General features: G+C 42.0%; 9 protein-coding genes across 12 annotated transcripts in view; 3 read left to right on the top strand and 6 right to left on the bottom strand.

Moving 5' to 3' along the window:
- Positions 1-61318: 61318 nt before the first annotated feature.
- Positions 61319-148958, top strand: LOC308297626 (phosphofurin acidic cluster sorting protein 2-like). Its single transcript, XM_080741136.1, has 25 exons — positions 61319-61688; positions 99146-99233; positions 106204-106293; positions 109494-109619; positions 112725-112887; positions 115694-115785; positions 116729-116809; positions 117212-117271; positions 124424-124575; positions 125700-125793; positions 127889-127972; positions 128988-129118; positions 129840-129972; positions 130908-131012; positions 131599-131705; positions 133571-133725; positions 135813-135923; positions 138759-138861; positions 139892-139924; positions 143352-143394; positions 143808-143850; positions 145211-145349; positions 145941-146164; positions 147251-147364; positions 147755-148958. The coding sequence occupies exons 1-25, from the start codon at positions 61438-61440 to the stop codon at positions 147868-147870; spliced, it is 2838 nt and encodes a 945-aa protein (XP_080597262.1). The 5' UTR covers positions 61319-61437; the 3' UTR covers positions 147871-148958.
- A 2600-nt stretch (positions 148959-151558) lies between these two features.
- Positions 151559-154719, bottom strand: LOC308297632 (large ribosomal subunit protein uL2m-like). Of its 2 annotated transcripts, none has more exons than XM_080741145.1 (8): positions 154622-154719; positions 154319-154414; positions 153775-153985; positions 153259-153400; positions 153026-153141; positions 152500-152610; positions 152259-152332; positions 151559-151934 (listed from the first exon to the last, which is right to left on the bottom strand). In XM_080741145.1, exons 2-8 carry the CDS (start codon positions 154391-154393, stop codon positions 151725-151727), a joined length of 939 nt encoding a protein of 312 aa, XP_080597271.1. In that variant the 5' UTR covers positions 154394-154414; positions 154622-154719; the 3' UTR covers positions 151559-151724. The 2 variants fall into 2 exon arrangements, with proteins under 2 accessions (XP_080597271.1, XP_080597272.1); XM_080741146.1 differs by having other exon boundaries at positions 154576-154706.
- Positions 154720-157669: 2950 nt separating this feature from the next.
- klc1b (kinesin light chain 1b) lies at positions 157670-196156 on the top strand. 3 transcript variants are annotated; one of them, XM_080741138.1, is made up of 16 exons: positions 157670-157721; positions 169964-170236; positions 170669-170899; positions 172415-172493; positions 173190-173418; positions 173920-174007; positions 175259-175360; positions 178578-178751; positions 179672-179771; positions 181212-181264; positions 181614-181681; positions 182161-182269; positions 183260-183412; positions 191113-191237; positions 192573-192630; positions 193428-196156. In XM_080741138.1, the coding sequence occupies exons 2-16, from the start codon at positions 169988-169990 to the stop codon at positions 193518-193520; spliced, it is 1911 nt and encodes a 636-aa protein (XP_080597264.1). In that variant the 5' UTR covers positions 157670-157721; positions 169964-169987; the 3' UTR covers positions 193521-196156. The 3 variants fall into 3 exon arrangements, with proteins under 3 accessions (XP_080597264.1, XP_080597263.1, XP_080597265.1); XM_080741137.1 differs by having other exon boundaries at positions 172412-172493; positions 193428-196155; XM_080741139.1 differs by lacking the exons at positions 191113-191237; positions 192573-192630; positions 193428-196156 and adding an exon at positions 186831-187879 and having other exon boundaries at positions 172412-172493; positions 183260-183385.
- Positions 196157-198351: 2195 nt separating this feature from the next.
- LOC308297635 (ATP synthase subunit g, mitochondrial-like) lies at positions 198352-198663 on the top strand (the record flags this gene model as incomplete). Its single annotated transcript, XM_080741149.1, has 1 exon — positions 198352-198663. One exon carries the CDS (start codon positions 198352-198354, stop codon positions 198661-198663), a length of 312 nt encoding a protein of 103 aa, XP_080597275.1.
- An 11726-nt stretch (positions 198664-210389) lies between these two features.
- LOC308297234 (uncharacterized protein) lies at positions 210390-216420 on the bottom strand (the record flags this gene model as incomplete). Its single annotated transcript, XM_080740650.1, has 5 exons — positions 210390-211034; positions 211738-211892; positions 212762-212880; positions 213294-213397; positions 216300-216420. 5 exons carry the CDS (start codon positions 216418-216420, stop codon positions 210550-210552), a joined length of 984 nt encoding a protein of 327 aa, XP_080596776.1. The 3' UTR covers positions 210390-210549.
- A 2288-nt stretch (positions 216421-218708) lies between these two features.
- mertka (c-mer proto-oncogene tyrosine kinase a) lies at positions 218709-253867 on the bottom strand. The gene is made up of 19 exons (XM_080741134.1): positions 253644-253867; positions 251688-252054; positions 250794-250894; positions 250106-250276; positions 238401-238487; positions 238177-238292; positions 237303-237495; positions 234591-234751; positions 231071-231206; positions 228083-228233; positions 226473-226564; positions 226273-226368; positions 225441-225521; positions 225230-225322; positions 224815-224936; positions 224075-224184; positions 223612-223771; positions 222662-222798; positions 218709-221368 (listed from the first exon to the last, which is right to left on the bottom strand). The coding sequence occupies exons 1-19, from the start codon at positions 253732-253734 to the stop codon at positions 220846-220848; spliced, it is 2988 nt and encodes a 995-aa protein (XP_080597260.1). The 5' UTR covers positions 253735-253867; the 3' UTR covers positions 218709-220845.
- A 2592-nt stretch (positions 253868-256459) lies between these two features.
- Positions 256460-263770, bottom strand: LOC308297631 (elongation factor 1-alpha, somatic form; the record flags this gene model as incomplete). The annotated part of the gene is made up of 7 exons (XM_080741144.1): positions 256460-256584; positions 258043-258277; positions 259564-259820; positions 261107-261257; positions 261803-262099; positions 263093-263272; positions 263627-263770. The coding sequence occupies 7 exons, from the start codon at positions 263768-263770 to the stop codon at positions 256460-256462; spliced, it is 1389 nt and encodes a 462-aa protein (XP_080597270.1).
- A 3661-nt stretch (positions 263771-267431) lies between these two features.
- LOC308297629 (sialin-like) lies at positions 267432-287194 on the bottom strand. The gene is given in 12 exon segments (XM_080741141.1): positions 267432-268992; positions 272392-272482; positions 272700-272847; positions 273800-273932; positions 274388-274549; positions 275151-275269; positions 277383-277469; positions 278636-278723; positions 279819-280052; positions 284080-284276; positions 286956-286983; positions 286986-287194. Coding segments are annotated over 12 exon segments (1500 nt in total). The 5' UTR covers positions 287046-287194; the 3' UTR covers positions 267432-268839.
- Positions 287195-287740: 546 nt separating this feature from the next.
- The window catches only part of LOC308297628 (sialin-like), a 31022-nt gene continuing 30404 nt past the window's right edge, over positions 287741-288358 (bottom strand). The window contains exon 12 of the mRNA XM_080741140.1: positions 287741-288358. This exon is cut by the window's right edge and continues 1816 nt beyond it. The gene's annotated coding sequence lies outside the window, so the exon portion shown is untranslated.

The raw sequence follows: 288358 nt of genomic DNA, 5'->3' as shown, positions 1-288358 counted from the left end.
CGCGCCTGCCATTGGCCTAGCTCGGTTACCATGTGACCTGCCACAGCCAATCGGCAATAGGTCCCCTAGGTCCCCTGAATGTCTCAGGACAATGTAACCTGTTTAATGAAATCTGTTACCACAGATTTAAAAACCAAGCAGGCAACCATGAACTCGCTCCTCCCTAGCGGCGTATATATCCAGGATTTACCAACTGGCTAGGCCTGGCACAATGTGAGCTTGTACATCGGCTATTTTAAAATAGCAAACATTTAAATATTTACAGGGACATAATACGGTCATTTGTCATGGAAGTGGACTTCCCAAGCAATATGGAGACGTTTTAATTATAGAAATCGCTTAATAATTGTCTAAGCTATGATCAAATAAAACTGTAGTGTCTTAATTTGCTTCCTAGATAGCTGCACATTGCCGCGCCGCACCGCGCATCGCGGCGCCGCACCGCGTCGTGAGCCAATTCAGCCAAATGAACGGCTCCCTACTCCGCGAACCGGATCCCATCGTTCACTTCAAAGAGCCGTTCAAAAGATTCGATTCGTTCGCGAACGTTGCATCTCTAGACCCAAGTCATGAGTGGCTTATTGTCGGTATCAGCCGGTAACACAAGGGAGTCTGTCCCCCCCATTACAATGCGTTAGACATTTGGCCTGGGAGATGGTTTGCTGAGGTAGAGCCAGTGGCGAAACTAGCCCCCGGCGTGCCCCGATGCGTGATTTTCACCAAGTGCCCCTCAACAACAACAACAACATTTTTACTCAGAAGTCAGAACGTCTCTTCAGCCTGTGTCAGCAGCACTAACTAAGGGGCCCTATAGAGCTTCCTGTCGTACCAGTGGGCATTTCAAAACAAGAGTCATTGTATTGGATATTTGTAATGTGATCATTCAACACATGTTTTATTTTGAAATGGTAGCAGCCTACTACAGGAAATAGAAGCAGCAGACAGTGTCACACTGGACAGAACAGCGGCTCTGTCTGTATACATTGTTATTAGATTTATTTTTTATTTTTTCCTCCGACCAGCGTGTCAGTGTGTGCCCCTGAACGCCATGGGCCCCACCATAGGCGATTTTAAGGGGTGTCCTAGGGTGCACGTGCACCCCCTGGCCGCCAGGCGGCCATTTTGATATATATATTTTTTTTGTAATGTAACTTTATTTTATAATTATTAAATAAAACAGTGATCGTGATTTGTAAAATGTGCGCAAAAAGAGAGGTGGAGGGGCAAGTATTTCAGCTTGCTTGCTTGCAATGTAAGACCTATCAGCTTGCTTGGCGACGGCGCTGTTGGCAGACTTGGCAGGCACTGTGGGTGGGCTGTGAGATTGACACCTGTGCTGGCCGGCTGTGTGACTCTCTGATATGATGACCCACAATTCCGTGATTTCCTTATCTGTTTCCGCCCGCCTAAAACAATATGGATACAGCAGCAGAGCAGCAATAATGGCGAAACGAACTATAAATACAAAGACAATTGACCAATTCTTTATAAAAAAGAGCAAACCCAGTGCCACAACCGATAATTCATCATCAGGAAATGTGAACACGGGTTCACTCGACACTGACAGTAATGCTAATGAACGTGAACCAGAGGAGGTGGACGGAGCTTGCAGCAGCAGTGATCCAGCCACCGACATCACTGTGGAAGGCTCGCCGTTGCCGGAGACCGAGGCCCCGGTTCCTCCACAGCAAGCAAGCCCCACTCCAGACTCAACTGTTGTTACCCCAGGCCCAGACCCAGAGGAGCCAAATGAAGCCAACTTTGTTCATGAAAGAGACCCTTGCCATGGCCCGGATAAAGCCAAGCAGTTTTTGGCTTTGGGTCCATATCAGCCAGTAAGTAAATAAATCCTATAGATAGACATATGGGGCCCTATTATGAACCAGGTCTTATGCCTTATGCCTTAACTTCTTTGCCTTTTTTTACTATTTTGTTTTTGTTTTTTAAATATTTCAAATAGCTGATCTGCAAGTTCACAACGTGCAGATGTAGATCAGCATTTGAAGTATTTAAAAATGTTTTTCAAAATAGTGAAAAAAAGGTAAAGAAGTTAAGGCATAAGGCAAAAGACCTGGATCATAATAGGGCCCATGGTGTCTAGAAAAAGAAGCACCTGTTTTACACTTTTTTTTGTTTATATTGTGTTGGGTACAAAATTAACTGCAGAAATCCGCTAAAACAACATTACAAAACCGCTAATATCCGCTTTGCGCGCACGCGAGCGTCGTGCACGCGCGCTGCGCGCGCGTGCATGAGGTAATAGAGGTCGTGCACCCCCTGCTGGAAGAGGCTAGAATCGCCTATGGGCCCCACTGTGCATGCGTCGGCTGCATAGCGCTAGTTTCGCCCCTGGGTAGAGCGCCACTCCAACCATCAGATCCCAGTACTTGCCGCACGACTTGCTGCAACCAAGCCGTGCCACTCAAATGCTGAGTTGGCGGTGCCCAGGATCGTACCCATGACCTTGTGGTCCAAAGGTGATAGCTCTATCGACTGAGCTACCCGGACACCAAAGATAGTAGCTCTGCTTCTTCTGCTCTCATTTCAGTGAAGGTCCAGCAGCAAATGTTAAAGGAAACTACATATCAACTTTGTACATTTACTGTATGTGTGGGAGTACAAGATGCTAAACTATTGTTTCTGCAATAACTGTACTTTTGTTTTCCAGTAACTCCCACTCTGATTCTCCTTTTGACTCTTATTGCTCAGCCTGTGGAGGCAGTGCTCAGGCAACCAGATCACACTTTTCATGCACAGAACTTGTTCTGCTGTTGTTGTAGCGGAAAGAAAAGAGAAAGTACCTCTTGCGGCTCATTTCTGCTGTCCGAAAACAAGCGCTCCCTTACTGTATGTCTCGCCTCCTACGAATTGGCATCCAGGGGGTGTTCAGCTTAGTGTTGATTTTGACAGCGCATTTTTATTTAGTTTTAGTCAAAGTCTTTTGAATAAATTCCATTTCGTTTTTGTCATATTTTAGTCAAACGAAATGTTTTAGTTTTAGTCTAGTTTTGGTCTACTAAATATAAGAAATTAGTTGACTAAATCTTCAGTTGATTTTGATGACTAAAATGTATTTTGGCAGGCCTTGATGGCATCGAAATGCCCGATTTTACCCTTGGTTGCATGCAGAAAATAGTTGATCTGAAAGTCTACATTTCTAAGCGTTGGGAGACCAGTCAGACCACCTCCAACCACCGAAGACGTGCTTGTTTACAGCTTTAAAAAGCTTTTTAAAATAGTTACTACTTTTTCTTTTTTTTAAAGAATGTACTGCTTGGATATATTTAAGGTCTTGGGTTATATCCTGGGAATCGGTAATGGTCTGCACGGTAACACTTAGAGACCCCTGGGGTTGATCTGACAAGCTGTTATGTATTAAGGTGAAAGGCATTTAAGGCAAATCCCAAAGTCATTTCTAATGTTAAATGTAATGTGGATGGATTAGTCCTAGGCTGGGAATGTGCATGCTGCATTCTGAATGACCCAGGTCTCCTTCATGAATAGAATAGAATAGAATAGAATAGAACAGAACAGTGGTTCTCAACCAGTGGTCTGGGGACCACAAGCGGTCCTTGAGTGGGTTCCAGGTGTTCCCCAGCTAAAAGATGGAGAGTTGATGGAAATGGACCCTTATAGATCTTTAACTTTTGAGAGTGTAAAATGAAACCAAAAGGATCCTTACAGTTATGAAATCTTATGGTTTCATTTTACGCTCTGAAGAGTAACATTATTGTTAAACATCTGCATTACTTGATTTACAAGAAGTCTACTCAATTAGAGAATGTTAAAGGATTGTTACTTTGATCAACGTTCAACCCGTTATCTCTCTTACGGTATCACATCAATACAGCATGGAATTGTGGACAAAATCTTATCCAACTATAACAAGATATTCAAAGTTTTAGGTCTGAGAAGCTATAGATCTCATCAGGTCGGTTGCACAAACGCGGAATAGATTAAGGGCCTGATATTAAAAAGGTTGAAAACCACTGCAATAGAATAAAGACGTAATAGTGTGTGTGTGTGTGTGTGTGTGTGTGTGTGTGTGTGTGTGTGTGTGTGTGTGTGTGTGTGTGTGTGTGTGTGTGTGTGTGTGTGTGTGTGTGTGTGTGTGTGCGTGCGTGCGTGTGCTTGCGTGCGTGCGTGCATGCGTGTGTGTGTGTAGTCAAAGGTCTTTTCTTCTCAATGTGACCTTGAGCAATCAACTCAACATCCATAATCACAGATGCTGACCGTGTGTTTTTGGAGACAGATAATCGATGCTGGTAATGATTCTTAGACTTTGTTTTCTATCACCGCTGTTGAATAATAAGATAAAGGCCATTTCAGGACACACAGTGTTTGACACTTTTAATGCAGTGCAATATATTGACACCAGTCTCCAGAGACAGGGAGATGTGACACCAGACACCACGTCATGGCAGTTAATGATAGCTTCGGTTTCTGAATAATATTTCAAATCAATGACTCTCCATTCAGGATCCCTGGTGTGCATGTGTGCGCTGTGCGTGCACCAGAAGCTTGTGGTGGGTGTGCATTTTAAGGGGGATTATTAGTTGGTTGCGTGGCATGTCGCTCACTGAAAATAGCGGATCAACAAGATCTCAACGTGTCACAGCACAATTATGTAGTGAGCTTGTTGATCGACTATTTTCAGCAGGGATCAGATCTTCACAGAGGATCAATAATATCTGGTTTCACTGCTTTCACAAATGACAGTGTTTTAGGAACACAGAGAATGTGTGATTGGTGTAGCTACTGTTTATTGATTATCCACAGTCTATGAATGCAGACAGTGTATGACAATGTGCATGCTGATGACTTGTTTACTGTGAATATGCTACATCAACTATTCATGAATTAATTATCCAGTGTTTCAATGTCATAATTAGTTACAATTATGAAAATGTAGTTGACAATGAATAGATGAATTTGAATTTGATGAATGATTTTTTTTCAACAATATATTTATAGATTTGTCTTTTTCGACACAACATTACATTACAACATCACATGATGACATTACATGAGAGAAAACAAGACAATCACATAAAATAAACACAATGACAATAACAGCAACAGCACTTCTACTCTCCCGGTTCTTCCATTAGATCTTACAGAATATTATTATTTTTAAACGCCCAAAAAACCTCTGAAACATCTTGTTTGTCCTTAAGAATATATGTAATTTTTTTCCAGAGGTACAGACATAAAGACAGTTCCTCGAACCACTGTGCAATGCTTGCTTTGTCCGGCCTCTTCCAGGTTAATGCTATTACTCTATTAGCTTGTAAAAGACAGATATCTATAAACATTCTTTCATTGTGCTTTATTCTGTGTCAAACTGGATAGAGGCCAGGCAGAAAGAATTTTGGTTCCAGTATGATATTAATTAACAAGATCCTCTGTATTTCCTGCCCAACCTCCCTCCAAAACTTCTCCAATCAGGCATGACCATAGACCAGTGGAACAATGTACCTCTATCTTTACAGCATCTGGTGCATAAGTCTGGAATATTATTTTTAAACTTGATAAGTTTCACTGGTGTGATGTACAGTACACTATTGTATTGTAGAAGTTTTCTAGATGTGTATTCCCGGTCATGGGACTGAGATTCGTGCGCCATACATACACCATTGTTCCACTGTTTCCCACTGTTGTTCCATTGTTCCAGGTCTACTCTGCAGGCATCAAGCTTACAGTATATTCAGAGGACTTTGGAGAAAATGACATTTACAGATCATAAGATTCTGATATTATTCCCGTTCCAAATGGGAAAACATTGGACTAGACAAAGAATACTAGACTAGGACAACAAGAACTCAGTCACACTGAGTCAGTCACAACTGGAGGGAGTTGAAACTAAACACACGCACGCACGCACGCACACACGCACGCACGCACGCACACGCGCGCACACACACACACACACACACACACACACACACACACACACACACACACACACACACACACACACACACACACATAATATGCAATTATAATGATTATGTAAAGCAATTGAAATGATTTTAAATATGTATATTAAATATTGATCAAACTGTGACAGGCACAGATACAATTTAATTTGTGCTGTGCTGTTTTTGTGCAGATTGCATGCAATTATAATGATTACGCAACGCAGGCCTAATTGGAAATTATTTTAAATAATAGTGATCAGGCGATTACGTAAAGATCCTGACACGGCCCAGCCATGCACAATTTCCTTTTGTTACTATGCTGTATATTACATGTACAGCTGGCCTGTTTCCCCATCAAGGAACCCATACTGTATACAGAAACATGTTCTGACTTTCAGCACTGTAGCGTTCAGACATGCAGCCACTCCGGACCACGGTAATTCCCAGAGGTGTCTGAGTGAACACACTCCGGGGCTCCGCCAGCCATTCTGACCTTCAGTGAAGTTGTGTTGTGCCGCAATGAAGGACCATGAAACATGTTAATGCATCACACCAGTGTTTTTACCTTGGTTGAAACTTTTAGAGAGACCTTGGAGGGTTTCTTTTGTTTTAGTTTTTTTCATTTCTGCTGCCACACTCTCAACATAATACTGCAAAGGAAATAAGTGCCTTATATCGTCTAGGTGAGACTGTGGGTGAAAATAGGAAGAATTGTGGGGAAACACCATAAATCATGGCAAGGGGATATACTGACTGCTCTATGCATCTGATAACAGGGCCCCAAAACCACTCTTTAAAACTCTTCAAGAATCTGACTGGGTATTTATCACTTTTTTTGTGACCCGCCTCTGGGTCCCAGCTCTGGTAAATGAGCCCACAGGCACTCGTCAAAACCCCTATTACAGTACATCAGATCCAGACGTGCAGGCCAGGTAAGAACCCATATTGAGGTAATTATTTGGTCTTTTCAAAAGCCAATGCAGTGCAGTGGCTTCTGCAGAAACTATTTGAGGGGCGCAGAGTCAGACCAACTTTTGTGGGTCCCAATAATATTTTGAGTTTTTCATACATTAAAAAAGAAATGTCATAAATTAAATTAAAATACATTTTAACTTTTTAGCCGAAGTGTAGCCTCGGGATCCAGGCATTTCAAGAAGAAAAGCCTGGGCTAGCCCCCCAGCTGTAACTGTGGTTCACAACATTTTAATTGTATATAAAATATAGGTAGCCGTTCAGATATCTTATTTTATTTACATCAGTATTGTTCATGTGAACTGGTTTGTTCAGGTTTATCCATTATAATTATAAAATCGCTATGATTTATCACTCGCAGCAGGAGTCATGTCCCCCTCCAAGTCCATTCCAGACGCCGGAGGACCCGGTGAGATTTGCCGGGGGCATAGAATGTCCGCGTTAGCTCAGAGTAGCCGAAGTGAAGAGATATGGTGCGTGTGCATGTGTGGACAGAAACAGCATTTGTAAGTAGGCTACAGAGACAATTCAGAGATCCAGTTTGTCAAGTCTCTAGAGCAGCAAAGTGTAAAATGGTGAATGGTGCATTTACATAGCTCTTTATTCCAAAGCACTTATGCATTACATTCACACACACACACACACACACACACACACACACACACACACACACACACACACACACACACACACACACACACACACACACACACACACACACACCGATGGCAGAGGAAACCATGCAAGGGCAAGGCACCAAACATCGTGACAATTATGGGTTCAGCGTCTTGTTCAAGGACACTAACGAGGGGGCCCAGGATCGAACTGGGAACCTTGCAGTTCTCCATCCGGCTGCTCTACCGGCCACTTTACCCCTGAGCCACTGCCGCCACTGGACACCTTTAAATTGTCCTACATAAAGGTCTCTCTCAAACTAACCTTATCATCATACAACCTCACTTGACCATGTCAGTGTGGGATTATAACCAGACATCCAGTTGTTGCATACTGTACAGTACATGTGTTTGAACATAATCTGTGCTTCCCAATGTGGCTGGCTTCAAGAAGTGCACGACAGCACTTTCTACAAGAAGTGCACGGCGACAACGCCTGTAAGTGTGAAGTAAGTTGAAGGTCGTTCAACCTATTTAAATGCTTGCATATAACAGTCTGGATAAACAAGAGATGATGTAATGGAAGAAACGCAAAGCAACACCGGAATCGAGGGGAAGAAGAAATTAGATGAAAGGTAATTACAGTTCATTAGAAAAAGTGCTTGGAGAGGCAGTAGTCTGACGTTGGCTGGTGGTGAAATTAGATTTGAGGGGATCAGTGTGACCTGGCCTCTAAATGGTTATTATACTAAAGGGCTTTTGTGGATGAATGGCCTTTTACAGTCAACCACGCCATTCCATGATGGCTATTTTGCAATCCCCTTTGAAATTGTTACGGTACATTGGCTTGGAACATCCTCAGATTCCTGAAGCAATTAAGGCCAAATGTATAACATTTGATCTCTTTGGTTTTGGTAAGAGATTCTAGGGTCGATTGGCCGTAAAGTACCGATTCAACTTGAACTTCAAGTGGAAAGTGTTGCATTCAATAGCTTTTATCACATTCATAGTAGAAGCAGCAATGTGCTCCCAACGCATCACTCAAAATGTGACAAGTTGTGCACTTGGCTATTTATGGTTTTAATGTCAGCAAAAGGTTTTGGTGTAGAGGGGATAATAGGAGTGCACCCATTTTAGAGACATGGAGGACCCTTGTCAGCTAAGAATGTAGAGTTTACGACGTAACAGCATTTTGTTTTTATTATTATAATTTATTTCTGTGCCGTTGTGATGCTCAGGCAACTGCTTAAATCTCAAGTAGCAACAGCAAATGTTCCTCATTCAGGACTAAGGGTACAGTCACACCAAAGTATGCCTGCCAGCTGTTAAACTTAGCGGATGACTAAAAACGCAGAGAGGGCATTCTGTCCCAAAGCCTGGTGACGCACCTGCCACTCACTTCCAGGACCCTCCCCGAATCCATCACCCGATTGGACAGAGGGTGAAAACCACCATCTACAGTACAGTATGTGGAGAATATATCTGCTCCAAGATAAACGTATAGGTCTGCGCGGCATGCCGAAAGCTGCGCAAGACCATATCCACGCCATTCCCATTGAAGTATTGAAGAATATTTGGGTGGTGTGACCGTACCCTAAGGCAGTGGTTCTCAAACTTTTCAGGCCGCGACCCCCAAAATAATCATATTCTAACTGGGGACCCCCCCACCCTACGAGCACTAAGAGTTACATTTTGTATAACACAGTTCTATTGTGAAAATAGCAGATCTACACGCTCTGAGCATGTAGATCGGCTATTTTCACAATTTCTGCCTCTAATATTTGACAATTTGGCCAATGTTTAATTTGTCATTTTAGAGGTATTAACAAGTCCTTAAATTGTCACTTAGAAATGAGGAGATACCCTCAATACACTTAAACTTTATGTTGGTTTGTTTACTGTTGAGTGAGAAAACAATGTTGCACATTAAGTTAATCATCTGTACAGTATGTGGAGAATATATCTGCTCCAAGATAAACGTATAGGTCTGCGCGGCATGCAGAAAGCTGCGCAAGACCATATCCACGCCATTCCCATTGAAGTATTGAAGAATATTTGGGTGGTGTGACCGTACCCTAAGGCAGTGGTTCTCAAACTTTTCAGGCCGCGACCCCCAAAATAATCATATTCTAACTGGGGACCCCCCCACCCTACGAGCACTAAAGGTGGTTGCACACTGCTGCGTTTTTCGGGCCGAATATCGGAGTGAATTTCGGAGCACGCAAATAAAAAAATCAACCTCACGTTATGTCAGTCACGTTTGCACACTGCCGCCCGTTTCGCGCACCACTCAGCCCCTTGCTCTCTCTATCTCTCTCTCTCTCCTTGCCCTGAAAAACGCATTTCGCAACGAAAAACGCAGCAGTGTGCAACCACCTTTAGAGTTACATTTTGTATAACACAGTTCTGGCCAATGTTTAATTTGTCATTTTAGAGGTATTAACAAGTCCTTAAATTGTCACTTAGAAATGAGGAGATACCCTCAATACACTTAAACTTTATGTTGGTTTGTTTACTGTTGAGTGAGAAAACAATGTTGCACATTAAGTTAATCATCTGGGACCCCCCAAAATAATTTGGTGACCCCCATGGGGGTCCCAACCCACAGGTTGAGAACACAGGGCACAGTCACACCGAATTGGAATTGAAAATGTTTTTCAATGAGAACGGAGCGGTTCATTGCCATTTGTGGGTTTAAAAAAAAAAAGCATGGCAGAATCCGGTCAGTGTGACCGTGCCCTAAAGACAGCATCCTTGAAGAGCAAAAAAAAAAAAAAAAAAAAAAGCTGTATTGATACATTTGTCTGGGGTGCTAGCATTTTAAACAACAACACTGTGGGCAAGGAAGATTCTTGGGTTACAGCACAACATAAACAAGTCTTTTATATCTTCTCTTTGAAATGCTTTTCTCTGAAGCTGCTGCCTCAGCAAAACAACTAAAAAACTGCATAAGGTCTACTAAAAGAGGGCATATATAACACATCCGTGACCATTAAGTCACACGGCCTGCTGAAAAAACACTACAAATATCAAGTTCAAGCATGACTTAAATATTGGTAATCACGTTCCACGGAATACATGGGGACAGTATTTCTCAGAAGTGTCTGGTGGTATTACAGAAATTGGCTGGTAAAAGAAAAATGTCTTTCAATGGACTTCCACTGGGAACAATTACTATAGGCTGTTAGCCTGTTTTTCAGATTACCCTTGTGTTGACAATTCTTCATTATGTCACTGTAAATGCTACTCTCTCTGATAGAGTGTGCCATGTCATGACGGTGCTTCACATTCCCTCCACGTACTGTGCAGCAGACGCGCGCAGCTAAAGCTGTCGTCACAGACAAAGATTTATCCAAGCCTGTAATGCCAATGTGTCCACAATCAACCTTAAAATGGATTTTATCATAACTTTAGAATATCATCACATCAAAATGGTGGTTCACAAGAACCACCATTTTATACACTTTGTTTTTCCTTCGGCTGACATTTTCACTCAATCGTTCACCAATTTAATCAAAACCTTATATAATAATGTGATAACAAAGTTATGGATGATGCTGTTTCATTCTAGTATAGTTTCTTTTTAAAAATGTATACATTTTCCAATTTCCACCAGTTTCTTTGGACTTTTGCAACCTGTAAACTCAATCTAAAAATCAAACCTGCAGCAGGGTCAAAAGTATATATATATATCTTGCTGAAACTGAGCTCTGAGTCATCTATTTCTCTCTAGGCCCCTCATACGGTATTCTTCCTTTCTACAGTATCTCGTTTTCATGCCAGTCTCTCCTTCATGTGCAAGGAGATGCTGCTCTGAGTTCCTGCCTGCGGTATGTAGGCCTCCAGTTCGAGGCCCACCTGGCCACAGTTCTCCCAGTGGTGTAGGCTACTATCTGTTCCTGCCGTCAAATTGTCACCGGCCCATCGATCGCTCCTCTTATCCTCCCTCATCTGTTGCTGTAGTTGTTTAACAATAATGCACATTTGAAGGATGCTCATACATTATGTAACTCTGTGCTTAATAATGTATTCACAGACCGAGGGCTCTCTGTGTGAATTCTGGTGATGCGGTGTGTTTTGGTGCTCAAAAACACAAATAGTTGTCCCACCGCGTATTAGCCAATTCTCAACGGACCCAGCATGTTATGAGACGAACAATTCACCCCCCAAGTGTTCTTTTTTTCTGAAGTTTTCTGTTGTTTCCCTATGGTGAACAGTGTGTGTGTGTGTGTGTGTGTGTGTGTGTGTGTGTGTGTGTGTGTGTGTGTGTGTGTGTGTGTGTGTGTGTGTGTGTGTGTGTGTGTGTGTGTGTGTGTGTGCGTGTGTGCGTGCGTGCGTGCGTGCGTGCGTGCGTGTGTGCGTGTGCGTGTGCGTGTGTGCGCATGCGTGCTTGCGAGTGCGTGCGTGCGTGTGTGTGTGTGTGTGTGTGTGTGTGTATACAGTATGGTTGTTGTCTGGTGGAAACCTTGTACATGTATGTCCAAAACTGTTTTGTATTTATCATTTTAAAAATTATTTAAAATAGTCAAAATAGTGCTAGGCATTGTGTGCTTGTATATCTGCTATTTTCACTAGTTTTGTGTGACAGTCTTGTATGATGAAGCAGGGCTTTACTTTACGAAAAAACATACAAATGTGAAACATGGAGATACAAGGTTTCTGCCAGTGATGATATGTGGGTGGTTGTGAGCATATATACTGTTAGGCAGCTTGAATAAATGATATGTGTTATGATCCTAGGTTTTTTAATTACCCGGTGCTATTTTTAAAAGGCTGTTGCATTGTCATCCATTTCCTGTGGAGGACGACGGCAACTATAATGATTAAACAAGGGGCCCATGATGATGTGTGGAAGCAGTGCTGTAGTTCCTGCCTGGTCAAGGCTGCAGGGCATTAAGCATTCCATTCACTGGGCTTTGACCATAGCCTTCTGTTTAAATTGCTTGTGATTTCTTTTGTGTGAGAGTAGTAGCCAACAAACGGAAGTGGTTGAGCGTTGGGTTTGATCCAAGTGTTCCCATATTGATTTTAGCCTCTTAATGCACTTTCACTGACTGCACCATTATTTTTTTATTATTATTATTATATTTCTCTATTTTTTACTATGCAACTTTGTGAAATGTTCTTCACATTATTGTAAAGAATATAAAAATGTAGAGGGCATGACCGTAAAGTTTAAATTGAATCTCTTTTACTCTACTTAACTAAACCACTTAAACCCTGCAGTATAATATGTTACAGTGAGATTGAGAGAGACCAGGAGCGCTCGTTTTCTATATTATTATGTTGTACATAATATATGAATATTAGTTTTTCTGTATTTGCGTATGTCCTATGGGACTGGAAATATTGAACCTAGAGAGATAGGGTCAGTTTCTTGGGTTGTAAATGGTGTATAGTGCTTTTTATCCAAAGCGCTTTACATAGATTGTGCATTACAGTCACCCATTCACACAACACATGCATTCATACACCGATGGCGGAGGAAACCATGCAAGGCACCAACCTGCACATCGGCAGCAATTAGGTGTTCAGCGTCTTGCTCAAGGACACAGTAACTCGGAGGGAGACCGGGATCGAACTGAGAACCTGGCTTGCGGTTCCCATTCAGCAACTCCCAGGTTGTCGGGTGGTAAAGTCTCCAAACCCTGTAAAGAATCCAGACTGTCTGCCTAAATACAAATGTTTTTCCAGGCCAGAGAAAGACCTCAGGATGTGTTTTGCAGCTCTGCATTGTATTTGTAAATCGTGAGGGTTCAGGGTGTAGCGAAAGCAAAAGTGCATTGTCACAGTTGTCGCGGGAGATCAGGCCCCTTTCTGTCAAGGCCAATGGCCTGTGGGAATTAACATCAGACGACGGAGCCTGTCGCTGCGTGGGGTATTGCAGCACAGCCAGACTGCACTTAAGAATTCATGCCCATGGGGACTAACTCACCTGCCTATGCTGAGTGTGTTGAAGCTCCCAACTTTTTTCAGGGGAGATACAAAGACCTTGAAGTGCTAAAAGTCACCCCAGTTGAGACAGAGGCAGATAGAGTCTGACGGCAACCCCTAAATTGTCTGGTAGCAAGAAACATCCTCTTCTAGAGCTAAGAACGTTAAGACACCTGGGTCAAAGCTAAGAGGTTTTAAGATGATAAAACATGCTCTAATACTATGTCGAGCACAATGTAGTGGTAAAAGAAAGATCTAAATCAAAATCCTTTTTTAAAATTGCTATGAGGTCAGTTAAATTGTGAGGTGTCAATGGTTGATATTTTTAGATTAGATGTTTCTATATTTCCTTGTAATTTTCATTCTTTTGGCCACTGAATGGTAAGAAGCTTGCAACGTATTATTCAGGACAGTGGGCAATGATGTGTTGTCCTCAAAATCAAAACGTGTCCAGTTTTGCATACTCTTTAATTAAAGCTCTTTTACTGTGCTTGTATTGTGAAAGACTAAAAGTGCTGACACTTGCAGGCATATAACTTGGTGGGACACTTACTGTACATACCCAGCTTACATCTTCATAAACAGTACACTGACTGAATTAGAAATTCATATTTAAACAGTTCAGTGCTTGGCCTTTGACTCAGCTTTGTGTTTGATCTGAATACAAACTTGGCCAACTGAGTTCCGATGGTTAGGATTCTACACACAGTGTACTGACTGTCCAACTGGCTTTGTCTATCAATTTGAGGGGAGCATACAATATCATCAGATGGTCATTCTGTTCCTCCTTTATGACATAGTGTATCTTTTGTTTCAAGTTTGCAATGGGATATATTTCCTGTCTGGAGCAGATACTTTTATGGGAATCGGGAAACTCTTTTTGAAAATGAAAACACTGGTGGTGACCTTCCAGGTGATCAATGGCAGTCCCCTACTGTACCTGATCCATCAGCCCTACACTACACCCCTCCTCACACTCACTCGCAAATGCAGGACGTTTGTCTGTCCTGTCCCTACGACACCCTGGCCATCACTCCAAGCCTCCTAGACTCTTCTCCCTCCTAGTTCCCAAGCTGTGGACTCAAATCACCACCCACCTGCCTTCTGTCAGGATTGCAGACTGCCGCGGTCTGAAGACTCCCTTCTGCGTACTCCACTCCACCTCCCCCGTAGAAGTACTTTGTATTATAACCAGTACTTTGTATTGGTATTGTATTATTTCGATAAATGTCAGTTATATTAACCATATGTATGGTGGTTAGTTGTTCACATATGCCATGGTTATTTAGATCATAGGTTCTCAAAGTGGGGTCCAGGGACCCCCAGGGGTCCTTGATGAAGTTCCATGGGGGTCCTCTGCTAAATGATAGTTAGGAACCAAATGGACCCTTATGGTCTGTAACGGTAGGTTCCGTACGGAACCATTGTTTACTTAGATATGGAAGGATGACCTCCCACTTGGGTAATGACGCCCCCTGGCGATCATTCAGAGAAACTACTTCAGCTCCCGTACTAACGTAGGTAGGAAGGGCCTGTCACTCAAACCGGAGTGACCCGCCTCCAGGCTATATAAACCCCCGGAGGCGGAAGTAACATCCTCTTAATACCACTCTCTGCCACATTCAGTGAAACAGAGGGGCATTACGTGGGAGGTCATCCTTCCATATCTAAGTAAACAATGGTTCCGTACGGAACCTACCGTTTACTGTCAATATTCCAGGATGACCTCCCACTTGGGATTCTTAAACTCCCCTCTAAGCCACAACCTACTCTCATACCCCCACACACCCCTCATACGGGTGAGCACAGCCCAAACGGGCGTGACCCATCACCCAGAAGGTCCCAGGCCCACCGGACCTGGGTGTGAAGGCATGAGAAAATAAAGAGAGACCCTGACAGACCGAAGTCCGCCTCATTCAACTAAATGAAAAGGACAAGTCCGCCTTATAAGTAAGACACACTATATAAGGAAAACACAGGGTCCCCCCAAAGTACCCCAGGTGGCTACATGCCCACCTGTGGGAGGGGAAGATCCGACTCCTCTATGACGTAGAGGAGGCAACTGCACCCAGAACCGAATGCGCTAGCGAAGAGGATTCGATATCCAGGTGATAGTAGGCTGCAAAGGTAGAAGGCGAAGACCAATTCGCCGAAACACAAATCTCCTGAACGGAGACTCCCTTTGCCAGTGCCCACGAAGTAGCCACACCTCTAGTGCTATGGGCTTTAAGTGCCGCCGGCACTTCCACACCCGCACTAGAGTAAGCCAGCCTAATAGCATCCACAATCCACCTCGAAAGAGTGGGTCTAGACACCGGCTTTCTGACAAGAACATTGCCCATTTCTACAAAGAGCTGAGAAGAAGCTCTAGAACCAGCAGTCCTGTCACAGTAGGCCTTCAATGCCCTGACAGGACAAAGGCAATTCAGCCGTTCATCCTCCACCGAGACAAACGGAGGAGGATGAAAAGCCAGAAGAACAACAGGCTCCTTAGGAACCACCATGTTCTTAGGAACAAACTTAAGATGAGGCTTGAGCAACACCTTGAGATCATTGTTCATAAACTGCATGCACTCCGCAGACACCGAGAGAGCTTGCAGGTCACCAACTCTTTTAGCCGTGGCCAAAGCCAGCAAAAGAGCCGTCTTGAAACTCAAAAGTTTCAAAGGCATCCCTACAAGCGGCTCAAAGGGAGCCCGACATAGGCCCCCTAGAACCACCTGCAGATCCCAAACTGGGAACAAAGACCTAGTCACCGGCCTCAAACGTTCAACTCCTTGCATGAACTTGATGACCTCCGGGACTTTTAGAAGGTGCCTTGCCCGCCACCCCCAGGTGACAGGCATTAATAGCCGCCAAATACCCCCTAAGGGTAGAAAATGCTAGACCACTTCTCAAGCGGTTCTGCATAAATTCCAGAATTTCCTGGGCTGACGCCACATGAGCCACCACAGGTGGAACACGCGACTCACACCAGTCCTCAAAGGCATTCCACCTTCCATCATAAGACGCCCTCGTAGAGGGCGCCTTAGCACTCTGAATGGTATCAACCACTTCAGAAGAAAAACCGGCTGCCAGCAGGTTTAACCTTTCACGTGCCAAACCCACAGGTCTAGGACCTGCAGGTCTTGGTGGAAGATCTCCCCCCTGGCCTGACTCAACAGGTCCCTGCACTGAGGCAGCTGCCAACCCGGTTCGCAAAGGAGAGGGGCGATCGCCGATCTCCACGTGCCCTTGTAGGGAGCCACCAGGAGCATCTCCAGACCGAACCTCCTGACTCTCTCCAGAGTGGGTCGGATTAAGTCGAAGGGGGGAAACGCGTACAGTAGACCTCTCGGCCACGTGTGCGCTAAGGCGTCCAACCCCAAGGGAGGACTGCCCTTCACCACGAAGAACAACGGACACTTCGTATTCTCCGCTGACGCAAACAGGTCCGCCACTGGCTGACCAAACTTGCGAAAAATCTGGCTCACCACCCTGGGGTGGAGAGACCAATCCTCGTAGCGAGGACCTCCCCTGGACAGGAGATCTGCTCCGCTGTTGAGGAGACCTGGGACGTGTGAGGCCCTGATCGACTTGAGGCGCGACAAGCACCAAACCGTCAATTCTCGAGCCAGACGGTCCAGTGGCAACGACGACAGGCCCCCCTGTTTGTTGACATAAAACATGGCCGTCGTATTGTCTGTCCTGACCAGGACGTGACAATGCAAAATCCAAGGCTCGAAATGCTTGAGCGCCAGGAGTATAGCCATCAACTCCAAATAGTTGATGTGACGACCCCTCATCTCCAGAGGCCAAAGCCCCTGCGCTGTGCGCCCCTCGAAAGTGGCTCCCCATCCACTGAGACTGGCGTCTGTCGTGATCGACTTGTGGGAAACCACCTCGCCAATCGAGACTCCGCTGGTGAGGAACCCCTCCACCAGCCACGGAGACAGGGCGATCGCGCAGGAAGGGGAAACCGTAACCTTCTTGTACTTCAAGGAGGGCGGGATCCCGAGGGATAACATCCATCTTTGAAAAGGTCTCATATGAAACCTGCCCAAACGCAACAGATGTACTGCGGAAGCCATCATTCCCGTCAGTACCATGCAACTCCTGTAAGTGACCTCCTGGCCCACTTGAAAGGAGTCGAGACATTCCCGAAACCTGTCCACCCTCTCCTCTGAGAGACGGGCCGACATGTCGGATGAGTCCAGAAGGACCCCAATGAATGTAAGACGACTTGCTGGAGTCAGCATGCTCTTGCCGTGGTTGACTATGAAACCTAAGGCCTTCAGGTGAGCCAAAACCACTTGTGTGTGACGCGCCACTTCGTGGGCGGAGCTCGCTGAAATCATCCAATCGTCGATGTACGTCGCCAACCTGACGCCCTGCTGTCTCAGCGGGGCGATGGCTGCTTCGGTCACTTTCACGAAAACCCTCGGGCTCAGTGACAAACCGAAAGGGAGTACTGTATACTCGTACAGGCGACCCTCGAAGGCGAACCGAAGGAATTTCCTGTGTGGGGGATAAATCTGGACGTGCTGATAAGCATCCTTCAGATCCACTGAACAGTGGAAATCCCCTTGCCTGACCGACCGTAACATAGTGGGTACTGTTAGCATCCTGAAAACGTACTTCTTCAGGTACACGTTTAGTGCCTTTAGGTCCAGGATGGGACGTAGCCCCCCCCCCTTTTTGGGCACCAGGAAATAACGGCTCCAAAATCCCATGCGGGATTGGGTCCTGTCCAGCTCCACTATAGCACCCTTGCTTAGCAATGAGCTGATCTCTTCTCTCAAAAGACTTGCTTTTAAACCACGTGCTCTGGTATGAATAACCCTGCTCGAAAGCGGGGGTATATCTGCGAACTGTAACCTGTAACCCCTGGTTATCGTTCGAAATACCCAATGGCTCGGGTTGCATAACTTCCACTGGCGCGCACAGCGTGCTAGCGTGTTTTGAGCGAGAGAAACCCCACCACTGTGCTTCCGTGACGGCGGAGCTTTTTGGCGGCCGGACCGGAAGTGGGGAACCTGCGTATCCGTATCCGGAACGACCGGATGCGGAGCGCAAGGGTTCAATAGGCCGCATGGCGGAAACACCTTCTGGTTGTACCGCTTGACTAGCGGAGCTATTTTGCGGCGGGACCGGAAGTGGGGAACCTGCGTATCCGTATCCGGAACACCCGGATGCGGAGCGCAGGGGTTCAATAGGCCGCAAGGTGGGAACACCTTCTGATTGTACCGCTTGACTAGCGGAGCTCTTTTGCGGCCGGACCGGAAGCGGGGAGCTAGCGAATCCGTATCCGGTGAAACCGGAAGCGTTCGGTTTTCGCTCGATAGAGCGACAGGAAGAGCAAAGCGATTCGACTGATAAACAGACTCGCCCACAACTAAAGCATTCTCCCCTGACAGGAGAGGAACTTTTACGTTTAATACCTGCTCTAAGGCCTTTATGCTTGTCCCTTGACCCGGGCTCATAGTAGGCCGACAGAATTTCTGACTCAAGGTTAAATTCATAGCATCGCTCACGCGAGGGAAAATCCACTCGCGCGCATGAGGAACCATATAATTGTTTGACGTTAACATTACTGGTTGCTGATAAAACCTCTGACTGATTAAAGAGTCCTGACGGGACTCCATCATTCTTACAGGAGGCATGCATAAAGGATTCATAATGTCGACGCGAGGGATATCCCACTCGCGCGCTTGAGGAACCACATAATTGTTTGACATTAACATTACTGGTTTCTGATAAAACCTGTGATTGATTATCGAGTCCTGACAGGACTTCATCATTACTACAGGAGGCATGCACGATGGGGTCGTCTGTGCTAGTGCGAGAGAGTTGGACAGAGACAGACTTTGCTCTTTCAACATGTTTATTGTCGACACAGGAGGCATCAAAATCAACATTTTCATTTCCCCGACACGGGGTACCGAAAAACGCCCTCGTTTGGGGGGAGGGGGACCGAGAGACACCTCGGACCCCCGCCCCAGCACAATTCCCCTCTTCAGAGTGTCATTTGCGCTGTCCCCTACCGCGGCCACCGCGGTATGAAGACTGCTGCCTGCCATCCTTGGACGGGCGGCGCGGCTGAGCGCGCTCGGGAACCACAGCCTTGCTGCGGGGCCTGTCAGGCGCCCTGGCTGCAGAGGCTCCCCTGGAGGAAGACGAGTGCTTCTTAAAAGAAGCAGAGCGGCCCCTTTCCTTGGCGCGGGAGGAGCGGGACGTCCTCCTAGCTTGCTGCGGTTCATCCTGTGGCACTGTGGTGGACTCGACGATGTCCTTAGCCGCCTTGAAGAAGGTAACTCTACCCTGCAGCAGCTCCAAGCCCCCACCCATGAGGGTGGTGGGACTGTTCTCCATGTTTATGAGAGACTTGTACATCTCCCCGCGAGGACCTAGAGGCTTCTCGCCCACGTCCCTCTTAGGCTCGAGGTCGACATAGTCGAGCCAGCGGGCTCTCTCAGACTGGAGGTTGTAGTCCATGGACCTGCCCATCCACTTAACCGCATGCCAATTGACCTTCAGCATGATGTCAAATAGGGTGTTCAGTTCAGCTGTGTGCTCCCCCGTGGGCAGACCTTTGACCAGGTCCTTGGTGGAAGCGAGCAAGAGCTGGATCAGATTCAGGTCCTTAGCGGCCAGAGCAGCGGACCGGTAGGCGTTACGAGCCCTGTCCGACTGCAGCTTGTCCTCCAGGACAGTGAACCCCGGCGGGTTGGTGCCGACGGGGCCAACAAACGGCCCGTTTTTAGCTGTGCCTACATCTTTGTACTGGGGTCTGACGGAACTCAGAAAAGATTGTGCCAACAGGTGGTCCAGGTTAGGGCAGGTGGACATGCCTGCCTCCGCACCGCCCACCAAATCCAACACAGAAAAAGGCAGCTTCCTGGGGTCTTTATGTGTCTTCCATGAGGAATGGAGGGCCTTGGTGAAACCTTTTACCAGCGGCAGCCTGGAGAGGACATACGGGGCGGGAACCGAAGGCTCCTGCCCGGGCATTTCGTCATCATCCTCGGCCTCTTCAGAGGGGAGAGGAGGTGGCAACTCCTCTCCAACTCTGGCCAGAGCTCTCATGTAGACTGTAAGATGATCCAGCATTTCTGCTGCAGAATCGACGTCCTCTGCTCCCGCTTCACTCGCTTGACTGGCGGGTGGAGGGGCAGTGGTGCCTGAGGAGGCCTGGGAGCTCCCTGCGGCGTCCAGTTGACGTGCTGGATCCGCAGGGGCATTACCTTTCACAGTGACCGTGAGTCGAGAACCCTCGTCCTCGACGGAGTCCTCCTCCTCCTCGGCCGTGTATCCAGAGTATTCAGAACCAGAACCCTCGCTCTGACAGGAGCTCAGGTCCGACTCTCGCCTGAAGGTCTGGACTGTTTTGGTGATGCTCACGTCGAGGGGGACGTCCCCGACGGTCACATCCAAGCGTTTCTTTTTGGGCACCGCGCCCGAAGGGGAAAAGGCTACCGGAGATTTCGTCATCTGGATGTTAGCCTTCTTGGTCGCCTTCTTAGCGGCGACTTCACCAGACCCGCCAGCTCCAGTGACAGTGGAGCTAGCTGCGGTCGGTTGCGCGGCAGGCGGTGTCTCATGTAGCACGGCGCCATCTTGACTTGGAATGGCGCGCTGGTTGCCAAGCGGATCTCCGGAAGGCAGCGCCGCACCTTGACCAACGGTGCGGGCCGCCTGGGGAAGGAAAGACTGGGCTGTGGGGTTGAGAGCAGTGGACCCACCTGGTGGAGCGCAGGCCCCGAGGCCTGCCCTGGCTAGGTAGAACCGGTGTATCAGTACATCGTGGTCGTAGGCCACGCAGCAGTCACAGAAAGGTCCTGCTCTCCCCTGAGGACTCAGTGCAGAGAAGGCGTGTGCAACGCCCATGCAGCCGACACAGAGATGGTGAAGATCCTGTCCGTCGATGAGTCCTGGACAGCCTGGACATTGCCTCGGCAGGAAGGCCAGAGGATCCATGGCGAAGCACTGTAGATAGAGTTAACCAGAAGCAGACGAGCTAACAAGCTAACGGCTAAGGCTAGGCCACGCTTGATTCGGGCAGGGCCTGAACAAGCGGTAAGCAGTGTAGCTAACGTTAACAATAGCAGACGAGCTAACAAGCTAACGGCTAATGCTATGCCACGCTTGCTTCGGCGGAGGCCTGAACAAGCAGTAATAATCCTTTGTTATAAAAGGAAATAACCGTCGATTTAGGACGGAACAAGAATAAGTATTCTTAAGTACGGGTTAATTCAACACTCGCCAGTGGGCGACTCCAATGCCACCGCTTTAGGCTAATGCGCGAAGAATAATAATACAAAGGCTGAGTTTCAACTTATCTGAATGTGATATCGCAGAGAGTGAAAAGAGGATGTTACTTCCGCCTCCGGGGGTTTATATAGCCTGGAGGCGGGTCACTCCGGTTTGAGTGACAGGCCCTTCCTACCTACGTTAGTACGGGAGCTGAAGTAGTTTCTCTGAATGATCGCCAGGGGGCGTCATTACCCAAGTGGGAGGTCATCCTGGAATATTGACAGTAAACAAATGTGTACACTCTCAGGGCTCTATTATGATCCAGGTCTTATGCCTTATGCCTTAACTTCTTTGCCTTTTCTTTACTATATAGACATATTTTTTCTTATATTTCAAATAGCTGATCTGCAAGCTCACAACGTGCAGATGTAGATCAGCATTTGAAGTATTTAAAAATGTTTTTCAAAATAGTAAAAAAAAAGGCAAAGAAGTTAAGGCATAAGGCATAAGACCTGGATCATAATAGAGCCCTCAGAGTTAAATTAGCTTTGCTTTTACAATAATGGCATTTCTATCCCAGAGATAAAAATGCCATTAAATGGGGTCCATAGCCTAATGCATGTCAAACTGGGGGGCCTTGATATTATAATGGTTGAGAATCACTGCTAGAGCCGTAAAAATCTTCTCTTATGGGTGTCACCTGGCATATCTATCTATAAATGCGACAAATCTCTGTCTGCGTGTGTGTCTGTATGTAATCCACGTATCTCGAGAACCGTTCGTCCCACCGGCTTCAGATTCGGCACGCGTGTTCCCCGCCACGGCGCGGAGTGCAGTGCTGGGCCTCGACCCGACCCGACGCATGGTTTTCCCGAACCGGCGCAAAACGTTCGGAATCTCCTTATGTGGAGCTGATTGTTGACATCAGGCTGATCTGGATCAAAACGGGTCCTACAGAGATCTCCATATACAGTATGGGCATAAAATGGACGTAGACAGACAGATATCTCCATATATGGGCATAAATGGACACACGCAAACAGATGGTCAAAACAGATCCTATGACAACAGGTATAATGGGGTTTGCATTAAAGGGCAGGGCATTCATTCCCTATTTACATTGTTCCCGAGTTGGCCAGGGCGCTTTTCAAATGGGGGGTCCGCGGGATAATAAGTGTCAATTTGGGGGTCCTTGACATGAAAAAGTTTGAGAACCACTGATTTAGATAGATATGTTCTGTTTGCTTGTCCACATGATGCTAATAATGAAGTTGGCACAACGTAGTTCAGGAGGGAAGACGGCACCTGATAACAATCTCCTCTCTATCGTCCATAACCTGCCTGATATCAACTCCTCCCATGCCCAGCTGATTCAAATCATTCCTGATAACAGCTCCTTCCTTATCTCCCCCCTGAAACCAATCAAGGGTTTGTATTTATATACACGACCACCTTCACCTGCCGTTTTCACGCTGTATCTTGCGTCCCTCCACCAACACATTCCCCCCTCTCCTTATCCTTTCCTTCAGGTTCCTGATGGTAGTCTTCAGGCGTACACCAGCACCATTCAGGACACCAAAGCCTAATACTCGGTGTTCATTCTCCCCAGAAGAACCACCAACTATCACCAATGCTTTTGGATTGGATTCTGGATTTATGAATGTTTGTGGACTGAAAATGAAGTAACTTGCTGTTAAGTGCTTTAGTGGTTGATTGGCTTTGTCCGGGCTCTGAAGTGTGGCCTACATCTGACCTAAATCTTGGCACAAAGCGCTCAAAGTTTGTTGGTTAGTCTAGTCCTGTCTGTGTTGTTTTATTGATTACTATCCGTGGGGCTGACCTGTATACATGTATACATGTTAGATTTTTTTAAAGGTTGATTGATTCCCTTATTATTTTATTGATCCCCTTGCCCCTTTACCTCATCTTCATCACATCACCCTTCATCCTCTTACTCCTTCCTCACCTCACCCCTCATCACATCATCCCAGCTCCTCACCAACATCTCACTACTCCCTCCCTCCCTTCATGCACCCCCTCATCCCACTCGCCCATCATCCCTCTAACTTCCCATCTCCTCGTTAATACTGTGCATCCCCTCATCCTCCCCTTCCCTTCATCCCCTCACCCCTTCCTGCCCTCAGCCCAACCACCATTCGTCCCCTCCTCTATTGCTCCCTGCTTCCCCACCTTATCCCACTCTACTTCCCACCCTTCAGTTCAACCCCTCCTCTCCTCATTCCTCAATCAATTTGCATCTTAGTCAATGCCACTTTATAAACAGCGTACTGTAGGTGTGGTCTTTACTTGTGAAAGTATGTTGTGCTAGGTTTGCTGTCTACATGCTCCCCTAGCATTATAAAGACCATAAAAGATCATTACATATGTTTTAGCCGTACTCTGCAAGAATGCTGATTTTCAGAGTTCCAGTTCTGCAGCATGAGAGAAAGAAAAATAAGAGAGGCATTATAGACATTTAGAGAAAAAGATATAAGAGTTTTAGAGAAAAGTGATAAGAGGATTTCAGATTGTCTAGGCCAGGCCTGTGGCAGCCCAAGTATTGCCTCATCACCCACGTAAGTGGCCGCAGACTTGCCCCCACGGCAGGAAATTCATAATATTTAAATCCAGGGAAAGATGAACTATTTGAACTATATATTTGGCAGAATCTAATTTCAGTTTATTGCACCGCTGTAAAGAGAGATATGTATCCACAATTATTTTTATATCTGGGAAGGGGGTTTTCACAGTTTGTGATGGCAAACACAAAGCACCTGGCTTTGTGTTTATCTTATGGTTGAGAACCTGTGAAGAAGAGATAATGGATGTTTCATCGATGTTAAAGGACAACTCCAGACTAAACTAGAACTGCACTGTCGAGTTGCCAACTTACGCTCAGGCAGGCCACACATGGCCTACCCCAAGGTGTGCGCTGCTGGCCTCAAGTCCTTAAAGTCTTTGCCCATTAATGAAGACATTTTCAAGAGCGCTCTTATATACCAAACTCTAATTAGTTAGGGTCTATTAGGCAGAAATATCTGTTGTCCAGTTTCCCCAGCAGAACCCAGCAGCCCTCATAGCATAGAGCAGGGTTCCCCAATAGACGGCCCGCGGGCCATTTGTGGCCCACAGGGGGGTTCTGTCCGGCCCCCACCAACCCCAGTAGAAAAAATAAATAAAAAATCGGGGAGTAGTGAAAGTTACAGGTAAGGTGAGTGCAATATGAAATGTAAGCTTACCATAATCACAGTAATCCTTAATAATTTTCAATCATATTCAAGGGCTTTTGGAGAAATGAGACAGACACAGAGCCCTGCAGAGGGAAGGTGATTGTGTCAGACTGTGTCCAGCTGGCAGCTGATGCCAATAAGTAGTAACGGCCCCTTGTTAATGGATCAAAGGAAGGCAATTATGTCTCTGCACTGTCAACTAGCTGCTACAGAAGAATACTTTTCAAGCAGGCTGGTTAATTGGTTCTTAACTTATTTTGTTTCAACTTTAAGGAGTGCATTTCTCATAATAATAATAATGGTGGTATAAGAGCAGCACTAGTACAGTGTTTCTCATAGCCAAAAGATCCCAGGCACACCTAGATATATGGCATGTGTGGCTATTTTCAAAATGTTTGCCTCTTTCTTATATTATTTTAAAATTGGCCAATGTTTTACCAGTTTTTATATAGTTTGTTGATTATTTTTGATGCTGTAATGGTCTATTTTATTTTATTTCTTGAGGTATTAAACAGGTTTTAAAAGTCCTTAAATCGTGACTTCACTGTCAAATTTCAAAGGCCATACCAAAGGTCAGCTGCACAATGCTTGAGAAACACTGCACTAGTAGGCCTATATCTGAATTGTCGCTGGAGTAGCGGGAACGCCGCCGTCGCCACCCGCAATGTTGTGGCCCTCGGCTTGGTACCCTAGACATAATTCGGCCCTTGGTGAAAACTAATTGTAATCGGGGGATATCTTAAAAAGTCCTGGAATAAATTCCTTACCAAAACATTTCTTCCATTTCTAGTCCATTTCTAGCCCAAGGAATGTTTTTGGTGTTTTTGGACACTATTTCTAAAGATATCCCCCGATTATTGGGGATCCCTGACATAGTGTTGCCCATAAGCCCATCGCTTTTATTTTATTTGTTGTGATCAAGATTAACTTAATTTATTTATCAATCCGTTATTAGTTGTCATTACACACACATCCATGCCATCGTTGTCCCACACGAGCCGCCACACTCTGCTAAACAGATGCTGTGTTTTGCCAAGTCCCAATTCACTTTGATTGGCACTTGTGCCGAATGCTCATCCCAAAACATGATTTATGAGACTGTGGCGACTCGTGTGGAACAAGGCATGGATGTGTTTGTAATGACAACTAGTAACACACTCATGTAAAAATAAATCACTTTTGACTGCAACAAATAGTGTAAAAGCTTAATGAAATTAACTAAATACTAGCACTGCTCACTTCACACTGGGTGTTTGTTAGAGCAGCCAATTATTTTGAACCCCTTTTTCTCACACCTCACACTCACCCTTCACATATTCCATTCCTCGTTATCTGGAAAATAAACTGGATAATTGACTGCAAACCTTGTTTCCTGGTGGCTTTCAACTCCATTTAGAACCTTAAATCCATTATACAACCTTTTACCCTGGTCAATGCGGTCAACTCTGATCTTGCACTGTGCACGTCAGAGTGTCTGCTCAATGTCTAGATTGTAACTGAAGTACCCACATTTCTTTCTTGATACAACGAAAAGGCACAAAGCTCTAATATAAGTGAAATAGTAAGTTTGTTTACCTCTCACTAAGGGTTCCAAGTGTTAATAAGAGAGCTGTGTTAAGGTCCTTGTTAAAACATGCAGAAGCACGGATAGATTTATTGGAGGAAGAAAAGGGAAAACTTTACAGGCCTGACACTCTCTAAAACCGCACACACAGGGGACAAAATGTTATGTATGAGTCATAATAACTGCCTGAGAGCATCCAGGGGAGCTGAGGGCTGTTTAATAGACAATAGGGTAATGCAAATTGAAGCAGTTGTGCTGAAAGACTTTATCCATTTAAACCCTAATGTCCCTATTCTTCTGGGCATGTCATACTGGGTGAACATTTTGTGAAAATAGGCAAACATTTGGCAAAAATATCAGATCTACAAGCTCAGAATTGCGAAGTGTTGTGGGCTTGTAGATCGTCTGGTTTTGGTGAAGAGATTTGGTGTAGAGGGATGGAGGGATCCAAGTATAGAACCCCCGATGGATCCTATAGTCAACAAAGTATATTTGTGTTAAAGTGGTTAAAATTCCATGGACTTCTTTTACACAATTCTGGCTATGAAAGCACCTCAAGAAATTGCAGTACAACCTCTACTGTCACACTCCCTCATGTCACACAATGCTGTAATCATTACTGTCGTTCCATTTTTCATTTGGCAGTGAAAATTGTTGTGATGTCTAACAAGACACCAAATGCTCCTGAAGGGAGAGAGTGCATGTGCGTGTGTGTGCGTGCGTGGCATTCTTTGGCCAAATCCATGGATGCTGTCTTAACCCCTGTCACTGATCGCTATTCACTGTAAGCCTCAGAAACAATGATGATGGATGTATTATGAACTTGGGCACAATTGCCATCCGTGCCTTTGATGAGTTTGTTGTTAATCCACGGCATCAAATTACTGCACAGCAGCCACAGTGGATGAGCTAGTGTTGGTTGTCAATGACTGGGCTGTCAGTCTGTGTGAGTCTTGCTGACGCGTGGGCATCGCTGGAAAGAGGACTGTAAAAAAGATACAGACCTCAGAGCCTTGTATGTGCAGCCAGCCATGTAAATAGGAAAACAGTCCAGGGGACCTTGAAGGAAAGCCCCCGATAAGAATTTTGTCTTATCATAAATCCCATGCCTGAATTATTCATATCGAGGCAATTATATTCTATCTCTTGTACGAATCACTGTAGAGCGTGCGCATGGAAGTCTTTGAAGTGTGAAAATGTTGGCAGCTGGTTTTCGGAAACAAGTCAACCAAAACTTATTATTTTTTTGTATTACCATTGGACACTACCATTGAGTGTTTTGTTTACCGATGAAGGCTATTTTAGTATTATTTCAAATCATATTTATGCTGTATGACAAATCTTTCACCCTACAGGTACTGAGTTTTGATCTACAGTATGTTGACAGACAAGTTTGTGGACAACTTAAGTAAGGAAATAAAGTTTATTTGTATTGCAACTTTCCAGAGCAGTGTCCCAAAGTGCTTTGCAAGAACAAAACTAAAAAAATATCTAATGCACACGAATACTGAGTTGTTGAGTTACAGATGTGTTTTGCAGATAAAGCATCAAGTCAGGTTCATAAAAGTTTAGTTTGCTCCTGAATATACTTACAGCAGTAATTCTTTTAGATATAATCATGTTTTGCGTGTATTCTATCGGCCCCTTCAGGCTAATGTGATCCCAGGTCAGTAGACTTGCTGAAGGGATGTGCAATGTTCTTGCTCTGTAGCAAATTCTGGAAGAATTATTGTTTTATAATTGTTTGATTTGTTTCTCATTTAGTAATTATTTTTGTAATAATGTAGGGAGGCAGACAAGGGATAATTAGGTTCACATGAAATGCTCAGGCTACGTTTTGGCTGGTGAAATGCTGTGTAATTCTATAGCTAAACCCAGAGGCCTGCATTCTGTATTTGATTGTCTTCAGAACAACCCTTCAGAGCATTCCATGTTCATCTATTCTAAAAGATATTAACCACATGAATCCTAGTGTCCCTATCCAGGGGGGCACAATGCTGTGCCCTGTGAGCTTGTAGATCGGCTTTTAGGTTTTCTAATTAAGTGATTTAGTGGGGAGGGGAAAAAGCAGGAGGACTCCGGTTATTGAAGTACAGTATAATGTGTTTAAGTGGTTGAAGTGCTTTCTCTTTATTTATTTTTCAAATGCAAATTTAAATTAACGCTCAGAAGCAAGGCAATCTCCTTCCTTTGAATGTATAATGTGTGTATCATTGGCTAACAGCATATTAGAACATAAAATAAAAAATAACCACCACACTTAACTCTTCACCTTGGTACCTTGCCATGCATTCAGTTTATTAAAAATAAATGGAAATTAGGCCAATGTTGAGGATTTCTGTTTCCTAAGTATTGTGTCCAGTCTGTCCACTGATTATTTGGGTGTTGGAAATCTGACAAATAGAAAGCATCTCCCTCATTGAAACACACTGATTCAGCACCCTGGATATAGGCTATAGCAAACCTGCATGGCCAGAGGTTAGGTATAATTTTGTTCCACTGCGAGAGGACATTGGGAACGAGCTAGAGAATTGCTGTGCATCTTGGCGCGAGATGATTTAAGATCGATCGCCCCATTGTATAGGGGGAGTTATCCAATTGCTAAAAAGTCCCCAAACAACCTCCTCAAATCATATCCAACAGAGAGTCAGTTCGTATCGATCGTGGCTGTATGTGGAGTTTTCGCAAACAGCTTCTTAGATTTGTGTGTATCCAACTGATTGCTGACAACAGACACGCCACGTGGGGAAATAGGGCCAAGATACCGCACATCCAATTATAGCACAAACACTGTTGTACATGATAGTTCCTCTCAGAGGAAAATATGTGCACAATCAAATGGATCTCAGCATTGCAAAGAGGGAGAAAATATGCATGGCATACAATTGCAGGCCAGAGTGCAGCAGGTGTGTGCATTTAAAATATCTCACGGGTGAAATACGCAGAACAGTATTTTCACTTTTCTTCTTTTTAGGGTACCCAATTAAATGGTCCCTTCAGATGTTCTTTGAAAAATAACTGCAAGTTATATTGCCTCCGTCTCAGAGACTTTAATACATTGATGATAAGTGTAGTGTAGTGTGGGCCTAGCATCCCAGGATGTCTTTTGGACAGGGGAAAGACTTCCAAGAATGCCTCGGGCACACTTTTTATACGGTTTTATTGTCATTTTAGTTAACAGTTTTGATATGTGTTTACCGGGGATTTACTTGTGTTCTGTAGCTCGAGAGCCCAAAATATATCCAGGGTTAAAGTAGGCTAGCCTGTTTTATAGTATACCCCTAGGTATAAAGTAGGCTAGCCCAGAATATACCCCTCTGGTCCAGATTATGCGTCCCTTGTGTTTTTGAGCAGTGCTAACAGCTCCTATCTGGCTTTGTCTGTTTGTTTATGTCCCGTGTCCGTTTGTACACATGTCCTGCCGCATCCCACATTGGCCAAGCTTTGCATGAAATTTATTCATGAATAGCACCAATCACTTCATACTGTTTGTGATTATTCATAAATACATCAGTATTTCAAAGTTTTTTTTTTCTTCTTTTTTCTTTTCTCAGCACCACATAAATAATGTATATTCTGGGTTAAACCTGATATCTCTCCTGTCCAGTTTATACCTCCTTGTTGTTTTCCTAAATACGGTAACTTTGAGTGAATAATGTTTTAAAGATTAGATAAGATTTATACCTCTCTAGTCCAGATTATATACGGGTGAATAATATATTTATATCAAGTACAGCCTAATACTGTTGCTGTCTGGCAGAAACCTGATACCTCCATATTTCAACTTTTTATGTGTTCTTATGAATGCCCTAGTTCATCACACATCACACAGTTTTGTGAAAATCTCATCGCGAGGCTATTTATAATCATCACCATTTATTAAGGTGTCCACCCGACAGGAACGACATACTATCAAGTAATAACTCTCTACTCCAGACGATACCTCCTTGTATTTAATAAACTAGAAGCTCGGCCGCCCTTCGGGCGGCCGAGCGTCTAGTCGGCGACCTGGCCAACTCGGGAACAATGTAAATAGGGAATGAATGCCCCGCCCTTTAATGCAAACCCCATTATACCTGTTGTCATAGGATCCGTTTTGACCATCTGTTTGCGTGTGTCCATTTATGCCCATATATGGAGAGATATGTCTGTCTACGTCCATTTTCTGACATATATGGAGATCTCTGTAGGACCTGGTTTGACCATCTGTTTGCCTGTGCCCATTTATGCCCATATATGGAGTTTGCGACCTGGCCAACTCGGGAACGATGTAAATAGGGAATGAATGCCCCACCCTTTAATGCAAACCCCATTATATGGAGATCTCTGTATCTGTCTGTGTCCCTTTTATGCCCATATACTCTATCTGTGTCCATATTTTATGCCCATATGCCCATATATGGAGATCTCTGTATCTGCCCATATGCCCATATATGGAGATCTCAGTCTGTGTCCCTTTTATGCCCATATATCTGCGTCCATTTTATGCCCATATGCCCATATATGGAGATCTCTGTATCTGCCCATATGCCCATTCTCTGTATCAGTCTGTGTCCCTTTTATGCCCATATACGGAGATATCTGTCATGGAGATCTCAGTCTGTGTCCCTTTTATGCCCATATATCTGTCTGTGTCCCTTTTATGCCCATATACGTTGATATATCTGTCTGTGTCCCTTTTATGCCCATATACGGAGATATCTGTCGGGTCGAGGCAAGGCCCCTGTATTGCCCATATATGGAGATCTCTGTATCTGCCCATATGCCCATATATGGAGATCTCAGTCTGTCGGGTCGAGGCTAGGCCCCTGTATCTGCCTGCAGTGATGTCACAATGACTCAGTGCTTGCGCCCGGCACTGCAGTGATGTCACAATGAGTCAGCGCTTGCGCCGATTTTGCGCCGATTTCCGCATAAGGAGATTCCGAACGTTTCGCGCCGGTTAGGGAAAACCGCGCGTCGGGTCGGGTCGAGGCCCGGCACTGCACTCCATGCCGCGGCGGGGAACGCGCGTGCCGAATCTGAAGCCGGTGGGACGAACGGTTCTCGAGATACGCGGATTACAAACACACACGCAGAGACTTCTCGCATTTATAGATAGATAAAGTGACTGAAATTAATAATGTACTGGATTTAGAGTTAGAGAAGCTTGAAATACCCCCTCTAATCCAGGCTATACCCTTTTTCATAATCATCATTATTTGAGTAATACATTATATATCGATATGCAAAAGCATATATTGTACGGTTTTGGCTTTGTATCGTATTGGTATCGTTTTACAATGCAGATAATTGGTATTGAATCGTTTTGCAGTGCAAATAATTGATTGTATGGAAACTAAGTATCTGTGTCTTGTATTTAGCAATTTTAAGAAGGAAAATGAAAAAGAGGCGTTTAATTACTTTTCTATACTCTTGGTCTATCGATAAATGTGTGTAATCTTTGTGTTCATGTCAAGGTGCAGATTTGTCCATTTGTGTTGAAATATAATGTCCATGTATTTGCTAGAGAATCACAGTGTTTACTTAACAATAGATTTTTCACACAGGTTTAATTTCTTTGCTAAATAGTTACTATATTGATTTTAAATCATTGAATCGAATCACATCGTATCGTATCGCCATGAATGAACCAATATCATCCATGTATCGTATCGTAAACCATGTATCATGATGCGTATCGTATCGTTGTTAAAATGAATCGTTACACCCCTACCAAATACCTATGCCGAAAATAGCTTGTGAGCTGAATGTTCACCTTATGACATGCTCAAAAAATGATAATAATAATAAATAAATAAATAAATGTCTCAGTTAGCCTACTATACAATGGTTTCAGCAAACTCGCAGAACGGGTCTTTTGACTGCGCAAAAAAAAAAAAAAAAATTGAGATACTCAGGGTTGTTGGGGATTTACTGATTTGATCATTCGTATGCCAGCGCACACAACAATGAAGTTGTTCAATCAATCAGTGCTTGTTCTTCTGATTCTTCAGTGTGAGGCGTGTTTCTTCAATAGTCTCTTAATAATAAATGATGTCAAGGTGGAAGGGCACACTGGACGCTGTGATGGGGTGATATATAGGTGTCTATTTTGTGAGAATTGATCGATCCTGGTTGTTTTTAGTGCCGTAAAGTGAGTACATTTACTCAAGTACTGTACTTAAGTACAAACTTTTTTCACTTTTCAATACTTTTACTTCTACTCCACTACATATCAGAGGCCCATGAGGTGTAGTGGCTTCTTGGGAACCTAGGAGCAAGAGGAGAAGACACCCGTGATGCGTTGGTGACCACGCCTATCCGCCATGACAGCGGCACCGGAAGTTCGGTGAATAACATTAGCGTCTATGAGCTTCGGCTTAGACAGCTCATGAACAAAAAATAATTCTGAACGATAGAGACCTTTGTTGTATAATCGCTCCAGGAATATAAAAGAAGACATATCACAGGTATTTTTACAATCACATGCTTTTCGATGTACACAGTACATAATGTTATTGAGGCACCTAAACAGCGGCAAGTAGAGTTTCTGTCTCGGAGCTATCGCAAGATTTGGATTCCAGACAGGGAATGGTGGAGAGTCTCGCGATACTATCTAGTTCAGAAACGTAAATTGTACTCTTTAGATGCCTCTATAATGTTATACAGTGTACTCACCGAAAAGCAACACAGCACAAAACAATGTGTGACATGTTTTCTTTTTTATTCCTGAGCTGAGTGTGTTATAAAGGTCTCTATCGTTCAGAATTATTTTTTGTTCATGAGCTGCCCCAGCCGGCGCTCATATACTCCAATGTTATTCACCGAACCTCCGGTGCCAGTTTTGCCACAGAGAGTGTCATGGCGGATGACCATGGAGCCTAAAATTACGTCGGTGTCCATTCCTTCTTTGATCTTCCTTGTTGGGAACCGGGAAGCTCCTGGTTTGATCCCCAGCTCCCCTTGTGGCTGAGCGTGGAACTGTCCTGAGGAAGGTGCTGAACCCCAACATGCTCCCCAGGCTCTGCGTTCAGTCCTCGCCCACTGCTCCTGTATCCTCGCATCAGCCTGGTATTCGTTCTATAACTAGCAGTGTGACCCGGTTTAGAAAAAAGAAAAAAAAATAGATAATGAACATACCAAACCATTAGTATACCAAAAGAAACACATTTTAAACTAGGGGAATCATTTTGGAGGGGTAATAGCGCCGGTGGTTTCGGTTATTGGTTTCGGTCACGTGATGATGCAAAGTTATTTCCACTCCGAAAGGATCAGAAACCAGAAAATGGTATTTATCCCAGGCTACTACTGCTCTCCAGTAGTTGGGAGGGTAAAATGCAGAGGATTTGATGAATGTAGTTTGGCAAATACCCCTACAACAACTAAAAGGGGACACATTTATTATCCTTATGATGACGGTGATTATTATTAGCAGTGTAGTATTTATTTGTAGCATTAGTATTATTGTACCATCATTAGTATTAGTATTATCATCATCTCCCCTCACTTCTATGAATTAGAACATATCCCTTAGATATGTCCATGGGTGATGATTGTTGCTGGCAGGGAGAGCTGCATTTGCTGTTTGCCATCCTTCTTGGTAGCAACAACGTGCTGACAGGGCTGAATATGCTGGCAGTATTAAAAGCTTACACAATATTTTCTTTTCAAAGTAAACCTTTTTTTCCTCCATTGGCTTAGAATGCCAATGTTATGGTGACTTGGAGGGGGCATGGGGAAATGCATTGGAGTCAAAAGAAACATTTCCATTAAAATTGTAGTGGGTTACCCGTTCCGTACGGGTGAACATAGTTACAAATAAATGTACTCATGTACACATCCTAGAAAATGAAATGAAAGCAGTAAGTGGTTTTACTTCTTGCCACCTTTGCACCTTGGCAAGGCATCATATAAACAGTTTATTCAGTATACTACCTCAAACAAGCCCCCTGACCCTCACTACCACTAACTTTTCCACTACAAGACACCCCCCCCCCCCCCACACACACACACACACACACACACACACTTACACAAACAGAGAAGCACATGATGTACAAGCAATCCATGACTCACTTAACACCGTTACTGCAACAATAACAACAACACACACACGCACACGCACAGACATTATGATATTTATGCCCTTCATATTGTATATACGTTTTGTATCCTTTATTTCTATCTATATTTCTATTCTATTCTATTCTATATACGGTAACTTATTTCATATATATATATATATATATATATATATATAGCGTGCAGTACGGCCCCGCGCGACCATAGCGATTTCGATCATTATAATGAATAAGCTTCAACAGACTAGTTCACATGAACAATATCAATGTAACTAAGAGTTTCGATTGGGGTACATATATTTTAAATGGGCAGAATTACGACAGCCAGCCTATTTACTAGATGTTTTTCCTTTGGTACTTTAAGTAGCAATAATGAGGCAATGAAAATACCCCCTCCCCCCATTCACTGCCACTATAAAAACAATCTGCCCTGGGTATTTTGTACTACTTAGTAACAGAGCAGAATGGGGCGGGATTTGACAAACAGTGTATTCTTGAATGCTTTAACCAGTGAAAAATAGCAGATATACAAGCTCACAGCGCGGCACCGAGTGCCACGCTTCGAGCTTGTAGATGGGTCAAAATTTAATTTTCATGATTTTTCAAAAATAGCAGATCTACAAGCTCGCAGCGCGGCACTCGGTGCCGCGCTGTGAGCTTGTATATCTGCTATTTCTCAATAGTTAAAGCAGTCAATAATTCTAGGCCTAAATGGGTTAAAAATTCAAGATACTGTTATTACTATGCAACCAGATTTGGTGGCATTTGTTGTCGCATTGATTTTAGATAGAAGCGTGCTGCTGAGAGACAGAAAGCCGAGAGCAGAGAGAGCGAGGAGGAGGAGGAGGACATGATGCGTGTCATGACGAGAGTCTCATTCAAACTCGGGTCCCCCTTGTGACTCACAAGGAGCATATGGTAACTGCACTAACACTGGCTGTGCCACCAGGCACCCCAGAACTGCCCGTTTTAAAAATAGCTTTCCCCCCACAGCAATCACAGTGTTTAATTCCCTAGGCAGACCCTTATCTGTTGCACTGATGTAGGCATAGTCGCGTATGTATAATGTATGTATTTTCTGTTGTACTGTAAAGATGTGATGATGATGATGATGATGATGATAATGATGATGAGGGGTATGCATTTTGTTCACGGATGGGAGGGGTCAGTTAGTTGTGATTCTCCGAGCGGGTTTGGAGGTAGGAGGTGTGTAATGAGCTCACTAAGGGCAGCTCACGGCCAATGATAGCAATCATTGAGTAGCAGCTGTGTGACTCTAAACGTCTTTAGTGTAACATTGTTGTAATAAGGACCAGCGTGCAGAGAAGTCATGAGGCTGGAAGCAGGCGTTATAGATTCTGTTGCTGATTCCCTGATAGAATACAAATCTTGCCGAAATAGAACAAAACTTATTAGGGCTTACTAACTAAGGTGAACGCAATCTTCTTTAAGGAAACGTCAGTATCCCTAACGGCACTAAAGAGATGGGATACAATGTTACAGCATCTTTAACTATACATTCAGCTGATCAAAGGTGTAGTAGTCCTTGCCCGGCGTATTTCCAAGACTTGGCAACCTTGCTCTGATGACTGTTTTACAGACAGAAACAGGTGCAGAGCTAATCACACAGATTCAGTCATTGGCTGTGCATTATTGCACCTGCTTCCCCACGCTCCACAGCTTCAGCACCCTGGAGAGCGCCTCTTTGCACAGTCCTGACATTCAGCTGTCTGAAAGAGTAAGTGCCGGCCGGGCTTTCTTGCTAATTTTGTAAGGTGTGGATGTCTCATCTCGAGGAGCAGCTGATGGGGGAATCTAGGGATTTGAACATGTCTGTCATGGTATTCTTGGCTTGTCAGAGATTAGCATGCGTGTTTGTGGTAAATTCTTTATTTTCTGAGGTTTGGGAGATTGTTAGCGCAGCACCATGTCACTGACCTTCACTCTTTGGTATTCTGTCTCATTGTTGTTCGAGATAAGGCCAACTACAGTACGCCCATGGTGGTACAGCACACAACCCTTTGGAGCACTGGTGTTGAAGGTCAGCGTGCGAGATGATAGGTTATTCGCCTTGTCCTGTTCCTCAGGAAGACTTACAGTATATCCATGTATTTTGGTGAATAGTTTGAAGGGGTTGATAGTATTTGAAGGCAGAGTGGAAGTCGATGAAAAAGATGCATGCGTAGGTGTTGGAAGCATTCTCAACAGGCTAGCAGATTGACTTGATTGGTGAACTAATGGTGATTCAACCATTAGGCCCATCCATTAGGCTTCGACAGATTAGAAAACGTGAGACGCCTCTGAAACAAGCTTACTCAACATTGCATTCATGTGCAATGATGTGTATGTCAATGGGACAAGGGCCTATAAAAGGCGTATTTCACTGCTAAGTTTGATCATGGAGCTAGATGCTCTCTGGCATGAAAATTCAAAAACCAGCATTGGCTGAAAGCGTCTCTCAGGCCCAATTTACTTCATATTGATTGAATAAGAGATTAAATTAGAAAGGTACAACAGAGGTAATTTGGGGTAGCAAGGCATGGGAATAAATGTGAGACAGACACACACACACACACACACACACACACACACACACACACACACACACACACACACACACACACACACACACACACACACACACACACACAGTAATTGGAATGCGACTAAACTCTAAACTCTACTAATTGCATGCCCTCCCTGTCTAATCTTTGTCTATATCAATGATAAGTTAGTTACTATGTGAATTGCGAATGAAACTCTACAAATTGCAATGTGTCTGCTGGTTGTTTGCATGTGTCCTAGTGTGTTGATGGAAATAACAATCCTTTTAAATACTTAACCGATATATCAAAGGTTCTTCACAGATTCAATGTTGGTGTATTGTAACTAAGAAATGTGCTGAAAACAAAGTGTTATATGCATATATTTTAATATATGCATAATTTGACCTCAAAAGGCACTTCAGGCTTTTATGATCAGAGGTGCTTCCTTTTCATGACATCAAGCACATAGAGTTGCTGCATAAGCTGTAATTGGCCATGGTCTACTTTTGAAGGGACATACATATCTCTATGTACATACAGTACAGACAAACTCTTCTCTAAACCCAACAAATTAGAATATGGACGTACATGCATCAACAAACTGTAAAAACAAATCTCTAGACCTATATGATGTTCCCAATTAAACAGGACTAGAAGCTCGGCCGAGCGTCTACTCTAGTCGGTAACCTGGACAACTCAGTAACGATGTAAATAGGGAATGAATGTCCCGCCCTTTAATGCAAACCCCACTATACCTTTTGTCATAGGATCCGTTTTGACCATCTGTTTGCCTGTGTCCATTTATGCCCATATATGGAGATATCCGTCAACGTCCATTTTATGCCCATATATGGAGATCTCTGTAGGACTCGTTTTGACCATCTGTTTACCTGTGTCCATTTATGCCCATATATGGAGTTATCTGTCTGTCTGCGTCCATTTTATGCCCATATATGGAGATCTCTGCCTGTGTCCATTTATGCCCATATGGAGATATATTTCTGTCTGCGTCCATTTTATGCCCATATATGGATATCTCTGTATCTGTCTGTCTAAGGACCCTGCAATAATACGTAGCCTGCTTTTCCACCCGTGGGGAATGATGCCCCTCCGGTTGTTAGGCAATACCCATCATACCCGTTGTTCGGTTATTGCCTAGCGGACATCAGCGCATACGGAGAATCCAAACCTTTCGCGCCGGTTCCGGAAAATCGCGTACTGGGTGGGGTTGAGGCCGGGCACTGCACTCCCTGCTGCGGCGGGGAACGTGCATGCCGAATTTGAAGCCGGTGGGAAGAACGGTTCTCGAGATATGCGGATTACATACAGTACATACATACATACACACTCAGATTTTTTGTTGACTCATGTGGCGTACGTGATGTCCATAGGCGGCGCTAGGGGGGTGCTTGCAGGTGCTTTAGCACCTCCAAAGAAGCCCATAGCACCCCTGTAGCACCCCCAAGAAATGCTCAGCCAAAAACTCATCATATAAAATTATCTTTGTTCAAATCTGTGACATTGGTGACATAAATATTCCTGCCCACTAGAAGTCCTTCATGATAAGTTAGGAGAAAAATTAAATGTGCCAGAAATGATCAGTATCTGCATTGTGTGCAGCCTATAGCCTATACATCACTCATTTTGTTGATGGTATAACCATTTACTTAATGTGACTTAACACTTGTGATGCGATCTCTGCATACGGAGATTCCGAACGTTTCGCGCCGGTTCGGGAAAACCGCGCGTCGGGTCGGGCCGAGGCACTGCACTCCGCGCCGCAGCGGGGAACGCGCTTGCCGAATCTGAAGCCGGGGTGATGAACGGTTCTTGAGATACGCGGATTAGATACACACACACACGCAGACACGCACGCAGAGACTTCTCGTATTTATTGTAAGATATGCTTTTGTCTGATGTGTGTTGTTTTATTACGTCCCTTTGTGATGGTGATATACCGGTATATAGACTGACAAACAATGTCACGAAGTTACAAATGCAGTTCCTGATTTTGTTCACGTTTGATTTTGCCATGTTTCTCAAATTTGCCGGCCGATATCAATTGCATTGTTTGTTAAATTCACCTCTCAAAACATTTAGTAACCCTTGTCATTTCCCCAACACAAACAACGCCCAAACAACAATTAAACCATGGGTCTTCACTAATCATGAAGCAATTCATTGTCAAATTACATTCCCAGCCAACACATCCTGTCTAAGCAAGTAAAGGAGCTGCTGTGATTGCGGCGAGGTTAAGTGAGGTGACAGAAACTACTTTCTGTCTGTACTTTGGATTGGGTAGAAGAGCCTGAGTCACTGAGGTGCCTGTGTGTTGACAAGATAATGAGACCTCCCTCAATAACATCCAAGAGAGGGGGGGATGGGGGGCGGATAATGAATCTGTAATCTGTGCCCTGAGACGTGGTAACCCATTACCCAGATAGAGATAACATCTGGTCCTTTTGATCAGAGCTTTTGGATCACAGCCCGACATACCATGCTGCTTCAAATGTTCTGTTCATTAAAAGAAGGAAGTGGGTCAAAGGTAGTCGCTGCCTAGCTTCTTCTTTTTTCTTTTACTTTACCCTCCAGTTTTTGAGATTTATACCCAATGGTGTAAAGTAACTAAGTAGATTTACTTAAGTACCGTACATAACAGTAAGTACAATTTTGAGGTATTTGTACTTTACTTGAGTATTTCCAATTTCCAATACTTTTACTTTACTACATCTCGGATCCAAATATTGTACCTTTACTCCACTACAATTATTTGAAAACTTTGGTTACTTTGCAGGTATAAATGATTATATTATAAAACATACATTAATCCACTTTAGCCCTATTTTATACCTAGGTTATTTCTATACTGCAGTATTGATACTTTTACTTGAGTAAAAGTGTGAGTACTTTTTCCACCACTGTTTATACAGTTGGTGGAACAAATCATACTTACATGGATGGATGGATTATGGATATGTGGACGGATGAATAGATGGGTTAAGATGGATTTTTGGACAGACAGACGGCCAGGTGGACGGCCTGGATCGACAGTGGAATCATGATTGATACTATTTGTGGAAATAGAGGCTGAAAAACAGCCAGAAAGGCAAGCACATCTAAGGCCATGTAGTCTGGGTGCTGGACTAAAAACAACATGCATTAAATAAGAAAAAGAGTCCGCACACCTCAGTCAGACCTTCAGGTCTGAAGAAGAGCCGTCAGGCTCGAAAAGCGTTACCAAAGTAAAACTTGAAACAGTTGGCAGCAGCAAATTTGGTGTGATACTTTTTGTGATCATTTTATCATCCACAGAAAGGTTTAAAACTAGGCATGGAACAATATGAGAAATTCATTTCACGGTTATCATGGCCAAATTAATCGTGATTGTGAATTACGATATCATCTAAGTAGGCTAATAATCAAAATGCTTAAAACTCTTTAAATGGCACTATAGGAATTACTTTACCTTGCATTTTGTTAAGAAATAAATCTTTCTATTGCATCATAGCGCACATATCTTTTTTGGCAAACAAGCTTTTTTAATGAAAAACAAACAAGGACAGATTGAGACTCTTGTCAACACCCAGCAGATAATTACAATGAGAGAAATACATCCATGGTTCAATTAGTTGTGTTGCAAATGCGCAGTAAATTAGTAACTGTTTTTTTCGTTTTCAGATCACGGTAAAAGAATATCAACTAGAAAAAGAGCTCCTCTGAGCACAGGTCTCCGCCAGGTCAGGTAGTTGTGGGCCATGACTAAAGAGATAATATGTAACGATTTGCGTGATGTTTGGACAAAATCTGTAGGACTAATATAAAAGAAATGTTTCGCCAAAAATCGACCTCCTGGTGGTGCTATAACAAGACAATGTGAAAAGGATGGCATTTCTTCCTCGGTCTAGTGGAAATCTGTGTGCGTGAGTTTCACGTCAATTGCATGCTGTGTGATTTGAGTTCAATAGGGACCACTCCTGCAAACGTTGGAAGCCAACTATAGAGATAATGTGTACAGATCATAGACCGTAAAATATATGGACAGTGCGAAGCCATTGGTTTCTATGCAGCGCAAATGAAGTATTTTGGGTCCTTGGCGTGGGTGTCGCCATCATAGATTGAAATGTGATCAGAGGAGGCTATTGGCTGCCAACGGTCACGTGCAACCGCAGGGATACATGGGAGAATGTGGTCGGAGCCTCCCGAAATACAGCACACAAAGAAGAACACAGCCGGCTGGTATCAGCTTAGTTGGCCACGCCCCCCGCAACTTTATCATCAATTTTAACATAAATGTGACCGTATTTTCACAAAACGCATATCATGGTGATTGAAAGACCATTTTTAACTAGCGATAGGAACCATAAAGTATTTATGGAAATGTTAATTAAGGTTAGAAAACGAAAGGGGAAAATTAATGGGGTCCAATGGAGAACAATTCTTTTTGCGACCGGCCGGGGGGGAAACAGCACAACTAGCGGCCAACCATAGGAAGTTTTAGTTCCGTATTGGAATCATTTTAAATCGGCGGAACTATGCCCCTGGTACAGATGTACGTGATGTTTGGACACAATCTGTAGAAGTAATTGCCTAAATTGTGTTTAGCAATAACCGGCCTATACTGGTGGCGCTATAACAGGAAAAACATGGGCAACTCAACTGGTTCTAATCTGACCTCCAGGGAGTCTGTGTGCACAGTTTTTGCTCTGATTGGTCCAACGGTGCCGAAGATTAGCTGTTCACAGACGGACGGTCACACACACACACACACACATACACGCACGCACACACACACACACACACACACACACACACACACACACACAAAGAATTAAAAATAAACACGGTGTGAGTTTGCTCTTTAAATTGTGGCTTATTGTACTACTTTGAACGCAATTCAATTAAAAAAGAAAACACTGTTGTTCAGCTTATTCAAGATATTCAAACTCATTTGAGGATATTCATAATGATCCAAATAAAGGAAATGTATCTTGAGTGTTTTAAAAGATCAACTCTTATATCCTCCCATCCCTGCTTACGTCTTCAAGATAACCTTGACATTGGACTCAAGCTGTTAACAGAACACACAGCACCTCAATAGGCTGCATCTACATCAGATAAGAACACTTGTTTACATTATGGATAAAAGCTTGGGATTGTTTAATATGAGCCGACTAACATATGAGTCCACCAGCTTTAGGTAATCCCTAAAGTCACCAGTTCTGCAAAAATAAATTAAAGCTGGACGAATATGATCCATTTATCAGCATCAATGTAGTTGATCAAACAATTCTATTTGAATAATGCTATTTATCCAGCAACCAGACCTTGGATTACACACTCTCAGCCATGCCCTCAGACAAAAGGGGGCACTTTATTAACATATAAATATTGGTAGAATGTATGAGGCTTTATAAGTGTGTGTGTGTGTGTGTGTGTGTGTGTGTGTGTGTGTGTGTGTGTGTGTGTGTGTGTGTGTGTGTGTGTGTGTGTGTGTGTGTGTGTGTGTGTGTGTGCGTGCGTGCGTGCGTGCGTGCGTGCGTGCGTGCGTGCGTGCGTGCGTGCGTGCGTGCGTGCGTGCGTGCGTGCGTGCGTGCGTGCGTGCGTGCGTGCGTGCGTGCGTGCGTGCGTGCGTGCGTTCGTATATATATAACGCCCGGGATTTGAACCCATGTCTACACACTAGTGTAGCAGAGTGACTCACTGCCTCAGCCTGATGGCGTGAAAAACTCTAGTATCTCCCCCAGTCCATAGGGATTATCCCTTTAGACTTTCACATGGGACACCCGGGTTTGAATCCCAGGCGTTACAGTTTATCTACCTACACATACATACACACATACATACCGGTACATACATACATAACATACATCTGGGAGGATGGTAACGATGAGCTGATGTTTTCTTTCTTTTCTTTCCTATGGTGCAAAATGATGGGTCATGAAAAAAAAAAAGCTTCTGACATTTCCATCTCAACCTACAAGAGAAAGTCACTGTTCTGATTCTTCCCAGCATCATTCAGCCCCTAGGGCTGTGTTAGCAAAGTGATCTTTCTGCCACTGTGTTCCGCTCCGTCAGTGATATCAGATCCGTCATTGTCCTCCACTACAAGAGTCCATGGACAAGCTAGAGACATCTTTGACAGGAGTATAAGGACAAAGGTGTTGTTAGGGCCTCTCTGTGCATGGGTTCTGACATTCAGGACGCGCTCCATGTTGTCAGTCATGGTTCAGTTGCTTCTGAAGGCCACCTTTAGCGAAGGACAAGCACCATACCGAAGACACCTTACCTTATAATGCAGGCAACAAGATCCCACACTTCATGCTATAAGTAGCTCAGGCTGTTGCTCTCAGGAAAACAGTGACACCCCCACTTGGTAATTGGCAGTCTAGATAAATGTATAATATCTGTGGCGTGTGGGTGGTAGCAGAGAACTAGCAGCAGCCTTTCAGGCTTTATCAAAAGTACCCTACTCCCCTGAAGTATACCCAATCCACACTTTTACCACTGAAGAAGAAGATCTATGGCCAGATACTCTGAGAGTGTACACATGTAACCTATATAAGGGTCCATTTGCTTCCATCTGTACATTCTCAGAGCTAGATGAACACTCAAGATTTTACAGTGTGCAGGCCTTGGAGCAAGTTTTCCCATTCACACATCAATGTTCATGCACATTTTATGACACTTCGTGGTCGAGAAGCACGTTTATTTATTTATTTGTACAGTTCAGAGCTTGATAATAAAGTGACATTGTGTTGTTAGCCCCCAGTCCAAAAAGGGGTTTAGTTCACCTCACTGCTACACTGCACAAATCATCACAGATTGACCAAAATGGTTACACAGAATTGGGACAAATTACAAAATGCACAGGTGACAAGAGATTTAGATTTTCAATGGAAAACACATTAGCTGCCTTGCGACTGACTACAATTTAACGGAAGGTGGAAAATGTCAAATTATTTCAGTGCAAATGAAATTGCCATGCCATAGTCAGAGAGAACAGAACATTTGTTATTTTTTTCTTTTACAATGTGTGTGTTCTTATCAGCTGGGCTGTCTAATCAGTTGAAATAATACATTGCTACAGGCAGCTGGTGGAACAAAGATAGATTAAACACAGAGATCTTTTCTCCGTCTCACAGTCACAAACAGATAGAACTAAACTATTCTGAAGATTATAGGCATAGTCTTACCAATACATTAAAATACTTATTCACATTTCAAATGAAACATTGTCACTGAGGGGAATAACAATTATATTCTCACACAAAGACTATAATTGACACATCGTCACTGTCGGGCAGAAACCTTGTATCTCCAAGTTTCAAATGTTTTTTTTTTTTCTTTTTTCGTAAAAGTAAAGCCCTGCTTCAGCATACAAGACGCCTGAAGACGGTCGCACAAAACTCGTTTTTTTAAATAATTTTTAAATGATAAATACAAAACTAACGGTTTTGGATATACAAGGTTTCCACCCGACAACAACAATATTTAAGCTGACGGTGTGCCACTGGATACAAAAAGACTTCCCAGCATGCCTCAGGGCACACTAATATGTCTTTATTGTGCTAATTCGTTATAATATCTACCTTGCCCAGTGTGTAGTTTTTTAGAGTAACCAATATTATTTGCACCTCTTTTTTTCCTGTTCCTGTTTCCTGGTTAAATGCCAATTGACCCTCATACATATTTCTGTAGCCTTACTGGCTCATCTGCCAGTCCGGCGCCCCCACCAGGAGGATGTTCTCTGTCCAGTTCAACAGCCTGTACGTGTCGCTGGCGCAGCAACAAAGATCACCCTCCCTGCCCGGCTAACCCTCACCTGAACTGCAGCCAAATGTGTGCACATGAAAACCTTGGCCAAGCCGGATGCACTCAAACCCCTAGCCCCACCTGAGTGCCCAAGACCCTGGCTGGTTATCCCTCATTCAGGTTAGCAGCCGATGCACCATTCTACCCCTATATGAGAAGCAGAACCGCCCAATCAATTATACAGTATATATGCGCTGCCAGGCAATCAGGCTACAAATGCCCATGTCTTAGTAAGACTATAGCTGAGTGGGTGGGGGAAGACTCAAGCGGTGAGGAGACAGTGCAGCAGGCATCTCCACTCTCCCATCAGTCGCGATGGAGAGCAACAAGGCAGGGAAAGGGCCCATTGCCCTCAGTCTGGCTGCTATCGATGCAGAGAATTGGACATGTGGCGCGTCATTTAATCCCATTGTGGATGATGCCCATTGCAGGGTCCAGCTCTATCTGGGCTCAGAGAATATAGCTATCCAGCGGTGTGGATGAGCCAAAAGGTGCCAACATTCGTCCTCGAGCACCGTCTGTACCCCCGTCCATGCCAGCAGTCAGAGAGGGCAGCGCTATATCAGCCCAGCCAGCTTCTCAGAGCACTTGCGCCAGCCGATGAGCAGACCATGACACCGGCGAGCCCAATCAACCACACCAGAGCTCATTCCTTTGAATGGGGTTCACAGATACACCATGCATGCCTCATGGCTGCTGTTGTTTTGTATGTGGGCTAATAGAGACACAAATGTGAATCACAAACTATCAGTATACGTCAGTTACAAACATTTTTATGGCAGAAAATAATCACCTGAATGAGCACTCATTAGGAAGAGTTTGCTTAAAGTAACTTCTCAGCAGGCATCGGGGAGCCGTCTCATCCCCTGCCCCCTCTTCTTACTCTGGGAAATCTAAATGCAAAACGGCTCCCTTCAACAATGGTTTCCATCAGAGAGAGAGAGAGAGAGAGAGAGAGTGTGTGTGTGTGTGTGTGTGTGTGTGTGTGTGTGTGTGTGTGTGTGTGTGTGTGTGTGTGTGTGTGTGTGTGTGTGTGTGTGTGTGTGTGTGTGTGTGTGTGTGTGTGTGTGTGTGTGTGTGTGTGTGTGTGTGTGTGTATGCGCGTGCGTGAGAGAGAGAGAGAGAGAGAGAGAGAGAGAGAGAGAGAGAGAGAGAGAGAGAGAGAGAGACTAGCCTGTCAGGTGTGGCTCTTGCTTCTACAACCGTAATAGGATTCTTAATGGCAGAAGAAATTATCTCCCAACACTGGGCTCTTGTCCAGCAAAATGCCTTTTGTGGATCTGTCTGGCCCCCTGCATTCCCCCATGCTATTATCGTTCCCAGAGTCCTGTGCACATCTCACTAGAGAGTCTTCTCTCGAACACTCTGCTGTCCTGAGTGCCTTTTGTCTCGGATGCTTGTATTTCTTCTCCCTTGCTTAGGCTCAATAAATAACGCCTTTCACATCTCTGAGGCATCTGTCAATCTCTGGCTGGGATGAATTGTGCGGTGCACATACAACACAATGAGCGTCTGGGGGAATCTGGCAGTGCATTCATCTTCAGAGATCAATGGAGCTTTATTGATACAACACAGAGACAGTGGATGAGAATTATGAATACTAGAAAGGCTTCGCGCCCTGTGGGCGCTCAGGCAGGACTATGATCAACATAAGGGGTGTAGGGGCGCTCAGGCAGGACTGCTCTATATTTGATCAACATAAGGGTTTAGGTTTTAATTCAGATTAAAATGTTTTCAATACCTTATTGTCAATATCTATCATGAACAAAAAGGCACACTTGGTCGGACACCAATAACTCAGGAAACAGGAACAATTGTGTAAGGTGTCCAGTGTAGTCTGGGCTGACAGTCAATACTTTTGTACTTTTACTGACGTAGCCTATATGTTGAATTGAGGACTTTTGAGTGGTGTGGGGGTGGGGGGGGGCTGTAGGCAAATTTGCGAGGTTGTTGTATCTAGACTGATTGATTGATTGAAGAGTTTAGCACTGTTTGCAATAGAAGACGCAGTTACAATACACAACATTGGCACACACACACAGTCCCATTTCGCGAGCCACCCGTGGGTCGAGACCCACACAGTACTTGGGAAACAATGCTTAAAACATCATACTCACGCAGCTTTATAGACGCTGTCTGTATCTGTGCTCTCTCTATCTTCCGAGGCATGAACGCACACTCACTCATTCACTCACTCACACACGCGACGCAAGCGAAAAGCGGTTGTCCGTGGTGTAACCTACTTATTATAACTCTATGGGTGTAACATGTTGAAAATTTAAAAATATCCGTGCCGTGTGGCAAGCGACGTCGCAAATGCATCATCCCAATGAGCAAACCTCCTTTGTTACAGAGGTTGAGTAGGTATCGGCGTTATGTCGCTGTACTGTCTGGGTATATAGGTGAAGTGAATGAATAGGCTATCAGCCTCTCACCAAATCTGTCATGTGTGCGCACTATAGCCCATGCAGGGACTCATGGGTTACGCGAGGCTACAGCAAGAGTGGACACTGTCTATTGACAAACTATTGGTCCCGTTTGAGCTACTCTGTTCTGTTGTGCTGGTCTCACTCTGCTCATTGATACTTTTACTTCAGTCTAAAATGTCCACCACTGATTTCACACGTTACGTGTTCACTTTCAACATCAAGGCAAATGAAATGGCAGCTTTTAATCTATGCATAAGGATAACACTTGTCGAGTTACGTTCTAGACTGGCATAGAAACACGACACATATTCGGTAACACTTCCCAACTTCAGGTCTCAAGTAAAAGTACAAAAGTATCGCTACCAACGTACCATGCTTGTTATTAACGGACTACACAAACACACGTGTGTCTCGTCAAACATCGCTGTTTTTAGGTGATTCACACATCCAGCATAGAGGTTAATGTTGTACTTGGATCCATTCCACGCGCAATGTAAGTAGTGGGAGAGGGGTAGCCTATATTCCAGCTCACTGTCTCCCTCCCTCCCTCTCCCTCTCCCTCTCTCTCGGAGGAAGGGGGGGGGGGGGGGGCAGTCTAGCTGCGTCGCTGCTTGAGGCTTGAAGCAAACTGTAACCTGATACTTTCGTGACGAAAATTGCGTCGGAGAACTTCCGGGAAAGATACGCTCAGTAAATTTACACATTACTTTTGTACAAAGTGTACATCGTGCAAATACCATAGCTTCAGGAGAAGCAGCTAAGAACATTCGGGTAAAAATGCGCGATTTTTGTGCAAAAGGTGGAGTCTTTAGAAGCAGTGTAAATGTGATTCTATCGCGGAATAATCGAAAAATAATCGCTCTGAATTAGTAGTAGGGATGTGCTTTATATGCAGACTTGTACTGTACTGTACTGTGAGATTAGGATGGGCTTTGAAACTGGTACAGGTCAGGATGGGCTATGTCTATTCATGGGTTGCATTTGTAGTTCTACACCAGCCATTTTGAGGACCAACACAGGTGTTTTGATTAACGTAGAACATTGGTTCTATGCCAATCAGACAAATTGTGTTGGTCCTAAATATGGCCGATTTAGGACTACAAATGCAACCCATGAATAGGGTTAAGGTAGGGTTAGGGTTAAGATGAAATTTATAGCTGGATCATTAGATTTCCTGTTCTGACCCACAGGCACAATACTAGAGGGAGCATATTCTACTTTTACTCCACTACATTTATTTGAAAACTTTTATTTGAAAACTTTAGTTACTAGTTACTTTGCTGGTATAAATTAATATTATAAAACATAAATGAACCACCTTAGCACTATTTTATACCTAGGCTATTTGAAAATAGCAGATCTACAAGCTTGTAGATCGGCTATTTTCAAACATTTTGTACTTTTACTTTTGGTACTTTCAGTACATTTTGGTGCCAAGACTTTCATACTTTTACTCAAGTACATTTTGAATTCCAGACTTTTACTTGTAATGGAGTATTTCTACATTGCAGTATTGGTACTTTTACTTAAGTAAGAAATGGGAGTACTTTTTTCACCACTGCGAGAAGGAATCACCTCCCCCCCCTCCTACTCTGTAGCTGTTTTATATTTGTAATGATATTGAATGTTTTTAGTGACACTTTATATGTTGATGTTGAATACCAAGGACCCCAATGGCAACAAGACTGCAAGGACGTTTTGGGTGTAATCCTAATCGTATACTATAAGCTACAGTATATTTTTGTCCACGCCTTACCTCTTAATCCTTAATACATCTTTGCCCTTTTTTCTATTTTGAAAAACATTCCAAAAATACCCGATCTACATTGACACGTGAGCTTGTAGATCAGCTATTTGAAATAGTAAATGGCTAAAGAGTGTAGGGCAAAGGGGTAAGGCATGGACAAAACTGTATTCATGCTGTTTTACATCTCTGTCTAATAAAATATGCAATCAATCAATCAAGTCACATGCCGACTGTGACAGGATTTCATCTTCCCTTCATTCTCTCACTTTTTTCTTTTGCATAACCTCTTTCCCTCCCTCCCTCTCATTCTCTCCTTTTTCTCTCAGGTTCTGTCCTTTTCTCTACCTCTTTCTCCCTGTCGCTCTCTCTCTCTCTCTCTCTCTGTCTCTGTCTCTGTCTCTCTCTCTCTCTCTCTTTCATTCTTTCTCTATCCTCTCTGTCTTCCCTGCTATCACTATACAATCCCTTTGGCACAACTTCACAAGGGATATGTCTGTTACAGTACATATAGGTAGAGTTCACATACTGGTAACCAAAACCAATGCCTATCTAAATTGAAAGAGAAGGTCCACGTCAATCACCTTTAAGTATTGTTACAATGGCTTATAGACCTTCACTGAAAACTGCCTTACGCTGTGTTCTTTGTATCGTGGTCAAAGGCTTGAGTATCACAATCTATGATGTGTTCCCTTGCCTAGCGAGTCTGGACATGTTTTGAGTGGCAGCCGACGTGATTGAATTCTGTTTGGAATTCATCCCCTCTGTCTTGATCATATCAGCTTTAGGCATACCTCGAGCTTTACCGCTATCATGACATTAACCACTGTTGATCAGATTTTCAGTGTTTGAGATCCCTCATCATGAACCTGCATGTGGGTTCATAATGTCCTGATCAAGACTGACATCAGGGAGACATTGTTGCACATATAGCGTTGTGTACCACTTCAACTTTTTTTTCAGGCGAGGGACCCTTAGCTGGGAGAAAGATGAAGCAGGGGACCCCCACTATATTGGATTCATGTTACATGTAAATGTGTGTTTTCAGACATCATGCAATTTCAGACATTTAAACTGTGACTACAATACTGTGTAAACTTTACCTTTGGCTCTGTACTTGGTCTGTTCTTTTTTTTCCCCTGTGCACCAAAGCTCTTTTGTCGAAAATAGCTTCTCTACAAGCTGTAGATTGGCTATTTTCAACTATGTTCCCCCCAGAAGAGGGATGCAAGGATTCAAATAGTTCATGTAAAAATCACACCTAGTGTGAAGTGAGCGGTGCTATTTATTAGTTAATTTCATTAAGCTATGAACTAAGCTATGAAATGTCCCGCGAAGCTTGGCCAATGTGAGCCTGGGCGTACAACAGACTTTGAGTGCTTTGTGCAAAGAAGTAGATGTAGGCCAGATGAAGGCCAATGTGACCCTGGGCGTACAACAAACTTTGGACAGATGTTGGAGCATAGCTCCTTCCAGGAACACCGCTCAAGTCCCTATCACACAAAAATATGCCGAACCCACTGTTGAAGACCCATGGGTTAGAGTGTCAACCCTGAGAATTGGAGGTCAATCTCAGGCTAAGTCATACCAAAGACTATACAAAATGATGCCCAATGCCTCCCTGCTTGGCATTCAGCATCAAGTGGATTGGGGGTAAGTCCCTGCAACATAGGCTACTAGTGTCATGCCCAGTTTACCTCATGCTAAGGAAACAGGAGATGGGCTCCTGACCTATGGTGCCACATAGATTGGGAACGGTTGGTTCCCAAGGCTACTTACATAGTGCTAGCTATGTTTAATAAATCAAAGTAAAATATGTGAGGTAGACATTTTACACAATATTGTGAGATGAATAGCACAAGGAAATGGGAATCATTAAAATACCTGTAATTAGGAATGGAGGAAATTACACATCGGACACGATACATTTGACATAATATCCGTGAGTTGCTGTGTTCACAAAACCTTAATTAGACCAGCGGTCTATCTGTGACTGATCGTGTTCTAAAAGGTGATTAGCACATAGGAAGGCATAGAGCCTACATAGCCTTATCAGGGAGAAATAGATTTGTCGAGAATTGATCACTTACATCCCGGCACGTGGCGGTCTTTTCAATAGATTAGAAAATAGACTGGACCTTTAAATCTGGCTGGCTGTCTGGCTGGTCCCCAGAGACCAATTGGTCTGAGCTAAGATTGCTGGCCTGGTGTAATATACATGTGTAAAACAAGATACATAACAATAACGGTGTCAAGTGTTCTTGATGAACGAGACCTCTTTTACACAGAGGTTAAATGGGAAGACTTTGATGGTGCAGAAGATTAACCATTTCCTTTTGGCACAACTTGATTACAATGTAGATAAGATGACTGTGCAGACCATGTATAATGTTGAACATGGTTTATTCCTTAAATAAGCTTAAATAGACTCCTCAATGAAAGCAGCACTGCTGCAACATCAGTGACTTGTAATTTCAGCCAAATATCCAAACAGAGCTAACCACACAACTAAGAGCATGAAGAGGAAAAACAAACTAACCACAAGTTTCTTTTTCTTTGAAATCTTGAAAAAAAATCCTATCGTCATAAGATTTGAAGGGAGAAGAGAGGGTTAGGCAGATGTTGAAAGTGCCCCCAGGGAAACCAACTCCGATAAACACAGGCTTTCTCTCGATTTTGTGCTGCAGGTAACATGCATCTCCCACGCACAGCATTTATAATCATCCACCGATCCACAATGTCGCCCCTTTTAGCTCCTCGGAAAACAGCATATGGTTGTGCATAAATTCTGTTGTGCCTCGCAAGTAGCCTCACAACCCTCTCCTTAATGTGTCAATATGGTGCACATAATACACTATAATTTGCACTCCCTTTTCTAACGGCTTGGGGCAGAGTAATAATACTTCATATTTTAAGGCTATTCCAGCTTCAATAAGTAAGGCCATGAAGTGTGGCCATGCTATTAGTCATCATTTATTATTAAAGGTGTGTTGTCAATAACTTCATGGTATTTCGAACTACATAAAAAACTGGTAGAGACACAAAAGATGACTCTTACTTGCATCCTCTGTGACTGCACTCATCACGCCTACCTCAGCAGGTATGTCATAACAAGATACATTTAAGTGAAGTTCTTCACTTAAACTAGAATGTGAGCCATTGCAAGTTTCTAACCTTGAGCAGTGATCAATAAAGTGCTATTTTCTGCTAGTACTTAAAACTGAAGATCTCTGATATCGCTGAATTGCTACTTGTCCAAGGAATGTCGCTATGAGCCAACAACTGATTAACAACTCCTATACTCAATAGCTATTCCTGAACAAAATATATTTTAATGAGCTTCACTAACAGAAACGTCTTACAGTCTTTGAAATCAGTGAGTTTTAACTGACATTTAGAGCCAAGAGCTGGTGTTTAATTTTACCCCAAGAGTGTACAAAATGTAACCTAATTGAACCAAACATGTCCATTTGGTTACATTTGCACACTCAGAGTTACAAATAAATTAACACTGAGCAGGGGTCATCGCCATGCATGCTGGCTTGTTGGTGGACTTTTTGGTAGAAATTCCATTTTTGCAATGCACATACAAAATGACTGGACAATAATATTACCAAAAACACAAATAGCACTGACGGACGGACAGACGGACGGACGGACAGACAGACAGACAGACAGACAGACAGACATGAGCTGCAGGTTTTCATAGTAAAAATTTGCCACGCCCACAGACAAGACCAAGTCTTTGCCACGGACACATTTGTCAGTGTACGGACATATGTATGACCTCTGGCAATGAGTTCTTTTTTACTGTGTACCTGACACCTGCCATTCTCAACAACTGTTTGACATGCATTAAGCCTGTCAAACACTCCACACATCAGGGGACCAGGGTGCTCTCTTATCCTGCATTCTTCCCAGGCTTCTGTTGATTTAATTTTAGGCTGCGTTCCATTGACATTTTATACTGTGGACAACGTTGTGGCTCTGTGGTGGTAAAGATAGTCTCTGTGTTGAATCAGGTGTAACTATGTACCCTGACAAATTGATGCTCGGTTGCATTTTACTGACATCAGCACTGAATGTGGTTGTCAAGATTATGAGGTGTCCACGATAGTGTCACATAGTGTCATGTTAATTTGTAGGCTAGCCTATACCATTCACCTGCTCACGCCCACACATTTATGCTGTGGCATGACATACATTATCATGATGGAGAAAGAGATGGAGGGAGGGAGAGAGAGAGAGAAAATATAATGTACTTGTGCCAGAATGGCAAATAATAATAGAGACAGTCTGCCACCTATTGGAAGATTCATGATGTGCATAATGTTGTTATAGCTATCCATTTCCAACATTTGTGTTCCAATGCAAGTATTCAAACACCAGGTGGCAGTGCACTCCACAAATGAGCTCTCCTGTGTGTGTGTGTGTGTGTGTGTGTGTGTGTGTGTGTGTGTGTGTGTGTGTGTGTGTGTGTGTGTGTGTGTGTGTGTGTGTGTGTGTGTGTGTGTGTGTGTGTCTGTCTCTTTCCAACACTCTTTCTCTCCATCTCTACCTCTCTCTCGCTTTCCCACTCTCTCTCTCTCTCTCTCTCTCTCTCTCTCTCTCTCTCTCTATATATATATATATATATATATATATATATATATATATATATATACATATATATACACATATATATACATATATACATACATACATACATATATACATATATATATATATATATATATATATATATATATACAGGGTTCCGTTGACTTAATTGGTTAGTTAATCATGGTCAATGACATTTTCCTTGACAAAGCCTATGAATGGAAATGGAACAACATGTATTTAAAGAGGTAGAGGTAGAGCCTGCACGCCATCTTCAAGGTTATCTTTGAGTTGACAACGTTTCGATCCTCACAGGATCTTCGTCAGTTGAGTAGGCTATAGGGACTCTACAGCTTTCTGATAAGCTATACTTACACAATTTACTATTTACTATTTACAATTTAGGCATTTAGTTGTAATCTAGCCTGGTTCCAGCCCATAGACCCACCCACTCTCAGAGTGGACTGTTTCTCTGGTCTGGAATAGACCATATTCACACCGCGGCCATCTTAGATCACATGACTTCCTGGAGTAGCAGCCTGCATTAAAAAACATTGTGAATAATGGAGCGATGGTCCCAAAATATGAGTTCTATTCAACCAATTTCTTTTTACCAAATTGACAAATGAGCAGATGACAACATCAACATACCCAAAATGATTAAATAGAAGGGTACATCCACAATATTCATGGTAGTTAGGTTGCAGTGTTACTCTGTACAAAGACTTGCTACAGTATGCTAGTGCTTGCTCTGCCATCATATAGTTAACATTACTGTATTGTGATTTTTGCATATTAATCAGAAACAATCTAACAACAAATAGTTAATATGATAGTGGATCAAGCACTGCACAGATAGCAATTCTTTGTACACAGTAAGGTTGCAACCTACTGGAGGGAATGAGATCATTTAAACTTCCCCTGGTCTGGTACCTTTGAGCATCCCTCACTCTGGGTAGGTAATTAAGTATTTGGGAACAGAAGCATCTCGGATCTTGAAGACCAGACACAATGAGAGGATATACTCTCTCCTCCACTCTTAGCCATCCCAGCCAGGCTACTGAAGTGGGTGGAGGTAAGCTGAGACCTGGGGTTCAATTTTAGAAGTACCCTCACAAGTTTATAGCTTTGTCTCCAGTGACTTGGAGATATCCTTGTAGAATGAGGTAGATGCAAAGTCAAAGTGACACTGAATGATAGCACAGGTCAAGGTCCTCACTGCACTGCTGTTGACATATGGAGTTATCCCATACCCAAGAATCTTGTTGTGACAATGTGATCACACATTCTCACAAAAAGGGACAATGTTTGTGCTGTACAAGTGTACATGCCCTTCAAGGGTGCACGCTTGCCGGATGGTGTACTGTATGGACACAAAACGACAAGCAAACTACAGACTTCACAGTTATTTCATTCAAGAAAAGAGTCAATGTGGGGTTCAGGTCATTTTATAGGTTTGCCAGGAAACCCAACTCTAGCCAACCACAGAGTGGGGTCAAATTGGGCCCATTCATTGTACTGGATGTGGACTGGATCTGGATCAGCTGGTCGCAACTGGTAAAAACAAACCTAGCCCATGCAGCCCAGCCCTACCCTCCCCTGCCCCTTCAAACAAACCTAGCCCAGCCCTCCCCTCCCCTGCCCCTTCTTTCTGTTTGTATTGACTTACTGTATTTTGTTCTTTCATTTTTTGTATTTCTGAGCGGTGGTAAACTGCTCCATAGAGTGGCTGTGCATGTGTCTGTAGCCACTTTTACTAAGCATTTTGCCATAGCAATGGGTTTTCCTCAGCGTTTTGCCTTAGCAATATGTGTGTGTGTGTGTGTGTGTGTGTGTGTGTGTGTGTGTGTGTGTGTGTGTGTGTGTGTGTGTGTGTGTGTGTGTAGCCATATTACATCACCATTTACATCCTAGCCCTATCTGTAGCCACTTTCCCTCAGCTTTTTGCCATAGCAATGTGTTTTCCTCAGCGTTTTGCCATAGTAATATGTGTGTGTGTGTAGCCATATTACATCAACAATTACATCCTAGACCTATATCCTAGTCTTTTTCCTCAGCGTTTTGCCATAGCAATGTGTGTGTGTAGCCTGTATTACATCACCAATTACCAATTGAAGACGTTATGCAAGCACGACCACCACTCACTTCACATTGGGTGTGATTTTTTTTACTGACTATATCTACTGCATAGTACTGTATTCTATTCGTCTGTCATTCAATGTTATATGAGATACTTTAATGGTTTCCTATTGAAATAAGCTTAGTCTTTTCTAGGATCTCCTTTTAGTAGGCCTTGTACCAGTGAACTGTACCGTCATGAAACTGTACCTTTTCCTATGCAAACTTCTAATAAAGTCTTCAATCAAAATCAATCAATGTTATCAATATTAAGGACATATCTGGGAATGCCCATATGTGGTAATGCTCATATATGGGCATGTTTTGACATAACATGGTTGACTATCATGCAGGGGTCTCCAATCCATATATGCCAGATGGCTAAGTATTGGCGCGACCTAGGGCGAGGTCGCATGTCACCCTGAGGGTGACATGAGCTTACTAGTAGACCTTATATCATGCGCTGTACTGTACTGTGCTGTGCTTTTCCTATGCAAAATTATTCAATCAATCAATCAACCAACCAACAAATCAAACAAACAAACAAACGTGGCACCCTTGCAAACCACCAGGGTTAAAGCCCGCCAAGAGCCATGGTATAACTCAGATATTACCGAATCAGCTAAACTCAGAGACAAAAAGTATGATGAAAAACGTAAGTGCTGCAAAAAGCTTAGAAAAAAATTCAACCATGACCTCAAAATCCAAATCAAACATCTTACTGCTCAATGCAAGAAACTCAGAAACCAGACAATCGCCCTAATTAGATCCGCCAAAAAAGACTACATCGACGTCAAAATTGACGAATACAAAAACAAACCACGAGACCTATGGAAGTTGCTTAACAACCAATTAGGCTTAAAACCTAAAACCATATGCCACAGCATAAACATCAAAACGGACGCCGCTCTCATTTCTGACAAATGTGAAGTGGCTACCCATCTTAACAAAACCTTTACCACCATGGCCCATTCACTGGTTGAAAGACTGGTCGCCCCATCTGGGCGGTATGGTGTAAAATTTGTTAAGAAATTCTACAATAAACTGGGCGTCAGAAAAGACAGTTTTAAACTTGCCACAGTGACAACTGATGAAGTGTTTAAAAAACTGAGCGCCCTACCTCAACACAAGGCCACTGGCCTTGATAAAATTCCAGCTAGATTTCTCAGAGATTCAGCCGCCACCATTGCTCCAATCATAACCCACATAATTAACCTTTCCATCGAACAGGGTCATGTCCCACAGGACTTCAAACTAGCAAAAGTAACCCCCCTGCATAAAAAAGGTAGCAAACTAGACCCTGGAAACTACCGTCCCGTTTCCATTCTTAGCTCCATATCCAAAGTCATGGAGAAAATAGTCTACGAACAGATTGCAAGATATCTCGATGAGAATAATCTGATTTACGAGTTCCAATCTGGATTCAGAAAATCTCATTCCACCGACACATGCCTTCTCTATTTGACCGACCAAATCAAACGCGAAGCGGATGATGGCAAATATAGCGGCATGGTCATGATGGACCTCCAGAAGGCATTTGACACCGTAAATCATTCTATTCTGATTGAGAAACTAAAAGCCATCGGTCTTGACAGCGCAGCAGTGAGTTGGATGCAATCTTACCTGGTGGGGAGGGAACAGGTGGTGGAGATTAACGGTACCCTGTCCCCCCCCTCCCAGTAAGCTGTGGTGTTCCTCAAGGTAGCATACTGGGACCTCTGTTGTTCCTAATATACGTGAACGACATGGCATCTGCTTGCGACTGCAACCTGTTCCTGTTCGCGGATGACTCGGCTCTCCTAGTCTCGGGCAAGGACCACTTGCAGGTTGAAAAGACACTTAACTCTGAACTAAGTAAGATCTGCACATGGCTTAACGACAACAAATTATCAATTCACCTGGGAAAAACGGAGTCCATCCTCTTTGGATCAAATCATAACCTCAAAAAAGTCGATAACTTCACAATCAAAGTGGGTGACAAGGTCATAACACGAAAAAACGAAATCTCTTACTTAGGATGCATCCTTGAAGCTAATCTTTCCAGTGAAAAGATGACTTCTAAAGTAATAAATAAAATCAACCAACAAACTCGTTTCCTACAGAGGATCGCCCCAATGGTCAATTTCAACACACTGAAGACCATAGCTGGTGCAATAATCCAGCCCCTCTTTGACTACGGAGTCCACGTATGGTATCGTGACGCCCCACAAGCCCTGAAAACTAAACTCCAAACAGCCCAAAATAAACTAATTAGGGTCCTACTTCACCTTCCCTATCAGACTCACCTCACCGCTACTCACCAGTTAAGAGTGGGGTGGCTCAGAGTAGATGACAGAGTACAGCAACTTGCAATGGGCCTGGTGTACAAGATACACTACACCACTATGATACCCAAGTACCTGTCAAAATACTTTATAAACATTAAGGATGTCCATAATTACAACACCAGAGGCAGCGCCACAGATCACTTTCAACCCAGAGTCAAAACCAACAAAGGGTCAAACTCTTTTTTCTGCTATACCACCAAAATGTGGAAAGCCTTACCGAAGGTCATAAAGGAGTGTGGATCACTAGCATCCTTTAAAATTGCCCTGAAAAATCACTTACAGGCAGCAGCCATTCGCAACTGGTAAAAAAATAACCTAGCCCAACCCTCCCCTCCCCTGCCCCTTCTTTGTATATGGGTCAGTGACGTGACGCCCCAAAAAATGTGTTTTTAAAAAAACTTTAAATTGCAGGCATAAAAGTTATTTACTTTTGTTCTTCTCACTCTCAACCTTATGGAAATACATTTTGTTTTTAGATATTTTATTGGAATCAGACTTTATTCAGCAGTTTGTTGTACTTGTGCCTAAAATCGTCATATGGTGTGACATGAAAATAATTGTTCATAAAATGAAAATGGAGTACATCTTTCTTAAGTTACTCACTTTATCAAAGTCCTTTATCATAACTAACCAGTGATCCACTATAGTTTTTTGAAAATTAATTATATCTGTATGTTTTTTTCATAATCGACACTCTGTGTGAGGCCCATGTTCATGATCTTACAACATATTTTAAATGTATTCTGTCAAAACTTTCTCTAAAATTACACAAATATTTGTGACTCCTCCTGATAATATTCTCTATGTAATGCATAAACATTTTTTTGGTTTAATCATTAATAAAGGTATGATTTTTCACTATTTGGAATGTCACACCAAATGATTTAGTGTCACACCGTATGATCATATCTTCATGTGTCAAAACAAACTGTGTTTAACCTACCTATTAGTGAGTACTGAACTTTACTGATTGATTAAACAATTACCCAGGATAACATGGCCTTAATATTTCTGAACAGGATATTATTGTAGGGCTTTAACATGGGATAAGAAAGAATTGTAGTAGTAGATGGATGATGAGGATGTGCACAGGAATGCTACACACACCTAAGTCTTCTGCCGGCCCACGGCAGAAGGATCCTAAAGAGACAATAAGGCGCATAGCCACACTTGGAGCCAAGGCAACATTTTATTAACACCAATTAGTGGAAACAGAACTCAGCATTCAGGTAAATTGCTTTTTTCCGAAGTCTCCTGAACTTGAACACAGCATTTTGTGTTGAACAAATGTAATTAGGAATCATGACATTACACCACATCTCCACTAGCTAAAGAGTGCTGGGTTGCGCAACTCCAAAAATAGCTGATCTACAAGCACAACGTGTTGAGCGCTTGTAGATCAGCTATTTTCGCTAGTTTTGTCTCGGGTCCTACCTTAACACTGTCCACTGTCCAGTCCAGTGAGTGAAAGTACAAAAGTATTAGATCAGATTAGATTATACATTTAGACTGTATTGTACATCAGCCAGTCGTATTTGGTGAGGGTAGCAAACCGGCTGCCTTGTTGTGGTTCTGCTATGCCACAGACAACCTCCTGCTCTTCTTAGAAAATGCAGTCTCGCCCCTTTGGCTCCTCTCTCCTTGCTGGGTCATTGTTTAGTTTCTCCCTGTACTTTCTCGTTCTCTCAGCACTTGTCATTTTCCAGCTGACAAAAGAAAATGGAATGTATAGTTTAAGACAAAGAGAAAATATTGTTTAGATTGAAACAATATGTTAAGGTTTCTGTGAAGGGGTTTCTGCTCTGTCTGATGAATTTGAAGTATCACTGAATGAAGCTAAATTACATTTTATGTAAAAATGTTTAAAACAAATGTTTAAATGTACAAAAGAAACATGGAACTTTGTTATTTATTGTTATATCTGTAGTTAAATACAGTATAAATCATATGGTGTGACAATCAAGTCATATGGCGTGACAAGCAGACCTGTCACACCATATGATTAAGTGTCACACCATATTACTGTTTTCTGCATTTAGGTTTACCTTGAGGCTACTATGTACACATTAGCATGCTAACAGCATGCTAGCTATAACAAAGCAGCCTAGATCTACATGGAAATATGACCAAAACTTCAAATAACTTAAGCTTTTTTTAAAGAAAAGGTGTCACACCAAAAGACATCCAGAATGGTGAGTTTGTGAACGTTTCAACAAGATGGCATTTCATGAAAATGTTAAAATCATAACTCACCTCAGACACCTGTCTTGCAGTTGTGCTGGGAGTGCTGAATAGCCTTACAGAAGAAGGACCTCTCTAGCCAATAGGTGTCCAAATAATTGCCTGTTTAATTTTTCCAAACTAGTGTCACACCAAATGATTTTGGGTTGGGGGACAAAATGTTTTTGATCAGAAATGACTGAAAACATTATGCTTTGACTTTGAAAAGATATAGGCTCAAAATAGACATTTTTTTTAGCCTAAATTCATTTTCAAATGATTTTTAGCAATTCTTTTTCTTAGTTTTATTCAAGTTCCCACTTTGAGAAACAAGGTCAGGACAGTCACACCATATGAGTTTTGCCATGTTTGGTTGAAGATTCTGAAGAAATGAGGAATGAAATGTTTTAATCTTGAGTAAGTTCACATAAAGCTTAATGTCCTGCACAATATTCAGAAGGTTTTTGACAAATATATTTTTTATTTATACATGTTTGACACCGAGGACAGCGAAAACGTTACGTCACGTCACCCACCCATATACTGTTTGTTTAGACTTACTGTTTTCTTTTTTGTTTTTCTTTACATATCTACTGCATAGTACTGTTTTCTATTTGTCTGTCATTCAATGTTATATGAGATACTTCAATGGTTTCCAGTGGAAATAAGCTTAGTTTTTTCATGGATCTCCTTTTAGTAGACCTTGTACCAGTGAACTGTACCGTCATGAAACTGTACCTTTTCCTATGCAAACTTCTAATAAAGTCTTCAATCAATCAAACAAACACCATCGTAATAGTAAACATTTAATTTAGGCATTATGCTGCCCCCTATCGCTTGGACAGGGAACATCAGGATGATCACGCCCCGCCCATCAGTATCCCAGTCAGTCAGTGCGTGCGTGCAGACCGTGCAGTGTTGTTTCTGTGTGTAAGCAGAGCACAGACGCACAGAGAGAGAGAGAGGGTCGACGGAGGATAGAGAGAGCAGAGCCGTAGCAGCTCCCCTCCCTCCCGCGCTATCCATATTACAGTCCGAACGACCGACACAGTTTTTTTGTAGCTCTATAGAGGCTGCTTCCACTTCCAGGGCTGTGTGGGGGAGAGGAGGTGATGATGGCGGCGGCTGTAGAGAGAGGAGGCGTCCGGGCCGCTTTCCTGAACCCGAGCAGCGGCGGCGGCGGAGGACCGTCGGCACCGACCACCCTCCCGGGGACGGGAGGAGGAGGAGGAGGAGGAGGAGGAGGAGGAGGAGCGGTGGCCGGGGCCGGCGCTCTGGGCTCCGGCCACGGCGCCGTGCCCGTGCCGATGAACCTCTTCGCGACCTGGGAGATAGACCGCTCATCCCCGAGCTGTGTTCCAAGGTAATAACAACAAGAATAATCAGTAATAATCAGTGGTGGTGGGAAAAGTACTCACATTTGTCACTTCAAGTAAAAGTATCATTGCTGCAATGTAGAAATACTCTGTTACAAGTAGAAGTCTGGATGGAATTCAAAATGTACTTGAGTAAAAGTACAAAAGTATTGGTATCAAAATGTACTTACAGTGCCAAAAGTAAAAGTACTCATTATGCACATTATCCCATTTCAAGTCTTCAAATGTTTAAAAATCTTTTGAAAATAGCAGTTCTACAGCTTATAGATGGGCTATTTGAAGTGTTTTGTAATAATAATCCAAATCTACAAAGTAATGAGTAACTCAAGTTTTCAAATAATTGTAGTGTAAGTGGAGTAAACGTACAATATTTTCCTCTGAGATGTAGTAGAAGTAAAAGTATTGGAAATTGGAAATACATACTCAAGTAAAGCTCAAATACCAAAAAAAAATGTACGTAAGTTAAGTACAGTACTTGTACTCTGTAAATGTACTCAGTTACTTTACACCACTCAATATAATGATGTTGTGTCGAGGAGGGAGCGAGCTGGAGCAGCTTGCTTTGCATGGCAATGTTTACAAATCAGTTACAGCCCGTTTGCATTGCTAAATAACTCCGCTATACGACACACGTTGTCTTTGTGGAGGGTAACGTTATGTAGTCAATAAGCTAGCTGCCCACATTTTGCAAATTGTTATTATGTGGTTTAGGTTGGCTAACTAGCAAGCTAACCAGCCAGCGACGTAGCTATGCTAAAGCTGTGCCAAGCCATGATAGCAGAGTTTCTCTCATCATGTTATGATAGTAAAACATTTATTCGTTAATTCATTAAAAATATTACTATAAACGACAAACTGAGCTAGCTAATATTTAATAAAAAAGAAATATGATTATGGGGTTAGCTGTCCTAAGATCAAAGGCATGTTCAGTTTACACATTTATTGAGCATAGACTACAGTGCAGTGTTTCTCAAACCTTTAGATTTCAAGGTATCCTTATTAACTCTGTCAAATGAAACCGTTGGGGTCCATTTGGTTCTATTTGTCCACTGTCAGAGTTACATACTTGTACCCGCCTAAAGGCACCCCGAGCCAGGGTCCCTGGAATCCACAGGACTAGTGCCCTGGGGGGGGGGGTTGCTTGGTATGTTACAGTATTATGTTCCTGGGCATGATATACTGTAACAGTACAGTTATCCTAAGTGCAGCCAACTGTGTGTCAATCAGATCAGATGGCATGTTGCCGCTGCTGCTTCATCACAAGCTTTTGCTCTTTAGAGTAAACAGGCTCTAACAACATCACAACACAGTTGCTTAATTCCATCCATGGTGGCCTGGACTTGATTTGGTTTATGGAATGCATTGCAATGCATGCCTTCCCAGTCCACTGCAACCCCATTTATAAATAGGCCAACAGTAACTCAGACACGTGTATATATATCTATATTATTCTGTGTTCTGTGTTCAGTGTTATAAGTAGCAGCCATCCTTTATTTCTTGAGCACTAACTACTACAGTAAGCTTGAGCTGTCCGAGCAACTGTGTGTGTGGAGATTTAATTACTAGCTATTTTTTAAATCCGTTTTATCAGAGGTTTCATTCATCTCTTCTCTTGCATGTTTTGTAGTGGCTTAATCTTGAGTCACCCCTGCTGCCGGCCAACGCCAAGGCCTGTAGTTATATATAACCCCACACACACACACACACACACACACACACACACACACACACACACACACACACACACACACACACACACACACACATAGTGGTGCTACACTAACTGTCAGAGCGTAACTGTTACTGTTTATGTTTTGGTCCCCATCAGTACACACACCCATGTTGCCTTCTACCAATTTATACCCTTTATACTTTGTCATACAACGTAGAGTGAAAAATAAAAAGCCAGATTTGCTACTGACTGCAATGTATCAACATTTTTGTCAAATAATGACAGATGACACAAGTCAAGTCAAAATAGGGATGCCACGCCTGGTTGGAAAAAGTCATTAACTAATACTGAAGATACCATGTAGTAGTGTTGACTACAGAATGATGTGATATTCCATCTATTTGTAATCATAGTCAGGGAGCAGGCATCACCACCACCTGACTGGAAAGCGCACGGGAGCTGTGTGCACGTTAATCAGCTTTGACCTAGATCTGTTCCACTCTGGACGAGAAGGGGGCAGGCCAGGAGAGGGCTTCCTCCACACTGTGCGTGTGTGTGTATGTATGTGCGTTCACATGATACTGTTAATGTATACTGCCTGCCCTCCGTGCGGAGTGTGTGCACGAGTGTGTAAAGAGTGGGCAAAAATAATCTCACTAAGATGAAAACGCGCAGAATATATCCGCTGATGTGATCTTTTCAGACATGCGTTTTCAGCATGATTTCCATCTGGGCTGTTTGTGTGAATCAGATTCAGTATCGGTTCAGCTCATTTGAAGCCAGCCTATGAGAGTGATGACAACAGTGAATAATGCTGTAGTACAGTACAGTCAGGACCATCACTTCAAAGTCTACTAATGTTGTAGACTTCAAAGTGATGGTCTTGGCTTTCTAATTTGACAGTTGACTGTCCTTTTCTCATTCTTGTACCATTCTGTTAAGAGTCAGTGATGCATGGATTTACTTTTCCCTATTTAGGGTTGAATGCCTCTTTTTTTAGTTTCACAGGACACCGTTAACGGCAGCATTGATGTTAGACTTAAGACTTGGGATGACATCAGAATTGCCAGAGGTTGTTTCCATAGCTCTTCTTCAACGTGAAGCGATTAGGCCTGTACAAGTATTGTTTTGTAAACAGCTCCATTGCTGTATGGGTGCCAAGTGGCAGTGGGTGTAGTGTGAAGTCTGAGAACGCTGCCTGTAGTTGTATTATAAGACTACGTGCCGTGGGGCCAAATGCACTGGAGACTGTGCCATACAAGGCAGTGAAGGCCCAACAACACTATTTAATAATTTCACGCCCCTGCCTCTTCCTGTACCCTATCTACTCTCTCCACGGTGCATGACACACCAGGTGCTGATGGTATTAAAGATCAATAAGGGTGAGGCTGATTATAGATTATTAATGGGCTGAGGGCTTAGAGCTCACCACTCATTACAGTGCAGCAGAAGAAAAGACTCGCTGCTTGCCATAAGCCTTTATTATACTCCATCCATCCCGATATGTAATTGGAAATCATAATACTGTGTATAGATGATGAATGCTACAAAATATCAGTTTATCTGTGTATTTAGCTTAGATGTCGTCTGTCAACCAGCTTTGGCTCTAAGTAATTTGTCTGTGACATGGCAGTTTTGGAATACAGCCCCCACAGTGTCTTAGTTTGCCGAATAATTGAGTAGGTGTGTTTTCAAGCCAGTGGGCCCTCTCTGTGTTTTTCAGCATAGACTGTTTTGAAAGACCATGCGTGCCGTGAGCCCAGCCCAGGGCCTCTGTTTTGGAGATCCTGCTTTGGCTTTCTTTCAGGGGCTGGGCCTCTTTGTCTGCAGCTGTTTGCTGCTCAGTTAGCCCACAGCATATGTGGATGTCCAGCTGAGTGGCACGATTTCAAATGAGCTCATAGGACTACTGCCACTTTTTCATTTTTTACTGTGGCACTCCCAAAACTCTACACACCCATCTGCTGCTGTCTTTTTTGGAGCTGTGTGAAACACAGGCTCCCTATACATGGCCGTGTGGGTCTGTGTGTGTGTGTGTGTGTCTGTCTGTCTGTCTGTGTGTCTGTCTGTCTGTATGTAGCCTGAACTTCCTAAACTTCGGCACGCCACTAGTCCCACAGTTTTGCCACCACACACTCGCGCCATATGTCAAATCGACCGGCTTACTCAGGAATCGTGGGCTATTACTTTTCTAAGAGAAAGGTTCTATAGTTTAATTGATATTAATTTATTAGTGAATTAATTTTCCCCATTGACTTATAATGGGAATTGCAAAAACTCACATTCAATTATTTGTCTCTCGCAAACCATAGGGGCTAGAGTTTCAAGACTTGGAGAGGAGGTTCATAATGCTTTCAAGGATTAAATAAAAAATAATTGTGTCATTTGGCCGCATGGTGGCGCCATAACACCCCACTTTACGTTTTGGCCTGTAACTCTTGAACCGTAGGTCGGAAAATTAAAAATATTTTTTCCCTGGATTCCTTGGGTCATGACGCATCTCCCCATATAGGCCACGCCCATTTGCGCCATGATAGATTTTCCGCCATCTTGAATTTTCTCCAAAACACACTTTTTGCTCCTTTTCCTACATATTTTCTTCAAATGTCACAAAAATCGGTACACATGATCCACACACACACACACACACACACACACACACACACACACACACACACACACACACACACACACACACAGCTCCACTTCACACGGGTGTGATTTTTTTTTTTCTTTTACAGTTATGCCTTTATCTTTAAAACAAATAGTCAATGGATGACCTGCAAGTCCATTAATGTTTTTTTCTTCTTATATTTATGGCACTAGTACATCAGAAAATATGCCGTCAGCTCTCATAGCTTATCTTCTTCACTCTCTGCACCATTGTGATTCTGTGACAGCTTTGCTCTTGATGTATGGCACAGTGTAGTAGTTTCAACCATTATTTTACAAGCAACAACTATTCTACCCCTACTCTACCACCATCTATATCTCTGTTACGTCTCCTGTCTGGCAGTTGTGGCTTTTGCACATCCTCCTTCCTAATGGTTTCTTGTAAAAGTTTGATGATTTAAGCTCTATCTATCTATGCAGACATATTTGTCACTGCCTGGTGAAAGATTTGTATGTCCAAAACATTTACTTTTCAAAGAACCTGTGTTCCTGTGGATCCATTGTAGTTAAATTATTTAGTCACATGCTCCGGTTAATACTTTTCATTAGTTAAATATTTGTAAAACCCACAGACTCAACCACTTTCAATGTGTCTTCCCTATTTTGGTCATGCCAATAAAACATTTTCCAAGAATATTGGAAAAATAGCAAATCTACAAGCTCACAACCTGCCACAATCCGATACGTAGATACAAGCCTCCCTGTAGATAAGCTATTTTTGTGTTACGACATATTATAATGATTTAAAAAGATGAAATATAGCAACATAATGTTTCTTCCCCACAGCGACAGTATTGCACATCGTGGCAACCTCACATCGTCGTCAGGCATAAACCTTGTATGTCCAAGTTTCAAACGTGTATGTTTTTTCAAAATCAAAGCCCTACTTCATCATACAAGAGTGTTGCACAAAAGTAGTGAAAATAGCAGATCTACAAGCACAACGCCTCGCATTGTGAGGCATTGTGTGGTTGTAGTTCTGCTATTTTTTTGTTATTGTAGATCGCCTATTTTCACGATTTTAAATAGTTTTTAAAATAACAACTAAAAAAGGAAGGTTTTGGACATACAAGGTTTCCACCCGACAATACGTGTGTGTGTGTGTGTGTGTGTGTGTGTGTGTGTGTGTGTGTGTGTGTGTGTGTGTGTGTGTGTGTGTGTGTGTGTGTGTGTGTGTGTGTGTGTGTGTGTGTGTGTGTGTGTGTGTGTGTGTGTGTGTGTGTGTGTGAGACAGCGGGCAGACGGGTGTTGTGGCATCTCCATTCTCAGCACAACTGCGGCTGCTGCCTGTTGGCTGGTTTGCATTGTTTTCATTCCAACTCCTCTGTGCTGCCTGCCTGTTTTCTACCATTTCTCCCCTCTAGCTTGTTGTGACAAATCTTATGTCTTCTTCCAGCTAACGTAGGCTAAAACTTTGAATCTTTTCCCAGATTTTCATGGGCCCCCAAAAACCCTATAGAAGAATAGAGTCCGCAACACTGGTTGCGACCGTAGGTCGCATTTACTACCAAAACCTCCACCGGCTGTCTGTGAGTGAGTCAGTGAGTCAGTGAGTCCGTCACACTTTTGCCCTGCTCATATCTCCACAACCGTTGCCCCCATCCATGCCAAATTTTGCACACACACTCCTTGACTGCCAAACTACAACCTCCAAGGACCCCCGGAGCCCCAGGGACCCCCAGGTCCCTGGGGGACCCCCAGATGTAAAAAATGACCAAATGTGCTCACACGTCACACTTTTTCCCTGCTTATATCTCCGCACCCGTTGACCCGATCCATGCCAGATTTTTCACACACACTCCTTGCCTGCCAAACTACAACCTCCAAGGACCCCCGGAGCCCCAGGGACCCCCAGGTCCCTGGGGGACCCCCAGATGTAAAAAATGACCAAATGTGCAAAAATGACCAAATGACCACCCCAACGGGGCTGCTCACGGGGAATTCCCGGGGACCACCGACTCCTGGTGCTCCAGAACGGATGCAAAAGTGGTGGCGCCCCCAGTGGAGGACCCCCTGCCACTGCAGCGCACATAAAATGCCGTAACTCGGGCTAGGAGCGTCCGCGAGAGCCGGGGCCGGTACCTATTCGTCCGCCAAGGCAACGCGGAGACCCCACCCCTCATTTCTCACATGGCCCTATTCTAGCGTCACCTTCAGGCCGATTTTTAAAACACATTTTTGGACACTGCTCCTACAGTTTTTGCCCTAAAATCACGAATATCACTACACAGCATGTCTACACTCATGTCATCAACATGGATCAGGAATTTTCAGGAATCAGGAATTTTGGAAAAACAAATTTTTGCCCTATTTGTGGACATAAGCCACCTACGGTCGCTTATCTCCCGATTAGGGAGTCTTACTGGTATACTCAGCTCTGTTTTATTACAGTAGTTTGGAGGATTCTCTCCACCCCCGCCTCTGTTCCCGGGACAAATAGCTGACCAAAGCTTTGGAAATGTTGCTGAATAACCTAAAATGGCAAAAGGGAAAATGCAAGAAAAAAAATACAGTTCACAGTTCACACTACTGCTAAATTGTTGATAAAGGTATACTGTATGTATGTTGTTCGTTCCTATGATAAATATCAGCAGGGATTTAACATGCTAGTCACGCTCCTTGCCCTTTGTAGAGCCCATACAACCCATATAATAATTGTATTAACCAAGCCTAAAGGCATAATAGATGAAAAGTTCAAAGTGGTCATTATTGTGTCTTGTATACAGGTATTTTTGTTCAGTTCCTCAGACATTGTGATAGCATAGTAAAAGTCAGTAAATTATAATAATAATAATGATCAATTTATATATACACAACAACAACAGCAGCAGCGTATATACACAACAGCAAGAGGAGAGAAGTGGTTTTGTACTTTGTCCAATCGCATATGGTGCTGCGAAGGTGTTGTGCGCTAAGATCTTATTCCTGGGTTATATATTAACATCTAATGCTTATAACCCATTATATAGAGTGACTTGCAGCATTGCCAACATGTACTGTAACCTGCTTTTACCTGGATAGCCCATATCTAAGTTTAGCAACGTAGGCATTCGATGTGGAAAGTGTGTGGTATTTGGAGGTATGATGCTAAGGCTGGGGTCAAGAATGTGTCATATTTATCTGCTAAGGTTGTAGAATCTATGGAGTACTGGGAGAGTTTGCTCCACTGAGTCCCACCAAGTGAAAGGATCTTTGACTTAACTCTGGGTCAAAAGTGGTGACCTTTTTTATCCATATCTGTAATTGGATAGATTAGGTTTCCAAGCTAACTATTTAGTTGTGCTCGCCTTCCTAGTCCAGTGGTTCTCAAAGTGGATTCCAGGGACCCTGTGGGTTCCTTTAGGGAGGTCTCATTTGTACACTTGTACACAGAGTTAAGGGGAGACCTTGAAATGTGAAAGTTTGAGAAACACTGATCTAGTCTAGAGGCATCTAATGTAGAAGGACAGTTGTTGGTAGGAATAGGCTCTCAAATTTAACACGCACGCACACACACACACACTCACACACACGCACACACACACACATCCCATCGGATGTTTATCTTGAGTCGAGTGTGACATCTCAGCCTGTTTGATGCATGAGTGAGTCCCAGGACGACCATATTCCCTTGGGACTGGCAGGGCCCTATCTTGGTAATCGTGGTTGGTAATTGAGTCTTCTTGAGGAGGGGCTGATGCTAGTTTCTTATGCATTGTCATGGCAGACAATCAAATGTTGTATATCGTCTCTGTTGGGTGGTGGAAACCTTGTATGATGTCCAAAACTATTATCTTTTCAGGATTCAAATTCCATAATAGAAAAAGTAGCAGATCTACAAGCTCAAAACGATGTGTTTTGTTTTTCAAGCTATCTTCTATTTTTGACTGTAGTATGATCATGTAGGGCTTTTGGCTTTAATTAACAAAAACACAAAGTTAGAATATGGAGATAAGAAATTCTGCCCGACAGCTACGATATTGTATGTGTCTACGGGGGTGCAACTAGGGGTGCAACTTTATCGATTATCTTCTTAGCGATTATTCTATTCAACTCAATCAAATAACCAAGAAATGTGTTCAATGGCAACACCTTTAAGATCTATTTCTTCTGACTTGTAACTGCATGCAATAATTGCTAAAATAGCCAATCTACAAGCTCATAGCTTGATTTGATTAACTGTTGCACCCCTATACAGTATGTGCCATAATCAAAACAAACTCAGCTCTGTATACAACATTTTGTTTTAATGTTCTTTCTTTGTCAGGAGAGCATTAATTGTGCATTTGTCGACTTATAGACAATGCAGATAAAAAGTCCTATAGGCTATAACACTATAATGTATTATATTTCCCAGAGTACATTAAAATGTTACCAGCATAGAATTTCCAATCGTCATCCCTGACCTTAATCTCACAGATTTAATGTTTCATTCACAATACAGTATGTCGAATTAAAACCCTCACATTAAACTGAGATGCATATAGCCCACATCATGCCTCTTTCGACCAGATAATACCAGGTACTTTGCTCTTTGCCCTTTCAGACACCCGCGTACGTACCACCACTGGGCCGGACATTATGTCTCCCAACAGCTGAATTAATCTGATTTCATAACAGGAAAAGAAGATGAGCTAGTAATCTGAAGCTGCACACAGGACACTGTCTGCTTAATCTCCCAGCAGCTCCTATGGAATCATAAACAGTGATCGGTTGGCCAGCTCCAGGGCACTCCAGGAATGTGACACAACACCAGTCAGTGTTAATTCAGACAGCAAAAAAAACTGTCTTTTGAATAAAATTAAATTTAGTTTTGGTCAAATTTTAGTCATCTGAAAAGTTTTTTGTTTTAGTCAACAAAATATCTTAAGATTTGGGGCGCCCGCTGCCTTACTGGTCCAAGCACTTAGGTATTGCCACATAGGCATGGATGCCTGGCGGCGTTGCCGGTTCGATTCCCGATCCGGATGACCTTTGACGCATGTCACTCCCCATCTCTCCCCCCATTTCCTGTCAGTCTACTGTCCTATCCAGCCCCCAAAGCCCCCAAAAAATATCATAAGATTTTATTCAACTAAAGCTACAGTTGATTTTGTAAACAACATGTATTTTGGCAGTCGTAGTGATTGACTACTTGCTGAAAATAGCCCATCTACAGCTTTGTGAGCTGGTAGATCTGCTATTTTCAGAGCGCAACACCTGAGTGCAACCAAACATAAAATAACTTGTCTTTTAATTCTACTGGATGTCTTCTCCACTAGTCCCTCCCTTCCTAACACATTTGTATTTGTTGACGAAATCAGCGAGTAAATATATTTAATCTTAGTTTTAGTCATCATAACTTTGTTTTTAATTTACTTTTCGTCAACGAACATTTTTCATCATAGTTTTAGTGGATGAAAATCAACAGTACACAACACTCCACATGGATCAGTGTCATGTTTATGCACCTGGCTTCTGCTACAACATGAATATTGACAAATGACATAGTGCTTACAGGAATAGAAGCAGCTGACTTATGGCCTGTTGCTCAAATCTTCAAAGGCTTCATGATGTGTGAGTAGTCAGAATAGACCTGAAACAACTTTTGTTGTATGAGTATGTTGGGCAGCAGGGCAGGTCCTGCTCATTTGCCCCGATTTTTCACTGTTGCTCTTTGGTCTTGTTTGATGTATTACTAGCTGATGGTTTTAGGGATGTTCCATAATAAATACAGAGTTTTATTTTTTTAGCGTTGATTGTTTAAGTGTGTTTTTAAATTATACATTTAAATTTCAAGGTCTTTTCTTAACTCTGACAATGTACAAATGGAACTAAATGGACACATCAGGGTCCATTTGGTTCCATTTGTACACTGTCAGAGTTACAGACTTGTATGGGTCCATTTAGACCAAGGGGCCAGTTGTCCGGATTTAAAATGAGGCAAATACGGAACTAAAAGTTCCTATGATTGGCCGCTAGTTGCGCTGTTCTGGTACCAAAAGCAACATGTTCTCCATAGGATTCCATTAATTTCCCTAACCTTTACATTAGATTTTCTTACCTTAAAGGAGTAGTTCACCCCCAAAATGACTTTTTTTCTATTGATTACTCAGGCCATGGAGAGTAGAGTTCAATAATATTTTTTGTTTTTTTTCACATTCATAAGACAAAAATGTGATAACAATAAATTTACCCCCATTGATTCCGGATGGTGACCCGTTTCGAAACGGGTCACCATCCGGAATCAATGGGGGTAAATTTACTCGAATCAAAATTTTGTCTTAGGAATGTGACAAAAACCAAAAAATATTATTGAACTCTACTCTCCATGGCCTGAGTAATCATAATCAATAGAAAAAAAGTCATTTTGGGGGTGAACTACTCCTTTAATAAACATTGTCATAAATACTTCATGGTTCCTGTCGCTAAAGCCTCATCACCATGATATGCATTTTCTTAGAATATGGTCCCATTTATGTTATAATTGATGTTAAAGCAGGGTATGCTGTAGGAGGGGCTTGTGATCATAGGCTTGTGATGATTATTCCTCGTGTGCTTTATTTTTCGGCAGGCTCAACACGTATCCCTGCACCCCATACAAGGGCGAAAAAAGCGTAATTTTCGCAGCATAGAAACCAATGGGTTCCCACCGTCCATATTTTTTACAGTCTATGATTTAGACCCCCTAAAGGGACCCACAGAGTCCCTGGAATCCACTTTGAGAAACACTGTGTTAGACTCTAAAACATTATCATCAACAACAACAACAATCAATCAGTTTTATTTGTTCTCGAACAGTTGGAGAACAAACAGTTTTGATTGTTGTTGTTGATGATGATGATTAGGTGAAGTTGAATTGTGTGTCTGGAGTGAAATTATGCTAACACTCAAGGGCCAAAATACTGTGAGCATTTTGACCTCAGAAACTGGAAGCTGAGAAGACAGAATGAAACCAGCCAAGTGTTGCTGCGTGTGGGAGCAACACTTGGCTATTCACTGAATAGACGACGAGGCTTATTGCCAAGTCACAGTATTATAGCCTATGTGGGCTATTGGTCTAACCAATCAGTATTGCTCATGATTATAATATCAAACAGGAGCTAAAAATGTGTAACCAATTTTAAATTGCCAATTTGTTCTTAATAGTCGCTGGTGAATTTGGAGGAAGCTAATTCTTATTTCTTTTGGTATTATTTACAAAAAGCCTGTCTAATTGATAATATAAACTGGGGGCAACCCAGTTCATGTTTATGTCTTGGTAATCTGGAACGGATCCAATGCTTAAGCCCCTCCTCCTCTCTGCTCACAGCCTGATAGGACTTCTTATCAGTAGACTGAGCACCCCTTTCAGTTAGCTCACTTCACATCTCCCCCCACCAGTGTTGTTTTCCTCGACTAAAACTATGACGAAAAATGTTCGTCGACTTTCACTGACAAAACCTAAATAAAAACTAAGCTATGATGACTATATAGACATATATTTCATCAACAGATAAAAACTAGACTTAAGATGTTAGGGAGGGACTAGTGGAGATAGAATAGATCAGAACTAAAAGACAAGTCTTGGTGGTGTTGCGTTCTGAAAATGGCGATTGTGACTGTGAGCTTGTAGATCGGCTATTCTCAGCATGCAACCAAGTGTTAAATCAGGCACTTCGACGCCATCAAGTCCAGCCAAAATACATTTTTGATGACAAAATCAACTGTAGATTTTAAAACTAAAACATTTCAGACGACTAAAACATGACTAAAACAAAGATCAAAATGTATTCAAAAGACTGACTAAAAACTAAATAAACAAGAATTGACACAGTCAATATATAAGCTGGTCAGATGGGGAAAAAAACGTTTTTTGAAAAAAAAAAAAAAAAATGTTTTTTGAAAAAAAAAAAAGTTTTGGAAAAAAAAGTTTTTTGGAAAAAAAAAGTTTTGAAAAAACTCGGGCGTGCTCAAACAACAGTAATAACTGCGTATTACCTTACTGTACTTTACTGTACTGTATACTGTACCTCACTGTACTGTACTGTACATATTCTGTGTTCTATATCTATGAAGTCTGTGTTCTAGATCTATGAATTTTGTCACTCCCCCCCCCCCCCGTGTATGTGTGTGTGTGTGTGTGTGTGTGTGTGTGTGTGTGTGTGTGTGTGTGTGTGTGTGTGTGTGTGTGTGTGTGTGTGTGTGTGTGTGTGACTTTTACTTATAACTGAGTACATCTACAGTGCAGTATTGATACTTTTAAGATACTTTAAAAAAAACAAGTGTAAAACATTTGAGTACTTTTTCCAACAGCTACTTTCCCCCATAGCCTGGAGGACTCCTGCTAAGTTTGCAGTTGCCTTAGAGCCTATTACTCTATAAATCTATCTGTGATGTCTGATTGTACTAAAACTAGCATGCTTATTAGGCAGTAGTGGGAAAAGTACTCGCATTCTTTACTTAAGTATCATGCAATACTGCAATGTCAGTGGAAGTCTTGTATTCAAAATGTAGGATACTTGAGTACAAGTATAAAAAGTATTTGTATTAAAATGTACCAAAAGCAGAAAGTACGCATTATGCAGAACTTAATGTAACCAAGGTGTTCAAATAAGTGTATTGATTGTAGGCATTTTCCAAAATCTTGTGGTATTTCACTGCTACATATCGTTCTAAATATATGCTTTCTTGTCATTTAGTACAATGAATGTAATACCGTGTCTCTAGAAATGTGCTCATTATTGGTGAAGATACTAACTGTAATTCTCAAAGACTCGCATTGGTTCATTCAGCACATCGTTTTTGCTCTGTTTCATTTGATATTAAAATGCAACTCGAATTAATCTACTGTGTGGACACTGATCAGATGACAGGAAGAAGCAGCTCATCAATGAATGTACTTTGTGTTGCTTTTGTAAATTGTGTAGGGTACGATATTTTCATGACTTCACACCAAAGCCCATATCATGGTCATAGAGTTAAATCATTGACAACTTGCATACTCGTTCAGTTCATATGTTAATGCAGATGGTATGCAGATGGTGTGACACATCACCTACTACAGCCTACAACGATGCCCAGGGCAACACTGCATATTGTCTATAAATGGCTCACAGTTTAAATAACGTACGGTTTATTTGGACAATCATCTGTAACAGATGAAGTATAATTAAATACGACGTGATTAACGTTTGTTTGACATCCTCATCACAATTACATCGGATGCATCGCGTTGATTAAAGTGAATGGCTGCTATAGTTTTGCTAGTTTTCATCACCTAATCACCTTCCTTTCATAACCTAATCTCTACGTTTAGAATTGAAAGAAAAATAATGTTAATGTTAGTATGAAGCTAATTATAAAGCTTAAATGGATGATGATGTCAACAATGACTTGTGAAAATCAAAGAATGATAACCGATCTACAAGCAATCATACAAACATTTTGTACTTTGATGCCAATACTTTTGTACTTTTACTCAAGTATAGACCTCTCTTTTCTTCTGTTTCATTTATCACAAGCAGGCTGGCCACAGGCACCGGCTCAGTGTGAAGGAATGGTGCTCCCTGCTGGACAAAATATTTCATTACAGCAGTACAGGTCTGGCTCCCAATCATGAGCTCGGTGACCATGTGACATGGACAGCCAATCGGCAAATAGGTCCCCTAGGTCCCCTGAATGTCTCAGGACAATGTAATCTGTTTAAAGAGCTGGTCCTGCTGACCAGCTAAAAATGTCCTGTCAAAATCAACGCTGCTTCACCTCTCCTCCCGCTGCCCCGAAATGTGTCAAAGCTCGTCTTGGTTTCCTTCCCCTGACTTCCTGGAGGAGGAGGAATTTCCTTGGGAAACGATCCACATTCCTCACAACCAGAGGAGAGCTGCTAGAAAACCTCCTAAAGGCAGAGCCCACTCCACACTCCTCTATTCTCTCTCCCCCCTTTAGAAGCCTGTTGTTGTTGTGACCTGCACTCTTTGTAGACCACTGGTTCCCAAGCACTGGGTCGGGACCCATTTGTGGGTCACGGACACATTTTTATGGGTCCCTTAATTTTTGGTTTCCTACATTTTAGTTTTTAATTATTATTATTTCAAAACATTTTCAAAAAACATTACCAAAACAATTTTCATTCAATTTCAATTTCAAACATCTAATCTCTTTTGTGTCTTAACCTGAAAAGTTTGGGAACCACTGTTCTAGAAGAAGGGGGCAACACTGAAGGCTTCTTCAGCCTGTGGTGGGAGAAAGTACTTAAGTAAAATTATCCATACCGCAATGTAGAAATACTCTGTTACAAGATTTTAAGTCCACAATTCAAAGTTTACTTGAGTAAAAGTACAAAAGTATTGGCAATTTGGCATCGAAATGTACTTAAAGGAGTAGTTCACCCCCAAAATGACTTTTTTTCTATTTATTATTCACGCCATGGAGCCTTGAGTTCAATAATATTTTTTGTTTTTTGTCGCATTCCTAAGACAACAATTTGATTACAATAAATGTACCCTCATTGATTCTCCATGGCTTAAGTAATCAATAGAAAAAGTCATTTTGGGGGTGAACTACTCCTTTAACGTACCAAAAGTAAAAGTACTCATTATGCATAATGTCAAGTTTGTTTTCAAATGTATAAAATGTTTTGAAAATAGCATATCTACAAGCTCAGTGGATTGAAAGTGCAATATTTGGAGATGTAGTGGAGTAGAAGTAAAAGTATTGGAAATTGAAAATACTCAAGTAAAGTACAAATACCTCAAAACTGTACTTAAGTACAGTACTTAAGCAAATGTACTTAATTACTTTACATGTGTGTCTTCAGCAGTAGGTCGCACACATCCTCGTTGAATAGTAGAAGGGGACCATGCACTGAATGGCTACGGTGAAGTCCTCAGAAATTTGGGAAAGGTTCGATATAGCTTACCCTTCCCTGCCTATCTCTATGCCACAGAATGGGAGCACGGGACAGAATTGAGAAAGGTAGAATAGTAAGGTCTACTCTACACTTGTCAAGGGAGATCCCTCTCCCGAGAAGCGCAAGGCAAGGAAGCTGTCCTTTGACATGGGGGAGGATGCTGTCAAAATAAGCACATCGGAGGGGAAAAGAGAGACAATATTTTTCAGCTTGTCTTTTTCTCTCTCGCTCTCCTCTTATTTTCCACCTCTCCCCTCAGGCATTTCCTGAGCTGCGTGTGCCAGCAGCAACATAGACTGTTTATTTCAAGGACAAAATACTCTCTGGCCTTTTGCAGTGCTGTGCAATGAGCGAATGCACATGACAAGCCATATAAAACATGTGTGTGCTACTTAAAGCATAGGCTATTCCATTACACACACATGCACACACAAGCATGAAGAATATAGAACCACATAAATGTTGCCCTAGTCTTTGTCAAATAAGACCATATTAACGAACTACAGTATATACTACAAACAAATTAAGTCAGAATAAACTCTGTTCGTCTTCACATGGCACTACTGTAGCTTTACAGTGGGAGATATACTGTAAGTAGGAGGGGTGTAGGTTAAACAACTCTTTGCGACCCTTCCTGTCTCCTGTGGAAATGGTCCATACCTCTGAAATTAATGCTGGAGTTGATGCAGCTTAAACGCTATTTCATACCTTGACGTATCACAACATTCAAGAAACAGACGATCTACAAGGTCACAAACAAAAAAAGAAAAAGCCTATCCGCAGGCACACAATGATCAGGCATATTTCAAGGTGAAATCCATAAGCACGCATTGAGAGCTTCTAGATCAGCTACATTTAAATAAAATAGTTTATAATGACACTAAAATAGGCACACCAGGTTGAAAGTGGTTAGGGTGCATTTCAGTCCACCTTGCTTCTGAGTGTTCTGATGACAGCATTACTCATAGGAACGTCTGTAGATGAAAGTATGGAGCCACGCAGTGGGATCACAGCTCGAGCTGTCATCATCGTCATGACACTAGGCCTGGGGCGGTATGGACATTTTGTTACCGCGATTACCGTCTTCCCATTTACCGCCGGTACTGCGGTAATTACCGCACCCCCGTATCTATTAATTAAGGTTCGGCGATAAGCCAAAATATTGCAATCATCTTCCCAAAAGTCGCCTCTCCACAGTGGAGAGGAGACACAGCCTGACTGCCCGAGTTATACTTCTCTGTACAGCACAGCGGGTCTGGCTTTCAAAGGAGCAGATCTACAAGCTCACAACACATCGCATCCGCGACGCGTTCTGAGCTTTTAGATCTGCACTGTCGGGTTACCATAGTAACGTAGGCTAGCTACTTGGGCTTTTCAGACACAAACAGCTGTGTGAACAAACCAGAAGAGGAAGGGTAGTCAGATCGTGTACAGTGATTCTGTAAACTCACGTCACGTCTCAACTCTCAAATCGCAGTGATTGAGTGCTGCTATATACAGGTTTTAGTTACAAGACTTGACAGAAAAGGTTATAAAATCGCCGACGCGCCGTACGGGGCACAACGTGCGACGCGGTGGAGAAAGTAAAATAGTTTCATTTTCGGTTTTACTCCACGCGGCCCGCGCTCCGCCAGTAATCCGTATGAATAAAAAAATCACACCCGTGTGAACTGAGCGGTGGTTTACCCCCCCCTTCCCCCCTGTGTGTGTGTGTGTGTGTGTGTGTGTGTGCGTGTGTGTGTGTGTGCCTGGTCTGGCCTGGCCTGAACAACAGCGCCCCTCCCTTAACATGTGTGGTCATAAAAGGTACTGCAGGCCTGCAGGCTACATACAGACACACACACACGGACGGACGCATACACACACGGCCACGTATAGGAGACGGTGTAACCACCGCTCAAAAAGATATGCCACAACACAAGGTATGTATTAACATCCTTGTGTCGAGTGGATTACAGAGAAAGTGTATGCTGCTCCGTCATAGAGTTGTGCTCCGTACCCTGCTCTGTGCACTGTGTGCAGGGCGTGATTCCTAAACCCACCAGGATTGAGTTAAGACCCGCCTCACTCCTGGAAGTCCTCGCGTTTCCACGAGGCGGGTCTTAACTCAAGCCTGGTGGGTTTAGGAATCACGCGTGTGCAGGTCTGTGTCTGAGTGACGTATGTGGCTTCCAACGTGTGGTACACGGCCCAGAGCAGAGCGGCATGGAGCGCATGCGGTCCTCGCTTCTCCCCCGTTTTAAAACTCGCTTGTTTTCCAATAAAAAATAGACCTTTTTTTTTGTCTTTTTACCGCGGTAAGCACAATGACACCGCGGTAGACCTCGGTATACCGCGGTACGGCGGTACGGCGGTTACCGCCTCCAACCCTACATGACACACACACACACACACACACACACACACACACACACACACACACACACACACACACACACACACACACACACACACATACACACACACACACACACACACACACACACACACACACCCTGGTTAATTCAACTGGGAGGAGCTTTCTGTCAGCATTAGGAAGGAAAGAAGATGCCTTCTCTGAAATAATCTACAGCACATCTTGACGCGTCTCTCAGTCCACCAGCTGTCACTTTCAATACAGTTTCAAATTATTTCATCCCTTTATCTCTCGCCATATGGGTCACATCTGTTCCTGACCTTCGCTCTCCTCTTCATCTAATGAGCATGCTGAACTTTAGTGAATACTGTCCATCCGATGCTAGGTCATCAGTTTGGCATTGTTTGTCTGCATTTAGCCTTTTTGCTATTAACCTTTTTTCCATTATCTATCTGTTGCCCGTCCCATGCATAACTCGGGTGCCATTTGTCTCAAACTTGCTGTGTGTGTCCTATATGACTCAGGGGTGGTGCAGTGCCGAATGGCAGTTTGATCGGGTCTGGGGAGGACGCACCAAATCTGTGTGTTTGAGGGGTGTGGGATTGGCTTCCCTGATTGTCCAATCCAACCTGTCAGCTTCACTGATTGGCCAATATAAGTTGGCAGTGTGTTAATAGAACAAATAGTGCAAGCTCATGGGTGAAGGAATCCCGACTTGCATGGCCCCCAAGTCCTAATGAACCTTGCATCTTCGGTTTCCAGCCAAAATACTTTTGCTTACACATGAAGAAAAGCAAAGTCAGTACACTGAAACTCTGAAGAAACTGGAGCTTTGGTAATGCAGTCCATTAGTCATTTGGACACACTAAGCCAGCAGGGGAATGGTAAGACGTCATCAAGTTTCTTGTGCATGCAATAGCACTGTCTCTTACAATTTTTCTACATATTCTCCAAATTTAGTTGTTTTACGCCAATTCCCGATTTCTCCACAAACCTGTTGTCTTGTCCCTACTGACCCCTACTGTTTTTTCTTTGGAGTGGATGGCGGACTGCCCCACCCCCAGCTAAAGTTGCTCAGTGGCGTTTAAAGCACCCAGAAGGTTGCCGGAAGTGCCGGAAATATAGCCTGGTTCCAGTCCATAGACCTGCCCAGTCTCAGAGCCGACCGTTTCTCTGGTCTGGTGTTGTAATATGAATCTGCAGTTTATCCCGTCCGAAATGGTGGCTCCTCCAATGAGCGCAGTTGAAACGATTACATTTCAGGAAGAGCACACACACACCAGTGCAGTGGCACACACACATACACTGATTTCACTAAGCTGTTGATTATATGTTTCTGATCGAAGTTCTGTGTGGAAGCAGTCACTCGCACAGACATCCAGCTAAAATAGCAGAAGTACAATCTCACTATGCGATGTGTTGTGAGATTGTAGATCGGCTATTTTCATTGTCAAGGTTTGGTGTATTGGAGTCAAATACTAGCCCTGGGGGGTCAACTAATCAGTTACACATCGGCACTCCGAAACATCGCTTTTCCGACCACCTAAACCTAACCCTGACCTCAGTAAAACTAACACTGGTGAATGCTAACCTGGTGAAATTCTAACCTGCCGACGCTGGAGAATGCTAACCTGGTGAAATGCTTACCTGCCGATGCTGGTGAATATTAACCTGATTTCGGAATGGGGATGTTTCGGAATGGAGAACTGCCCCCCAACTAAGTATAGGGTTTAAGTGGTTAATCATTTTAGGAAATAAAGCTGGCCTGTACATGTATATTCACTGATACTAAGCATTGATTGCACGATGGCCAGAGTTCAGAGCGCATATCCATTTATCTTTGTTTTGATGGTGTTGTCTACGTGGCAGAAATTTCTCTTAGGTCTGGGAAAGCCTGTTAGTCAGCACCAACACAGCTGGCATCATTAGCACTGACTACACATAACCTTTGTAGGGTTTTCTGTACTTGAATGCACTGTGTGCAAGTGTACATGTATTCCCCTCCAACTAAGGCTTGGTTTGTCAAAGTGTTATATGGAACAGAGTCTGACTGATATATTGGCTATTATCTGACTTTTTACAACATTATTGGCAATTTTAACTACTTAAAGGGATAGTTCACCCCCCAAATGACTTTTTTTCCTATTGATTTCTCACGCCATGGAGAGTTGAGTTCAATTTTTTTTTTTTTTTTTTTGCTTAACACATGGGAAGCCAAGGTTTCTAACATTTCTAGCTGTTGCTGCTGCCGTCGTTCACTTACACTTTAATTTTGAAGAGCCTCGGAAGCTTTGTGCGTGTGCACGTGAGTGTCCACTGACGATTGAGGAGGATAATCCATTTGTTTACAAACGCTCGCGAAACTAAAATCCAAACCGGGGCCGACCATCGCGGTAAAGTGTCGCCGTGAAAACAGGCAGATCTCTGCTTCCCTGGCGTTCTTTGCACCTTATTCATAGATAAAGCTGTTTTTATGTTTCAGCCTAGAATGGAAGTCCATGCAGCCTAGACCATCCATTTTGCTTCTCTGCGAGCCACGGTATGACGTATGGACCAGGGTCTTTCACAGGGAACACAACATGCGCGCAGCAGCACGCTGCACAGTTAACACTTTGTCTCGTTCCTGAACGAGACAACTCCTTTTGGCACAGCGACCTCCAGTGGCCTTATCTCGTTACTGAACGAGTTTGGCCCCTTGGGTGTTAAGACAATAATTTCATTTGGGTCCCCATCCGGAATCAATGGGGGTAAATTTACAATAATCAAATGTTTCTTAGGAATGCGCCAAATACATTCTTTTTATTGAACTCACGTCTCCATGGCGTGAGTAATCAATAGGAAAAAAAAGTCATTTTGGGGGTGAACTACTCCTTTAAGCGATTTAATAAAGGTTAGTTTGTGTATTTTATATTAGGGATGCACATTCAAGATTTATTCTGAAAATGTTAACAAATGACAAGTGTCCAACATGCTTTAATGTGAGTGAGCCATACACAGCATTATGAATGATTTAATGAAAACGATGTAAAATCCACAACACGAAACATCCATTTCCATCGTTACCATTTCACTGCAGGGTCTTGTATTTGAAACCACAGAGTAATCACAAACCTAGATGAATGGAGTACACTGCCCGGTCCCATGAAACATTACCAGTCCACTCAAATTGAATAGTTTTTGTTTGTTTTGCTTACAAGTGAAATAATCTCAAATTGAAACAAATCCATATTTTAAAAATAATTTTAAGATTTTGCACATTAAAACATTAATCGGTACTTCAGGAATCTCAGAATTACTTCGGACCCAAAGATCTGGCATCGTTAGGGCTATATATTATGGAGGCAATATTAGAAAGACTCAAACTTCTTTGAATCTGGTTATGAATGAATGTGCTTACGCTAGATGCTACTGTAATATGTAATACTAATCTTAGAATCTCTACATGATGAAGAAAGCAGATGAGTCTGGGTAAATGTAATCTACACAATTGCAGATTGGAAGCACCATATGTAATGTATGCATGAAAGGCAAATCATAGAAGTAACATAAATCTCTGTGCATATTTGATCACATTAAGGCAAGACCCGGCTTTACACAGGTTAAGACTGTCACAGAAGGTCACAAGGATTAGACATGTAGCCTTAATCTGTTCAGTTTACAGTCATTAGGCCAGGTACCCACCCAAACAACAAACAGACCTGCACTGTGTCTGTTCTGTCCTTTTGGGATTTGCTGACCTTAATTGAAGGTTTAATTCTTATCTAGTGTCTTGGATTGTTTATTGACCCCTACTATTATAGCTGCACGCTGATGTGTTGCATTCCTACTGCTGTTGTAGCTATGGCACCCCAGGGATCATTTATATAATCGTATCTGATATCAGAGGAGCTTATTTTCTAGTATCAATAGAACAAGTTGGCTGTTGAAATGGGCCACTGTGATTTTGGAGTTTGCTTCAGGCACAACTGGGATTAAGTTTATTTTGATTTGTTGGGAGTTGCTGATGCCTAAAAGCTCCCAAGGGCCAATGTTCAATGTTTTGCTGTGCTGTCCTTCTCATCCACTCCTTGCATTGCATTCTCATCACTTGGCATGTCATTCACAGGGCTTTTAAGATGAATCGTCCTCAGTGACTGAAAAGATGAGCACAATAACAGCTGGCTTATATAAACCCTTTTAGCTATGAATACTGCTTTTCAACATACAATATAGACACATACTGTTTTGCTATTTTTGAGTGGTGGTCTCCGCCACTCCTGTAATTGGGTTTCAAGATGTTACTGGCTGGCCGTGTATGTCTGTCGCCTGCCATACCTCTCCTGACCACACACACACACACACGTTAAAGGAGGGGCGCTATTGAGCAGGGCAGGCAGACAACACTCTCTCTCTCTCACACACACGCACACACACACACACACACACACACACACACACACACACACACACACACACACACACAATAACACACAAATATGACTATTTTTATTTGACCACCACTCAGTTCACAAGGTGTGATTTTTATCTATTCATGCGCATAAGGTAGTCCAAATCTCTACTTTTCAGAAAATGGAAAAAAGAACATGTGTTCCAATGGATCCAACGTAGTTATTATTTAATCTTTTCATTGGTTAAATATTTATAAAACCCACAGACAGACTTAAAGGACAACTTTGTTTTTTTACAACAAGGGTTCATATTTTAGATAGTTATTAGAGAAAATAAAATATGAGTGTTAAAATGTTTTCATTTACTTCTTTCTATCGTTTTAGTGATTTTAATGATTTTGATTTGCATGCACGCCCCCAGTTTGGGGGCATAGTGCAAGTGGCTAAATATGTATTTTAGACACAATAAGTATGCATGTCCGCACCCACTGAAATTAAAATCGCTAAAACAATAGAAAGCAGTAAATGAAAACCTTTTAACAATCATCTTTTCTCTAATTACAATCTAAAATATGAACTCTTGTTGTAAAAAAACATAGTTGTCCTTAAACATTATAAACAGTCAGGTGCTACACCGTTTGAAACATGGGACTGGTTTCATCATGGTGTTGACAGGCTTTGCTTTGTCAGTAGGTCAGACGGCTTATATGAAGGTAGACTATGGTCTTTGTGATGAGCTTGTTATTCCTCCAGTGGGCAAGGTGCAAAGACAGTTTGGTGTCGCACAGACAAGCTGTCTTAATTGGATTATAAAGCTCAGTTAAAACCGTCCTTCCTTATCCCTGCTTTGTTGAAATGACTCATGAAACAAATGACTCATAACTAAGTCAAGGGCCGGAGGAGCAGCAATGAAACGGTTAACCTATTGGTTTGAGAAAATATGGAATTTGATGTCCCTTGACACCGTACATTTTATGAGACATCCATCAATTTCTATTATTGATTAATACTTTTTAGCGTTTCAATTCTGGCCGAGATGTCATCGGTTGAAAATGTGAAGTGCTTCTGTGATGACTGCATAATATATTAGTGTGAAGTATTAACAGATCTGACCTTAGCTTAGCAGGCTGCTGTGCCTACACTGGGGCAGGTTCATCTCTGCCTAATTGGATTAATGCACATTTATAATTTACTAAAATGCTTGAAATTTGTATTCTTCACAATACATAGTATAGGGGATTATGAACATTCAGCCTTCAACGTTAATAAGTTAATAGTCATCTGTTACACCACCAATACAGTTGTATACGTTATTCAATTCTAAACATAATATTGTTCCCAATTTCTTAGTTTGTGGTGATTGTGCCATAGCTGTGTCGTAGGAGCTCTAAGATAATAACTAGGGGGATATTATTATTATTATTGGCACTAAATGGGACCAAGATGTTGTGTTTAGAGGATAGCTATAGGTATATTTCTTGAATTTAAACTTGGGTTGATGCATACATTTTATATTTACCAGTTTGTGTTTCTTAAACCATGGCCTTGGCTATGGTACCCAATCTTGCCATAGTTTGCCTTTTATGACATGCCCAGAATAGAGGGTTCAAGTGGTTAAAAGGCTTGACCTCATCTGGGGCCATCGTATTATACCTAATGTTCTGATGGGAACTGAAGTTGATTATAAGTTCATTTGGCACCAATGACGGTGGATTTCCTAACATCTGTTGTTGTGTAAATCAAATGTTAACCGTGTGGCCTGGGATGTCAAATGAATGGCTTCCTCCTCTTAAACTCTGGGTTTGAGGAGATTTCATCCAGAGAATAAAATCCCAACCAACATATGGCCATCTGGCAGAGATAACCAGATATTTGGTGGTCTTGAGTACAGTAGCTTATGCACGTAGTGGTAAGCCTTCATGTAAACGGGAAATTCACCAGCACTCACACAAATGTCCTTTAATCACATGAACCATAGCGTCCCAATTCTAGGGCGAACATTTGGCAAAAGTATTTATCACATTTATAAGATTGCATGGGATTGGGTGAGGGTTAGTCTTGCTGTTGGTAAGACTGAATCTCACTGATTGTTGTTCATTACCGATTATGGAGATTGGTTTAAAAAAAGGTATTGTACATCTCCAAAATAATCCACCTTTGAAACTTGACTCTTCAACCTCCACTGCTGTACCATATCAGTCTAAGCAGCACTGCAAGCTAGAAAGGAAAACATTAAAAATAAAATGAACAAAAAGTGAGTGAGGTTGGACCCAGTCATAAGCATGAACAGAATGTCCGCTGAAACTTGTTTCTCTCGAAGGAGAATGAAATATTCAGGAGGGAAGTAGCTTTTAAACAAGCGCATACTTTATTTGGACTCAATTATGCAACTGGACACGACCAGGTAATAGCGTTATGAGTGAACACAAAGTGCTGGTGGCTTTTTGTCAGCATGGGCTTTTACTGGAGCGAAAGGGTGCTTTTCTATGCATCCCGGCCCCTCCCCAACATACAGGCTTGTACCATACGCAAAGCATTATGTCCAAGCATGCTTCCTGAAGAGAGAATCAAACCACATTCATGACCAGGGCAGAGTGTTCGAGTGAAAGCACATTGAAGGCATTGAAAGGCCTGATTTGAAAAAAAAAAAAAAAAAAGTTTCTCTTCTTCACCCCCTCTCCCACACACACAGACACCAAACATAGACAGTCTCTTTTCATTCAGTTCCCGGGGTTACGTCACTCGCTCTCTCTTGTCCTCCACTTCCCCCTTTTTTGTGCCTCTGACAATCGCTGTGCAGTGATCCGAGGGCATGGGACTGGCAAAAACATAATCTGGAATGCTGACCAGGGGGAAAAGGATTGCAAAAAAACGTCTGTTTTTGTTTAGGCAGCATGTCGTTCAATTCAGCGGCGCTCCGCTGGCCTGAGTTGTCCTGATGTCATGCAGAGTATGTGTGTGTAACGTGAGAGGGGACGGCAGCTGTTCTGTCAGCACTGGAGAGGTTCCAATACAGACTCTTTTGCACTGAAACATTGTTTCTACCGTGCAGAAGTATAAATACATGTTAAGTATCCGCAGGTTAACTACTGGATGGGTAAATCAAATCAGTGCTTCGGTCTGTTCACCTGAGATAAACATGGCAACGTCAAGCACTTTTGAAAATGTGCCACAACCACAACAGCCAACAAGTCAGCCTCAGTGACAAGTGACAACCGATGTTAGCAACCGTATCCTAAGTTAGGATTTTGCTGTGATATGATTAGTCCTGGGAGACTTACATTTTTGCTTTTGCTGAACTGGTCCTGAAATAGAGCAGTCACAAATGATTGTATATCAGCATGTTGTCTGGGACAACATCTTAGTTTTCTTTTTGCCATGTTAGATAAAGGTCTACAGAGGCCACATTTTGTTTGTTGTCACAGTAGCTCCATTGGATCCGTACAAGATAAGTCCCACTTTTTTTACTTCATTGATGTCCCAATATCATTGCAATTTGGCAGGTCTTCTCTTCTTCTTTTTATTAGTTTTTAGTTGTTGTTTTTTTCTTCATTTTTATGACCTTGCAACAAAAATAACCATTCCCATATCCCCATATTCACATTCTCAGGCTCTGAGATCTTATGATAAGGTTGAGGGTCTGGCAAGTTTTAAATGTTTAACTGATTTCACCACAGTTGTAGATGCTTCCAGTTGCATATAACTGGACTCAAAAGAATGAAACACTGGGCTAGATCTCAGTGGGACAATGTGGATGGGCCCTTCTCGCAGTAAACAAGCCAACCTGAGACTGGGGAGGTCAGAGAGGGGCAGATGAAAATGGATTATTGACTGTGTGAACTGCGTATGCCCCTGGGCGCTACTACCCGACTCTCAACCTTGTTGTCTGGCTTTAATCTGCCTCCCACAATTAATTTGGTCTCCTCAGATGTCCCAGACTAGAGCCAATACACACAGGTTGGGCCAAGGTAACCACACTGAGCTGGCAAGGAGAGAGAGTTCAGACAGTGCAGCATTAACATCTGCGGGCACTATTGACATGTTTGTACAACACCGGCATGCATGAGGGCTTGGAAGTTTGTAAACGTTAATGCCCAGTCTGTCAATCTTAATTCTTTCTTTGAAAAAAGAAAAGAGGGGTGGGGAAAAAAAGGTAACTAAATTATTTTTAATCTGGTCATTCCCAAGAAGTAACTCAACTAGTCCAAAGGTACCTCAGATGTCTTGTCTTCCTTAAGCAATGCAGTGCATTGGCAGGCCTGCACTCCACTGTACTTACTTAGGCTTAGGCTTATCCTATTTGAGGTAGGTTTGTTACTACTTACTTATATACCGGTATCAACAAAGTCTTTTTAGTTACTGTGCAGCAAATAGATGAGGTGGTTAGATAAAGATAAGATAATTCACCTGAAGCATGGCCTATAATCACAGCACTCTCTTATCTAAACCAAACATTTGTCCAAAGCTGTTTCAGTAGGCTGCCTGTGCCTGATAAGTTGATTTGTTGACAGAGTACAAATACATGTAAAAAAGAAAAAGAGAAGAGTGTGGGTAGTGCCTTAGACACCAGCTCCCTTCTCTACTATAGATTATTTGTACCTGTCTATCTTGTCATTGGCAGTTCTTAAAAAGAAATATCATATTATAATCCTTGATGTCATCATTCATTAGAACAGGCTTTTTACTGGGGGAACTTGTGAAAACACACTAGCCCATATAAAGTCGCTTTATTGTCTCCACCAGCCAAAGGCTGAGGGAGAGTATGTTTTCCCCTCCGTCCGTGTGTCCGTCCGTCCGTCCGTGCGTGCGTCCGTCCGTCCGTCCGTGCGTCCTCGCAGTTTGTGAGCACCTAATCTCAGTCGCCGTTGGCCCGGACGCTGCCAAAGTGAGCACACACACTCCCTGGATGCCAATCTAGAACCTCTGCCCTAAATTTTTCAAATGGGCCTTTTCTAGCGCCACCTAGTGGCCGATGTTCGCAAAACACATTTCGGTGCACTAGTCTTACAGATTTTGGCCAAAAATCCTACAAATCGGTAGGCAGTATCTCCACAGTCATGTGATCGACACGGATCTGTCCGATTTTGCATATTCCATCCTGATTGGCTAAGATTGGCTTCCAAAGTTTGTAGGATTGAGCCGTTTGGAACAAAATGCCTCAAATCCCAAACGCAAAGTGCAATCATCATGAAATCGCGCACACACGTTCCCACTAGGTCGAAGAAGAAATGCCACTTAAAATTTTTGAAATCAGCCTCATGGTGGCGCTATAACAGGCCGATTTGTGGTTTTATCTATAACTCCACCGATCAATTTCAAACTTTGCAAGCGCACTCCCTAGAAGCTAACGATAAACCTTTGCCCTGCATTTTTCACATAAGCCTTTTATAGCGCCACCTTTGGGCCGACTTATGTAAAACACATTTTTGGATATTACTCCTTGAGATTTTATCCAAAAATCACGCAAATCGGTACACAGTATCTCTATAGTCATGTGATCAAGTCCGATCCGTCTGATATTTCATATGCCATCCTGATTGGCTAATATTAGCTTCCAAAGTTTGCAGGATTGCACCACCAGGACGCACAGCCTGGTGGAGACCTGTGCTCGGAAGAGCACTGCTTCTAGTTTACTTTTTTATTTAACTTTTTTATTTATGCCAAAACTGTCAGTGGTATTTAAAGGACAACGTTGTTTTTTTACAACAAGGGTTCTTATTTTAGATTGTAATTATAGAAAAGAAAGGATGAGTGTTAAAATGTTTTCATTTACTGCTTTCTATGGTTTTAGCAATTTTAGTATTTTGATTTCAGTGGGAGGGGGCATGCGTACAAGTAGCTAAATATGTCTTTTTAGACACAATAAGCCTGCAATTTGTTACTTTGTGTCTAAAAAGACATATTTAGCCACAAATCAAAATAGTTAAAATCACTAAAACGATAGAAAGAAGTAAATAAAAACATTTTAACACTCATCTTTTCTTTTCTGTAATGACTATCTAAAATATGAACCCTTGTTGTAAAAAAAAAAAGTTGTCCTTTAATGTGATAGCTACAGTATCACACATAAAATATTGCTAAGTCTTGCTAAGTCGCTAAGAGAATTAAGCAAATCCGTAGGCTGTAAATGGCAAATATTTGTTGTGTTTTGGCTATTATACAGCGGTTTCAAGTTTATGGCAAATAATCATCTTTGAATAGCTTGAGTAATAAGATTTCCAATTCTAACTAAAACATGGAGTCATGAAAACTTTTCAATGAATAATGCATGTTTTTGCTGGACTGATTTTTGTCACAGCCCACCCTTTCTTATATTAGCCTCTTAGAGTTGGAAGACATCATACACATATACAGGGTATTAAGTGAAGTGTTAATTATGCTAATCAAATGTAGGCAGCACCAAACGAGACGCTTCTCTTCCACTCCAGCCTGTAGAGGCTTATCGGACTTGATTAAAACATGTTCTCCACCCGTTATCTGAGATTTTGACCACGGATAACAATTATATGAAAAGATTTGGAGAGGGGGAACTCGACTTGAAAAGAGCCCTACTGGGTGCCCTTTGTGTGTGTGTGTGTGTGTGTGTGTGTGTGTGTGTGTGTGTGTGTGTGTGTGTGTGTGTGTGTGTGTGTGTGTGTGAGATAATTGAATAATCCGACTGTCCGTGGAAAGACTTGTCCTTTTCACATAACCTAATGTTCTTATTTTGATCATAAAGACCCAATTACTGGATGAATGTCAGTCTCCAAATGTATTCTGAATTTGTACTGTACAGTGGTTTTCAAACATTTTATTTGAGTGTACAAATTGAACCAACTGGACCCGGCTGGTTCTCATTAAGCCCGTATCAGAGTCGGGTCCGCGGTGGACGGCTATCCACCGCGGTGTAGTGCCGTGTAGTCTTTTTGAGCGTTAACGTTGTAGTTTTATGACTCAAAAAGACTACACGGCACTACACCGCGGTGGATAGCCGTCCACCGCGGACCCGACTCTGATACAGGCTTTACACTCTCAGAGTTACAGACCTGTAATACATTTTAGAACTAGAAGCAGTGCTCTTCCGAGCACAGGTCTCCACCAGGCCGTGCGTCCTGGTGGTGCTACTGTATAATAGGCCAATGTAAAAAGGGTGGCATATGTTCTTCACCTTAGATCTTTCATGGCAATCGGACGCTGCATGCATGATTTCAAGCATTGTGTTCCAAAAATGTGTTTTGCTAAAGTCTACCTGCTGGTGGCGCTATAACAGGACAATGTTAAAAAGGTAGCATTTGTTCCTTGACCTAGTGGGAATATGTGTGGCAAATGTCACGGTAATCGCTAGCTGCGTTGATGATTTGAGGCATTTTGTTCAAAAACGGAGCAATCCTGCAAACTTTGGAAGCTAATATTAGCCAATCAGGATGGAATGTGAAATATCAGACGGATCGGACTTGATCACATGACTATAGAGATACTGTGTACCGATTTGCATGATTTTTGGATAAAATCTCAAGGAGTAATATCCAAAAATGTGTTTTACATAAGTCGGCCCAAAGGTGGCGCTATAAAAGGCTGATGTGAAAAATGCAGGGCAAAGGTTTATCCTTAGCCTCTAGGGAGTGCGCTTACAAAGTTTGAAACTGATCGGTGGAGTTATAGGTAAAACCACAAATCGGCCTGTTATAGCGCCACCATGAGGCTGATTAAAAAAAGATTAAGTGGCATTTCTTCCTCGGCCTAGTGGGAACGTGTGTGCGCGATTTCATGATAATTGCACTTTGCGTTTGTGATTTGAGGCATTTTGTTCAAAACGGCTCAATCCCACAAACTTTGGAAGCCAATCTTAGCCAATCAGGATGGAATATGCAAAATCGGACAGATCCGTGTCGATCACATGACTGTCGAGATATTGCCTACCGATTTGTAGGATTTTTGGACAAAATCTGTAAGAGTAGTGCACAGAAATGTGTTTAGCAAACATCGGCCACTAGTTGGCGCTAGAAAAGGCCCATTTGAAAAATTTAGGGCAGAGGTTCTAGATTGGCATCCAGGGAATGTGTGTGCTCACTTTGGCAGCGACCGGGCCAACGGCGACTGAGATTTGGCGCTCACAAACTGCGAGGACGCACGGACGCACGCACGGACGGACGCACGGACGGACACACGGACGGAGGGGAAAACATACTCTCCCTCAGCCTTCGGCTGGTGGAGACAACTAGCTCTGTTTCTGGTAATATTTATTTTTAAAATGTCCACCATTAAATTAAGCCTGCATGATGATGAACCCTGGACTAGACCGAATCCCTGTGTAATGCACTGACTGGAGGACATCAGGAGGTGCTCTCTGCTCTGCCTCGGTTTCAGAGCCAGTTGATTAGGCAGAGTGAAGGAGACTGTGTCATACAGTTGGAAATGGGTACTGGGAAACCCTAGAGGGGTGGCAAATATATCCCTCTGAAGGAATGCTACTAGGAAGTTGAACGTGGCCACTGAGAGAGACAAATGTTAGCCATCTTTGTGCTCTCACCTAACAAGGAGTGCATTAAAAGCCTGATTTAAAAAGGTGGTGTTAGGGGGTGGGGGTTCTACGTTCACCTGTCTTTTTTTAGTGTCCAACTCACTACACAAGGTTCCAAGCCTGCACTCAACATCTTCATATACCATATCATCCATCAAGCAACCCCAACAGGTCTGTAACTCTGAGAGTGTACAAATGGAACCAGCTGGGTCCAGTTGGTTCCATTTGTACACACTTACAAATGGAACCAACAGTTCTCACAGTTATGTTGGTCCTTGAAAATAAAATGTTTGAAAACCACTGTACTGGTGGACTCCTGGGGTCCACATCCCTGCACATCCACACTCGAGCCGTTTGAAAGCTATGAGCTAATTTAGTTAGCATTTTTACACTGGGAGACTTTCCACCGCACAGGAGAGAGTTCTTTTTTATCATGCCTACTTCCCGTTTCCTGTTGGAAACCCGATTCCTTTACAGCAGATGCGCACCATCGCAATTATTTATTAAATGAAATAAAACAATAACTCGGAATTCATTTGGAGCCCTGGACCATCGGGAATAACTCTGGAAACTCGTCACGTGGCAAGCAATGAATTAAACGCCGGACTACTTTTTGGAAATATACTGTATTTATTTAATATTTATCATATTTTAAAACTAACACTGCCTCTACATACTGTATAGTGTAAGTGTACACACATGTCCTTAACAATATCAGTATGACATCCAGATCAGTGGGAGAGAGCTACAGTTAATGTCCTTGCTTGTTGCTTTCAGGTCCAATAGGTCAGCGGTTAATGACGGTGCAGTGCTGCTGACCGGAAGCACTAATGGACTTAGAGTGAGCAGTGCTAGTCATGCAGTGACTGATGCCATGAGGCTAAACCTATTAGGGTCTTTCAGAAACCTACTTGACCGCATCACCATCCATCACAGAGTCACGTCAAAGACTGTCAGTTGGTTTGTAGTTGGTGTGTTAACGCAGCTCTGAAATGCAAAAAGTTGGATCCATTCCATCCATACAATTTAAAATGCAGGCATTTAGCAGACGCTCTTGAAACAGAGCGATTTACAGCAAGAAAGGTAATACATCAACATCAATGTATCAAATGCCTAGAAATTGTCAAAAAACAGAGGTAGACCATGCACCTATTCAGTAAAAACTTCAAATTCATTCCATTGTCTAATAAATTATCTGCACACAGTGTTATCGTGTTATTAGCCAATCTATATACAGTAGGTATTTAAATGAGGCTTTACTATAAATCAGGCTCTTTATAGTTGGCCTGTCCTTCAGCCAAACCAGTGTTTAACCAGCACTTAATTCCCCTCGCAGCAGCATCGTCCAGTAAGAGGAACAGACAGTGACTGAGTAGGGAGGGAGGGATGGAGAGAGAGAGAGAGTTTGTGAAAGACAAATTGACTCAAAGTGCAAACAACAGTGAGGATCGATAAACTCGGGCCATAACAATAATGACCCAACCGACGGAGCTTAACCAGTGCGAGCACTGAGACTGAGATAGGGACGTTTCCCTACCAGCCGCAGGCTCTTATCAACTGGGAAACAGACTGTCACTGTATAGCATGAGTTATCCTTACGTTTTCTCTCTGCACGAATATTGAATTTGGGGGGATTGCTGTGTGCACCGACGCCCCACCCCTACCACAAATCCACTCACAACAACAACACTGTCATCCCCCCCTAAAGGCTTCTCTGGGGATTTAGGAATGACGAGGCCAAAAAGGAGGATTATCATTCGGGGGGCGGGACGGGGTGGAGGCTGCTTTGAACCGCATTTTGATATCAAGTGTGTGCTGGTGCTGCTGCTGTCATTTTGTGGAGGATTGGCTATGAGGACATACCAGACATCAAATCTTAATCCTGCCTGGGAAGAAATAAGTCTCTCTAGCGCATACATACACAATTGCATGCAGGCACACATACGCAGATTACGCACATACACACACACACACACACACACACACACACACACACACACACACACACACACACACACACACACTTGCTCATCGGCTGCAGACATTTTTATTACGACTGTAGTGATTGTGTGTGGCACCTGGTCTGGTCTATCATCGTTGTTGCCGTTGGGTGGCATAGTGAAAACTGGCACAGGGGAGGAGGTGGACAGTAGACCGGTGCCAGATGGCTGGGAGTTTCACTTACCAGCCTGACATGGTGCAGATAACGGCACCTCTTCCGTCTAATAAAAGGCCCAGGTTCCCTAGGTGACCCCACAGCGCCTCCAGCCTCTTTAATTACATCTGAATCCCACGTCCGTAGAGAGCTGGGTCAGGATGGAGATGAAGTGAGACCTTCAGCTAGGGCTGTCACGATTATGACATTTTACATGACAATTAATTGTCACTCAAATAATTGCGATTAATTAATGATTTAATTGTGTTTTTACTTTTTGTGGTTGACAATTAAATTTCTTTTTGGATTTTAGGCTTTCAACACATAACCTAAATATACAAAGAGACTACATATTACGTTCATTACATACATATTACATATTTGACAACGTTATACTTAAAAAAGAACATTGATAGTAGAAATAGACAATCTACAAGCTCACAACGCCTTGCGACGCAACTTATTTCCACTATTTTTTTATATTTGAACATTTTTCAACATGGAAACGATTATGATAAAATAATTGCGATTATGTGAAATAATTTCGTTTATGTCAAATAATTGCGATTAGACAATTATGTAACAATTGTGACAAGCCTACCCTCAGCCTTGCTCGGTCTCTGTCTCTCTCTCTCTCTTTGTGTTTTCTACCTTTGTATATTTGTTTGCTTTCAATTCTGTCCATTTCTGTTCGCTCTTTATACGGTATCTTTGCTTCTTTCTCTCATCCCCCCTACCGCTCTCTCTCTCTCTCTCTCTCTCTCTCTCTCTCTCTCTCTCTCTCTCTCTCTCTCTCGCTCTCTCTCTCTCTCTCTCTCTCTGTCCTTCATGCTGTGGCTGGCGGATGACTCATTCTGGCCATTATTATGCCGTTCTGGATCTGAGCGCCGCTACCTACGAGGTCTAACTAACGTTTAATTACTCTGCTTTCCAATAGAGTCACTCAACTCGTTGTTGATTATTTTTAGACAGGAAGATGAGGATATAGAGGAGAAACTACACGTTTGAAACGGTATTCAGATCTACGTTACGGTTACACGGTACAGTGTCTAACAAAATATCACAGTGTACAGCATTTCACGGTATCAAAAAAAGTGGCCTTTTCACAATTATTTATTTATAGTTAAATTCCAAAATAAGTTATATAGTGTTCGTGTGACGTCATTCATTGTACTGCACCAAAGAACAGACCTGCAAAATAACAAAGTGTTGCATTGCACCATGATGATGGCGTGTAGATCTTCTCTTTTGGATGAGACATCGTCTTGCTACCAAGATTTATGTGCGTTAATCTTAGCTTGGATTTTCTTTTTACATCGCTTACAGGTTGTCTATCGTATCCATCATCCTGAATGGAGCGATCACTTATTTTTTGGGTAGTCAAAACCAAGGACAAGCACATCTTTGGGGGTTAAAGAGATGGGGGCGGTTCGTTTGTCTGTGCTCTGATCTCCGACTATAAATGGATGGGGTGTCTCCCATGTTTGTCATTGTTAATATGTATGGTGACAGTGTGCTACAATCCACCATACATTTTTAAAGAAGTGCTAAACCCAGTGGTTCTCCCTCCGTCACTTCCGGAATGCAGCGTTTGGCCCAGGGAGGTAGATTCCACATGGGAACACAGAGCACTGGGTGCTCAAGTCAAGGCCTGCTGGAAAAATCACACTGCGGTCACTCAAGATGCAATCTGGGCTTTATTTGACCTCGTCCTTGGGAGAGATTGACTTGTTGGAGTGTTTAGATCCTCCCTAGCTCTGTAAATTCACAAATACAGGTCTGTTTGTAGTACCCCCACACTGCTAGCCTTGCAGGCATTGCACAGCGTCAGCAGACCCTTTTACAACTTCAGCATGAATGTGGACACGCAGCTATCCTGGACTATTACACTTTCGGAATCTCAGTACATTTGCACATTTTGCAGTTGCAGATTGGGTTTTTTGGAGGAGCAATTGCAATCTGTTTTTATTTCTATTATACTTTTTCTTTCATCTTCAAATCTCTTATTGCGTAACCTTAACCTACACTATTCAGTCAGAATGTATAGACTAATAATTGTTTTTCTTTGTCTTCTACTTATTCTGCTTCACTGTCACATTATTATTGCTTTAGAACTTGATGGAACTTGATGAATCAAGCATAGCCGGTTCTGAATCTGTGATGACTGTTGGGAAAGGACATGAATCGGTTGACGTGATTGACCTAGTAGAAGGGGGGGGGGGGGGGGGGGGGTGCCGTGTAAGGCTTGAAAATAGCAGATCTACAAGCGCACAACGTGTCACGCTGCAACATGATGTGAGCTTGTGGACCAGCGATTTTCTGCACGTGACACTGACATATATTAAACAGTATGAATCAGGCTTAAGAGTCCATGATGACTCAGCCTTTTTTTTCAAAGAAACGGTGAGTGAAAGGTGATCTGTTTGTTTGGTTTTCCAGTGGCGTGGTGGCTGAGGCTCAACACTGTGGGATGGGATGGATAAGTGGGTCAGGAGGAGAAAGACGTGTAAACTTGGCACGGGGACGTTGTTTACGTCTTGCTGCTGTAGTAGCGAGTTTGTTTTCTTTCTTTTTTTAGTTAAGTGCTCTCCCTTTCTCTCTCTGTGGGTTTTTTTAAAGGTCAGAGAGGTTTGGACCGGAGTTTGTAAGGAACTGCGTCTGAATCTTTTTTTTTAATATAAAAAACATTCACTTTCACGTTCACCATGCAGTTATAACCCAATTTTAGATGGACGTCACCTCCGATAGCCGATTATGACCATAGGGGCGGCATTGGCTCAGGGGTAGAGAAACCGTCATTAGAACACAGAGGGTTCCCGAAGGGTTGCCATTTCGAATCCGGGCTCCCCCAGAGTTAGTGTCGAAGAGTCCTTGAGCAAGACTCTGAACCCCTAGTTGCTCCCGGTGAGCAGGTTGGTGCCTTGCATGGTTTCCTCTGCCATCGGTGTATGAATGTGTGTGTGAATGGGTGAATGTATGTACTGCACAATCTATGTAAAGCGCCATGGATAAAGGCACTGTACAAATGCACCATTTACCATTTATGACTCACTGGGTGCCTATCTCTTCCACAATTAACTAATAATGCTACATTGACAGTCTGTACTTGCACGCGGTAAAGATTTGAGAAGAGGAAGCAGTCATTGCTCTTCAGTTAAGAAGAGAAGTGCATTCGACCAATTATTTTTAAAATATCCTTTGAAATGTCTGTTTCTGCTGAGCACGACTCGGTGAAAACGGAAGTGGAGAAACGACTTAGTTGGCATGTCATTTATTGTCAGAGCTTCTGAGGTACAGACACTGACAGTTGGGCAGAAACATTTCGTTGTTGTCGGGTGGAAACCTTATATGTCCAAAACTGTTCGTTTTGTATTTATTTCATACAAATAGCCCAAAGTGATTGTAAAAAAAATAAGATGGAGAATCTGTTGCAGAGGATGAGTTACTTGTTTTATTTAATAGTGAACAGATGGCGGTGAATCACTTAAAGCTTGGCGCTTAACATCTATACTATAATTTTGCGAATGTCTGAGTGAGTGAGTGAGTGAGTGAGTGAGTGTCTGTCTGTCACAGCGTTTCTCCTCAGTGGCTGGAGCAATTGATCTGAAATCGCATCACCATTAGCATATGAACACATCTAACATAACTGTGAAGCCCGTTTGTCACTTTCACAAATCATATACTGTATATTAGCATTTTTATGGTGTATCTACTATCTATTCTGCATCTAGCATGAGGCACATCTATTCTGCATCTAGCATGAAGCAACATGTTTAACCAGCTCTCTCTGTGTGTGTGTGTGTGTGTGTGTGTGTGTGTGTGTGTGTGTGTGTGTGTGTGTGTGTGTGTGTGTGTGTGTGGGCAGGCAGGCGGGTGGGCGGGCGGGCTGGGGGGGGGGGGGTGGGTAGCCATTAAACGAAACGGGTATTTCTTACATTGATGCTCCTACATATTATCATGCAAGCACCAGTTAAAGTTACTTTCCATCCCTCATATACTGTATGCACAGTGCACATCCCATAACCCACACACTGCACATCATTTTGGAGCTCATATCTTTGAACGGGTAAGGGCTAGTTTAAATAGTGTAGTAGTGGTGTGCTGGAACAGAGCTGAATGGAGACCTTCTGTTGCTCTGTGTGGCCCATCAACGCATCTGCACCTCCCATAATGGATTTACTCATAAAGCCAGCAATAAGGAATCACATGTGTTGCAAGACAGCTGTGATGTACAGTAGGTTGCCCAGATCCAGTTTTGATCGATCACTCACTCGCTTAATTCAATTCAAAGGAAATTTGAAAATGGGGAACGTGTATATATACGCTTGGAGGGGCTACAGCAATATGTAAACAGAGCTATGTCACATTGTGTCATATACATGTTATATACAGTATACAGGCTATAAAGCTTTTTGAAACAATGAGCAGCAATCTTTTGCAGTCACTTTGGGGCAAATGCGTTTAAAGGAAGCCGCTTTGTTCACTCACTCACTCACTCACTCACTCACTCACTCACTCACTCACTCACTCACTCGCCTCCATTTCTGAGTCATGTACTGTAGCCTAATGTCATTACAGAATAGAGTGAAAGTAAAGAGACCATTGGGAATAAGATGTGGCAACAATATAAGAGTTGTTTTGGCTTGAGCTGAAATATTTCGCTCACGATGCTCTCGTGCATCATGATCCATCATCCACATGACATGTGTTACCATAAACGAAGGTGTGTTCATGTTAGTCATCATGACAATAATCTGTTATTTCTCATCTCTCCTTCCCTCCCTCCCTCACCCTCTTTGTCTCTCTCTCTCTCCCCCCTCTCGTTGTTTCTTCCTACTGTCTCTCATGCAGGCTTTGCAGTCTCACGTTGAAGAAGCTCATAGTCCTGAAAGAACTGGATAAAGAACTCAACTCCCTGTCCATAGCAGTGAAAATACAGGTTGGTTATCGCGCATTATTAACAATGGCAAGAAGCAAAGCCCATTTTGATTGCAACATGTTTCATGGCAGTGTGTCACGGTCTTGCTGCTTCACAACATTTTTCCAATTGTGCAACAAAAATGTTTGTCGACTACCCTTTTTCACTGACGAAGACTAAATAAAAACTAAATATGTTGACAATATTGACAGCAAATACAAACTAGGCTAAAATATTAGGGAGGTATTAGTGGTGAATAGATCCAGAAGAACTAAAAGACAAGTCATTTTATGTTTGGTTACGCTCTGTGTTGCGCTCTGACGACACTTTGTGAGAAGTAGATCGGCTATTCCCTACTAAACGACTAAAAGCATATTATATTTAGTCGACTAAAGCTAGACTAAAACTAAAACTTTTCAGATAACTAAAATATGACTAAAACTAAATGAAAATTTTATTCAGAAGACTGACTAAATTAAATCAATTTGCTTCCAAAATGTAATGTGCGCCTTGGTGCCTTGACTAATCCCTCTACGATTGACACAAACCCACTTCAGCCTTACAGGAAGCCCTCGAGTCACATCTAGTCAGGCTCTTGAAAAGGAAGACAGGCATTGGCCAAGTAAGCAAGGGGCATAAGCACCATAAGCAGGATTTGGCATCTTGTATTGATTGCTGAAGCATTCTTACAGCTAATGCCCAGTGTGCCCATGTTGCCTGTCCTCTTTTCCTGGCTGTGTCCATCTAAAAATAGGAAAGGGTACCGTTGTACCCTGCCTCCCACATCTTAGCTTACTTCCACTGATCTCAATGGGCACACGGTGACTGTTGGAAGACATTGTTCTGCAGTTAGGGCTGTCACGATATGACATTTTACATGACGATTAATTGTCACTCAAATTGCGATTAACGATTTAATTGTGTTTTTTGTCGTTGACAATTACATTTCTGTTTGGCTTGTAGGCTTTGAAGTTGCACATGGCAGATATGACACATAACCCAAATATACAAAGAAATTAAGGACATATTTGACAACTTTACACTTTAAAAAGAACAAATATTAGTGGAAATAGCCGATCTACAAGCTCAAAACGCGTCGCATAGCCTTTAAACGTTTGAACATATATAAACGATAAGCGATTGTCAAATAATTGTGATTAGACGATTATGTAATAATTGTGACAGCCCTACTTACCTCCACTTATCTCAACGGGCACATGGTGACTGTTAGAAGACGTTGGTGTGCAGTTGATTTTGATGGATATTTTTTATTTTAGTTTAGTCATACTCTTTTGAATACATTTTTATTTAGTCATATTTTAGGCATGTGAATAGTTTTAGTCTAGTTTTAGTTGGCTAAATAAAGGCTATACGAGTGACAACATCGTACCCAGAAGTTGCATGAACACCCACTGAGTGGCAAAAAGCACACACTGTAGCAACAGCAGCTTTCGTTCATTCTGAACACCTCAAAAAACATCTAAAATGGGAAAGACGGAAGAGATATACACTGTCCCCCATGGTGTCCATGTGGAAACAATTAACCCAAGACAATTGACAAATTGAACATTCTTCCTCACTGTTGAATGTGAGGTGGAATAAAATTGCCAGCCATTTTGCTCTTGCATCATACTCTTAAGAACACCCTGCATAATGGCCTCTGTGAATACCAGGGTCACTTGATCAGACTTTGATGTTGTTCCGCTGTCTCATGATGATTCATCAGATTTCCTCTATCAGTCAGCGTGTTTTGGGAGTTTTCTATTTCACAAAGCTAGCGTTCCCTGAACTTCCCTCTGACCTGGACCGCTTAACAAGGGTTGTGTGATTAATTTACACAGTGTCGGTGGTTCTGCCCCTTTTTGCCGCTGTGCTCTGTGCCACCTGTGCCCTGTCTGGAAGGCTGAAGAGGGTTGGCAAACCAACAGTAATACACACAGATTGTTACTGACTAGCATGGCTGGCATAAAGATAGACGCCAATGGCACCACGGGCTCGGTCTATTTACAGTCCTTGTGTGTGTGTGCCCTAAATCGGCTTTCTGCTTCTCATCGTGAGCTTTAATAAAATAAAAATGTTATGCAGTAATTTACCACTCAATTCCCAGTCCCCCATTTGCTCTCATCCTGAGGGAGAATGCGAGCGACCGAGTGTGGCTCTGCGTCGACCACTCAGCCCTGCATTGTCTCCGGAGCGTGAAATCTCTCCATTTGTGGCTGAGCCGCCCGCAGGACAAACAGCTCTGCTAGGCTCTGCTCGTGAACTGCAGCTCCGACCGGAACTGGAGCATTAAATCCAATTTCCAGCAGGTTGGGCTGCGGAGGACAGAGACCCCATCAAGGAGATGAAGGTGGACCGCAGTCAGTGGAAGCGGAGGAGAAGAAAATGAGGCTTTGTGATTTGGAGGGCTAACAAGAAAGCCTTGCCACCGCATGTCAACAGTTCTTTGTAGGGGCACGGTGGCGCAGTTGTTAGCTCTGTCGCCTCAGAGCTAGAAGGTCCTGGATTCGATTCCCGCCGGGAGACGCTGTGGGCGCTGGGGGCGTCTTTCTTCCTGTCATCAGTGCCCACACCCTAGGTGGGGTTGGCAAAAGGGCCTTTCTGTGTGGAGTTTGCATGTTCTCCCTGTGTCTACTAGGGTAGATACCCTCACAAAAACATGCAGTAGTCCTGGTTTCTATGCCGCCTCCCCCTGGCCAGCCGGGGCCCCCCAGGCATGGCAGAGGGAGAGCAGAAATCAGGACTACAGCTTAGGCAATTGGCACTAGGTGAAAAAATGGGTTACAAAATTGTGGGATAAAAATTATAAGAAGGAAAAAAAACAGTTCTCTGCATGGCAAACACTGTCTGTCTGTCTGTCTGTCTCTAGTCTCTACAGTATGCTCCTGAGGCTCACTGGGGTTAAGTTTGCTGCATGTACTCTCATTCCCTGGGTATCTAAACTGTCAACCTCCCAAGCAATGATGAAGTCGGCTGAAGTCCAGGGATTTTGATTTTGATCATGATGATGAGAGCAGCTCCAGTCTCCTGGAAGATGCTTGTTCCCACATGGGGGTAACCGGAAGGCTCGCCTTAAAACACTTGCCCTCATTTCTGTCCGCCGACCTCGTGCCAATCACTCGGTGGGCGGTATTTGTTTTGCTGAGGATAAGGTTAGAAATATGTTTAGGGTTCATTCGGCATAGTTTTAGGTTTTAGATTAGGAATAGGGTTAGGTTTTGGCAGTGTTTTACTGAGGTTAAGGTTAGGAATAATGTTAGGTTTAACCGTTTAGGCATAGTTTACTGAGGTTACGTTTAGGAACACCAGGCAGAGATTCCGATGGATTTACGCCCGAGGCGACTGTTTTTTTGGGGCGAGCGTTCTGGTATTCCCACTGGGAAACTCATCCCTCGTGTCTGTCACATTACAGACTGTCTGGAACACACTATCGCAGCCAAACTCCAATGGGCCTCCTCGGAACCAACCAACCTATCTTTTGCACACATGCTCCGTTGCTGCAGAGTGCTCTGCTAACTACATGAGCGCAACACGAGTATGCACTCAGCCTTTATGTGTGAGAGCCTCAGGTCGTGACGAGATATCCGCCTGTCCCGCCACTGGAGTGTAAAGAATCCCCCATTGCTCCTCCAGCTACTGTCCAAAGCACTTTCATTTTAACAGCTCCAATATGATACAGTTGTGTGTGTGTATTGTGCATGTCGGTCTACCGAAGAACCCCCAACATCTAAAATCTCTCTTTTAATACAGTCATACATGGAGTTCTTGACCCTGAATCATCTCATCTCTGAGCTGTGAATATTGGAATCACATGTAGAGGGAATTGTACATCCCTTAAAATGGATATTCTTAAGAGTGGTGGGGAACCGGTGGTGGTGTTGCCAAGGCTTTCCCACAGGCGTTTGGAGCTGGGTTAGAAGGGAGGCGTTTTTGTGCGGACTCCCATCAAGCCCCCGAGAGACGGTCAAGAATCTTGCAGCGGTGCAGCCAGAAAGAGAGAGAGAGAGAGGACAACGAGTACAAGCTTCTCCCCTTCTTGCCAAGGCTCTGTATTGTTAATGCCTGTCAGGCAGTTTGAGAGCACTTGGCTTTTGTTCCTTGATTCATTGTACTGACTACTAAGCTTGAGAAAAAAGGAGCACATACAAGGCCCGGCTTTGTGGCCCTTACAGTTAGTGACAAGGTCGGCCTCAGCCACCATGATTTACCCCCCTGTTCTCTCTCTGTGCAACACAAAACATCTACTGTGGATACTGTCTAGGCTATTGCCAATGAGCTCTGTCACAGCAAGCAGCATATTGAGTTGTGGTGTATAGAAAAAAGATCATGTAACAGTTGAACATTTTTTAAGGCTTGGCAGAGCCTTACAAAATGTACAGATTCTTTATACCGAAGTGTAAACATGGACCCGTATGGGTTTGTACTTCAATTACACAGTAATGACTTTGTCGTTTGGTGACCGCTTGGGTTTTTGATTCTTTCACATGTGTGCATTGCAAGTTACATTGTGAGGAATGCACTACAGTGTGTTGGCACAAAAACACCATGTGTATTGTTTTGTACACAAATGGTTAATAATGTGATTTTTACGCCGTTAACCCATTAACCCTGTCATCCTTATTTTGGAAAATGTTTTAAATCTGATTTACGTAGTTTTCTGTTGATATAAGCAGATTCTTTTAATATAAATTGTATTTTATTAGATTCAGACCGCAAAGTAATGCTCCCTAAAAAATATAGTTTCTGTGACGCTTCTACAGTAGGTGACGCAGTCTGCCTCCAAAGATATTCTGTTATCTGTGAGAAGCTCTGTCAGTAGCAGCTCATTGGTGCATGAACCATGCTAATTATGATTGCCAGACAGTTCTAACCAATCCGATTTCTGGACCAATCACAAGAGCTTTCTCACAGATAAAAGAATAGTTTTAGAGGCAGACTAGTGTCAGAGACATTAGATTTCTTTAGGGAGGCAGTGTTTCCAAAACATTTTAGCCCATGACCCAAAAGACAAACTTTGTTTCCCTATGACCCAAACTAGTGAAAATAGCAGATCTACAAGCTCACAATGTGTTCACTACTTAAACTTTTATTATATGTTTTTATGGAAATCATTGTATTCATCAAATACTTTTGAAAGAAATTAGATTTTTTTCTTATTGATGAAAAGTTTTTACTCGCGACCCATACAAATTGGTCAGCGACCCACAATTGGGTCCCGACCCACTGTTTGTGAAACAGTGGGAGCATTATTAGCTGACTGAATATAATAAAATATTTATTGGTTTGAATAAAAAAATCAAACCTCGGTTCGAAGTGGAGCGGTGAATCTGTGTGTGTGTGTGTGTGTGTGTGTGTGTGTGTGTGTGTGTGTGTGTGTGCGCGTGTGTTTGTGCCTGCACAACAGCGCCCCTCCTTTAACTTGTGTGGCCACTCAAGGTATTGCCAGGCTACAGACATACCCAGCCAGCCAGCCAGCCAGCCAGCCACATAGCCAGCCAGCCACAGACATACCTGTCTATTGGGAGCGCTTTCACCGCTCCAAAATTTGCAATCGCCAAAAATTCTGCTTATGTCAGCACAAAACTACATACAGTATATCAGCTTTAAAATAGCTAGCGAGTGTAAGCGGTGAAGGGAAAGGGACTTGTTGACAGCTGCTCATCCAAACTGAACCGTGAAATTGGGAAGATTCAAAGTAAACTTGGCCTAGTATTTATCTGCAAGCATCCACTGTGATCTCGAGAGGGAAAGGGATTATGTGAGGTATCCGATCCGGCTACATGGCGGTTGCTCTTATGCTTTTGTTTGCTCTAGGCTCTGCTGTTCCTCGTGGCTGATTGATCTGAGGGTGTTAGTTAATTGAAGCATGGTTGTTTATGTGCTCTGTGGGCTGCGACTCTCCTCCTCTACCCCTCAGCGCCTCATTAGTAGAGATGAACGGGTTCTTTCTTGGCTGCTTTACAGTTTTTATTGAGGCTTATCTCGCCCATATCTAGGGTTTTCCGTCTCTTCTCATCGTCAACATGTTTTGTAGATGTGAATTCAAGGGGAGGGGGGGGGGGGGAGAAAAGTATTTAACAAAACAAGCTTTGGTCTCACTAGACTTGATAGTAAATCTCTGAAAATGTTACAGGGTTTGTTAATTTTAGATTTTAGTTTTTTTACTTATAATGTGTACAATTTCACAAAGCCTAGTTACGTTTCTGTGCTCACAATGACGAAAACTTTTTTTGTCATAGTTTTAGTCGACGAAATCAACACTACCGGTGTCAATGGTCAGTTGAATTGAGGCTAGCCCTCGCTCTGCTTCCTGTAATGATTACCGGTGCACGCCAAACGTTTCAACCGTTACTCCGTATCTGTTACACTATTCAAACAGCTCTTTACACTGCCAGTCAAGCCAGCAAGCAGCATTAGGATCTGATGTCCTGTGCCGGCAAGACCAGACTATTAATGGTTCCCTCTCCGGGGTATTAAAGTCAGATACAGGATATCCCTGCTGCCCTGCCATGGTGCTCCCCAAAATCTTATTTTACCTATTAAGTGCAAGGCTATTTAGTTACCTGAAGTTTTAAACACTTAAGACGTTTGTGTTCCATGCCTCTAAAGACTTTATGTTGCCTCTTTTTATAAAGGTTTTCAAATGCTGATCTACTCCGAGAACTACAATGTTTTCCCCCCACGGGCCAAATACATTTCTCTGGCCAATAAAACATGTGACTATCTCATGAATAAAATAATCCTTTATAGTCAGGTGCCACAGCCAATAATTTCGAAATGCCTACAGCAAACATTTGAGAAACAAACAACATGTCTAGGATTCAAAATCCAGTAGCACGATGTTGCTGTTAGGATGCCTTGCCCGACTGATTATTCACTAATGGCTCATAGCACAAATAATGTATAAATGAAAGAAAATCCGAATTAATGCAAATTAAATGGTACTTCATGATCTCATGATGAACTTATTCTACTTCTCCCTCCTTTCCAGGGTTCCAAAAGGCTTCTGAGATCAAATGAGTACGTTCTCCCACCTAGTGGCCTGATGGAGACCGATCTGGAGCTCACCTTCTCCCTACAGGTAACAAAAAAAACTAAAAACACCCAGTGTGAAGTGAGTGGTGCATTCGAGTAGTTCATTTCATAAAGCTATATATCGTCGTTGTCGGGTGGAAACCTTGTATCTCCAAAACCGTTCGTTTTGTAGTTATCATTTTCAAAATGAATTAAACAACGCATCGCACCGCGAGGCGTTGTGTGCTTGTAGATCGGCTGTTTTCATTAGTCTTGTGCGACAGTCTTGTATGATGAAGCAGGGCATACTTTATGAAAAAACATACAAATTTGAAACTTGGAGATACAAGGTTTCTGCCCGACAGCGACGATATATAAATTAATTTTTGTGTTGTCCATTCATTTCATCAAGGCTGCTCAACAGCGCCACTTTGTCACCCAGCGGTATTGCAGCTGTTCATACAGACATAAACCATACTCATACGGCACAGACATACAGTATTACCTACACACTCGGTCAAATGGTGGAGTGTCTGACACCGCTCAAAAAAGAAAACATTGCCATTGCAGTTGTCATGTTATTAAAAACCATCGTATTGCATGTTTAGCCCACTATTTACAAGTAACCTTATACTAAACATTACTGCAGAGGTTTTTAGATTTCGGAACAATTACACTTTTTTTTTTGTCTTTCTTTTTTTTCACAAACATTGCAAGGCAAGCAGTACATCACCGGAGGTTTATATTTTCAATGCAGATCATTTTCAACAAGTAATTATATGGTTATATTCTCATACATTTTTAAACAGTTTATTTGTTTGTAGATGGGAAATGTGCACATTTAAATAGTAAATCAAAATATAGGGTGAAGGAGTGTGCTGTCAGTCAGGAAACGGTAGGAGCATACAGCATACACAGTAACTTGCGGTTCATTGTGTACACAGTATTTCAGCCAGTCAGCGTTTCATGCAATCAGATTATTAATTTCCCTTGGAGGAATTGTTTATTTGCTCATTTTGCTGTGGAAGGGCCGTAGTCGATTTATTTCATACCCGGCCGCACTGATTGCTTGTTTTTTCTGAACTCTTGACTAGGCTACTCGACAATCTGACGAATATGTACCGTGTAAATGAGGAACTGAGTTTTCCTTATAAAGATTGATTCTGTTAAGTATTGTACATACAGTAATTTACTGACTGGCATGGAGCTGTACTGGAACCGTATGAATAAGAGCTGTGTTGAACTGAGCTGCAGGTTTGACTGTTGTGTGCTATGGAAACCTTCTGTCTTTGAACTGAATGTGAATTGAACAGTAAAATCTCGATATTTCGAGGTCCTGTTGTTTCGAGGTCCCAGTAGTGGTTAGTGTTAGGTTTATGGTTAGGGCTTAGGGTTAGCATTCACCAGGTTAGCATTCACCAGCATCGGCAGATTAGCATTCACCAGCGTCAGCAGGTTTCTACTAGGGTACATTTTGAATGTTTTTGAGCTGTGGTAAACCGCTCCATAACATGGCCGTGTGTGTATGTGGGTCTGTAGCCCGTGTATGTACGTATGTATGTATGTATGTGGGTCTGTAGCCTGAGTACCACTGAGTGACCAGTGAGGGTGCTGTTGATTGAGTCTAGCCTGAGCATCAACTGCAATACACGCGCGCGTGCGGCACACACACACAGCAACACACACACAGCAACACACACACGCACGCACGCACACACACACACACACACACACACACACACACACAGTAGTGCTGTTGTGCAGCCTCCACGACCACCGCTCAGTTCACACGGGTGTGACTTTTTTTTTTCTAGAGAGGTGAACTTGGGAAAAATGTCTAACCCTGAGTTAAATTATACTGTGACTCGCAATAGCTGATCTACTAGCTTGCGATGCAACGCGTTGTGAGATTGTTGATCGTCTGTTTTTGGATTTCTTTAATTATTTTTGAATATAAATCAGGCTTTACCACTGGGCGAAACATGCAATACAAGCAGTACGGTCCCTTTTAGTTGCTTGACAGGCATAAATCCATAGTTACCTTCACAAGCAGAAGCTATATGTACAGTTTAAAAAAAGATAAATGGTATAATAAAAGGTTTGACGTGTGATGTCTGTAAGGTTTTGCCAAAGGTGACCTGTTTTGTTTTTTGGGAAAAAAGGGCGGTAAACAAAGAAGTTGCATGTTTTACATATTGACATAAATTCATGATATAATCTTTCTTTCTCACTTCGTTCCCTCTGGTACTTTTTGAAAGTACAGTGTTCATTCAAATAACCCTATACTAGGGCTGTCTATCAATGTTCTTTTTAAATCTTAATCTTTTTTAAGTATAGAATTGTCAAATATGTCAGTAATTTATTTGTATATTTAAGTTATGTGTTATGATTGCCATGTGCAACTTCAAAGCCTAAATGTAATTGTCAACGACAAATAAAATCGTTAATCGCAATTATTTGAGTGACAATTGATTGTCATGTAAAATGCCATAATCGTGACAGCCCTACCCTATACTATGACTGCAGTGCTAAACCTGCATGCGTGCTGCTGTATACCGAAGGTGATGGTTCTCGTGCAAAGGCTGATGAGTAAATTAATTATGTATCACGCTGAAGATGGATGGCCACAGGCTATAATGTTTGTGCCCTCGTCAACGCTCTCATAATTAAAACTATCTAAAAGTGTTGGTCCCAATCTTGTTTGTCGTTTAGACTGTGAACACGCAGTGGTGTAAAGTAACTGTACATTTACTTGAGGATCTTTACTTAAGTAAAGTTTTGAGATATTTGTACTTTACTGTATTCCAATTTCCAATACTTTTACTTATACTATACTACATCTCGGGTCCAAATATTGTACTTTTACTAAACTACAGTACATTTATTTGAAAACTTTAGTTAGAAGTTACTTTGTAGATTTTGATTATTACAAAACACATTAACCACTTGACCCCTATATACTACATATCATCCAATTTGAAAATAGCCTTGTGACACATTGTGAGCTTGTAGATTGGATTTTCTAAAATATTTTTCACACGTTTTGAACTATTCTGCTACTCTTTGGTACTTTAATTATATTTTGATGCCGATACTTTGGTACTTTTACTCAAGTACATTTTGAAAAATGCACTTGTACTTGTAACAGTATTGATACTTTTACTTATGTAAAGACATTCATTCAGTGCCTTTTCCACCACTGTGAACATATTTGTTTTATGAATTGTATCCAGTTTTGTTTATCTTGTTGTTGTTGTCTGTTGGTAGTATCCACATTTTCTGAAGAGGGACGCCAACCGCCTCCAGATCATGCTGCAGCGGAGAAAGCGCTACAAGAATCGCACCATCCTGGGCTACAAGACTTTGGCTGTGGGAGTGATCAACATGGCAGAGGTACTGCATGCAGTGCACAGTCATTGTGTGCGAGGCATTAATCTCATTTGCTACATGCGTCTTTCTGTTTATTTATTTTTTTGTTAGACCATTTCAATAAGCCTTGTGTACCAACTGCTTGAGAAATATGTATCTCTGTTTGGTGGGATTGCTATTAAAAAATATATATATATATTAATACCGGTAATTAAAAATGTAAGTGGGTTTTATAAATTAAATTAAAACCCTTGAAGCCTTGTGAGTAAATAATAGCTACATGGTTCAGGTTGACTACAGGTTCTTTCTTCTTCTTTTTTTCTTTCTGAAAACATACTCCAAACATACTAGGTTTCCTACCAACAGAAAACAATATAATTTGCCCTGAGCTGGTGATTAATTATGCTCTGGCCTTCTCTGATGGTGACTGACAGTCATTAATGTGCTATGGATCCATCTTGTTTACCAGAGAGAGAGAGAGAGCCTCCTGTGTCGTGTTGCGCATCCTTTTTAAATGATTCAGGCTTATCACACACATGCTGTTATGTGATATTGCAGGGCCATCTGGGGCTAGTTATGTACAGTATATTTCTCCAAAACAAAGTGGACACAGACCATGCTCTGAACATTGAACATGATATTATCCTGTGTGAAATGCTTGTGTAATGCCTATATACAGCACCGGTTCCCAAACACTGGATCGGGACCCATTTTTGGGTTGTGGACACATGTGAACTACAATTTGTTTTTAATTATTATTTGTTCAAATCATTTTCAATAAATATTCCCCCAAAAGCTAAATGTTTTCATAAAAAAAAAAAGTAATTCTGTAAATTAGAACACAAATGTTTAAGAAGTGGTGAAAATAGTCAATCAACAAGCTCACAACGTGGTGTGAAGTGACGAGTTGTGAGCTTGTAGATCTGCTATTTTCCCTAGTTTGGTCCCAAACGTTAACCTGACTCCGCCAGATGGTGGCAGCAGTTCGTACCGCCCTTCCTTACCATCTGAGTCCCAGGCCGGACGAATCAGCGGCAGCTACGGGCGGGCTCTGAGCGGCTCTGAGCCAATAGAGTCTGACTGCAGACCACATGGAAACCCAGGAGGCGGATTCCGGGTGTAACGCCATGCAGACAGGCCAATATGAGTGGTTGGAGTTGGCACTCTCAGACTGTGATAGACAGACGGCCCCATCCAATCACCTGCTAAAGAACTTGAAAAAATGGCCCGCCTCCTACATCGGTTTGGTTGGAATGAATCCAGATGGTAAAAGCAGGGCGGTATGCAGGCATACGCACTGCTGCCACCATCTGGCGCAGTCAGGTTACCCAAACGTGGCAAATGTCTAATTTCTCATTTGGGTCACAATACGACGGATGTATCGGTTTGTCCCAAATATCTGTATTTCTTTTTCTATTTTTTTTTGCAACAGACTATGCACAGCAAAAATAAATTGGCCTTTTCCTTACTGATTAAGGCTCTGTTCCATTTTAGTGTAGCACAGTGGTTCTTAAACATTTTGATTTCAAGGACCACCATAACTCTGAGAGTGTACAAATGGGTCCATTTGGTTCCATTTGTACAGTCTCAGAGTTAAAGACCCATTAGGGGCCATTTGGAACCCCCTCAAGGACACTTTGAGACCCATTGGAGTGAGCCAACATAGTCTGGGATCACTTCACTTTTCGGGCTTGTAACCGGTCTGGAGCTCAAAGACTACAATTTGGCCGGAACTATCCACCGGAAACAGTTCTAACCCAAAATAATTCCCCTGCGCTCAAGGACATACTTTTAGGGCCTACCTAATAAACTCCTTGATGCGGAGTAGTTTTGCTTTTGCTTTTTTTTGGTATATGCATCTTTTAGACCAACTCGTAGCGACTGGAAAGACTACACTAGGCTACTCAAGCATTTTAATAGGGATTGGGGAAACAAACGGAGGGAACCAAATCAAAGCGACGCCGCTTCTTCTAGTGGTTAACGCGTTGGGCGGAAACCAAACGGCCTGTTGTGAACGAACACCAATTCACACCAGGCGAGGTTAGAGCCAACATGCACACTACCAGAAACCCTGCCTCTCTTTGACCAGAATGGAACATAGCCTTAATCAGTATCATGATTGGTAATACCTTTGAGGGAAGTAAGGAAGGGCTCATTTTCTTTCCAATATGGCTGCTGTACATAGAGCCAATTAAATCATCGGTATCTGCAATTATGCATATCATGATGCGTTGTGAGCTAGATCTGTTTTTGTAGTTAAAGTGTTTAAATAAAGTTCTTGTTTGCTTGTTCATTGCTAGTTAATGGTTATTTTCATTTATTGAAGTTAGAGTTAGGTTCTTTTTATCTATCAAATAATTGTTTCATTTTAGTTGTTTGTTTATACGCTAAATCTTCTCAAGTAGAAACCTTTATCAAATGAAAGTTTTTCTAATTGGTTAGAAACGTTGAGCAGAAAGCAGGATCAGCACCAAACCTAAAACTATGGTGTCGTTCGGGCTCCACAATCAAGTGCATTATTAAAACTACCGCTGGCCAGTGCTAAAATTAAAGCTCTTCTCTGATCTAAACGATTCATTCAAACCACTTTGAATCGACGCTAGAGGCAATCTGGATTTTCTCACGGTAAAGCTAAATGCTGAAAGCAGTGTAGCAGCTTTGTGAAGATTTATTTATTCATCGACTGCATGGCTGTAAAATGATCAACTCGGGTCCATAAATCTGTGCAGGCGAGAAGTGAAGCAGTATAATCAAGTCATCTGAGTCTCTGTCAGATCTGTGTCTTTTCAGTGAAGAGAGCGAATCAATTCCTGCGATCCTGCATGTCTGTAGAACAAGTTCCATTTGCATGAGACAAGTTCCACTTCAACATAACACTCCTGACAAATCGATGGACACAGCTGAAAGAGTTCTGATAACTGAGAGGCAATATATTTACCAAGTCATGTTGACAGTTGCTTATTTCAGAATGGATAATGCCGTCAAGAACACTTAACTATCGACAGCCAGAGCAAGGGTGGTCTTGAGACTGCCGTTTCTCTGCAATGCAACATTTTGTTTGAGCAGATTTTCCTTTTGTTTTCCCTTAATCCCCCCCTAAACCTCACTGCTGGCTGGCTGCGTGTCCAGGTGATGCAACACCCAACAGACGGAGGACAGATCCTCGGTCTCCATAGCAATGTGAAGGAGGCTCCAGTGCGTGTGGCGGAGATCAGCGTGTTCTCTCTGTCCAGCCAGCCCATCGACCATGAGGACGGCAGCGGACAGGCTGGACGCAAGACCAAAGCCTCAGGTGTGGTACCAGCCAGCTCACCCCCCCCACCTCTGTTTCTTCCCACTAAATACTGTATATATACTGTATATATATAGTCACTGTCGGGCAGAAACCTTGTATCTCAAATTTTTGTTTTTTGTAAAGTAAAGCCCTGCTGCTTCATCATACAAGACTGTCGCACAAAACCAGTGAAAATAGCAGATATACATGACTTTATTTTCACTAGTTTAAATATTTTTTTAAATGATAAATACAAAATGAACGGTTTTGGACATACAAGGTTGCCACCCAACAACCATGATACATGTATCGGCAAACGTCTCATTTCTCTTCTGGATCTTGGGGCTAAAAGGTTTGGGAACCCTTGCTTCTAGACCCCAACGTTCCCCCAGCCAGCCAGCCAAGTCCTATCCTGTCCTGTCCTGCCAACAGAGTGTCATTTCAATCTCTGTCCCAGAGCTAGCGCTCCCTCCCTGCCCAGGCCTCTCTGTTCTGTTCTCACCCGTTCGTTCACACAGATCCTATTTCCACCCATCCAAGAGCAGAATATACTTTACTAATCCTAGACCCATAGTGCGTTTGGCCATGGGCATGCTATTCTCTTTGGCTCTGGTTGTAATCAGTGATGTAGAGCAGTGTTTCTCAATCTTTCAAATTTCCCCCTTAACTCTGACAGTGTACTAACGGGTCCATTTGGTTCCATTTGTACACTGTCAGAGTTACAGACTTGTATGGGTCCATCTTGACCCCCCTAAAGGAACCCTGGAATCCACTTTGAGAAACACTGATGTAAAGTACAGAACAGAAAAAGTACATTTACTAGTACTGTACTTAAGTAAAATCTTTTGGTATTTTTTACATTATTGAGTATTTCCAATACGTTTACTTCTATTCCTCTACATCTCCGATCCAAATATTGTACTTTTACTCCACTACAATTATTTGAAAACTTAGTTACTAGTTACTTTGTAGATTTTGATTATCATCACAAAATGCATGTGATTATGCATTGTGAGCTTGTAGATATTTATATTTATATATTTATACATTTGAAAACTTGAAATGGGACATTCTGCATACTTCTGCATACTTTTACTGAAGTACATTTTTAATTCGAGACTTTTAATTGAATGTTTCTACATTGCAGTATTGATACTTTTACTAAAGTAAAAAATGTGAGTACTTTTTCCACCCCTTTTATTGCCTTTCAGTGGACTAGTTCTGGAAGGGGCAGCTGCAGCTAGGTATTGGGGCTTGATCAGGGACAGGCTTACATGAATTCATCCAGCTACAGCTAGGTATCAGGGCTTGATCGGGGACAGGCTTACATGCCTTCATCCTGCGGAGTTGATCCCTCCTCCGGTCTGGTTGTTATTAAGGAGGCTGCTAAAACATAACAGATGAACTCATGCACCAAGTATTAGAACAGTGTCATTCAGAGGGAAGGAAAGATGTTTATCTTTCTTTCCACTGATCCGTAACCACTTAAGCCTTATACTGAAGTGTATATACTGTACGTACTCACGTCGTACTAGCGATAGTGGAAATATCCGATCTACAAGCTCACAACGTGTCACAATGCGGTGTGTTTTGAGCTTGGTAGTCAGGATATTTTGAAAACATAAGACATACTTATCATAACATACACAAAGTAGGGAGACCAGTAAGACTCCCTAATCGGGAGATAAGCAACCGTCAGGTCGCATACACAAACTGGCAATGGTAGCCAATCAGAAGGGAATAGGCGAAATGGGACAGATCCATGTTGATGACATGACTTTAGAGATACTGTTTACTGCTTTGCGTGATTTTAGGGCAAAATCTGTAGGAGCAGTGTCCAAAAATGTGTTTTGGTTAATAACATCCATCTTATCTAAGAACATAGTATTTTAACACACACTTGGCACATCACCCAATGTGAGACGTCACATTCATGTTATCAAAGTCAACTGAGTTTTCTGTCACCTTGGCCTGTCAGCTGCAGTCCAATGTGTCTCATTCAAACCCTGCTGAAGTATGGGCTGTATAGTGTTTGAACTTCAAACTAACTGAAAACTCATAACGGCTTGAAAAGCTGGTTCAAAATATGGAATATGCTTTCCCAAAAGCCCTTTACAGACTAATTTGCATTTGAAAAGCATGTAATTGTATCTATCAGCTAGCAAACTCAATATTCAACTGTTCAGAATAAAGATTATGTATTTTTACATTCACCACATTTTGTCCCAATTTCCTGTAATTAATTTCATGAATATATTTGAATGTCTGAGCAGTGAATAATAATAATAATAATTGAACCTTTATTAATCCCCGTAGGGAAATTGGGTTTTCACTGTTCTTTTACTCACATGAATAGAATAAGTTGAAAATATTCTTTGGCCTCATTCAAGAGATTAAAAGGCTATTAGTGTACATTGCATAAAAATGTTATGCATTACAACATAACAATAAGAGATCTAAATATGTAAAGCAAAAATAAACCGTCTTTATTGGATCGTGATTTCACGGCATATGTAAAATGTAGGGCACCGTTTCACTTGGTGCTTGGGAAGCCAAGTGTACCCAAAATAAATGTTTGTGGGCATTATACCGTGTTTCCATTTCATCATTCAACCGTGTCGCTTGCCAATAATTGCAGACCTACAAGCTCAGAACGTGCCGCACCAAGGCGCGCTGTGAGCTTGTAGATCTGCTATTTTTCATAGCGGTTTGATCTGTAAGCAGTGTAGCGTGGGCCTGATGTAATTCTGAACGTGTCCCTACTTGTGTTTTTGTGTGCGCCTGGCTGCATGCGTTTGTGTGCCTCCCTTTCCTGCTCCTGAAGACCGCTCCCCTGACATGGATAACTATTCCGAGGAGGACGATGACAGTTACTCGTCAGAGCAGGAAGCCAGTGACGACGCGGTGCACGGACAGGTCGGTGACACAGTTATGTGTGTGTGTGCAGACGTGTGTGTGCATGTCTTGAATCTCCATGGGACTCGCACAGTTAAAGCCAAATAAAGACGCATGTTGTGTGGCTTATGCAACCACTCCAGATGAACGTTTACGTATTAACAGTAGAACACATAGAGTCCATTGCGACTATGTCCCATACATCAGTGGTTATAATGCTGTTGTCAGTTCATTCAAACAGGCATTTGTTCTTAAACCGTCTTTGATGTTTTGTTTTTGTTTATGAATTCATTCATTCTACGTTGTCAGTGATTTTTGTTTCATAGATGTTATGTCAGTACATTTTATTGAAGCAACTTGTCCTTGACTATAGTAATTTGTAGCCAACTAATAGTCAAAGCAATTGTTGATTAGTTGATTTAATCGCATACAAACATGCAAAAACTAACATTTTAAATTTCACAATGACTACTGGCTATGAAGAGTTGTAGACTGGCACAATGAAAGAGTTTTGAGAAATGACTACAATAAAACAGAAAGCCTGCAAACCTCCAGATTAAATAAGGTATACGGCTCGATAATGACATGAAAGTGAGTAAAAATAGCCAGCACAAAATGAATCTCCTTTTCACGTGAAACAACAGACATGTTTCAACCAACTGATCTTCCATCTGAGCGTCGTCAAACGCTGAGGAAGACCATTTGGTCGAAACGCGTCCATTTTTTCTGTCCGTAAGAGGTAAATAAACCATGTGAAAAGGACATTCATTGTGTGCTGGCCATTTCCTCACTTTTATATCTAGGAGTTCACAAGAGATGTGCATAGGGAAAAAGCATTAACAAGTCTCTGTTGATGAATTAACTGAGGGGACAGCCCTGGTAGCAGCAACACTGCATTTCAGCGAAATGTCACTGCATCCGTTGCAAATACGTATATGTTAGTTACTTATGGTGGTGTTCCCAGGATCTCTACGATGAGGATGACGAGGTCAGGAAGCCTAAGAAAGCACGGAGGAAAATGATCCGTACTACTTCTATGACCAGGGTGAGCTGTTCCCTCATACCTCTGCCTCCGCACACTTGTTTTATACACAGTCAATCATTGACTTGCGAGAATAGCCGGAGAGCCTTGTGTTTGCATTGCACAGGGCTTTTAAGGGGGAGAGGGAGAACCGTGTGTTCCATTTGGCCAGGCCATTAAGAGGATGTGGATGAGCATGTAAATGAATGTAATGTGTTCACTGGAGTGATTCTAATGGCTCTCACACGGACTGGGCTCTGAATGAGTAATCCGATGGATGCTCAACCGGGAGAGGGGTTAAATTCAGAGTTCCAGATGCCAAACCCATTTTCATTTTGTAGAACATCGCTAACCCTTCCGGAAGTTTCTCTTTCATAGCAATATAACGCTCTGTTCCCCCACCCCCTCCCTCTTTTCTCTCAACAGCAACCAAACTTCAAGCAGAAGTTTGTGGCCTTGCTGAAGAGGTTCAAAGTAACTGACGAGGTAAGTTGTGAGAGAATAATTATCCAATGAATAAATTATTAATTGTTATTTTGAAGTGTTCACGGCACCTCTGCACTGCATGATCAAAGGGAGGGATTCATTTCAAGGTAACTTATTTTGTCAAGTGTGCAGGACCGTATGAATATTTTTGTTTTGATGCTCTCCACCTGCCTCATGTGAAAAGTGTCCGTTGTTAAAGTGCCCTCTGGACACTGCAATAGAGTCTCTCATTATTGGCTCTGAACAGCATATTGCTACTTCACTACTAATGTGTTTTAGGCTGGAGGAGAATTGCCTGTAAAGAAATCATTGCCTCAATGGATGATGTTGTCGCGTCATTATGGCGCAAGGCTGTATTTCCACTGTGGATGTGTGTGATTCATACATTGCCATGAGAAGTTAATATATACAGTATGCAGTGAATCCATTACCGTTGTCATTCCTAACTGCCTAACCTAATGTTACATGTGGGCTCATAAACTTCAAAGCTAATTCAGGGCCCCTCTGGAGTCCTTTTTTGTGTCTGTTTTCTAATAAAATGTCCTGCATAATGGCTTGGAATCAGCTCAACAGCAGCAGAAAGGCTATTTGCATCTATCTTGCTTCATACAATTGCAAATGAGCTGTTAGCCCTTTCCAGTGAACAATATTTACCATATTACTGCAAAATCTCTAGGATTAATTGGTAGTAGTAGTAACAGTACTGTACTAATAAACTCGTATTTGAATAACACCTTTCACAAACCGTGCAGCTTAAAATGCATTACATTAGATGGGGAAAACGGGAAACTATAGATTAAATGGAAGAAAGAAAGTGCTTTGCATTATAAAATAAAACTTCTTTTGGTTTAAAAAGAAACCTGCGGGGAGGGGGGGGTGTTAAAAAGTAAACATCTATATCTTCCGATGGCAATCGTTGCTATAGACTAGAGTGGTTGTTCAGTAGCAGAGATCTACCCATCTCTCCAGCTTTTTACAGGAGAGAGAACTCATTCGTCGGCTTCAATTTTACGGTGTTCCAGTTCCGATTTTATGTTTTTTACTTCCAATTTCACTTGTTTAACCTGCATGGGTAATGGCAGTATCTGGGGAGTTACAGAAATGGGTTTTTGGGGTTGGTTGAGGACACCGTTTTGGGTGTTGTGGGGGCACTTCTGGGAAGAGTAGAAGAGAGCAGCACAGGGAAGGGAAGCAAATATGATGCCAGTCTTTTCTAGTTCTCCCGTCCCAACAGCGATGAGGGTAGAACAGGAGGATTGGAGAGCTGGGAGAGACTGGGGCAGACAGTGTGTTCTGTGGAAGGTCATGGTTCATTGCTGCGATGTGGCCACAATGCGTCATCATGGTCGTCATGGGGCTGATGCTGGGTCCTGGTTGTGCCGTCATGTGATGTTGGGTCTTTGTTGTGTCTTTGTGGTGGTTGTTGTCCTGGGGTAAAGGTTGTTTTTGGGACAGAGGCTTTTTATTTATTTATCTACAGCCGTCAACCCGTTGTGAACTTGTAGATCGGCTATTTGAACTATTTAAAAAATGTTTTAAAGAATAGTAAAACATGGCAAAAATGTTTAGGGATAAGGGGTAAGGCATGCGTGCTAGGGTCCATGGTGAGTTAACAATGTAGAGCATCTGTGGGAGTTGTGTTAGTTAGAGGAGAAAGAAGATCCATTTGTAGTTTAAACTGGTTTGGATGGTGGCCATCAGCTTTGAAGATGTGTCTGTCTCCAGAACAGATTGGTACTGTCAATGTTGTTCAGCCCACTGTAGTTGCAGGTTATAGACCCATGTGTTTTTGCGACTAATGAATGACCAAGTATCTACTTTGGCAAACTATATTACGGTAAGGTATTAAGGTACATTTATTTGTAAAGCGCTTTTCAAAACAACTGTTACAAAGTGCTGTACAATGAGCAATAATAAAAACAACATCACAAATGAAATTGAACCACAAGAATACAGCTGAAACACACAAAGCAGCTAAACAGTACATAGAAATCAAAACATCACAACACAAACAAATCAGCAGTGCTACTAACAAAAGTGCTTGCAGAACAAATACGTTTTAGCAGTATTTTGAAAGCATAGACTGACTCTGCATTTTTTAAAGCTAATAGTAGGTCATTCCATAAGGTGCAACTTTTTTAAAAGCTCAATAACCTTTTGTTTTCAGCTTAGTAGTAGGGAATAGGGATGTCGAGAAGGCCTTTGTTTGACGACCTGAGTACTCGTCTATTGACCTAAGGGTGCAATAATTCAGAAATATACTTAGGACTCAGTCTGCGTAGAGCTTTAAAAGTAATTAATAAAATCTTTAAAATAATTCTGGAGTCTATTGGCAGCCAGCGTAATGCTTTAAGCAAGTAATGTGTGACCTTCTGTATGTATTTGTTAAAAGTCTGGCTGCTGCATTCTGTACTAGTTGGAGACGGTGGATGGAGGAGGAACTCAGTGTGGTAAAAAGGGAATTACAAAAATCTAAACGGGATGAAATAAAAGCATGAATACGTTTTTCCATTTCCTGTAATGATAATAGTGATTTGATTTTGGCAATATTTCTTAATTGGAAGAAGCACTTCTGCACTACTTTCTTCACATGGGGTTCAACGCAAAATGTCTGATCGAACAGCACACCCAGGTTTTTTTAGCTCTTTATAAAGTTAGTGGTTGATACGCCCATAAACTGCCGTATATCATTTTGAATGCCCTCAGGTCCTATAATCAGGTCCTATAATCAGACTATTAACAGTTTCATGAAGTCATGTTCTGGTAGAGTGTTTTCTGCTGGTGTTTCAGTCCGAGTGTATCAATGGGTGCGTTCGGAAATGCACACCGGGTGTGTGCTCAGTGTAGTGAGTGCCTAAACCCAACCCTAATCCTAACCCTAAACTCAGTAAAACTATGCCTAAACCCAACCCTAACCCTAACCCCAGTAAAACTATTCCTAAAACTAACCCTAACCCTAACCAGACCCGGTGCGCATTTCCGAACGCACCCTTTGATATACTCGGACTGAAACACCAGCAGAAAACACTCTCCCGTCATGTTCTAGCTGTTCTGATTGCTCTTTGTGAATGCAATTTGCACGCACATGATGCACAAACATTTGATTGCTTAACTTGGGTGCTCACCCTATTGTGCAGACAATATTTGATGTTTTCACTGATGTCACTAACCATTGATTGTATGGAAGCAGCATTTGTTTTAACCATGTACTTGTACATGGTTGTACATCATTCATAACCATTGGAATTGGAATATCAGGAGGTGTTACCTCATGTTTGTATTTCTGTGGTGGAGGGTTTCATCATGTTTTAGTCCAGGGTCTGTGTGGGCCTGATGCTGTCGCGCTTTTATCCCTGCTCACCATGTTCTCTATTTGTTTATTCCTGTGCCAATAATTTGTGGTGGGCCGTTTCCCGCTCACACAGATGAATTAATGATTGTTCGAACCCATTCAGCTCTCATAGCATTGGTGATGATTGTGTGGACTGTGAATATTAACGGATGTTGTTGGGTGGGAAGTTTTTAGTTGGTTGTGTCTGGCGAGGGAGCATAGCTTCGGGCATTGCACCTTCCCTGTGCCAGCGGGCAGTATAATTGCTTTCAGTTGGCTCTGCTCCGCTGGCTTTCCTTGTGCAGTCTGACTTGGACCAAGTTTCGAGAACGCTATGGTATTAATCAAGGCTAATCCTTCTTTCTGAGCCTGCTGAGTTTCACTGGGCCGTGATAGCTTAGCGATGGGAGACATCTGTATCATGTCGTAGTGTTCTCAACTCCATAGCTGAGTTTTTAGTACAGCTTTAAAGTTCAACTTTATTGTTGCATCACAGGTTTACAGGTGTAAAGAAGTGGGTAAAATATGTTTTTGTACACACTCCCAACATTTGTTGTTTTCAGGAAAGGGAGGAAGAATAGTTAGAAAGAACAAAGAAAACGGTCAGATATTCCTGATATGAGTGCGTATGAGAGCAGGAGTGGACCTGGTGAGACGTAGGAGGAGCCTGGCCAGGAGTCAACCCATAGAGCCTAGTTCTTCCACGCGCCAGAATAGTACCCCCAATCCCGGCAGAGTAGTTCCGGTGCAGCACATTGAGTGACCCTGTCTTTCCCTAATAGGACTGATCGTGGATAGCTACTGGGACGCAAGTCGGGACTTGATCAACCCCGGCTGGGTCACCTGGGCGAGGGTGTATGATGTTGCGAGACCCGAAACACCCGTCGACCCCAGGCTACATCACTGATGATACGTCCCAGTTGCATCCTTGTGATGTTTTTTTTCATTAGGCCTGTCAAGTGATCTTCTGTAACACAACACACTAGAATCTAGTATATCTGTGCAACTAGCATCTGTGACTAGAGGCTAGTTGCACAGATATATTTTGTCTGAACAAAATACGGTTACTTGTTGAATCATGTTAAATATCCAACCATGGCCTATGTGATCACGATGATGGTCCACTTGTTAGCAGTGTTCATAGATAAAGGAGTAGAGCAGGAAAGAAATAATTCAACATAGAGCAGAGTGTTCTTCCTTCCAGCAACAGAAGTAAAGTTGTAGTCCAAGTCTGTAATTGGAATAATTGAATCATTTGTTCCTGACATGGTTCATAACTTAAAGAACAGCATGGCGATGGCTACAGTTAGTGTCTTTGATGTCTTTGTTCCCATTTTAAATCTTACTGGAAGTTCCAGACTACACAAGGATCTGGGATTGATGCTTTCCTTTTGTCATCTCTTCAGCAAATAGTCCAGGCGTTTCGGGCAGTATTTTGATGTAATCGTGCACTTTATGAAAGAAGCATGAAATTTGGTACACAGTTAGAACATGCCATATGGAACATTTTTGGCTATAGGGGCATCGCAGATTTCTCTTGGGAAACTTGTGGGAGCCAATTAAAGTTGGGCTCTCATAGACTTTACTATAGAGTAAAATAATACAAAAAATACATATGCTTTAAGTAGCATGTAAGGGGTCAAACTAGGTGTTTTTGGGGATTCTGAATCCAATGCAAACATTTGTTTTGCAGGAAAAACATTCCTTGGGCTAAAAACGGACCCCATAAATCTATGGTTTAGTGATGAGTCATCACTTTTCAAAGTTTAGTGGCGGCCGTTTCTCGGAAAGGAATGTTTTTCGTGCAAAACAAATGCTTGCATTGGATTCAGAATCCCGAATAACACCTAGTTTGACCCCTCACATGCTACTTAAAGCATATTTATTTTTTGTATTTATTTAACTCTATAGTAAAGTCTATGAGAGCAACTTTGATTGGCTCCCACAAGTTTCCCAAGACAAATCTGCGATGCCCCTATAGCCAAAAATGTTCCATATGGCATGTTCTAACTGTGTGCCAAATTTCATGCTTCTTTCATAAAGTGCACGATGTTTGCCTGAAACGCTCGGACTAAGTCAAATTCACTGATAACTGTCTAGAGAAGCTTAACCTGGCTTTAGAGCCCACAGCCATTTGACCGGCTGTGCTTGACTGGATGGCTCTGGAAGCATCCAGGTGACCTGAATCGTCTTATCACGTCCCCCTGTCTCTAAAAACGGCTAGTCGCAAGTCGCGTCACCTCTGTAATTTAATACATGAATAAATGGTGCATTTTATATATCGCCTTATCCAAGGCACTTTACAGAAATTTGCATTACATTCACCCCTTCATATGCACGCACGCACGCACGCACGCACACACACACACACACACACACACACACACACACACACACACACACACACACACTCATACACTGATGTTGGAGGAAACCATGTAAGGCACCAACCTGCTCAACTGGAGCAATTAGGGGTTCAGTGTCTTGCTCATGGACACTTCGACAGTAACCCTGGGGGAACTCTACCCTTGAGCCACTGCCACCTGCATGAATTCAGGAACATTATCAGTAGCCTGTGCCTACCTAGAGACTACAGTACTTAACAGGTCACACATGGACCATTGATAATATGCACAACTCTGCAGATTTTCTAGCCTGGTAAAGGTGTGAATGGGTCAGCCAATGTATCTACTGTAATGTAAATCTGGCTCAGTGCGATGGGGCTGGTGGCACATGCACGTCATTCCTACTAGTGGGGGCTCGAGAGAGAGGAAGCACCCCGCTGTAGCACCGTCTATGCCCTTTGCGGCATGGCGGTGTGTGCAAACGGCGCTATAAATACTTGGCCAGGAGAGGGGGAGAGGTGGACAGACTGTGTTTATCTGCTGCCTGCCAGCTCCTGCCTCTTACAGAGTGGCATTAATCACCTGATTAGTCGGCCAACCCGGCTGCCTGCAGTCCCTGTGATGTACAGCACCAACCCTCCACTCAGCACCTCCTCAGTTCTCCTGCACCACCACCTCCCCGTAACTCACTCGCCTATTAATTAGCCCGATTAGGATTGGCACGTGGATATGTTTTTAATAACATAACAGACAATTTCCCTTCCACTAATCACTTTTCAGCTCATCACGGAGAGAGATTAGTTAATGCACAGCGGCAGTCACTACACTCCGCCATTCAGCGTGTGTCCATTACTGACTGTACCGACCTCGTCGCACATGGATTAAAGTTCTCAGTCGCCACCTCTGATTTCAGTCATTTGGATTTGCATAGAAGCCAGCTTGTCTTCTTCTATGAAAGCATGTTGCATGCAATTTGTTCAGGGGCAAAATCTTAACTGTCTCGGATATAAAAGAAAAGGTTAACCCTCAATTTCTGATGATTTCTTTCTTCACCTGGTTGGAAGTATGTAGAACAGCAGGGACAAAATTGTGTTAATTCTTTGAGGAATATAGTGGGGGACTCCATTCACACCGTTTCACAAATCACACATTAATGTTAGTATTTCAGCATGAATGATGATGCATTTTGCATCATATCATATGAGTCATCATGCTGCATCATATGATGCAAAATGCATCATCATTCGTGCTGAAATACTAAAATATCTCAAAACACAGATTGAACACAAAAAAATAACTCAGGATTGCGTTGATCTTGTCCCAAACAACAATAAAATAAGATCTGGTTGTCCCAGAGGTGAACTGGCCCTTTAAGACTTGGAATTCATTGTAATTCAGTCATTAAATTGTATTTTTGTACATTTTTAATCCATGCATTACACAGCAGTGAAGTGTAGTTTTGGTTGTGTGTAACAGGTCCTAGACTCTGACCCAGTGGACCAGACTCAGGAGGTGGAGGAGGACCTAGACCTGCTGTATGACAGCCTGGAGGTCTACAACCAGAGTGACAGTGGGCCAGAGATGGAGGACAACGAGAGTGTCCTCAGCACGCCCAAGCCAAAGCTCAAGTATGTCTAGTCCACCCTTCATCTCTTACATCTTGAGTTTGATGCATAGGCTGAATTAAACTTCAATGGAAAACAGTCAAACAAAATGGAAAAATCTATTCTATAAGGCCAGTGAAACAAATATATTTTAAAAATGAGATTTTAAATTTGCTTTTCACATTTTCCAATACTCATTTGGGAGTTATTTAGTGGACATTTAGAAATGCATTTTCTGACATGAATTGGAACGGACATCAGAACGGTAGACTCACAAGTCCGTCTCTAAACGCTCCGCTCAAGTAGAGACTGAGCACAATCTCAAGGCTCTCCTTGTGAACTCATTTGCTGCCCCCTCCTGAGTTTCCTGAGTTATTCATGTACTCTGAAATTTTATTTTTGGACCTCCTTCTATCTATTAGGCATGATCACGATCGCGAAATTGCATGTTTGACCCCCATACCAACCCCATCTTTCAAATATGGCAGCCATGTTTGTTTACATTTGAAGAAAACAATGGTGCATGATCTATGCATGGGCGTGCATGATCCGTGCACTATGAATTACATGGAAGTCTATGGAGACTTTTGGCATCCAGGGACTTGGGCAGACATTTTTAAAATGCAGCGAATTGAGTTAAAACTGTGTGTAAATAATGTAAGGGTTTAGGAGAAAAAAGAGAACTGCATTGCAGAACCGATCCTAAGTGTTGGCTTATGCAACAAATACTTCTCCACCAAGCACTAAACTTTATAAGTATTTGCAAACACACTGTATTTAGTGTCTTTCAAGTGCAAGTTGCTAAAGATTAAAAAACATCTGCACTAGGGATGGGACGATTATTGACATTATTGTGATAATAGCGATTTATCGATATTATTGCGGGAATCAAAATATCCCCAACATCCATCATTCTGGGACGGAACTTTTGCCAAATATAGCAGATCTACAAGCTCACAACATGAATTGAGGACAGTTTTACGATAAATTAAATCTCCACGATACGATTATTTTGAGTGTTTTTTTTTATTTATTTTTATTGCGATAAATGAAAATAATGATTATCGTCCAATCCCTAGCATACACATTGTATTTAACGTCTTTCAAGTTTTGCTAAAGATTAAAAAACATCTGCAATCTCCTCTCAGGCCGTTCTTTGAAGGGATGTCCCACTCCAGCTCCCAGACAGAGATTGGAAGCGTACACAGCCAGAAGAGCCAACAAAGAGAGCTGTCCTGCCCTGTAAGTTCATCCTAATATAACTCTACAATTATGTACACTTGTTAGCACTCTGTTTTATTATCTATCCTCTCTCTGACAGCCCCCGTCCTTACAGATAGCACTGACCTTCACCCGCCCATCTATAATAAACTCTGGATGGCTGAAGTAATAATAGAACATCCACTGAGGCTGAAGCCATTAGGCAGACATATTCTTATGGCCTAAACCAGTGGTCCTTAAGGGGGTTCCAGGTGGTCCCCAGCTAAATGATGGAGTCAAAACAGAGTCAAAACCAACAAAGGGTCAAACTCTTTTTTCTGCTATACCACCAAAATGTGGAAAGCCTTACCGAAGGCCATAAAGGAGTGTGGATCACTAGCATCCTTTAAAATTGCCCTGAAAAACCACTTACAGGCAGCAGCCGTTCGCAACTGGTAAATAAATGAACCTAGCCCAACCCTACCCTCCCCTGCCCCTTCTTTGTATATACTGTTTGTTTTAGACTTACTGTCTTTTTTTTGTTTTTCTTTACATATCTACTGCATAGTACTGTGTTCTATTTGTCTGTCATTCAATGTTATATGAGATACTTCAATGGTTTCCAGTGGAAATAAGCTTAGTCTTTTCATGGATCTCCTTTTAGTAGACCTTGTACCAGTGAACTGTACCGTCATGAAACTGTACCTTTTCCTATGCAAACTTCTAATAAAGTCTTCAATCAATCAAGAGTTGGTAACGAAATACACCCTTATAGATAGCTCTCAATAGTTACATTGTTGATAAACATCTGCATTTTGATCAACATTTGCCTGTTATGTCTCCTATGGTACCAACATCAATACAGCATGGAAATGTGGACAAAACCTTATCCAACTAAATATTCTTTACAACAAAATATTCTACATTTTGGGTTTGAGAGGTTAAATCTCATCATCAAATGGCAGTCCGTGGCTCAAACGCAGAATAAATATGAAAAAGGTTGAAAACCACTTCCCTAAACGGACTGAAACTAGCTGTGCAGCCATACAGTTGTGAGTGAGACCATATTCATGAAAAGCATTGAAAAACACTACACAATGACAGCAATGTTGGAAGAAAGTATGATTTATCAGATATGTATCGCTATAACTGTATTTAGGATGGTTAAAACGTATAATTATGTTTGTAGCAACAAGGCATTGCCATCTAACTGATTAATCTGTAGCTAAGAAATACAGATTAGCTGGCAGGCTAACTGCTGTTTAGCTAATGTTAAGTGATTATTATCTGAATTAAATAATTAATTAATAATAAACCACTACAATTAAATTGCTAGACTTGGGTATATATAGGGATTGACACGAAATGAACCCGCAGTGCGCATGCACACACACAGCTGCACTTCCAGGCCCAGAAGGAAGGCTGGATGGAGATGCAATTGCTGTATTGTTTGACATTTATGGTTTGTTGGAAAGAACAGGAACAACGAGAACACAGAGAGATGGAGAGTCTGATGACCAGAGGGAGACAAGTATTTATAAATATCTGGGAGTTCATTTCAACCGGCATTACTGCAGCCTTGGGGCCATTTCTGTCTCCAGTACATCTTACATGTCACTCAATAAATGTCTCCATTTCGAAATAACACTCTTTAAGACAGCACAAAGGAACGTGTTTTGATCAAATCCCCCATCAACAAGCGCAAATGCATCAGACCAGGGATCATCAACATGGACAAATGTGTCCGTGGCAAGACTTGTTTTTTTCCGTGGCAAATTCTAGATTTTCTTTTTTACACAGCATTATAATTTAAATTATAAGTCCCAATTACTGAATGTCAGTCTCCAGGTTTTCTTCAGAATATTTATGAGACATGTGTCTCATAACAAGTGTGTACACACTCTCTTTATGTGTTTCTGGTAATACTATTGTAATATTATTTGCAGCATCAGAGTGTAGGCAGGTTGTCGGGTACCCAGCTTTGAGATATTTGAACCTGCCAACGACTGCCACTGTCGCCGAGCTACCGGTGTGAGTCAGTCTGGACTTGGGGTGTAGAACTTAATTTGGGGCTGTCAAATTTTGCGGCTTTTATTTAGCACCACAGTGGTAAAGTGTGTGTGTTTTCCCCTTCCAGATGGGAGAGTTTCTGTCCGTAGACAGATGTAAGGTGCAAGGGGCCAGGTATCAAGACGACAGCGTTGCGGACACACCTGTCGGGGTACGTTATTTATAAGGATGTCATCATTTTTACAACATACATCTTGTGTTTTTCATTTTCTTTTCTTTTTGTTCATTCCTCGCTCTCATCGTCCATTCTCATTTTTCATCATTCCTTCTCCACGGCATGATTTGTTTTAGGGTTAAAGAAAACCCCAACCCCAGCTTGAAAGTCAAAACAAACAGCAACACAAGCCATCCATTATGGATGGAGGAGTAGACCGGATAACAGAGGCGAGAGAGACAAGTGTCTGGTGGTTGTTCCCTTCAAGCTGTTACCTATAGTATCCCTGGTTCCCCTCTAGCCAACATGCTGGCTGCTATGCTCCGCTAACCCGGTTCAAACTGAATAGCAGAGCAGCAGTTGTGTTTCCATACCCACCTGCTGTAGGTTTTTTTACTTTGCCCCCAAGCGTGGGCCCTGTATAATTCTCCAGACTTTATACAACTCAAGCTTTACCATCCCTTCTCCTCTCTCTTCTTAACTTTACTTCCATTCACTCTCATCTTCCAGCTCTCGTAAATGGATGCGTGAGTTTTGCGATGGCCCGATGTAAACCAGTACATGTTTTTTAAGCCTGGTGGGAGGAATTGATCTAGATCAGTGGATCCCAAACTTTTTAGCTCAAGACCCAAAAAAGAAATTAGACGTTTTCTCGGGACCCAAACTAGTGAAAATTACAGATCTACAAGCATACCATGTGTCAATTTGCATCAGGTTGTGTGCTTATAGATCAGCTATTTTCACAACTTCTAAACATTTATTTATGAAATTATTGGAAACATAATTGCATTTTGTTTTCAATTCTTGAAAGTTTTAGCTTTTCTAGTTTAGGGAACCATAAAAATGTGTCCACGACCCACAAATGGGTCCCAAACCCACTGGTTGAGAACCAGTGATCTAGCTGAATGGGACATGACGTTGTTGTACTGTGTGTGGTCATAGCGATTGCGATGGCTGTTGCCCTCTGCGGTCGGTGTGTTGGCTTATCTTCTGTCTTTCCGCTGGCTGTTAGGAGGCAGAGATGGATGACAGCGGAGCAGCACCCGGGGAGGTGAACAGCAGCTGGGACGTCAGCACAGAGCGTCTGGCCGGCACCGTGGGCAAACTCTGCAAGACAGAGTCCCAGAACCACATGTCTCCCAGGTACAACGCTGGTGCCCCGATACATACTGTACATACACACTGTAAAATCCTATGTGTTCATTTAACTCTGAATGCAACTATAACCAAAACTGACCTGTAAGGGTCCATTGGTTCTAGTTTGTACCCTCTCAGTGTTAAATTAACAATGTAGAGCAGGGATCTTCAATGTTTTCAGGCCAAGGACCCCTTAGTCGAGCGAGAGATGAAGCAGGGACCCCCAGAACCTTTTCATAGATTCCATATAGTTTCATTGTTTGACAGCACAGTCGTCAGTTTATTTTGGATTCATGTCAATTTGTGTTTTCAGATATTTAACAGTCAATACTTAATAAACTTGACCTTTCACTCTGTACTTAGTCTGCTCTTTTTCCCCTCTACACCAAACCTCTTTGCCGAAAATAGCCGATCTACAAGCTCACAACGCCTCGCAGCGCGAGGCGTTGTGAGCTTGTAGATAGCTATTTTTGTCTAAAGTTCTCAGAATATGGGCAATAGGGTTCAAGTGGTTAATATAAAAAGGTTTCTATCACACAAGAGATTTGGAGGACCCCTTTAGTAACTCTGAGGACCCCCTAGGGGTCCCGGACCCCCTGTTGAAGACCTCTAATGTAGAGAGATTGTTTAATCATCTGTATGTGGAATATTTGACTTGGCTCATAAGCTACTGCGTGTTTTTTTTTTGTTCCTTGACTTCCTGTGTGTCTGTGCGTTTCTCCCACAGCAAAGCGGAGAACAAGCTCCAGCGCCGGCCCCGCAGCACCTCCATGAAGGACCGGCAGAACTCCAAGGCCCAGAACGACAGGACCAGCAGCATGGACAGCGAGTGCTCCCCAGAGTCACGGCTCATAGCGCAGGTATCATCCTCACATCCAGCACCGTGTTCAAGTAAACACGCCCAATCTCCTGACGTGGTCCTCTGCATTTACCCAGTGTACTACTCAGGAGCAGTGAGCGATATTAGTACAGCACTTTGGGAGCAGCTACTATGAAGATCATGTGATTCAAAGCATGTAGTCATTTAAACACTACAACTACCACTTTGAGTCCAATTGTTTTGTTACTTCCTCGTAAGCAACTAGATGCTCATTAACAGCCACTACTTGAACTGAAACTGAAAAATGCAATATTTTACTTTGGCTGACAGTGATTTTCCACAGAACACCTCAGAAAGTGTTAAGTTCGATTTTTACATGGCCGCATTCTCACAACAGAAGTTGCCCTTTAAGGGAGACCGAAGTAAACACTGTATTTGTCCATAGGGTATTACACAGACTAATAACTGAAGCGAAACCAATATTATTGCAAAGTAAATCCCCCAGGTTTCAGATGACACATAGTAGGTTTGTTCTCTCCGGTACTCCCCTATTTCTGTCAGATAGATTTTCAATTCAGCTTTATTGGCATGAGAAAACATACATGCACATTACTAAAGCAAGTGTCAAAATATAATAAAAACAGGAAAAAGGGGAATGTGTATATATAGCTGGAGGGGTACAGTACAGCATTGTGTAAACAGAGGCCTGTGTGTGCCATTCACATTACTTTTTTTAACTTAACTTTTGGACAGACAAGGACCTTCGCCAGGGTGTCCTGATGAAGGTCCTTGTCTGTCCAAAACAATGACAAATGAAGCAGAAAGGTGTGTGAGGGGGGAGATTATGCGGTTTATTTTTGACAAAGTTCTCATCTAAGGGGATTTGCCCCCAGCAGTCACAAACCTTTTTTAGAGCGTGCATGTTGATCTCACCTTGCCGCTCACATCAGTGTGTGATTCCAACTGGTTCTGAAGGTTCCCAGGAAGTCTGTGTACGACCAGCTGAACCAGATCCTCATCTCTGACGAGCGCCTGCCAGAGAGCATCATCCTCATTAACACCGTGGAATGGCAAGGACAGGTACGTGTATGTTTTTATTAATATGACTTGACTCATGACTCGACTCTTTTCGAGGCCCCATCCTCGCCGTCTCAGATGCACACCTTTCGAATCCGACCTGTCTTGTACGCCTTGTATGTCTCTCCTCTCTCTGCCCTTGGTTTCCTGTCTCTCTACACTAACTTATCTTATCTGTTCTGACAGCCAGAACTATAGACTCTCACCTTTCCGTAATCTGAAGACTCATCTCTTCAGACTCCACCTCATCCCCTAGCATCTCATTCTCCCTGTACCCCTCTTCTTGCTACCTACATTTAGATAGCATGTTATTTAGACACATGCCAGGTTAGCTGTTTACCTGGTATCCTATAGTTTCAATGTACAGATTGTTATTGATGGGCCACATGGCTCTGCAAGCCTTGTATTATTTAGTACATTGGTTCTCAAAGTCCTTTAGGGAGTTCCAGGGGGTCCCCAGCTAAATGATAGTTAGGAACCAAATAGACCCCTATGGTTCTGTAACTCAGAGAGTGTACAAATGTGTACAAATGGAACCAAATAGGATAAGAGAGTCGGCTATATAGCATAAATGTCATTGTGATTGCAGTATGTAGCGGAGGTGCTCCATGAACAGGGCCAGCCCATCGTGTCCACCTGCTCTGCTGCTGATGTGCAAGCTGCTTTCAACACTATCGTCACCCGGATCCAGAGATTGTGAGTCACACACACACACACACACACACACACACACACACACACACACACACACACACACACACACACACACACACACACACACACACACACACACACACACACACACACACAGCACAATAACACAGCATAGCCTACGTAGTCAGAATGTAACATATACATGTTAACTGTTGGATTTTAAAACAATTAATGTACATGATAAACATCTAGTTATTTGTACTTGTGTCAAATATGACCTTGATCGTCTACAGAGAATTTGGGAAATTTGATTCTGGAAAAGTATGGAATTTTGAAAAGGAAAAAGTGTAGGAGCCTTGCACGCGCACACAGCATTTCATGTTTGAAGTTACTGTTCTTCTACATCTAACGGTGTTCTTCATAAGAATCATCAAACACGTTGTTTTATTTAATCTCTGAATGTCTTGCCAGTCAGTCAGTCAGTCAGTCAGTCAGTCAGTCAGTCGCATCTGCGGGAGTGCTGCGGTCTGCTGCCTGTCCTTGACTTCCTTCTCTCTGAGTTTATCCTTGTCTCGGTGAAGGCCTTGCATTTCAGCCTCCTCCCTCCTCTCTCGTATCCGTCTCCTCTCCTCAGGACATCTTGTCAGTGGGAGAAGGTGTTGCCTCAGAGTCCACCGTCTCTCCTCTGCTCTGTCAAACCCATCTCCTGTTTCTTTGTAATCTGGACTGAACAGCGAGACTTCCTCTCTCACACCTGCTCTCCTCTCTCTCGACCTGTCTGTTCTGTCTGGGGGGGCTCGTGTCCTGCGGAGCGTTGCACACTCCTCTGAAGTCGATACGCTCACTCCTCCGTGCCTGCCTGCTTCGGCTGCAGTATTCTCTCTCTCTCTCTCTCTCTCTCTCTCTCTCTCTCTCTCTCTCTCTCTCTCTCTCTCTCTCTCTCTCTCTCTCTCTCTCTCTCTCAAGACAGACACGCTGCGCTGTCTCCCACAATTTTCAAAGGCATCCGCCCACCCGTCTGTACTTCAGAAGCTCTGAGAATGAGTCATTTGCCCACTTCCCGTTTCACCTTTTGCTGTTGTGTAAATAAACTCCTGCTGGAAACTAAATTAGTCAAAGTCTGTCTTAGCTACTGCACTAGGCTGCTCTGCAGAAATGGACAAGATATTTTGAAATGCCTCATATGATATTTTTGAAATATCATAAGGTATTTTGAAGAAAAATTATAAAAAATAATAATAATTGGGAACGCTGTCGGGGGGGTTGGTCAATTACCCAACCCGCCTGAAGACCGGATAACAGATTCCTTGTCTAACTTCTACCGGGTTGAATTACATACCAGTGGTTTAAAGTAACTAAGCACATATACTTAAGTACTGTACTTAAGTACAATTTCTTGATATTTGTACTTTACAAACTTTTCAGAATATAATATTACAGTATAAAACATGCATTAACCACTTTAGCCCTATTTTATACCTTTATAGCCGATTGTCGCGTTGTGAGCTTGTAGATCTGCTATTTTCGAACATTTTGTACTTTTACTTTTGGTACTTGTAAGTATATTTTGATGCCAACACTTGCGTACTTTTCCTCAAGTACATATTGAATTCCAGACTTTTACTTGTAAAACAGAGTATTTCTACATTGCAGCACTGATACTTTTACTTAAGTAAAACATTTGAGTACTTTTTCCATCACTGTTACAGGGTTAGGGTAACAAGATTGCGGAAGAGATAGACTAGCCTTGAGAGACCAACTGCAACATAAACCTCTCACACCGATAAATCCATATTTTTCTCTCTCATTCTCCCTCGCTCTCTCATTCTTTCTGTGACACAAATACACAATCACACGCAACACGTCATGTCTCTCACACTGACGCTCATCACCCTGGCTTTTTACAGCTGTAACTGCAATGCCCAGACGCCACCCACCATCAAGGTGGCGGTGGCGGGGGACCAGAGCTACCTGAGCACCATCCTGAGGTTCTTTGTGGAGCAGCTGGCCAACAAGACCCCTGACTGGCTCAGCTACATCCGCTTCCTGGTCATCCCCATAGGTAGGACCACCACCCTGCTCATGACTGAACTCCATATTTCATATTTGTTGATACTGGGCATGCTTTATCTAAACTGCCTTAATTGCAAAATGCAACAACCTATTCATTGTACCTCTGTGTTTATACAGTATATACAGTGTAGGGTTACCAACCGCCCCGTAAAATACGGGATCGTCCCGCGTTTGGAAACTAAAAGACGTGTCCCGTATTGAACTGAAACGGGACGCTCTTTGTCCCGTATTTGAAGGTTGGGGGATAAATATGAATGACGGGATGATTTAATTGAGAAATGACAGGGATTCTGCCTGTCAATGAGCTCCGCTCTGCTCTCCTCTGAGTTAAGTGCTGCATCCCATTGCTGTGAGAGGTGCTGCGCTAGCTGTTTGTAAGCAGCCCATTGGCTTATTAACACAGTGTTGCTAAGACACAGTCTCCGCCCCCTACACCAATCCCTTCCCATCGGCTGTAGGCTATGGTTCAGTCCATAACACAAGTTGCCTGCGCGAGAGTGCGTGCGAGCGAGCGAGCATACGACAGTACTCGGCTCAGAACATTGTTTAATGTCTTTAAAAAAGAAAACGCGTGACAGAAGATTGTGTACCAACAGATTAGACATGAATCCATGATAGGTGATAGCCTAAACAACAAAGTGAAAAAGCAGGCAGAAAATAAGCCATGGATATATTGGTATTCCTGGGAGCACTACAGTATTTCTTGTCTGCCAACTAAAGCGACCCCAGACTGGCTGGTATGTGAAATAACATAAGCATGCGTTGATTTTGTTTTTAAAACCTAATGGTTATTACTGTATGCCAATATGATTAAACTAGTGTTGGGTAACCAGAGAGTGGGCACATAAGAACCAGTTAGACCTGTTTTGGAGGGGAAAAAAAGAAATAAAATACACTACATGATTTTAAGGTAATAGGACATGGCCCAAAGACACCCGAAATGATATTGTGAAAGGAAAAATATGATTTAATATAGGAAAATACCCGTTTTAGCCAACTTTATAACCAAAAATACCAGATTTTTCTGGTAATTTAAATACAATATCGCTTTTATTTATTCTGTCTTAACTCATTGAGTGCCAATCCCGAACTAGTTCGGCTTTATTATCGTATCGCAGAGTGCCGATCCCGAACAAGTTCGGCTTTAAAAAAAAAAAAAAAAAAAAAAAAAAAAATGTTTTGAAATTTTTTTTTTTGATTTTTTTTTTTTTTTTTTTTTTTTTTTGGACCCCATCAAATCTGGTGAACATGATTTCAATCGCGATTTTGCATGTTCCACCCCCATACAACCCCATCTAACATACAGGGCAGCCATGTTTGTTTACATAACATGTAAAACATAATGGCGATTATCTCAAGAATGCCTGAACGGATTTCCAATCGGATTTTTTTGTTTGAAAGCTGTGAACAAACTGCACAAATCCACTCCAATGCAATCCAGGATTGCATTGGATTTTTTAGAGCTCATTCTTCTCTGTTTTTTTCCCATGCATGAGGTGTGCAAGGTTTAATCATGGCTAAGTTGACGAAAATAAGGCTTCTAAAATGCTTGGTAGCCAATAGCTAACTTCAAGCTAACTTCATCCTCTTCCTGTACATGCACAAAGGAAAGTGTTCAGGCAAGTCATGGCTGCAGGGCTTCTGCATATACCAGCATATCTCTATGGGATTTTCTATGGCCACTGGGCGCCCTCTAGTGGTGAAAGGGGTGGCACTAAATGAGTTAAATACTGTTGTTGCTGCTTTTACACCCTAATTTCCCTGCGAGGGCCAATGAAGGCTTTATTTTATCCGGTTCATTTGATTTTTAAAGCGAACTTTTGTAACTCAAATCGTTGTTTCTAGAGGGGTCCCTGGAACAACATTTTGGGATGGGGGCCCACGACCAAATACATATAATTTTGGGGTTCCTTGATATGAAAAAGTTTGCGAACAACTGATCACAGAAACATACCTTTTTCAAAAATCATATAAGGATTTAGAAGACATTTGTAGAATCGGCCTCAGGTCTTAATGGGTAAATAAAAATCAACATTGAAACTTAACGGAGCCGTGTGGGTCTCCACTCATCCACAGGTTCTCACCCGCTGGCCAAATACGTGGCCTCCTTCGACAGCAGATTCAACAGCATCTTCATGGACACCGCATGGAGGGAACTGTTCTGCAGGACAGAACGGCCCACCTCAGGTAAGACCGCTGACCTTCACCACTGGGTCTTAAAGTTATAATCCTGATTGTAATCACTGATGCTATTATTAACCATGATCATTGAATAGAGGGTATGCGCGTGACATCATCATCATACCCGGAAGTTATGCGGCAACGCCTACTGAGTGGCAAAAAATTACATTCTGGCCTTGACAGCCCATACATCCAAACAGAAAAGTCCTATCTGATTGCATTAAACGATGTTAAACTCACTTTGCTACTCGATTTGCCATTCACTTTATGCATGCGCATACCCTCTATACAATGATTTTGTTATTTTCTTTATGCTTATTGCTGCCATATCTTTGGCACTGTATGTGATGTCCTGACTTTATTGTTCCCCTGTGAGCCTGCTGGATGTGGAGATGGGTTGTAAAAAATGTTCTGGTTGTTAACTTGTGTAATCATGGGGAGACGAGGGCAAGGTGACCGATTAATATAAGAGGTTTGAATGAATTGCCAAGTTTCACGATTACGTAATTGTGAAACCTGAAATCACGTTTTTTGATTACCGGTACTTTAGATTAATTGTGCAGCCGCTATACCCTACATATCCGGTAATACCTCATTATTACCTTGTCCATTTGTAACTGTGAGCGCCCACAAAATGTAAACAAATAGACCAGTAAGGGTCATACTCATACATTCGTACATGTTCAAGAGTTAAATGAACACTCAGGATTCCATAGTGTAGTTGTTGCATCTGGACACAGAACAGGCCGCTAGTGTGTTTCATGTTCACTCACTGTGAAAGAGAAAGAAATGGGATCAGAGTGCGGGTCAGAGGCTGATGGATGTTGAGGCGAGGTCCGGTGACCGGGGACAGGCTCGCTTCCATCATCACACTGTCCCTCTCAACCACTAGAAAACCCATCTCCAGCCGCGTGATGAAAGGAAGCGCTCATCCGGACTCACCAGACTCCGGGGCAATTCAATCATTTATCCTCCAGGGTTGTCAAACTTGATCAGAACCAAGCAACAATGAAAATGTCATCTGACAGACGACTGAGGTTGCTGTGTGGTCACCTGTAATTCTGTGTGGAGGAAGGGGGGGGGGGGGGGGGAGCAGAGATTGTACTCTGGATTGGGAGACCGCTGTCAACCCTTTTTTTGTTTTTCATTTCTAAATATCTGCTGTGGCTCGATGCTGAACCATGAGGTGGTTGTATTGAGTGATTGAAATTTTGATTGAATATTTTATTAGACAGAAATGACAAAGTCACAAGTACAGTCATACACTTCTAAAGTCTAAAAGGATCGCCAAGAAAGTCCAGTGGACTTGTTTCCATTGACAACGTATTGGGCATACGCTTCATACTGAAAGTCTAGATCAAGCGGGCTTTTGCCCCTCTGCTCCACGGGAGGTTTTTGTCCTCCCTGAGCCCGCCTTAGGACACCTGCGTTACTGTTTGACAGGTGTACCGCCACAGTCAAACTCCCCACCTGTCACTGTCCCCGGAGCGGGTCGCGCGCGGCCGCTTAACGCCAGAAACGAGAGCCCGCCTATTTAATTCATCAATATAGTATAAAAAAAACAACACCAAATTACAATATCATCACAAATATAAAACACTTCATGTACAGAATAGGGTAAAAAAAACTTTCTTAGATACCACAACAATGCAACTCCTTGCAACAAAACCGTTTTAAGGCCAGCGCACGCAAACTTCTCAAAATACATTCAGAAGGACAAGTGAGAATTGGCTGAACGAGAATTCACTGCTTCCTCCTCCAATGACGGCCCATGAGAGCCCGGCGAATTATTATTCATTAATATTACATGTCTGCACAACACTGTAGGCAATGTTGTGCACGCTTGCTTACAGACAGGGGATTTATTTTCACTTCAATCTACTTTGTTTGCCAGCTGGAGTGCAGTGAAGCACCGAGTTAAAATGAAGGGCCGTGCCAGATCACTCTGGGCCCGCTTTGAATGAGAAACACCTAATGGTATGGCGGCTCATATCTGGCCCACTTGTCTTGTGCTTGACTGGTATTTTTGAAAGCATTAGACGATAAGTAGGTCTTTGTGTACCAACCCCAGAGTCTATAGAACACGCACACATTAATCTAGCTGCTCACGTATAAATTAGCATTTGAATGAACTCTCAGTCTCATGCAGTGTTAATTTCGTCTGCTAAATTATGACGAAAAAAAGGTTTGTTGACTAGCCTTTAGAAGCGGTGGTACACCGAGTGTGTGTGTGTAGGTTAGTATGCGTTATAGGTTACTATGCATGTATGTAGCCTGAGCATGAGCTGCAATACCGCTGGTCACCTAGTGGCGCTGTTGCGTCTCGCACACATGCCGATGAAATGAACTGCACCGCTCACTTCAAACTTGGTTCGATTTTTTCACTGACGAAAACGAAATAAAAACTAAGCTATGATGTCAATCTCTTATTATTTATTATTATAATGTTTATAGATCTATAGATATAGATAAGATATTTCTGGGGGCTTTTTGGGCTTTATTTAAAGTTTAACGTTAGAGACAGACAGGAAACAGGGAGATGGAGATGGGGAGAGACACGCAGTAAAGCTCGTCGGGAACTGGACTCCCGTGATGCAGGCTTGGCGCCTAGGTGCCCGAACCGCTATTATTGATATTTTTGTTGTTGTTGACCAAATCAAATATAGGTTTAGTCAAATATAATCGTATTTAGTTGACTAAAACGTTTAGTTAGACTGGAATTGTATGCAAAAGACTATGACTAAACTAAATCAAGAGTTGCTGTCAAAGTTGACACTGCCCTCCGGCGCCGTGTATGGGAAGCCATATTTCTCACACTGCAGTGCTGTGTGTCTCTGGCAGATAATATCGATGTAGCAGGACGAGTTGTTCAGTACCTGGCAGGCGCTAACGTGTCCCACCAGTTCCCCATCTCAGAAGCCATGCTCACCTACAAGCAGAAGAGGTAAGCTGATTCGCTTTATGTGACGCTATCGTTGCATAATTCTGTGTGTGTATGTGTGGGGGTGGGGATGATTTGTGCTTCTGTTATGTTATCTTGCATGCCTGTCTGTTTGAATGATTTCTAACATGCTGCTTTGATGTTGCTTGTAACCCCTGCTGTCTTTATTTAACATTACATCTTAGAAAAACACACTCATCTGCAAGCAGTGGTGTGTTATAGAATTTTTTTGAGGGCATAGTATAATCTACAATCCGCAGCCATTCCTGGGTCCAGCGCATGCTCCAGTGCATAATGCCTATCAGATACGCTACTTTGAAAGGTTCAGGAGGGCATACGCTTTTTCTATTTTTTTTTCACAGCATACTACATATACCCCGTATCACGGTAGAACACACCACTGTCTGCAATGGCTTGATCCTTGTCATAAGGAGACATGAATGAATATGAATTGAATTGCATGTGGGAAACATCTATCTAAATATTATGCACATGCATGCAAACTCGCACACACAAACATTACTAAAATGTTAGTGGAGAAGACATCCAGTAGAACTAAAAGACAATACATTTTTGTTGACAAAATCTTATGATATTTAGTTGACTAAAACATTAAATAAAAATATTCAAAAAATATATATATTCCAAAGACTATGACTAAAACTAAATCAAAATTTGCTCTCAAAATCAACACTGTTGACGCTACCAAAGGCAAGCGAGACATCCAGGACCTGTTTAAGCCCACCTTCCATCAGAGAGATCACAGGCTCAGGCAGGGATAAATTGAACCCAGGCACATTACAAACACACAAGGACTCCCCTCGGCTTGCCGCCTTAAAACAGAGACCCTGTTTATTTGCTTGTGTATCTGTCTGTCTGGCTGTTTTGTCCTTTGAGGCTTGATGATCAAACCTCTCCCTCTCTTTGTCAGAGTGGCCTCCTAGTCTACAGGAGGTGCTTGATACAACATGACAATTTAACACACTATTGCATTCCTTCTTCCCCCTTCCGCTCCCTTTGCTTTGCATTCAAGGAAGAGAAGTTTGTATTTTGATTTTTACATCAGGTATCTTATTCAACTGTTTTTACACCCTGGTCCCCCCCCCCCACACACACACACACACTCCCCGTTCTCCATTTGGTTTGAGCGTCTTGCCGTGTGTCAACACATTTCCCCTTTCACACTCGATACTCACTCGTCTCACTGTAACCTCACTACGCTCTGTCCTGACTTGTCTGCCTTGGTTTGCTGTGACTTTGATTCTGACTGTCATTCCTTTCCGTTTCTGTTTGTGTGAAGAAATGCCTAACAACCTTAAACAATATTAACACTCTAAATGAGAATTCACCATTTCTTTCATGTGACGTTGATGGTTATTTAGCCCACTGCCGGTGGTAAGTGGACGGTAGTAGAGTTTACAAAATTGTCTCTGGACCCTCCGCCGTCAACATGAAAGACAATGGCATTGGTTATGTAAGGTGATTTAACCCTTTGAGACCTGGAACGCATTATTACTTGAACCATTATTTTATGCTTTAACTATTAAACAAATAGCAGATATACAAGCTTGTAGATGTGCTATTTTTGAAAAAATTATAAATTATCAAAAGTCTTTGAATATATTGACCCGATTCTATAAATGTCTTCTAAATCCTTCTTCTAAATCAGTGGTTCTCAAACTTCATGTCAAGGAACCCCCAAAATTACATGTATTTGGCCACCGACCCCCATCTCAAAATGTGTTGTTCCAGGGACCCCCCAGAAGCAAATATTTGAGTTACAAATGTTCGCTTTTAAAAAGATAAATTCGAAGATTTGCAAAAAGAATGACAATTTATCAAAAATAGCAGATCTACTAGCTTGCAGCGCAGCACTCAGTGCAGCGCTGTGAACTTGTATATCTGTTATTTTTCAATAGTCAAGTATAAAATAATGGTTAAAGTGGTTAAAACGTTCCAGGTAAAGTGTTAAGATGAGTGTGAGGTCCCATGACTCCAATATTGTACCAATATCTCACGTCAAAACCACACCCCACTGGTCAATAAGAAAAAATCCCATTGACTTGAGATAACTGTTAAAAAGAAAAGAAAAGAAAAAAATCTCCAACATACTAGTAGTGTCATGTCCAGAGGTGTAACTGTTCTATCTAACTATTAAATATCAATTTTTTTGTCCAATAGCTTTACATTCACATTCCCACAGTAATAACTGGTATATAGACTCTCCAGCTTTTTGGTAAGCAGAAAATATATATTTTGTTGATTATGATGTAATTGTTGACCCACCTGAAAATCTATTTTCTTTTTATTAAAGAGATGGGGAGACCCTTGTTACTCAACAGACACTTAATAACAATGATTACTGTCAGAATATAGAGATTTAACGTATTAGCAAAATAAAGCAAAGACTACTAAGTATATCACTTACAGCTTTTTTACATGATTAGTTTTTTAAGTTTGTGTCCCAGGGAGACACTAAGGCCTAGGCCAGACGGAGCTGGATATTTCATATACCCCGTTTTTTCAGATATCCACATAGAAAAATATCTAGGTCCACATGACAAAGATATCTAGGTCTAAAATAAGTCCCCAGACCTCCACTAGGGGGACAAGCACACACACACAGAAAAGTCTTCAGAGATATCCGGGTTCCATGTCTACACGGATCCAGTGAATCGGATATTTTTCAATGTCTCCACTTATTTATCCGGTTTCAAGAATATCCAGCTTCGCGGCCAAAATATCCAGCTTCGTGTGGCTGCACGCCCCAACCGCATAAAAAATGTCTAGCAAATGTCTAGCTTCAGAAATATCCAGCTCCGTGTAGCCGGCACCTAAAGGACTCTTTTTCAGTCTCGAGCTGAAAGTATTTGTGAACCCCTGGTCTAGGAGAGCGTTTGTGTGCCTGTCTGTGCCTCCCCGTTTGAGCAGGATTGACGTCACCTTCATGACATCAGGGATCCTTAGGGAAGCCACACCACACCGTTAGACTGTCATATTGAATGGGATCAGGAACTGCACAACACCACCCCCTGTTGGTAGTGAGTGTGTGATAGAGTCTGACGCTTGCAGTCAGGCTATATCAGGGCACCCAGACTATAGTACTTGTCCGACTTTATTTCCGGATAAACTTTATTTTGCCGTGCTACTCCTCAGTTTTGTTGGTACGCACTCGAGCCATATGTAAATCGACCGACTTCATCAGGACTTGTCTGTTTGCATCTTGCTTAGAGATACGTTATATACTGTAGTTTAATGTATGTATTCATTTATTAGTGAATACATTTTCTCCATTGACTTGAATGGGGAAATGCAGATGGTAAGACGGAATTCATTTGCAAGTGTGACTCGCGTCACGGCAACCACACTTGCAATTTCCCAGAATTGCATCTTTCTTGTTTATTTATGAGCCGGGAGGCGCGGTTCTGACGTCAAGACATTTGGTACACTATTCATTAAGATTTAACGGTGGTTAAACAGTGAGTACAAGGAGAAGTTAACAAAACCACACAGTAGCCTGATCTCAGGCTACTCTTCTCAGCCCAGGGAGACATCTGAAACTCACATGTGCAGGAAAACACGGCGTGAATTACCTTTTTTCTAACATTTCTATATTCCAACGGTAGTTCGATAAACGGTGCTTCTCTTTTAACGATTTGGATCCAAACAGCAAGTGTGGTTTTCACGAGACCGTGGCATTTGAACTGTATTTCATGCTCAACAACAGAAGTGATCTTCCTTCTGGGGGTGTGTTTGCTCAGGCCAGGTGATTACTGCGTGCCATGCAGTGCATCTGTTAATCCCACTCAGATGACACAGGGAACAGAAGGGCGTTCAGTTTAGTCCTAGCATGTTGAAAAGGTCACGCCTCAGGCCTGCTCAATCCTTCAATCTGGTCAGTGCAGTGACATCTACAGCCCGCAGTTTCCTTATTAGCGCCCTGGTGCAGTTTAAAATAAGCACCACCGAATCCAACATGATCTCCTCTGTTGGTCATTTATCTGGAAGAACCCTATGCCTTGTCTTAATTCCAACCCTGTCTACTTTAAATGACTTGTCATGCAGCAAAAAATAGACAATCCACAAGCTCACTAAGCGGCGCGAGCTTGTATATCGATCTATTTTTGTTGTAAAAATGTTTATATCCTATGACATGCCCCAAAATAGCCAGGCTTAGTGTGGTTAAGATGCCCCCCACCCCCCTGAGTCATTTTGGTTGTAAGGAGCGGTCGTTTCATTCATCTCATTGTAGCGTAACCCCCCCTCCCTCCCGTCCAGAATAACCACATTCCACCCACTGGACCAACCCAGGCATGTGCCATCACATCCCACTGTGATGGGACATGAAGTGCCATGTGCCACAGGCCATCATTCTTCCAGGGCCATCGAGTCATTCATTTTTTTTTCTGACCCTGGAGTGTTGAAAACCTTAAAGCCCCATTCCCTCTGATCCGGCTCACAGCAGCCGCTTGTCCCTGTGTCTCTGTCCACAGCCCCGATGACGACTCCTGTCAGAAATTTGTGCCATTTATTGGGGTAAGACATGATTTTAATTATACCTTTTTTTATGCGCACAGTGAAAAACACGGCGTCACGATTAAACATCTAAGTTGACGATTAATTTTCACACGAATAATTGCGATTAACGATTTTGTCGTTAAACTTGAGATTTGAGTTTGGCTTTTAGGCATCATTTATAATCACAAATTCCACAGGTGCAGATTTGACAAATTACTGACACATTATATACTTTCATGAAAATCTTCATTCATGCTATTTTTGGAAAATGTTGCCACATGGAAACGATTGACGATCATGTAAAAATAATTGCGACCATCTCAAATAATTGCGATTAGACGAATATTTAATAAATGTGACAGGCCTAGCTGTGGCAAATGCGTTCCGTGCCAGACTTTGGTTGTTTTGAAGTTTGTTTTTGTTCTTTTCAGGTTGTGAAGGTTGGTATCGTGGAGCACAGCCTCTCAACCTCAGGTAAGGCTGTGTGTTTTTGAAGGCATGCTAACTAATGTATGTCTAGACCATTAGCCATTTTGAATTCCGTACTTTTACTTGTAAGGGTGCCCTCAGACCAAAATACCTATGAGAGTGGAATCCGCGTTCCGCCAATGCATTTCAATGAGAAGGGAGCGTTTTTTGCAGAAATCCTCTGCTGGCATGAAACCGCTTCACTCTCATTGAAATGCATTGGCGGAACGCGGATTCCACTCTCATAGGTATTTTGGTGTGAGGGCACCCTAACAGAGTTTTTCTATATTGCAGTATTGATAGTTTTACTTCAGTAAAAAATTTGAATACTTTTCCCACCACTGGTTGTCGAGGAACAGTGAGAGAGGGCTGAGCATACAGTACTCACAGACAGTCCACACAGAGTTTCAGTCTCAGCCACCAAGGGATTACCCCTCTGTGATCTAAATATATTATAAGGGCTGTAACATTTTACAGCTTGTATTTATGTATGAGCACAGCATGCATGCATCGCACTGCTGTGTATAGGTTTCAACCAGTGACCCAGATTTACTTCCTGGAATACCAAGACTATCATGTTCATGCTCATAAAGATTATGGCCAGCATTGATTTTAGAGAGTAGACAGACAGTGTGTATCTGGGTAGAACTCGGATGTGTTTCAGAAGGTGCTTTCATCTTAGAAAAACGTTGAGGCCACCGTTTTCCAAACAATGAGTCTGTGTCCGATTTCTTTTGGGGTTTGCGATTAAATATTTAAAACAATCTGTTTCCTGAGGCTGATTCTAAAAACGCACTCAAAACCCGACCTACGTTTTCAGATAAGTCAGATTTGAATTCATTTTTTTTTTTTACAAAAGACATGTTGCTATATAAAGTATATATAATTACTAGAATAGAATATTCAGCATCGCTCCAATTTGCTCGCACCCGTGGGCATCAAAAGATGCGTGTCCTGGCCCGTCCACTCGCGACAATCCACTTAAAAGATAGCCGCTTCCACGTCCACCCCGTTTCCACCACTCGTCCCATAGACTAACACTATATGAGACTTTTTCCTTTTTTTCCCCAAAACAAAAGTGCAAGCTGTTTTTGTTCCGGTCAGGTGACCTTCCGGTTACCCTGGAAATAATTAGCGACCCATAAGCTAGCGAACAGCGCCATCCAGAGTAAAAAATAAGCAACTTGTCCAACTCGTAGGTGGCAGCATGGACCATTGGGAATAACTCGTGAAACCCATTCGACGGCACTAAATGAGTTTTTGTATATTTTTGGGTCCCAATAAGACGTCACATTTCTCTTTTGGGTCTGGAGCTGAAAGGTTTGGGAAGCACTGCTCTTTAGACCATGTATTTTCCTATTTGCAGTGGACTCAGATGATGCCATGGGGGGCAACCCAGGCGTCCTGTCCTCCCCAACCCCCCCATCGGCTGGTCCGTATGGTAAAGAGATAGGAAGCACTCCGCCTCAGTCCCCGTCTGTCTCCACCGCCCTCTCTGGAGCTGGGTATGTGACGAAGCAATACTCACAAACTCCAGCCCTCAACGGCTGATTATCAAGTTATATTATTGTCCCGTTGGGTGGAAAGTCTGGAAACCTTGTGTGTCCAAAACAAAAACCAAAGAGATACAGTACAAGGTTTCTGTTCGACAGCAACGAAATATATCCTATTGTTGCTGTCGGGCAGAAACCTCTTATCTCCATATATTAGCTTTTTGTGTCTTGTTCGTAAATGAATGCCTTACTTGATCATACTCACACAAAAGCAACAAAATCAGCAGATCCACAAGCTCGAAATGCTGTGCGAAACACGCACAAAGCGGCGCGTTTCGTGTTTGTCGATCTGCTACTGTTGCCGTTCTTGTATTTGAATCCTGAAAAGTAACAGTTTCAGACACATGGGGTTCCCACCTAACAGAGACGACATGTAGATACTGATGACATAAACACCTTTTTCCAGTCTTGGCTGATCCCTTTTATCTTTGTAACTAGGCTATAATATAAAACATAAAAAAACAATCTTTACAATGTGCTGTGTACAGTGGGGTTTGCGGAAAACAAAGTTTGACTTTTCTTTCAATGATGCACTACTCCCAGTTCTCCGTGCGTGGGCGGCGAGGTGATGGGCCTGCAGGTGGACTACTGGACGTGGCAGGGCCCGGAGAAGAAGAAGGAGGGCGAGAAGAGAGACGTGGGCATGAAGAACACCCTGAAGAGCAACTTCCGCTCTCTGCAGGTCAGCCGGCTGCCCGGCGGAGGAGAGCTCAGCGCTCCACACAGCATGGCCATGACCGTGGTCACCAAGGAGAAGAACAAGAAAGGTTAGCACGTTGCTCACACACGCAGTGGTGTAAAGCAACTACCTAAGTACATTTACTTAACCTACTTACTGCCACGATTTCTATCGACGAATGTCTTTCACTGCCACCATTTTCTTACCTTTTAACATGTACGATGCTGCACAGATCATGCACGGATCAAGTCTAACATGCATTTCGCGATCGTGATCACACCGAAACCGGAAGTAGGAAGCTGCCATTTTGGAAGAAAACAAAATGGCGGCCAATTCGGGAAACTCGTGTTTGGCAGTGAGGGACATGTCACATACGGCCGAAACTTGTGTTTCAAATTTCTGTACTTTTTACTTCTGCTTCCACCACTGCACACACAGTATAAATTAAGGCCAGGGGTCACCACCATGCTGGCTTATGGTGGACATTTTTGGACATACAAAATGAGCAGACAAAAATATTACCAGAAACGCATAAAGAGATAGCCCTGTATGACCATAACAGTTCTGTAACTCTGTGAGAGTGATCAAATTAACTCTACGGGTCCATGGTTCCATTTGTACACTCTGAGTTAAGGGGTTCCTTGCAAAATAAAAGGTTAGAGAACCGCTGTCCTAGTGGACTCCTAACGTGCCATACATACTGTAGTGTCATAGCAAATCAGTGTCATATTCTGAAGAAATCCTGGAGACTTGACATTCAGTAATTGGGTCTTAGGATCACAATAAGAACATTATAATGGTGTGTAAAAAAGAAAATCTAAAATTTGCCAAGGACAAGTCTTTGCCACAGACACGTGTCCGTGTATGAACATATTGATGACCCCTGGTGCAGTCAGCCTGGGGTCGAATCCCACCTTAGGCTGCATGTCCTTCCCCAAGTTCCCCATCTCTCTCTCTCACTGTAACTAGTGTCTATATAAAATCTATATCATCGACATTACAACAACACTAGCAGGGAGCTAGGGGCGAGAGTAATATTTCTGGGTCTAATGTCAAATTGAAGAGAAGTGAAAAATATATAAATTATGTAGTAGCTTTAAAGATGTGTACGTAAAGGATTATTATTTATCTATAAAGGTTATTGGTGAGATACTGTATTCTTTCTCCTTCATAGTGATTTTCCTCAGCAAGAAGCCCAAGGAGAAAGACCTGGACTCTAAGAGCCAAGTGATTGATGGCATCAGCAGGCTGATCTGCACAGCCAAGCATCAGCACACCATGCTGAGAGGTGAGACTCATGGAGTTCTACTGCCATCTAGTGGCCATGCAAAGGGATTGGGGGCTCACAGCCTGAAAAGTTTGAGAGCATAATGTCCAAATTTAATTGTGTACTTAAATATTGTGTGTGTGTGTGTGTGTGTGTGTGTGTGTGTGTGTGTGTGTGTGTGTGTGTGTGTGTGTGTGTGTGTGTGTGTGTGTGTGTGTGTGTGTGTGTGTGTGTGTGTGTGTGTGTGTGTGTGTGCGTGCGTGCGTGCGTGCGTGCGTGAGAGATACAGTATATAATGTGAATACGGTATATCAGGCGTTATCGTACAACCCCAGACTCCAAAGAAATGGATTGGGTGCAATTTTGCTGATTGTCAGGTGCTTCAATGACTGTCAATCGCTTTGTTTTCAGTGTCCATCGATGGAGTCGAGTGGAACGATGTCAAGTTCTTCCAGCTAGCCGCCCAGTGGCCAACGCATGTCAAGCATTTCCCCGTGGGGGTCTTCGGTTACACTAAACCCATGTGACCTTAGCCACCGACCCCCCATGACCGCCACCGACACACTCTCCCCTGCACTTGTCTCATAGCGAGGCTACAGAGATAGGAGAGGAAAGCCAACTCCCTGGGCCGGCAGTAATAGTTTTCCTGTGGAAACCTTACTGACTTTACGTAACCATGTGTTAAAATACACAAAACATTTCACGTTGTTCGAGTTGATATTATCGATGTTGACCTTGTTGGTTGTTGTTGTTGAGTTTTTGTTTTGTTTTTTACACAATATATACAAAAAGAACGACAAGTAATATTTTGTAAGTTACCGTGCTGCCGCCTCGAATGTGTTTTCTTTTTTCTTTTTTTTTAGTTTTGTAGTTTTTTCTGACAATTTTGCCACATTTCGGTAACGGCAGCTGTGTTTGCACTTTGTTCTCATTAGCATTTTATTATTTCTGTGAAATCCTGTTTTTTTATCGTTGCTCTATAGACAATGGAGAAGTATGATGGTGATGTGCAGTGGCGCGCGTGTGTGAGATCATTTGCGTGTTCGTGTTTGTTAACTGAAAGTCAAAAAGAATATTGCTGTGAATCTAGATGGAATCCTTCCCTTCTAACTCAAGTCTTATGTTTTCTGACTTGTCTTCTTATTTCATCTTTTCAACTACAAATTCTCCCTTTTTTTATAGTAAGGAACATTACATATTACGTGTTTCTGCCTTTTGCTGTTAAAAGCACACAGTGTATCTATAACAAGGCGAGCAACATATTTGGGAAGGTAGCTATTATGAATGTAGCTATAATGCATTTATATAACACATGTAAACAGTTGTTTAAAAGGATTACCGTTCTTTTTTTCTTTTCTTTTTTTTTGAAGTTGATGTGTCATGTCGGTATACTCGCTAAAATCCTCACTGTTCATTTAACTCCCAAGAGTGTAGAAATCTGTGTTGATTTCGACGACTAAAAAATGTTCGACTACCTTTTTTCACTGACGAAAACTAAATAAAAACTAAGCTACGATGACTAACACTATGATGAAATAATATATTGACAATTTCGTCAAATAAAAACTTGACTAAAATGATAGAGACGGACTATTGGAGAAGAGATCCAGTAGAACTAAAAGACAACTCATTTAGTTTGGTTGCGCTCGGGTGTTGAAAAGAGCAGATCTTCAACGCGTCGCAGTTGTGAGCTTGTAGATGGGCTATTTTGCAACCAAGTACAAATCAGCCATTACGATGTCATCTAGGCCCACCAAAACATTGTAGTTGACTAAATCATCTGTAGATTTAAAACTTTAGACTAAAACTAAAACATTTGCGATGACTAAAATGGGACTAAAACTAAATTGAATTTTATTCAATGCTGGTACAAATGTAATATTTGTACACTACCCTCTTAAATGAACATTGTGGATTTTGTGAAGATTCATTACCTGAAGCTGGAGTTACTGTGCCGTTATAACCACTTTGAAAACAGGGTCATTACAGCTAGCTCTCTTACAGCTGAATGCCAAATGTAAGAAAACCCTTTAGTTGTGACTATGTCACGTCTCATTCTTTTTAAGGTGCTGATGGATGCATTTCGTTCCAAATCGCAATGTCCACCTGTAATGTATTTGGCATTTCATTTCAAGGTGTTGGCTCCCACTTAATTTGTTGAAGAGTGGTCAAAGTATATTTGAATCCTTCGCAAACATATTGGACAACTAACTGCCTGTCACACAGACAGAGGTTGTCTGAAATCTAAGGTCTGTGCTTCTTGATTAGGGCCAGATGTATAGTGATGTGCCAAAGTCAAATGTTGTTCTACAGTCCAACCAGCAGAGCATTTAACTATTGTACACTTGTACTTTATTACGCTTCAGCCAGCTAATAGCCTTGATCGTTTGTTGTCATTACAGAGATCTGTATTGAGAGTACTGAGCTTGTAAAAAAAAAGAAAATATATATATAAATATATTGTGTGGCATAATTATATTTGGCCATATTCGAAACATGTTATGCGTGTGCTGTACATACACGCACACATTATATTAGCAGTCTGTTAATACAGCCTTGTTGCGGCTAGATATGGAAATAGTACATAACCTAAAATGTAGTCTCCTCTGACAGATTACCTATACAGTATTGTATTGGCCTATTGTTTCTCTCCTTTTTTTTGTACGTTTTTGATTCTCAAAAATATGTCTGACTTGAAAAAGACTGCTTTGATCCTAGTGTCAAGTGAGCTATTGGCCGTCTAAAAGGATTTGATGATGGGGAAGCTTATGGATTCTTGCCAGATATTCCTGTCACTGCCTGTGTGTGTGTGTGTCTTTGTTGGTGTGTGTTAAATGTTTGATGGTACTCCCTCAATAGTGTTACTCGTGTGAACTTTTTTGCAATAGGAAAAAATGTGGACACAGAAAGGGCCTTCTGTTTGTATGGGTTTTTCTTTGCTGTTGCTTTTGTTTTTATAAAGTGGAAGACTTGCGAGCTTTGTTAGACTTTTATAGTATTGTATATAAATATACAAGATGTACCATGTGAACTACGACTTGTCCATTCCACTAAATTGAAAGCACAAATATTTACCCCTTGTTTCCCCACCCCTAAATGCCAAATATTTCCTTAACCCCATGACTTTAGATTTGTACAATGCAAAAAAACACTACATTATGTCAATTCTTGTAATGCTCTCCCACTATGTAATGCACTTTCTTGTGGTTTGTTCACCTTTTCAGCTCTAATCGGGACACAATTTGGTTTTCAGGTGGAGTGTTAAGACTCCTTGTTTGAACTATTAACCACTACCTACATTCATCAGAAGGTTTGCAGTTTTTATTTTTCTGTTTTAACATCGACTCTAATTTTAGTAGTGGGTCATGTTTATGTTGATATAGCGTTAAGCGCCTTCTGTTGTCTGGTCAACTACAATGTGCCGCATATTGAAAGGCTTTCTCATAGTCATCACCTACCACCGTTATGTTTTTGCCTGCGATTGTACAGCCAGGTTGTTCTATTTCATTTTGAAGTGTTCACTATCTTCTCTTAACTGAGGGATGACCTACCTGGCCCTTGTATATTTTCTATACCTGGGCTATGAAGTGCTAGCCAAGGCAGAGTTGTAGTGTGGTTAGGGGGGGATTCATGTGAGCTAGCCCTTTAAATAACGTTAAGGGCACAATTCAACAAGTGTATTTCAATGTATTTGACCTCAAGAGTTTGTTTTTGTTTTTTTGCCCTGAATCTAGAGGTAGCATGGGGGTGTTTTATATTACTGGATCAATGAGCTGGCTGACTTCGCAGCAATGTTTCAATTTAACAATACGACTGCAGGAAATCACCATAAGCATCACTTTTGCATTAAGGTCAAACTACCAGGGTTAAACATGCTGTCTCATTGATCCTGTTATGCCCGATTTATACTTGGTGGCACACCAGTGTCGTGCACCCGAAAACAGGTGATTTACAAGCTTGCTTCGCAGCGCGACAAGAGCTTGTAGATCTGTTTTCGGTGCGCAACACAATGCAGGGCCAAGTATAAATCGAGGTTTACTTGAAATGCCACCCAGTGTCTTTGCACAAACCCTATTTTAAATGACATGACAGTATTTTTAAATTTTACCACTAAAAATATGGGTTACTCTTTGCATGTTTTACTAGATGTAAATATGTTTTGGAATTTTATATTGTTTTGTTTCTTTCCATGCTCTCACAAGCAGTTGTGTTTAATAAAGTTTTTAATCTTCTGTACAAACAAACATTTGCCTTTATTTATATTTGTCACTCAAAACATGATTTTAATGACATTCCATTTCGATGCAAGTTTTAGCTTTTTACATTTGTGAAGTTAGACTTGGTGGTGTCAGTATCCAGAGTCCAGTTGATATTGTCCATGTTATTTTGCTGCAATCGAGGGCAGGTTGATGTAGCTCTTCATGGGTGGCAATGGTTTGATCTTGCGTCCCGCCCAGCCACCCTTCCTTTGCCATAAGCCACTCGAAGGACGAATGCCGAGCCACCGATTACGACCCGCTTTCCCTATGATCCGCTTATTGTGATCGACGTTGGAAACGCGGCCCACAGTTACCATGCAGGTCTCCAGTACCTGTGTGTGACATGATTTCATAAGTTCAGGTAAAATGCATTTTGTCAGTCTCAGGCAGAAACCTTATATCTCCAAGTTTCAAATGTATGTTTTTTTTGTAAAAGTAAAGCCCTGGCCTGCTTCTTCATACAAGACTGTCGCACAAAACTAGTGAAAATCGATCTACGCCTCACGATGTGAGGCATTGTGTGATTGTAGGTCGGCTATGTTCACTAGTTTAAAGCATTTAAACATTTTTTGATGATAAATGCAAAAAGAACAGTTTCCACCCAACAACAATTTGTTTTAAAGACACATCAGCACGCAAATCTAAAAGAACCTTACCTGAACCTGCTGTTTTGAAGGGAGCTGAACGACGGCGGTTCCATTGACCTTTCGGAGCAGTACGCCACATGTGCCTTGAGCAAAAAAACAATACAGTTTACTATTCAACCGAGGTAGAATTATCAAATGTTACAGCAACTAATACCAATGAGTTTGATTTAAGCTGCTCTCTGTATTCACTTAACACAAGTAGTAAGAAACAAACAAATGTACCAAATCTTAGATTGTGAATGATAATTACCTGCAGCACGTATATATTCAGCTCCTTTTCCTGGGTATAGCTCCAAGCTGTTCACCAACGTACCTACAGGAAGAGCTCCCAGTGGGTAGGCATCGCCCTCATTGGCTGAAACTGAGTTATGACAAATGCATTAGTATTTTGATAAAGGGTAACACATACCAAAACTGTCAGATGTTAACTAGGGCTGGGGAAAGAATGTCCCTGTCATTCTAATTAGAAATGTCACCATCTTTTAAAAGTCATTAAGTCGTTTAAAAATGTACATCTCTAAACTGAGCAGTGGAAGACCTGAGAAAATTACTAGACTAGAGTGTTGTATTTTGCTCACTCTAGTAGAAACACACTTAAAGAAATGTTTCACATCCAACATTACACTCCACAGGATGGCTAAAGCATTGGTTCTTTAAGTGGGGTCCGGGGACCCCCAGAGGTCCTTGAGGGAGTTCCAGGGGGTCCCAGGCTAAATGATAGTTATGAACCAAATGGACCCTTATGGGTATGTAACTTTGAGAGGTAGAACTCATACCTGCCATGCGGCCAATAACTGAAGATGTTTTGATGATATCTCCAGTCTGCATGTTCTCTGTAGCAATGATCCATCGCTTCTTTTCGCCCCCGGCTACGAGAGCAATATCTGCAGATCTACTCAGAGAAAAACAAAAAGTCAAACAGTGCGGTCAGTTGCGTGTGATTACTTATGTAAGTGAAAATATTAATGACATTGGCCTCTTGTGGTAAATAAAAGGGCTTTCATTTCACCTGCATGGGTCGTAACGGACTTCAACAACCTTCTCTTCAAAGACCTGGTTGTCTTTGCCTGCTTCAAGGGGAAGTCGATGGATGTCTAGCCAGCGATATAACTGTTTGTGTCCACCACCAATGCCATGTGTCCGTATCCTTCCTGAGTGAACACAGCGAACATGGAAGCAAATGACAACATTACGATTCATTCTCATTGAACTTCAAACCCTATATTAAACATGTGACCACTCTTTGAAATTCCAATACCTAAGAAGACACAGAATGTGTTTATGTACATTTAATTCATAATAGTGTGATTATAGTACTTAATTTCGACTTTATTCCATCTTCCATCGTCTAATAAGTAAACATTTTTTCCCCCCCATTGACTTGAATGGGAAAATTCAAATGCTAAGATTCATTCGCGCAATTCGCATCACGGCAACCACACTTGCAATTTCCATTTGCATCTTTCTAGTTCTTTCAGCTACAGTGATGACTCATTAAACACAACAGTCTGTCTATATACTGTACCTGAGACATCTCTGCCCCCTGTCTTCCTCATCCCAACAGGTTTGATGGTGTATTTCCCTGCCTTCTGTGTCTGCTTCCAATCTCTCCGGTTCTGCTCAACTGCGGCCGTTGTGAGGAAGCCTCTGCATGGTGCTGATGTGCCCAGGACAGTTACTGGTGACTGTGTAATGTTGAGGATGCTGTGCGTTCGGTGCACAGCCTGTCCCAGCACCTGTAAACGTGATATTTTGGTAATTTGCTACACAGTAAAAAAAAAATACATTTGTAACTCTGAAGTGTACTCTTAAGTGTACAACATGGAACCCCTTTGTACACTCTCATTTAAATTCACATACTGTGTAGGAGTTAGAGAGATTTCATTCCTCAATTAATTGAATACAATTAAGGACCATATTGTGCTTTCTTGGGTTTAAATCCTATTAGTAGTAGACCGTGTATCTGAACTGTACTGTCCTCTGCGTTTCCTATGCGAACTACTAATAAAGTAATCAATCAATCAATCAATCTATCAATCAATCATTTCCCAACAATATTTTAGACTTACCGGTGAGGACAGCAGAGTAGAAGACTGGGACAGAGACAACGTCCGCAGAGCTCGACTTAGTGAAGACACCGCCATAATATCAAGGTCAAGATAACACTGCAGAATCAGAGAAAAGAATAAACGTTTATGTATTGTATAGGTCTATATCTATTTCACATGACACAGATGTTCTGGGTTACACCGCTAGCTAGCTAAACTATGCTACGACCAATCAACACGTTTTATTAATAAAATAAAATACATTTGAAGTATTATACCTGATTATATTGATACTTTAATAAGTAGACATGATATTAACCCAACCTTTATAATACTATATCATCCCACTTCTGTAATGCATGTTGTTATTTGCGTCCTGTCCTTCAGAACTGTGTGCGTGTCGCATAATTATGACGTGTTTCCATCTCCTACACACACACACGCGCGCACGCACACACGCACGGCGTGGTCACCTACACACGCAAGTAGTGGTGTGGTGCCGTACCGCACACGCATGCACGCACACACAATGTAAAGTACATGCATACAATTTAAAGTAGGCCCACACTATTCATGTTATGCATTATGCTCCAAGAAAGTAGATAGAAATTAAAGTGGTGTCGCTTTGGCTTTGCATAACCACTAGATGGCAGTAGAACTGCACTAGATGACTGAGGTCACTGTTTGCAGCTGCAGGTCACACAGTCAACAAACAAAATGACATAACAAACTTTTGCTTTTGAGTTAGAAACATTATCTAATATAAAAACAAAAAGCTCATAAGTGTTTAGTATACATTATTATTTACATGTTTTAACAACGCTTCTTGGCAATAACTTTTATTCCACTGGGAAGTGGAAAGCCTGTTTATTTCCATTTTAAATGTACCATTTGTAAAGAGGGTACATGCATGGGTTTCCCCAGTTTATCTTATATCAATTATTATAGGCCTATAGCCTACAGGCTTACATTTTAAAGAATACATGTCATGCATTTGTGGGACGAGCAAGGGCAGACATGTGGGTTGCACCCGTGTTAAATCTTCTTTGTTTTATATGTAGCCCACACTTTGGAATAACAATCAAACTCAAATGTACCTTTTAATATGGTTGTAAAGGTGGTTACTCTCCAACCAGAAGTGTCTTGCCCACATGATTCAAAGAGGACGTCCAAAACTCAGCTTGTCTAGTCCCAGTATAGTCCAGAAACATTATAAGATCTTAAGTCTCAGGTGTTGTTGCCTCCTTGGTGGAAGTTGAACTGTCCTCGGCTCTGACTGAATCTGTGCCCACCTTTAAACTGACCTGCTGAGTTTGCCTGTGTCATAGACATAGTAGTGAGGTCATAGTATGCCATTCATGCCCAAATATAGAATCCTGAATCGACCATGATCATGTCCAAAGATGGAAACTCAGGTCAACTATCCATGGCATATCCATATATGGACTCTATGAGGTCATCACTCATCATAGTAAAATATGGAGCCCATGAAGTCAGGGCTTGTACAAAGTGGTACAGTCAGCTGGGGCATTAAGGCCACTGTGGCCTCAGGGCATGCCATTTTTTGGAGGGGCACAAAGCCAAACTGAGGGGCAACGACGGGCATGGCCTTCATGGCCTCCCTGAAATTCCTGCTTGGTTGATAATCAAAAATGGACCCTTTAACTCTTGAGAGCGTAAAATGAAACTGGGTCCACCAAGAAGTCTACACAATTAGAGAATGTACAAGAATTGTTATTTTGAATTATCAGTCCTATGGTACCACATAAATACAGCATGGAATTGTGGACAAAATATTATTAGTTTTGGGTTTGAGAGACTAAATCTCATAAAATGGTTGACCTACAGCTCAAATGCAGAATAAATAATTTGTCATGAAAAAAGTTGAAAGCCACTGGTCTACAACATAACATGCTATCTAGAAGTAGAAGTGTAACTCTATTTTCCAACCGTTCATAGAATTCCAGAGGTCATCTTGGGAAAAAATTACAAGAAAACAAAATGACACGCTACAAAATAGGCACAGCAAAGAAATGTTGCAGAGGCTACACCATGCATATTTAAAATATATTTTATATACATATTGGCCCATAATAATAATAATAATACGTCTTGTCAATATGTAGACACCACTGTCTCTTTCTTGACATGTAGTTGAGTTCTTTTGAATCTCCATTTTCAAACCAATCCAGTATCCTTTTCACAGCAGATAGATCTGTATATTACATTTAAAATCTTCTATAACCCTTAAATTCAATTAATTATTTCAATGGACTAAAATCTTATTTGCCCTGCTACCTTTTCATATTTTGGAGAATAAAGTCTGTGTCACTTGATGTTTGTGTTTAAAAAGGAGGTGTAGGCCTATTTGTTATCACTGTCCATCCTATCCTTATTTCAAAACAAAATGCCTGTGTCCATGAGTGTTTGCAGCTTGATGAGAATAAGGAGGATATAATTTAGATGTCTTCATTTATTTTTAGACTACTGTGTTCATTATTAGATTCCCAAGAGGTGTTGGGTGTTGAATAGATTTGTCCTCTTAATTGTTTCAGGCCATCCTTTCCCTGATATTGAGTTCCCCAGTTACACGAATCTATAAGCATGTTGTTCTCGGAGTCTTGGTCTTGTTTTTTGTTCATCCAGACGAGACCAGTGGATCTTATTATAGGCAGGCAGGGGAGATGATTTTGAGATTTATCTCAAATGCAGTGTTTATGTGAGGGTAGGCAATGCCCTCGGTTGTCCACAAGGGGGAGCGGTGGTACAGTTTATAATATCCACAGAACGCTTACTCATCTCCGAAGAGAAAAGCTTCTTCACCCACAACGAGAAAGAGACAGTAGGTCAGGTTGTACGGTAAATGCCTGTCTCACATGTCCAAAGGCCTAATTATGTCAGACATACGCGCACATTCCCTGTATGTCAAAAGTGATAGTGCGGATGTTCTCGACCGAGTCGACCTGATATGGACATTGGACAAGTAGGCTTCAAAAAGGCGTTCCAAAGATTCTCAAATAGCCACATTAAACAGCCACGTCATGCAAAAAAAATAAAATAGGCCTAAAACAATCTCTCGTCTTGACAAACCATATCACTTGTTCACTTGTTATTTTGTAGATCAGTGGTTCTCAACCAGTGATCCAAATATTGTGGCCTACTTTTACTCCACTACATTTATTTGACAACTTTAGTTAGTTACTTTATAGATTCAATTCAATTCAATTCAATTCAATGTAGGCTATGTACTGACTGAGACATGGTGCATTTGAGTACTTTTTTCCCCCCACCACTTTGTGAAAACAAAGTGACGTCATTCCACATCAAAGTGCTGGTGGCTGCTGGGAGCTCGGCTCGCGCACACACAGAGCAGACATTTTGGATTTAAAGGGGCTGAGGCAGCTGTCAGTCCACCTAGCTCTCGGTAAGTACAGATGATTTTAGCACGAATATAACCACCGTTTCAACGATATATCTTAGCGTTTCGCTGCCAGACGGCGTAAATTCATTATAATCTCTAGACGTTTTTAGGGAGAGTCGGTTTGAACGATGGCGTTACGCGGCACTTATTTGGGGAGTGGTGAGTGGTGATGCTAGCTGGGCTAATGCTAATGCTGAAGCTGACGAGACCGCAAAAGAACAACAAGCTGTTGGGTTTGTTTCGTAGGAGGCACTGACTGTGCACTCTGTCTGGGTGTGTTTTAGGGTTTTATTATGCCCAACATTTGAGAAAATAAATCTAATCTGAATGGCATTGACTGGAAAATCTAATTTCAAAATGTATAATGTATTTGTGCGCGCGGGGGCTGATATTCAGACATTCTTTTCTTAATAATGGAGGTGGTACACAGAGATTCATGATCTGTTGTTTTGTGTTTAAAACACAAAACAATCACCTCGTTTTAAATTGACTTTTTAATCTGCCTTTTGTATTTAATGCAAGTCAATATGGTGCAGCTTACTGCAGAGACATTTGCACGTAGCTATGTGTCACATCTTATCTTTCTGTTCTAGAATGTACTTGATTTATCAACAGTTGCAATACACGGTTACAAGATGCTCTGATAAAACTGTTAGGAAGGAGTATTGGATGGCATTGGACTATTATTTACTCAAGCCTTAAGGCAGAGCGATGCTCCATTTGATATTTCCCCTTGCACCTTGCACCTTGGGCAGGCCGATTCAACAGTCATGGTTTGTGTCTCTATAGCAGCTGGTTTCAATAGGATGATAAATGATTTGTGGTACAGTGTCACTGGCACTTCCCCTAGAGTTGTCCCTGATGTGCTGCCACACCCTCCCGGTTTGGCTGGCACTTCTTTGTGCCTGCTGGGACGGGAAAAGGGTGTACAGGAAAAAACACAAAAAGATAAAATGACCTGGTGGTGTCCAGCTACAGCAAGTGGACGGGAAATGCACATGCAGAGAGATGGCACAGAGGTCAGCTAGCTGCTGTCTTGTTGTTGATGCAATGCAGTCCTGGATTTCCTAAAAAATGCACTGGCCCAGGATTCCATTTGCTACACTAACATGCACCACACCCTATCTTAAGAAAGCTTTCTCCCTAGGAGGGTCTGATCTGGTGCAAATCTGGTTATTCATAATATATATCCAAGATACCTTGTGAATTTCCAGAGAAGCAGTTTGTCCTGTATCTACTTATTCAATAGCTATGGTTTATTAACAGTAGAGATTGTGTGTTGAAACAAGGGATGAGGAGGGGGGGAACTATTATTGGAAACTGTAAGCAAGCCATAGCAACTGCACAGGAAAAAAAGCTTCTATTTTATATTCTCTAATTCATGAGCAGCACATGATTTCTGTTCTTCCCTGTGGACAGCAGCAGCCCCCAGTCTTGCTCTCTCGTAGACCTAGCTGCAGTAAGCAACTGCACTTGCCAATAGCAAGTGCATCATTATCCTTGCTTGGGGTAATTCAGTTCATCCCTGTCCTTTCATATCAGCCTGCAGAGGCGGATGTTTTGTATTCAAGGAGGAGGAGTAGGATGATGATGATGTGATAGTTTGTTAGGATAAATGAGGTGCTGACATGAGAAGATGGCAGTCTGTCTGTCTGACTGACTCTGACTTTACTCTCAGTGACGGTCGGATGCTAGTGAGTGATGCTGATATTGGCCTAAAGGATTATGTATATACAGGAGGCCTCTTATATAATGTGTGGGTCAGATGGATGCTAATGAAGTCTGGGCCTTTAGCAACCTGAGCTCAGATGAAAGGGGGCCCTTGTACGTTTCACTGCTGGTGACATACTGCTCAGACTGAGGAGGGGTGAATCCATGAAGGTCATTCTACCCAATTATCTCATATAATTTCCCATGCGGTGCTATAATGTGCATCGCAGCATCCGCCTTTGATGCATCACTGTTGTGTTCGGGCATCATAGGTAGGCAAGTGGAGAGATGGGTTGCAGTGAACTAGGTGTGACACTGCTATAACCCTTGAACTGGGTTTGGATGGTATTTATTTCTTCATACAGTACATCAAACGGTCCCCAAACATTGATGGGGTCAATGGAATTGGAAGTACCAGGTTATTAAAAACAAATACGTGGGGGTTGGAGGAAATATAAGAGAATTATCCCACCTCTTCTGGAAGTTCAGAGTCCTGAAATATGGGATTGACTCACGGACACCCACAAATGATAAAAAATATCCCCTCGGGGCGCCCGCTGGCCTACTGGTCCGGGCGCATACCACTTAGGCATTGCCAGCCACATAGGTATGGATGCCTGCCGTCGTCGCCGGTTTGATTCCCGATCCGGACAACCTTTGACGCGTGTTGCTCCCCATCTCTCCCCCCATTTCCTGTCAGTCTGCTGTCCTTGTGTCCTATCCAATAAAGGCATAAAAGCCCAAAAACTAATCTTAAAAAAACAACAAATTACCCTCAAATCCCACAGAGGCGGAACAATTGCTTTGTTTATCAGAATTCTCAGACAGAATTAATCCTTTCTGATTGGCTCCTGGGATCTGATTTGGCTTGGCTTTTGTAACACATTAAAATACATTTAATGTGTATGCTAACTTAGGATGGATTTTCCCTTTTGAGAAAAATAACATGTAGTCGAAGTGACATTGCAGTGACTGAGGTATTTTAGCCTCCCCTGAACCTTCTTTTCTGACTTTATCATGTTGTCAGATACTGGCTATTACACACACACTGCTGTGATGTTAGTCACATTGTATAAACATAAAAAAATCCCCAGAGTTCCTAGCCTCGTATGAATATGAGCAGATGTTGTTGTTTACATTATATAAATTGTGTCACATACATGTCATTATCTGTTGTTCCTATTATGCATAACATGATTGTAACATTCTTGCTGGGCCTGAGAAGAGTGTAGTGGACATTTAAGAGTAGAATTCTGAATTTGGTTAGGCATTTGAGGGCTTACAGCTAATGTTAGGATAAGGGGCCCGGGAATGAATGTCAGTCAGTCAGTCAGTCAGTCAATGCCAATTGGAATACCTCTGCAAATACCTCACAAGACTCTGGGTTTAACCTTTGGAACTGTTTTGTATACAGGGCCAGGGCCTTGGTGGCTCGTGAAAACGCCTTTAGCCTCATTATGCTGTTAGGTCTTTTGTGTCCTGATGGCAGTAGAAGCAGTGTCAGGATTGCTCGCTCGCTCCCTCCCCCTCCCTCATCCATCCAGCCCTTTCTCCTAGTTGCCGGTGTGGGCGGGGTAGCAGTCCCTGATGTCTGCTCTGAGATCAGGCTGGCTGCTCTGACTGAGCAAATCAAATGGGGAAGGTCACCGTCCAGTAGGCAGCCGCTCTCGTCTCCTCTACATCTCCTGTCGCATCAACCTGGCCGTTTCATCTGAATGGGTTGTTCGATATCAAGGGCCGCCTGTTTCTCTACGGACTAGTAGTAGCAAAGCCTTTTCTTAAATGATGCCGTTTGCTGGGGTGTAAAGAGTAGAGCTATTGCCGAAGGAGGAGTTTTTATTTCATCAGTCTTTCTTCTGTGCCAAACGATGTGGATCTGATCCGCCACAGGAACCGAGGTTAGTTTTGTGGTCCAGCAAGCAGCAGCAAGTAGCTGAGAGCAGCTAGCATGAATGATATATGAGTTGGTCCCTTTAGGAGACACTGCATAGGTTGTGGAGGAATTGAGGTATTCAGGGAGAATAGCTCTATTATTGTTCAGGCTTGAAAGTTGGATTTTGAGGAGCTATATTTCATACAAATGTTCCTGCATTTAATTATCAATTAACAAATGTCACAGATAAAACTTTTATTTGCACTACTTGGCAATAGATATAACAAAGTGCGTTTATCAACACTTGATAATGTTCTAGCTCTGTAGCTGCTACTGTGAAGTTTAAGCCAGTTTAAGGTTCAAGAATCAGGATAATGTTGTTACTTTGTAGTGGAAGCTACAGTTGTCAGATCTTTGTATCTTCATGTAACGGCTTCCTTTGAAAAGGAATGGTAGCTTTGTAGCTGTCTGAGTGTGAACACAAACATTTAGTTTGTTTTTTTGTGTACACCCTATGAATTACAAATGGATATTACAAGTGGATTTCTACTGTGTAATGTTCATGCTTGTTCATATTTAGTTTAATACATTTATTTTGAACACAAAGTAGGGGGGGAAATCTTTAGCGCTTGTGGCAAAACATGACCAGCTTGACGACCGGCTGCGATGCATAGTCAGAATGTACTGTTACTTTTATTTATTTATGCAAATACAAATCCTGGGCTACCTGTTTCTATCCTCCTGAGCAGAATGAAAGACCCTTTTTAAGCACCTGTATGCTCCTCCATTGATGTAGCAGTTTGTGTGAAGTCTGATCATCCACGGTGGTGTTAAACCCCAGAGACCTAGTATGTCTGTTGTCTCTGTGTTGCAATAACAAGCTGTCTAAAAAATGGTGACCGCATTTGATATTTGAGAGCTCATGTTGATATGTTACCACCACAGAAATATTAACTCAGATCTTCAGTGCCATGCCTTCTCAAGCAGAGATGAAAGCCCCTCTTCCTGTGTTTTGTGTATCTGAGATGTTCTGAGCTGTCTTGAGGTATTGCTAAGACCTCTTTCATTCTAAGTAAGGATGGGGGGTGGCTAATAATTATTTATTGATAGATACTGCATATCGATCCATGTCCTTAAAAAAAGAAATTGGTGGACGAGACAAGCAATAAATTCTAATACAACCGTATTGCTTTTTATTTCTTAACAAAAATGTATGAAGTTGGTGAATGTTAAATATATTTTGGCAGCGGCAGCCTATCATTAAACATGACTCATTACTATAGGCCCTCCAAATATATTTACATGTAAAAAAACATGTCACATCATGCTGCATTTTGGATTGTAGATCTGTTCTTTTTAGACACAAGTCACATAACACTTGCAATATAATAACTTCGGAACCGGGTCCGTGACAGAACTGTGTTTTTCTCTCATCTCCATCCCTTGCTCAAAGGACTCAACTCTGTATCAACTCTTCCCAACCCACCGTTAGTTCTCCTCTTAGATGGGCCTATTGTTAGTTCGTGTTTTAATTTGTTCAAATGATGAGCGATAAAGCTACAAAACAAGTAAGCATTGCCAGCTACATTGTTGCTGAGTTGCCACTAAAGTGTTGCTGAAGTGCTCACTGGTGTGGGTTTTTGTTAGTGTGCAAGCATGTGTTTTACTTCCATTTAAAGAATGGAACGAGGAATTGTGGGGAGAGAGAAGGGGAGTAGAAATGTTTTTAAACAAACATGATTTGTCAACGCTTCATTGGAGCGCTGAAATAAGTTCTACCTGAAGGGTCAGACAACAGGAACGGTCTGTCTGTGACATTTGAATGTGTTTGTATGTAGACTTCGCCATGGGCCATTCTGTGTTGCTCCCTTGAAAACATGATCTTCTGGTCTGATAACTGAACTGGCTTCACTGTGAGAGTCGCAGTCATGTGTTGCACTAAGCGTTGTTGGTATTGATGAATTGAAGGAAGCCTGCTGTTAATGTTCTGCATGACATTATTTTGATGTGCCAAGTCATCAAAATTTTGAAGAAAAAAAATGTTTTGTCAATTAAATGTTTAGACACTTGAGTTTGATGGTTGCCTTCATGCCTTCCAATTGGTTTTAATGTTTGGTTCTATCCTGAATGTACAGAAGATTCAAGATTCAGCGTTACAGTAACTATGTGGTAGTAGTACTACTGTGATTCATTGGAGTGAGAATCACTAGGGAGGTACCGTCTGCTCACAAATAAACATTTGTGTTGACTATGCACATTATGTTGTTATTTAAGTCATGGAAAACGTAGCAGAGGACACACGCAAGACTTAAACTAAAGAGTGTAAGCCGTATTCATTTTCCCCCTCTTCGACAGAGCCTTTGTTTCCACAGCGCTGGCACATCACCTATATTTGTTCAATGATAAATCTTCAAGGGTTGCCTTGCCATAGAGGCTTTGCTCTATCTATGCCCTATGAGGAAGCTGGGTTACCCTTGGCTAAATTTGTATTTAAGTGCCACGCTGCTGCCTTCTTCTAAGGATTCAGGAAGAGGAAGTACAATAAAGTACTAAATAACAGAAGAAAGATTTTAATATCATCTTCACGGACCATAATATATCATGTGTTCACTGTTCATATGAAGATGTAAGCATTGCTTTGCTGTTCAACAGCTTAAACAGAGATGTTCCCTGCCCTGCAGCAATATTCTGTGCGTGCCCTCCCATGAGGTGTCTTAAATTAGCTGCTGTTGTATATGCAAATGCCTCGTTGACTATTTTGTCTATCTTTGAGTGAAGTTGATAAGGTGGCTCATGTTTAATCATGATTTGTTTTGCAATTCTACAAAGAATTTGGAGGCTCAAATGTGGGTTTGGTTCTTCCTGATGAATCACAAGGGACAATAACATAACATCATGGCAACATCACTTAAATTTGGAGTTATTACGTTTCGTCCATCATCAGCAACACACCAACCTACTGTACCATACGTCCCTATGGTGGATCTTCCTATCTCCTACCCCCATAGGATCGTGTTATCTGACACTCCTATTGATCAACTGTGCTCCCATGCCCCTTCAAAGCTCCTGCTCTGAGCAATGCACAGGCTCTAAAGTCATCTAGATTAGATTCAGCAATTTCCATAGCCTGACTGAGATGTAGAGCTGTCCATTAATTGACCGCAGTAGCTGACGGCTGTCCTGTGTCTGTGTCTTTGTATTCACGGGCCCCGGGGCCGGCGTCATGTGGGAACTGGGAAGTATCATAAATTACGCTCCCCTGTGCCCAGAGCAGATCTGGGATTACAATTTGGAGCAATTGTTTGACGTCGGAAGAAGAGACTGGATTACTCGTATAACCATGAACCATGCACACTTTGTTTTGGTGCTAACAAGAGTAACTAACATCTTAGGGGTGTTTCCGCCATTATACAGTAAGCTTTGTTATTGTTATGTCAGGTATCAGGTTAACCTAGAATACAGTAGATACACACACACACACACACACACACACACACACACACACACACACACACACACACAGGCAAATGTAGGTTCAGCTAGGCTGTTTTATTTGCTCGTGACAGGTGAACTAATAAGCTTTAGTTGGCTAGTTAAGTTACAGCATGGGAAAAAAAGTGTATTCTTTTCGGTTGTCCATAAAAAGTGGCCAGTGAGCCCCTTTATTGTTCTATGTCAGTCCAAAATGCTGAGCGCAGTTTCTCACAGATTATGTTCCTTGTTATTTCTGTAGCTTTTTAAGCTGGGCCACCAGCTTCGGTAATCAGCTCATTTTCTTTGACGACCATTGATTACCTCTTCTGGATAGGCTATTCATGTCACATGGTAGAGCTAAGGGCCAATCGCAGGACAGTACCCCAGGAGTGCCCTTCTAGACAATGGGGGGAAAGAACTGGGCCAATAGCAGTTACCGCTCCTCCAGTCCAGGCTATGGGGAAAATTAGCTGTTGGAAAAAGTACTCAAATGTTTTACTTAAGTAAAAGTATCGTAAAAGTATCAATACTGCACTGTAGATGTAGATGGGAAGTAACGAAGTACAAATACTTTGTTACTGTAACAAAGTACTTTTTTCAGTACTTTGTACTTTACTGAGTAGTTATTTGTCTGAGTACTTTTTACTTTTATCCGTTACATTTTAACACAAGTATCTGTACTTTTACTCTGCTACATTTTCAAAACAGGCTCATTACTTTGGTTTTAATGGTATATAGCCTATTAATGTTGCGCCGGAGCATATCTGAATTATCTGATGCGCATCTGATAGGCACACACAGTCGCACGCACGCACACACACACACACAGGCACACACGCTCAGCAGCAGCAGCAAGCAAGTTCCCAAAAGTTCTTTTTTCGCCAACAGACAACTCTCTCTGCTTTCCTCTTACCTGCAGCCTGCAGGACATCCTCGACATGTTCCCAAATAAATAAGTCCTTATTTAAACAGTAGGCCTACACAGCTTCCAATTCCAAACACAGCCTTTGTGATCATTAATCCACCGGTACCACTGGATTAAGAATTGACGTCTTTTCTCTTTTTGTCTTTCCAGGTGTAGCCTATTACAACTCGTTAAGCCTCGTCCGAACGTTTTAAAGTGCACTGATCAATAAAGTGTAACATTGTAAGTCTCTGTAGAGAGGTTAAAACGAATCAAAACAACTTGAAGCAGTAACATGGGGTATTTTTTTGCTTTGCATATACTCGAAGGCATCAGACTAATGACATAAGGTACATTTCTCACCTTAAACAATGAAATGCAGACATGCACGTACTGCTATGTGTTTGAATAGGGAAACCTTATTTATTTATTTTAGCTTTTATTAAAAAATATTAAAATAAGATTTTGTTTGATAATATAAGTTTTGCCATAATCATGCAGCTTTATTACAATGACACAGCTATAACAGCAATGTTTAAAAATGTTATAGATTACAGTAGTAGACCTATAATATATAATTCTTTTTAAATTCATATTATTTTTGTATCCATAAGACAAAACGGACTCGAACCCCCTAGGACTTGGACTTGACTTGGACACTTTAGGTGGACTCGACTACAACACTATAGCACATTCTCACAATGACATCATAAACATATTAACTAGTATTGTAAGATTACTTTTTAAAATGACAGTAGGCTACCCCTTAGATGACAGTCCTACTTCAATATCAAAGAGATGCCACTTACAGCAATTCACAGCCGTCTACTGCAGATTTCATCCCACAATATAGTCAGTCAGTTATATGTTCACTTTGTCACGCTCATTCAAAGCATTATGGTAACATTAAACGTCCCCGCCTTTTTAACCCAAATGTGACCAGCTTATGTATTGACAATGTGTCAATTCTTGTTTAGTAATCTTCTCACCAATGGCTCTGTGTTTGTGAGAACACAGAAAATGGATGGATAGCATGGTGATATGGGGAGTGGCTCACAACACCAAGTGCAGTACATTTCCCTCTTGGCAGATGGGTCTCTCAGCTGGTGTTTCATGCCTTCCCTTCCCCACACTGAAATGCAGCAGACAAATGCATTTGCTCTCTTTCTGTCTGCCTGTTTCCCAGTGGAAGGGCAGAACTACTTTGTGGACACAGCGACATTTCTGTGATGTAATCCACAATGACGTGTGTCCCAATGAGTCATAGGCTATGTCCAGAGTGTTTGGTGATTCGCAGGCAGCTCATGCTTTTTCCTCAAAGGATTCGTGATTTCATTTCATTTTTTTCTGTTCCTGATAAGCAATCTTTATGTGACTAGACCAGCGGTTATAACTAGTGGTCCGGGGACCACCAGTGGTCCTTTAGGGGGTTCCAGGTGGTCCCCAACTAAATGAAGGAGAGTTGGTAACCAAATGGACCCTTATACTGTAGATCTTTAACTAGAGTGTAAAATTAAACCAAATGATTTGGTATCAATAGTTACGCTATCAATAGTTACATTATTTTGAAACACTTGCATTACTTAATTTAAAAGAAGTCTACTTAATTAGAGTATATAGAAGAATTGTTATTTTGATCAATGTTGGCCTGTACAGTACAGCATGGAATTGTGATCTCATCCAACGATAACAAAACCTTCTACCGTTTTGGTTATGAGAGGCTAAATCTCATCAAATGGTGGTCTGTGGCTCAACTGCTGAATAAATAATGGACCTTGATATGAACAGGGTTGAAAACCACTGGACTAGACCAACTGGTCTGGCATGTTATTAACCCTCCCCTGTAATTTTCTCCTTGACTGTACCGTGTGTTAGGCATACAGTATATTACAGGGACTCCTTGTAACTGCTATAACGGCCCCCTTGCAGATGAAGTGGGTGCCCTGTTGTCACACTGTAAGCCCCTTTCCCAGCCATGTCCTGATGTTTGTGTTTACACCAAAGCCAGTACCACAAGTCAACAGTGTCCCTTTTTTTGCTCCCAGCTGTGCATCATCCACACATTCCCTTTGTCACAGTGTGTCGACTCGTGTGAAGCACATTTGACAGACCATGCCATTATTTTGTGAATTTATTTAATTGTATTTTCTTTGGCCTACTCTAATCCTAACGGGAGAGGACATGCATGCTATGTATTATAATAATTGGACAGACGGGAGCGTTACTAACCCATCTGATGGAATTTGTAATCCTGCCTTCCCTGCTGCTGCTATGGTGATAAAATGTGAATTTATTTCCCCAGTATCATGGTTGTGACACTGCTGGTTGTTTAATGTCTGTGATCTGACGAAGCCGAGAAATGTCAGCATCAATGTTGTCAGGGCTCACAGTGTGAGTTCTATAAAGTCTAAATGCTGCTGAATAGCTTTTTACCTGTTGTTCTGTGGACAATATCATGCAGTTTAAAGCCTGAGCAGACGCCTGGGTGTTGTGGGCCAAAAATAGCAGATCTGTTCTGCAATCTTGCAGCCCCATCATGCTGTGCGACGCAACTAAGTATATCTCAGGTTTAAGGAATCGGATTAAATCGAAGCCAGAGAGATGAGGGTTTACACTGGCAGTTGAACAAAGAAAGTAACCAAAGAGATGTGGTGGTGTTTGTGTGACAGTACTAGATGTGCCGTTAAGCCAAATACACAACTCTGAAGTCTGCACGCACCCAGTTGGGTTCCTAATGTACAGTATGCATGATTATTATTATTATTTTCTTCTCAAGAAAGTTGCTGAGAGAGTTGTGAGAGAGCATGTTTCTCCAGCCCAGTCTCAACACGTTTCCCCAAAGAATCCCCATGGGCTTAGCCAACTCCCAAGTAACTAGGGCTGTCACATTATGACATTTTACATGACTTAATTGTCATTGAAATAATTGCGATTAACCATTTAATTGTGTTTTTATTGTTGACAATTACATTTCTGTTTTCGGCTTTTAGGCTTTGAAGTTCCACATGGCAGATATGACATGTAGTATTTGACAACTTTATACTTACTTACTTTATACTAAAAGAACATTGGTAGTGGAAATAGCTCACAACTCATCACAATGCGAACTTGTGAGCTTGTAGATCTGCTATTTCTGCTATTTATTTACACTAGAAGCTCGGCCGACCTGGCCAACTCGGGAACGATGTAAATAGGGAATGAATGCCCCGCCCTTTAATGCAAACCCCATTATACCTGTTGTCATAGGACCCGTTTTGACCATCTGTTTGCCTGTGTCTATTTATGCCCATATATGGAGATATCTGTATCTATCTGTCTGTCTGTCTGCGTCCATTTTATGTCCATACATGGAAATCTATGCAGATACAGTTCCGGGTCCATTTTATGCCCATATATGCCCATATATGGAGATATCTATCTATCTGCGTCCATTTTATGCCCATATATGGAGATATCCGTTTATCTGCGTCCATTTTATGCCCATATATGAGATCTCTGTCACTTTTTTGTTTCTTCTTTAAGCAGAATACGCAGCCTGCTTAAATCTGCATCATTCAAGTCGTCCCACGCTTTGTTGGTTGTCTTACATTATTTTTCTCTTTTATTTTCTTTTTCTTTTTTGGAGCGGGAGAGTTCAGCTTGAGTTTTTTTGGAGAACTTGTTTTTTGTCGGTGCTGTTGATTTAGCTTGTCTTATGTTTGTCTCCTCCGTCTGCATCTCAGCCAACCCAGATCTCGAGTTCTCGACTACTGATCCTTGTTCTCTTCAGCGAAAGCTGTACAGTCATTTAAATCTGCATCATCGATGTCCTCCCAGTCACACACTTTGTTGCTTGTCTTATGTTTGTCTCCTCCTCCATCTGCTGATGACATTCAATACGTAACCATGGCATTTTTTGTTGACTCAGATGTCAGAGCCTTTTATGAAGTGATGTCACAATGAGTCAGCGCTTGCGCCGATTTCCTCCGGAACAGCCTGATGTCAACAATCAGTTCCGCATAATATGGAGATTCCGAACGTTTCGCACCGGTTCGGGAAAACCGCGCATCGGGTCGGGTCGAGGCCTGGCACTGCACTCCGCGCCGCGACGGGGAACGCGCATGCCGAATCTAAAGCCAGTGGGACGAACGGTTCTCGAGATACGCGGATTACATACACACACACACAAGCACGCAGAGACTTCTCGCATTTATTGTAAGATGTTTGAAAATATATGAACATAGAATCGACAAAAACAAAACACTGCATTCACAGTTTTTATCATTTTGGTTTTAATCCCTCCAGGTTTCCCTGAGCTACATCCAGAATATGTCCACCATGGTGTACCCGCGGGAAGAGAAGCTGGAAAAGCTCTCCCAGGAGGAGATCATCTCAAACACCAAGCTGGTCATCCAGGGCCTGGAGGCCCTGAAGAACGAGCACAACTCCATCCTCCACAGCCTGCTGGAGACCATCAAGTGCCTGAAGAAGGACGAGGAGGCCAACCTGGTGCACGAGAAGTCCAACCTGCTGCGCAAGTCGGTGGAGATGATTGAGTTGGGGCTGGGGGAGGCACAGGTGAGCGGGTGTTATAACAGACCACTATGTGGAGGAGGTGTTGAGGCTATTTTATAGTCTCAGTGCATTTAGCTTCAACACAAATGGTGTATTTTCCGCGCACACACGTACAGTATTTATATGCCCCCAATACATAAAACAATACAAACAGAAGAAACCATGTAATGTTTGTTGAGCAACACTTGTCGAAAGGGTTGTGCAGCAAAGTATACATTACGTTTTGGAGAGTTTTAGCTCAAGAGCCCTGAGAATATTGTTGTTTCTTCATAATTTCCTCATTCTATATTGAGCTAGAACGGTGATCATGATTCATTCACTCAGTCAACTCTGTTTCCTCAACTCTTTCCACAAGTGTCTTTTCCCCGTAAACAGTTTGCCTCTCTGGCTAGTATTTTAATGCTGACCGTATCGTGTCCCCCCTCCTCCTCCCAGGTGATGATGGCTCTGTCCAACCACCTGAACGCGGTGGAGTCTGAGAAGCAGAAGCTGCGGGCCCAGGTGAGGAGGCTGTGCCAGGAAAACCAGTGGCTGCGAGACGAGCTGGCCAACACGCAGCAGAAGCTGCAGAAGAGCGAGCAGAGCGTGGCCCAGCTAGAGGAGGAGAAGAAGCACCTAGAGTTCATGAACCAGCTCAAGAAGTACGATGAGGACGTCTCGCCCACCGTGAGTAACTTAACAACCTTTAATCTCCTAAATCAATTGTTCTCAAACTTTCAAATGGTTCATTTGTGCCAGGGACGTCCAGAAGCAAAGATAATGAGTTAAAAGTGTTTGATTTAATAACATTTATTCTATATTGCCTATTTTTACACAAAGTGACCATCCTAAATAATATATCATCTTATCAGATATGATATGTCTATTACTGTAGGTTTGAGTTTGAATTGATCAGATTTGGTTTTCTGAATGACGAATAAACAATGCTTGTGTGAGTCTTTATGCCTTTTCCGGCATTTAATTTCAGCTCGAGTGCACTTTTCTGTGCAGTGCTTAGATTGCAGGTCTCTGCTGTAATGGGATTCTTTAAAAAAAAGTGATCATTTTCATTTTTTCCCTGCTCTCAGGAAAGCATCGTGTTTGAATTGATTTGATTTCAGTGTTTTCAGATAACGTCTGCGTCGATATGGTAATGGCTTTTCACTTGACACTGGCAGGAAGTGATAAGTAGCTGTTTATTAAAAACTGCAAAGAGAAGCGCTGTTTTTATATCGAAGTTTTAATCAGCTTGGAGCATTGCACAAGGCAAGCCTCACTTTACCCCGATTTGTTTCTGAGGGAGAGCAAACCGTAGTGGAAATAAAAACGTATGCGATAAGCGCAGATGTTTGTAGCAAGAAGAGGAAATGGCCTGTTCCAGGAATGAGCCTTGTGGGTTCAGGTCACCATTGATCTGGTGTCGAAGATGACTCCCTCGATACTCTGACCTTATCTTTAGTCACTGAAAGAGGCTGTAATGGCTTGTATAGATGGATGTTTGCTTGACTGATTAACTCAGCAGGGAGACATCCAGCCAAAAGCTATGGGGACTGTGGTGTTTACCAGGCAGCCCAATTAAGAAAATAATGAATTCAATTAATACATACATACAAGTCTTCATTATTTCTTTGTGTTGAGCAGCAGGATGGCTTAGAGATGGTTAGAGATGAGTATACCACGTCTTGACATGACCTTTTTTGTAGTAAATTTGATTTGACTAATAAGAAGAAATTTTCGTATTATAACCAAAGAACAAGACATGTCATTGATACAAATTACACACTCAGGCTGTGTAAGCAAACATTTCCCAATAACCGATCTTTACTGGACACAGCCGTTCATTTTGTATATCTGACCAACAAATTATTTATTTTTTAAAGAATGAAGATTATTCTTGAAAGAATGAAGATAGAGGTTGAGGCTCTATCTTCATTTGATCTCCTGACAAAAGCTCATATGTGTCTAATACACGCTCAATTTACACAGCAGTTAAAATGATTTGCTCAATTTACACAGCAGTTAAAATGATATATACCTACTACATATAATTGCTATAATTGACCACCGCCCAGAGTGGGGGAGGGAAATGACCCCTGTGTGAATATGGTCAATATTCTGTAGATCTCTCTCCATGGTCCTTGGTCCTGGGCGTCTGTTTGTGTGAAGGTCTAATGTGTGATTTGTGGTGTGCTCTATCAGCAGGAAGAGAAGGACGGGGAAACACCCAAGGACTCCCTGGATGACCTGTTCCCCAATGACGAAGAGGAGCACGGACAAGGCAGTAAGAACCAAGCACCCATTTATGGGTCCCTTTATTTTTTGGTTTAATATTATTTCAAAACCTTAAAAAGAAAAAAAAGGCAAGGGAATTTCTTACTAACAACACATTCAATGATTTCAGTGATAAATTAAAATAAATTGAAGACATTTCATAAATTAGAAAACGAATGTTTAAGAAGTAGTCGCGCCATGTTGTGAGCTTGTAGATGTAGGCTATTTGCACTAGTTTGGGTCCCGGGCAAATGTTTAATTTCTCTTTTGGGTCTTGAGCTAAAACGTTTGGGAACCAGTGATCTACACCTCTCATCACTGTTGGGACTTTTCTTTTTCTTTATTGTGCTTGAAGAGTCTAGCTTCAAAGTGAGAGATTTCATGCATTGCGATGGGGTTGAAAATAACTCTGGTAAATAAATAAACCTCAGACCACATTATCTATATGATGCTGAATGATAAATATCTATTTTCACAAATTGGAAATGTATGTTCCACTTAGTTTTCATCCTGTCTTCCCCATTTTGAGCATGTCAAATTCCATTTCATAAATATGGAAAATATCAGATTTACAAGCTCACAACATGTTGCGATGTGACGCGACGTGTTGTGAGCTGCTGCAATATAATTAGACCAGTGTCTCCCCTGTGTACGTTCTCCCCTCATACACTGGCCTTTAATTGGTCCCCTCTCTCCGTCCCCACAGTGCAACACCAGCACAACAGTGCAGCGGTGGCGGCCGCACAGCAGGGAGGCTATGAGATCCCGGCCCGCCTGAGGACCCTGCACAACCTGGTGATCCAGTACGCCTCCCAGGGCAGGTACGAGGTGGCCGTGCCCCTGTGCAAGCAGGCCCTGGAGGACCTGGAGAAGACCTCTGGACACGACCACCCGGACGTGGCCACCATGCTCAACATCCTGGCCTTGGTCTACAGGTCAGAACGTCATAGCTAATCTAAAGCTTCACCTGTGTTATTTTACCCTTTATTATGGCATGGTTTTGGTTATAAGGAGGCTAGACTTCGATAACTGTGTGTGTGTGTGTGTGTGTGTGTGTGTGTGTGTGTGTGTGTGTCTTGTGTTGTAGAGGAGTGCATTGGCACTGCCCTCAGGATTCAATTCGATTACGATTCACCATGTTTCGATTTGATGCATCACACTTTTCATCAGTCAATTCAAGCCATCAGATATTCTGAAACTGTCACCTTGACATAAATGTCTTAAAATAAAATCTATAAATGGTTGCTGCATTATTATTTAATAATGGTCAAGTCAAGAGGGCTCAGATCAGGCTGAAACCTTGAATTTGGTGTCGTACATCACAGACTACTGACATCCCAGGCCTGCCACGTGGAATGGGGGATCCACATGGGAGCTGTGTATGTCATGAGGCGCTGACATCTTATAACCCTGTCTTATCGTGTTTTTCTTTGCAGGGATCAGAACAAATACAAAGAGGCCGCCCACCTGCTCAACGACGCTCTGTCCATCCGTGAGAAAACCCTGGGCAAAGACCACCCTGCCGTAAGTTTCACCACGTCGGCCGTGAAAACATCCGCTACGTGTTGAGAGAGCGAGAGAGCAAATAGATTATGCATCAGGGGCTTGTTGGCTCAGAAAGAAGCAATAACTGAGAAATCTTCTTTATTCTTCTGTCCCTGTCAGTCTGGCTGTATTTCATCCTTTTTTTATTGGAGTATGGATTTTTGACCAACCTTCCCCCTCAGTCTTTACAGGCATGACAGTAATCAATCACAGCTACTCAGTTCCCCCTAGCAAAATCCATCCAAAACAAGTGACGGATCGGAGACGCATGTTAAGATATGACGTCCCTGACGTTTGTCAAGGGATCAATAACAGATGTAATGCTGCGGCGCCAGTGGATGACTGTGGTGAACCAAAAGGAAGCAATTAAAGCACACTTCTAGTCCCTGCAACACTCAGGGCTTTGCCCTCTGCTTTCTTGATATCTTTATGCTCCGTTCCTCAAGACAGAATCATGGGAGGAAAAACGACACAGGCTCCCACCATCTCTTAATACCTAGCCTGGAAACCAGACAAATCAATACCAGCCCCTTAGTCATTTCCCCATTCAGGAAGACCATGTACAGGAATCCTGTTATAAATTAGCCAGTATTTAATTGTATGATTCGTCATCAACATTGTACAAACTATGTAGTGATCGACAAACTGCCAGAAATTAAATTGAAGAAGGAAAGCGTGAAAGCACTGATTGTAGCAAATCTACGTGTTTCTGTTTTTCTCTTTGTGTTTGACTGTCGTCCGTTAACTCATTCTGTGCCAATGACTGCTTATGACGTTTTTTTTTCAATAGCCCTGTGTGCCAATGACGGCTTATGACGGTTTTTGTGTTTTTTACATATAAAAAAAAAAAAAAAAATCTTTTTTTTTTTTTTTTTTTTCTAAAGATGTCATAATGACCTGAGATCAGAGAGATGCTTTTCTCTGTTTGTGTGTTCGCTCCCTCGTTTAGCTGATTGAGAAAATGTGTGTTCATGTGTGTCCATTCTAGTGGATGGACACTTTTTTTCATTCAAACAGCTCTATCTCTGGAACCATTTGTCCGATTGCCAAAATTCTTTTTGCCACTGAATCACAACAACTGTGTCTGTTTCTGTGGGGAAAAAAATTATAAAAAAAAATCTTTTTTTTTCATTGCATAGTAAAGAAAAACATACAAAATCTCGGCACAGCTACCTTGGAGCCATTTTGGCATCTGGCACAGAATGAGTTATGCATACTTTTGGTCTCCAGGTTGCTGCTACTTTGAACAACCTGGCCGTGCTTTACGGGAAGAGAGGGAAGTACAAGGAGGCTGAGCCACTGTGCAAGCGGGCCCTGGAGATCAGAGAGAAGGTACAGCTGTAACATTACTCCTATCTAGACCTCACCATAGCTGTCCACCATGTTCCTATCTAGACCTCATATCTGAGGACTTGGAACAGTCATGCCATTGCGATAACATGGTGAACATTTATCTCTTTGTGATAACATACTTGGCTATAAAATAACTTCAGATAGCTACGTGTACGTGTATGTCCACAGCGAAATATAAACATTTTAATACTTAACTATACTACCAGTAAGACTCCCTAATCGGGAGATAAGCGACCAACGGTCGCTTATCTCCACAAATAGGCCAAAAAATTTGTTTTACCAATTATCAAGACATACGGGCAGTTGACAGTTTGCCATGGTTACTCATTGAAGTTGAATCTCCATATATGGAGATAACCTACGCATCACACTAAGTCTGACCTCACCAGCCCATATTTGGGCATGAGCAACTTATGTCTCCATATATGGAGATATGATGACATCACACAGTCCTCAGCCGATGATGTGGCGTGATGTCATACAATACACAAACGAGCCCTACAGTATAAAGGGGCAATTCTTGCCAGGAAAGAAGCATTTCTTCGACTCAGACCTTATCGCCAGGGTTGGCTTATAGCAGCTGTCGGTAGATAATGCCGGTCTTATATACTCATTGAAGTTGAATCTCCATATATGGAGATAACCTACGCATCACACTAAGTCTGACCTCACCAGCCCATATTTGGGCATGAGCAACTTATGTCTCCATATATGGAGATATGATGACATCACACAGTCCTCAGCCATCAGCCATGCCCTTTTATGCCCATATATGGAGATATCATCTGTCTGTCACTTCTATGTCCAAATATGGAGTTCTGTGTCAGCCATTCCCACATCTATCTATACTACAAGGGGACAAATACTCATATTTGTTGATTATTTTGGTTTCTATGGTTACCAGATAAAGATATTTCACTTTGCACAATTTGTTGATTTTTAGTTGCTATGGTTACTTGATAAAGGCCTTTCACTCGTTTGTTGATATTTTGCCACACATGATCTCCAAATTTGGGCATGGTGCACAGTCACAGTGACATCATAGCTAGTGACATCACCAGCAGCGAAGCTAGCAGTGTGATGTCATACTGATGCAGAGATATGAGCAGGGCAAAGGTGTGACGTGTGACCGACCGACCGACCGACCGACCGACCGACGGACGGACGGCCGGTGGAGGTTTTCATAGTAAACTGCTCCCTGACGGTCGCAACAACCTCCACCTCTCACGTCATACGGGTAGCCATAGTTACACCTGGAATGTTGAATCTCCATATATGGAGATAACCTACTCATCACACAAAGTCTGACCTCACCAGCCCATACTTGGGCATGGACGACTTATATCTCCATATACGGAGATGGCCATATATGGAGATACGATGACATCACAGAGTCCACAGCTGATGATGTGGCGTGATGTCATACAATAAACAAACAAGCCCTATATACTGATGCGATACGATGACATCACAGAGTCCACAGCTGATGATGTGGCGTGATGTCATACAATAAACAAACAAGCCCTATATACTGATGCGGAGATATGAGCAGGGCAAAGGTGTGACGTGTGACGTGTGACCGACCGACGGACGGACGGCCGGTGGAGGTTTTCATAGTAAACTGCTCCCTGACGGTCGCAATAAAAATGGTAATACTGTAAAACCCATCACATTTTGAAGTTGTAGACTTTATATACTGTATGTGTAAATAAAATAAATAAATAAATAAAAAGATATATAGATAGATAGATAGATAGATAGATAGAGACAAAAAAAGTGGTAAATTATATTCATGGAATGTCACTGAGAGCCGTTTTTACACTGGGTTTCTATAAAAAGGGGACAGACCGAATTAGGTTCTTAAAATTGTCTGTGAAGTTCCTCCCGGGGGCTGTTCTGTGTCTCAGAGGAATTCTAGGGTTTAATTGAGAGCAAAACGAATGCTAGCCATAGGGAGTGTGCAGGCGAGGAACTGTGGAGATGGGGGTGGATGGATGGAGTACAGAGCTCAGCCTGATAAATGGTACAGGATCTATGCACCTCAAAGCCCTCTTCAGTACAGCATCCATTGATCAGTGGAGCTTTGTTAATCTCCTCTCGGCCTTGAGTGCATGCGTAGCAGACAGACTTCCTGCCTGATGAAAGCAGCATGGGGAGATGGGAGCTGGAGATTGGCACATGTAAAAGCAAGAGACGGGGTCCCCACGGTCATGAAATTCCTGGAAATTGGAGAAAACATTTTCCAGTCCTGGAAAAGGTTTGAAATGGAAAACATATTTGGTTATGCATTGGTTTTGGCTATTTACTTTGTTAATAAAAAAACCTTTTCCAAAACATGTATAAATAATAAAATATGTAACAACAGTATTTTTTCGCTGAACCGGCTGTGTGATAGCAGCCTAATATACTGGAAGTGACAAAAAGAACAGATCTACAAGCTCACAATGTGCAGCAGCGTGATGTGTAGTTAGCTTGTAGATCTGTTTCTTTGTCATATTAGACCAACATGTGCAGTGCAACCCAACCTCAAGTTATGAAATTAGCTTCCAAGAGTCACTCTTGAAAGGGTTAATGACAAAAGATAAACACAAACTACTAGGATGTATAAAACCTACTCGACTGAAAATTGTGGAGGGGGCAATTTGCCCTATGATTCCAGCAGCCTTTTACAATGTCTGGTCATATTGTGCCATTTTATTTTTTTCATCCCTGCAGATGTCTAACTAGGGCTGTCACGATATGACATTTTACATGACGATTAATTGTCACTCAAATAATTGGCGATTAACGATTTAATTGTGTATTTGTCGTTGATAATTACATTTCTGTTTGGCTTTTAGGCTTTGAAGTTGCATAATGGTAGATATGACACATAACCTAAATATACAAATACATTACTGACATATTTGACAACTTACTACTTAAAAAATAACATTGATAGTGGAAATAGCCGATCTACAAGCTCACAACGTGTCGCATTGTAAGCTTGTAGATCTGCTATTTACACTATTTCTGACATTTTTCAACGCGTTGTGAGCTTGTAGATCGGCTATTTCCACTATTTCTGACATTTTTCAACATTCACGATTATGACTATGAGACAATAATTGCGATAATGTCAAATAATCACGATTAGACGATTATGTAATAATTGTGACAGCCCTATGTCTAACACTGTGTGCGCTTCTCCCCTCAGGTGCTGGGGAAGGACCACCCAGACGTGGCCAAGCAGCTCAACAACCTGGCTCTGCTGTGTCAGAACCAGGGCAAGTATGAGGAGGTGGAGTACTACTACTGCAGGGCCCTGGAGATCTACGAGTGCAGGCTGGGCCCCGATGACCCCAACGTGGCCAAAACAAAGAACAACCTGGTGAGATCTATGTCTGCACTACTTTTACTGACACATTAGCCACTTTTATCCCCCTAAATGGATGTATTTATCAGGTACTGTAGCACAGTGTAGGGGGACGGTAAGCGGGCCATCATGTGACACCACACCGCTTAAAACCCAGGACGTTGTGTAAGATGTGTGCACTTTGGAGCGAAGACGTATCCTCTGTTGAACTATAATTTTACAGAGGCCAACCGTGTGTGTGTGTGTGTGTGTGTGTGTGTGTGTGTGTGTGTGTGTGTGTGTGTGTGTGTGTGTGTGTGTGTGTGTGTGTGTGTGTGTGTGTGTGTGTGTGTGTGTGTGTGTGTGTGTGTGTGTGTGTGTGTGTGTGTGTGTGTGTGTGTGTGTGTGTGTGCCACCCGCTTAGCTTGATCACTGCAGAAATGTTGACTGTCTTTTCACTATCAGCATTTTTATTTGAACATGTTTTGTTCAATCCCTGAAAGGCAGAGGAGCCTCTAAGTGCTCAGAAAGATGTCTCAAGGTGTTTGTCTCTTATGCTCACTTTGGCATGATAGGCATTGATGGAAGATATTCAGAATTGATCGAAGATATTGCCTCAAACCGAGTGTGCAGAAGAAGGAAAAACAACATAGCTTGTTGCGTACAAGGACAGGACTTTGTTTTGACAGACTATCTCTGAAAGCGCTCTAAACTCCTGGCTCCCATCTGCTAATCTGACTAACGATAGAGACTCAAAGGAGACATTAAGGGTAGGCACAGTGGTACCACAACATCATTTGTCATGTGCCATAAACTGGACAGGAAGTCATATTGTTGAAGGATTGTCCCATTGTCCTTGTGGATGGGAAATTTCATTGGGCCTATTAAAAAAATAAATTATGAAAATAAAACATGAAGTGCTTTCTCTCATCTCTTGGTCTTCTCCTTCCCCACAGGCATCCTGCTTTCTCAAACAGGGGAAATACAAGGAGGCTGAGATTCTGTACAAAGAGATTTTGACCCGTGCCCACGAGAAAGAGTTTGGATCGGTTGATGGTAAGGCCTCATAATGGACCGAGCATATCGAATGGCTGCACATCGCGATGACATTGCCGGGGGTGGGGTGTGTTTTTATAAATGGAATGAAGGCATGATCAGTAGCCAAGGCTCAACGGAAGACTCAACTTATTTGTGTACAAGTGAAAACGTGTTCTTTTCCTTGAGGGTTAATTCAGCTATTTGACGAACAACCCTACAGAGAATAGATGATGTTGCTTTTGATGTGTCATGTTGACTACAAATGGAGGGAAAGGTACTTGAACCGTTCTGATGCTCAGCTGAGCAAAACAAAATGCCTTCCAACATAGTTTAAGCTTTTATTTCCAGTGATCAGCTCTCTTGAGAGCGAAACTGCTCTTTCCACTGTTTCACCCAGGTACCGTCCCTTGCACGTTACTGTACTGGCACTGTGTGTTATCACACACAGTGCCATGTGCAGTGTGCACTCCGCCTGATGCGTGTTCTCATTTGGTAGCATTGGCGACCTATCTAGCAAAAAGGTGTTTATTTTAATCTGGCGTGCACTGCCGCGCCCCGTAAAACCACACCCACCTGGGTGAAACGCCGTGGAAAGAGGGGGTTTCCCTCTTGAGTGAGACCAAGTGCTTGTTGTTTTTTTATTGTAATTTTTGCAACTTGTTGGTTTAACAGATGACAATAACATTATCCTTCCCTGAGTGATTCATTGACCCTATAGTCACTGATATGGGCTCACTGTAATCTGTTAAATATGGTTTACATTTTGTGTTTGATGTCCATGAGTTCCAACTGTATGTTTGAAAAAATCTATATGCCAAGTAATGAGTGCCTTATCTTTATCTTGCCTTACACTTACCTTAAGTGTATTGAAGTATTAATCAATGCATTATAATAAATTATGTTTTACACCAATGATTCTGTTGTTCTGACGTTGTAAAAAGTAAATGCATAACATCTAAATAGTATGGAACTGTAGAACACAATGGGACTTAATTAAGATTTTGACCACTATGTTCAATTCATGTCATCGTAATCGTCTGCTTTGAATAATAAGCCAGTAACAATAATACAAGCCCAGGTTAAAGCCAAAACATTAATTAAAGGTTGAAATGGATGAGGGGGAAAGATAGGTTGTTATCAACCTTAACAGCTGGAGAATTATGGACAAACTGTAGCAGGTAGCTGATATACTGTATATGGATATGGCTAACATCAATGTATCAATATATCACTACGTTCTACACTGCTAAATTTTGGCTAAGTGAATGTGAGTTTCACACATCCACTTGTTCTCAACAGTTAACATTTTCTATCCGGCGATGAATACAATTTTTATGTGACTTTCTGAATCAACACCAGTATATACTAGGGTCACACATCACTAGGGTGCGTGGTTAGGGCCTCTTACTAGTTGTACCCTGTATCGAACGAACGCCTCTCCTGTTTGTCTGTCTGCAGCTGAGAACAAGCCCATCTGGATGCATGCAGAGGAAAGAGAGGAGATGAGCAAGGTTAGTATTTTGGTATATTCTATGCATTCATAGAGAATCCGTAGAAACTCGCATTTAAACTGTCTGAGATTGCAGGGACTGCAAAATGGCGCTTATATTTTATAGGAAAATGTCACAGAGATTTTATTGAAATGACTTCTAAAATAAAAGGGTGTAAGTGTAATATGTTTTTGCCGTTATAATACTAGGTGTTTGCAGGATGCAATTTGCATAAGCCCTGCTCTGCAGTGAGGCATATTATCATAGTCCTGTGTAAACACAGTGGGAATGCTGCTGTTCCTGTTTCAAATCCCTCACCATTACCACTCCCCTTCACACTGTCTTCCTCCTGTGCCTTATTTACTTCCAGGGCAAGCACAGAGATAACACTCCATACGGAGAGTATGGAGGCTGGTACAAGGCCTGCAAAGTCAACAGGTGAGGCAGAGCCCAGATGCTTGGGCAATGGCATTATTTTGTAAAAGAAATCGCTATACAACTTGTTCGTAATTAAATATACAAGCAAGTAAAAGGCATGGGCTCCCAAGTCAATTATTACCTGAAATTCCAAAGGATATTTTCCATGACCTTTGGAACAATCAACTGATTTTCAAGAAAAATTTGGTGGAACATCACTATGCATCCAATTGTAAAAAAAAACATCAATGTCTAGTGTCATCATTTAGTATTCCACCATATGTTAGCTTTTTCAGAATGTAACTAAATTACCATTTAGAGATCACTTTTTGTTAATCAAATAACATTTCCTCTTAAAAGTATTGTTAGTCTTTAATTTCTGCACTGTACACAACACACGTCACACGGTATGGTTATTACTATCAAGAAAAATGATTATTTCCGACCTGTGGTGTAAATACTGGTACTAGTGTGTGTTCTCTCTATGCATGTGTGTGCAGCCCCACGGTGAACACCACCCTGAGGAACCTGGGCGCTCTGTACCGCCGCCAGGGCAAGCTAGAGGCTGCCGAAACCCTGGAGGAGTGTGCCATGAGGTCTCGTAAGCAGGTCAGCATTTACACACACACACACACACACACACACACACACACACACACACACACACACACACACACACACACACACACACACACACACACACGTACGTCACACACACACGTACGTCACACACACACGTACGTCACACAGGTTTTGTTCAGGCTGAGATGGCACTTTTGCATGCAGGTAGAGTAGATCGTAGTCTGTTTGCTGCCACCCTGTAAATGAGCAATTTGCAAGTTTGTTTATTCTTTTTTGTTTATTCAAACGGGACATGGCATATTAATGAACATGCCATAACAATGCAATGTAAATACACTGAATTTAGCAAAGATGCTAATTTCTGCAGTCAAAACACATAAAAACAGGCAGACAGTGATGTACATACAGGGTGATGGAGCATAAAACGTAAATAACAAGAACAAAGGTGCAAAGTATCTATTTAAAGCTAAGACTAAATCAAGTTCCACTTGGCTTGTGTAGTATTGCCCTGGGAAATTAGCAGCGTTTTAAATGGCAATACATATTTCTATACTAAAGTGAGTTGTGTATAAAGTGCAGTATTGCTTTCGACAGGATACATTGTCAAATAAAGTGCATGAATCTTTGGGATGTGGATTTTGCATTCCAGTGTTTCGGGCAGTGAATCTCATGTTATCTTTTCCCCCTCCTCTCTCTGCTTTGCTTTGGATTCAGAGCAACACAGTAAGTGGGTTTATTTCTAACAGATGATACCCTTAACTAAAGCCCCCTCTTCACTGCTTACGCCTAACAACCACATCCATTTAATAACAGCTGTTTCTCAATGTGTCCTCGTCTCTCTGTGATGCTCTCGGCCGCATCAGAAGATACATTGAACCAACTTCACTTTAATACCTCCATGTACTTGTACTGTGTACACCCACATCACACCATGCTGTAGTGTTAGTTAACATCTCAACTGTACATTGTAGCTGTTATGTATCGTGAGCCTGTCCTTTGCGTTTCCCCCTCCACCAGGGCATCGACCCCATCCACCAGACTCGCGTGGTGGAGATCCTGAAGGATGGGGAGGGCGACAGGCGGAGGAGCAGGGACAGCCTGTCCAACGTTAAGTATGAGAGTGGCTCGGAGACCGGCGAGGAAGTGAGTATGGGCGTGGAGTGGAATGGGGTGAGTACAAATCCACTATTGTCCAGTCCCGTGGCCAGTGGGCCTTGAGGCTTATTCATATATTCGTCACACGACAACTTTCTGTTTTGGCGAAATTATATTTTAAAATGAATGTCGTGTGACACCAGAGTATGAATTAGGCTTCACTGTTAAATCACTGAGCTGTTGGACTGGTGCAGAGCGTCCTAGATCCAATGCCTCTGAGGCTGTCAATGGAAATATGAACATTATTGGAGGAATAGAGAGGGGTGTTGTTGTAATGCAAATGTTCACTCAGTCATGGCCCCTGAGCTGCATGCACTCCAAAGCACCATTCCCATCGGGCACGATGACTATAAAGATAACTATAACTATATTTATGGTCGTTGTGAACACTGCCATCCACTTGGCAATTTTTAGAACTATACTTTTATAGTTAAAGTGCTCAGTGTGAATGGCCCTTTATGCTTAATTTTCTCCCCATCGTATGGCGTGTCAAGGGCCGAAAATAGCCGATCTAAGAGCTCACAATGCGATGCGTTTTGAGCTTGTAGACTGGCCATTTGCTTGGAAGCGCTGTATCTGCACCAGTCCATCAACTCACTATGCTCCCATAAGGGTTAACTGGAAATCCTGATTAACCTTTGGGTGAAATACATTATAAAGCTGATTGAGTGTCTTGGCACACTGACTCGGTTGCTTGATTTCAGCTGTGTTCTGTGGACTTTGTTCTTTTGCCTTTTACTTTTTTTTTTTTTTACAGTGCTTGCGAATGAAAAGTCCAAGTGTCTTGTTTTTAATAAGTGGTTGTGTTATATGTCGCTGGTAATGCTTCTCCCCAGGGGGTGGGGGCGTGAGGGGGTCGAAAGGCACAGGCTCATTCTGGGGCATCATTTGAAAACATGTCTTTGCTTTAATAGAGTCCATAAAGTTATTTCCTATCCACATCCTCAGTGGAATGATATAATGTATTGACTCTTTGAGCACAGTTGTTAGAATACCAATATCTTGCACGCTCCCTCTCCTCAACCGCGGTAAAATGGTGGGAGGACATGTAATTGTGTCATGCTGCTGTTTTATTGCCTCATTACGACATCCACTAAGCCTGCGTGTGTTTCTCACAGAGCAGGGAGTCGTTAGAAGAGAGATATTGCACGGCTCGGCTTTTATCTGGCTCCGCTAGCTCCTCCTGTTGGACCGCAGAACGTGTAATCACTCCCTCTCTATGAGAGAGGTATCGGACACAAAGCTATTTCCTCATGGCGTTTTTACAGGATTAACTGTAATAGGCCTGATGTGGTTATGTATGCTCACATGAAGCAGGCCTGATGTAGCCTAGCTGAGCTAGACATCCCAGCCATGTTAAAACAAGGTAGGGATACTGCAGTTAGTTAGCTAGATGCATTATCTAGGCTGGTTATACCAGGCTAGGCCTGATGAGCTTCAACAAAGCGCAGAGGGTGAGGACTCCGCCCCAATAGAGATGCCTTGTCTTGAGTCTGTGCCTGTACTTCCTTCTCTCTTAACTAGCACACCCCCCCCCCCCCCCCCCCCCCCCCCTTCACCATTAAAACCCTGTGCAAACATGCATGTAGCACTGCCAGCCTGCCAGGCTCATCCTTAACATGCACTCTTGTGGACCGTTTTGTGTTGAATATGTTTTCAGTTGTTTTGAAGTGCGTTTTTTGTGTGCTCTCTGTGTGAGAGTAACATTATGCTCGTGGGATCATGTGTGATTGGTGATGAATGTGTAACATGTCCTGGGCAATCTGCACAATATTGTTTTTATATGCGCAGTAGAATAAAATGTGTTATTGCACATATACTGATCTCAAGTCTCTCGTAGCTGTCTGTCTTTAAGAGTAAGACACGTGACGGCATGCAGAGGATTGCTGGGTGTACTGTATGCTAGCTAGCTCTTTATTGCCCTTTGGTGATGGCTGTAAAAATACAAGTTATTATTAATGATGATTTCACTTACAAATAAGTGTTCAATTCCTTCCATCCATCCAACCAACCAACCAACCAACCATTATGAAAAAAAAAATACTTGATATGATCATTCTGTTGTATCTACTTCTGCTAGTAGGTGATATGTTGTAATAGAACGTGCAAAGTACATTCATATTTCCTTCTCATACAGTAGGTATGAGTAGGAGCAGGAGTCTTAATCATATCTTAATCTTCAGTTTTGTCATTCTTCAAGAAGGCCTTTAATACTCCTACCTCTCTCAGTACCAGTTGTTTTGACTTTTTGAAGCAGAAATTATATTAGTAGTAAACTGAGGAGCCAGCATGTTGGCCATCTTGTGGTATTGTTTTGGCTTCATATAGGCTAGGTGTATGTACATTTCTGTGTGCCTGTTCAAATGCATGACGCTACAGGTATGTGTTTGCGTGGCTGTGTGTTGCCTACTGTAGATGCCTCCATCTATTGCACAGTAGTTTGCATGTTTCTTTTGAGTTCCTCCCTCCTTTGCTTCAGATGCCTTTTAATCTTTTCTGTGTCTCTAACTAACCTACTTCCTTGCTTATCACTCTTGCCATGACAACCAATCAGCCTATCGGCCTATCAATCAAATTTTCTGTCTTTGGTGGATTGTACTCTCCCTCTTGGTCTCCCATTCCACATTATAATCTACAGTAAGGGGTGGGTTGGTATATGAAACATCAGACAAAATAGGGTAGATGATCAATTAATTAGTCGTTTATGAATATATTATTTATATGGCAGCGGACTAGATTTACCTATAGTTCATATTAGGTTTCAGTTATTTGAGTCATTTGATCACACACCTTGATGATCTCAGATCTTAAGTTTGTACTCTTTGCATACAAATGTAGACTTCAAGATGTCATGGTCTAAATATAAAAAAATATGACACCTTGGCCGTGTTAACAAAAAACACCATAAGTATGTTTGTTGCAGCAGTACTGATGCTTGCAGTGAGTTGCCCTCTGTCTGTCTGCATTGCACAGTCACTGTGCTGAGTGCTGTGTGCCAGCCTCCCCCTACCCACAGCCCAGAGCGAGACAGGGAAACAGCTGAGTCACAGTGACTGCACCCACCAAGCCCAGAGCTACTGCATCACTGACCAGCAACTGTCGTCGTCACAGCACCATTAATAAGCTCTATGCTGTAATTTATCAAACTCTGGTGCTGATTTACCTTTCCTTATTTTATCCTTATTTTATTCATACATCTTGGGAAATAATATCTAACAAGTTTACGTTATAGGGTAGACCAGATGTAGGTTAAGGACAGCCATGTAGTGAAATGTAGCTTTGAATAAATGGGAAATCAGTTTTGCAGTGTAGGAGTAGGACCAACAATTCCAAGATCTATCAATCTTACCAAGTGTGTTGTTTTGTCTTTTTGTCGCTTTCTCTCCCTCTCTCTCTCTCTCTCTCTCTCTGTCTCTCTCTCTCTTTTTATCAGGCCTAAGCCATCAAGATTATTCCTTCATCCTTCCCTCCTTCCCCAACACAATAGCAAAAGGATGTGTGTTGTCGAATCCCTCTGGTGTTCTTCTCTCTCCCACCAATTGAACAGATCCTCTACCATTCCTGGTGCCCTGGCAGAGACTCAGACCACCTCCCAAAATCTCCCCTCTTCTCCCTTCTTCAACTGACACCTGCTGGGATGATCGCTCTTCTAACTCTTTTACGCTATAATCTTGTCTTTCCTCTCCTCTCTTTTTCTTCACTTGTTTCCTATCCTGTCCAATTCATTACGGATCACTAACCTCGTGTCATCGTCCACTCTGTCGGGAGTCATTTCATTGCCTCTGGCTTTTTCTCTCTCTCTTTCTCTCACACTCCTAGTGTCAATAACATGTTGAAATGTCATGTGTAACATTTCTCTCTGAGGAACTCACCTACTTTAATTCTCTCTGTCTCTCTCTCTCTCTCTCTATTGAGCACCCATTTGTACTTTTCACATGTATTTAGTAGATATATTTGAGTGTTGGGAGTTGGAATTGTATTCTGTTGGGGAGGGAAACGAGAGCTGAGGAACGCCATTTTAAGATTTTGAACAACGAGGAACAATGTCTATAATCGGAAACATGACTCCAGTGCTCCAGATGTCACTCCAAATCCCAGTTTGATACGCCATAGAAAGTTACACTCACTAATAATAACTAACATTGTTTGCATATCATAAAGGCACATTTCTTGCTGGCATTGAACACTCTTAGCCTATTACTGGATCAAGTCACAGTGAGCATAGAGCGCCTCAACATTAAATGGTTTACAACAGAAAAGGTGCCTGATTTTTAGTCATAGCATTTTACTACCTTTCCTTTTTAAAGTTAATTTAATCATTTGGAATGTGTTCAAATGCCTGAGATCAACAAGCTACGTAGTTCAAGAGGTACTGTATCCTTACAAATGCTTATCTAATTTTTATTTTTTATTTCTTTTAATGAAACATTTGTGGCCAGATTAAGATATGTGAAAGGGTTGTGCCCCCCCCCCCCCCCCCCCCAAACAAGCATTGGTATTTTTGCTTTTATAAATAATTATTTTGTTAAGTTTAATTTTATATGATTTATTTCTGTTTACATTTTTTTAAATATATATTTAGCGTGTATTTTATGGCTGAGTATAAAGATATTCATGTTTTAACAGTACTAAACTTAAGTCTGTAAGGTTCTGACTGAAGTACATCAGTTAGGCTTTGGCTGTCGGCGAGATAACATCTCAGCAAGCCGTTATTACCACATTAATTTATTCTCAGCATGCTCTTATGGGCTAGAACGCCCTTTCCCATGACACAGCATTCACACAGGCACAGTGTACTTTGTAATGTACAACATGTAAAGGGTATAGCCTTCACTTACAAAGGGAACGTGCAAACATTAGCAAAATGTTAAGTAAATAAAGATCAACCTGGAGCATCCAGCAAGACCGCTGCTGGCCACAGATGAGATTGCAACAATAATGGGGTTTCAATATAAAATATTGCCTTTTGACTTGTTGTCAGTGTGGAAATAAAAATAGACAGTCTTATTATTCATAATGTATAGTTTATAGCATATAGCAGTGTCGCTCACCGAAAGTAGCAGCTCTACAAGCTCAGATCTACAATCTTGTGTGGGTATATAGATCTAATTTCAGCAATCGACACTATGGCTCTATGCACAGCAGCCATATTGGATATACTTCTGGTGTTACCAATCATACTGATTGAGGCTCTTTTCCATTCTGGTCACACAGAGTCAGGGTGCTGATATTGTGTAAGTTGGCTCACTGGAAACACTCTACTACATCATTGGGTCTCAAAGTGTCCTTGAGGGGGTTCCTTATGTCCCCTTACGGGTCTGTAACTCTGAGAGGACCCAGGATTTCAAATACCACCGTTAACTCTGGGAGTGTACAAATTGACTGTACCCGTACGGGTCCATTTGGTTCCATTTGTACACTCCCAGAGTTAACGGTGGTCCTTGAAATCAAAACGTTTGAGAACCACTGTTGTGCTACACTAAATGGAACGGAGTCATTGAATTATTGGTAACAACTGTGAAGGAAGTAAGGACGGGGCCCAATTTCTTTCCAATTATGGCTTCTGTGCATTGAGCCTATTGGATGGAAGTCTGGGTGTTCCACAGTAGTACTGGTGTGTGTTTGTGTGTACAGTATGTTTTGGTGGTACACGGTCCCACGTTGGCTATAGATTACTGTATTTTGAACACAAAGCTTAATGGAGTGTTTGCCTGAACATTGTCACTGTGGTGGTCAAGCTTCTCTTTATTTTAGACATCAGTACATAAAGGTGTGACTGTGTTTTCCTCAAGGTTCATTCAAAAATGTCATTTCAGATGTTCAAACTAACTGAATGTAAAAATTACTTTTAACACCATGGAAGTGTAATTGTAAGCTTGTATTTATGGATTTGATAAGTGCATTCATCATATGGCTATCGGTATGTTACTCGCCTTGATTCACCATTCCTTACAGTGAGTGTAGGCCTATTACTTCTAATGCAAACTCCAAACAAGAGATATTAAAGAGGCAAATGTTCATCACGTAATTCTGACAATATTATTGTGTTAGTGGAATGCTGATTATTTATTGAGCTGTCTGTTCTTGACATATATAGTGTGACTTCAGTTTTCCTACATCAAGACGTTAAACTAAATGGTAAGGGTCTATTAAAGCACTATCTTAGAAAGTAGGACTGCATTATATTTACCATTTTGCATTGTGAAGATTATTGCATCAACACTTGTTGGTATTCTCAAATAAAGTTTTTCATTTGTGAACTTTGAACTTTTGATCTTTTCTCTGTCAAACCGATTTATGCACGATCTCATAAAGAAATTAAAACATTTGTTATGTATCCATCTGCTGTAAAATTATGGCAATAGACCTTTTACCATGTTCATTTTATGTCTTGGCTTCTGAGCCATCTGGTGGTGCATCTTGCTCTGGTCTAGTTTCTGGTTGTTTAGTGCCCCCTGTTGGTGCTATTGCTGTAATGTTTAAAGTCCACCACCATACACTGTATTTAACCTATGACACATGTCATGTCCAAAGCCAAAGGAAGGTAAATTACTCTTAAATCACTAATTGGTAAACAAGTTACTTGTCAAGTAAAACCTGCTGTTTTAAATGCACTGAGCTGTTAGACGGTAAACGGTTGGTTCTCGGATGGATGGATGGTAACACTCGTAACACTCACACATATTATTGTACACATTTTCTGTGTTATTCTTTATGGAATGAACAAAATATGTGGTCATCAGTTGATAACTAGCCTGCACGGCCCTGCAGCCATTAGGTCATAATGAGCCAGCTCTTGGCTCAACAGTAACTCTACGTGACAGATGTCTATCAATCACAGCTGAGTCACTCACTGTCGCTAATTTCAGGACACGGCTTGAGTCACTTGAATCCTACATGATGTGGTACATTAAAAAGATAATTAATAACTCTAGGAAATGTGTTAATTAATTGCTTGCATGTCATTAAAAGCGTTGACACATTCACATATTCAGCATGTTACAGTAATCGTGCAACTGTATATCTCAAGTGATGAATCTTAATCAGGATGTATTAATGGATGTGCCTAAGCTATGTGTGTTATCTCCAGATACAAACCTTCAGAGCCATAAGCCAACCATTTTTATTTGGAATATCCAATAAGCATAGATATTATCCTGTAAATTCAGATAAAAACTATCTATACCATGTATATTCTAGGAATGACAATAGAGAATTTACGTGTCCTACTTGGGTCGAGTGGCATAAGAACTGTGTTCCAAAAATAAACAAATGAGCACGGCAGTTTGACTCATATGAAGCATCAGCTGATGGCGAGAAAACTAATATTACCGCGGCCAAATTAATTACATTTTCACCAGAAACGGACTGAATCAACTATCGTGACTATCGTTAACGATACAGAGCCACGTCCCTGTCAATATCGCTGGGATATTTTGTTTATTTTTGGACCACAATTCTTATGAGATGATTCTAAGATGACCATGTCATCTTCCATAAATAAAATATGAATGAACGAGTGATGTCAGGCTATAGTTCTTTTATTTTTGTTACTGAAATGACAATTTACGATTTTAAAGGCCCAAATGTCATAAAAATACCTCATTGTATATAAATTACTAAGTAAAAGTTACACACATGCATGAACTTGCTGTGAGTATTATTGTCTTGTTAAAGTGCAGACAGGAGAGTTGATGCATGCATAATGTCTACAGGACGGCAGCGGAGCGCTGCAGCGTAGTGGCTCTCTGGGGAAGCTACGGGACGTCCTACGCAGGAGCAGTGAACTGCTGGTGAAGAAGCTGCAAGGAAACGGACCTCCTGAACCTCGGCCCACCAAGTAAGACCTGGAGACAGTCAGATCAATGTGGAGCAGAATGTGACACCTACAAGAGAACTTGATGTATTTGATCACTTTATAAAAGATTGTTGGTATGTTTGGCACCTTTTAGACTTACAGTATGATATACCTGCCTCTTACACATCTTTAGTACTTGTAAGTTGGACCCACGTAATTTAGGCTAAACAGTTATAATGGCTGTTAGCAGGAATGAGTAAGTGATCATTTGCTTGCTAGTGTGTTAAACACATTTAGTCTAACATCATCCCATGTCAACAATATCACAAAAACAGCCTTTTTCCACCTCCAAAACATTGCCCGCCGTCCCACACTATCCCAAACTGCTGCAGAAACACTCATCCATGCCTTCATCACATCCAGACTCGACTATTGCAATAGACCTTATTCACACCGCGGCCATCTTTGATCACATGACCACGTCGGGTGGCAAGCAGCTTCTGCGGGTGGGTCTTGCCTTACCCAAAATGCTGTTTTGAGCTTCTGATTGGCTGCTTGCTACCCGACATGGTCATGTGATCAGAGATGGCCGCGGTGTGAATAAGGTCGTACTCAAAAAACTACAATATGTGCAAAACTCTGCAGCCCGCCTCCTCACCAAAACCTGATCAAGAGACCACATCACCCGAGTTCTCCACAACCTTCATTTGCGCCCAGTAAAATACTGAATTGATTTCAAAATACTGATCACCACCTACAAGGCCCTCAACAATCAGGCTCCCTGCTATCTCTTTGACTCAAAACCTCATGTTCCCTCCCGCCCCCCTCCGGTCTAGAATTCACCCATAAAGCAAAAAAACAGGGCTTTCTCAGTTGCAGCCACCACCCTCTGGAACCCACTCCCACCTCACATAAAAGCCTTGCCGTGTTCAAAGCCTCCCTCAAAACACACCGCTTTCCCTACCTAACTCTACTCTCCCTCTCTGCTACATTAATTTTGTTCTGTCCCTTTTAGCCTTTTACATATCTCTCTTAATAAAGTTGTTTTTAATTATTTTGTTTTGTAAAGCGACTTTCGGGTACCTAGAAAAGCGCTATATAAGTTTGATGTATCATGTATTATTATATCAGATTACCAGAATGTGTACAGTATGCTCCACAGGGGAGCTGTGAGTAGTAGTGTATTGCTGCCTTCCACAGTTCATTTTAGAAATAACACTAATTCTAGACTCTTCTTGTCGGCTCAACATGGTAATGTGTGTTATTTCCTGTTAACCGAAACATGGGGAAACAAGTAGCTCAACAAGTTTTTTTTTTTTGCCAAGTTTATTGCCATCCATGCACACTTAACACTTAACCGTTTTTCATGTTCAACAGCATGAAGAGAGCTGCCTCTTTAAATTACTTGAACAAGACCAGCGACGACCCGTTCCAGGTGAGACCCAACTGCATAGATATTCATTCACAATTCAGTGAAAGAGAGTTAGAGCAACTTAGAGTTTAGAGCAATTTGAAATGAAAACAAAATCTGAATCACAGAAATGTCATATTTCTTCCTAGAACTATAAAGCCAAGCCATCCTCATCATAGTAACATTGTCACTGTCAGGCAGAAACCTTGTATCTCCAAGTTTCAAATGTGTATTTTTTTTTTGTTTGTTGTAAAGTAAAGCCCTGCGTCATCATAAAAGACTGTCGCACAAGACTAGTGAAAACAGCAGTTCTACAACCACACAACGCCTCGGATTTAGAAGATTGATTATTTTATTTTATCAGACAAAAATGAAGAACAGTACAAGTATAGTCAATACAATTGAAATGTAGTACAGTACAAGTACAGTTAAGCCTCGATCAGAGTAGGCTCCGCGGTGTAGTCTTTTTGAGTCAAGAAACTACAACGTTACGTTACGTCATTCCTCGCGGTGAAGAGCTTTCCACCGCGAGTCCCGACACATCTCTCTGTTTTTACTTTCAGACAGATAGGCTCTTCACCCCGTTCACTGATTGGTCGACCTGGACCAGTCAGTCACGGTGAATAGGACTTCGCCGTGACTGACTATGATGGCCTTCACTTAAATTTGCGGTGGATAGGTCTTAACCGCAGACTCTGATCGAGGCTTTAAACACCCTGCCTAAAAGAAACATCTCAAATAAGATCTTTTACGGTCTTTTTTTTACCTACCTTTCTCTTTCGCTAACCACTGTCACGCTGCATCTTCTCTGTGTTCTTCAGACCCGGGGGAGTGGAGGAGGTGGTGGAGGCAGACTGAGGGAGAGTCGGGGTCTGAGCTCCAGCACGGTGGATCTGTACAGTGGTGGAAACTGAGTACCAACGCGACGACACAGCCTCTGCTGCCATGACGACTGCCCCAAAGACACCCCTCACTCCATGAGCATGACTTCTGAGCCATATCAGCGACCCCCACCCACGCTCGCGCTCACACAGCAAGCACGGTACATTCATCAATGACGACCACCCACCGCTCGCATCAGAGACACAGACAGCCATACCACCCCTCACTCAGCCATTAACAGCGTTTGATCCAAAGACCCCATTCTATTCAAACACGTTATGGAGTCACGCGGCACCCACTCTCCTTGTACAATATATTACTTTTCTTTCTTTTCTTTTTGTCGGGATTGTATGTTTGCTTCACAGATACTCCCATTTCATTACCAGTGAGAGATTAACAGCCTTGTTTATTGTTCTGCTTTTTGAATCGTTGGCCATGTATCGAGTCATTAGGACCAAGCTAGAACGGCTTATTTTGTGCCTCATAAAGTGATGTTGAACCTTGGTAAAACCTTGGGTTGTAGATTTAAGACCAACTATTGGCAATCGCCTTTTCAGTTGATCCTGCAGTCCTTAAGTGAGGAAAAAGGGATCATAGTTCTCACACTATATATTGCCTTTATCCCAAGTGCTTTATAATGTGTGTTACATTCAGTCATTAACACACATTCACCACACTGGCAGAGGAAGCCAGTCAAGGCACCAACCTGATCATCCATATTCAGCGTCTTGCTCAACTACACTGGGCGTCGAACCAGGGATTGTCCTTAGGCCAACAAGAAACCAGAGTTCTTGCCCGAGCACCCTGTCATATTGGAAAAGGCTAGAGCCTGGGCTCCTCTGGCTGAGGAAAACAAATGAATTGTAATTTTACTAATGTCAAAGCTGCAGTGAAATTTGCTTCAACTTTGACAACTTCAACCGGTTTCAACCCATCTCCATTTCACAGGCGGTTTTTAACAACATTTAGACTTCTATCATGCCAGGAAGCGACTGTGATACAACCCAAGGTTCTATCAAGGTTCAACATTATTTTCACGCAAGATTAAATGTACCTCATGTTTTCCCAACCTTGTGAAATCACTGTGACTCTTGTGCTTTTAGTTATCAGTGGAATCGATTGCCATTTTTGTGCTGTTCTGTAAGTTTGCAATTGCTTTTTTTGTTTTTTGGGGGGCTTTGTTGGGATGTTATTCCTAATAATGCACTGTCTTCCTTGTGCCATTTGTTGTTTTAAAAGTGCTGATTGTTTTTAATCATAAATAGAAATATGTTTAACAGAAATATAAATGAAAAACTATTTTTGTTCTATTTTCCCTTACACAACAGAATAGCTGAGAGGGGTTGAATGATATTGTAAACTTAATGAAAGATAATAACACTTTGTAAATGAAAATGACAAATTTATTTCATTTATTTTTCATTTTATTGATTCTTTGCCTGTTGAGATTTCTATCATGCTAAAAAAAAATGAAAAGAAGGTAAACGTTTTGTTAAAACGTGGGGAAAATGTTTTCCCTTCTGGAATTTGTTTGTGGTTTAAAAAGAAATTACATTATTTTCACTTTGAGGTTGCAACCACTTTTAAGATTTTAAACACACAGGGTGTGTTTAATAGTGTCTGTCTATAACCGGAACCATTTCCAATTTCCGTGGGGAACGTGGGCAAGGATGTGACAGATTCCATGGTAATGGATTCATTCAGCCGGGCTGTGAGCCTGATGGGAATAACTATTGTTGTGCGATACCCAGACAGGAACCTGCGTGGCATGAACATATCCAAAACAGCCTGCAATGCCAGCCAGCTTGCCAGATAATCCAAACCAAAGGGAGTGTTACTTCTGGAGGAATATTGGTTGAAACCCGGAGAGCTATCTGCCACTACAGACACATCGAGGAGAGCTACCGCATTGACTTTGGCAAGAAGAAACCCACCCTGAAAGACTTACACAAGATTTGAGTTCTGATTTATCATCTCCAATAAAAGCAGCATCACGACAATATTAACCAGTGCAGAGTATTGGCGTTACAGAATTTTAAGCCCTTCACATTCCCTTAAATATTTTTCTCAAGGGTGAGACACAGGAATGTCTCTCAATGCTGCCTCCCTCTGGTTCCATGTGAAACACAGGCTGATGGAAAGGCTGTGTGGAGTCCATAGCTTCCACCATGGTTTTCACATGTTAAGTCTGTTCCAGCAGTACAGTGCTGTTGCCAGCAGTGTGCACGTCATCTTGATAATACTGTATTTGAATAACGCATTTCAAGCTGTATACTGTAAATCATGATTTTTGCACAACTCTAATGGTTCTCTACTATTATAGATTACGTTTATAGATAAAACTTTATAGAGAAACGTCTCAAAACAAACTGGAATGTTAATTATCTTTCTAGTTATACATAATTGTAGACATTTTTATTTTACTTGTACAGAATAGCATGATTAGCATCAAATCGTATGTTAACAAATCCTGCAACTCCTGATCAGGTTTTATTTTCTCTTTTTGGCAGAGAATTTAAGTGACTCATTTCAAAATTGTTGGTGATATACGTCTGAATCCGTTTTATTATTTTATAATAGTCTTACAGGCTGTAAATCCTGACTATTTTTCTTTTGAAAATAAACCCAACAATTTTTCTTACTCACTGAGTCTGAGATGGTAATACTTGACCTTTTTATATTAGAAGAGCGTGTAAATGTTCCATACAGTGGTCTTCAACTAGCTCTGGTCCATAGCGTTGGAAGGAGTTCTCCTTAATGCTATGTCACAGATGAGCCCTTGTGCTCACAGCTGCGGTAGCCCAGGCTGCTCAGTGCTCAGCCTCTCGTCTTTAGTGAAAAATAAGAAAATACAGTCTCGCTACTCACAAACTATGACATTTCTACGATGTTGAAATCCTATACTTTCCTTAGTGGAAACACTCGAAATATTGTAATTTATGTACATTTATTCGTGAATTAAGTTTCTCCATTGACTAATTAAAAAAACAAAAAAAGACTTTCCCAAATATGGACATGACTGACAGATGTCTGACATCATAGACCACATGAGACTTACACTGTATGTCCAGATATGGGCTTTCCAGGATATGGGCTTAATATTGATATCAGAGATCGCCATACTGTATATGGGCATAAAAGGGACAAGGACTGATACAGATCTCCATATATGGCCATTCATTTATTAGTGAAATAATTTTCCCATTGACTTGAATGTGTGTGTTTTGAATATTATTTTGTATTTTCAGTCTACTTGTGATTACCTTGATGCCTCTCCCCTGAAGGCAACATTGCGAATAGACTGTTATGGGGTTGTTTGGGGACCTCGATGACCCTCAGGGACTTCCTGAGGCAGCGCTGGGTGTACAGCCTACAAACTGGGCAACTGAGATTCAGTGATGCGCTCGGATGTGCGCACCACCCTTCTGGTCCCGGTCTGTGAGATGTTCAAGGTCCACCTTTTTTAAGTCCACCTTTTGGATCATCTTCCCTAATAGTATAGTATGACCTTTGGTTTAACATCATACTATTGTGATCTTTTTACATGGTTTAGAAAAGGCAATGTATTTTCTACTTTAAAGACCCAGTGAAATGGCTGTTTTTTGGGCATTTTATTTTGAAGTTTCAGTCTGAAACGCAAGCCTGTGTGTTTCTGAACCAATCAGAAGGGACCAGCCCTTCAGGTGATGGAACGTAAAATCGGAGTCATGCCTAATGTTTTGTTTGTAGCCATCATTAGCAAGGCAGAGATACACGACCAGGCTGCCTCTTGTGCAGAATGTTTGTTACCAAGTTGCTTATTCTAACCTATAATGTTTACAGATACATATTCTATTGTGCTCATTAAGTTTACAATGAGTTAGTTCGTTTGGACGTTATCTTGAATGACATTCAAAACAGAGTAGCTCTGCAATTAAAATCAGCTGTGTTTGGAGGAATGTGCAGCAATGCGAATCAAAAGGGTGAATGTAATCAAAGGTTCATTGTGTCATTTATATTCTAAAGGTCTGTCTATGTCATCATGCAGACGTTTCTGTTCACAGGAAATAATTAAGAATGGGCTATTTAGGGACATTTGAAATAAAAATCAAACCTCGGTTCGAAGTGAAGCGGTGAACTGTTATTCTATGTGTTCTAGAGTTATGAACTCTGTGATCTGTACATATTCTGAATGAATGAATGAATGATTTTATCTGGAGGGCCGAATTGTCATGTGAAGCTTGACCAATCCTCAAAGTATCCAATCATCAGACCGGGACGGACACTACACACATATTCTGGACGTACGGGACAGATAAAACCTGTTCATTCTGGACTGAAATGACCATATATGGACATGGGACACACATTTTGTTTTTGAAAAAACCTATTAATTCTGGGCTGATATTCTGGACGTACGGGACAGATAAAACCTGTTCATTCTGGACTGAAATTACCATATATGGACATGAGGTGACAGACATTTTGTTTTTGAAAAAAACTGTTCATTCTGGACTGAAATGACCATATAATATGGACATGGGACACAGAAAGCCACTCACAGAAATACACAATTATTTATTTTCTATTTTTTTGGCATCTAGTGTTAGGAATGCCCATATGATTACCACGGATAAGCTCTAAAAGTGTGAAAAATGTATTTTTCATTTCACTGGGTCTTTAACTATTGACGCGCTAACTGGCTTGCGTTTGCTTGTAACGTCATACTGTACATGTCATAACATGACATCAGTGGGACCTCCTTAAAAACCTCCTTAAAAACCATTGTCTGTCATCATTCATTCAAAACAGTGGGCGTGCTGAAGGTGGCATTCAGTTGACAAATCTAGGTGGCAGAAGACAAATTCACACTTCATCATCATCATGGCACAGGCAGTGCAGAGATTGATGGCAAAGGTACCCGTGCTGGTTGACGCCACTGTCACCTATTCCCGACCCCGGCTAGAGACCTTCTGGCATTACGCCCGCGTCGAGCTGGTTCCTCCATCTCCTGCCGAGATCCCCAGAGCTATTGAGAGTGCACAAAGCCTCATCAAGGGCCTCCAAACAGGACGCCTTGCACAGACAACTGTGCGGGATGCATTAAGGAATGGACTGGTGGCCACTGAAGTGTTGATGTGGTTCTATATTGGAGAGTGCATTGGCAAAGGAGGCCTTATTGGCTATGATGTCTGAGCCTTTGGACTGCTGTCCTCGACCAGGAGGCTCCACTTCTCTTCCCCTCTCTCCATATATGGGGTTCCAGATAGACGCTGGTCTGAACAGCGGCCCGTCGGGATATTGAGCGGACCCCCAAGAGGTGCTTATCTCCATAAATGGAGGTGGGGGTCTATGGATTCCTGACACGTGTACTGTACGTCCTTATCTCCATATATGGAGTTCCAGACAGATTGGGCGCAGTTGGGTGGGCCTTGTGGCAATGTGCAAACGTTGGAGTGTGTAGAACCAACCATGTGCTGTGAGACCCTAGACATGCTGACTCTGGACCCCATGGGTATCTGCGTCAATTAGTAGTAGGGATAATTGCATACAACAAAACCCCAAGAAAAAGACAATCTAAACATGAAAAACATTAAGAAAAACAAGTCAAGAAATAGATAATATAATATAATCATTCTTGAATGGCCTTTGTGGTTCCCTAAATAATTGGTGCAACAGGCGCAAAATTAATATTATGTACCTGTATGTTTTATATTTCTTTGAAGTATCTAACTTAAATAAAATTGATAATGGGTGGATGTGAAAGGCATTTGGCTCAGGCTCAGTTGTTGTATCCAAATGTGGAGATGTACAGTAGATACCCTACAACATCATAGCACATCCCTTGCCGCCATAGCCTGTCGTTTTATTTTGAAGAGCTAGGAAGAGCCCCGGAACCCTATGGTGTGCACGTGTGTGTGTGTGATCTGACTATTCTAAAATGGACGTCTGTTTGTTTACAAACGGTCGCGAAACGCTCCGTTTTGAACACTGTGCGCGTTGCGTCATGACGTATGCACCAGCGTCTTTCACTAGCACCCGCAGAAAGCGTCTGTTTACCTTGGTAACCATGGCAACGTCAACTCAGCTGACTGCCACGTGGAAGGCATATTCATTAATGCATAGCATTCGCATGTGACATCATAGATGCCATGGCAACAGGCCTATAAAGCCAGACACATAGGGAGAAATATAAACTGGAGAGATAACATTAAAGGAAGATTTATTACTACACACAAAACATTTGACATGCCAGTGGGTTGGCGTGTTACTGGGTCGGGCTCAAATGACAGCCCTAGCCTGGCTCAGCTCATGTCTGAACTCAAACAGAATACTCAGGGTTCGGCAGGCGGCCAGCATTCAGACCTGGAATCCCTGGGCGCTCCTTCCTCCCTTTCACCTGGAACCCTGGGGACTTTGAAGATCTCCTCTGCAACTCTCAGCTCGCCTCCCCACATTGTTTCATTGAGTAGCCTGTCACCAGGCAACCCAAGAGGGACGGCATGCGACTTCAGTCTGGCCCATCTTACACCTGTTTTCAGGGATCTCGGCTCTGTCCCTCAGAGCAGCAAAGTTGGGGCAGGAGACAGGGTCACCAAGACCATCGATCCCAATGGATGCCCGTCGCTTGCTGATCTAATCCAGGAACACTCAAACCAAAGCCCTACCCTCTACAGTTCCATGCCCAGTCCCCATAGCAGCCTGACTCCTAGGGTGTTGTCTCAGAATCCAGTGACACCGGTGCAAACGCTCTCACTGTCTCAGCTTGCCTCCCAGCATCAGAACAAGGACACACACATTCTCCCTCAATCACAGGGAACTGCAAGACCAACACACGCACACACGGTGTCCAGCTCAACCAGCACCGGGCTCTTACTAGGCCTAGACACACCACTTCTGTCACAGCTGGCCCTGCAGGATCGTCCCAACCACCCTTCAGGTCCTACTCAAACCTTCCACACTCAAGCACTGAAACACCAAAAAATTACGCCGTCTGGCCTTTCGGATTCACCCTCTCTGTCTCAGTTGTTTTCTCAGCACAGAGTCAAAACCTCAGACATCTCAAATGGACCAGAAGGTTCCCTCAGCTCACTCCTTTCTAAAGAGACCTTGGGTGGGGGTAAAGTACAGACTGGGAGTTTAACATTGAACAGGGCCCATGATAAGTCACCTCCGAAACCAGGGAGGGAGGGAGGCCTTCTCCTCTCACCCGGAACTTTGGGGACTTTGAACATTTCCTCAGCACGTCTTGGCTCGGCTCCTCCAAAACCTCTCTCTTCCCACCTTGCAGTTTCCTTTAGTAGCCTGTCGCTAGGCAACCCAAGAGTGACAGGATCGGACTCCACTCGGGCCCCTGCCACACCTGTTGTCAGGGGTCTCTGCTCTGTCCTTCAGAGCAGCCAGTCAGTGGAGGTTGGGGCGGAAGACAGGTGTGTGAAGACCACCGATCCCAATGGATGCCTGTCGCTTGCTGATCTAATCCAGCAACACTCAACCCGAAGCCCTTCTCTCGGTTCCATGCCCAGTCCCCATAGCAGCCTGATTCCTAGGGTGTCACAGAATCCAGTGACACCGGTGCAAATGCTCTCACTGTCTCAGCCTGCCTCCCAGCATCAGAACAAGGACACACACATTCTCCCTCAATTGCAGGGGACTGCGCGCACATACACTGCATCCAGCTCAACCAGCACCGGGCCCTTACTGGGCCTAGACACGCTGCTTCTGTCTCAGTTGGCCCTGCAGCATCATTCCAACCATCCTTCAGGTCCTCCTCAAACCCTCGGCTCTCAAGCACTGAAACACCAACAGACCAGACCGCCTGGCCTCTCAGAGGCACTATCTCTGTCGTCTTCTCAGTATCAAGTAAAAATGTTAGCCGTCTCAAAAGAATATTCCCTCAGTTCACTACTTTCACCGGGGAGCTCAGGTGGGGGTGCAGTGTCGACTGGCAGTTTCAAAGTGAACAGGGCCCAAGATAAGACACCTCCTAAACCAGTTCGCCCGAACTCCAAACCCACTGGATCGGGCCGGAATGTCGATTTGAGAAAACCCATGGCCCAGTCGGCAGGTGCGTTTCCTCGTAACTGCGACAATGACCGCTCTGCACGTGCCTCTCCATCTGTGTTCGCTGTGACCTTATCGCTCCGTGCCCCCAGCCAGAAGAAAGGCAAGGAGAGGATGTTGAAGGCCTTCCTCCTGTACAGCCAACCAGGCAGCCGGATGCTGGTCAAAAACCAAGAGCAGCATACCTCTCTCCAGCCAATCACACCGTTCCACTTTGATTCACCCTCGCCCGATGACATCGTACTAGCCAATCAGAAAGAGGCTTTCACCAGGCACAAGTGAAACAAGTTGTGTGGTGCAGGATATCAAAAGTAAACCCATATATAAAATTAATTTCTGTACACTGATCACCTCTGCACTTTATTAACAATACATCAGTATTTTGGCCGCAAGAACCTTTCTCAAGAACGTCTGGCCACATGAAGTCTATGGTAGCTACTTTTCATTTGTTCTATTTTGCTGAATTAAGCCTGGTATTAGTTGCACCATGGCAGAAGAAATATGAAGATTCCTTCAAGTGCAAAATAAAAACAGGAAAATAACTATAATATATTTGGAAGGAAAGGAGTCTTTTGAAATCATGTGTAACTTTTGACAATCCCTCAGTTATAAATGTAGTCTACATTTGAAATACTAGATGTTAGAGCGGCTTCTGAAGTATCAACGCACATTCCGTTTTCTGTCATTATAAGGTTGTTTATTAACAGACACGTGCCACCGACTTTCGATTAAAAATAAACAAAAGGTTTCGTAGAAGGCTTATTCTATAATATACTGTGTGTGTATGTAGTGTATGTACGTACGTGTGGAAACCGGGTGGGGAGGTTGTTTTCAACTGTCTCTCATCACAGAGTGACACCCATAAGTAATGTTGCCTCTTGGTCTTCACATTTTCACCATAATTGCAGCAATAACAAATTCATAGCAATTAATTTATACAGTAAGCTAACTGTCATGTGAAGCTCGACCAATTGATTCCCTACTGATTCCCACTCCCATTGATTCCCTATTGATTCCTATTCCCATTGATTCCATCAATTTCCAATGGCAGCGGAAAAGTTACCCTATCAATAAAGTTACCTCATTGATGATGATATTTACGTCATTTTTGAGGAGTTACCCTGCCATTTCCAATGGCAGCTCCATTCTCATTGAAATGCATTGGCGGATTACACTCAAGGTATTTTTGTGTGAGGGTGTAACGGAGGTGATCTGAACCTCCCCACCCGGCTTCAAACCCAGGTCTCCCGCATGAAAGTCCAATATCTTAACCATCACTCCAAAGGGACATCCCTATGGAACGAGAGCAGATACTAGACTTTTGATGCTTCAGGCTGGGGCTGCGACTCATCACACTCACCCCCCCCTTTGACCTCCTCCTCCGGGGAAGCCGGATCCAGGTCACGGCACCAATGCAACAGAGGTGATCCAAACCTCCCCACCCGGTTTCAAACCCGGGTCTCCCGTGTGAAAGTCCAATATCTTAACCATCACTCTAAAGGGACATCCCTAAGAGCAGATACTAGACTTTTGAGGCTTCAGGCTGGGGCTGCGACTCATCACACTGTGTGGCGGTCTACGACCCACCACAAGGGCACCCTTACAAGTAAAAGGCCGGAATTCAAAATGTACTTGAGTAAAAGTAAGAAAGTATTGGCCTCAAAATGTACTTAAAGGAGCTATAGTCAACTTTTTCTTGAAAAACGGATGCTAAAATAAAAATAATGTTTCGAAAATATTTTATAAAAAAATAAGCTTCATATATGTGTTTCAATTAAAAAATGACCACAAAAAGCGGAAAAATAAAGATAAAATAATCATTTTGGCCCTTTGTTTACATTTTTCGGACCCTGTAAATGTAAACAAAGGACCAAAATGATTATGTTATCATTATTTTTCCGCTTTTTGTGGTCATTTTTTTATTGAAACACATATATGAAGCTTATTTTTTTATAAAATATTTTCGAAACATTATTTTTATTTTAGCATCCGTTTTTCAAGAAAAAGTTGACTATAGCTCCTTTAAAGTACCAAAAGTAAAAGTACAAAATGTTTGAAAATAGCAGATCTACAAGCTCACAACGCGTCGCGATGCAACGCCTTGTGAACTTCGGCTGTTTTCAAATAGCCAAAGGGTAAAATAAGGCTAAAGTGGTTAATGTTTTTATTATATTATAATTTATATCTGCTATTAACTAGTAACTAAAGTTTTCAAATAAATGTAGTGGAGTACAAGTTCTTATAGGAGCTCCTGGCACTGCATGTTTTTAGATAGTGTCTGCGGCCAAATTTGTATTGATCAGATTTTAGTTGACAATGGCTTGGAGATGTCTGTGTCATTACAGCTCAATGGATAGAGTAACTGTCTTGAGGTCTAGAAGTCAGAGGTTCAAGTCCCAGCCCTTGACAATGTGTTGTTTTGGATGATCACAGAGGCTGGCAAACACAATTTTAAGATCTCTGATGAATATCATCTTTCACTTTTTCACTGAAGCAGGGAGTTCAAATCTCCCACAGCATATTTTTGCTGTCCATCTAAATTCTAATAGTTGGGTTAAGTATTACGTTTGCCATCGAGAAATCCATGCCAGCGTGGCTCAAAGGTTAAATTCAAGGTTTACATTTCAAAGGTCTCAGGTTCAAACCTCAAATAAAACTGAAAAATGTCTCAACCCACCAAACAATTAATATAGTTGGTAAATCAAGCTGAAAGTGCACTATAATGAAACTCAAAGGTCTCAACAAAACAACTAGAAATACTGTTCCTTCGAAACAGTGTGGGCTCGATTCCAACCCAACAAATAGGATACTTTAAGGTACTGTAAGGTACAGTACCTTACAGTATTGTACTGTACCTTACTATACTGTACTGCACCTTACTGTACTGTACTGTACTGTACTGTAACTTACTGTACTTTACTGTACTCTACTGTACCTTACTGTACTGTACTCTACTGTACCTTACTGTACTGTACTGTACCTTACTGTACTATACTATACTGTACTCTACTGTACCGTACTGTACCTTACTGTACTGTACTCTACTGTACCTTACTATACTGTACTTTACTGTACTCTACTGTACTTTACTGTACTCCACTGTACCTTACTGTACTTTATTCTACTTTACTGTACTTTATTGTACTTTACTGTACTCTACTGTACCTTACTGTACTGTATTGTACTTTACTGTACCTTACTGTACTGTACTCTACTGTACCTTTCTGTACTGTACCTTTCTGTACCTTACTGTACTTTACTGTACTCTACTGAACCTTACTGTACTTTTACTGTACTCTACTGAACCTTACTGTACTGTACATATTCTATGTGTTCTAGATCTACATTTTTGATTCTGTGTTTGGGAACCAGCAACTGTCAAATGGACTCCAACTGTAGTGGAGTATATTGAGTGCATATACTGTAGGCTAACAATCCCAGATCACATCTGTCCTCCACTATGTCTATAACCAAGGCGTTCTTCTATGTGGCCACTCCAGACTGAGGAGTGGAGCATGGCTTTTATTGTGTTTGTGGATCTGACTTGGAAATGCATTGGTTTTGATATCTCCCTGACAACCAACAACAACCACTAATATGGCTGACTGTCCCTGCGGGCTCTAGGATATATGGCTATGGGATTTACATCCCATCGCCCGGACTTGATTCTTGATCACAGCTGTGTAATCAGTAGAGTGGAGAGGGACATTTATTTATAGTTTTAACTATAACTATAGTTTTATACATCACACAGCTTAGACATTTGGATCAAATCAGAGAGCAGACCTGTGTGAACGCAATGATATAGATAGCATATCTGAAGTGTGAACACTGCAGCCACAGCGCCTTAACATAAACATGGGTCTATTATCCTTCTCTCCACTCTGTCCCCACTCACTAAACCCATTGGAAATGCATTGGGTGCTTAAAGTTAAACATTTTTATTTTTTTATATTTATACTACAAAACATTTCAAAACCAAAAGTACAAGCACACGTGTCCTCAGTAAGCTGAACACATAAAAATTTGAATGGTGTTGAAAGGTGTAAGCGTTTAAGAGATGAAGCGCGCCAAAGTTTTGAGGAGATACTGACTGACTGACTGACTATAAATAATGAAGATAACATACGTGTGCTCGCCTTCCAGGCGAGCCCACAACTATCAAATAATGGTGATGGGAAAAATCGATGACAGTCACATATAAACTGAAAAATACCACAAAACTGCTGGGTGAAACACTAACATAATAATAAAAAATCCCCAATAAAGAATTCCCAATAAAGACAATGTTGAATAAAATTGTTTAACTTAATATGTACATTTCTAAAGCTTCTCCCTCTTCCACCGACCGGGCCTAAAAGAGCGCATGAGGAGGGAGCTGGGCTGTCTCCGCCCCTGTCGCCTTAGAAACCCATAAATTGAAGACATACCCTGACCAAGATTCAAACCCTCAACCTTCAAGTAGTGAAATATCTACTTCACTCATGCACCACCAGTCCTTTCACACTAATGCAATCTTGGAGCTTATATTTAAAGTTGAAATGAGAGGTGACAGGTCAGAAAATTAAAATCCACTGCAAACACCTCTACCCCTGATAGAATAACTTAAATGATACTGGCCATGATACTGACCATAATTATTACTGACATGATACTGACATTATTTCTGGCCATGATCAACATAATACTGAAGCCTGAAGAACCCACCGTGGGTTGACTATTACGTTCTCTGATGTAGATTTCTGTCATTGTGGCTCAAGAGAAGGTGTGAATTTCAAGCCCCCACTGGATATTTTCGCTGTCCATCTAAATTCTGAAAGTTGGGTTAAGTATTACGTCCGCCTTTGTATCATTGGTGCCAGTGTGGCTCAAGAGATAAACATAGGTTTAACAAACCAAAGTTAAGGAGTTCAATTCCCCACTGGAACTTTTTGCTGTCCATCTAAATTCTAAAAGTTGGCTTAAATATTAGGTCTGCCATCACATTATCCATGTCAGTGTGGCTCAAGAGATGAACACAGGTTTAACAAACCATAGGTGAGAAGTTCAATTCCCCACTGGAACTTTTCACTGTCTATCTGAATTCTAAAAGCTGGGTTAAGTATTACATTCGCCCTGGTTTCATCCATGGCAATGTGGCTCAATGGTTAAAACCAAGGTCTATAAGTCAAAGGTTCCAAGTTCAAACCCCATACAAAACTGAAATGTCTCAAGTCTCAAAATAACATCAAAAGCTAATAAACTAACCCAAAAGTCCACTACAATGAACTCAAATAACCCAACAAAAAGTGAAACAATAAAACTGGTCATGGGCAAGATCACTAAAATATAAAATGAAAAAAAGAACCACAAATACAAAATTACTGGGAATAATCATTAACATAAAGAAAATCAATAAATTGGAGAAAATATTGAATAGAAAAACTTTAAATTGGAGAAAATATTGAATAAAAAAAACTTTAACTTAATATGTAAATTTCGAAAGCTCCTCCCCCTGGAGGTGTGGCACCTGCACACTCCTCCCTCTTCCAACGGGGCTAAAAGAGATGTGAGGAGGGAGCTGGGCTTTCTCTGCCCTCATCGCCTTAAAAACAAGAAAAATTAAGACAATCCCTGACCAAGATTCAAACCCTCAACCTTCAGGTTGTGAGGCATCAGCTTTACTCTTGCACCACCAGGCCATTCACACTGATAGGATTTTGGAGGTTATATTTAAAGTTAAAAGGAGAGATGACAGGTCAAAAGATGAAAATCCACTGCAAACACCTCTACCTCTGATAGAATGACTGAATCTACTAGAACACCCCCTGATGATCAGAGTTAATTTTGACACAACTGAGTTCTATTCCAGGTTATTGTTTAAAACCATCTGTTTGAACATTGTACTTTTACTGAGTCTGCACCAGCATTTACACTTGAAAGCACTTTAAAGAAAACAGAGATGTTTCATTTTAGCCCAAGTAATGTCATTCAAATTCATACCCTTTTTGTTATATGGTTTTCTTAGTTTCAGATGATCAAAACTATAGCAGTTTCAGCCACAAGTTTTTCTTGTTTTGCCTCACTTTAGACAGTTACATTAAAAAAGACACTTTACATTTGTGACAATCTCAAAGTGCTACAATAGGCATAATACAAGTATCATCACACCATTAAAAAACATTTAGAAACTTTAAAGTTTAACTAGTTTCTCAATTAAATACTGCTGAATTATTAAATATATAATTAAAAATTAAATGTGTATGTGTCACAACCCGGCCTGTGGGGCCATGACAAATTGAGGACACGTGGTAGTGGTTTTAAATGTAACAATAATTTATTAACAAAATGTTTAAGTAATACTTTCAAGAGTTTGAGCTGTGTAGGTCAGTAATCAGTAGTGTCAGCAATGCATGGATGTGTGGTAGGTGTAGTTAGCCGGGGACCCAGTCACCAAAATGGGAGGGGACCTGTGATTTTCTGCTGTACTTTTTATTTCTGTTTTATCTATTAGTTTGGTCATTAAGGTCCACAGAACGAGAGGCCTGCTCTGCTGGAAACATCACGAAAAAAAAAGGTTATGGCCATTTGTATATTCACTGTCCCATTGACTCCACTAGAAATATTTAAAAAAAGAAAAAAAAGTCTGCTTTAATTAGCATGTGAGGGGTCAAACTAATGGTTTTTCGTGATTCTGAATCCATTGCAAGCATCTGTTTTGCATGAAAAACATAACTTGTGCTAGATATCGTCCCCCCCAAAACAGTCAAAAGTGATGAGTCACTTTTTTTCCACTTTTCACAGTTTTGGGCTGCCGAAAGTTAACCCAAGCAATGTTTTTTATGCAAAACAAATGCTTGCTATGGATTCAAAATCATGAAGAGCCCCTAGTTTGATCCCTCACATGCTAATTAAAGCAGATGTTTTTCCTTTTTTAATATTTCTATTGGAGTCAATAGGACAGTGAATATACAAATGGCCATAACTTGTTTTTCACGATGTTTCTGGCAGAGCAGGCCTCTCATTCTGTGGACCTTAACTCATATGCTGCCATTTAACAATACCTTCGTACTCTTTAACTGCCATTCGTCTCCATAGACTTCCATGTAATTCATAGTGCACGGATCATGCACACCCATGCCTAGATAATGCACCACGTGTGTCCACATTGCTCACAGCTTTCAAACAAAAAAATCCGAATGGAAATCCGTTCAGGCATTCATGAGATAGCAGCCATTATGTTTTACACTGTTGTGAGCTTGGAGGTCTGCTACCTGAGTTGTATGGGGGTTGTATGGGGGTTAAACAAGCAATTTCGCGATCGCTATCATGCCTACTAACGTTTTTGGGGTCCAAAAAATTTTTTTTGAAAAAATAAAAAATAAAAAAAAAACATTTTTTTATTTTATTTACGGGATTCACGGGCGTGGCAGGGTGGTACAACGGGATTTTTAAGGGATTCACGTTTTTGGCAGTTAATGAGTTAATGACCAAACTAATAGATAAAACAGAAATAAAAAGTATGGCAGAAATTTGATCACAGGTCCTACCCTATTCCTTGAGCTTTTGGGCTTGTGGGTCCCCAGCTAAGTGTAGTAGGGTGTTGAGGAGTGTGCAAACTCAAACATAAGGGAAAGCAAACAAAAGAGGTGCTGTCGTGTGGACGGAGAGAGAGAGACTGGCTTGCCACCCAGTCTTATGTAGGGCTCCAGGGAACACTTGCCAGGTGCTCCCAATGCACAATCATGTGAGAACTATGAATTTCCCCATGTGGGATCAATAAAGTCTATCGTATCGTAATCACCAAGCTCATTGGCCGACACCCATAGGCTCTGTGGGAGAAGCACACATACAGGGACACCACAGGCCAGGTCAAGGGGGCTGTGACATAAATATAATACATAATATGTAGTTGATTATTTACAAAAATTAGAAATCTCGTGGATTCTGACAGTCCTCTGTTGGCAACCCTGCATACCATTTATATGATATATTATTATATATACAACCGGTGATCTAGACCAGTGGTTCTCAACCTTTTCAGGCCGAGACCCCCCCGACCCTGCACAAGCTCTTGGAATTGTAAGAGTTGGCATTACATTTAGTTTGACTCGATCTATTACATTGTGAAGCCGATCTACATGCTCACTGAGCATGTAGATCGACTATTTTCACAATTTCTGCCTATTTGATAGTTTGACCAGAGGTAGGTCTACTACAAAGGTCTTTAAAGTCCTTAAATTGTCACTCTAGAAATGTGAAGATACCCTGTATACACTTATACTGTATGTTGGTCTGTTTGCTGTTGAATGAGAAAACAATGTTAACATTTAGCTAAACATCTGGGGACCCCCCCAAATATTTTGGGGACCCCCCGACCCACAGGTTGAGAACCACTGATCTAGACCATGTCACTGTCGTATGCTTTCAAACAGCAGACGATCTGGAAAGCCTACCGGTATATTCTTTTTAACTCTACAATAGCAGAGGGATGAGACATCTTAGGATGTTCATTCATTAGGAAGATGAGGTGTTATATAAATGACTACTACATGCTACATAATATTATTACGTTTATAACATATACAGTAGACCTACTTATTATTATCCTACAATTTGGTGAGACGAAACGAAAATCATCCAGAAGAGAAAGGGGAGAAATAATAACTGTTAAAGGCAGACAGTGCTCAGCAAACAGAAGGGCTATCTAAAAGAACTGAGGTATCCACAACTTTCCAACATCCCATCGTGCATTGCGCAGAAGTTGCACGGAGCTTCCGGTGCCGCAGCCGAGTGTGATCTACAAGCTCACACCGGCTGCATCTGCGACGCGACGTGAGCTTGTATGTCTGCTGTTAACCGGAAGTGTGGTGCAAAAATGTCTCCAGTAAATTCCCGCGGAAAGAGGTGGATACATATTGTGTCGCGTGTCATCATCTTGATATTATAACTGCGTGCGGGGCGTCTCCAGATCGATTTGGAAGCACGCGTCACTGTCACACTATGTAAGGTTTGTTCTTTCCCCAGATGCCTTACCGGTTATTTTACATCAAAAGCTCTCTCCCCTGTGTGAGTCCTCATGTGTGTCTTCAGGTGTGCATTCAGACCAAAGCATTTGCCACAAATCATACAACTAAAAGGCCTCTCGCCAGTGTGAGTTATCATGTGCCTCTTCATGGTTTCGTTGCGATTGAACCTCTTTCCGCAAACCGGACAACTGAAGGGTTTTTCCCCCGTGTGAGTCCCGATGTGTCTCTTCAGGACGGTTCTCCCGCCAAAGCATTTGCCGCAAATTTCACAACTAAAGGGTTTCTCCCCCGTGTGTGTCTTCATGTGCCTCCTCAAGTCATTTTTGGCGCCGTATCTCTTTTCACAAAGTGTACAACCAAAGGGTTTTTCAACCCCGGCGGAAATACTCGTTCGTGGAATTAGCTGTGAGAATTCAGGGCCTTGGGGCGGCTTGTTGCTCAAACACCATATTTGTCCTTCTGCATTTTGTGTCAGGTCCAGTGTTGGGTTCCTTACTAAAAAAAAAAGAAAAGAAAAAAAAATCATACATACTTTATGTATCAGGATACTCCTTAACTCATTTGCTGCCATTTAACAATACCTTCGTACTCTCATATGCCCCTGTCTCCATAGACTTCCATGTAATTCATAGTGCACGGATCATGCACACCCATGCCTAGATAATGCACCACGTGTGTCCACATTGCTCACAGCTTTCAAACAAAAAAATCCAAATGGAAATCCGTTCAGGCATTCATGAGATAGCAGCCATTATGTTTTCCTAAAATGTAAACAAAGATGGCTGCCATGTTTGAAAGATGGGGTTGCTATGGGGGTTAAACATGCAATTTCGCGATTGCTATCATGCCTACTATATTTTTTGGGGTCAATTTTTTTTTTTTTTAGTTAAGATGAGTTAAGATGGCAGCATCATTAAATTATATATGGAAAAGATTATCGTGGTAGCTTTTTTTTTCTTTCTTTTTCTTATCCCCCTCTGATCTATGCATTGAAACTATAGGATACCAGGTAAACAATTAACCTAGCATCTGTCTAAACAACATGCTATCTAAAGGACATAATGTACATTTAACATACCAGCTCTGAAAAACCAGTTCCGGAAAACTGTTCCAAATGTGATGGAACCCATTCCTGGTTCCTCAATGTTGGATCAGGTTCCCCCAGTTCCCAACCCTAGTGGCCATATTAAGGTCTTACCAGCAGTATTTGGGTTTAGAGTGGACTGTGTTGTCCTGAGGTCATCAATGGCTTCAGGGTCAGACTGAGAATACAGCGGAGATGTTCCATAGTCGTCCTCATCAGAGATACTTTCCACGTACTGAGATGAGGTGCTGGCCACGGCCTCCATCTCTCTGCTCTCAACACAGACAGACAGACAGACACTGAGTTGAGGTGCTGGTGGCAGGTTCTGTCTCTCTGCTTTCAACAATGGTTTGTATTTGTCACTATAGTCATTAGGGATCAAATTATCGATTAATTCATTAATTGATAGTTGATAACCTTATCGATCGATTAACCGATTAATTGATAAGCAGTGTTTTTAGGACCAAATGGAAAATTCCAACACCAAAAATAAGTGCAGAAACATAATTGCCTTGATGTATATGACATTAACAAGCGTCAACGAGCTTCAGCTAGGACAAAGACACACATGCCCCCCCTTTGCAGTGCTCAATTGGAGTCTGTCTCATTTCTCTCCAAAGCCCTTGAATATGATGGAATATGATTAAAGATCATTGTGATTTTGTAATGATCACATTTGATATCGCACACACCATACCTGTAACAAATGTTTAAGTAATTACTTTAGTACTTAGTTTTTATATTACTTTATTTTTCATTGTCCGTGGCCTGAAGGAAGATAATCGGCCACCACAATGCTGTTATATACAGTATACTGTTTTTACATTTTTTTCTTTTTTTTTTTAAATAAACAAGGTAGAAACTTGATTGAATGTTGCTTTTAAATATTTTCATATATGAAGAATCCAATACAATATTCTGATTTGAGATCAAATGTGATGAAACTGCTTGAGAATGTGAAAATGTATGTTTATAGTCAGGGTTATTACCTGTGTCTGTATGCAGAACATTTTGAGAATGTTGAATTCTGGAGTGTGTGTGTGTGTGTGTGTGTGTGTGTGTGTGTGTGTGTGTGTGTGTGTGTGTGTGTGTGTGTGTGTGTGTGTGTGTGTGTGTGTACAAACGTAATGCAACATACCTTATATGAATATACTTATGGTTTCCATCATCATCATCTTCATCTTCATGTTTCACTGCTGGTGACGTCATGGTCAGCCCATCATCCTCCTCTGGTGGTTGCAGAAGTTCCTCATCTTCCTACAGTAGGTCACCATCATCAGCAACAAAAAATTGCGACACACGATTTAATACATGGATTAAAATGTCTTAAGTTGTCAAGGTCGGTGCTTTCTTGTGGTTTTTCTACTTTATAAAAAAAACGTCCCTTGCCGTTATATATATTCAAATATTGTTTTAAACGTGCTCAATTAAATTAAATTAAATTACATTTTGATGGGTGTCATTAAAATGAAAATGGCACACTGACTATGTAGAAAATAAAAACATAACACTTCATTTCAAAAAGGTTGCTGACCCCTGCTCTATAGCAATGATTACTATACAATCACAATATTTCTTGAGCTATTCAACAATTATTTAAAACAAATCACATAGCCTTTTAAGAGGGAACCGTGAAAGGTCCAGAATGGTTTCAATTCAAAGCTTCCTACCTGTTCCTCTTTGATGAGGGGAGGGTCTGGTTCCTCTTGCAGCAGACTCGAGTCTCTGTCCTGATGCTCAGCAGAAATCTGATCTTCACACCCTGGGAAAAAGTCTAGAAGAATAGAAATGTACATTTATTAACATTTATTGCGACTGTCAGGTCCCAGTTACTATGAAAAACCTCCACTGGCTGTCAGTCAGTCTGTCACACATCACGTCACACTTTTTCCCAACTCCTATCTCTGCCACCGTTGCCCCTATCTATGCCAAACTTTGCACACACACTCCTTGGATGGCAAACCACAACCTCCACCCCTCATTTCTCACATGGCCCTCTTCTAGCGCCACCATGAGGCCGATTCTTGCAAAACACATTTTTGGACACTGCTCCTACAGATTTTGCCCTAAAATCACGCAAAGCGGTACACAGTATCTCTAAAGTCATGTCATCTACATGGATCTGTCCCATTTCCCATATTCCCTTCTGATTGGCTACCATTGCCTTCTAAAATTTGTGTATGCAACCTGACGGTCGCTTATCTACCTATTAACTCATTTTTTTTTTTTGGACCCAATTAAATCTAGTAAACATGATTTCAATCGCGATTTTGCATGTTCCACCCCCCATACAACCCCATCTTTCAAACATGGCAGCCATTTTTGTTTACATCTGAAGAAAACATTATGGCTGATAAATCATGAATGCCTGAACGGATTTCCAATCTTTTTTTTTTGTTTGAAAGCTGTGAACAGCCTGCACAAACATGGTGCATGATCTGTGCATGGGCGTGCATGATCTGTGCACTATAAATTACATGGGAGTCTATGGAGGCTTCTGGCACTAGTGCCACTCGAGGGGCATTTTAAATTGGCAGTAAGTGAGTTAAGGAGTCTTACTGGTTAATAACTGATGGTGGGTTTTTATTGTTATGTTCCTATTCCTGTAGGCTACTTCTAATGATCTGGATCTTTATATGTAATGGCTGATCTATACAAGCTTGTAGATCAGCTGTTTCCTACAATAAAAAGGCAAACAATGCCCAAAACAAAATTAAATTGTTAATCAGTGACAGCTTCAGAATTATTTGTATGACAATTAATGGTCCGCTTAAATGTTGTAATGGTGACAACCCTATTCATCATTTACAAACAACTATTAAGTTCCTACTTCCTACCCAGGGATTGTATAAAAGTCTGACAAGAAAACTGTTAACTGCAGTAGGCCTACATCTAATTGCAAATTGCACACTAAATTTTATTTTAATCGGATGAATCTAGGGTTGCAATACCTCCCATAGGCAGCCAATGCATCAAAACAGTTTTTTGCTATCTGATTGTATTAAACAGCGTCAAACTCACATATTGGGGATGTATGGAAAGCTCGGAGTATCCTCTTTCTATCTGCAAACTAGAGTTTCTTTCATAAAACTCCTCCGTAGACATGTTATGAGCTACTTTCTGTCAAGAAATCCGAGCAGACATGGTTTATTTTCTAAGTGTCGAACTTCGGAAGCGCTCGTCTTCTATTACGCAGCGTCCCGTTGCCTCCTGCATTATGTGACATTTAGAACCAGGTGGTACACAGGACCGCTGAGTGACTTCCCACAAGCGCTTCCAAACTCCAGCGCTTAGAAAAAATAATCACCTGAAGCCAATTTCTTGATAGAAAGTAGCTCCTAAAGCCTGTATCATAGTCGGGTCCGTGGTGGAAGGCTTTACACCGCGGTGTAGTCTTTTCGAGTCTTTTTGAGTCATGAAACTACAACGTTACATCATTCCTCACGGTGGAGAGCTTTCCACCGTGAGTCCCAACACATCTCTCTGTTTTTACTATCAGACAGACAGGCTTTACACCCCGTTCACTGATTGGTCGACCTGAACCGGTCTAGACGGGGTAAAGGACTTCACCGTGGGCCGTGACTATGATGGCCTGCACTTATTTTCTGACTTGAGGTGGAAAGCTTTCCACCTCAAATTTGCGGTGGATAGGTCTCCACCGTAGACTCTGATACGGGCTTAACATGTCTACGGTGTATTTTTATGAAAGAAACTCTTTGCAGATAGAAAGAGGATACTCCGAGCTTTCCAAACATCCCCAATATTGGTGAGTTTGACGCTGTTTGATACAATCAGATAGCAAAAAACTGTTTTGATGCATTGGCTGCCTATGGGAGGTGCAACCCTAGATTCATCCGATTAAAATAAAATCTAGTGTTGCAATTTGCGGCTACATCTGATGATAAGAAAACAATACCGGTATGTAAAACATAGTTTCAGTAAATAGATATACTTTGCACCTTTTTGCTGTCAATGGAGGGTATATTGCAATATTTACCCATGTAATATATTGCAACATTGATGCAGATAGCATCTAACATGATATAAATAATATAACGTAATGTACCGTACTACTGGCATAGTTCCATAAGGTTAGGATTGACTTATATTTTGATCATAAGACACAATTACAGATTGTCAGTCTCCAGATGATGTATGACACTGATTTATTTAGCCTGTCACTATGGCACATTATGAGTCCACTAGTGCTAGTGGATCTCAAATGTATTAACCCTGAGAGTGTACAAATGCATTTGTACACTCAGAGTTACAGCTTATTTAGGGCTATATCTCTGCCTCTTTGTGTGTTTGTCTACTTTTGTATACGTGGAACAAAAAAACAAACAAAACAAAAACACAAGCCAGCATTGCGATGACCCCTGCCCTGATTATAACTAATAATGTGATAATATACTATTTAATATAATGTATTATAAATACTTAAAATGTAATGTAACATAATTTAGCCCAGTGGTTCTCAAAGTGGATTCCAGGGACTCTGTGGGTTCCTTGTTTAGAGGGGTGCGGGTCTAAATTGACCATTACAGACAGATCTGTAACTCTGACAGTGTACACATGGAACCAAATGGACCCATTTGGTTCCATTTGTACACTCTCAGAGTTATTGGGGAGACCTTGAAATGTGAAAGTTAGAGAAACACAGATTTTTAGCCTACCGTTGCCAGGGTGTTGGTGGTGGTATAGTTCCAGGGTTCTGATGAAAAAGGTGAAGATGTCATCCGCTGCGGCGCTCAGCCGCTCGTTGACGAACAACCGCAACGTCTCCACGTCACACATGTTATACTCTGAATAGAAATAACTAATTAATGAAGTAAAAGTGGCGAGTTGTTGATTTTCTACACCAGATCTCAGTTGCCGGGGGCTATAAATAAACCGTTGAGCTATGTTATGCTATTATTTTCAATGATTATTATATTGTAACACGTCTATATTAAATTAACAGTTATTTATTTACTTATTTACGATTATTTACTAAGTTTTTTGTTTGTTTTTACTTTCCAGGCGCCACTTGGTTTTCTATCCGAAGCTCCATGTAAACAAAGCAAAGCACAATGCAAAAAAGGAAAGAAAACGAAAACCACTTCCGGTTCCGGGTCGACGTACGATGCACGTTTCTGCGCATGTCAGGTAATGCAGTGGTTGCCAAACGGTGGGTCGGGGTCCATGTTTGGGTCGCGGACACATTTTTATGTCGTTTCCTACATTTCGTTTTTATTAAATTATTATTTCATGTCAACCAAAATTCACTTTTTTTTTTTTTTTTTTTTTTAAAGATTTTCATAAAATAAAATAAAACGACAAAGGCTTTAGAAGTAACTTTTAACTGTGAAAATAGCTACGAATATGTATTATTGTGTTTGTATATAGAATAAACACATAGGAAGAAATATAAACTGGAGATCGAGATTATGATAACATAAATTCCAGAATATATTCCCTCAGCTCACTCCTTTCACCAGGGAGCCATTTTCAAATTGCTGAAATGTATATAGGTTGAAATGGTATTTTTTTGTAATAAATTATAATCAAAATCTACAAAGTAATTAGTAACAAAAGTTTTCAAATAATTGTAGTGGAGAAAAAAAAAGGGAAAAAAAGTGCAACATTTGCCTCTGAGATGTAGTGGAGAAGAAGTAAAAGTACTGAAAACTAGAAATACTCCCTCAAAACCATGATGATGAAAACAACACGCAGACTGTTGGAGCCAAAATGATATTTCTATGTATTTTGTTTCCTTTATTAGCCCTTGCCCCTTACCCATTCAAAGATACTAGACCTTACCCGTTCATGTGCTGCAAAATATGTGCAGAGTGTGGGTTTTGGGGAAAGTAACTGTAACTGCATGGTGCGTGCGTGAGAATATGTGGGAGCATCATAATGTAAGGAGCAGCCCATGGAGGAGTGTATATTTATGATGGATACAAATAATTTAACAGCAAAATTAGGTGAATAGAAGTATGAGGATGTATTTGCTCCACATAAGTTTTCTATACCCGTTGGAAGATGAGACACACATCACCCATTGCATGCGTGACCCATGCAGAGAGAGAGAGAGAGAGAGAGAGAGAGAGAGAGAGAGAGACTGCAACATTCCTAATCTGTAGCCCGGGGCTACAGATCCCATGGCCTGGAGGAACAGACCGTAACCCTGACAACAGGCTGTAGAGCTGTAGAGTGAAGAAACGCGAATTAATCGCTAGAATTTGGGAAAAATGAAATTCGGGCTCCGTCACCGTGTGTATAATGCTAATGACCAATGCCATGTTAAATTTGAGATCAGTCGCTGAAGCGAGTGAATAGATAATGCATTTTGTGACTGACTGACCTCTCTCTCTAATTATATGTTAGATGAGCTCCGAAATGATGTGCAGTGTGTGGGTAATGAGGGATGGAAAGTAACTTTAACTGGTGCTTGCATGATGATATGTAGGAGCATCAATGTAAGAAATACCCCGTTTCGTTTAATGGCAATAAGGATACTGTGTACCGATCTGCATGATTTTTGGACAAAATCTGTAGGAGTTTTGTCCAAAAATGTGTTTTACTCAAACCCGCCTCCTGGTGGCGCTGTAACAGGGCCAGACACTCAGACAGTGATTCGGATGAATTGCTCCAGCCACCGAGAAGAAACGCTCGGACAGACAGACAGACAGACACTCAGACAGACAGACATCCGTTAATTATCTGTTTGATGGTCTGGCCTTACCAGAAATGACGTCATATCAGTCTCATGTGGTTGCTATGGTTGCACCTGTCAATCAGTCAATCAGTTGGTTGCCATGGTTACTGATTTATACCCAACAATGGGCGTTTGCACTTTTTGTGGAAAAGAGTTTCTGTATATTTTTGGCTTTATGTGCAATAAAAGGATTGGCATATCCAACTTTATATGACTGCTCTGGACATTTTGGATTTTTATGAACACGCGTCACACTTTGTAAACCCTCGTTGCCACTCAAGTTAGAGCACCTACAGGTAAAGGGCTCTACATTAAGCTCAACACACACTATCTCTTCTCTGGAGCAGGCTAACCCACATACAAATGGAAAAAAATCTGTACACTGTTCACCTCTGCACTGAGTTTATTAACAACATCAATATTTCGGTGACGGTTGTAAAGAGTAAGATCTTCCTCAATAACGTCATAGACCTGCCACATGAGATCACATGGTAGCTACTTGTTCAATTAAACCTGGTATTTGTTACACCATGGCAGGAGAAATATGAACATTCCTTCCTCAAGTGCAAAAAAAAACCCTTAGGACAACATCACCACTTTTCAATCTTATCTTCATATAATTGTTCCTCACTAATGTTCATGATAAAATAGCCAAACGAAATTCTACTGCAGTCTGTGTCTCATAGGAGGGCTGAGGGCAGTTCAGACCCCATCTACCAGTGACATCAACGATGGGGAATCCAAGCTAATAGAAACCGCAGGCTTTCTATTCCTGAAAAGTTACCATGCTATAATGGAAGCCATTGTTAAATCTAAATTAATCTTGTTTTTTCAAACGTATTTACGTTTATTGCCTAACAATGTCACTGGTACGGGTTTCTGAACTGCCTTAAGCCCTCCTAATACAGAGTAGATTTATTTTTTTGCTATTTTATGAGGACCAATTATGAAGACTAGAAATTCGCGGCCGCTAGCGCGGCCGCTCCATTCCTAGGACTTCGCGCCCTCCGGGCGCTCAGGCAGGACTGCTCTATATTTGTTCAACATAAGGGTTTAGGTTTTAAATCAGGTGCTGCTGTTTTGGTTGTGTTGGAGACAGTGGAAAAGTACTGGGAATTTGGAAAGATAATCTACTGTCCCGTACTGGGAAAGATCATAATGTCTGCACTACACTGTCCCTGCCACCAGGGGACACAGTAGGCCTACTACACTCATAAGTACACTGCACCGTGGAACTATTTGTAAGTCTGTGTTTCGGCCGGAAGGTTTATAATGGACGTACTATGATGTAATTCGCGTCATAGCATTAAATTATTGTTTTGTTTAATTGTACATCGTGCAAGTACAATACGTTCAGGGAAAGCAGCTAGGAATGTAGGGGAGAAATGCAGCGATGTATGTGTGAAAGGAGGAATCTGTAGAAGCAGTGGTGTGAGAGTCTATCAATGACATGCTTAAACAACACCAGGAGCTGGCCTGTCAATTAGTAGTGAAGATAGGTTAAAAAGTGGTGAGGTCGTCCTTTAACACTGTTGACTGTACAGTAAGTTATGAATATTGGGAAGGAATACCCACCTCACTCGCTCTTTTGAAATATAGTCAATATACAGTAAATCATGTGCAACTTTTGACAACACCTCATAAATGTACATTTTAAATATTTACATTAATACAAAATATTCAATTCAGTAAAAGGTTTCACAGTTCAATGTATTAAAAGCTTATTGGAACATATGTAAATATTTCTAATATTTACACACACATGAACCCTAACTGATGCATAGTGACATTGTGAAGCAGACAACTGGTCACTGTACAGTAATAAAAAAAGACATTAAGGTGCTGTGAGCGCAACGAGGCGTAATGTCTATAATGAACCACATCGTCGCCGTCGAACAGAAACCTTGGATTCCCATGTCTCTATGTTTTTTGTTTTTCATAAATTAATCTGTGCTTAGTTGTGAGACAGTGTCATGCTAAAAGTAGTGGAAATAGCAGGGCTTGGTGCTATTTTCGCTACATATGAAAGTGAAATTGTTTAAAGTGTTTAAAGAAATAAAATGACTTTTTCCTATCAATTACTCACCCCATGAAGACTTGAATTCATGGATATTTCTTTTGTGTTTGTTTTTGCATTCCTGGGCCAATAAGCTGATGACCAGCAGTGTTTTCCTATGGAGACACAAAAGACACTCTTTGTGTCTACATAGGGAACTGCTGTCGGCCATCAAATTATTGTCTTAGGAATGTGACTAAAACTAAAACGTATCCATGAATTCAAGTCTCCATGGGGTGAGTAATCCATAGGGGGTCATTATGGGGGTGAACTATCCCTTTAAGTGTGTCCGTGGGTTTCATAAATATTGCATCAATGAAAAGAAGAGCTTGTGACTAAAATAACTGCATTGGATCCGTTGGAGAACGAGTTCTTTTTTTCTCCACTTGCTGAAAAGTTTCGGGGACATACAGTCCAAGGTCTCACACTGATGAACCACCAAGGAAACCAATCCCCCTTTTTTCCATCATAGGTTCGATTCCCTGGGTAACAGTCCTCGGAGCAGACGGTCTGTGTCGCGCGAGGAGTTGTTGTGGTCGGCGGCGGCTGCGTTTCCGTTCCTGGGCAAAAAGGGCGTGTCCGCTGCCGCCGCCTCGGAGGACGAGATCACCACCACGTAGCGGTCGTCTTCTCCGTCCTCCTCGTCCTCCAGGCTGCCGTGGACGTCCGCCGTGACCGTGGCGTTGTGGTTCCCCGCCCATCGCGCTCCGCGGTGGTTGTGGTTGTTGGCGCAGCAGGAGGAAGGGGAGGAGCTGAAGAGGGGGCCGGGTTGGGGGTTGATGTTGTCGGCTGTTGTTGTGTGAGACGACGACGATGCCGCCTCTCCGTCGGGGTCGTCCTCGGGGAAGCTGGTGTTGATGTAGACGATGTCCTCCTTGCTGGACGACTCCGGGAGCTTCTCTGTGAGCTTCTCCAGCCGCTCTCGCAGCTCCGGGAAGAAGGGCCGGTCCAGAGGGTCCGCCCGCCAGCAGCTGTACATGATCTCGTACCTAGGGATGGGACGATATGAACATTTCATGTCACGATTGTTGTGACCAAACAAATTGTGATTTACGATATTATGGCGATAATCAAAATATCCCCAACATTCATTATCCTGGGGCGGGACATTTGCCAAAAATAGCTGATCTACAAGCTCACAAAAAGAGATTTGGTAGAGAGTAAAAAAAAGATTGTATCAAGTACATTATTTCCAGGTCCGTTTTACCAATTATAGAGGGTTTAAATGGCACCCCGGACGTATATGCAGCTCAGCAAATAAAAGGTGAATTGATCCCAGTGCATGACGGAGGACAATTTCACAATAAATTAAATTTCCATGATACGATTATTGTGTCAAGTGTTTTTAATCACGATAAGCGATAATAACGAATATCGTCCCATCCCTACTCGAACCTTGACACACACACGCACACACACAAAATAGTACAGTCAAGGGTTAGGGTCAAAGAACACATTTCCATGCTCAAATCAAAGAAACTATTTATTTTAAAATGATTTTAAAATAAATAAGTGAAAAAGGAACGGTTTTGGACTTTAGATCGGCAATGATATCATCATCTGTTAACTTCAATACATTGCACAACTTTCTTTGCGAGTGTCGATAAACAATGTGCTAGGTTACTTTCATTTCCTCTCTGAGGTGTCATATGATCTAATGGGGATTAACTTTCAAAATGATGAAACCCAAATCAAACGTCAGGCCTACACAGTAAAACCATGAGTGGACACTGTACTGTAACCCCAAGAAAGTAAAAATGAAACAAAACGAGTTAAATCACAACCACATTTGACACATGGGTTGAGGTCCCACAGTTAAAAATGGTATGAAATGTGGCCTAATCAATGCTCATTGGTTGAGAATCACCAAGTTACATGAACACTATGGAATTTAGTGTGTAGAAGTGTATGATTTGATTTAATTACATCTATTGGTTAAAAAGAAATGTACATACATGTGCATGCTTTCCCAGAAAATAACACGTCTAGGGTTAAAAAACAACAACAATAAAGTCAATTCCATTGTGATCCTTGGTCTAAACAAACAAAACTTAAAGGAGAAAACCACCCATTTTCAACATTGTGTCATTAATATATCTTAGAGGAGTTGTGTGAAATTAGAAAAAGGGCCCCCCTTCTGTGTTGCCTAGAGCTGGAGGATTGATTGTGGGGTCATGGCTTGCAGAGTACAACTTGATGGCATCATCAAGATGTACTCTGCAAGCCATGACCCCACAATCATTTGATGGACATTGGTCCAGGTTTGGTTGAGAAGCACTCACAGCTCATCCAGACAGTCTGCAGGCTTCTTCAGCCTTTGTCCCTCCAGCAGGTAGTCATAGATCTCGTGGTTCTGGATGCCAGGGTAGGGAGTCATGCCTCGCGTAGCGATCTCCCACATGGTGACGCCAAATGCCCACTGCACATCAACACACACATGTTTATCATCCAGTGGTGGACAGTAACTTTAAAGTATGTTTACTCGAGTACTGTACCAATTTTGAGGTACCTTTGCTTAACTAGACCCATTTTATACTTTGTCCATTTGAAAATAACTGATCTACAAGTTCACAGCGCGTCACATTGCGGCGTGATGCTTGTAGATTAGCTATTTTCAAATGATTTTGACACATTTTTAATACACAGAGGACCGTGGGTCCTTCCTTGGCATATTTTGAAGTGCATTTATAGTAGGATGCTTTGCATTTGTTTACTTTTCAATTAAACAACTGACTCAAACAAATGACTCAATAATAAATGATGTCACACACGTTTGAATTTGAATGTGTGAATAGAATAGAATAGAATAGAATAGAATAGAATAGAATAGAATAGAATAGAGGCAACAATTAGGATTAATCGGAAGAAAGCCAAACACTTTGTTTCCATTGTGGTGTGGGATGGTCTACTTCACAATTCTTCAGCACAAAGCACTTTCAGTTACAGTAGCATTCCTATGAACGTTGAATGTGGAAGTCAAGTAGGAAACTTTCTGACATATGACTGTATACTGTACCAAGTACATTCACAGTGCTGACTATTACTGGAATGGAAGCAGTGTTGTTACCTTCTGTCTGACACAATGTGACACATTCACATTGCTGTATAATCAGCACATTCTGACTGAAATGGTGACTGTATTACTGGAAAGGAACCAGTGTTTGACACAGTCACACACTGCACTAAGCACATTTGGACCTGAATGGAGACGGTAGTAGAGGATGAGGCTCACCACGTCACTCTTTATAGTAAACACCCTGTCGGCCAGGCTCTCCACTGCGATCCACTTCACGGGCATCTTGGCTATCCTGCCCTGCCTGTAATAATCCCCACTGTAGATCTTCTTAGAGAGACCGAAGTCTGCCACGCAGACCGTCATGTCGTCACGCAGCCTGTCATGAAAACACAAAACTGTCTTTTCATTATGTTCAACAGTTTGGATAGTCTCTCGATCAGGAACATGACTCACATGACAATATACACATATGCATGAAGGGAAAAACGGTAATCTAAACAAGTAGAGGAGATGTGCAGATTAAATCAAAATAGTCAAGAGGCACCACACTCCCTCAAGTGGCTACTTTAATGGAGTACCTCACCTCCAAAATGCTTTTTTAGAGAGAGTATGACACTTACACAATTTACTCCACACAGAAAAGGTGTAAACCTACATGCAGTTGTAAGTGTAAACCTACATGCAGTTGCGAGCAGCCAGGTCACGGTGCAGGAAGTTCCGGCTGCTCAGATACTCCATACCCAGGCCAATGTCAATCATGAACTTGAGCAGTGTCTGAGTGGGCAGGAACTGTGAAGACAAAATCATATCATTTGCTACAATCACATTTATCAAAGGAAAAATACAAACTGCTTCCTCGGTCTGAGGCTTACCTAAAAACACTAGTTAGCTGAGAAAAAAGCATCCACACACTCAGACCAGCGTCATTTAATTCATACAAGCTTTCACTCAGCGGCCTTCTTCAAGGTATAAACCTTCAGTGAGAGGCCAAGGATGCCTTGTTAAGTCTCTGACAGAAAGCTTACATGGGGGCAGGGTGTGTGTGACGTTCGGAAATTGGAAGATTCCCGGTTCGATTGCCTGCTCCCCCTTTGTTATTGTCAATGTGTCCTTGAGCAAGACACTAATCCTCTAGTCTAATTGTTCCCATATACACATATGGGAACACTCACAGGTGGTGGTACCTTGCATTGGTTAGCACGTTTGATATAGGCACTATATAAATGGACCGTTTACCATTCATGAATTAAATTACTTACACAGAATGATCTTTTCTATTACAATCCATTACAATCAACGGCAGCTTTAACTGCAGTTGCTTTATCTGTTATAGAGGTATGTCATTGTAAATGAGTGGTCTTCATGGACACAGTAACCAGTGAATAATGGTTGAAGGTCTGCAGGCAGCATGCTTCTTACCAGAGGGCTGTCGCCCAGGCGTGAGCGTAGCAGGAAGCTGTGCAGGTCCCCATATCTCATGAAAGGAAGGATGACCATTGGTTTGGGTGAGTGTCCCGCCGAGCCTACCTCCAAGCACACACCTAACAATAACAAGTTACCACACACACACACATACACGCTATGAGGATATATATACACGCCATAACACGAAAATATTGTGAAAATATTCGACATACATTCGACTGTATGAGTTCTGTAGCCTGATTCAATACAATTGCTATCCTGAATATCTGTTATTTTTTGTTTTCTCAAGAGCTGGAGAGACAGGAAGACATACTATGTTATTAAACAAGCAAAAGCAACAGAATCTAGAGCTATTTTAAACAGTTCTATTAACCAGAAAGAAAATATCACGGAAACGTATTGTACTTACCTAATAGACTGATGACGTTGGGATGGTTGAAATCTTTCATGCAGGCAGCCTCGTTCAGAAACTCCTCTATCTCCCTTTGGGACAAGCTGTCCACTGAAAGGAGTGCCAGCCAGGTTTAACACATGTGTTTTATATTTCATTTCATACATAGTGTTGTTCATGTTGCATCATCACCAGGAATGCGTCTAACGAAGAGAAGAGAAAAGCTCACTTTTCATTGTCTTCACAGCAACCTTTTCTGATGTTCCATCTGACTGCCTCAGCTGTCCCTCCACCACTGAGCCAAATTCACCTGTCCAAAAAGAGAAACTGTATTAAACAAGATGATATAATTCTCTAATGCTAATATTTATATGTACAACTTATATTCATATCATGGCTTCCATCGTTGCATGTGTGTTCAATCCATACCTGTTACTTTTCAGAAACTCAAAGAAAGAACATGAATAAAAAGAACCTGTGTTCCAATGGATCCAGTGTAGTTATTATTTAATTACAGGCTGTGTTGTCAAAGCCTAAAACTTTTATTTTTAAGACTGAGAACCTAATTTAGCAGCAGCTGGTGTCAATCAATGATTAGAAGGAGAGACACAAAAAGTCAGAAAACGTTTGTACAGTGTGAAAAAGTAAGAAAAATAAGAAAACAAAATCAAAGATTGGAGCTGAGGAGACTGGAACTTGTCAAGCCAGGGGACAGGAATGCAACTGGTAGATACTTTAAGTATTTATATTATTGTAGCATTAGGACTATGTCATTGCTTGATTTTACTGCTGTTGCTTAAATTTGATGCTGTTACGTATGTGTTCGGTGCTAAAGATAAACCACATGTGGCTAATATGATTGTCGTTTTGGTTTGTCTGGGCTCAGTGGCAGATTTTCTGCTGAAGCTTGGTTGAATATTTTATTTGTAATATGACCTGTTGTGAGCTGGTAGGTCGGTTATTTTTGCAACTTGTGTGCAACATTATATGACAAAGTAGGGCATTAATGTACAAAAAAATAAGGTTTCTGCCCAACAGTGACGATATATTGTCTCTCTTACCCTCTCCAAGAACCTTCCCGATGGAAAGCAGGTTCCTGGTGATCATGAAGTCCTGAAGTTTGGCCCGCAGCTCTTCACTTATACCAAGGTTCCCCACTACACATTAGGAGACACTTGTTACAGTTTATTACAAAACACATCTTTAAGGATATAGTAATTAATATTAAAGGTGTGTAGAACAGCAGCAGTTTAGAACCTACGTGTGACTTCTATGGCTGATCGGTTGTAGGACCTCTGGGGTCTGTACTGTACTATCTGGATAGGTGACTTGTCTCCACTTGCAAAGATCCCCCTGCGGGGGGCAACAAAGTCAAATGGATGAAGGCAACGCCACAGACAAACCTCTGTGATTCAACCCAAACATCAACAACAGACACGTTTTTCGTGCAGTTTAAAGCCATTTCATTTGAATATCAAGTGTCAGTTGGGAGTGAGTTGGTGATTTATATAGAGTCTGTGGGGATAGAAAAGATTTTTATTGTTTTGAATCGTAACTCATGACACACTACTTATCGGTATCCTTTAGGGGCAAGAATGAGTCACAGACTTGATAATGATTTCCAGAACGGCGGCAGCTGCGAGAGGGCCTGTTTTGGCCGTCTAAAGCAGAGCTTCTCCAGCTGTAAAGCATGGTGTCAGGTGCAAGGCAGGGTGGAAAACATATTTTCTAAAAGAGCTAGGAAGCATTTGGTTCACTGTTTCTCGGGTCAAAGGACAACCAGGGTTCAAATGGCCAGTAAAAGGTCTGTAACCCACTAGACTAGTACAAATGTACATTATTTTGTACATTCTCCAAGTTAACAGTTTAGGATTTTACAGTACAGTTTGGGGTCCCAGTCTCCAGAGGTGAAAGGAAATGGGGTCTGTGGCCTAAGTTATACAAGTGGTGGAAGTGTCCTTGCGTGAAGTGAAGAAAGAGGAGTGAACAGTGCTGGTGTCAGCAATCACACAATGTCCTATAACATCACACAGGCTGCTGATTAAGATGAGTGGCTTTCACAACCACACACACACACACACACACACACACACACACACACACACACACACACACACACACACACACACACACACACACACACAGTGGGCTGCGGCAAATGCACAGCGTAGTAGTACTTCTCAAACAGTTTCATGTCAACATTTCGAGCCAGGGTCCCTCAAAGAAAACAGTGATAACAGTGAAGCTTACACTGTCATCTGAATAATCATACTAAAGGCCCATGCATACGATAAGCAACTCACTTTTTAGGTTGAAACGTTATCTCCTGAACAGTGATTTTGATGTAAATCCCTGTTTAGATGATAAAGTTTCCACCTAAAATCCCAAATGAAATTACATTTGCCCAGTATTGCCAATGTATTTAAAGGTTTGGTGAAAACTTTACTGATGAGCAAGCGAGAAGAGTCAGGGTTGGCCTAAAATGACCTTGTTGGTATGGTTGGTATTGGGTGTTTTAAATTTCTGTAACAGTTCTCATTTTGTTTTTATTGAATGTTGAGTATAGCGATTTTAGAATAACATGATATTAGTTAGTTAACATATGATTTGTTGTTTTGGATTGCAATGGAATTAAGTCTCCCGACTTTTTGTGCTGTCCAGATAATTCTGTACTGTCATGAATTCATCAAATAAAATCAACAATTTAGCTGCAGATCCCCTGGAACCCCCTCAAACGCCCTGCGGGTTCCCTTGACCCCATTTGAGAACCACTGACACAGACAAGCCAAATCAACTTTGGAGCAGAGGGTTTATGACTTGGAGGACGGATTGTTTGGACTTGGGGGGAGGGGGGAGGTTATGTCAACTTACCCAAACCACTGGTCTGTGGTGCCGTTGTGGATGCACACAGCCACCCAGAGCACCAGCAGCAGCAGACAGACGCCACACACCACTCCCAGGGCAATGTAGGCGGAGTCTGACCCTCTGCTGTCTGGACTGGGGGACGGGGAGGCCGTCCAACCTGGGAGGAGGCAAGAGAAATAATGATAAGCGGTGATACAAGAATCCACAATTAAGAGTCATGCATTTCAGAGGAATTTAGGGGTTAAGAAAGAATCTTGCTCAGGGACACACGTTGCTGGCTGGCCTAGAATCGTACCCGGGACAACCAGGGACTCTGGCTCAGCTATGGCCGCCCCAAAACGTCTTGAGATGTAGGCCTATGTATATTTTGGTGTCGCCCGCTGTCTTGTACGGCAGTAAGGAGTTAAAGGGAAACACATTTTGGAGCAGGAATGTACTACTGTATATTGTGGCAGTGCGTTGTTAGCTTCTTCTTCTTCTTTTGTGTGTCATCATCAGATGTCCATCTCAGTAGCGTAAAGTCACGCCCTTGGCCTCCGAGGGTAGTCAATACAGGGGACAGGGCCAGGCAGTGATTATGTGCTCCCCTCACTGACATGCTGCTCCGTCCGCCAAGCCCCACTTCTGCATGTATACTTTTAAGCGTCCGATCCCAGTTATCAGGCGGTTCAGCAGAATCCATTGCCGGTGTGGCAGTTCCTCTCCTTTGATGCCCGGGTCCTGGATGTAACCGTGGATGTGTGTTGGCCCCGCTGACTCCCACTCCCGCTTCCTGGCTGCCGCCAACTATGGCTCTGTAGACAGATCCTCAGGGGTGGACCTGAGCAGATCTTGTACCACCTTGCTGTACGGGTGGCGGGACTTGCATCTCTTGCATTGTTAGCTCATTTCCATGGAGTGGCAGTGGCTCAGGAGGTAGAGAGGAAGGTTCCTGGTTCCAATCCCTGGGTTAAGGTTGAAGAGTCCTTGAGCAAGACGCTGCACCCTCTAACTAACTGCTCCCCATGAGCAGGTTAGCTAGTGCCTTGCATCGTTTCGTCCACCGATTGTGTGTGAATGTAATGCACATTTTAAAGCACTTTGGATAAAGGCGCTATATGAAATTCACTATTTAGCATTTAATACAGAGCATGTATTCTACGCAAAGTATACTGCTTCCAGAACACAGCAGACCAGTGTGAATGAAAAGAGGATAATAATATGAATAATGTTGTCGTGGTGGTGGTGGTTGTTGTTATTATTATTATTATGAGAATGACTCAGTGTTTATTTGACTGACGCAGGATATTAAATGAAGTTCAGCAAATAACACTATCAATTTGGCACTGTGTTGCAAAGCTCTCATAATGAATAACAACTCTCTAGTTCTTAATGAGTGACAAGTTCATTAGTTGTCTTCATATGCATTTTCCAACTGTGACAGCAGCAGCCTGTAGTTAAACTGCACGCACCAATAGTTTATCTAGTCGTAGGAGAGTAATGACTAACGCCCTGTCTGACCTTTGACTGAGTTCATGAAGTTAACCGTTTCCAAGAGTTGATTTTGACAGCAAATTTTGATTTGGAATAAAATTCCGTTTAGTTTTAGTCACATTTTAGTCATCTGAAATGTTTTAGGAAATAGAGTGCGCATTGTGAGCTTGTAGATCTGCTATTTTCAGAGCGCAACACCCACGGTCGCGGCTTTAGATTGGCTGAACCGGAGGTAGGGAGCGCTCCGATATGTTCACTTGGACCACGCAGAGGTGCTGAAAGTCGGGGGGAAGAACATTCGGTCAAGCAGACATCGCAACGCTCAACACAGTGACTCGCTCGCTTTAGCTTGTGCGGCGGTGTCTCACGTGGCTCAAGTCCGCTTGGGCCGGCACGCCTCCGTCGTCTCCTCTGAAAACAAGTGCTCCCTTACAAGGCATCGACTACAGAAAAAATAATAGTACAGGACGCTATTTTGGAATCCGTAGGAGACACTGGAAGGAGCGCTTGTTTACGATGACCACGACGGAGGTGCGCCGTCTCAGGCGACCTTGAGCCACGTGAGACACCACCGAGCGAGCGGTAGCGACCGAGTCGCCATGTCAAGCGTTGCGAAGGTCGCATGAGCCGACTCCGAGTTACATCTACTAGGGTAAAGAATAGTAAATTTTCATTACCCAGATTTCGCCACCTCCGCTTGGTCCAAGTGAACACAGTGGTGCGCTCCCGACCTCCGTTCAGCCAATCACAAGCCGCGGATTCTAATTTATTCAGCCCCATATCCTACAGATTCCTCGCCTACAGGACATCCGTCACTCATCTATCCTGCAGTGCGTCACTGCCACCTAGCGACATGGCATGCACATTACAGCATATTCAATCACATGCATTTCCATGTTAACACAACTCGTGCCTCTTAATCTGAAGGTTGCTTGTTGCCTTGGTGCCGCGCCGTTTCCTCCGTCGGCCGCCGCTATTATTTTGAAGGGCTGGAAGGGGGTTGTTTTTGTTTTTTTGGATTATCACTTGACGGCAACGATTACGTCATCTAGTCTCATGACAGTGTGAGCCGAGAAGAGAAAGATGGCTGCGCCCTGCCGTGTGTATTGTTTACATCAGATCTGGTGCAAAATGGCTCAAAATGGCTCTTTTGGATTAAATGAAGTATCTTTATGGAACTCTCCATTGACTTAACATGGAGGAGCTTCACTTCGCGTGCACGCCCAACGTGCGTTTTAAACAAATCACGGACATTACCGATGCGGCCGTGACCGGGGCGACATTATGTAAGTATTAATACATTTACTGTAAATACAGTAAGATTGACGGTGAGCGCTGTCAACGGCGTCATGTAGTCACCGATTTGAATGACGGTGAGGATCGTCAACAGCAGCAGAACAGTTAATGCAGAATGTAACAAAACTTTGACATTTTCCCTAGAGACCGTTGTCGACTAAACAAGGCCTTAGTCGACGAAATCAACAATGCCGTTTTCATCAGATGAAATGAGGAGCTTCTTACTGCTCTCTGGAACAAAGAAGCGGACCACTGGGCTGACCATCCCACTGCCTGCCCCGGTGCAGGCTGCCACCTCCACAAAGTAGGTGGTGTTGAACTCCTTCAGAGGTACAATGGCCATGTTGGTGTAACTGTGAAACTGAGACACACACACACACACACACACACACACACACACACACACACACACACACACACACACACACACACACACACACACACACACACACACACACACACACACACACACACACACACACACACAGACATTAGACACCAGTTAAACTTGCCCCCACACAGACTATACAAGCTGCACATGGCAATGTTAATCATTGTCTTTGAAGAGACAAAGTCAAACCTGACTGAGGGAATTTAGGTTATACGGTCAGCTTGACTGGCATGGCAAAGCAGAAGAACCATAACCTAGAACCCTAATTTACTGATTTACATTCATGAACACACATTTTATTTAGGAGTGTTGTGGGCACTCAGGATTGATTTATAATCAGTTGCATGGGTTTTGCATGCCGAAGATAGAGACTTTTATTGATCGTTTTTTAAGTGAAGTTGGACAGGAAACAGAGAGACGGGGAGAGACAAAGGTCGTCGTGAACGGGACTTGAACCCGCAACGCGCTGTCAGGCTATCGTAGCCTAGGTGCCAACAATGCTAAGCCAGCGGCCTGGGCCCCAAATATGGAGTTCTATAAGCTTGCTGTGACATTGTAGATCTGCTATTTCTGCGCAACAAGTATGAATCAAGGTTTAGGGGCAAATCATTCATACGAAATGTCATTGGGTTCAACTCTGGTTCATGAACTTCATGACCTTTGTTTTAAGCCGTTTCCCCTCATATTTCCTTTAGGTACAAAGGACTCCAATGGAAACAAGTCATAGGCTTTCTGGGGTTTGAATCCTCTTAGCAGACCTTGTATTGAACTGTACTTTCCTGTGCTTTTTCCCCCTGCAAACTGCTAATAAAGTATTCAATCAATCAAGAGAAAATAGGGTCTTTGCACACCCATATTGGGTTTGTTTCTTTACATTCCGAGTTAAATTAACACTCGCAGACAGAGTAAATAAAAGGAGACAGGTGATATGCCTGGAAGTGTACGAAACAAAACATTCCACATTGCCTGCCACATTCCTACTATGACTCTTGCTTCACAACTCCGTTTCACCTCTCCTTTTCAGATAATTAAAAAACGAAAGAAAAATCGTTCCAAAATTCCCAATCATAAGGAAGAGGACGGTCATCTTTCGCTTTCAATAAACGTCAATCTAACACTGACTAAAAGAGAGAGAACAAACTCCCTGAGAGAAAGGGGAAGCAGACGGACTTGTTGTATAAGCTTTGTAGTGCTGAGATGGTGAGAAGACAGAAGACATGTGACAGACAGAACCCAGTGTTTCACAACAGCACATGGCATCATCTGGGGTTCCTCTCCTCCGCCAACTTGCTGACAGCGTGACTAGGTCGGAACAATGATCATCCCGCATGATTAATGGCATGCACGGTGTCTGCGGTCTGTGAAACCTCCGTGCTTGAGAGGGAAACGTTAACTTATTCACGTTAGACCAAACAAATGCTTGAATACTGCAGTGACAACGTTTCAACAGCTGTGTCCATACCTCGAACCAGGTTAAGGAGCAACTGGTGAAAACAGGTGACATCAAGAAGAGAGTCATCGTCATATTAATCTCTTATTAAACACTGATCTATTACTGCAGGAACAGCTGACCCTGAGGGAGAAACAACTGTCCTTTACGCCGCGTTTCCAGTCACCACTGGCGTAATAACAAAAGCCTTTGTCTATAGTGACATCACCACTCGACCGGGACAGCCCACATGGATATTGGGGGCCCAACAGTACATAATCCCTTTGTATTCATATTCTCCGTGATGACTCAAGCCCACATGCTGCTGGATCAACATAGAAAAAACTCAACACAATTCCATTTTTTCAGTTTCCTGTCAACTACTACACAGACAGGAAGACCAGGAAACACACTATTGTACTAGAGAGAGCACTGGAGTGTAGTCACACAACTGTGAGTGCATTACCAAACACCTCAGGGAGCAGTACACCTAACAACAACTTCTCATCTCTACTTCCATTTGATCTACTGAGTCATCAACAGATTAGTCAACACACATGGCACATGAAAACTCGGTACAGAAAAAAGCAGGTGACACCAACGATGTGACGCATTGTGAGCTTATAGATCTGCTATTTTCAAAATATTATTATACACTAGTCCTGTGCCCGGGGGGTGTGCACATGTGCATAGTATCTAAGTATGGTGTTCCATGTTGGAGTGCCCGTTGGGCAGATCTTTATGCCCATACATGGTGTTCCGTGTCCAGGCCAGTCTGTGATGTCAGTACTATGCTGTCAGAGACAGTATGACGTTTGAGTAGCATGCAGACAGACGGTTACCATGGCAGTGAACTGTTTAGTATCAGTGATATCAGCATGCAGACGGTCAGACGGACGGATAGACATTCGCTAAATTAACAGGACATTATGCATGATGAGTACTTTCTACTTTTGGTACTTTAACTTTTTCTCTGCCATTTTAAACATAGCTGTAGTAAGCAGCTGCCAAATTGTCCTTACCTTTCAACGTGGGCACGCGCACGCATCGTGCACAATCTGTGCGCGACTCATCTAGTAGACGCGTAGACTCGGTGACAAGCTTTCGAATACAAAAAACCCCATTGAAAAAGACATATCCGTTGCCACGCTGTATCTCTGCTTATCAGCCAGTGTTTACATGAAAAAGCATTGAAAAAAGCCAACTGTGCGCTATGGTAACACGTGGACACGTTCGCGCACAAAACGCACGATATGTGCGGGGATCATAATCCAGGCGTGTAGAGACTGGATCAAAGTTTCCAAACGCAAAAATCCGATTGAAAAACGAACGTTCCATCGCCCAGTAGCTTCCACTTCTGTTACACAGTAAACCAATGGAGGCGGGACTATGGCCCAGGCTCAGACTGGATACGGAAAGCTGGATCCGGTCCAGACCGGAAATGACCGGATACAGTTAGGGGGGCGGGCCTAAAGAGCCAGAATCAGCGAAAATCTGCGCTAATACTTTTAATCCTTTCATAATGATTAAAGCTAATTAAACTTTGCGGGCTCTACAGGCATGGCAGCGCGGTACAGCGGGAAATCTACGGGCTCTACGGGGATCGCGAGGTATGAGTTAAGTACATTTTGATACCAATACCTTTGTACTTTTAATCAAGTAAATGTTTAATTCCAGACTTTTACTTGTAAAAGAGTATTTCTACATTGCAGTATTCCAGTATTGACACTTTTACTTAAGTAAAAAATTTGAGTACTTTTTCCACCACTGCTGATTCATCCAATGGCAGTATATCCATATTATATCGATATCATGATGTGTGATTAGATATCGTCTAGGATTTTTGTCTATTCCTTTTAACCACTTTCAACCTGGCGTCCCTATTTTGGGCGTGTCATACTTTTTACTTTTAAAAAAAATAGTACCTTTTCCACCTCTGCGCGGTCCCAATCGCTGCCATGTCTCACGACGACATCGTAACCACGCAGGATCCCGTTGATCTTATCGGCGGGAGGAGGCTTCCACTTGATCACCAGCATTGACTCATTCAGCTGGATGGTGACGTTGCGCGGATACACCGACGGCACTGCATGGGGACACAGCAAGGGGAGGATGAGCAAATGTCAGAAAGGTCACAGCCTGAACTCACAACTTTCCACTGAGAGATTCCCTGATAGTGAGTGGTTACAACACCGCTTCCCAACGTCCGGTCCGGGGACCACCAGTGGTCCAAATGGGCCCTTACAGGGGTCTGAGTTAAATAAGCATTAAACCACAATCAGGCTTTCTTGTGTTTTCATCCTCAGTTATGCATTGACTGTATGTCGGAATGTCACCAAATAATATCAATCAATTAACAGGATTTTATAGTGTAATTGGGCTCTAGTATCATTTAATTCAGTGATACAAAATCTTTTTAATTTCAAAGACCCCCCAGTTTGATAATGCGTTATGTCACGGACCCCCATTTTTCGATGACTTGAGTGCAAAGGACCCCAATGGAAACAATAAGTAATTTCTTGGTTTTAAAGTCCTCTTAGCAGACCTTGTATTGAAATGTACTTTCATGTGCTTTTTTTGTGCAAACTGCTAATAAAGTATTCATTCATTCAATCAATCAATTTGATAAACGCATTTATCCCCATTTTACACTGCAAAATCCTCAGTGTTAGTTTTACACAGAGACCGTACAAGACCCGAGAGTGTACAAATGATACACTCTCAGAGTTACAGACCTGTGAGGGTCCATTTAGAACCCCTGTTGGTGGTTCCCCCAGGCCAGACCGTTGAGAATCAGTGGATTACAACATAAAGGGACTTCAAATAAAGAGCTAGGTCCAACAACAATAACGGCAAAAATGCAAGGAATGTGGAAACTCTCAATTGAGCAGAGCCTCCGTCATTTCGGATCAGCGTTTTACAGAATGGGTTGTGCTATGTTGAAGCACTAGAGAGTTTCTGGCACAGGCAAATATCAAATCTATCAACTGAAATGTCCCCATGGCTGCTTCAGGAAGGAAGCAGGAAGCAGCTCCTCCCAGTAAAGTGCTGCATTTTTTCTTGGTGAAACTCGCTGCTGTTTCCTATGTGTCCCCTCAGGAAAAGCCAACAGATATAGTAGTGGATGTGACACATCTAGGAAGAGAACTCCCGTGGTGTCCAATGCAGGTAGCTCAGGCCATATTTTCAACCTCATAAGACCTACCCACTGAGCATTTTTGTCTATTAGATGTCTAAAATACGTCTAAACAGCTAGGCTTAAACCGGGTTATAACTCGTCTAAAAGTGAACGTTTTCTTAGATGGATAGACTAGGCTTAGACGTTCATTAGCTGCTTTTTAAGTATCCATATATCTATACCGTCTAGACTTTCACTTTTAGACCAGTTACACCCCGGTTTTAGACGGACGTCTAATAGCCCACTATGGCTCACTGGATATTTTATACCAGGGGTCTTCAACATTTTCAGGCCAAGGACCCCTTAGTTGAGAGAGATGACGCAGGGACCCCCACAACCTTATCCTAGATTCCATATAGTTTCATCGTTTGACAGCACTGAAAACTCAAATTGACATGAATCCAAAGATTCATGTCAATTTGTGTTTTCAGATTACAAGTGATGTTGCTAGGTTTTCAATGTAATGGGTTCCCGGGACCCACAGGTGGCCATTCAAATGGGTCCCAGAATTATTTTATGGGTCCCGTGATGACACACGCTTTATGTATCAACGGCGAAAACATCAAAATGGACTTTAATTTAAACAAATAGTGGCAATATAGCTACTTGTATGTAGTTAATAGAGGACAGCTAAGCTGGTGCAGTGAAATGATTGGTAGCAGGAAGGATAGTGTTGCATCCTGGAGATGCAGGGATGCTTAGTTTAATGAGTCCTTTATTAAAAATATGGGTCAGGGACTCAGGATGCAGGGCTAGTAGCATCACTGAGATATATAACCACTTGAACCGTCAATACTTAATAAACTTGACATTTCACTCTGTACTTGCTCTGCTCCTTTTCCCCTCTACACCAAAGCTCTTTGCCAAAAATAGCTCATCTAATAAGCTCACACTGTGTCATATCGCAACATCTTTAAAAGATTGGGGAAATTATGAAGTAGTTTGATAGGAATAGGGATGCCAGGGTTCATGTGGATTCGCTGCAGAGGCCTACCTTGGAATGTGTCATGATGAGAGAGAGAGCATATAGCCTACAGTAGCTATAGCTTACGTCTTTGCCAAGAGAGGTTTGACAGGATTTTGGCACCAGTTATGTTACTTTATTGCCTGTTGTTGCCTGTTTGGTGCATCATAAAGAAATTGTCTGCCAACTGTGCAACTAGAACAGTGGTTCATTTAGGTTTAATTTCATTTTACACTTTAATTTTAGTTAAATTATTGTTAAAACACCTGCATCAATTTACAAGAAGTCAGAATATAGAAGAATGGCACCACATCAACATCACATAGAATTGTGAACAAAATCCTATCCAACGATAACAAAATAATCTAAGTTTTGGGTCTGAGCGGCTACATCTCTTCAAATGGTGGGCCGTGGCTCAAATGCCGAATAAATAATGGGCCTTGATATGAAAACCACTGAACTAGAACATGGTTCCTACTAGTGTACGATGCCTACCTCCCTCTGTGGTGTTGCTCTGGATCCAGAGTGTGACGGGGGAGGCTCCCACCTCGTTGCTGCAGGACACGCTCATGTTGTACCAGGTCATGGCCTGCAGCCCAGGAACCTCGCTCTGGAAGGGGGGAATCGAGGTGACGTTCACAAACCTGGTGTTTGTCACCTCGCCTTTCCTCCGGCTGACCTCTTTAACCTTAGGATAGACAAAAGGACAAAACACGATGGTTCAGTCAATAAAATGGCCGGATGATCAACTATCACATCTTTCAAAAAATACCTCTACCTCTTTCCCAAACACCGGGTCGTGACCCATTTGTGGGTCACAAACCAATTTTTATGGGTAAATAAATATATCTATTTCAAAAGATTAAACAAAACGAAAAACGTTTCTTACATTTTAACTAATTTAATGCCGTGAGATATTTTCATCACTCACCATTGCTCTGGAATGTTGGCCCTACAGTAAGTGCTTAAAGTCCTCCACCTTCTTTACCTCATTTATTTCACCCCCTCTCTTGCATCTTAATCATGTGATGTGACAATAAAGTTGAATGCAACCATTAACCACACAATGACACATTAACACCCATGCACAGGTCTCTGGAGCTTGCCGTGGAGAGTTTGTGCCCAGGGCATGTTAATCCGTCCATGAAACCACTTAAGCCCTACAGTACACTTCACTATTCGTCATATGACGAATAGTGAAAATGGAAGATCATTTCTGACAGTTTCTACCTATAATAATATGCCCAAAATAGGGACGCCAAGTTGAAAGAGGTTAAAACAAGGTTAAACAACACTATGATATCCAAAATCCTAGACAATATCTAATCTCACAATATGATATTGGTCAGCCAGTGGAGAGAGAGCTTACCCTAATGTGACACTTGGAGAGTGGAGAGTATCCATCATGTCCAGGGGTCCAGCTCAAGATGAGTTTGTTGGGCTGCCTGTCCACAACGGTAACTTCAGAGACGGGACCAGGGAGCACTATAGTACAAACATAAAAAAGAAAACAGATATACTGTTATTATTATGCACTTGAAAATATTCAGAAATTTGCCTGAGAGTCGCAAAAGGTCACCCCATCTATCTTACCTCTGATGTTAATTCTTGCTTCTTGGGATGTAGCAACGCCCTTGTGGTTTTTTGCTTCACAGCTGAAATGCGTGTATTTATCCACACCTGTAGATGGAACATGATGAGTTAGTTAAAACCTTTTATATCTTTTGTAGGAGATATTCGATGAAGACATTTGACAAATCTGTCAGTGTTGCACTCTCTTCCCTCACAAAGTAAAAGTGTCAGATACAAAACCTATAATACTATACACTTCATCATACAACGAACAGTGAAAATAGCACATCTGCCAGCTTGCCGCAATGCATTGAGATTACAGATCAGCCATTTTCGCTTTCTTATTGTTGTTGCCTGTAGTTTATGGAGTAACATTTAGCCAATGAGGAAGCAGCATCCTCTTTGACGTCACCTCCATGTCACCTTTCCTCATTTATTTTCTTTTTCTTTCTTTTTGAGTGGATAATAATATTCCCAGAACACATGCCAAGAGCTATAGCCTAGCCTTAAATGGCCTTTACAAGTACAGACCTGTAAAGGTCATTTAAGGCTATATAGCTTAACTCTGAGAGAGCACAAATAGAATGCACTCTCAGAGTTATGGGGGTCCTTGAAAATACATAGTTAGAGAATCACTGTCTTAGTGGACTCCAAATGTGCCATAGTGTTATAGTAAATCAATAATACATGTTCTGCGGAAAACATGGAGACTGACAGTAATTGGGTCTTATGATCAAAATAATGTTATGTAAAAAAACTAAAAGTTAAAAATGTGCCACAGACAAGGCCAAGTCTTGCCACGGACGTATTTGACCGTGTGCAGACTACAGACACATTGATGACCCCTGCTCAAACGTTGAGACAGAAGTTGATGCATCAACATACAATCCAGCCTCTCCATTTATACTCTGACAACAAACCAGTTGCTTTTTCTGTTACTAGCCACACACTGACAGCCCCTCAGTATCCAAGGCTGTCCAGTTAGAAAAAGGACAGAGATGGCAGCTAAATAATGTCTCTTCTGTGCTCTTCTTCTTTTTTTCCTAGTGTTGATCTCGGGAACCTTTCCTCTATGCAAATAGCAAAACAACAGCCCGTGTGTTATGACTGGAAGTAGCTTGGGATGTTTTGTTTACATTCCTCAAACACTGCAGTTGTAGTGTCAGGAAGCACGTACACTGGGTCAAACACTGACATATCATTAAAGTAAGCGTTGGCATGAAAAATACAGTAAATACTGATTTCACAACCTTGGCCAGACTGGATATTAGTCATTCGAAGTCACAAAGTCACATACAATATTCTTTTGACATTGGTGCGGTTGTGGGCCAAAGGGTAAGAAACATCACAATTCATATTCTGTTATGCAATGATGTCTTCTAGTAAATCTTGATCTTGATCTAGTGCAGCAGATCAAGAATGGTGGAATACATGGAATGTGTCTCACCTTCTAATTTGCCTGATTGGCTGGGAGCCACTTTCAACAAACAATTGCTGATCTATAAGTTGACAACAAGTCACATCGTAATGCGTTGTGAGCTTATAGATTCCACTATTTATTGTACATACATAGGCTAAAGGGCAATTAAGTGGTTACAAAGCCAGTCAATCCTATTATGTCTGGCTAGGTACTGAAGTGATGGAGAGAGATGATAGCGCTTAAGTGCCAAATTCCACCAAAAATGAAGCATAGCGTTAGTTTATGTAGGAGGAAATAGTGAGTCTCTCCCACCTCCGCTGTAATCAGCCGTCAGTCAGATCCTTTACGATTCCACATTCACAGATCTGCTGATCATTACACCACACTATAACAATCCAATCAGAGCTCTTGCTCAGTAAGGGTTTAAATGCTTGCATTCGCTATAGCTCTGCTTGTCTTGGATCCGAAGCTTGGATCCGCTGCTGCTTAGCTGCCTCCTCCACCCTATCTGGTCAAGAGCTACCTCCACCCCAGCCTCCACCTTTTGATCAGAGTCTGGCATAGGGATTCAAGCTAATATGTCAATGTATTGCTATTGTACTACTATTATATCCCTATGGGGGGGTTTGCTCAGCGTTCCCTGATCTTGCATAACAGCTGCTTGAACAAAATTCAGGGAACATCTCAGAACACGGAACCCTTTAACGCCAAGTTAAACTGTCCATTTGTAGCAATAAATGGTTAAATGTACTTTGACGTGAGTGTTCCTGACAACATCTCCCCCTTTCCATCTCTCACCAGGCCAGAGAGCAGGGGTTGTCCTTTTGCGTAAGTGTTCCAACCTCATGCACCACCACATCAAGGCCCCAGTGGGAGTGACCACCTTACAGGCTTGGCTATAGCTCAAGAAAAAGGAGGTGGTTCAGGGATTACATTAGAGGTAGTCTCGTCTCGCCAGCCAGACTGTTGCCTCCCACAATTTTCAAACGCTTCCGCCATACAGTGTGGAGCAACGGCCGAGATCTGAAAATGATCAGAGGATAAAGCGGATGTGACGCCTCCTCCTCACCGCTTCCATTTCATCTTGACAGTCGCGCAATCTTGTATTGCTGCTTGCTGCTTAGCAGAACTGGAAATTCAAAAATAAAATCTAAAGATCAAGTATAATATTTTGAATGGAAATGACAAACAGATGACAACTTCTGTTCTCTGCTTTCGGGATGTGTAGTTCCAGCATTCTGACATAGTGGAATAGTTGTCTTGTTATGCGAGACAAATTAGAAGCTATGTTTAAGATGTGAGTAGTGGAAGAGTACAAAAGTCACGCTGGCTGGTAGGCCTGATGGGTCTGTTTGGTACTGTGTGGAAAGAGGTATCCAAGCTTGAAGCCTATCCATTTTCCCTACACTGTAGGTCGACAACTTCTGGACGGATACAGCTTGTTCTTTGACAATGCTGGATTTGACCAGAGGCTACTGGCAGATTTCATTATCTCTGGAGTCTCTGGAAAGAAAATCTGCCTTCTCCACTCCGTACACAGACTGTACCAATTTGTCATGCTTCCTCTTGTTTTTTTTTTGGGGCCCTGGTCACTTTCCAAAGGTTGATGGATTCGAATATGCAGTATATGTCTCCATGTTGCATATGCTGCTGCCTAGCTACCTGCATAATGTTCTCATACATAGTGTAGTGAAGTTGGGAGCAGCATATGCAGAATGTGTTGCAGTCCTTCAGGCACACCGGGGCACACAGCAAAGCGAAAGAAGGAAGAAGAAGAAGAAAAGAGAAAGAAGAAGAAAACGGGAATGTGGGTACCCCCACATCTTCTTTCGCTTTGCATGTGTGCCACTTTACAGGTTTGTCTGCATTTTGATGTTCCCTTGTTTGTGATTGTTTACTCTGGTTGGCTGCCGGTGCAGTGCCACCAGAGACTTGTCCAGGGGTGCACCAGTTAATGCAACTAATCAAGTTAATTGTGGGCTCGCCTGGAAGGCGAGCACACGTATGTTATCTTCATTATTTATTTATTTGTTTATTTATTAGTGTGGTTGCCCTAACAGGGCAACACACTATAGTTCTAGGGAAACTTTATTTATTCTTTTTTATTTATTTATAGATAAACTTTTTTTTCGGCGCGTTTCACCGCCCACAGTTTTTGCGCCACACACTCGCGCCATATGTCAAATCGACCGGCTTCATCGGGAATCGAGTGCTTGTACTTCGCTAAGAGAAAAGTTGTATCGTTTAATTGATATGAATTTATTAGTGAATTAATTTTCCCCATTGACTTGAATGGGAAAATGCAAAAACTCACATTCAAATATTTTTCTCTCGCAAAACATAGGAGCTACAGTTTCAAAACTTGGAGAGGAGATTCATAATTATGGCAAGGATTATTGAAAAAATAAATACATCACTCGGCCTCATGGTGGCGCTATAACAGCCCACCTTACGTTTTGGCCTATAACTCTTGAACCGTAGGTCGGAAAATAAAAAATATTTTTTCCCTGGATTCCTTGGGTCATGACGCATCTCCCCATATAGGCCACGCCCATTTGCGTCAGGATAGATTTTCCGCCATTTTGAATTTTCTTCAAAACACACTTTTTGCTCCTTTTCCCACATATTTTCTCCAAATGTCACAAAAATCGGTACAGATGATCACTGGAACCATGCGATGAACATATTCAAGCGATATTTCGATAGTCCATACCGTTCGTCCGTAACAGGCTTCCAAAGTTAGCGGGAGGGGCCCGTTTTGCAAAAATCAGCCATAAATCACAAACGAAACATCCAGTCAACACAAAATTTTAACCACAAGTCGCGGGTGGGATATGCAACAAATCCACAAAAGCATTTCCACTTCGACCCTTAGGGGGCGCCACAAACGCGCTAAACGTAACCGTTTCGTGCCAAAACGCGTTTTTCAGGGGGAACGACCCTCTCAAAACGAAACACAAACGATCTCGGGAGTGACGCGACAACGAGGCGCATCCCCGCCGCTCGCGCCGGGGCGGGGCGGGCAACCACACTCGCAATTTCCCAAATTGCACATTTTCTAGTTTATCTATCAGTCAGTATCTCCTCAAAACTTTGGCGCGATTCATCTCCTACACGCTTACACCTTTCAACACCATTCAAATTTGTATGTGTTCAGCTTACTGAGGACACGTGTGCTTGTATTTCTTGTTTTGAAATGTTTTGTAGAATAATTATAAAAAAATCACACCCGTGTGAAGTGGAGCTGTGTGTGTGTGTGTGTGTGTGTGTGTGTGTGTGTGTGTGTGTGTGTGTGTGTGTGTGTGTGTGTGGATCATGTGTACCGATTTTTGTGACATTTGAAGAAAATATGTAGGAAAAGGAGCAAAAAGTGTGTTTTGGAGAAAATTCAAGATGGCGGAAAATCTATCATGGCGCAAATGGGCGTGGCCTATATGGGGAGATGCGTCATGACCCAAGGAATCCAGGGAAAAAATATTTTTAATTTTCCGACCTACGGTTCAAGGGTTACAGGCCAAAACGTAAAGTGGGGTGTTATGGCGCCACCATGCGGCCAAATGACACAATTATTTTTTATTTAATCCTTGAAATCATTATGAACCTCCTCTCCAAGTCTTGAAACTCTAGCCCCTATGGTTTGCGAGAGACAAATAATTGAATGTGAGTTTTTGCGATTCCCATTATAAGTCAATGGGGAAAATTAATTCACTAATAAATTAATATCAATTAAACTATTGAACCTTTCTCTTAGCAAGTTACTAGCCCACGATTCCCGAGTAAGCCGGTCGATTTGACATATGGCGCGAGTGTGTGGTGGCAAAACTGTGGGACTAGTAGCGTGCCGAAGTTTAGGAAGTTCAGGCTACATACAGACACACAGACAGACCCACAAAGCCACGTATAGGGAGCCTGTGTTTCACACAGCTCCAAAAATAAAAATGTTTAACTTTAAGCACCCAATGCATTTCCAATGGGATTAGTGAGTGGGGACAGCGTGAGACAGAGGAAAGGGACCCATGTTTATATTAAGGCGCTGTGGCTGCAATATTCACACTTCAGATATGCTATTTATATCAATGCGTTCACACAGGTCTGCTCTCTGATTTGATCCAAATATCTAAGCTGTGTGATGTATATATTCTGAGTTAAAACTACAAATATCTCTAAATGTCCCTCTCCACTCTACTGATTGAAACAGCTGTGATTAAAGGCCTGTCTGTCATTGGCTGTTCTGTGGTGCTGCAAAGTAACCAAGTACATTTACTCAAGTATATACAAGTACTTGTACCTTCAGTACAATTTTGAGGTACTTTTACTCTACTTTCCATTTTTGTTACATATACTCTACTATAAATACAGCATTTGACAGCTTCAGTTACTTCTTACTTTGTAGATTTTATTATTAATAAAAAAACATAGATGGACCACTTAATACTGCTATGAAGTTGATCTACAATGTGCACGCACACGCACGCATGCACGCACGCGCGCGCGCACACACACACACACACACACACACACACACACACACACACACACACACACACACACAAACAACTGTTACTGTGTTACTGTGGAGACGTTTGCTTGTATTTGTCTTTGAGACATGTTTTGTAGTGTTTTAGAAACTTTAGTTAAAAAGAATAAGGTTTTAGGATCCCGGGCAATGGGATTTACAGTATATATCCTAGAACCCGCAGGGACACTCAGCCGTATTAGTGGTTGTTGTTGGTTGTCAGGGAGATATCACAACCAATGCATTTTCAAATCAGATCCACAAACACAATAAAAGTCATGCTCCACTCCTCAGTCTGGAGTGGCCACATAGAAGAACGCCTTGGTTATAGACATAGTGGAGGACAGATGTGATCTGGGATTGTTAACTTACAGTATATGCACTCAATATACACCTCTAGAACACATAGAATATGTACAGTACAGTAAGGTTCAGTAGAGTACAGTAAAAGTACAGTAAGGTTCAGTAGAGTACAGTAAAGTACAGTAAGGTACAGAAAGGTACAGTACAGTAAGGTATAGTAGAGTACAGTACAGTAAAGTACAAAACAATAGAGTAAGGTACAGTAGAGTACAGTAATGTACAGTAAGGTACAGTCGAGTACAGTAAAGTACAGTAGAGTACAGTAAAGTACAGTATAGTAAGGTACAGTAAAGTACAGTATAGTAAGGTACAGTAGAGTACAGTACAGTACGGTACAGTAGAGTACAGTATAGTATAGTACAGTAAGGTACAGTACAGTACAGTAAGGTACAGTAGAGTACAGTAAAGTACAGTACAGTAAGGTACAGTACAGTAAGGTACAGTAGAGTACAGTAAAGTACAGTAAGGTACAGTACAGTAGAGTACAGTAAAGTACAGTAGAGTACAGTAAAGTACAGTAGAGTACAGTAAAGTACAGTATAGTAAGGTACAGTAGAGTACAGTACAGTAAGGTACAGTATGGTACAGTAGAGTACAGTATAGTATAGTACAGTAAGGTACAGTACAGTACAGTAAGGTACAGTAGAGTACAGTAAAGTACAGTACAGTACAGTACAGTACAGTACAGTAAGGTGCAGTAGAGTATAGTAAGGTACAGTACAATACTGTAAGGTACTGTACCTTACAGTACCTTAAAGTATCCTATTTGTTGGGTTGGAAGCGAGCCCACACTGTTTCGAAGGAACAGTATTTCTAGTTGATTTAGTTACTCCTTTTTTTTTTTATCGATAAACATTATGCATAATCTACAAGCTCACAACGTCCGGTCCAACCCTTGTCACGGCAACATTTGAACATCGGGAAATGGCTTTAGATTCAACCCAAACGATTACAGAACAGTTTGCACCCTCGCTGTGCGACAGTGCGACCAAATAAATAAAGCCTTCATTCCGAGGTCAGAAAACCCAAGCTGTGTCTGCTGCCGGGGCATGGTGGGCGCTGGGCAATCTGGAGCGTGGTCACAAAGACACTTACTCAGTCTCATAGCGGACTTGGCAGAGGGGCAAAGTGGACAAAGCACCTTTAGTACAGTACATAACCCCACTGACAGCCTTGCTTAAAGGTCATAGACTGTAGTTGGAAATATGAAATGGCTGATTTGTACAATGTCTAATTACTTTACTGCTTGTTTTGCAATATCAGCTATATGTCCTTTTGCATATCTGACTGTTGTGTCTAAGGGTATTTTTACACGAGGACAAATTCATCTGAGTCCGCTAAACTAAACTATTGATACGGCGATATTGACACACAGAGACGTGTATTTATGACCCAGTACGACACTTCTTTGAGAACGGCTCTGCAAGTGGATTTTTTCGTTTCCGTATTGAGTTCGCAGCTGTGTAAAAGGACCAGTACGGAGAATGCGATGACGTCAGCTTGTCAGAAGCTTGTCAGACTGACTGTCGTACGGGGCAGCTCACGGAAAATAGCAGATCTACAAGATCTACAAATACCCTAAGCCTCAAGGCAAGGCGGGGATGCTATGTGAGGGAAGATCGATGGGTTTTGTTCTGCCCTGGCCCCCCCCTGACACCTCCTTTGTGTCAATTCCTGCCTATTGCTTCTTCCTGTTTAAGAAGGATGTCTGTGGGACAGCTTTTTTGGCACCACGGTGAGAGACGCACAGAGAGTTAGTTCAGGGTGCAGGCCCATTCAAGAGAAACATGCTTGGGTAACGGTTTTCCATTCCGACATATCCCAATCCGACACACCAGGTTAGCATTCACCAGCGTCAGCAGGTTAGCATTTCACCAGGTTAGCATTCACCAGCGTCAGCAGGTTAGCATTTCACCAGCGTTAGTTTTACTGAGGTTAGGGTTAGGGTTAAGGTTAGGTTTAGGTGGTCGGAATGGCAATATGTCAGAGTGCTGACATGTAACCACATGCTTGAACCCTAGTGTTACAACTCTGGGGTGAACATTCTGCAAAGAAGAGCAGATCTACAAGCTCTCACTCACGTGGGGTCAGGTTATTTTTGGCAAAGACCTTTTGTGTAAAGGGAAAGAAGGTGGCCTAGTATAGTATCTATAGACCCCTAGGGGATGCCAGTGAACTCATTATATAGGGTTTATGTAGTTAAACTCACGGATCACACAAATCTTTTCAATGTCAAGTGCAAGCAAATAAAGGGAAATGAACAAAGGTCAACTAAACTCAGCCTTTCCCGTTCTATTTCACTTCACGTACGTTTGCAAGTAATGAACACGAACGCTCAAAAATAGAGATGCAGGAGTAACACAGCTGCTGGCCATTCAAATGGAAACAACCATCAGAAATGAGGGGAGAACTTCAGTAACTGCAGAGTGGGCTGGAGGAGCCAAATGTATAATCTAGCATACAGTATATATACCCTGGACGTCTCACATAGTGGACGGACATAGCAGCCTGTAATTATCAGGTTTGGGAGCACTCCATATACTTACTAGGCTGCCCAAGAAAGATGTCTGTTATTTTTCCGATTTCACATCCAGTTATCAAACACAAGGCCCAGATTTCTGCTCTATTCAGCCACATGATCCCAACGTCCCTATTCTGAGGCAAACATTCTGCAAAAAACAGAAGATCTGTGACCCGTTCTGAGTTTGTACTGTAGATCGTCCGTTTTCAGCGAAGAGATTTGTACAGTGGGAAATACTAGCAGACCTAGAAAAGAACACCGTGGTTTTATATGAAGTGGTTAAAACAAGGAATACAGCTTTCTACTCCCTGAGTGCTGTGCCTTTGATTTGGTGAAATCTGTTCACGATGAGCTTTGAAACATGGAGTTCTGGGGCTTATATTTTGTTTCCATTGTGCCGCTGTAAACTGAATCTACAAAACGCTGCTGCTTTGGGACAGGTCATTAAGCTGTCCTGGAATGTTTGCGAGAAGGCATTCCATATCCTGAATGCTATAATTAAGTTAACTTCTCATAACAGAAGAGAGGAACCTGTAGTACAGCGGGCCCCGCATGGCCAATAAACGAGGAAGTTGTGAAAAGGACATCAAGCTCTACCTAGATGTTTATGAGGTGTCTGTTTGGTATTGCTGCAGAGATCTAAATCAGAGCGAGCTCTGCCAGGCTGCCAGCCTATACAGCTATCCAGCCTCCTTTTCCTAGCCCCTCCTTACAGGACAGTGGGACGTCCCATGAATGAAGCCTTTGTGGCAGGAGCCAACTGCCAACCCCCGAACCCTCTCCCTGTGCGCGCAGCCCCCCGTCCCCTTTACTGCTCAAGCCCTTGCACACGCTGGACCAAAACACAGCTCTGAACCTTTAACCCTCCCCCGTCCAGGCCAGGCCAGCAACACAACCACCACTCACACTTCATAGTAAGAATGCTTCCCCGGGCCCCAGTGGTAAATGAAGGGCTGTCTAGTAGCCTACTAGCCTGGAGGGAAAACGCTTATGTTACAAAATAACAGGAGAAAAAAAGGAGAAGGAAAAGTGGATAAATGTTTACTTAAAGGAGAGGAAAGAAATACACTTCGAACAGCTCTAGGCTGAGAACATAATGAGATTCCTAATAATGGCTTTCATTCCAGTGAAGTTCCCTTAGTTGATCTAAAGACTTCACAATTTGTACGTAGTCATAGTCACAACCAATGTTAAAGGCACCCCAATTTAAACAAGCCCAAAAGCTTTCTTGTGGTCTTTATCCTTTTAGTTGACCTTGTATCAGTGAACTGTACTGTCCTGTACCTTTTCCTATGCAAACTAGTAAAGAAGTCAAATCACCAATCAATGTCTAATTCTCCCAATCATACAAAGTGAGCAGCAACGCAAGGGCTGAAGTGGTGTTATAACGCTGCTTGACTGAATGTTCTGAGCTATTTAGTGGTGTCCTGGGGGGGGGGGGGGGGGGGACAGTAATGATGACTATGGGGATAAATGTCATTGTAGTAAGCAGCCTGGCGCACATGCTGAGGTTGCACAGACAGAGAAGAATAGAAACTGGTGCGACCGTGCGGGGCTGAAGACCTACTCTACACTCTGTTAACCACATTAAAAGCTGGGGGGAAAACATCATTTATCATGCCTGTGAGGACATACACAGTTAATTTAACTCTGACAGCGTACTAATGTAACCAAATAGACCCCTACTGCGTGCACAGTATGTGTTCACATTCTAATCCACCAAAATGGAAACTGTGTGGTTGGTTCAATTAAATATCCGTTTGCTAAAATCTTCTCCAGCCTCAAACCACTGAGTGCTGTGCCAGGCAAAGATAATAGAAGATGCAGTCGAGCCATTCCCCTAGCCAGCAGCACACTTGAATTAAAGGATTTCTACAAGAGAATACGTTTAAACAACTTATAAACCACTTCCGACCAGGCGTCCCTACTTTGGGTTTGGTTTATACCAATAATAATGATAATAACAATAATATATGCAATCTATATAATGCTTTCCTTTGTCCTAAAAGTCGCTTAAAGACTTAATGAAGTGGGGGGCACGGTGGCGCAGTCAGTAGTGCTGTCGCCTCACAGCTAGAAGGTCCTGGGTTCGATTCCCGCCGGGGGACACTGTGGGTGCTGGGGGCGTGTTCCCTCCTCCGCGTCATCAGTGCCCACACCCTAGGTGGGGTTGGCAAAAGGGCCTTTCTGTGTGGAGTTTGCATGTTCTCCCCGTGTCTCCTAGGGTAGATACCCTCACAAAAACATGCAGTAATCCTGGTCTCTATAAAGCCTCCCCCTGGCCAGCCGGGGCGCCTGATGGAGGGGAATGGAACTGGTTGGAATAACGTGTTCCTTCCACGCGCTACGTCTAACCGGGGAAGCTCCCCCTGTCAGGTGATATAAGAAGCGGCCTGCTCACTCCTCATGCATTGAAGGAAGCATGAGCTCAGTTCGGGGCCCTCCCCAGGTTGGCAGAGGGAGAGTAGAGCCCAGGATCACAGCTTAGGCAATTGGCACCGGGTGAAAAAATGGGTTACAAAAATCGTGGGATAAAAATTTAATAAAAAAAAAAAAAAAAGACTTAATGAAGTCATTATAGCCAAAGATTTTTTAAATCATCAACAATAGCTAAAATAGCCAATCCACAAGCATCATAGTGCGTGCGACCTGTTGTTAGCTTGTAGATTATTTATTTTTGCTATTTGGCGTACGTGGTTTAAGTCGATACCAGTCAGTCAATGCCAATTTCAAAGAATAATCTAATTTGTTCTAATGTCATCTAATATCTAATGCTCATGCGCACGTGTGTGTGTGTGTGTGTGTGTGTGTGCGTGCGTGCGTGCGTGCGTGCGTGCGTGCGTGCGTGCGTGCGTGCGTGCGCGCGCGCACGCGTGCGCGTGTGTGTTTGTGTTTTAGCCTCTCACCTGCCACGGTGTAGTTGCTGGGCGACAGGTAAAAGTCACTGACGACCGATCCGTCTCGGAACCAGCGGATCGTGACAGGGTTGGGCGGTCCGATGGCCTCACAGGACAGGACGAAGGACGAGTTCCTTGTGACGTTCCTGTCCTCTGGATGTCTGACGAACGTCGGGAGACCTGGAAACCAACAGAGAGGAGCAGAGAAGATGCTGTAATACAGACACACACACAGGTGGCAGTGACACGGTTCAATGGGTAACCAGAACGCTCGCCCCCAGCAGTTCTTGTTTTCGTGTTTTTGTTTTACTTAGGAATAGGTTTAGGGTATAGGCATAGAGTTACTGAAGTTAACTTTAGGAATAAGGCCAAGTTTAGGCATAGTTTTGCTGAGGTTACTTTTAGGAATAAGGTTAGTTTTAGAAATAGTTTTACTGAGGTTATGTTTAGGAATACCTAGTGGCGACCGGACCTTAGACCCGGGGTGAGTGTGTTTTGGGGGCAAGCATTCTTGTATTAATTCAATGCATTGATTGAATACTTTATCAGATGTCCGCATAGGAAAGGTACCAGACAGTTCAGATACAAGGTCTACTACTAGGATTTAAACCACAAAAAAAGAACAATGGCTTGTTTACATTGGGGTCCTTTTGAACTCAATTCATAAAAATTAAAAAAGCATAAATGTGAGCCTCACCTTCTACGTATATGACGACACCCTTAGACTCTACCATGGTGTCACTGATGTTCAGCCTGCAGCGGTAATCCCCAGCGTCCATTCTCTGCACGGCTTTAATCCTGCAACATACAGTACATGCATACATGAAGATTCATAAACTCTCTTTCAAGAGGCCTCACCAGAGGTTGCGTTTCCACGAAAACTCATAATGTGTTCACCTAGAGAAATGTGGCGTTGTCAAATGCTTTGGTCCATATCTCACGCCACATTCTGGTGTCATACTTTCAACTTAAACAAGTTGCTGCACCCGCTTCTGATGATATCATGTCATACAATGCACCCGCTTCTGATGATATCATGTCAGCAGTGGTTACGGAATGCGAAAGAGTGGATGAAGTTATTTTCCTTACAAGCTTTCACAAATTGCTGTTTCAAAAGACGATCAAAAGAAAACAATCCTTACTGCCTGATTTTTTACTTTGCTTACAACACTGTGCCAAAATCGACTGATCTATTCTACGCCTCACAAAGTGTATAGGAGTATAAACATACTGTATCTCTGTCTCCTGTGCAAAGAGCAGGGTATATTATATTCACAGTCATCTACACGTATAGTTGTTTTCGGATGGAAACCATGTCCTTGACCATGTCCAAAACCGTTTGTTTTGTATTTATCATTTTAAAAGTGAGTTAAAATAGTGAAAATAGCTGATGTAGATCTGCTATTTTCACTAGTTTTGTGTGTCTTGTATGATGAAGCAGGGCTTTACTTTACAAAAAAACATACACATTTGAAACTTGGGAGATACAAGGTTTCTGCACGACATTGACGATATGCACAGTAATATAGGCCTACACCCTACATACTACAAAGTGATAGTGCCAGTGTATTCCCAGCCATACTGCTGTTACCTGACTGTGGACAGAAGAGTATTAACCCCATCGGTAGAGGTCTGGAGTTCATTGACCACGACCTGTGAGTTGTCAGCCGCCAGTTCCATGTTGTTCTTCACCCAGACGATGGTGGGCTCCAGCTTGGCATCGGGTATGTCGATGGAGCAGTTGAACTTGGCCTCGCGCCCCTCCGACAGGTGGATGGAGCGACCTACCGTTGGCTTGAAGTACAGACTTCTGATGTCGTCCTGGCTCAAGTGCAACTTCGGCACGTGTTGGCGTACAATGAGCGCCTCAGAGGTCCTGGTGGGCAGGGGAGAGCGGCCATGTCGTCCAGGACGATAAGCATCGGCCTGTACAACAAACCCACCCCTGTGGTGCAGACCTGCGTATACAAAGAAGTCAAATCACAAGTTTATTCGTCATTGCACAAGCAGTGCTGGAAAAAGTAATCTGATTTTTTACTTAAAGTATTTCAATACTGCCAAATTGAAATACTCTGTTACAAGTAAAAGTCTGGAATTCAAGATGAGTAAAAGTATGAAAGTGTTGGCATCAAAATATACTTACTTAAGTACCAAAAGTACAAAATATTTGAAAATAGCAGATCTACAAGCTTACAGTGTGTGAGCTTGTAGATCGGCTCTTTTCAAATAGGGCTAACATGGTTGATTATGATATACTGTAGTAAAAGTACAATATTTTGATCCGAGATGTAGTGGAAATTGGAAATATTCAAGAAGGCCTACAAATACCTCAAAATTGTACTTAAATACAGTACTTGAGTAAATATACGTAGTTACTGTGCAAGTACAGTACATCAACATGGTATAAGTTGTTATAAAGCATAGGCCTATATAAATATGTTATACAAATATAACAGAAGTCTTTGTGCAGTGTTCCGTTGTCTTGTGTTCGAGTAGGAGAGCATTGCATTCTATTGAGGATACTGTTCAGCCATGCAGGTCAATATCATAACAATAAGCCTAATGTGGTATTATAATGCTGGTGAAATCATACTGTATGTAAGAATGATAGAACAAAGCTGTAGTTATAATAGTGATTCTCCAGGGTTCCAGGTGGCAAATGATAAGGTAGTTATAGGAACCAAATGGACCCTTACAGATCTGTAATTTGGGAGGATTAATGGCCTATATATGCATACCAAACTGGATGAGATTAAAAGGTTCGGGAAGCACTGAGTTATATACAGTACATTAATGCAGTGGTTCTCTGCATGGGGTCCCCAGCAAAATGATTGACAGGTCATCTTCACCATTATTACAAGTAAATACAAACTGGAGTTGCATTGTTATCTCCATACAGTTTAAAGACAAGTTAAGGAATGCTGGACCAAATGACCATATCAAATGACCATATCAGACAAAATCTTGTCTAATAGCCAACAATAAACAAATTTCTTAAACTATGGTGCTAGACATTAACATGAATTGACAATCACCCCACAGAGCTGTCAAGAAAGACCAGACTGAATTGTGCATAGGCCTATTCATCTTTACTGGTTGGTTGTCCCCTGTGCTCGTGACAAATTAATGAATATTGTGAAAAAATTAATCATATTCGCATGATGCAGTGGGTGAACTATAAACAATTTGTCGATTTAAACTTTTGACAGACAACTTCTTAAATCAGAGATGTGTAATTTTTTTGCAATATGGTTTAGGTCAGTTTAGCGCACTGCAACGTTCTAAACATTCTACATGTCTAGCATTAAGCTATTTTAATTTCTCAAACGACTGATATGATAGGGAATCAAATGGAGTTAAAAGCCTACGTTTAAGGTATTTTAATGGGTTCCAGATGTTGCGCACATAGATTAGGCTACTCCTGAGTAAATAAGAAGTAGAAGAAGCGGTCTAACATAGCGCTGATTGTTTCCCTTAACAACGACATCAATTAAAATGAGAAGATTTAAGAATACAATACATCGATATTTAACAAAACAACACTTACCTCTGACTGGATTCACAGCAATAACGGCGATGGTCGCTGTGGAGAAGAAAATCCTAACCCAGTTTGGAGCCATGGTCAACAGCGCGCACATTATTATTCTAATCTGACCACTACAATGTCCCCCAACCTTCTAAAACACTACGGTGTCACTATTTTACACGCTGTCAATAGAGCTGTGATGTTGTTCAACATCGCACACCAGCGTCACTTCTATCCGTCCATAAAGTGACTGACTAGTAGTCCATTTGTGTGTGTGTACACAGTCACACTGCAGTTTGACCAGAGGATCACAGTTAACTTTCTCCTGACGTCAGAACAGGGATCCCACGGAGGAGGTTTTTGAGTCTGAAAGCATTAGTGGAGTAAAAACAACAGTTGTCCTCAAAACAGAGCAGCCTCGCCTAATCTAATCCAACCAAGCCTATATGTGATGGTCACATTATCACACATATTATGGCATTTGTCATTGCACAGTAAAATCTTCAAATCAGTGTTATAAATTGGTAAATTAGGTAACACTGAATATCTAGTGTATAGTATTTGATGTTTGTAAAGGGGACACAAATATAATTTACTTCGTTAAAACGTCTGTCTTTAGCCTACTAGGTCTACTAGAAGATATTCCTCTAACTTTATTAGACATTAAAAGATATCTTGCACAACTCCTCTACCATGTGGCAGGATATGCTACTGCATGCTTGGCTAATAACCACATACATAACAGTACTTAGAGACTACTTTTGTTTTGGAAACAAATGAAAATAAAGAGCTATTGAAGAGAATACAAACTAAAACATAAGCTAAAAATGAATAGGAATAAGAGAATAAAATGCAGAAATGTTTGTTCCAGACTAGAGGACAACAATGCAAGACAGTTTACTCTCTCTGAAAGTTCATGATTGGTGAGCTACAGTATGTAACCCAATTCCCAAATCAACAGCTGCATCTTGTGGACACAGCAGTATACTGCATGTAAAGATGAACACAAAAGATTCACAACTTCATAGAAAGCTTTGAAACATCTTGTATTGTCTGTAGACTATGGTCCATACGGTCCTCAAGGTCAGAGCCAACTTTAAGAATTCTAGACTAAAACTAATGAAGACTAAAAACAAACTTGTTTGGTTGAAACATGTTTAATGTCGTAAAGAGTTTCACGCCATCCTACGAATAAGGTGCAATACAGTAGCGTATGCCAATTATTAAAGTATTCCAGTGCATGTGCGAAGTTAGCAGAACGCCAATCAAAGTGCTTAAAGAGTTGAACAAAGGGGCCACTCAATGCTAGCCTGGGTGCCAGCCTGCTCGCTACATTCCGTGATTTGATTTTGTCATTCCGCTTTAGTCTGGACAGCTACCTATCTCTTAGGGGAGGTGGGACATAGAACACGGCTGGAATCCATCCGTGGCTTCTTATTAGTCTGTAGTGCGGGGCGGGACAAATACACCGGTGTGTATTGGCTAGCTGATGACGTAGCTACCCTAACCCTAATCTGATTCATTGGAACAACATCCAATCAGCCACGACATCGCCTACGTCACAACTGACGTTCGAAAATACGAGTCAACTGAATCATGTCCAGACTGAGAAGCGAAGTGACAAAATAAATCCACGGAACGTAGCGTAGCAGGCTGGTACCCAGGCTAACTCAATGCGTCCAGGGTAAGGACAATTTGGAAGGTCTTCTAGGTCTTTTTTTAAAGCTTAAACACAACATATAACTAAATACTTATACCATTATGTATGTAACATAACAATACAGTAGCTTGTGCCAATTATTAAAGTATTCTTTCCAGTGCATGTGCAAAGTTATCAGAACAACAAACAAAAGGGCTACTCAATGCGCCCAGAGAAGGAAGAATTGGAAGGTTTCTTCTAGGTCTTTTTTTAAGCTTGAAAACACAACATTACTAAATACGTATAACATTATATACTGTATGTAACATAACATACTTAAAGGACGACTTCAACCTATCTTCATATAATTGGCCCTCACTAATGTTCACAATAAAATAGAACAATTCTTTTCTACTCAGTCTGTCTCATAGGACGGCTCTGGGGAGTTCAGAAAACCGTCTGCCAGTGACATCATCGTTTGGAAGAAAAAAAAAAGTTTTGATTTTTATTATCGCAAGAACAATGGCTTCCGTTATAACATTGTAACTTTTCAGGAATAGAAAGCCTACAGTTTCTATTAGCTTGGATTCCCCATCGATGATGTCACTGGTTGACGGATTTCTGAACTGCCCACAGCCCTCTTATGAGACACATACAGAGTAGGAAAATGTGATATTTTATCGTGAACATTAGTGAGGACCAATTATATGAAAATAGGTTGAAAAGTGGTGAAGTCTTCCTTTAACTTATACGCAACATTGTTTTAACTTCCTTTTTTACCATAGGCGCGTATACAGCAGCTGGCAGACAAACACTAAAAGCAGGACAGCAAATGTAGAGTAACTGGTAACTGGTAAAGGAGAGGAGGTGATGAACGCTACCATACCTCTCAATGATTATACAACATCTCACTCAAAGAGGGGTATGGCCATTAAACCCAGCGACCATTGTGCTACCACATTGTATAGAATGGTAATCTAACAACCAAAATGGAGACCCAAGACTGCAGTCTCGGATGGACAGGGAAGGGGGTAGGACTAATGTAACCTATGTGGTGTTCTTTCCTTCTGATGCTTTTGCGATGCATTGTGATGATCAACCAGTCTCTGATTATCCAGTTGAAGCAGCCAATTGGGCGATGGGTTTGGGCGAGCCCAGGGCCCTGGGGGACCCTGGGCTCGGCAGTGGAGCACAACATTCATTTGTTCTTCTGAGCCTTCTGGGCGGACTTGGTGACTTTGCCTGTGGTGGACGCCTTCTTCTCCACGGCCTTGATGACGCCGACCGCCACGGTCTGACGCATGTCACGCACCGCAAAACGACCTGCACGGAGGATGAAGAGAGAGACAGAATGTGACGGTTTTACAGCTTTTTACTAGTAATGGAATAAATAATTTAGTTATAATTTATCAGTTTTTATATTAACAAAACATTCTGAAGCTGCCTGTTCCAGGATGTTTATTTGGGTTTCAGCAAGGCATAACAACTTACAGTAAACTAGAAGCAGTGCTCTTCCGAGCACAGGTTTCCACCAGGTAGGTTATTGTGGCCACCTGGTGGCGCTATAATAGGCCAAAGTGAAAAGGGTGCCCATCTCTTCTTGATGGAATATGCCAAAGCAAAGATATCCGTCTTGATCACATGACTATAGAGATCATGTGTAGCAAGTTGCATGAAATTTGGATAAAAGGAGACATATAAAAAAAGGGTTTTATGAAAGTCGGCCTCCTGGTGGCGCAATATAGTGCAAATTTGAGAAATGCAGGGCAAAGGTTTTTCTGTTGCCTCTAGGGAGCGTGCAAACATTTTACAGTGATCGGTGGAGTTATAGATAAAAACATAAATCAGGCTGGTATAGCCCCACCATGAGGCTGATTTTACCATTTTTAACTCATACAGTGGCCCGGGCCAGAAGTGGCCGCTAGAGTGCCAGAAATATCTCTATAGGCATTCGCTCTAGCTTCCGTCGACACTGCCCCAAGTGCCTTGGGATTTCACTCCAGCCACTGTTATGTATGACGAGAGGAGGAAGTTAGCTTACACTTAGCCATTCACTGCTAACCCCTTTAGAAGCCCGATCTAAAGCTATTTCAGTCGCAAAAAAACTTTCTCTTTGGTCTGGGAACACAATTCAGAGAAAATCCTCTCTAAAGATGTGACTTATTATTGGAGTGGGCGGCGTGATGCGGCCGTTTGCGCGAATACGGCCCGTGGATGGCCGAGTGTCGGCCCCGGGCATGGATGGAAATTTAGACCGGGGCTTCGTTGAGGCCTCCGATTAAATAATTCATTTTATTAAATATCCCGGACTAGTTCGGGATAGGCACCCTGGAATACGTCGCGCCGCCGACAGTATAGATTGAGGTTTTTTTGGGGGGCTCTAAACTTTATTTTAAACCATTTTCAATGGAATAAATCGTCGGACCATCTAGCGTCTCTCGTTGGTAAGCGCTGGACGAGCCAGGACCACCCACGTTGTCCCAAGCAGCTCAGGGTAAGTAAAATAGCAAATAAAATATTGTATTGGATTGAAAATATCCCAAACTTGTTCGGGATAGGCACAAATAGGGTTAAGTGACATGTCTTCTTCGGCCTAGTGGGAATGTGCGTACAAAATTTGACGGAAATCGCACTCTGTGTTAATGATTTTGTTTCAACTTCCTTAATAAGAAGAAAAATATATGCAAAGTTGCAAACATACAAAATGGAAAAAAGATATAAGATTGAAAAGCTCTAACCACCATCAAAATGGGGAGCATAGAAAATAAGCAGTTTTCATACCCAGTGGAGGGTACTCAGAGAAGCTCTCCACACACATGGGCTTGCCGGGGATCATCTCCACGATAGCAGCGTCTCCTGACTTGAGCGCCTTAGGGTTGTCCTCCAGCTTTTTGCCCGAGCGGCGGTCGATCTTCTCCTTGAGTTCAGCGAACTTGCAGGCAATGTGCGCGGTGTGGCAGTCCAGCACCGGGGCGTAGCCAGCGCTGATCTGGCCAGGGTGATTCAGGATGATCACCTGCGGAGGAGGAGCAGAGAATTAAAGTGGGAAAACACCCAACTTTGGTTGAAATGCAAAAAGATTAATAATTAATTGTGCAAGTAAACACTCTGTTACTAGTACAGTCATTTCAATCTATCAGAAAATGAACTCTAATAATAGAGACTAAAATGTTAACTGGGCACAACCAATTCTCATTGGGTTGAGGCCAGGGCGTAGCCCATCCATTGATTACAAGTTAAACTTTGGGGAACAGATATCCATTAGAGTTAGTGCACACATTCAAAATGTCTGAGGCGACTTTATGAGTGAACACAACAGACTAACTACCTGATGGTGAGAATGAATTCTCAAATCAAATCGGGGGATTAGGTCATTTATTGCCACAAGCGGGTAAGAAACCCAAAATAGTTTCATTATAATATTGACAACAAACCTTATATCTGTTGGATAATAGATCAATGGGCTTCATCCATATTTTAAGTTAGACAATAGCAGTTCTAACATTTTGGGTGAATTTGCATCAATAAACACTCTGTAATGTGTAAAACATTTTCATTGTCTTGATGCAAGAATCCCCAAAGGAATCATGCATCCATTCCAGTGCAGAACAGAATCTAAACAGTGCTAATCTGACTAATAATAAAAGATTCCAAACTGGTTTTAAAACTTAAAGAAAAACTAAGTAACTAAAGTAGTGAAAATACTAACAAATATTAGCAGATAGTACAGCTGCACAATTAATCAACAATATTCGAAAATCGTAATTTTAGGTTTCACAATGATATAATCGTGAAACTTGGGAATTAATTCAAACGTCTTATTTTCACTGCTGTTGCAACTTTCCCTCACCTCCACACCATTACACAAGGATTAATAACCAGATGAAATATTACAAAATGATCCTTTTCCACCAAAAATAATCATAATCAATCATCTTGATTACAATAGTCAGCAAAATGAAATAATAATAATCTAATAATCATACAGCCCGGAATAAAGGGTAATCTTCTATTCTTCTGCACACCAAAAATTTTACACAGGTGCAAAGTGTTTAATCCGTTATCGAATTACAAAAGGTGAAATAGTTTAAAATAGCCAACCTTCAAGAAAACAGATCACTTTGAAGTGGCTAAAGTGGCATGTTTTCAAGATTTTAATAATGTAGACATCAAGCAATAATATATAGTCTGTGTGTGTGTGTGTGTGTGTGTGTGTGTGTGTGTGTGTGTGTGTGTGTGTGTGTAGCTTAATTTTAAGCATGTCCATCATTGGGTTATAAATGGCTCCTTTCTGGTAACTACCTGAGCGGTGAAGTTGGCAGCCTCCTGGGGTGGATCATTCTTGCTGTCACCAGCGACATTTCCTCTGCGAATGTCTTTGACAGACACGTTCTTGACGTTGAAGCCAACATTGTCTCCGGGCACGGCCTCGGTCAGCGCCTCATGGTGCATCTCCACAGACTTGACCTCAGTGGTCACATTGACAGGGGCAAAGGTGACCACCATGCCGGGCTTCAGGAGGCCAGTCTCCACGCGACCCACAGGCACTGTTCCGATACCTGAGAGCATGAGCATGGAGGGGAGTATAAGGCTGAGAATGAGTAATTGCAGTCAATGTTGTTCTGTATAGACAGATTATTTTAGTCGTCGGTGATTTGTGATCTCCATCTCTCGATCCAGGTGTATAATTGCACGTAACTATTAAGAGCAGAGGTGAAGTGGTAGGAGTTGAGACACTTCGTCACATTGACTGAGTGGACCAGGGGGCAAACCGGTAACCTTTTAACAACCTTGGTGCCAAACACGAGTTTCCCAGGTTTTGGCCGAATCTGTCTCTGTGCCAAACACGAGTTTCCCAAGTTGGCAGTTTTTTTGTTGTTGCTTTTTTTGTTTTGTTTTTTTGCTCTCCCTATTTCCTACTTCCGGTTTCGGCATAATCACGATCGCGAAATTCATGTTTGACTCCCTGAACAGCTCCATCTTTCAAACATGGCAGCCATGTTTGTTTACATTTGAAGAAAACACTATAGCCTCTCTCTCCTGAATGCCTGAACAGATTTCCAAGCGGATTTTTTTGTTTGAAAGCTGTGAATGGCGTGCACACGTGTGGTGCATGATCCGTGCATTATCCGTGCATGACCCGTGCACCATCGTGCACATTAAAAGGTAAAATATTGGCAATTGAAGACATATGGTCACTTTTTAATCCTGGCGTGTTAATTACCAGATGGTCTCTCTACCCACTCAGCTACGATCAACCCTGGCATAGTCTACCGATTACGATCTTCCCAAATCTCCTGTTTCAATGAACACAATACTAAGGAAATGGATAGCATTTACATGGCCCTAAAACTTCCAAGGCTTCAAATTTACACTTGGGACACCAAATCAAATATTTATGCACTCATTGTACAGTAAGGGGCTTTTGATCACCATGGTCCTCAAAATGGCATACAGTATGTTATGTCTTGTAAGGGTTTACTTCATCAGTTACTTTGGACAATGTTTTTGCATTTCACCATAGGAATACCTCTACTGATTCAGTTTTCAGTGACATGTCAACCACCAGTGTTGTGCCACGTATTCAGTGAACATGCTTATGGTGAACAGTGAACTGAACATATCCTTTTGAAAGTAATTAAGGTGAAGTGTTGTTACCTCTTACAAGAGTTAACAACACACAGTGGTGTCAACCACATGGCATACTGTACGTTATCATACGCAACACTATCATTTGTCTATTTGGCTAACACCGCCATCTAGTCCCAGGGGAACATTACAATAATCAATGTCAAGCCTAGCGCTTCAACTACTACTGTGGATACGCTTCTTTGTTTTAACTTGCCTCCGATCTTATAGACATCCTGCAGTGGCAGGCGGAGAGGTTTGTCTGTAGGACGGCTTGGGGGTTGGATGGCATCCAGAGCCTCCAACAGCGTGGTCCCAGAGGCGTTGCCATCCTTCCTTGTGATCTTCCACCCTTTGAACCAGGTCATCTGGAAGAACAGAAGAATAGAATAACATCTGTCGATCTAAAACACCATCTCCATATGGGAAAATATTTTTCATACACACTACATTTTGCATTTGGATATTGTCCACTTACAGTAGTTGGAACCTATTGCATGGAAGGCGGTCACCTCTTTTGTAATCTACGGTTTCTTTCTTTTCTGTCAGTGCTTGACACACCTAAATCTAACACACTCATATATTTTATTCACTGCAGCTGCGTAACTTACATCAAGGATGCACCTGCTATGTTTTTACCTTCTGTAGTTTTTAATCTGTACAGAAGAACAAACCTGAAAACAGGCCTAGGGTTTCATTCCCTTTAATCGTTACATGACATTCAGTAACCAATGTTTAAACGTATTACTGTAGGTTTCAAAACAGCTATTTTTAGCAAAGATCTTACCTTTAATTGTAACTCTTAATGTAATTTGCTTTTGATGACAGCTTTTTCTGTCAGTCTTTTCACAGGTAGCTCTAAGCTGTCTGATTTTAGAATTCAAATTTTTAGAGTGGAATGCATTCTGCTTACATTGGGGCTGGCCTCCAGCATGTTGTCGCCATTCCAGCCGGAGATGGGCACGAACGCCACGGTGTCAGGGTTGTAGCCGATCTTCTTGATGTAGGTGCTCACTTCCTTCACAATCTCCTCATAGCGCTTCTGGCTGTAATTGGGCTCGGTGGAGTCCATTTTGTTGATGCCCACGATGAGCTGCTTCACGCCCAGGGTGTAAGCTAGAAGGGCATGCTCACGAGTCTGCCCATTCTTGGAGATGCCCGCCTCAAACTCTCCCACACCGGCCGCCACTATCAGCACGGCACAGTCTGCCTGCAAGCAGAATAGATGGCGAGGGTTAGTGAAGGCATAGTCTTTAAAAGGATCCCTGGCTAATAAGCCTTATATGCCTTAATACATTATAATTTTACTAAAGGGGGACAACGCCCGTTGCAAGGTGATGATGTAATTCGTCCATGTGTGGTCTAGCCCTATGAAAGGTGTGGAATTCATGTGCTAATTAAAGAAATAAAAAATAAATACTTCATAAGGTTAATATGCATCAAAACAATATTTTAAACACTTTCTATTAGCACAACAGCACATGCATTCCATACAGTACATGCCATAGGGCTGGACCACATGGACAAGAATGACATAATCAACTTGCAATGGGCATTGTCCCCCTATTATTTAAAACAATAAATAATAATATAACCATATTTAAGGTCCTTTTAACCCACTTGCCATTGGTTGTTTGGTTGTCAATTGCTCAATTGTCCAATTTTGACTTAATCTAATGTGTCTACTTTGTAGGCAGAGGTAGAGAATAGAGTCATTTAAATGTGTAACGTGTAAACACAACTTGGGTATCTTTTCAAAGCTTTCATGAGGTTTTAAAGTGCTAACAACATTCTGTGCTTGGAGCAGTTTAATTAAGAACAATACAGATCAACTGACTTAGCTTTCTGCAGTCTACTGTAATAAGGATGCTACAACTGAATTGAAGCTGGCTGTTGCACATGTTTGTGGTCACACTGGGCAAAAATATCAGCTTAAAGTATTATTGTACAGTATATGTAGAAGATATATATATATAATCCTTCCGTGCATCTGTGCTAAGCTGTCATCATGATATACAGTATGTACAGTTCCAGTAATTGTGCTTGGGATGCATTTTATTTAGCAACATGCAGGCCTTGAAACGTGATGCCAGTGACCACCTAGTGTGGAGTAGATCTTGGATACACAATTGAGAACCTCGACCCTGTGGCTATACCATAGCGTAGTGTGGACAAAATGGCCAACCAGCGTCGCGTTACACACCTGAGAGGTCCCAGTGATCATGTTCTTGATGAAGTCCCTGTGGCCCGGGGCGTCGATGATGGTCACATAGTACTTACTGGTTTCAAACTTCCACAGAGAGATATCGATGGTAATACCACGCTCCCTCTCTGCCTTCAACTTGTCCAGAACCCAGGCATACTTGAATGAGCCCTTCCCCATCTAAGGGAAAACAAAATGTTATATATAGTTTTCTCCAGAACACTATTTCACTTCATAAGGTCTTTCACACTGTAATTTGGATCAAAATCAAAAGAATCTAAGTAGGCTAAAGACAATCAAAATCATATTAAACTAATATAAAGGTGCCCAGTTGCAAAATAAATGCATGTATGTAAGTAACATGTTAAGATCTAATACAACATATACACATTTAACATGATCTAACTAAGTTACGGGTGAGCAGAGGCAATGTTGCACATGCAGAACTCGGGTGCTGTGACAGTTTGTTCAATAGTGCTATACTTGAGGGGTTAGATGATCTCTGGCTACATTCTACTATTTACATTCACTCACCTCTGCAGCTTCCTTCTCAAACTTCTCGATAGTCCTCTTGTCGATGCCACCACATTTGTAGATCAGGTGGCCGGTGGTGGTCGACTTGCCAGAGTCAACATGACCGATCACCACAATGTTGATGTGGAGCTTTTCCTTTCCCATGGTGGCTAGGGTTGGTTACTGTGACGTGACAATCTGCTAACACAGAATAATGTAGATTTGCAGTTAGTGCAGCATAGCACTCCCGTGTTGCTTAATTAATAGGAAAATGGCACAGACAGACATGTTTATGGGTTCGATTCCATGTGTAAGGGGCAGAGCATTTCCTGTGGCACCAAAAGTTTAAGTGACAAATCTGCAAGCACAAACCAGTATACAACCAGTAAGACTCCCTAATCGGGAGATAAGCGACCGTCAGGTCGCAGCGTGATTTTAAGGCAAAATGTGTAGGAGCAGTGTCCAAAAATATGTTTGAAAAAATCGGCCTGAAGGTGGCGCTAAATGGGACAGATCCATGTTGATGACATGAGTGTAGACATACTGTGTACCAATTTGCGTGATTTTAGGGCAAAAATTGTAGGAGCTGTGTCCATAAATGTGTTTTGCAAGAATCGGCCACATGGTGGCGCTAGAAGAGGGTCATGTGAGAATTGATGGGTGGAGGTTGTGGTTTGGCAGGCAAGGAGTGTGTGTGCAAAACTTTGCATGGATCGGGGCAACGGTTGCGGAGATATGAGCAGGGCAAAAGTGTGACGTGTGACTGACTGACTGACTGACTGACTGACTGACGGACGGACAGCCGGTGGAGGTTTTGATAGTAAATGCGACCTGATGGTCGCAATTACTGTTAGTACTTTGTAACAATCCAGAGTAGCTTGCTTGATTGTTAGAGCATACTAACATTTCTAGGGTTAGGAGGGACATTTATCTAGCTCGACTGGTAGAGCAGAACATCACAGTAACACAATCAGCCAGTATTAGGACCAGTGGGGCTAACCAAAAAGAACAGACTTAGGATCTACCTGTAAACAAATTGCAATGAGCTTAACACAAGCTTAACATGCCATTGTTTTACAATGAAAAAGAACCTCAGTTTGAAGACTGGCTAGTGGCCAAATTAAGCTGTTATAGTAAACACCCTCATCACACATTTGACAGGCAAAAATGGTTCAGCATTTGACTTATTGCTGGCTGTAATTGCTGGCTCTTTTAAGGGTACTGTCAATGCACACACATAAGTGATGCTGCATGACCAACAAGGACACTGATGGCATCATTGGTGCAGGTGATTTCCCACTGTGCTGCTAATTGCCCCCAAAGAGACTGGCTCTGCTAGCTATGGAAAGGTCCCTGGAAAGTGGAAACACTGCATTATTTGGCCAGGAGGTATTCCTATGGGGATGAATTGTTGCCTCAGATGTTTATGAACAGAACATACTGGCTGAGATAGGCATATTTAGAGCGACATTATTATATCAGCGACCTGACTCCAAGTACCTGGATTTGAGTGACTGTGTTATAATGTAAAGGCTGTGGGTTCATTACATTTATGTTACTACCAGCCTGAAGACTGTAGACTGAAAAAGATTGCACCAGGTACAGTGTAACTCAGGTCTGTTTAACTAAGTATACGTGGTTAAACTGTGGTTAAACTGAAGTGACATTCATACATTCCAGAATAAGTATTCCGACCCTATAGGGTGCTGGCACCCACTCTGAGAAACCCTGCCTTAGACAGACCCTCCCATTTTAAGTTCCTCTAGATAACAGCATCAGCTAAATGGCTAAAATGTAGGCCTAAAATATTTGCTGGCAGTCCTATATATTTATTCACCCAGCTTTTCACAAAGCAACTGTGCCAAGAACAGAATGCCCTGCCCCTCCGCTCCATCCACAGCCCTGCTCTTCTCTTTCCCAGAGTCAAACAACCATGCAGCCTGTCCTGTCCTGTGTTTCTTGTCCTCATGTACAGTGCAGAGCTTGGCTTGACATCATTCAGGACAAGAGACACCCCATTTCTGCAAACTCTCCATTTGTTTTAAAACACTAGTTTTAGCAGAGGTGCACTCCTGAGTAAGACTCCACCATTTTGTTAGTATTCTCACTAACCGGTGGTAGCAGCCATTTCTACAAAGCCACTGCAGTAAATTGCACACACAGGTCAATGTACTACTAGGGATGTTTAGGTAGGCCTAAACGGCATATGGGATAAGAACAACAGTTGAAAATGGGGGCGAGTATTAATTGTTGGTAGTAGTTGGTAAATGGTAATTTACAATCTACTAATAAAGATGTAGATTTTCATGTGACAGTCAATTGTATTGTAATTGATAGTAGTTGAACCAGGTATAGGTAGGTCAGACAGTCCGTGGTACAGTAATAATCCAATTGGCATGCGAATCCCCAGTTGATCTCGCTAGACCGGCTCAGGTCAGGTGTATGGTAGCCTACTACTTATTACCACCAGGGTATTTTATTTCGACGCACACATCACTAAAATTACCATTTTAGTTACATCCGCCGCTGTCCGTTTTTAAAAACCGATAACGGAAATAAACAAATGCGAAATCAGCACCGTGCAATTGTAATGTGCGCGCTATTAAAATATGTAGATGGCTCTCTTGTTGTCGCCGCCATATTCCCTCTCATCTGCCCGCTTACTGAAACCTAGATGCGTATTACCAGTCGCCTGCCCTCTTGCAGCATCATCTTAACAGGACGCTTGCAAGGACGGAAAACGCCAACTTATTTTTTGTTTGTCAACTAAAAAAGGTTCATTTATCCAATGCAAATAAGCCGTTAAACAAACTATTACATGTGCACTACTAGTACGACTATACCTGTGCGCGTCGGTCGGTGTCAGGTTCTTTGCAGGACCTGGAGCTAGTGCAGAAGAGCTGATCCGTTTGGAACGCTCTATTTTAGGACAGGCGGGGGTTACTGCGTAACTTGCGTAAAATACGCTGTGCGCGTAACCGCGCCGCTCCAGGATACTGCATCTCGGTTCTCAGACTTTTTCAGAAATTTGAAGGTCTCCCCTTAACTTCGTTGACAGTGTTTACAAATGGAACCAAATGGACCCTAAAGTTACACACTTGTAATGGTCAATTTAGACCCCCATAAAGGAACCCAGAGTCCATGAAATCCACTTTGAGAAGTGAGAACCACAACCACTGCTCTGATAAACCAGTGGTTCTCAAACGTTTTCATGTCAAGGACCCCCAAATTGACACTTATTAGCCCGCGGACCCCCATTTGAAAATATACATATTTTCTGTAACTCTAGCATTGATTCCAAACCATTTTAACCTCAATGACCCCCAGTTTGACATGCATTATTAGGCTATGGACTCCCATTTAATGGTATCTCTAGGACCCCAATTATAAAATCAATGTTAATTTAACTCAGAGTGTACAAATGGACCCGTCCATTGGGTTTCAGTTACATACACATGGGTCCATTTGGTTCCTTACTATCATTTAGCTGGGGACCCCCTGGAACTCCCTCAAGGACCCCTCTTAACGAGGACCAGGAGTTTCACCCCGACATTAGGCCTACATTTAATTTGTAATGTACAAGAGTCAAACCGTTAAACTTTTTTCCCCTCATTGTTTTTAATCTAGGTTAAATCTAGATTAATAGACCGGACCTGATATCAATAATTTTGATGATTCCGAATCATCAAAATTAATAGGAAAGTTAAATATAGATCTTTCCCTAATAATTGGCATGGTAAATAATAAAGACACATTTTTGTTTAGAGAGTAATTTAGTGAATGACTTACTTTACTTGACATAATACAATGCAGACTTTTTTCCCCGGAATGTTGCCAGAGGACACAAATATTTGTGAATATGGCATACAGTGTATAAGTTAAGCATCCCCCTTTAACGTTTGCATAACAAATGTTAGCTAAAGCATACATTACACACATTAAGACTATCTAAAGAATTTAAAAAATCAGTAACTTTTGATGGCATTTATCTTTTGCAATGAGTAATGTAATTTTCTAGATATAGGATATATATAGGCCTAGTCCTGAATTCTCTAACCCTTAAACTACTGTACTGTATAAGGCACAAGGTAGTAGTATAGTAACAGATTGTTTAGTTCACATTCCCTTAGGACTCTCATTTATGAAGACATAACACGTTAATAAGAAAATCAAAGCCAAAACGGTAATGAATAATGAGACTTCATGTCAAGATTGTTTGGATGCTTCTCTCCAAAGCATATCAATGGCTATAATGTTGTGTGTGTTTTTTTATAACCTTTTTTTGTGCCATTCCCCAAGGTATAATTAGCCTAATTGTATTTCATTTGTTTGATAAGATGCTATAGGGCAAAGGATCATTTCTATAAATGAAGCTCCAGGTATAACTGTTGAACAGTGATGTTCTATTCCACCGTGTTTGATTGATGATTTAGATGGCTAGAATAAAACCTGTTGGTTGAGAACCAGTACTGCAGAATGAACACCTGGGTCCCTATTTTCGTCCATGCTAAACCCTAAACCCCTAAACTTCTTTGCCTTTTTTTTTTACTATTTTGAAAAACATTTTTAAATAGTTCAAATAGCTGGTCTACAAGCTCACAACGTGTTGATGTAAATCGGCTATTTGAAGTATTTAAAAATGTTTTTCAAAATAGTAAAAAAATTTAAAGAAGTTTACGGTTTAGCATAGACGAAAATAGGGCCCCTGGTGTCCTATCCTACTAGGAGGGTTAGCCGCATTCAAACAGCGTCCCCAGTCTAATAAATCCCTGATTAAAATGACAAGGAGGCCAATTGAATGCAATTAACTTCCTTTTAGGACAGAAAACCTAGAGCCCCCGCGAACGGTTAAATACTTTTCATTACTTAATGAAAAAATAATTGACACCTGATATTTGACAAAGAGAAAGTGCAAGTCCTGTAAACAAAACTTAAAACATGAATAGATAAAATGTACAGATATATAAAAAAAGAACAAAATAAAATTATTTAAACAGGACCTTATAACCAGGAAATACAATGCAATGGTCCACTTACCATCATAAAATAACAAAGAGAACTTTAAAATCAGCTTAAGAGGCCGCTTATATATAAGGCTACGTCTTCCCAATAGTGTTTGTGTGCAAAGCAGCCACAATATGGCAGACACAAGTGTTTACCACATGATTGACAATCTCCAACACATGACTGACAATCTCTCTCTTCTGTTAACAGGTGACAGTCTGATACTTGTTTTAATGAGACTCAACTAGGAGCCCTTGGGTGAAGGTTCTGGGAACTGCCCAGGGTTGCACTGTGCCTCTGCCAAACAGGGTGTAGAAGGTCGCTCCAATCACGTTGATCCCAGCAGAGATGTAGAACACCAGCTGCCACTCCTCAATAGTGTTCTAGAAGAGAATCAGTCAAACACATTATTGCACAAACAGTAGGTTTGGTTATTATTTCAACAACAAAAATGTCAAACCCTTTTTTAATTGCGACCGTTAGGGAGCAGTTTACTACCAAAACCTCCACCGGCCGTCCGTCCGTCCGTCCGTCCGTCACACGTCACACCTTTGTTTGTGTACGGTGTGATGTCATATATCTTCAGTATGACATCACACCACATGTGTACACAAACCTTTGTGTACGTTGCTGTGGCAACAGTCTGTTGTTGCTGGTCTGTTAGTGTACGTTAGCAACCACCTTAGCAACCATGGTTTTACCCTAGCAACCAACTGTTTACCCTAGCAACCAACTGTTTACCATAGCAACCATGTTTTTTTACCCTAGCAACCAACTGGGCATAAAAGGGATTCTGTTAGGGATCTCCATATATGGGCATAAAAGGGATTCTGTTAGGGATCTCCATATATGGGCATAAAAGGGATTCTGTTAGGGATCTCCATATATGGGCATAAAAGGGATTCTGTTAGGGATCTCCATATATGGGCATAAAAGGGATTCTGTTAGCTGTTAGTGATCTCCATATATGGGCATAAAAGGGATGCTGTTAGGGATCTCCATATATGGGCATAAAAGGGATTCTGTTAGGGATCTCCATATATGGGCATGAAAGGGATTATGTTAGGGATCTCCATATATGGGCATAAAAGGGATTGTATCCCAGATGATGCCCTGTTAGGAGATCCACACTAACAGAATCCATATATGGTCCTACCGACAGCTGCTATAAGCCAACCCTGGCGATAAGGTCTGAGTCGAAGAAATGCTTCTTTCCTGGCAAGAATTGCCCCTTTACACTGTAGGGCTCGTTTGTGTATTGTATGACATCACGCCACATCATCGGCTGAGGACTGTGTGATGTCATCATATCTCCATATATGGAGACATAAGTTGCTCAAGCCCAAATATGGGCTGGTGAGGTCAGACTTAGTGTGATGCGTAGGTTATCTCCATATATGGAGATTCAACTTCAATGAGTAACCATGGCAAACTGTCAACTGCCCGTATGTCTTGATAATTGGTAAAACAAACTTTTGGCCTATTTGTGGAGATAAGCGACCAACGGTCGCTTATCTCCCGATTAGGGAGTCTTACTGGTACTTTTATTGCGACCGTCAGGTCGCACTTACTACCAAAACCTCCACTGGCTGTCTGTCTCTCCGTCCGTCCGTCACACGTCACACGTCACACTTTTTCCCTGCTCATATCTCCGCAACCGTTGCCCCGATCCATGCCAAATTCTGCACACACACTCCTTGCCTGCCAAACTACAACCCATCAATTCTCACATGGCCCTCTTCTAGCGCCACCTTGAGGCCGATTCTTGCAAAACACATTTTTGGACACTACTCCTACAGATTTTGCCCTAAAATCACACAAATCGGTACACAGTATGTCTACACTCATGTCATCAACATGGATATGTCTCATATAGCGCCACCTTCAGGCTGATTTTTTAAAACACATTTTTGGACACTACTCCTACAAATTTTGCCCTAAAATCACGCAAATCGCTACACAGTATGTCTACACTCATGTCATCAACATGGATCTGTCCCATATAGCGCCACCTTCAGGCCGATTTTTTAAAACACATTTTTGGACACTGCTCCTACAGATTTAGCCCTAAAATCACGCAAATCGGTACACAGTATCAGTATGTCTACACTCATCTCATCAACATGGATTTCTGTCCCATATAGCGCACCATCAGGCCGACTTTTTCAAACACATTTTTGGACACTGCTCCTACACATTTTGGCCTAAAATCACGCTGCACGCTTATCTCCCGATTAGGGAGTCTTACTGGTAAATAAAATTACATTACTGAAGTAGTGAAAGTAGCAGATCTAAAAGCTCCTACAAGCTTGGATCGTTTGGGTCTCAAGCTAAAAAAGGTTTGGGAACCACTAGTTCGGAACTCACCTCACATTGTGATTGGTTGAAGCATTCAGCTTTCCAAGATGTCAACATCAAAAGAACTCTGAATGCCTCCACCTTATTCCGAGTAGGCTACCTTACCTGTAAGCCAACAACGGTGACCATAAATATTATTAATCGCAATAATTCACTCAAGGTCATATTATAAATTGAAATACTGGCTCTTAGTGTGGGGATTTAAGGGGAGCAAATGCTAATTTCGTGCAAATTTGTCTTAAAGCGCAAAATTTTGCACAGATGTAGCCGAGGGCTTGCTCTAATGATTTAGCTAGGGCGCCCGAGCCGACGACCTTCGGGGTCGCCACAGCGGCCAAATCAAGTTGGGCTCCCATTGACTTTCTATACAGGACAGGAGGAAAATACCCAGAAAAACATTTTTTTTCTGGGTATTTAAGTTGGATCTGAGGGGTCTAACTTGGGGTTTGTCATGATGCTGAATCCATTGCAGGCATTTGTTTTGCACAAAAAACATTCCTTGGCCTAGAAATGGCCTCAGAAAACAATGCATGTATGGGTGAGCATTCATGTTACTCGGGCGCCCTAGCTAAATCATTAGAGCAAGCCCTGGGCTACATCTGTGCAAAATGTTGCGCTTTAAGACAACTTTGCACGAAATTTGCATTTGCTCCCCTTAAATCCCCACACTATCTGGCTTGCTGATCTGTGGCACTAAGCATTCAGCCATGTGCCTACAGCTGAAGCACACCAGTGACAATGTCTTGCAGTATAGCACTCCCACTCAAGTATAATTATTGCTCCTTGTATTTAGATATTACTATGTAATGTGAGTAGGCCATCATGTATTAAGTATTGTAAACACATAATCATAATCAAGGACTTATGCTAATACTACTCAACTCATACTATGTCCCACACTGTTTAGTGTTTAGTGGGGAAACTGTTCGCTAACCGAAAGCTTATCAACACTTACATAATGTCTAAAACGGGCTTTTGTTTCAAAATCTTGATAACAATACAGCAATTTTCCAGCACTGCTCTCATCAACATTTTACTGAAAAAATAAAGAAAGAAAGAAAGAAAAAAGGTGACAAAAATAACATTAATCATCAATGTTTGTGCTTCCTTCTATGATAGATTATGTACACCCTCTAGTGGCCAAATGTATACTTGCTAATCCTGGCCTCAACCCTTGACACTAGAAGGCTACAGTTTATAAGCACCATGACTCCATTATATTACATTTGATGTAATTGCTATATAAGCAGGAAATGTTTGTGTGGTGGCATGGCTCTGATCTGAGATCTCTCTTCCATATGCATACATCTTAGTTTAGACTATCATGACCTGCCTGAACTAACGCTATGCTCCATTTAGCATTTTTGTTGATTAACATTATCTGCAACAATTTTATGGGGAATACGTCTACGTCTACATCTTACATTTTTTGTCAGGAATCTGGCGATGACAGGTCCCACCATGCCAGGAATGGTGGCAAAAGTGTTGGTGATACCCAGCAGAATGCCAGCATATCTAGAAAAAGAAACACGTTTGTTACCATGCATTCATAAAACCTGGTTGACTGCTACACTGTGAACAATTGAGCAGACGCCCTTATCCAGGCAGAATGATAAAGGCCTATGAAGTCTGGATTAAGTGAGCCTTTGTCCACGAACAACAGGTTAAGTGGTCAAGGAATTCGAGTGCAGATAGAAGGTAAATATAGAGCAGATAGATGGTCAAATCTTACGAGGGGGCAATGTCCAGGTGGTTAATGTTGAAGCCAGAGGCTGACAGTCCACCCAGGGAAGAGGAGATGGTCAGGAAAGTAATAGCCAGGGTATAGTTACAGCCTGTATAGCCTGTTGCAACCAGGAACACTGCAGGACCAACCATAGCTACGCACGCGCGCGCACGCACACGCACACACACGCACACGCACACGCACACACACACACACACACACACACACTCTCTTACTTTTAGGACTGCAAAAAAGGATGCCGTCTCAGAAAAAAAAACAAGAAAAAAAAACAAGAGAATAGTTCAATAGTGGCACACTCTATACAGTACTTATACATCCTTCTTTAAATAAATGCACGTAATTGATGCGTTTATGTGAATGAGTGACTGTTACTTATGTGTATGTGTGTGATGTCAACATGACATCAATATGACATGATAGTTCTGACTCCTGACAACTCTTGACCACGGGTACATTCGCTAGTCTGACAACAGGTACAACGGGTATTGCACAGCAGTGTGTGCAGAAGGGTGCATTCTCTACAGGTTATGCCCCACAGGCATAACCGTAGTTGGGGAAAAAAAACAAAATTATCATATTATCAACTCAAAGGGAACTGGTTTGCTTGTAAACAAGACACCTAATGTATGCACGAGTACATATTATAATAGGCAAGTCCTCAAGTATGCAACATAATCGATGACAAAAGTACAAGGATGTAGGGCACGGCTTCTGTTGGATTTATTCAAAATGTTAATTATGTGAACTATTGTATCGATTGTGTGCTGTATATAAAGTAGTACACTGAAATCTCTTATAGGTTTCTTGGCCACAACATAACGGGCTAATTGAAGACACCTTGTGCCTTTCAGTTTCATTCCAATTTAAAGCCAAGACAGAAAACATTGAATTAGTACTGATGGCCTGAGGACCAAAATGCCCACTTTTTCTCAGTGACAGTATTTTATCACTTTTTAAATAACTTAATGTGTATTTATCACATACAATGCTGGGTATATGATAAATATCCAGTCAATGAAAGGTAGCGTGTCTTCCGACAAAACGGTTAATGTGTTAACATGTACTATGCCATTGTTGTTCCTCACCAATGATGGAGAATGCTTTCCTGACCCTGACAGTGCGGTATTGGCAGGTCTCCCTCAGGTAATCAGCCACCTGACCCCCCAGTATAGTCATTGTGGCAGAGCCAATGTATGGCAGAGCTGATAGCAAGCCATTCTTTAGAGCAGAGAAGACAGTCATGTACATTAAGCCTTACTTTGCACATCATTTGCGCAGTAAAGAAATCAATAATTAACGTGAAGCACGACAGAATCTGAGCAATAAGACAAAGACTTGAGAGTGGCCAAGTCAGGCGATTGTGACATAATGATGACTGTATTTTAACCTATCCAATATGCTTTTCCTTGACTTAAGTATATAAAGATTGGTTCTAAAAGTCAATAATGTAGTTAATTTGATAATAAAGCAGTCAGTAACGCATTGTATATTACATTTCTAATAACCTGTGCAGCCCTAACTATTTTATCTATCTATCAAATTGTGCACATGCATCTGTACTGCAGAACACAAATAAATGACTGTATATGTGTGGGTTTATTCTTATGCATGCGTTTGACAGAAACAGAATGTCAGAAAGTGATTGCATGGACTTAAGTTCCAAAAGGCATCACCTGCTGTATGCTGAAGCCCAGTATGTCACTCATGTATGTTGGCAGCAAGGTGAGGAGCGTGTAGAAGGTCCAGTTATAGGAGAAGTGAGCGACTACGATGGCCCAGAGCGGCCTTGATGTCACAATGGAGCGCCAGGGGATGTGACTTATAGTGGGAGACAGCTGGACCAGGGACAAAATAATAACCAGACATCAGACGTGGACAGACATACAATACAGATTTGCACACATTGCAGATGTACAAGCTCACAGCGTGGCAATATGTGACACGCTATGAGCTTGTATATCTGCTATTTTTTAATAGCCAAAGTATAAAGTAATGCTTTTTAGCTCAAATCTAAAATGCTTTCCCCGTTGTAATGGGTTAAACCTGCATGCACATATGGTACAATAATGTTTTTGGCAAACATTTACACACATTCAAGGGAGAGTTTGATTATTAGGTTGGCCTAACTTGGCTCAACAGTGATAAAGGAATAAAATGTTAATGTTGCAGTATGTTGAGATTTTACAACATCACTGCACAATAAAGAATTTGTAGCGTGGTATGATAAGAAGAATGTACAATATAATTACACTCATAATGAAGTATCACATGAGTGTCAAATCAGTGAATAGCCGGTAAACCTTTCCCTTTAGCAATAAACCACAAATTGCATGTTGCAAATGTCAATCCTGATTTCTGCCTCATGGAGCAACAGTATTAGCTTACTAAATAATGTACAACAGCGGATAAGATTTCACTTTAAAAAAATCTTGTTACCTCATTCTTGAGGGAGGTGGTGATGTAAAGTTTCTCTTTTTCTGAGATGTAAGGGTGAGTGCTGGGTTTGTTATACACTAAAATGACCCACAGGACAAACCAGACCATCCCGACGGCTCCTGGACAGACAAATAACAACAGAACAACATTAATTTACAGTATTTTAGATGCATCTTCATTTAATGCTGTATTGTGGAAATAAAGTATATATTTTGGTGAGTTTTCGTTCACAAGAGTACAATATAGAAAGCCAAAGGTTGACTGACAATCAGTATTTAGCTAATACATAAGTAGAAGGAGTGTGGGGTGGCAACGTTTTCTACACTGAGAACGTAGCAACTGGTTGTGATATAGTCATCGTGGCGTTTCGAAATGAAGAAAATGAAGATCGACTACTAGACAGAGGATGGCACTATATTGCATATATTAATATTTCAGAATGTGCCTATTCAGACAAGAAATTGTTAAGTCCAGGCTGTGGCAATTCCAGGATGTAGCCAATTTGTTCTGGTGATAATTTAGTTAAAATAAGGAGACAACCCATCGGCACCAGTGAGGAGGACACTCTGTATGAGAATTTGAATTTGAAGAGATCAGTGAGTGGCCAGTGGCACTGTGACCCCGGCTGTTTTCAGTGAATGGTCGGCATATAAAACACCATAGCCAAGCCATTATAAATCATAGATGGCTGCATATTTCTCTATCTCAAAATATAAAACTGTGGTGTTGTGTGGGTGTTGACTGATTTTAGGCAGTCACGCCTAGGCCTAGCCTGAAACAAACTGACCGGAACTCAGTCAGACTCAGGGCTGGTTGTAGATCGATGCATACAGGACAAATGAGCAATCTCCTAACATACAGTGTTTTCACCTGCCCTGGCTTACCCACTGAGGTGGCATGTGACAGGTGAAATGCTACAACACCACCATGCCCCAGCAAAAAGCAAAAATTGCTTATTTACAACATGATGCAACACCTCAGCTTGTAGATCAGCTATTTTCGCCATTTTTCTCACAATATAGTCTATAGGTTGTAGAGAAAGGCCGTAAATAAGGGTTGGGGTGACGTGTACAAAGACCACATGCCAGGATTCAGACGCACGTTCACATTGTACCCGAACATTGAAGGATTGAACCCTTAGAGAGCCCAAACACTCCATTCTCCTCTTAAACTTGCAAAATCATCTTTTCCACCAGCAGAATAAGAAAGAGGAACAGATATACAGAAGCTGTGCATTCTGCAAACTGTGCATGAGTAGTGGAAATGTTGGCTGTAAAAACAAACTGGTGCAGAAGTGCAAACATCTTATCCAAAAGAAAATGTCTAGTCTGGCAGACTAGTAGTGAGCAAAGAGGCAACTTGAGTTCACAAATGCTGAAACTTAAACGTAGAACTATAGTTTGCAGTTATCTCTTATGTATTTTATTTCTTCATCATTTTAGTTTTATACAAATGCTTTTGTCTTTGAATTAAAGCTTGGCGATAAGGACAAAATCAAATATCACAAAAATATAATTCTCAATATTGTGAGTTAACAGCTAAAATAGCACTACATGCTCAGTGTTATACATGATTTTTGATATATTTATTTATTAAAGGATGAATAAATAATGCAAGGCTTTAGTGACCAAAGTACGTATGCCAGATGTGTGTGTGTGTGTGTGTGTGTGTGTGTGTGTCTATATATATATATATATATATATATATATATATATATTAGGGCTGGGATGCGATCAAAAATTTTAATCTAATTAATTACAGGCTCTGTGATTAATTAATCGCAATTAATCACACATCAATATTTGACCTGAGAAGCATTTTTTTTTCAAGTAAAACACATTTTGTTGTAAGAGTGAATCAACTAGTGAGTTTTTTAAATCAAAATTTCGCATCCACTGGGCCAAGCAAAGCGCTCTGATCGGCTACTTCTCCCTTTGCGTTTGTTGTCTCTTCTTGGTTGGTGCATCACTATGATCAGTATGCCCGAAACTGAAGGTTCTGTGGTGCAAAAACTAAGTGCGATTAAAATGCGTAAATTTTTTTAATCGTGTTAATTTTCTGTAATTAATTAATCGCAATTAATCAGTTAAAGTCCCAGCCTTAATATATATATATATATATATATATATATATAGCCCTACTTTTATTCCTTGTGTAAAGCTGTTTGCATGGTGTATGTACTACATACTGTGGTCTGCAGTGTTTCTGTTGTTTAGAAAATGGCATCATTACCAAATATATAGAAGACCCACGTCCAGTCCAGGTAGAAGCAGATCTCTGCGGAAAGAGGGAGGGCAATCACTGTCCCCAGCTGGGCTCCTAAGCAAGACATGTTGTCAAGATGTTAAATGTGTAAAAAGTATTTTCCCTTCCTGGAAACAAAATTACATTTACAAGATTAGCACTTTTGATAACAGTAACACAAGTAAAACGTGCTAGGGTGAGAAGCGACTGCCAGGTCATGCTGAAACAACAGAGCTTCTAAACAAGGCACATTTAAGAAGCCCCAGTTGACAGAGCTGCGTTCCGTTAAACGTGTTAAACAGCAATTCCTCCCAAAGAAGAAGACGTGAACTCCTTAAACAGCGTGTTATAGAACAGCGACAGGAGAGACACAGCAGCGTAGCGTGTGAAACAATTATCAAATGATCTGAAACCTTTTATTAATTGAAGACTGGACAAAGATTATTTAAATGTTGCCACAATGCAAAGACTACAGATGGATGTCTCAGTATCTTGATTGGCTGGGATTTAACATTTATCTAAATATATTACATTTTAATAAGGTTAAATATCCGTCTGCCATGTCTTTTAATAATTAAAAGACATGGCAGACGGATATTTAACCTTATCGTTTTTTAAATGTAACGCTATTGTAAGTCACACATGAAACCTCTAGGCCATACATGGGCAACTGGCAGCCCGGGGGCCACATGCGGCCCCCACCTTCACTTAATGCAGCCTGCAGGTTGATATCTGAATACTAATGTGTTATTGATTTCAGCCGTTACAATTCCAAACATGCAAACATGACCCACTTTAATTACTTATATTCTCTATATTAGTATCTTAATGGCTAGTACTAGTCTTTTTTATTCACAATGTATTTGTATTTAAGTTCATAAAGTTAACATATGAACATATAAATGCATTGGAAATTAAATAAAATTGTAACTTTTCAGGATTCCAATTAAAAAAATTGCTAAAAATAATTCGGGATTCCAATTCAAAAATAGCAAAAATAGCAGATCTACAAGCTCAAAACGCATCGAGCTTGTAGATCGGCTATTTTAGCTATTTTTGACTGTAATATGCATTGTGGCCCTCTGGAGTGAGTGTGAAAATATAGTTGCCCTCTCCAGCATCAAAGTTGCCCACCCCTGCTCTAGGCAAACAGAGCTGGTCACAGCTTTTAGTTGAAAATACAGGTAGTCATTTATGTTGAGTGAAACGGTCATGAGACTTTAATATTATGTGTGGTCTACCAGTGTAAGAGATGGTGAGCAGTCGGCTCCTCTCCATCGGTGGGGCCCATGCTGCCCACATAGCATACATGGCAGGAAATGTCATTCCCTGAAGACCAACAAAATGACAGCATCAAAAGGATTGCACACCACAGACACAAATCTAGAGAGGATAAAAGCATAACCTCAAATCACATACCTGAAAAGACAAGTTCAATCCCCTGCAATGGTAAGCATTAACTAAACCTATTTTGCCTCCTTGACCAGTACACTCAATCTGTACTTGTATAAGGTACTTTGAAGCGTATTAATTGCCTAAAATGTAAATACCTGGGGTGGTCGCTGGCCTAGCGCTCCAGGCGCATACCACATATTGCCTCTAATGCCTGACTGTGTGTTTTGCGAGTTCCGAGTCCCGTTCCCGACAACCCTTGCTGCATGTCACTCCCCATCTCTCCCCCATTTCCTGTCAGTCTACTGTCCTATTATCAATTAAGCAATATTACACGAGAGGGTGTGCATTATTGTGGTTATTGGCATGCCAGCCTTGCTGCAGGAACGAGACGTTAGGTCTGTAGGCAGGGCTGAAGTGCCAATAACCACAATAAAGCACAACCCACAAGTGTAATATTGCAATTATACAACAGTTACCATAAAAAAAAAATTAGAAATTAATGTCATGATAATTAAGCTAGAAATGTATACTTTTTAAATGCCAGAATTCACCACTATGTCCTTGAACTTTACATGACAACTGCTGGCATAGCTTCTTAGCATAGTGCTGGGACAGGACACGGCACAGCTGATGTTTACATTTGATTAGACCAGTGTGGCAATGCTCATTATTTGCACGGGTAGCTATTTCAATCAATCAGATTGCTTCATCGGAACTGCCTGTTGTATAATAAAGGCATAAAACCCCCAAAACGAAAATAATAATAATATTATAATATATAATATTATTATATTATATATAAATATAAGAAAACGTATATGTAAATAGTAAATACCTATTAACTATTAAAGGTCACAGTTTCTAACTAGCGTACACTTAAAAAGCTTGTTTCACCAACCCCCACATATCCTATTCCTTCTAGCGTCCTGAAAGTAATGAACATTTGCATTGTAGTAGTATTACATTAGAAGTAATATAGTAGTAATTACCATCATCATCAACCTAGGTAAATAACATTATATTGCCTACCTCTCCAATTCCTTCCAGCACTCGTACAGCGATGAGGTACCCAGGGCCCAGGTCAGCAGCTACAGGAGTCAGCATTGTAAAAAGTACAGTTCCCAGAATTCCTAGGCCCAGCAGCCACTTGGCTCCATAGCGGCCAGCCAGGTAGCCGCCAGGCACCTGGGTCAGGATGTAGCCATAGAAGAAGGAACCCAGGATCCAGCCCTGGGTCTCTGAATCCCAGTCATATACACTAGCCTGCAGGAGAAACATACGCATTCAGCATTAGAGAAAATGTTCTGGTGTCTACTATCAAAACCTCCACCAGCTGTCCGTCCGTCCGTCTGTCTGTCACATGTCACACTTTTGCCCTGCTCATATCTCCGCAACCGTTGCCCCGATCCATGCCAAATTTTGCACACATACTCCTTGCCTGCCAAACCACAACCTCCACCCATCAATTCACACATGACCCTCTTCTAGTGCCACCATGAGGCCAATTCTTGCAAAACACATTTTTGGACACAGCTCCTACAATTTTTGCCCTAAAATCACGCAAATCGGTACACAGTATGTCTACACTCATGTCATCAACATGGATCTGTCCCATATAGCGCCACCTTCAGGCCCATTTTTTAAAACACATTTTTGGACACTGCTCCTACACATTTTGGCCTAAAATCCCGCAAATCGGTACACAGTATGTCTGCACTCATGTCATCAACATGGATCTGTCCCATATAGCGCCACCTTCAGGCCGATTTTTTAAACACATTTTTGGACACTGCTCCTACAGATTTTGCCCTAAAATCACGCAAATCGGTACACAGTATGTCTACACTCATCTCATCCATATGGATCTGTCCCATATAGCGCCACCATCAGGCCAATTTCTTCAAACACATTTTTGGACACTACTCCAACACATTTTGCCCTAAAATCACACGCTGCGACCTGACGGTCGCTTATATCCCGATTAGGGAGTCTTACTGGTGGTTATCAGCTGAATTCAGGGTTTGAAGCTACAGTAAATGCAATTCTGATCATTTAATCTGTGAGTACTCTTTCAGGCTTCCAAAACAAAGAAACATCTATTATTTCATGTAATGTTAATATGTTTAAGTTTTGTGGCACCTCCCAGATGTCAGTCAGATGGAATAACCTCATTGGGTATTCTACGTGATGACATCATGCAACAACAACACATGTCATCACAACCATGGTATTTAAAATGAATCATCAATAAACAATGTGCCATTCAGCAACTTTAATCAACGGATCCAGCGGACTGTAGACTTAATTATGTATCAACAACAGTGCTAAATAGACTGCTGTGTAGATAAAATATTATAATTCAGGGAGATCAACGGTACGCTTCCTTTATTGACCAAACCAACCCTTCAGCTTTGATGATTTGTGAGACCTTTGTGACTGAACCAACATAAAGGTTAACTCACACGTTAGGACTCCATTGTTCTACAGACCAGGACTTAAACCCAAATTGCTACTGTGTGAGAAATGTTCTGCTGGACGGTGCATCTGAATGGAGCAGCAGAAAGACATATTCGTTCTGCTGCTGCTGTTGCAGTAGAGCACAAAAGATGCTCAGATTGAAGTGGATGTTTTCCACACAGTGTCTTTACGCTGGATGATACTGCCCCCAGTGACCGATAGGAAGAGGAAAACATTGTGTTGAGGTTCCTTCCAGTCGCCGGGGCCACACAGCTGTTCTTATAGATTATATCATCTACATCTGGGGAGGGAAGGGTTTCTGCAACCGGCTTTATGCCTTTGATGTCGACGTCCACAGATGGCTGGAGCCCAAGATTTCTGGGACTGTTCCAGAGGCGAGGCGCTACCACACAGCCTGCGTCTTGGGGGATAGGTCATGTATATTCATGGAGGATTCACCGATCTGAGCGGATACACTAATGACATGTACAAGTTGGACACCACCACAATGATCTGGTTTTTAATTAACACTCGAGGCATCATCGGGACAAAGATGTTTGTATTTGGGGGCGACGGGGACCAGGTGGGCCTCTACAACTACATCAGAGTGTTTGACACAGAGACCAACGTCTGGCTGAGCACGACTTCTGTGCTGCTTCTTCCAGAAGGACGCAGGCAACATTCAGCTTTTGTCTACAATGGAGAGCTGTACATCTTTGGTGACAGGAACCAGAAGAACCTCAATGATCTGTGGAAATTCACTCCAGAGATCTTCTCCTGGAAGAAGGTTGAGCCAAAGGGGAAAGGTCCACACTCAGAGCTATGTGAGAAGTGCTGTTGCATGGTGGGAGATCGTGTCATCCTCTTTGGGGGATATTACAGCCTGTACATCTTAGACTTAAGTCCTAGTCTGAACATGCTATGCAAGCTAGCGGTTATGCAGAGCGGTCTGGAGCAGTCAGAACTCCCACACAACATCAGTGGGATCTGGAAGCTATGAACCACATGAACCCACACAACATCAGGTGGGAACAGGCAGCTATGAACTACCGACAGCAACAGAGAAAGAAAAAGGAAAAAAGAAAAGAAAAAAGAAAAGAAATAATGAATAGGTATTGCTCTTATTTGCTTTTTACATCACTTCTTTTAGGTATTTTATTCACTATTTCTGTAGTGTCAAAAGGCCTTAGTTCTAAAGACATAAATATGCATTATTTCTTCTCTTTTTTCTTTCTTCTTACTCCTTTTATTTTGTATTTTCTTATTGTATTTGTATTTTGCTGTTGCTATATCTTTTGCTCACTGGCCTCCCGGCATGTGCACTTAAACCTCTCCAACTGATCCAAAATGCAGTGGCACGACTGGTCTTCAACCAGCCAAAATTCTCACATGTCTCCCCCCCCTTCTCCGCTCCCTCCACTAGCTCCTGGTTGAGGCCCGCACTGAATACAAAACACTGATGCTGACCTTCAAAGCAGCCGGCTCCTCCATACCTCCAAAGCCTGATCGACCCTTACAACCCCACCCGTTCGCTCAGATCAGCCAACACAAGGATGCTGACAGTAACCTTGCTAAAAACCCCAGGACAAAAATCCACTCGTCCTAGACAATTTGCCCTCCTGGCCCCCAAATTGTAGAATAAACTCCCTGTCGCACTTACTACAGACTCACTCCCTAGCTTCCGCCGTGGACTGAAGACTCACCTCTTCAGACTCCATCTACACCCATAGCACTACTGTAACACTCATTGACCTTACATGAAGCTATTTTATTTATTTTTTTACTGAATGATCACACAACACAAAAGAAGAATTCTGGGAGTTAAGAAATGTTTGTTAGAATGATTAAGTCCTACCCAATTTATTAGAGCTATAATAACTTATACATTAAGCAATATCCCAAGAATCCATGTACCAATATTGCACTTTGTGTTAAGAGTTTTATTCGCCATTTATAAAAAGTAGGTCAGTGTTTTAAATATGTAATTTTAGGTAACTTGCGACAATGTTTGCTTGTCTGCTAGCTTCAGGTTTCTTTTGCGGCGTTGTTGCTGGTGGAACTGTAGTGTAATGAAGAACTGGATAGAGCGGTCGGTAAGTAAGTAGGCTAGCCTTGGGAACCAACTGCTCCTGGGCCATGGGGCTGTAGGTCAGGCTCTTTCATATCTACACTCTCAGAGTGATGGGGGTCCGTGGCCTAAAGCATGCAAAACTGGTGGTCCTTGAAATGTAAAAGTTTGAGAATCACTGTCCTAGTAGAACAGTGGTTCTAAACCTGTTCTCAACCCCAGGGGGGTCCCCATATTAATGTGGGTGGGGCCCCAGATGATTAACTTAATGTGCAACATTGTTTAAGTGTATAGAGGGTATATGCACATTTCTAGTGACAATTTAAGGACTTTTTAATACCTCTAAAATGACAAATTAAACACTGGCCAAATTGTCAAATATTTGAGGCAGAAATTGTGAAAATAGCTGATCTAGATCTGCTATTTTCTCAACAGAACCGTGTTATACAAATGTAATGCCTTAACTCTTAGTGCTTGTCAGGGTGGGGGTCCCCAGTTAAAATATGATTATTTTGGGGGTCGTGGCATGAAAAGGTTGAGAACCACTGTCCTAGAACATCTCAACTGTAGTTGCTGAGGGACCGGAGAACAATACTAATTTGCAATCATGCTTTCATCATGACTGTGTGCTATGATGCTAAACCATCTCCCCTCCAAACACACCACCCTGCATTATGGTTAGCTTTGGGCATTGTACGTGTATAGTGTATACCCCAACACACCCACCTGTGATCGCTACAACAACTGTTTGCGAGGTTTACTCACTGTATGGTTGTGTTTGGGACGTGCAGGGCTGGGGTGCGCAGGGCACACAGAGGAGCTTTGGTTGTGGTTGGCATGTTGGGTGGTGTTCAGCATGTCCACCAGAGCCACACTGAGGTTGACCCGCAAGGCATAGGCCACGAAGAAACCGTAACCGGACAGGAAGGCCAGGTTGTAGCGTGCTGAGCAGCATGCTGGAGCTGGGGGAAAGGGGGGACATAAATATTTTTTATTTAAATTACAATGCATTTAACTAACTACCAGGTAAAGGGGAACACGAGACTTGCATGAAAAGATGAAAACAACCCTGTTTGATGATGTGTATGCTGTTGGAAATTAATGTTACAGCGACAAATTACAGCAGCTGTTACTTTGCTGTAAAAAGGTTTAAAAAAAAAAATCGAAATAAAATAAAAATAAATCTTTAGAGCCTTCAGGTGAAGTGGTGTCAACTGGGCACACACCAGATGAAGAACCTTTACCACTTGGTGTCACAAACACTCCCTTATGGGTTCACACATTATCATCAGCATATATTGCTCCCTCACAGTGACTGAATGAAGAAACTTTCTTTTCATTCAGATACATGACATAAAACTCTGGGGCAAGTTTCTTAAACGCCAATAGAATGAACTCTTAGTGCCTTGAAGTCATTTACCTTGCTAGAAACACACCCATTTATCAAATAAGGCTCCCTTCTCCCCAAACTCAACTAGTCTGATGGGACCTTTCCTGTGGTTTCTTAACTGTCAGTTGCAACAATTCAAAGGCACATACCAGCCTTAACTAAATCCTAATCAAAACTGTCTGAAAGAGGTAAAGATGCGATTACATCTTGTGCCTGACCGGTTAATTTGCACTGCAGTAGAGTGAACCAGTCCTGCTTTGGTCAATTACAAGTACAACATCAAGGCATTTAAAAGTGTTGAAAAAATGCATCTACTTCTGACTCCCAAAAGGAAGGAAGCTCAATGTGACTAAATAAATCACCACAGCATTACCAGGTAGTGTTGAGGAGGTAGTGGAGGCAGGCACTGCAGCAGATGATGGATTGGGAGAGATGGATGCTGCCTCAGTTTGTGAGAGGCCGGACTCGAGCTCCAATTTACGCAGCCTGACGCAGGCTGTCTGCAGCTGGTAATCCAGCTCGAGATTATGGATAGCGAGCTGTTGCTCATGCTCAGCTCTTTGAGCTCTTTCTGCAGCTTCTCTGACTTCTCTCTCTCCTTTCTCCTCCCTGTTGAGGCGGGACAGACAATCCTCAAGCCTTGCATCATCCAGTGACCCAGTCAAGGTCGGTGTAAATGGCAAGGCAGGTGATGACCCCCCCTTCTCCTCCGATTCAGGGAGAACTGCTCCATCCTGTCCCACCTCCAGAGAACAGTCCAAGATACCCCTGTCCACTAATCCTTCCAGCACCACTGGCTTCTCCATTTTAAAAAGGGACTGGCTACTGATTGCAATGCCAAAATGTTCGGCTATCAATATCAAATCAGCTTGCAACACAATTTAAAATAATTACGAGGAGGAATCATAACTGGTCGAAGCCTAATAGTGCAGTCAGTAAAGCCAAAAACTAAGGTAGAGCAATACCACTCAGTTGCAGTGCAATACCAGTACACCAAGCAAATTATTTGCACACCCAATGCTCAACGATTCCGGACGAGCCAAAAAACCAGCTAGGGAAAACAAAGAGATAACTAACTAAACCAATGTTCAAAAATACACGAAAGGCAACCACCCCTTACCAAGTGGTATCCCATGTGGTACCTACTGTATATAAGAGGCCTCTGCTCTGTCTTTCCTGTCCCAACGCAGAGCATATACAGTGGCAACAAGTAGAACAGATATTAAACACACAGGGCTACAAAACAAGACTACAGACAGAGTTACATGTGGACAGGACAAATGGTTGAGAGAGGGGGACTGAAGCAAACTGAGCCCTTTTTATAGGATAGCTGGTGGGTCTGATTGTTGGAGGTGGAGTTAGATGTCTGGAAGCAGAGACTGACGAATGGGGAAATGGAAAGCTGTGACGCACGCTGAACTGCCTCTCACATGCAGTGGGTTGGCTTAACAAAATTGAGGCTTAATAGGACCTAATGATGGTTTTTAGCCTTGGGTACCAAACTTTATTTTGAAAATTACTCATAGAATTATCCATATCTTGGGCTCCCATCGACTTTCTATAAAGGAGGAAAATACCCAGAAAGAAATCTGCTTTAAGTAAGATGTGAGGGGTCTAACTAGGAGTTTGTCATGATTCTGAATCCATTGCAAGCATTTGTTTTGCACAAAAAAACTTTCCTTGGGCTAGAAATGGCCCCACAAAACAATGGTTTTGTGATGAGTCATCACTTTTCACAGTTTTTTGGGTGTTTTGGGGGGCCATTTCTAGCCCAAGGAAAGTTTTTTGTGCAAAACAAATGCTTGCAAATGGATTCGGCAACCACACTAATGAGCGGACGGACCGCTTTAAATAACAGAAGGGGGCGTTGCCAAGTTACAGTGGTCGGTTAGGAAAGTGACAGGGACCCAGGTGGTGGTGAGCAGTGTTGCCGAGATGTAAAGTTATTTACCGTGACTTTTGGCTTTCCTCCAAGAGTTGCGGCAAAAGATTACGAGTCTCTGATTTGTGGGCTTGCTTGGCAATTCTAACCAACATGTATTTAATGTATTTCGCCAAATGCATCTAAGACACATAATATAACATAGTAATAGACAATGTACAATGGGTGTGCAGAGTAATTGTAAAATATATAAAAAAAGTGTGTTGACCAGAATAAAAAATGGCATGCTAAATGCAACTTCTAAATTAAATTTCTGCCTTTTTTGTCTTTAGAGAAGCTATCTTATTAGCTGCTAAACCAACAAATCACCTTTTTCGACTTTGTCATCTTGTCTTGGCCCCGGTGAAGCAGTGGTCGTTCTGACTCGTCCCCCTCAGTGTCCGTCCCGTACAGGTCCATTATCGCACTTTCAAAGGTCTGCTGCTCTCTCGGAAGTCGTCTTATGCATCGCAGGACAAGAGAGCAACAACAATCACAGGTCTGATCTGACTGCTCTCTCTCAACTCACATGAAACAACACAACACAATCACATCATCATCATTGCGTGTGTCAACAGTCCAACAACAGAAAAAGTGTATTTTCATTTCATCAGTCGGTCGGCCCCGTCGTAAATGAACAATGAGAACAGACAAGCGCATTTTCATTTTGACAAACGGAGAACCAGACGGCGGTTTAGTACTATAGCGTTGTAGCCAGCAAGTATTATGGCATGCGTAGCCTTCTTAACACAGTAAACAGCCAGGGCGTACAGCCAGCCAATCGCGACGGTCAGGGGTGAGGTTGGGATTACCGGGGGCGTGGTTATCCTTCTGGCCCAGTGGCATTTGGAATCACACATCAATGGCAAGTATCGGTTTATGATAGATAGCTATACCTGGAAAAAGGACATCCAACATCACATACGCCATATGTGTCAGCTGACTCATGGGCAAAAAGGGACACAGTCAGAGGCACAGACAGATACAGAGATCTCCATAATGTGCATAAAGGGACAGACAGACAGACAGACAGACAGAGATCTCCATATATGTTAGGATAGATATTTACCCAAATAATTGACACAGTAAATAATAACCAAACATTTTCGTTTAGATCGTAATTTAGTTAATGACTCAATTGACATAATACAATGCAGACTTTTTTCCAGGAATGTTGCCAGAGGACACAAATATTTGTGAATATGGCATTACATACAGTGTATAAGCAAAAGCATACATTACACACATTAAGACTATCTAAAGAATTAAAAAAAATCAGTAACTTTTGATGGCATTTATCTTTTGCAATGAGTAATGTAATTTTTTTGATGCAATATATATAGGCCTAGTCCTGAATTATCTAACCCTGGTTAAGACTACTGTACTGTATAAGGCACGAGGGCAGTGTAAAATAAGGGAGGATGTGAATGAGATTTGTTGGCAGATATAGTAACACGGTTCACAGATTGTTTAGTTCACATTCCCTTAGGGCTCTCATTTATGAAGACATAACACGTTAATAAGAAAATCCAAGCCATAACGGTAATGAATAATGAGACTTTGTCAAGATTGTTTGGATGCTTCTCTCAAATTTTCAGACATATCAATGGCTATAATGTTGTGTGCAGGTTTTTTTAATAACCTTGTTTGTGCCATTCCCCAAGGTATGAGTTCCATAAATTGTATGTCATTCGTTTGATAAGATGCTATTCACGTTATTCCTGGCCCCGCCC

The sequence above is a fragment of the Nannobrachium achirus genome (assembly GCF_963921795.1).
Source record: "Nannobrachium achirus genome assembly, chromosome: 13".
Taxonomy (NCBI): Eukaryota; Metazoa; Chordata; class Actinopteri; order Myctophiformes; family Myctophidae; genus Nannobrachium; species Nannobrachium achirus.
This window is presented reverse-complemented; position numbering and strand designations above follow the sequence as displayed.

Excerpts from the sequence above, each read along its gene's own strand:
- LOC308297626 (XM_080741136.1), top strand. The coding sequence starts at position 61,438 with ATGATGGCGGCGGCTGTAGAGAGAGGAGGCGTCCGGGCCGCTTTCCTG. Across the intron at positions 61,689-99,145 it reads TCCCCGAGCTGTGTTCCAAG|GCTTTGCAGTCTCACGTTGA; the intron begins GTAATAACAACA and ends TCTCTCATGCAG. Across the intron at positions 131,013-131,598 it reads CCGTGGAATGGCAAGGACAG|TATGTAGCGGAGGTGCTCCA; the intron begins GTACGTGTATGT and ends TTGTGATTGCAG.
- mertka (XM_080741134.1), bottom strand. The coding sequence starts at position 253,734 with ATGTGCGCGCTGTTGACCATGGCTCCAAACTGGGTTAGGATTTTCTTC. Across the intron at positions 234,752-237,302 it reads GAGCAACACCACAGAGGGAG|TGCCGTCGGTGTATCCGCGC; the intron begins GTAGGCATCGTA and ends GTCCCCATGCAG. Across the intron at positions 231,207-234,590 it reads ACCGCGCAGAGGTGGAAAAG|TTTCACAGTTACACCAACAT; the intron begins GTACTATTTTTT and ends TGTGTGTCTCAG.
- LOC308297632 (XM_080741145.1), bottom strand. The coding sequence starts at position 154,393 with ATGGCGGTGTCTTCACTAAGTCGAGCTCTGCGGACGTTGTCTCTGTCC. Across the intron at positions 153,986-154,318 it reads CTACTCTGCTGTCCTCACCG|GTGCTGGGACAGGCTGTGCA; the intron begins GTAAGTCTAAAA and ends TCACGTTTACAG. Across the intron at positions 152,611-153,025 it reads AGTTATTGGCCGCATGGCAG|TTTCAGCCAATGAGGGCGAT; the intron begins GTATGAGTTCTA and ends GTCATAACTCAG.
- klc1b (XM_080741137.1), top strand. The coding sequence starts at position 169,988 with ATGTCCACCATGGTGTACCCGCGGGAAGAGAAGCTGGAAAAGCTCTCC. Across the intron at positions 174,008-175,258 it reads TGGGCAAAGACCACCCTGCC|GTTGCTGCTACTTTGAACAA; the intron begins GTAAGTTTCACC and ends TTTGGTCTCCAG. Across the intron at positions 182,270-183,259 it reads CCATGAGGTCTCGTAAGCAG|GGCATCGACCCCATCCACCA; the intron begins GTCAGCATTTAC and ends CCCCTCCACCAG.